Raw genomic sequence first — 274,080 nt, forward strand, 5'->3', positions numbered from 1 at the left:
TTTCTTTTATATTTGCAGCTGTTGTTATTTTCTTCATTTTTTATTTACATCTTTTGTATTTTGCTTTTCTTTTTTTTTTTATTTCTTTCGATTTCCTTCTTCTTCTTTTCAATTAAATAAATTGTTACCAAAAAAATCAAACCAAAACACACACACACACAAACAAACAAATAAGAACAAGGAATGTCTAAATCAAGTCAAACCAAAAATGATAACAAACACAGTTTTTGCGTGTTTGTGAGACAAAATAGGAGAGAGAATCCAATTTAATATCACCAGAAATGAGAACCACGTCTACATCTACGTCTACGTTCACCTCCACTTTCTTCACCCACCCGTCCCTCTTTTTTTTCTTTCTTTCTCCCTTTCTCTCTCAAAGCGTAACATATTTCCAAGTAAACTTTCAAAATTCGTAAAAAAGTAAAGTAAAGTCTATTCTGATTGGTCACGATTCTTGCTTTAAGTAATTATCCAAATAAAGAAAATAGTCTAAGAATCACAGCCAATAATATTTAACTATAATTTAATTTTGTTTTACACAAATAGTATGCTATGTATAGAGGGATACATCAAGAATAAAAGCAATTTCTAGTGTTATTTATTAGTAATCAGGAGTTTATAGATTCTCCAAATCTTCTAGTTTTCAATAAAGTAGATACAGCCAAGCATTCAATGAAGTACGCTTGTTTTAGAGATGTACGAAGTGTCAGTAGTAGACGATTATCTTTTTCTTCACTGCGAAAAAAAAAGGGGGGGTGGAAATTACAATAGGCACAGTTTACCTGATAACAATTGAAAATGTGGAGTTAATTATTCATGTTCAAGTTGAAAACACAGATCTACTGTATCCTACTGGCTTGGATACAACAAGCAAAGGAACATAACTATGTCGGTCAATCTTGGGTCCACCAATGCTCATAAGCTGGTGCTCACTTGAATTAAATCCTACAATACAGCTGCTCATCTAAATCGACTTGTTAAGCCATATATTATTTATTGGCTGTTTAATATTCTCAGCTCTTCCAACTAAAATATATATGTATATATGTATATATATCAGGCCTCTTCAGATGGCCAGTTGACAATAGAGAGGGTGTTGGTGTTAGCACCAAGTTTACCCAAACTACCAGCTCTGATAGCTTGAGAAGGAGCCATAAATTTCTTTTGAATTAAGAAGAAATAAGTTTGTTGGTCATCATCCGAATAGTTATTGTACGTTATACTTCTTTAATTTTTTTTTTATTTCTTTTTGGTGGGGTGTCCTCCCATAAACCGTGTCGTTAGGCTCCTCAACTTCAATGGGCACATTATGCTTTATTAATATATTTTTACAGATTTATTAAATCTTGACAAACAAAATAAGGGAGCTCTACAACAAAAGAAGGTGTCCCACTTTTTTTTTGTCCAGACTCATGTGAAATACATATATATATAAAAAGAAGAGTGGAAACACTCTAATGGGAAATCAGCCTAAAAAGGAAAATAAAATGATCGCCCTCATTCACTCACCTGGATTTTCCTTACCTCACACCCGACAAATCTGAGTTTAACGGTCTAAACCCTTAGCCATCAAACCCTACGTTCCACCCGCCCTTCCCCTTCCCCTTCCTTTCTCTTCCTCTCCTTTTCCCCCACCCCCTTTTTCTTTGTATACAAGTTATGTGTGTGTATAGTAATTGTTTGATTTGATTTGATTTGATCTGACATGGTGATGATAATGAGGAATAGTATTTTATTGTGCAAGTGTATTATAATGAAATATACTCTTAATATAATTATCAATAATGCATGAGTAAATTGGAATTATTAAGCAAATAAGAATAAAAATAATTGCAATTGTAATGGTAATTATTAAAGAGGTGATTTGTATGGTAAAGAAGTAAATGACACATGGCTGATTTCATCCGAATAATCAAATCAAAGATCAGACAAAGAATTGTAAATCTAATTTTATAAAATCGAGCATTAAGGAATCGGGTTGCCAAAACGTTTATGCTGAATTTGGTTTCCAGCCCGATTTCATATCAAAAACAAATAGTCTATTGTTCAAAGATTGCGGGCAGACCAGGTATGGCGGAGGTGTACGGCTAACCGTTTTGACAGAAATCCGCATTTCATATAAATACCCCCCCCCTCCATCTTCTTGTCCCTTTCTATTTTTTCTTGGAATTATTACTTCACTCCTCTTTATCAACTCTATCTACATACTACTTTTTCTTTTTATTATTCTTTTGCCCTTTGGCTTCTCTCTATTAATCAAACCTAATACAAACACAAAAAAATGGGTCTCTCTTTCCACGTTCCCAAGTTCATCAAGAACCCCTTTGTCTTCAGAGACGAAGATGACCAGGTTTCATCCCACCCCTCTTCTCCTGCCCAATCAATTTACGAGGCCGAGATGTCAGTTACCTCTCCCAAAATGAAGAAATACCTCTATGATCCCATGTGTGCAAGCAAACGTCCCGATGTCGTCGGTCACTATTATGATCCCATGGGTGGCCGTTTCTCTCACAGTCACGGCGTTGACCCTACCAACACTGGTGCCTAAAATTTTAAACGATAGAAAAAAAAAGAAACAAGCCACACATTCACGTCAACATTTATCTCTCATGTCCACGTCCTCCTTATTACCGCAAAAAAAACCCCAAAGTCATACTACCGACTACAACTTCATCATTTCATCTTACCTCTTTATACTCTTTAATGTACAGCCCCATCTATCATTTTGTTATCCCCCCAAACCTTGTGGAGCCTCTTTACTATTATTTTAATTTTTTTTTTTAATATTAAAAATATATAAGATAGAAAATCTACTGAAATCCATATTTTATACCCTATTACTTGTTATCAATAATAAAATAAAAATGTATATACATACATAAACACCATACAAACATAAATAACATATTGTGCAAATTGAACAATGATATAAAATGATTGACTGACTGATTATGTGTATAAATGAGTCATATACTCTCTCTATCTTATAAGTTTGGTATATTTTCTTGGAATTATATACTACAAAATATACACAAACATGACAATTCACTGTCTGTCTGTTTGGTAATCATTGAAAAAAAAAATATCAGATCCAATTAATGTTGATTTATCTTGATTTTATTTAATTTTATGGTAAATTATTATGTATATACAGCCTAGCTAATCAAGCTACTATGTAGATCTTAAAGATCTTTCCTTTGGAATTAGGTCGTATAATATGTATACACTCTACGCGTATAGTGTAGTATATTTCCTTTAAAAATAACAATAATAATCTTTTTATTTTCATTTTGATAAATAGCTATAGGCGTTTAAGCTAATAAAGGGCAGCCAAAACAAAAAAAAGTTTTTTTTTAAAAAAAAAAAAAAAAGATTGTCCAATAGGAAGCGAGGAAATGGAAAGAATCGGAAAGGTAAAGCATTTGTATGTGTGTAATATAGTAAAGCAGTATCAGCCAAAAAAATAATAATTATAAAGCACAATGGAATGGGAGCTGGCTCATCGTTGAGCCATTAGAAATTTTTTTTCTTTGCAAGACTGATTGACCTCCAAATCTCATTTGCCATCATGTCACAAACAACAAAATCAAACTAATGGAAAAATAAAATAAAAATAAAAGGGGAGGATTGACTTTGTATAATGAGTGTGCAAAGTGTGTGAGTGGTGGATATTTCCAAGTGCTTTGTCCCACTCTATATTTCCATATACAGCCACAACCCTCGACTCCGGGTTGGTCGGTGCACAACCTACAAAAGCCCGCCCCCCTTTTGAATGAAGTACAAATCAAGCGCGTACATGTGAAATAAAATATAAAGCAAAATACCCGTGGTTTCCTGCCCTATCTTTCACAGTCCTTGCGATTACTATCTATCTATCTATCAGTCAGTCAATATACCAGTATATATGTATGTAGACATTTACTTATTGATAGATAGATAGATGGAACCCTTTACTTTTATTTACTTGCTTATTTTACCATTGTTATAAGCTTGATAGTCATATTATATATACTATCACTATTCTTATACCAATAACTGTAGTCGTACAATATAAAATGTAATGAGAATGTAGTTGAATTACCGTCAAAGGAAAATAATTCAACTACTTAACTATTGGGGGTGGGAGTAAGAAAGAAAACCTGTAGTACCCCAAAATATATTACAAAACATAGCTGCGTAGAGTTATTTATTAGTGAAAAGCAAAAGGAAATTATATGTATATTAATAAATAATAATATTAGTAGTAGTAGTAGTAATGAGTGAGTGAGTGAGTGATAGAAAAAAAAAACATGCAAATTCAATAATATATATATATATATATGTGTGTGTGTGTGTGGATATATATAATAACCTCAATTATTGACTGGTTAAAAACAAATGTTATATGTATAAATGCGATCTATGGATTCCAGCCATTAAAATCCGCGTCCTTGTTCTTAAACTGCTCTAATGATTCGTCTTTTTGTGAATCTTCCTGTACTTCCTGTCCATTGTCAACCACCGTGCTTTGGTCCCGTATCAATGTATCGATCTTAATCTGTTTCTGAACCTGGTCTGGTCCAAGAGCCTTTTCCCAAACTCGCACATGCTCAACATAACAGTCCAAACTAGATGAGTTGTCCCAAGGATCTTGGTAATTGGTATTCTCTGACTCTGTTGATCCAAGCCAGACACCGTGCACAGCAGACCCAGCTCTCATTTCGGGAAAATTCCAGTCGTGCTTGCTGGCAATCACATAACCGTCCATATACAACACCAGCTTTGGCCCACCAGTGAGCGTTTCACGGTCAACAACAAGTGCATAGTGATGATAGGCACGGTCAAGATTGATCGAATAAGGGTTTGCAGGCACCCTTTCTTCATCGAGCACATGCCACACCCAATCCGAGTCACGGACAACCGTCGACAGTCCAAGTGAGATCGCATTTGCATTTGGCTTCCCAACATCGACTTTTTCTGTCTTTACATAGACCTTGCCATGCTCTGTCTGGATCACCAACGCAGCCCCGCCCTCCTTTGTTGTATTGGTCTTCATCCACCAACTCACAGTCATCTGATCGATCTTTGCCGCAACTGGCATAGGAAGGAAGACGTAGCTAGCATTCCCTGTAAGATGTACGCCAGACTCCTTGGATTGAATGTGGCCCGGATTACGAATGAGTCCATTGAGACTGTTTCCAGAGGTGTCAGTGGCAGGCATTGGGTTGATCCATTCTTTCTTGTCGGTAGGCAGTCCAAGTGACCAGTAACCCACTTTTGTTTTTGGAAAAAAGAAAGATGACAAGAATAAAAGATAAGAACAATATATACATATACATCTTTTTTTTTTCACCAAACGTTATCTTAAATTTTAATTACTCACCAAGCTTATCTTCTCTTTCAGAATTTTGGATGATACGGCACGCATCAGGACGAGGATCGGGTTTGCCGTCAAGTAAGAAGGGGCGTATTTTACAGTAAAGACTGGTATCAATAGACATAATCACCCGTTCGTTGATGTCTTTCATGAGGTGATGGTTTGCAGCAGACTCCCAGATGTGGGTCCCCAGATTTTGGCTGAAATCATAAGATTTCTCGAGATAAAGAGTGCGCAATCCAGGGCCATCCCACAAGGGCCAGAAATAAGATGTGTGATCAAGAACGGTGATTTCGGATTTAAAGTACGGGGCGAGTTTGCCAGGCAAGACAACCGAGTGAAAGTTCCAGTCCTTTTCTTCAAATGACGAATATGTAGCGTACCAACGCTGCAGAAAATGGGCGTTTGGCCGTGCCATAATCATGGCATTACAAAGTCCCACTGAGCCACCTATTGGATATTTAGGATTTATATTCCAAGTTATTGTGTGTGTGTATATATATATATATTGTTTTTTTTTTTACCTTGGCCTTCTTGACCCATAACAAAATCATGATCCAAGAGGTGATCGACAGATTGAAGAGATATCAAATCGAGATCGAGATAAATGCCACCGTGTTCAGCCAATATCTGAAGCCGGGCGACATCTGATTGGTGAGCATAGTGCGATACCGGGCGTCCAAACACGTTTGTGACCAGATCAATTTGGTGCAAAGTGATGAGTGGAAGGGCGCGCTCGAAGTTTTCTCCAATTGGTCTGTAGTGATAGTGAAGGAATATTTTGTCTGGCTTAATAGTGTCGTGTGCAGACTTGATGGCGAGATAGTGGATAAGGTCGAGCGTGGGGTCAGGTCCACGCAGCCCGTACACAAAATGAACGATCTTTGGGATACGTGTGCCAGCAGGTCTGAGCTGAACAGATTGGGCAAGTTCTAACTCAGTAAAGGAGGAAGAAGACGACGGCTCTGTTTCTTCACCGCGCGGACCAGTTACTATCAAGTGGCGTACGAAGAAGAGCAGCAGAATAGATAAAGTGACGCATCGGAATGACCATCGTCGACTCATTCCCATACCGCTCCCAAAGGCAGCTTTTGAGTCTTTTGAGTAATGAGTTGGTAGGCGTGATGATGCTGATGACGAACGCCTTGATGTAAATGAGGCAGCCATTTAGGTATTATATATTGAGTTTCTTAATATGAAGAATAACTCTAGCAAAAAGGAAGAAATAAAGAAGGGGAGTGGAACCAAACCAAAGAAGAAGAAGAAATCTGAAAGAGAAAGCCAGAATTTAATCCAGAAAAAAAAAAGGGGGAGGTAGAAAAAAAAAGTTGAAACGAGTCACAGAAAAGATAAACTAATGAACGGATATTTATGTATATATGATATAGAGAGACTAATGATATGTCTTTTGAAAAAGAAAAAAAAAAGTCTAACAAAGACATTACTATTCCTATTAGCCCAAGAAGTTTATCCTAAAGAAAAATCTTGTTTTCAGTAAAGAGGTTGGCTTAATATAATTGGATAGATTTCCTTTTCTTTTTTCTTTTTTGGTAGTAATAATCAAAGACATATTCACGCCTCAGATGGTCATGTAATTTCTATCAAGAGGTGAAATGGTAGTTCTATTTCGGATACCTTTGGCAATATAATAAATTCATAAAATTATAATTCATACATATATATATATATATAAATGTGCGGTCGTTTAAAATGAATGTGACATAGAAAAATAAAGTTTATTTAAGCTTGTGGCGAAGTGACGCGCTTCATTTCTTCTTTTGGATAGCAGTGAACTCGCCTTTGACTGAACCGACTTTAGGAACAAAGCGTGTTATCAAAGAAAGCAAAGTCCTTTGTCTAATGTACACGCCATTTGGTGTAAGATGTGGCGAATATAAATACAGTCTAGGTAGATAAATAGCATGACAAGACGGAGAAATAAAAGAGAGATTGAGGCAGAGGTACCAGATTGATATATATATACATATATATATTCCGTAAGAAATTTTTTTGAGAGAGAGAAAGAAAGAAAGAGAAAAATTCAATACCTGAGTTCTGAATTGAAGCTTGGCAACCTTTAATTTTTATGTAGCTTTCACCAATTACTATGAGGCTAAAAGCCTCAGGCCGGAAAATAATAATACAAAAAAACAAAAACAAAAACAAAGCCAAGATAATTGAATATCTTTTAATTTATAATAATAAGAATGATAAAGAAGAAGGAGGAATACAAGGCTTATAACTAGATTTGGTCTTTGTAAAGTAAAATCAAAATTCTTAAGCCTATAGTCCAAAGTTTAAAGATTTGCAAGAATAATGGTTTGATGGCCAACAACTTTTTGTGTTTCGTTTTGCTATGAACATACTCTACCTGAGGAAACTAATACTATAAAATTGACCCTGTTCATTCATTTTGTTTAGGTTCTAAAAAAATTTTTAATCACTTTTTATTTATTTATTTATTTTTGTTTTTATTTTTTGTTGTTAAAGAACTGGTATTTACATTGTTAAAATGACAATTAAAATATAATAGTAAAAAAAAAAGGAAAAATAAAAGAAGGAAGGGAAGATGGAGAAGCGATTCTAGCATCTACAACATCATAAAGAGCAATAGAAATTATTTGACTTTGTTTTTTGTTTTGTTTTTTTTTTTCATCGTGTGCGTGTGTATATGTGCGTGTGTGTGAGAGAGAGAGTTGGTGTCCATTAACAGAAGAAAAATTAGTAGAAAAAGGAAAAATGAAATGGAAAGAATAAAACATGAAAACTGTGTACAAATTTTGACAATGGAAATGGAAAATGCAAAGAAAGGACAATTGATAAAGAGGTTGTTTTGGATTGTACGAAATAAAGAAAGGGAAAGGGGGGAGGGAATAGGGAGAGATAGAGAGAAGAGAGAAGGCAAGTTGATGTCGATGTCGATGTTGATAATAGTAATGATGTGCCAAGAAGTAGGAATAAAATAAAATAAATAAAAGCCAGGGCACAATGCTTTACATTCACACTCATGCTTACACTCATGCTTACACTCGCACTCAAACTCACAAACCGTATAAAAAGCCTATCAGACCTGTTTTTCCTCTGTTTCCTGTTCCTCTGTCTTTGGGGACGGTTCTGTGGTTGGTGTATTGGTATTTCCCGAGTGTAAAAGTGACTTTATCAACTGATCAAACTGTGCCATGTCTGGTAAATCTGCAGCAGGCCGAGGCTGTTCTGCTGCTGCCTGCACCGGCGAGCTTTGCTGTAGCGGCGGATTGACTGCTACTTGCTGCTGCTGAGGATACTCGGGCTGCATAGTAGACGCTGCAGCTGTCATGGCAGCTGCGTACATATTGGCCATCATGGCCACTGCCTGTGGGTTTTGTAGCCACTCTAGTCCTACACTAGCAGTACTCTGATCTTCTACAGGCACACCTTCACCTTCTTCTTCAGGATCTTCCTCGGGGGTCTCGTCCAATCCCTCCAGTAGTTTACGGTAGCTCTGGGAAGTCGGAGAGATCTTTAGATGTCCGAGGATTTCTTTGACCTGAGCCACCATCTGTGCGCGTTTCTCAAGATGTGGGAGGGCAATTATTTTCTGTACAAGTCCGACACCGTGCACCTGGTCACGGAGAACTTCTTCGAGGAGACTAGAGTCATTGAAGATCGCATTGAGCAGCAATTGGCTAGCATCGGGCTCCTGGCGCTGGCTAATGACCTTGAAGACAGTCATCGAACCCAATTTGTGCGTGCATAGCTTGGTGAGGTAAGGCAACAGCCGAGGACAAAGTACACGGTAACGCCCAGGTAATTCGGATGTGTCTAGTAGCCACAGTAGCAACAAGGCTCCGTTGGTGTTGGTGGTCAACAAGACTGCATTCTGTACAATTGCGGCTGCACAGTACACTTGCTGCTTCTTGGTCACCACAGGGTTCTCGAGAATTGCACGCACTGCACGCGCACCGAAACGACCCTGTCCGATCTCCCAACACTTGTCTACAATAGCATCAAAGATGTATTGGTTTTTCTCGGGTCCCATACGCAAGGAGCACTGCACCACGTAGTTTCCAAACTGATCCAGCAGCAACAGAGGCACGTAGGGTGCTACATGCGTACACACCAGCTGCATTTGTCCCTCGGTGTGGGCGTAATCAATGATTTTTTGAGCTGCCCAGGTACCATTCTTGTGTACACCGATCGATGCCAGGTAAGGTCCAATGGCACTAAGCATTCTTTCCTTGGTGTCCTCAGTGCAATACTCAAACAGCTTTTGAATAACTGTATTACCAACGTAATCTAAACAATCAATTCATCCCCCAAGAAACAAACAAACACATATAAGTATTTCATCAATGAATCATTCAATCAATTTGATACTTCTTTTTTTTTTAAAAAAAAAAGACACACACAAAGACTTACCACTGCAAAGCTCAACAATCTCGTCCATACACTCGTCCACCATGCTTTCTACTTCTGACAATCCCTGTCCAGAATCCAATCCCTTGCGCATCTCCCTTAGTCTCAATGGCTCCAGGTGACGATCAGCACCAATTTCAGGAAGAATTGGAATTGCAGATGAGTAGGTCACTGGTGCACGTTCTTCTATAAAATCCAGGGCATTAGATTTATAAATTTAATTTAATTTAATTTAATTTTTTAATTTGCTAAGAAGATTATATTATATGTACTATAGAAAGTGTATTATGGGTTGCTTCGAGGTATATATCTAAATAAACAATTTACCTTCTTCATCAAGAGATCCTACACATCCTAACTGCTGCATAATAAAGCAGCGCTCGGCTGCAATAGCTGTATACAAGCTTGTGGGTTGAGAGGACGACAGGGGTTGCGGTTGTCCCGAGGCCCGCATCATCATGCTTGTCATCATCATTGCGGTTGCCCATTGAGTAGCTTGATAATTATCAGGTGTGCCTGCCTTACTTATAATTTGTGGGATAGTACTGTTGATATTGCTAAGATTGTTGAGGCTGTTAAGGTTATTAAGGACGTTGTTGCTTTTGCTGTTGCTGTTGCCATTGCTGTTTCCGTTGATGTTTCCGTTGCTTTTGTTGTTGCTGTTCCCATTGCTGTTTCCGCTACTACTGCTGTTACTACTGCTGATATTACCATTACTGTTGGTGTTGGTATTACTGTTAGCGGTGGTGGCACTATTATTAGTCCCAGCTGTTGTTTTTGTTGTTTTTGTTGTTGTTGATGCAGCTGTTGTTGTTGTTGTTGTTGTTGTTGTGACACCATTGTTTGAGTTGGTCGTAGTGGCACTCGAGGCATTGACAGTGCTACTGTTTACATCGGTGTTACTGGTGCTAGGAGAGTTGGAACCAGGATTTGTTGAAGGTGCGGATTCATCTCCTTGGCTGTCCTCAGAAGGAGTGGCTGGAACCTTTGCAAATCCGATACGCACAGGTCCTGTGCCTGGTCCGAGAACCTCCTTGTTCTGGAGTGACTTTCTTGCCTTGACTGCATCTTCCTGGTGTTCAAAGTTCACAAATCCACAGTTTTTGTGGGACAATACACGCACAGATTCGATGGGTCCATAGGTCTGAAACAAAGCACGCAAGAGAGCAGGGTTTATATTTGCCGGAATATTACCCACCCCTTTTTTTTATGTATAAATATATATATATATATATATATTTGTGTGTGTGTACGTATACAAAGAGTTAGTTGTAAACAATAACAAAAAAGAAGAAGTCGAAGAAATGTTTCTCAAAATACTTACAAAGAGCACGCGTGGGACCTTGGGCATTAGGACCGGCTTCGTTTGTGAGAGCCATGGCAATACTGACGTCTGCTTTTCCAAAACCTACACGTACAGGAGTCCCGGCAACTTTGTTGCCAAGTCTGGTCTCAAGATCTGCCTTTGCAGCCACGGCAGATTCCACTGTTGAGAAGTTTACAAATGCACACTCCTTATCTGACAAAATCCTTGCGCTTTCGACAGTTCCGTAACAAGAAAAGAGCTGAATCAGATCAGGTACACTCAAGCTTGGGTTCACATTTCCTAGCCATAGTGCACGCGAAGGGATCTGTGTTCCAGGCGATGACGTATCGAACCCAGACCATACAGTAAATGAATCAGAACCACTATAAAAATCCTATTAAAAAAATCACAACCATGACAATGAGTTCCACGCGCGTACGGAAAGATCGAAAGAAAGATTATCCATTTTTCTAAAAAAAAAAATAAAAAAAAAATCTACACAAATTTACAGTCTTCCCCCTTTCCTTTTTGTATACACACACACACATATACATCCCTCACTACTTCCCTTTTTCCCCTTCCCCTTATTATATATATATATATATATGTGTGTGTGTGTGTGTATCACTTGATTTATAACTATATGTTCTTGAGGGGAGAGGAGTAGAGGGGAGCATTTGTTCTTCTTTATGCTGATATGAGATGATATTTACATTAGTGTTGTCTGATTCTGGCAATCTATCCAGCTGTTCGTGAGAAGGCACACGGCGGAAAGGCCTGCGACTGTTGTTGACTGGAGCAAACGTCATGTCGCGGTTCATATCAAAAAGATTTCCGCTGCTGTATGTATTGCGCAATGTGTGTTCCGGTTGTTCTGGCTCAGCCGAGACAACCACCTGGGGAGGTTGGAAGCGAGTCGGAATGCGCTGCTGGAATGAATTGATGTCGAATGGAGAGAATGAATTCATCATTGCTCCATCGGCCATTCCCATGCTCGTGGCTCTTGGTCTTGTCTGCACTGCATTCAAGGTTTGAGGAGAAAAGGGGCTGAAGTTGAGGCCGGGTGCAATCCGATTGAGGTCGGGTCGATCGAGAGGTGCACGCGTAGCTACAGTGTAGGCTCGATTACGAGTCATTGGCGAATCGCTTGTCGTATTATTTCCTGACACTCCTACTCCTACACCTCCTACACCTCCTGCGGCTTGTGCGGCTCCTACTCCACTGCCTACACTGGCTCCGTTGGTTCCTCCTGTGGCGGTTCCGTTAAAGAATGAATTGTGAGGAACGGACAGACCGGGTGGAGTGACAAAGGTCTGCCGAGCTTCTTCTTGTGGATCGATGTCTTCATCGTTGAGACCTAGAGACGCCATAGTGCTTGCAATAGTGATATCTGCATCGGGATCGTCGTCCAGGGGTAAGGCAGTGTAGCTTGCACCATAGAATGCTTCACTAAGATCTTCGGACTGGTCTGAAGGGAGGTTGACAGACCCTGAACGATGTCTGGTTGCCTGGACAGGTGCAAGACCGCCGAACATTGGCGGATACGGAAAAGAGGCCTGAGAAGGCATTGTGTCAGCGCGTGGGCGTCTGAGCATCCGATGGCCTGTTGTAGTTGGATAAGAAAGCCCGGCGGCACTGGTGCTGGTGTCTTCTACGGTAATTCTATTTTACCAATAATAAATAATAAATAATTATATATGTTTTATTTTTATTTTATATATTTTGTATTAGTCATTTTTTCATTTATTTTTTCATATATTATTATTATTATTATTATTATTATTATATATTTCGGTTTGTTCCATTCTCTTCTTCATTCATATATTAGTTTTACCTGGTTGAAGGTGGAAGAGTTGTGGTGTTTGGTATGAAATTATGCGTCCCAGCACCGGTAGTATCCGATGCCCAGGGAAGCTCCATATTTTCTTATTAAAATAGAAGGACAGAAAGACAGGTTCCTTGACGACAAGGAGAAATGTATGATATATAATATATAAAGTATATATATATAAAGAAGTAAAAGAGAAAGAGAGAGAAAGAGAGAAAGAAGAGAAAGAGAAAGAAGAGAAAGCGAGAAAGTATGCGGGGCTAAAATACAAAAACAAGCCCACTAAATTGTGACAGCAGCAGAAAACCAAGCAGCAACTAGGACAGAAAGACACGTATATTATATATATATATATATATATATATATATTTCAAGCAGCATAATATATACATATATGTACATCTATGTATATGTATATGTATATCTATGTATTTTACCTATACAGTTTTTTTCTCTATTACTCTTATTACATTTCTGTTTTACCCACAGCCACACCTCATCTCACCTCACCTCACCTTCTTCTTCTCCTCTTCCCCTTTAAGTATTGCATGTAAATTGCCTATACTCTTATACTTATTGTGTATCAAGCGTACCTTTCTATTCAACTACATCTAGATGACGTATCCCCCCTTATTATCTATTTATGTTAAATAAATAAATATATATATATATATATATAATCGGTGAAATACAATGTATTTGTGCGGCAGGACAGCCTTATACCCAGCCCATAATTGTATTAAACCTCTTGTAAAAAAACAAAAAAACAAAAAAAAAGTCAGGTCACAAATCTCTTTAAATGGAAAAATATTACAAGCGTAACAAACCATACATTTGGTTTTCTTAATACTCAAGTTAAACAAGCCAGTCTTTAACCCCTCTTATATATATATATATCGAAATGAAAAGATAATAATAATCTCATTAATTTGAAACATGTGTTTCATTTTCATCTGTTTATAAATAATATATAGAAAATTATATATATATATAAAATACACACGCGTACGCAAATACGTACGTACAACGATTGCAATAAAATTGGAAGGACGAGCGCATTGGTAGGGCAAGGTAACCATAAATAGTATATCCCTCTATTAGCTCGATAGGTCCAAATAAATTCGTCTTTATTTTTAATCTATAGTGCGGCTGGTAAATTTTGTCCGTTCTGAAAAAAAAAATGAAAAAAAAAGAAACCAGTTACCTAAAAATAAATGTCGCTGACTAGAAGTTAATTGGCCGTTTGTTAGCAGCCAGTAAACTTAGGGACACGTCGTTTCCATTTTGCCAGACTAATAAATTGTAAGCTACCCGTCCGAGGTCCGCTGTCTTTTTTTTTTTCAATCCTTCAAGGCAAAACGGCGTGTCCTAAAATCATCATTTCAATATCTGAATACAAAACATTCTTTTCTATTGTATACTCATCTCTTGAGAACTAACATTCAATTGTACTGCCCTGTATTAGAGCAATTTTATTCTCACAGGTATGAATCCTTAGGGACCAGATAAAATTACTTGATGCCGGATAGAAGGTCACAACTTGTGGTCTGGTAAAAATCAAAACGGCGTCCTCCTTAGGATTAGGCAATGATGTAGTGGAGTCAAGCACAAGTAGGGATGCAGTTCCACGTAGAATTTTGCTAGATATTTTGACAGTGGTATAGGATAGATTTCTGCCAAACCCTCTTCCAACGAACTGGAGTCAGGTCTGGTCTATTTACCAAAGACGTCGTATGTTGCTAAAAGGCACGCATAGAATAAAAGAAAAACCCCCCAAAGGAAGTCTGCTGAAAAAGTTAACAAAGTCACTTGCAAAGGCTTTGAAAGCATAATAATAATAATAATAATAATAATAATAATAATAATAATAATAGGTACATATGAATAGAGTACCACGACAAAAATCAGAGTACTTATTAACTGAAATATAGATCGCAACAATAGAAACATCTAGATAAAAATTCTGGTTTTCTTATTGCAATGATGTCTTTGATATTCAGTGGCGAGTTTGTCATCTTGTTTGAAAAAAAAAGTTTATCTAGACTCTCGTATATGTAATATATATATATATATGTATAAGCTGGATAAGCAGCCTCCCTCGACCGGGAATGTGAAGCGGGAAGGAATTTCTTTTCTTATAAGCAAAAAGTTGTTGGTCCCTCTCTTTGTGTGGCTGTCCGGTGGAATCAGCTTCAGCAATGGGCTCAGAGAAAGGAAGATCAGACGAATAAGAAAAAAAAGGTGCAGTCCAATAATATTTTAGTCTTGGTTTTAATTGTTTTTCCAAGATTCTGGCTGAGTACCCCCTTTTATATGCTTATACACGGCAAATGTTTTGAGCTGCCAAAGTACAGCCATAGTCGGATATGTAAAGAGCTCAGGGATTTATTGGACCCCAGCTTTATACCAACGACAAATTACATCTAAAAAAAACCCCCCTCTCGTATTATAGTAGAAAAGTAGTAAAAAGAATATAATCTATCAATAGAACTTGCGCATAATAGGTTAAAGAGAAGGAATTAAAAGTACCATAATTAAAGTCAATATATTTATATATATTTAAGCTACTATTTAGTAATGAAAAATAAAAGCCTAAAAAGAGCTTTATCTAATTCAATATTTCTCTTAAAATGTCAAGGTGTTGGTCTAGAAATCTCCAAGAGGACCTTGTTTACTAAATGTTGGGTTGTACTTGCAAAATCCGTTTCATTTCATTCTAATTTTTTTTGGACTTTTGTGCTATATGTGTTTCGCTGGCTTGCACAAAGAAATGGGCTCTTACAAGACCACGTTTCTAATGGGGCTGATGATACGTTTCCACAATTGATTTGTAGTCTTGACAGGTTTATACACCGTGCGTTACATTTTATTAACTTCAAACCTGGGGTGACCATAAAATTAATATACGTTTGCCTCATTCTTTCTTTTTGCATAGACGTTAACTCACAACAGCAAAAATAAAAGGCAGTCCTTGAGTTTCGCTATACGCGTTTGTGAAATTGTTGGAAAGTAAATATGTAGATTAGTCAAAGTAACCAAAGGAAACCGACAATGCTATATTTGTTTCTTATTCGCGCAATAATAGCTCTCTCCTCATCATAGACTCAGCATCTTTGTACTTCTCCTCTCTATACAGATAAATAAGTCTAGAATTTCCAAAGCAAATAAGAATAAAAATTCACCCAAACTTTCTTTCAGTTCCATAGGTTTAAAAGTCGGTATGTTTTATTCTCCACTACACACAGACGCACGCGCACACATACAAATGAAATGAAAGAGAGAAATGGAAGTCGCCCAATAAAGAGCGTACACTTTTGAATTCAACTTGTATTTCTTGCCATTTAGCAAAGCTATGGTCAGTAGCTGTAAGTTTAGCTAAATTACTGTAGTGTCCACAAAGAAAAGAACTCTTGTTAGAAAACTATAATTCGACTTCAAATGTCCCGACTCCAGCTGCACACATAAAATGCCTATAATAATAAGGAGAACCGTTTTAGGCTCTTGAAGGACATGTACATTGCATACACAAACAAACACATATAAATGTATTTACCAAAAATTAATAATAAGGTGGTGAGATAGAAAAAAAATACGATGTTGTTTGTCATATTACTGTGTACAGATATGACTTACTCAATGGTAAGATACTCAGTGGGTTCGATTCCGAAAGTCTCCCAAAACTCATTAGAGTTTAATCTTGGTACTACACCTCCACGGGCAACAACATCTTCCAGTGTGCCTTCTCCGAGAGCATTGCGGCATACCTCATCATTCTTTGCCAGAGAACGTGCTATCGCAATCTGCTCAGGGCTTCCCCAGGCTAAGAAGAGACGGATCCAATCATAGCAACCCTTGTCTGTTACTATCCATCTCTCTCCGCTCTTGAATTGTTCATGCACTGCAAGAATGGCCCGTGCCACATCCTTTCCATGAATCAAATGCAATTGACGAGTAAGCAACTTTGCACGGATAGCAGCTTCAGTTGGGAAACGTGAAACCCATTGACGTGGCTGTCTATCAGATATATATAAGTATTAATTATAAATTATAAAAAACAAACAAACAATAGACTGAATTGTGTGTGGGTATGTAAGGTTACCTTGCAGCACCCCATAGACCAGCAAGATGCAATACAGTTCCACCACGTGACAAGACAATTTCTTCTGCGCCTGAACGATCTGTTCCTCTTGAAGGATCCATAGGGCCATGACGATCACTTGGTGTCCCATTGAATGGGCGGGTTGAAGATAATAAGATCCATTGAGGCTTTCCATGCTCAGATTCATATGCATCCATAAATTCAGTCATTTCAGAAGTGTTGATTACCGGAAATGTAATCAGTACTGTTTGTGCTGATGGAAGATTTGTTAGGCCTGTAGGGTTGGTTGCCCAATAAGATGTCGATGGCATTGTCCATTTGATTGTATTTCCACGGCCATCGCGTGTTGTGGCAGCATATTTGAGGTTGATTGCGTTCAGGAGCTCAACTAAGAATTGGCCTGTCCAACCCAAGCCTAGAATAAGCATAGGCAGTGCAGTTGTTAGAACCTGTTGCTCCATAAAGAGTATCGAATACAAGAAGAAGAAGAAAAAGAAAGGACGTAATAAGAGTCCGCCTGTTTTTTTTATTTATTTTTATATTGTTTCAAATTTCAAAATGATATGCACCTATGTTGAATATATTTACAATTAAATAAATTAATAAGCTTTGATATTATTATTCATGTAGAAAGAGGCAAATCAAACAAGAACCCTATTTATTCAATGTTTGATTTTCTGTGGCACCACTATTGATTTTAGGTGGTTTAAGTACTATGAGGGAGCTATAGGTATAAATACAGATATCTAAACACTTGAATTAAAATGGCCTATGTAAATGTAAATGGTCTACATACATAATAATGCTTGTATTGATTTGAGTATTTAATTATTCAAATGCCAAATACTTACATTAATAATCTCAATATTAAGATCGTTGTATAAGGAAGTAAAGGTAGGGTGTACTACTATTGTCATAAGAATAAGAAGTTATTCACTATCGGGAATAAAAAGTGCCAAGACAAAAATATATTCATTAGAAATTGTTTTGAGCTCATTTTTACTTTATTTATCTACAAATGTTGACACAATACATTTATGTTGACCCGCATCTTATTATTTGTGTAAGTACAGTCATTTCAGAAAGTAAAGTCGCTGATTTTGAGTTTGATGTCATGCAAAAATATAAAGTTGTGCTCATATTACAAACTTCATTTATTTTTACTTGTTGCTTAGTTAATTGCCCAATAAAATTTCTTGGCATGAATTGTTGTTATAAAAAAAAGGGACGATTTTCTGTGTCCATTTTACTTTCTTCTTCCTATTTACAATTTATTTTACAGACATTGAAGATGAGTATGCAATTTTTCTATGAAGATAGACAAGGTCATGTTTTTGATGAGAGGAGCAGTGAGGATGTTTATATGGAACAATGCAATAAGCGCTGCTATACAGTTTATTCTGATGACGATAAATCTCGATTTTTTCATTTATTTTTCAGCAAATGCTTGAATGCTTCTGCAGCTGCGAGATAATTGGATCTTCATGTCCGAGCAGCACAGAAATGGATTAAACGTTATTACGAAGACCCTGAAAGCATCTTCGAAAAGAAGAGAAAGTCAGGTCGGCGTCGTAATCTTGGAGAAGATCATAAGCAATTTCTTTTAAATTACATTGATGAGAATCCTTCTGCTGTTGTAATTGAAGTGGCAGAAAGTTTAACACAAAATTTTGCGGATCTTAATGCTTCTCATAGCACTATTTATAACTTTATGACAACTGAGTGCAATCTATCTATTAAGCAGGCGCAATTCCAGCCTGTAGAAAGAAACAACGAAGAAAAGATTCAACAAAGGTACCATTGGGTACAAAAGTGGCAGCAAACTGACTTGGATTTCACAACAAATTGCGTCTTTCTTGAGGAGTCAGCCTTTCATATCAATTTGAAACGAGGTATGGCCTGGTCAAAGAAGGGAACTCCCGCCGTAATTACAGTGCCTACAACTAAAGCAAACGCAACATCGATTTTAGGTGCAATATCTGCAACTGGTTTAATCAATGTCAGTTTGAGAGTTTCAAAACGCATTAAAAAGAGAAAGATTTGACGCTCAACTGATGGCTATAGCATAGGAACAGTGACAGGGCATTATCTGAGCTTTTTAAAGGCCACTCTTGATGAAATGGACAAGTATCCCGATATGAAGGGACATTACCTTGGCATGGATAACGCTCCTATCCACAGCTCAAGTGATATAGGTACGTATATCTTCGTATTCTCCCGAACTAAATCCAATTGAGCAGTTCTGGTCAGTCGTCAAGAGTAAAGTTAAGCGAAATAAGTTTTTGGAAAAAGAAACGCTCATGACAAGGATTAGTGAAGCATGTAACAGCTTCTATTTTAGTGCTTTCCAAGGCTTTGTTTCTCATTCTGCTAAATGCTTTGACAAGTGTCTCCACAAAGAGAGACTATAAAATATCCAATGCAAATAAAAAAAAACGCGCAACTCAACGCTCAACTCAACGCAACTCAACGCTCAACTAAACGCAACTAAACGCAACTCAACGCAACTCAACGCCCAACTCAAATGATTGGTTGAGATTGTCGACAAGAAGTTAAAATAAATTGAAACACTTTTACTCCCCCTTTTTTACTTCCACTTTGAAAATATCACATCCCAACGGGTTCTCTAATACCACAAAGACTGCTAAAAAAGAATTATTAATGAAACCCAGTCAAAAAAAAAAGAAAAACTCAACCACAGTTGATGAAAACATAAGTACCGTGACAAACATGAGAGAGATACATTTTAATAAACTTGGCTTTCCAAGACTTATTCTCTTAAGTAGATATATAGAGACGACTCTTGACTATATTATGCTTAAGTTTGAAGGTGGAGAAATAAGCTCAATTCTTAATAAAGATTTGGTGATGAAATGGCCTCCCTCATTAAAATTTTACATCTTTTCATTGGAATGTAAATCGCCGGGTAAAGCAAAAGTGAATGAAAATTCTAAATTTTCACTCGCCAACGGGTTCTCTATTAGCTATCAAGAATAACTCATATTAATTCTACGTATTTCATTGGTACTGAACTTAAATAACTGAGCACTGATTTTTACTTATAAACCAAAATTACTTTGACTTGTGAATCTTCCCTCACTTTTAATAAAGGATTAAAGGAGACTCATTTCGCTTAACCGCCTAATTTACAATTAACAATCGATTCATAAAGTCAAAATCTCACACGCTTCTTTTGACATTGTAATAAAAGAATAGGGAGCAGACGTCCGTTCTTGTATTACAAAAACAGTAGCAAACTAAAGATACCTTGTTTTTTTACGATATTCATCAACCTTACTTTATTTTATCAGATTCGTTACTCCTAGTTGTATTTCTTCAAATGGCAAGACCGCTTGCGATCCTGTGAAGTTGAAAAGATGCCATCGAAATTGGACTCAGGGACAGTTGGACGGTGTCGCGAGGGTTGAAAGGGATTGGCAGAGCGGATGCAGAGTCGATGGAAGACATCAAGGACAAGCAAACCAAGTGGAATATCCATCAGCAGTTTGCATAAATCACACAAGTTATTCGGTAGCTGGAGAGTCCCTAATTCATACATGACATAAAGGCCATTGGATGGCAACACCAAGAGATAGAAGGTAATGGATCGTCCAATGATTTGCAAACCTAGAATACCCTCCAAGTTTTGTGCGTCGAAGGCATTCTTGCAAAATATCGCCACTCGGATCAGATCGTTCGACAACAAAAAGTTGTTTGCTTCATGGCATACTGGTTTTACTTCACCGTATCCATGGCTGGTCGACCATTTCACACCTTTCAAGCTTGTTACGGTAAGATCGGGACGACGTGTCCACAAGGTTTCGTTTTTTCGTGCTTCGACTGTTATGTCGTTTGTCCATCGAATAAATACCCCTTCTTCAGGATCATCAAACAGGCCGCATAAAAACGGATCAACGAATCGGGTAATAAGTTCGGATTCGTTCACATCCTCTTCAATTGGCACACGAGGTAACTTTTTAACTAACTCAGCCAGGCCATTGGCAAATTTGCGTTCATGTGGCAAAAGATCAAGTTGCAGAAGTTTCACAATCGCTTGACTGCGGCTGATTGCTTCGATATCGAGTTCCTGTATAATGGTGATCATATTGGTTACAGTTTTGATTTGCATACGAGGCAAATTCAATCCATAAATGGATTTAATTTTGTTCATGGTCGTTCTGAGGCTGGCTTCGCAGAAATGCGGTGACAAGTTGTCTGGATATTTATTTGGTGATAGCAGTAAAATTGAATTGATCGCCATAGCATGGTGTATATGATCTTCAAGGGAGAGCTTCCATTTTTGTCGTAAAATCGAACACTGGAATTCGTACATCGCGTTTGTCACATCAAACTGCTGAACGACAAAATGATCATCATAGTCCACAGGCGGAAAAGACAAATCTTTTGGATCCAACAGCTCCATCTCCAGATAGCGATCTTCAGCTCTTGTGCTCGAGCGCCGCTTTGGAAGAGATGTAATGCAATGGACGTCATTCAGATGCTGGTGTGACGATGATTGTTCTTGATCACGGCTGCTTTCCTGTCGTTGTCGCGATGGCGACGGCTCTTGATTCTGACCGTTGTTCTGATGCTGTTGTGCTGTCGACTGTGATTTTGTAAGCTGGTGTTGGTCGGCTAATGATTGACGATGACAAATATAAAAATGGTCTTTCAATTATTTTACGTCTGCATAATGCGCGGAACAAGCTGGGCAACCGGCGTGTGCTTCAATCAAACCGTGACCGTTTCCACATTTCACAAAGGTATATTGCTGGTTGTTTTTTCTTCGGAATCCCAGAGATCTGCGAGGTGTAGATATACCGTGGATATTCAGGTGTTCTCGAAGTCTCTGAGGTGAAGAGACTGAACCTTCGCATTCGAAGCATTTGTTTACGATGGTAATGAGCTTCGATGAAGTTGCCATAACAAACTTACAACAGTTTAAAAAAAAAGGAGGAGAAAAAAAAAGTAGAAGTAAAAAAGGGGGAGCAAAAATGTTTCAATTTATTTTAACTTGCCGACAATCTCAACCAATCATTTGAGTTGGGCGTTTAGTTGAGCGTTGAGTTGCGTTGAGTTGCGTTGAGTTGCGTTGAGTTGCGTTTAGTTGCGTTTAGTTGAGCGTTGAGTTGCGTTGAGTTGAGCGTTGAGTTGCGCGTTTTTTTTTATTTGCATTGGATATTTTATAGTCTCTCTTTGTGGAGACACTTGTCAAAGCATTTAGCAGAATGAGAAACAAAGCCTTGGAAAGCACTAAAATAGAAGCTGTTACATGCTTCACTAATCCTTGTCATGAGCGTTTCTTTTTCCAAAAACTTATTTCGCTTAACTTTACTCTTGACGACTGACCAGAACTGCTCAATTGGATTTAGTTCGGGAGAATACGAAGATATACGTACCTATATCACTTGAGCTGTGGATAGGAGCGTTATCCATGCCAAGGTAATGTCCCTTCATATCGGGATACTTGTCCATTTCATCAAGAGTGGCCTTTAAAAAGCTCAGATAATGCCCTGTCACTGTTCCTATACTATAACCATCAGTTGAGCGTCAAATCTTTCTCTTTTTAATGCGTTTTGAAACTCTCAAACTGACATTGATTAAACCAGTTGCAGATATTGCACCTAAAATCGATGTTGCGTTTGCTTTAGTTGTAGGCACTGTAATTACGGCGGGAGTTCCCTTCTTTGACCAGGCCATACCTCGTTTCAAATTGATATGAAAGGCTGACTCCTCAAGAAAGACGCAATTTGTTGTGAAATCCAAGTCAGTTTGCTGCCACTTTTGTACCCAATGGTACCTTTGTTGAATCTTTTCTTCGTTGTTTCTTTCTACAGGCTGGAATTGCGCCTGCTTAATAGATAGATTGCACTCAGTTGTCATAAAGTTATAAATAGTGCTATGAGAAGCATTAAGATCCGCAAAATTTTGTGTTAAACTTTCTGCCACTTCAATTACAACAGCAGAAGGATTCTCATCAATGTAATTTAAAAGAAACTGCTTATGATCTTCTCCAAGATTACGACGCCGACCTGACTTTCTCTTCTTTTCGAAGATGCTTTCAGGGTCTTCGTAATAACGTTTAATCCATTTCTGTGCTGCTCGGACATGAAGATCCAATTGTCTCGCAGCTGCAGAAGCATTCAAGCATTTGCTAAAAAATAAATGAAAAAATCGAGATTTATCGTCATCAGAATAAACTGTATAGCAGCGCTTATTGCATTGTTCCATATAAACATCCTCACTGCTCCTCTCATCAAAAACATGACCTTGTCTATCTTCATAGAAAAATTGCATACTCATCTTCAATGTCTGTAAAATAAATTGTAAATAGGAAGAAGAAAGTAAAATGGACACAGAAAATCGTCCCTTTTTTTTATAACAACAATTCATGCCAAGAAATTTTATTGGGCAATTAACTAAGCAACAAGTAAAAATAAATGAAGTTTGTAATATGAGCACAACTTTATATTTTTGCATGACATCAAACTCAAAATCAGCGACTTTACTTTCTGAAATGACTGTATATGCTTAATAGGCGTAGTAGATATACAAGTAGTAATGCCCGTTTGTATAGTGTACTAAAATGAAATAAATACATCATTAAATATATTTCCTTTTATATGTATATGCACACATCGTTTTATCAATGAGTCAAATAGCTACAGTATGCCCGATCTGTTGTGTAATATTCAAATTACTATTTTTATGTAGATAAAATATAGGTTGAAAAAAAATACCTTGATTATTATTTTGATTATTTATTTATTTATTCTCGTGAATATATATATAGATTCTTATTGGGCATAAAATTCTACTATTATTTTTTCATAGTCAAAATTTCGCTTATTGTTTATAAACAAATGGCCTATATGTTTTTATAACATTTGTTCTATATATCTATGTACTATTCCCTTCTTCTTACGCATTTTCTTTTGGAGAATAAGAGGAGATTATTATGCAACATAAAAATAAAATAAAATAAATATATGTATATTATGCAAAAAGCAATTAAAGAAACAAAAAAGAAATCAAGATAATATTGTAATAATGGTAATATATATATAAGGACAAGACAATATACAGTGTATTTATGCCTGTGTACGTGTACGTGTACGTGTACGTGTATGTGTGTATGTATGTATGTATGTATGTATGTATGTATGTGTATGTGTATATGTGTATATGTGTGTGCGTTAGTGTGTTTTTGAGGGAAATAATGCTAGGAACATTTGTATATAATTTGTTGAGTATAAAGAGAAATTAAAGGAAGGAAAGTAAGAAAGTAAGAAGGTAATAAGGTAATAAAGATGAAAGTTATTTGCTCGATGAGCTACTCTTGTGAGCCAAGTCTGGAAAAGGAATGTTATTTGTAGAAAATGTGCTCTGTTGTTGCATAGTGGCATGGGCAGCTGAAGTCGTTTGAGATTCAGATAATTCAGAATGTGTTGAAGGATAGTGTGGACTATTAGATGAAGATTGCTGCTGCTGCTGTTGCTGTTGCTGCTGTTGCTGTTGCTGCTGTTGCTGTTGTTGACGTATAGAATTGGGCAAATATGTTGCTGCTGGAAAATGAAGTCTAGAATGAGGTGCCTGCCACAAAGAATTCTGATCTTGCTGTCCAATTGGCCAATCGCGTAAAGGAGTGTCACTGTATAATACAGATTGATCTGAAGATCCAGAGCTACCAAGTCCATTAATAAGCAATCCCTGGCTAGGTACCATCATAGTTTGATGGCTATTCGATGAAGTAAGTGTGGTCGAGATTGGCAAGCTATCATCACTAAACTGTTGCTGTTGGCTTGTAGCCAAAATGGGTTGATTCATTCGAGATATAGGTCTCCCATTGGGTGAAATCATAGACTGTTGGTGATAAGTAGCAGGATATGCATCGTTTGAAGTTGGAGGGTCGTTATTAGATCCATGATGAGCCCAGTCTTGTTGATTCATAGACATAACTACGTAGTTCCCTTGCTCGCTTGGAACATTTTGCGAACGCGGCTCAATATCACTATAGTCAGGAATAGTGTTATTTTGAGCAGGTCGGTGCACATAAAGCCCATCTGGCCAACGCATTTCTGTATTCGGAAGTATAGACTTTGAAGAGTAATCGCTTCCTAACATTGTCTCGTGTTGTTGTTGATGCTGCTGTTGCCGTTGCTGCTGTTGTCGGTGTGCTTGCATATGCACTTGAGCTTGTGCTTGAGCTTGTGCTTGTGCTTGAGCCTGTGCTTGAGCCTGTGCCTGAGCTTGTGCCTGTGCCTGAGCTTGTGCCTGAGCTTGTGCCTGTGCCTGAGCCTGAGCTTGTGCCTGTGCCTGAGCTTGTGCTTGAGCTTGTGCCTGTGCTTGAGCTTGTGCTTGAGCCTGAGCTTGAGCCTGAGCTTGTGCCTGTGCCTGTGCCTGTGCCTGTGCCTGTGCCTGTGCCTGTGCCTGTGCCTGTGCCTGTGCCTGTGCCTGTGCCTGTGCCTGTGCCTGTGCCTGTGCCTGTGCCTGTGCCTGTGCCTGAGCTTGTGCTTGTGCGTGAGCTTGTGCCTGTGCTTGTGCCTGCACCTGTGCCTGTGCTTGTGCCTGCGCCTGTGCCTGTGCTTGTGCCTGTGCCTGTGCCTGTGCTTGAGATTGAGATTGAGATTGAGATTGAGCTTGTTCTCGTTTATGCGTCTGTGTATGCGTCTGTGCACGCTCTTTTGTTTGAACGTGTACCTATATCTGTGTGTGAGTCTGTGCGTGTATGTACGTGTGCATAAATATAAACACTTACCTGTTTTTGCTTTGGATATTCTGCACTATCTAACCAAGCACCATCTGACCCCTTTCTTTCATTCAAAACAAAATCACTGCTAGAGGAAGATTCTGACTCTTTCAACCTTGGCGTATTTGGAGATTTGGCTTGAGAAAATAACTCTGGAGACATTTGGGGGGCACCAGAACCTGAAGATATCTGCTGTAAGAATTTTTGGATATTTGGAATAACCGCGTAACTTTGCATCTTGTGGAGCAGCATAAGAGAACGATCGTACATTGTCCACGAATGTTGTGCAAGTGCCATGTCAGTACTGTACAGATATTTTCCATGTATTTTGAGCGCAAATGTAAGCGTGTGCACGAGATAATCAAATTTTGTAACGCTAGCAGGTCGGTTGCACGAGTGGTAAACAAGTTGGGTAATTACTGTAGCCGTGATTTTCTTCTGAAGAATGATGTACGCAGTGTCTGGTAACTTCGCCAAAAGTTCAAACAAACATGTGTGATAAAAAAGGTGAAGTAGAGTTACGTCAGGACTAGGAACTGGTAACTGAATAATGTCGGCTGGGTCGTGGCAGTTAACTGGGGTCCATTGTATCAAAGGAGGGAGAGACTGGACCCAACTGGCAAAGAATACTTGGGTCTTTCCTATACTTTCGGTCGCTATTTCCATCACAGAACCTGAGACGGTTTTTACTTTACTGTTAGTTCCGGAATATTCTTCCATTTGTACTAACAGGGTGGCCATGTACTCTAAGCATAAAATGTTCTTCTGTTCTTCTAATGTGTCGTGTGGCATCGCTTTTGGAATTTTTACTTGTACATAATGAGATAAAAGCATGCATGGCCTTTCCCACCCTCCGCTCTGAAGCTTGTCAAAGAAATAACAAGACCAGAAGACGCGTCGACGGAGCTCAATATCTTGCAAAGTTAAGTCCCGAGCAAGATTTGTTTCATTATGTAAGCCGAGCTCTAGGCACATCCGATAAGCCATGCCGCTGTATATCCATGCTCTACAGTGTTGTGATCCGGGGCGATGGGTGGAGGGGTCAGCTTCGTAGAGACTAAGGAGACATAGAGCAATAACTGTACTGATGCGGGGTACATCGAGAAAATCGTCGATTAGTCGTTTTCCTCGTTGAAAAAATACATCGGCTTTTGGTAGATCCGGATTTGAAGAAAACCGACTGATCTTAGCATAGATAGCGTTTAATAATAATGGTGTGATGAAATTGCCTTTGCACTGGAGTTGTTCGTAAAAATATGCTTTTGGGATAAGGTAGTTTGCCGCATTTTGTTCTTTAAAGTATAGATCGATGAGTTCCATTTGGATAGGGTGAGAGGGCATTTCGAGCGAGCCGGAGTAGCGATTTGGAAGGGCAGGTTCCGAGGACCAGCGAATAAAATTAGCAAATGGCTCACGCTCTTCCGAGGTCTTGTTTGGCACGTTGTCAGAAAGGAATACTTTTTTGAGATTATCGCCAAGTGAGATCAGTCGATTGCTTGTCCTAGACTCGAGTTGTTGAGCGCGTCTTTTAGTGCGACTCTGGAGACTATCTTTAGTAAGTGAGAAGAGGACAGAAGATTCGTCGTTAAAGTCGTAAGGTTCGATGTCCTTTTTTGTTAAGATCGATTGATCTTCGGGTAATTCTTGATCAGGATCGAGTGAACCATCCTTGTAAAATGTACAGGTCTTTTGACGGGCTGAACAAAGGTAATAAGCAATTGAAGGAAAGCAAAATAATTGTAATAATAAGAACAATATATTATTAATTTAAGTCTGTTTTTCTTTAATATACATATATATATATATATATATATATATTTGATAGTATTCAAACTAACCTTTGCACTATAAGAATAAAATGGAAAGGTAAGTTTTACTGATACTTATGAATCATGCAGTTCGTTAATATTAGTACCTGCATGCACGGTCGTAAACCATCGCACTAGAATTGAATAAAAGTAGATCCAAAAAGACAATTGATTAATTTACTGCTTTTTCATGTATATATTTTTTTTGGTAAAAATAAAATAAAATAAAAATAAAAATAATTCACAATAAAGAGGGGTTTTTGGTCACATGCTTAATTTTGATGTCTGAAAATAACAAGATTCCAAATGATGCAAGACATTTTGAGATTCCAATCGTCATTCAACTCTACCTTTATTTTCTTTGCTCTACAAGAGTAACATGCGCGACCGACTTTGAGACGTTTGTGTCTGACATCGTTTGCTGATGACTCCATTGCGAAGAGAAAAAATTAAAGTCGGAAAGCTTTCTTTGACAGGCCTTTGATTTTAGTTTTTTTTTTTTTTTTTTTTTTAGTTTTTTTTTCTTCTTTGGATTGTTCTTGGCTGATAGGGTGCACAACTTGAATTGGAGATTATAATTCGATAAAGTATCAAAATTCGTTGCTTTTGACTAAGAATCCCAAAGAATATATATATATGTGTGTGTGATGTAGAATATAAGCTTGGATTATTATTCTTATTTTTACAGGTGTAAGAAAGCAAGATAACTAAGCCCAAGAAAATGAAATGAAAGAGAGAAAAAGGCAACCAGAAAAAAAAAGAAAAGAAAAGTAGAAGGACCGATCAAAAGGAAGCGAAAAATAAAGTCAATCGCCACGAGCATAGCCTTAACATGGATGTTCTACATTTCATTCGTCGACTTGGCTTGGTTGTTGTACCCAATTCTGAAAATAGATGGAGATATAGAGCGTCTATTTCGATACCCTTTTAGAACATTTTCATGGCAAAAAATATGAATAAATAAATATAAATAAATATAAATAAATATAAATTATATAAATTATATAAATTATGTATATATTTTATATTTTATATATAAAAATAAATAAATTTATATATAATTTATATATATATATACACACATATATATAAAAAACAAAGTTAATCCAAAATGCTTATGTTAATAATGATAATAAGAATCATTTTATTGAAACTTCAATAATATAATTTTTATAATTAAAATTATACATTAATTTAAGCAAGAAAATTAAAAAAAAAAAAAAGGTAATTTTAGGAAAAAGAAAGGAAAATGAGAGAAATAGGAAAAAAGAGAAAAGAGGGAAAAGAAGGAAAGAAGGAAAGAAGAAAGAAAAAGAGAAAGAAAGAGAAATATTTGTATTGTTTTCTAGAACATATTTAATAATCAGATTATAAAAATTAATCTATGAAATGGTACAATGTGCCTTGAATACAGTCAGAGCTATCAATGTCCCTACTTGCCATGGAATACACCTTTTGCCATGGAAAGCCAAGTTGTGCTTAAACACACCGATCCCTAGCCTTGACTCTGTGCACAAAGAAGCGCGAAACATAAAATAAAATACATATAAAAAAAAAAGTTATCCGGAGTTTTTTCTTTCTTTCTCTTGGTCTACATATTCCCCGATTCGCTGCTGCCAAAATAGCTGTTTTTCACAACAGATATTAAATGCTATCACACAAAACTATATTTAACCATAAAGTGTATATCGACATATGATTGTCTATTAAACCAACAAGGATGAGTAACTTATATATTAAATGGTCTCAATATGCATTTCACACATCTATTTCATTTATCTAACTGTTATTATTTACAAGTCAATTAGATAAATCCAATTAAATCGAAAATTAACCCAATTGACTATAAGTACTATTTATATAAAATAAAATAAAAAAAACCTTATCTGTTCTCCTACACACGCACATACCCACCTACATACATGTATATATCAATTCATTGGTAATTCTATCGCCCAAGTTACAGTAAAATATCCTCTTAAGCCTGGAAGTTCTATAGGTACTATCAATTGATATTAAAGTATCAATCTGTAGAAATAATTACTTATATATACATGGTGTACAATACTTTTTTCTTTTTCTTTTTTTACTTGGTTTTCAGACGTTTATAAAAAGAAATTCAGGCAATTTAAATTCTTTATTGGACAAAGTCAATTTTATTTTCAGACATTTTCCCTGTTAAACTAGAGCACAACTTGAACCTCAATCTAAGCACTTTTTTGGAATCAATATTACTCGAATGTGTGAGGTTAAATTAGCCAAACATTCAAAGTTATCCCAGAATGCGCGTAGTACTCCTATGCTGAAATAAGGGGAACCTTACGAACCGGTTGGAAGAATACTGACAGAACATGCTGATGAGACCAAATTGAATATGTTTGTCTGGGCTACAAATAAAAAATGATTGGCTCTCATTAACCTAAAATTTAGATAATTTCAATCTATAAACATCTGATAAACAAACCTGGGTGTTTATAGAGTGCGCATCTGTATCCACCACTTTCATCTATGGATATTTCATAAGAAAATAAAATGAAGAGCAAAAGGAAATATGAAAGCTTTCTACAGTTTAATTTTCATGTTAATCATTATTGGCCTAGGTATTAAGTCTCCGCAAAAGCAAAATATAAACATCTAAAGCTACTGAAACACCCTAACATAACCCTCAAACAAATATTGTAATTTTCTCTGTTTGTTTGTATAGAGCGAATTATCGGCTCAGATTTATTAAAAGTCTCTGATTGAGTAGGAAAAAAAAAGCCAAAAATTCTTTAGGTGCCAGCCAGAGTTTATCTCATCCAAAATGCTGAACCAAGTAGACTCTGCTTATGACCTTCGATCGGTACCAGACAAGCAGATCGATGCCCTTGGTACCTTAATTAAGTATAATTATACGGTACTTAGTATTGGGAAGGTGTCAAGGTAATGAATTTAATGCAATTATCTTAAATAAAAAGGTTCTTATCCATTTATTATTTAGGGGACAACTTAAAGATAATACTGTATTTAAATTTTTATATTAAAGGGTAAAAACACAGCCATTATTTCATATAAATAAATAGAGATCTTTTGTGCTTTCATTTTCCGAGTCAAGGAACAACTTCCAAAAAGGTGGGGCCAAGAATCCGAGTTTCTGTTTCTTGCTGTCATTCAGACTCATTTGTTGGTCTGTTCATTTTGCCATGGAGCTTTGGTCAATGGAACGGTCAACAGGATGTAGAGCCGACCGATTGGACGCCATACCATATAAAAAAAAAAGGGGGGGGGAGGGGGGCTGGGACAAGTATGCACAAGCACAAGCACACATACACACACACACACACAACATGTGGGCTGGTTATTTTCTAGTGTCACATACGCAATGGCATGTCACTGAGAGCTCTTTGAATTCAAGTACCTGATTTCTATTTGTATCACCTGAGTTTCATGAAATATTTACATTAAGCCTCCAATAGATACACCACATTGGCATTACAATTTTCTGTTGATAAAATAAACTTTTTATGTTTATTTTTTGAAACATAGTTTGTTGCATAGCAACAGTAACTATGTTACAGAAAATATGTACATCTCTCCCCACTTTTGATTTCTCTTTCTCTCGCTTTTTCTCTATTTATTTATCTATATATATATATATATATCTTTATCTCTTTCCTTGAGTATGTGTTTATGTGTGTGTAAATAAATAGGTAAGAACTGAGTAGATATGTAGATAGAGAGAGTATGATTTTGATTAAATACTATGTATACGACTGAGCTGACTTTGGAGTAGGCACCTTAATGGCATACCGGAGATAATAAAGATCTTAAATTCTTTGACTACTTTTCGTTGTAAGTCATCCTCGAAAGGCTTTGCCAAACATGACGTATGATTTGCCCTGAAGCACACTATAGATCTAATCATTTACAGGATCTAATATTGACTCAAAAAGATATGACTAACATGGAATCTTATTATCACTATTCGATTATCCTTTTTTGCACATTAGTGCACAAGCCAAGCAGCAAAATAAACCCAAAGTGAGATACCAAAAGACCTTACCTTATGAAGCAACTCCCCCCAAAAAAAAAGAAGAAAAAAAATGGCTATAAAATGCATCTTTCTATCTCTATAGTTTGTAAAATATGGGGCACTACGGAATTAGCACATGCATAGCAAAGTAATACAATTGATTCTTGGCCTGATTCTGCTTTGCAAAAAAAAAAGTTGAAGGAAGGAAAGATTCTTATGAGTCAATCTCCTGTCAGCCGAATGAGACCCTTTTGAGCCTATACCTTAATTTATTTTGACTGCTGTTCACACTCACCGACAGTTCTACAGATACAGATATCTACACTCCCACTCTCATTCATACTCACGCGCTTATGTGTACAAAACAGACCAGCCAAATATAGAGGGAAAGACAGAAAGAATAAGAAGAGAAATGTCGCGCACAAAGAATACAACAATAATCCATCAGAAAATCTGTGTTCAAGCCAGAAATGGACGGCTAATTCCTTCCCAGATTCTGATCTTTAAATTAAGAAGAAGAGGGAGAAAAAGGGTATAAAAGACGGAATTGCCTCAATTGCCCTGGTCTTTTCAATTAATACATCAACAAGACTTGGTCTTAAAATCCCTCTCTTATACATTTCACAATGGTTAACGCAAACAACGCCCCTGTCCAGAATGGCAAGCCTGCCACCACTACCACTACTACTACCACCAACACTGCTACTACTTCCACTACCAATGCTGACTCTAAGAGAACTCGCAGTGGTTCTGTCACTCAGGCTAAGCCCAAGGTTCTTCGTCCTTTCAACACTGCCGAGGTCAAGATCTTGTTGTTGGAAAACATCAATGAAAGTGCCGTCAAGACTTTCCAAAAGCAAGGTTACCAGGTAAAAACAAAACCAAAAAAAAAAGCAAGACCGTAGATCTTTATAAATCCCTATATTTTTTTTATTTTTTTGCTAATGCCTTGTCTTATTCAGGTCGAGACCTACAGCAAAGCTTTGGTCGGCGATGAACTCTTGGAGAAAATCCGTGATGTCCACGTAGTTGGTATCCGTTCCAAGACTAAGCTTACCAAGCAGGTTTTGGAGGCTGCTGTCAACCTTCGCGTTGTTGGATGTTTCTGTATTGGTACCAACCAGGTCGACCTCCACACTGCTGCTAACAAGGGTGTAAGTTTTTTATTTATTTATTTAATTGAATTTTGTTGTTGTAGAGTAGAGGTGGGGTTAACCGACCCTGCGAGTAGAGTAATCGAGTGTTCAGATTGAGTCTAACGTTATATGATTAGATTGCTGTATTCAACTCGCCTTTTAGTAACTCTCGCTCAGTTGCTGAGCTTGTGATTGGTGAGATTATTGCACTTGCTCGCCAGCTGGGAGACCGCAACATCGAGATGCATGATGGTGTGTGGAACAAGGTGTCTGCAAACTGTTTTGAGATCCGTGGCAAGGTTCTTGGTATTGTTGGTTACGGTCACATTGGTGCTCAGCTTTCGGTGTTGGCCGAGGCTATGGGTATGACTGTCTACTTTTACGATGTCCTCCAGATCATGCCTCTTGGCACTGCTAAGCAGACCGAATCTCTTGAGGAACTCCTGTCTATTTCCGATTTCGTTTCTCTCCATGTTCCTGAGCTTGAGGAGACCAAGAATCTTATCGGAGAGCGTGAGATTATGGGTTACATGAAGAAGGGTTCTTACCTGCTCAACAATGCTCGCGGAACTGTTATCCAGATTCCTGGTCTTGTCAAGGGTCTCCAATCCGGCCATCTCGCTGGCGCTGCCATTGATGTATTCCCCAAGGAACCTGCAAGCAACGGCAAACATTTTACCGACTACCCAGAGCTCCTCAAATGCCCCAACCTTATTATGACCCCACACATTGGTGGTTCCACCGAAGAGGCCCAGCGTATGATCGGTATTGAAGTGTCTGCTGCGCTGGTCAAGTATATCAACCAGGGCACTTCCATTGGTGCTGTCAACTTCCCCGAGATTGACCTCCGTGCCATCCGTGAAGAAGAAAAGAACACTGTCCGTGTTCTCTATATCCATCGCAACATTCCCGGTGTACTAAAAGTAAGTATCGTTTTTTTAGACGCATTCTCATGTGTTTCGACTCAATGACTTATTCGTTTTCTTTTTTGTTTCTCTTCTCTCCCTTTGTCTTTGTACAAAAAGGCCATCAATGAAATTTTTGCCGACCACAACGTCGAGAAGCAATACTCTGACTCCAAGGGAGACATTGCCTATGTAATGGCAGATATCGCAGACGTAGCCGAGGAACAGCTCCACAAGTTATACGAAGCAATTATTGCCACTCCTGCAAACATTAGCACTCGTATGCTTTACTAATCATCCAATCTACTCGTAGACCTAAAGAACTAAAAAAAAAAACAAAAAACAAAACCAAAAATTATCCTCCTATTCATCTTTTATATATTCCTCCTACCCATATCTCTTTATACTTTTCTATTTTATTTGAAGATGCACCCTTATTGGTTTTAAAGTAGTAACCTTAAAGACATCAAAATGAAACTTACAAACACAACTGGCATTCAACATTCATCTACCTTATTTTCTTTCTTTTTTTCTTTCTTTTAAAATATATAATATATATATTATATATACGCTCAACTCAACTTGTTCGCATAATACTAATACTGATAATAAAATTAATAATAAGAATAATATCTTTCACATCTTCCATCTTATTTTTATTTTTGCTGCCCTTTCTTTAAATTACCAGCCATAAAATAGAGTATAGCAAAAAAAAGAAGTTCTTTATCATATTGTATATAAGGTCTCAGTATAAATAAGCCTAAGCCCTGTTGAGATGAAATTTTCATTGTAACACGATCCTGGGAAAAAATTTGGTACAAAATAACTTATATTGTAATTATACACCAACAAAAAAAAGAAAGAAAGATGAACTAGTTTGCGGGAGTATGTGTGCGTCTTTGGCATATGACCTTCATCTCATCTACTTCATCAGTGTATAGATAGATATAGATCCGTGTATGTGTATGTGACAGAAGCCTAACTGTAAGTTTGGTGTACATTGTGGATTACAAGTGTTTCCATCAGGACTGTCGTACGATCCAAAAGAATCAATAATTCTATTTTCGCTTTCTGGGGTGTATTATATGATGTCCAATATATATTTTTTATTTACTTATTTATACTCTTGTATGAGGTATGCGATGCTGAGATTGAGTGTGCGACCATCCAGGACGTGAAGGAAGGAACCGAGAATGGGATTGATGTCTTACAGGTCCATGCAGAGGTCTTGATAATGGGCGGCTATATTGTCTTTCGGGTGGATAGTGTAAAGGTTTTCGAGTGTCTATAATGCCAGTCGACCACGGTCTTGTGATAACGTCTTCTTCATCATCTTCTCCATTGTCTTCATAATAATCACCTCTATTTGAATAGTATGGATCTGCAGCATATGATGCGTAAACGTCATAATTACTCATATATTCCTCTTCGCTATATTCTTCTTCTTCTTCTTCCTCATCATCTTCTCCAAAGTCATCTGAATAGTATTGCTCGTAATGATATTCTTGGGGAGGTTTATCCGAAAACGTAACGTGTCGTCTAGGCTCAGGAACGGGTGATGCGTCAATTGGTTTCCGAACTACTCGATAGGCTTGTGGACTATTCTGTAATGAAACCGAGCGTGTAGGCTGTGTAGACTGTGTTGACTGTGTAGGTTGTGCAGGTTGTGCAGGTTGTGCAGGCTGTGCAGGCTGTGTGGTCGCCTGTCTGGATGAAGATCTAACAGGTAAGGGGTGCGCAACAGCAGGTACGGAATTCTGTCGCTGAACAGGCGATGATTTGAACTCACTCGCAATAGAATTTTCCAAGACAGCTGGATTGACCGGTTTGCGACGTGTGTATGAAGGTGTGGGGGCGAGCGTGGGGGTTGAGACGAGACTATTCGGTTGTGGCGTAGGTGTACTGATATGACTATAGCCATTGTATGTTTGTGGAGCTAGATATGGCATCAAAGCATATGGAATCATTGGATGTGGTGGTGGTGGTGGTGGTGGTTGATGACTATGGTACACTCCATGCGGGAGATATGGAGAATAGGATATTGGGTAAGGTGTTAAGGCTGGAGAAGCATAACCTTGGTAGGTCTGAAAAGGTGCTGGGCTTCCTGTATAAGACATAAATTGCTGTTGTTGTTGTTGTTGTTGTTGTTGTTGTTGTTGCTGAATAGACGGGAGGTCTGATAAACTGGCAAATAAAGCAACAAGAGGACCATAACTGAGATCTAGGGGGTAGATTGCAGGTGAAGAAAACTCTGGTCGAACGATGCCATTAGCTTTTCGCTCATCGAGTACAATGAGATCCTTGACACGATCTTTACGCTCATCCTTGATCATTGGCTGTTTGCCTTTGACCAAAGTCCCTGTAACTGAAATAAAAAGTCTTAATATTTTATTCGTACTTTATAACAAAACAGTTCCTTTTTTTTTTGCTTTATTATTATCCTTTCCATACATACACTATATCTATTATTTATATATATATTTATTTGGTATTTACCCAGCACAACTGGGGGCCGACCGTCAGCAGTAGTTTCTCGTTTGATGACCACAAAAGGCGCTGGCTCTTCTGCTGAACATGGTATGTGTAGCAGAACAGGCACATGCTTGCCATATTCTGCTGCACTATTAAAGACGTTTTGTTGATCCAGCTTGTGTATAAGATAGAGGGAAGAAGAACAAAAGAAAAAGTGCAAAAGAATGGTCAGAAATAGCACATGAGATCTCTTCTCTTTCTTCTTTAGGCTACATTTCCTTTAATAACAAAAACAAGGTTGCCACATAGGCAGTACAGACCACACGATTATGGCTAAGCTGATATTCTATCCCTCACATCTCACTTGCCACCATACGATCAGAACGAATGATTGTAGCAAGCTAATTATCGACACGGTCGTATAATAGATAGATTACTAGAAAACTCGATTGTTTTTTTCTTCTTCTCTTCTTGGCTTATTTTTTTATTTAAGGATGATGCTCTGCTTATCATTCACCACGGGTGTCCTTTTGTGGGGCTCGACATCTAAATCTATTCGCTGAATAATTAACCTCCCCTTTTCTGGGATTCAAGTGATAACAATGATGACTTATTGGCAGGGCGTCTATCTTGTTGGCATATAAACAAATCTACACTCTGGTTATCACGCACAGTCCACAAAGCGACATGTATTTAATGAGACACGGTGCGTTGCTGGAATTCATCTTGATTCTTGTATTTATCGCATTTCTTACGTTTCTTGCGTTTCCTGTGTTCCTTGTGCTTCACAAAAGAAAGACGGTAGATAATAATTACTCAACCCAAAGACTTTTTTTTTATTTATTTATTTATTCAGAGTCCCAATTGTCGATGAGGCATAGATGATGATTCCTGGGCTAGGTAAGCCGCATCTGCTGCAATAATCATACGCGCTCGATGGGCACTCTTTCGTTGAGAATGCATTGGTAATTCCATTTTCTCTGTGGTTGTGGTTGTGGTCAGTGTTGATAACGTAGGTGTGTCCAAGATTACATCATTTCTTTCTTCGGCAAGAGATTTTTTACTTGTGCTTATTGGACGTTTATCAGCAACAGGTCCAATACAGATCCGGTGTGTCCTAAAGGCGTCAAAGTCAGGTAATAACGACACACTTTGAACTTTGGTCTGGCGTCTCTTTCTTCTTCTTTTATTCCACAAACACATTTGCACATTAATCACAGCAGACCATACACACTGATATATATATATTTGTACACAACTGCCCGAGATACAAACCTGTCATGCTTATATTTCTCTTTCTTATCGACATCAGCTTTTATATATTCGGTGATTATAGGCATAATGTTGCAGCCACTACTTCTACCACTATTACCACTATCGCAACCGCCATAGCCATTAGGGTCTCGCATAATAGTGTCTAGACTAGGCATTGTACTTCTTAAAAGCCTCTTGATGTTGAAGCCCATTCGAAACATGTTCTTTCTGTGCATATATATCTGCTCTCTGATCGCATGAGCAATTGCAGACCTGTATTTTCTCAATTAGATTTCCAAAAAAAAAATTAAAATAAGAATGTGTTGGGTTGGGTTGGGTCGGGTTGTTCAAACATTATTCGTAACACAATATTTTCTAAGAATTTGAATTTGCCTGAATTCGCCGCCCAAACTGAGTTCAGTCGTCAATTTCTCTGCAAACATCTCTGGAGAATTATAATGGCATCCAAGGTCCCACTCGAACTGATCAATCAGTTCTAAATTTCCCACAACTATTTCAAGCTGTAAACTCGTTCCCCCCCAAAAAAAAGCAACAAACGTGAGTATTACCATTACCATTATTTATAAAAGCAAATTATATGAATTCAATTAATGTTCTTACTTTGATCAAGACACGCCATTCAATATCTGTGTCAAAAGAAAACGAACGATCATTTTTAACGGCTTGCTTAGAGTCTAGGATCTCGGTGACCTTTGTGAGAGGTTCATATAAACCCCCATTCAGCTGATAATCATTCACTTGTTTGCTGATTGATCTTGAAATATCTTTCTTGAACAAATCCACGGGTAACTGCATATCTTCACACATTACTTGTGCAAAGTCGCAAGGTGTGATCAATGTTTCTATTGTAAGGATTTATACCCACCCACACAAGTAAATAATACAAGTAGAATTAGTACGATAATGAAACGAGGTGTTCGGTCAATACAGTTTGTGAAAAAGGAACAAGACAACAGAAAATAATTAAGCAAGTGAAATCTACACTTTTCTTTTACCATTCATATTCCATGTGAATGTATCTCGCAAAACATAACCATCGTGCTCGATATCTAGTCTAATTGGCACCAAGATATCTTGTTGATCTGCTTGACGCATGATATCATTAATTGAGCTTAAAGAAGTAAATACGATATAAGTATGTATATATATATATATATAAAAGAGAGTAATTGGTCAATGCTCGCTTCAATGTTTCTGACTTTTATATTACAATTGAAATGTCTTTGATCTATGGCGTATTTTTTGCTGCGGAAATATGATACGACAAGAAATACCAGTAGACCCATTTGCACAGTTTTCGTATCCTTTGTTAAACACATCAAGTGATCGACGCTTGCTTCGTAAATGATGTATTTGAAGGCTGTGCTCAATCAGTCGTTTCTTTTGGGAAGCCATTTCTACGTGGCGCTTGTGCTGCGTGTTAAAATTCTGCTGATACACACGATCGCGATGTTTGTAAGTAGCCAAAGACAGTTCCTGGGTAGGCGTCTCTAAACGAGTTGGCCATGGAATATTGTTCAAGGATGTGGTGTAGTGTAAAGCGTTGATTATACGTGCTTCTTCATGTCTTTCCACGTTTCTAGATTCGCATGCCAAGTCAGGTACAGTTGCTGTGGTATCACAAGGTATACAAGTCTTTGGAGGAAGAGCATAAACCGGATTCATTCTAAAGGGACTTTTGCCGCTAGACATGAGCAACGAATGGATATTCCTAACATTTGCCGCCCATTCTACAGAAGGGCGTTGGAATGGCTGTGTGTAGCAGACACCGCTTGGAGGAATAGGTTTAGCAGAAGGATAAGACTCTGAGGAAGAACATTGCCCGGTTTGTTCCTTTGTCTTTTTCTGATAGTTTGTATACTCCATGGTAAACTTGTCTGAGAATTCTTAATTATACTTTTTTATTTTTGTAAATTAATTAGAAGAAGAAGAAGAAGAAAGTCCTTAAAACATGGAAAGGTTACTTATTTTTTACAGAGTGATTTTACTGTGTTCATCTAAAAAGATGGATTCATTAGCTCCTTGCTATTTATAATAGACTGCGTCATCCCATGATTGGGCGTTTTTGCTTATAAGTGTCATGAGTTGGGTAGTCTAGAAATAAGACTTAAGACTCGAAAGAGAAATTATGTAAAGAGTAGGATGTCTCAATTTTAGTAATAAAACAGCTGGACATCAATAACGTCAATCTCACCCCAAGAATTTACAATTAAAGAAATCCGATAAGGCTCTACAGTTTAATATCGAAAGAAAGAAAAGGAGGGAAAAGTGCACGGTTTAGAGCAAGAAATACAGTTGTCTTTATTTATCACTCTACATACGTCTTTGTCAAATCTCTTGTAATAAGCATGTATTCTTTAGATTGTGATCTGAAAAAAAATCGACAAACTTCCACAAGTACCTTTTTCTTTTCTTACCAAGTGGGTAAACTTTGTGTCGAGCTGTATTCCTGCTTTAAGTATCTAATTATTGCTTAGTATGCTGCGATACCTTATAGTATAAATCCATTCATTGATTAGCAAAGACTAGCTCATGAACTAAAGCCATGCAATAGGTGTCTTGGGCTATATCGGGTATTCTGTCAAAAACACAAAAATAAATACAGTAATACTAGATCATTTGAAGATTATTTTTAGTAGAGTATTCAGCTTTGTGCCTGGATAAGTAAATTGTGAGAATAATTTAACAGCTAATGTGCACATCATAACCATTCAAGTAATTAGCGTATAAGTAAAATACATGTCAAGGCATGGGATGTTCATCACACACTAAATGTCGATGTTTTGTATTACGAACCATGGTATTAAGCGTACATCTTCTAACTCTAGCAATTTATTTATTTTTTGGCTCAGCTACAGCAAGCCTTTATTTGTACAATAAATAGGCTTCAACTTGAATGTATTTCAATTTTATATGTGTGTATAGTTTCTCTCTCTTTCACCCACGATCTGGCACTTTTAAGGCGAAAGCTAGCATATTGGCTATGATAACCGGGTTCTGTGCACGTACCTGTCGGATAAAATCTATCAGAATAAAGCGACATAAAAAAAACAATGTATAGCCCCTTTATATCAAATATCAAGGACTGCTCTGGTTTCTTATCCATAGTGTGTCAGTTATACTAGCTGTTATATTATATCAGCTCTAATAGGTTGAATATTAGTAATTGATTTTGTAATACTATAGCTACTTGCATCTCCCAAAGGTACAGAAAACAATAATAGAATACTGATCATTTTTCGGATATTGCTGAGCACATTAGAGTAAAGTGGGGTATTGTTACTATGTGTAATTTGACTGTGTATGGCCTAGAAGTATGATTTAGTCTTTAGGCTTAAAAAGAAAAATACTTTCTCAATATATAAGACAATCCTTCTAATGTCGAGCTATTGATTTTTTTGTATTTGCCAAATACAGCATTATACTACGACCCCCAACGTTGGAATTGTATACTGTATAGAATATCTTTGGTGAAACAATCTATTGTCTATTATCAATCTAATTTATTATTAAAATTATATATATATACGAGATGTCATATAAAGAGATACACCAAGTTATATTTTAACAAGGGGCTCCCCTACAATATTTTTTTGGCTGCTTATAAACAACTTCAACTTGGTTAAGGAGTATATACATACATATAATACTTCTTCAAAGTCTGCTGGCCCTCAGGACTACAGTTTAAGATAGTTTTGTGTTGTTTAGAATAAAGAATCATGGGCAAGATCGAAATTTTGTCATATAGGTTTTCTCAGTATGATTAAGACAGGTCTGTGTACTAATACATATATATATATATGTCTGGGTCTATTTTCTGCTTTGTTTTCTCGTGTAGTTAATTTCTCGGTAGCTTCACAAAGCTACTTTAATTATTTCCGCTTAAAAAACACCTGGTAATATACTCTGAATAGCTGAGTTCAGCATTGTACAATCTTTTCTATAAAAACAGTGTACAACTTGGTCCTATTACCAAAGGTTGTAGCTTTGGTTCTATCTTCTTCTTATTCTTGTTTTTTTTGGTGATTATTGGGACACTTTAAATATAAATATATATCCAGACCACAAAGAAGGTTGTGGTCAATAAGTAGAGATTTTTGGTTTATGGTACAAGTTTGTTGTTAGTAGCTGCTGATAGCCACAAATTAATTGGTAATACATTTCTCAAATTAAGTGAAGCAATAGATGCAGATTCTCTTCTTTTGGCAGAAGATGGTGGGGTATACATTTGTTCTCCCTTTGTTGTAGCCTAGGGAGAATATACCTTTTCTTTTTTTTTCTGGAATATATAATGCAAGCTGTAGTTAGCTTTGAGCCCAATGAGCCAAGACAAAGGTAAGGAGATCTTTTGTAAGACTCATGCATAAAGTCATTAACACACAGATATATACACGATTGTTTTGTACTGTCAGAGCTCTAAAGCTAATTAGTCTATCCATTCATCAATACAATCAGATAAAATATAAGCATCATTTTATTGATAAGGCGAAGGGGGGGGGGTTACAGAAATACTATGGTACAAATAGTACATTGTGTAATCCACAGAAAATGATTTATACAATTTTTCTCTATTTGATATTTGTCAAATAAGCTATTAGAAAAAAAATGAATCAACACCAGGGGATTTCTTTGTTTTTTGTTTTTGGAGATAGATTAATGTCAAGGCGTTGTTGCATTGCCACATAATCCCTAGCCGCATTGTACGACGTGTCTCCAATTAGGACAGTGTTACATTAAGTAACGAATCATGCAAGTCTCACTACAATAGCGGAATCTAACAAAGGAAAATCCTTTTTTTTGGATGCTCATAGCCACACGTCTTTCTAGATGTTCTTTTAAAAAAATTGATCGTTTTGATCCGGATGTTATTATTAAATAAACTACAATTGTATAGGTACAAACAGAACTACGCTGAGCAAATAAAAATATGAATGACTTGAATTCACCTAAAGGCTATGCTAATAGGATACGTTATTCTGTTCAGATATGACTACGCCTTTTTCTTTTCTTTTCTTTTCTTTGGTTTTGATTTGTTTTGCTTTGTTTTGCTTTGTTGTTGTTGTTGTTGCTTTTTTTTAAAGGCTCATCAAGAAACCAGACAAAGCAGTGATGGCAACAGCAAGACCAGCAGCTGGCTTTGTGAAAGAGCTTCCACTGTCCTTGGTAGTAGTCGAGGATTGCTGAGCAGTCGATGCGTTGGAGGAGGATTCTTTAGCAGAGTTGACGGGAGCAGAGTCAGCGGCAGAATCGGCAGCAGAGGGGGCGACTGAAGGGGCGGCAGAGGGGGCGATGCTTGAGACGATATTTTCTGAAGCAACGGGAGCAGAAGCGGATCCAACAGGAGCTACAGCAGGAGACGAGGCGGAAGAAATCATAGAGGCACCGCCGGCAGCGCTGGAAGCAGTTGAGCTTGACTCTGATGAAGAGCCTTTGGCGAGAGAACCAGTACCCCAGGGGATTTTGCTACCTAGATAAATATAATGATTAACATTAACAAGCGGTCAATAAAATGCAATAATTAATAGTAATAGTAATAGTAATAGACATTAATAAATGATATGTAAAAATAAAAAGATATAAATATAAATGTAAATATAAATATAAATATAAATATAATATTTTACCATCAGATTGGGTTGAGTTAGTAGGCTCAGCAAGGGCGCCGTCAGCACCAACAATACCGAAGCGAGTGGTCCAGGCACTTCCATCGGCTCCTGTGAAAAGAAAGACGAGAAAGACGAGAATAAGTACACATGTGTACAACCCTTGGAGATCATTTTTTTTTGTCGTTTACCGTTGGTGAACATGAAGAAATAGATGGCTGCATGGGGTGTGACGGTAGGTGCGGTCCACTTGTATGAGCTGGCCTTGGCACCGTTCAATCCCTGTGTATGATTAAAATATCAATATAATGTTTGCTGATATGTATTCCAAGAAGGTGATTTGCTTACGGTAGCTACTGTTGACAAGCGGGTCTGCTGCAGATTATCGCCGGTCATGAAATCTATAGAATAATAATAATAGTAATGACTGGGATTAAACGAACAAACTCAAATGGAAGCGATAAATTATTGTTTTATTAATGATAATTACCAATCGTGAAGTTTGACCATCCAGAGGAAAGACTGGGGGAAGTACCATCATCAGCTAATTGAGACAATTGTGAGCAGGTCGTTCTAGGGACAAGTAAAGAAGCTAAAGAATGCTTTTGTTCTGTTTTGTTTTACCCCAGAGAATCTCGTATTCTTTGCCCTCGGTCCAAACAGTTCCAGGAGATGGGTATGAAGGTGCGATAGAGGCCTGGACTGATGAGAAGGCTGCCATGATGAGAGCCGAAGTGGCAAGGAGTGTATTGGCAAAGACCATGGTGAAGGGCAGAAAAGAAAGAGAAAAAGAAAGACGAAAGGTAAAGAAGGGAAGGAGATGATCCTGAAGTTATTACATACACTTTAGTTATTTAAATAGAAAGAATGGATAGAATAAATATTTTTTTTTTAAAAAAAAAAGGCAAGTGAGTTCGAACGCGCAATGCACTATAGGAGGCATAGACTCGCGTGGTCCATGGCTGAAGCGGTGTATGATTCTTTTTTTGGGCGGGTTGTACGGCCTCACTAAAGAGTAGGTTAAGCGTGCGCCTGTGGTGAAACTGATGAGTGAGTAGGAAATCGGTGTTAAACGGCACCTTGACTGTCCTTCTACGGCTGTTAAAATCCAATATAAAAAAAAAGCACAACCTTGGAGTGTTTGTGCCACTTTGTTATATACTGCACTATTTTCAGAAACATTTTGAACATTTTTAGGCAATAAAATTCACAAAATGTAAAATTAGAATTTTTATTCAAGCTTAAATAATAATAGCATATATAATATATATATATATATATTTTAAAGAAGAAGATCTAATGAGATATATGTATAAAGTATAGCTTGAAGTAGAAGAAATGGTGCAGGTTCAAGATCAATTCTTTCTAATTAATGTTTGTATCCAAAAATCATTACCAAAACTAAAAAATCCAATCTGCTAAATTTCACGTCTTCTGATAAGTCGCTTCATACACATACATATACGTAGTCGATATTATAAATAATGCAAGCAATGCGATAAGAGTCTTATTTTATTCGAGAAAAAAAAAGGGGGGAGATACTCAAGAATTACAAATATTTAACAAGGGAAGAGAAGAAGATGGCTGAGGACAAACGAAATAAGGCTGACGTTGTAATTAAATACATCTATATATATATATATATATACATTAGAGATTAGAGATTAGTAACAAAATCAATTTTTGTCTTGTACTGGAAAATATTTTATCAATTGATTTCACTATCTAGAGATATACCACCGCCCTGTCATTTACAAGTTGATTTTCAAGTGGTCAATTGTTTAATGGCGTTTCTCATAATGCTAATCATAACCATAATATCATGACTCTCATATTCACCTCTTTTGATTTTTAAAGAAAAGAACTTTGCATCTCTTACAAAGAAATATATATATATATATAGAGAATATCTACCATTATGAACAAAATCGTTGATATTAAACTCAAGATTCCTTCGGTATTAGGCATTGTGCAGTTCAGATGCCAAGTTTTTTTCTTTCTGTGATATATAAACATAGAAATGAAACTCAATATACATAAAGATTTGTATTCTTGAGATTTCTCTATAGGTGAGGAAGAGGGGATATCTCGATTTGCAAAATTAACACACTTGGATTGAACAATAGCAACAGCAGTATTATTGTGATGGCCAATTCAGCTAGAACCATTGAAACAAAATTCAAAACCTAAAAGTGATTTCTTAAAGTCTTGGTTTGTTCACCATCAGTATATTTATATCTACATCTACTATTGATATTGATAGGTGATAAACCTAAAAGTCTCTAAGAAACAAAGCAAGAAAAAAAATTCGACAGATCTGATTCCTGGCGCCTTTTTTTTTCTTTTCTTTATTATTATTATTATTAGCTTTTGGGAGTTGAAATCAATAAAGCTTCAGGAACAGTAACATTACTAGTAATAGCCAATGTACTGATACGAACAATAATACCAGGTGAATCTAAGCAAAAGGTTACCCTTCTTCCATTGTAAGCCAGAATATATATATATATATATACATACATCGGAATCATATTCCAGTATCAATCTTAATCCGAGTCTCTTTGGGTTCGCTAACTCAGCATTGTAGATCTCCACTTTTAGATTTACATGCTATGTTTAGCTGGTTGTCTTCTTATAGACATCGTCACAATTTTGCGCATTTGACAAAACAAAACAAACAATAGTATACTAGCAGTGTTTTTTCTTCCTTTAGAAACATCTTTGTGATTAATATGACCTCAAGAATCTTGTCTTGTAGATTTACTGGCAGTACTATAATTATGAATAATAATCAACTTTGTATCAATTCCAGCCATCTGTATACAGATCAATAATAAAATAAAGAATAAGCACCTTTAATTTATTTATTTATTTATGCTGTAGCTTAAAAGGAGGGCTGGTTAAAAATAAATAAAAATGCTTCGATTTTGTGCAGTTTGCTGAGCCTTGTCCTGAAGTACTTTTGAGGATGAATAATTTATGCTTTTAATGAATAAATATCATATTTATATACGTGTGTGTGTGTTTGTGCAAATATAGACATAATCCGAGAAATTGACTCGAAAATTGCCAGAGTGGTAGGATTATGTCCACCATAATTTGTTACCATGCCAAAGTTTGCAATATTATACGTGGTAGATTTTAGTAGCTCAATATGCATTGAAATACAAATATATATATATTTAATATTATGTGCATAATATAAAAAAGAAATAGATCAAAAGAAGAAGAAGAAGGAACAAGTTTGTCACTAAGCAGGCATGGATTTCAAAAGCAAAGGCAAAAAAAAAAGAACAGAAATTGATTGGATATAAAGATTGTCAAGGGTTCAAGAAGGCTGATTATTATTATTATTATTGAATTTGTTACACTGCAAACCATGTTACACCTATTTTAAGAAACGCTGCATATGAGAATATCTTCTTTAGTATCTCACCACCAAGAAGCCGAATATTTATTTTATTAATCACCTCGATTCATCTAGAAAGCCAAAGGGTATGTGCTTTTGTTTTGCGACTTTATATTAAAAAAATAAATAAAGACAATAACTCTATTATATCAGTAGTTCTTCTTTTGAATTCTCATACAAACCAATTGGCAGGGCTTCTGTAGATTTTACATGCCCTTACTTGACTTTTCAAATACGATGTTTAGAAGATCTTCAAATTCACAAGATGTACAATAAACAATCACCCAAAAAAATTATATTAATGGCTATCCATATATACACAACCAAATCTCTTTATTTATTTGCCTATAATGCTGTTTGATTGGAAAGCAGATCAATGCCTTGGTTTGATTACATTGTCTTCCCAGTAACTGCACTTGTGGCTAGCGCATAAGATGATTTGATAAAGAGTAATTGATGTACCTGGGATAAGAGTTCAAATATATAATATAGCAGAAAGGTAAAGAAAAAGAATTGAAATATATTCTCTTGAGAGCAAATTGAAACAAATATCTGTTGATTGACAGATTTACTCTATTATTTATTTTATTTTATTTTGGTTACTCCATGTGAGGTTCCCAGATTAAACACACCTTGTGCCATCTTGTCTACTTTCTTACACATTGAAGATACGATACCTTATTATACAGGCACTATTGTTTTAGTATCATATCCGCAAAGCGCTTCCTGTATCGTCCGACATCGCCCTGCTTTATCAGTCTCCATCAAGTAGAGGGAGGTTGCCACCAACCTAAACAGGTCTAGTAAACAGTCCCAGGAGCGTCATCCAATAAAGAATGAGAAGGGGCCTTCTATATATGGTGCTTATGACGTTCTAGCGGAGATGACAGGTTCCTCGTATGTTCGAGTTAAACCCCTCCCCTCCCTTTGTAGAATAATCACAGCACTGCACAATACAGCACTGCATATAACAGCACAGCACAGCACAGCACAGCACAGCACAGCACTGTACTGTACTGTATTTTTTTTCTCTAATATGTATATATTTGAGTGTCCTTACTCCGATTATTGCTGAGGATATTGAATATTGAATATTGAATATTGGAATTGATGTGTGTATATACATACATATATCAGGCTGTTATAAATCTGAACCTTATTCAGTGCAGCCATTATGAAGAAGAATCTAATAAACTTGTTGACTTTTTGACTACTTTTTTTTATTATTATTTTAGTAGACCAAGCCTAGCACACTATTTACTCTTTTAGGATTACAAATTAAACATACCATGTTTATTGAGGGCTTATTAGAAATCGATAAAGAATAGTGTCCCTCAAAACGTCACAGCTAAATAAACAAGAGATCTGATTTAATCAGTCACGCCACACAAACTTTAATTGAATTTGGCTACTGTAGACTTCGAAATCGATGGGAGCCCGGTATATTTAAAGGGGTCCGGGTCGGAGTAGTCCGACTGTCCGACTCTATCGATAATACTATCTCTTGTTGCAACCACAACCGAAATTAACGTTTAGTTAATCGATTAATCTCGGGCAAGGTAATATGGTGGTGCAGATACAGGTTCCGACGTAGGGTCTTTGATAAGAACTGTGGGGAAAAAAAAGGATCGGGTACACCAAACTGCTGTTTGGTATATAAAGCCTGTCTTTTTTTTTTCGTTCCTTCTTGTCTTTCAAACATTATCTTGCAAATCAACAACTCACAACCACCACTACAACTACCATTAACATTATCAACATGCCTGCTCTCCGTGCTGCTTCCTACCTCATTGTCCCCGCCGTCTCTGCCTATGGCATGGCTGCATATATCCGCTCTTCAGCTCAACCTGCCCAAGCTCATTCTCATTTGATGTCTCTCAATGGATCTGCCCGTGATGCTCAGTGGCGTAAGATTAACAATGGCCTTGGTGTCGATGTCGGCCGTAGCTGTGGTGGTATCTAAAACCGATACTCAGACCTTCAATAAGAACGGTGAATAAGCAATCAACAACCATGGCCGGACCTTTTTTTTGTTTTTTGTTTTTTTTTTGTTTTTGCTCTTTCTATTCATCATCATCTTACATATTCGATCCAAGATCTTCATTCCCCTGTCTACCTCTCCCTCCCTCCCACCAACCTTCATACTTTTCTTTTCTGTATACACTTCCGATTCTATCTAGTGGTTGTATTTGCTAGTGTAGTATATACAATACTTTCCCACTTTTATTTTTATTTTTCTCTCATGAAATAAAACAAACAAACACATTATTTGAAAAAATATATTTATATAAAAGTCAGGAACAAAAGTTTATTGAATCTATTAAAGCCCAGTGTCATGGACTACAATCCAATCCAACTAATGGTAGCAATAATCCTTCAGGGCTTTTCGAGAAAAAACTATATGTCTTGTCTGTGGGATATGCAGCAGTCTTGTCCCTGAGAGAGAGAGAAAAATAATGAGCGAGTTCCCTATTATATATCCTTCGTAACACATTTGTTTGTAGATGTCGTGTGAGGGAATGTGAGCAGTCTATTGACCAATAGCACCTCAAACAATGCATACTACACAATTCTAAATTATTTCTTTTTCTTTTTCTTTTTCTTTTTGTGATTTCAAATGTCGTTAATTTTAATATTTACGGATTATTGATTGTCGAATAAAATCGCAACAATTGTTATGACTATCTTTGTTTGTAAGAAATCAACAAAGCAAAGCAAAGAAGGTTGTTTTCTGCTGGTGCTGGTGCTGGTGCTGCTTAAAGTCAATAAGAATTACCAAATATTTGGATCAAGCAAAAAAAAAATGCTCCTATCTTGTCTTCCCCCCTTTATTTTTCATGACATCTATATCAATATTGTTTAAAATAAAGAAACCACGCCATAAAAACCACCTGAAATTTAAGGTCGAGCTTTAGGTCCAAGAAAACAAGTGAACTTACCAAAGGGTTTGTATGTATTATATAATATATAAAATAAGCATTGGAACAACTTGCTCCGAAATTAAGGCCGTGAATCCTAAACTTGGCCTTAGTCATGAGTACAATGAGAACAATACTTGCCAGGCCAATATATATATATATATATATATATATATATATTGTAATGATTATTTACACCTCGGAGGAGTAAATTCATAATTTATTTTATTTGATTTCTTATTTTTTCTGCACATAATTGAAAATCTTACAATACAAAATATACAGACTTGGGCGATGATTAGTGTAAGAATATATATATATAAAGAAATTAAGTTTAAATAGTCGTTAGCGCCACACTAATTATTATAAATTCTATTTGCGTTTGTAGTATAATACTACCATTGTCATTTCTTCTTCTTCTTATTTTTTGTGGCTTAATACAACGCACATACTCACTTTTCCACTCACTAAAATATATATATATATGTATAAAATATGCTTAATTATTTACTGAATACTAAATGAAGCGTTTATATTACACTTTATTTAGTAAATGACATGCAGGTCTGTAAATACAGCGCGCTCTGACAAGAACGATCGATTTGATGATGTTCCCCAAGGCCAATGGATTCTGATATCCCTTTGATGCAATACTTTAAACAATTCAAAAAAGAGCCACTAGTGTTCGAATCCAAGTCTCCCGTGTTCTGCATTGTCAAAGAGAGGTATAATAAGAAGAAGAAGAAGAAAAAGAAAGAGAGAAACAAATGATAGAAATAATATAGGTAAGGTACTGTGATAGAGTTAATGCAGGATGAGCAGCCTAAAAGAAGAAGAAACAAAAAAAGGAGGCTTCGTTTAGCAATCAAAAGACCGTGTTTAAAGAACCATAGAAACATATTCTATTCTATTGTTTGTTTGTTTTTCAATCTTAAAAATGTTTTTCTTTTACTATTGACCTACTATAGCAAATGAACTAGAAAAATTTGAAATTGAAACAAACACATATATAGTACGTATAGGAGAGAGAGAGGAATTGTTGGGTCAAAAACTCTTTTTTTTTTTTTATCTTAAGCCCACCCTTATAACCCTAAAGGGGGTTTGGTTTTACTTTTCAAAGATCCACCCCTAGATTCACCCTTTCTTTTTTTTTATCATCGTACATATTGACAATGACTATAACACAATCGAAATTAACAACAGTACGAAAAGTAGCGAAATCTAGCATACATATTTTTTGTTTTTTTTTTTTTTTAAAAAAATAATAATAATAATAATGCTATCTGCTCACAGCGATCTTGCATATTTATATACCTACCAATTTGATCATTTTCATTCTGCTTTCAAGGTTGAGGGCGAACTGGTTCTCTATAGCAATAACAATAACAATAAAAGAAAATACATCGAACTTTGTATAGAATGCCTGGCATGCCTTTGACTGAACTTAGGTTTGTAGAGTTCAGAGTGTTCACAATTTGTATCGGAAGACAATGTTATGGCTCCCTTAATTCAGTTAATCAAGGTGGCCAGGAGGAGGGGGGGAAGGAATTATTCTTTTGTTTAAAGTTATGTATAATGACAATAGAATCTACTCCCTGTGTAAAGAAGAAGAAGAAGAATACATATTTCTGGGTCACTAAAGGAGACTTGTTTCTTTCTTGTGCACACATAAAACTTCTCACACTAGTTAACCGAATATATAGGTAACTTGAAGAAAATAATAGGAAATACAAGGTCCTACCATGCATACTGGCTTTATTTACACATGTGCCACCTATACGTTTGTGGTTTGAACATATCAACTGCATGTCTTGATAGGTAAATTAATGACAATAAAAAATTACTATTAGTAAAGCAACCTATTCAAGGGTTTGATATATTTAATGTTAAAATCATATAATCATACCCCCCCCCTCTCTCTCTCTACCAAACATGGCGTTTATCAATGCCAATAATTATATTTCTGTCTTTTCTAGTGTCATTTGAACTCATATTTTCTTATCAAAGGAGATATGGACATAGAATAGATTCAGAATGTCTAATTCAAATCGAACCTTATTGTATGTAGTAAAAAGCCAATTTTGGTTTGTTTGCGATAGATACCAGGTATATCTTTGTAGCCAATATTTTTTATATATTTATATGTTTTGACAGGGCTTCAGTATTTTGGTTAACCTTTTCATCGGGATAACGGTAAATTTGGAAAACAGACGAGTACAGATGTGGGGCATGTACCGACCCAATCGGTACAACACTGTCCGTATTTTAACTCTTAAGAAGAACCGTACTTTATACGAAGCTAAAAATACAAAATTATATATCTATCTATAGTTTATTAAAATTGAATTCAGTATACATCATGTCAAAACAAACCGGATAATATTATGGTCGGTTAGTTATCCGTCTCCAAAGCCTTTTGAATAGATCGAGCCAACATCTCACCAACCCCTTTCTTTTTTACATGAACATAATTGCACATGAAATGACAATCTATTTATTATTATAATAATAATAAAATGAAGCAATAAATGCCTTGCATCAATCTACATGCAAGAAAACAAAAACAAAATAAGTAAAAGGGGAGAGTTGGATATAGGGGGGTGATCTCTTTTTCTCTTTTTCTTTGGTTTTTGATTATCGCCTTGAAAAGAGCGTAAAATGGAATATTGCCATCATACACAACCTTGCGCTTTTTGTTTTTTTTTGTAAAGATCATATTTTTGGCAAGTAAGGCTTCGATGGACAACTACTTTTCTTTTTGTAGTTTTATTAGCTTATTAATAAACTTTAGACTGGTGTTTTGATGTCCAAGAACACATTGCTCTTTACTACTTAACTCATCCCCCAAATCCATCCCCACAGTATATCTCCCTGCTTTAAGATTCTGTGTTGCTTGGAGCCTATAAATCCCAAGTATTTTCACATCTATCATTTTTTTTTATTTTTTTTTATTTTTTTTTGGTTCTTCTTTCTCTTATTAATAAACACCATACTTTTCAAGTCAAAGATAACACCACACTCTTCCTCCCCCTTTTACGATGCTGAGAAAGAAGCTATCTGCCTTGACATTCTACAGTAGTACGGCCACTCTCTGCGAGAAATCAATTACTTATAATCGACTAGACACCGTATCTCTAAGCGACTCGACTACGATGCACAGTATCTATAATATTTATGAGACGAGTATCCAAAACATGTCAAAGTATCCAAATCATGAGCTGGAAATCATGGACCCCTTTTATTATTTCAGCCCATTAATGGCTGATATGTCTGTGATTGATGAACTCTACGCTGAGTTTGAGCATGAGGTTGATATCTACCCATTTGGTAAGTTGTTAAAAAAATAATATCAATAGTGTAAAAGCAGCCTATAGGTGTACTAATGCCAATACGTCTTGGCTCCCTTTTATATATATATAAATTCAATTAACCTGGCTTTCTCTTGATCGTTGCTACAGAAATCGACGAGAAAAGATATCGTAATCGTGAGCTAATTGTACGAGAGTTATTTGAGTCCGAGGCCCACTATTTGCTTCAACTCCAGGTTGCTCTTGAATACTTTAAGCGACCGCTACTAAACCATATCCGACGGTCCTCTACCGGGCGCCACTTCCTTTCTTCTAGATCCGATATTGCACCAGAAGACGTCGAGACACTGTTTGGAAACCTGGAGGAACTAGTCGAGATTAGCAACCACTTTGTACAGAGATTGACCGGACGGTGAGCAGAATTGTATAATTTTTTTTTATTACTGAGTTGATGATTGCATGTCAACTAAAACAAATAAGCTTTAGGTTTCATGTCTGGGGGCCTACCCAGCTAATATCAGACATTACTTACACTACAGTAAGTAGCACTTTATATATATCTTTTAGACTAAGTAGAGCTGACATCTATATATTACTATTCTTTGGAAAATAAAATAAAATAAAATAAAAAGTTGCAAGAAATGATGAGGCCTTTGATGGAGTATATCGAGAATTATTCTTCGGCGGCTGTTATCTTAGAACGCCTTGGTCGGTCTTCCCATACAAAAAGATATGTTCAGGTAAGAACGATACAAAATCAAAAAAAAAAAAAAAAGCCATGGAACACATTGAGCCTTATTTTCTCCACGTGCTTTCAACAAGACATTTGTAGAGGAAGCCGGACTCGGACTCACACACCTGTGCCGACTCATTGACCTGCCAGTCCATGTCATCACTAGATATACAACCATCCTGACCAATCTCACCCAGAATACTGATCCAAATCACCCAGACGCCAGAAATATTGATCGATGTCTGTCGCTTGCAAAATACTTTGAGCTTCGTCTCCAGAAAAGGTAACAAAAGATTAGAATAGCATAATCCATTATATTTGGTCTTTTTCGCTGTATATGTGGGTCCTGACCAGTTTCTAGGATCAAAGCTTGTCACAATATCGGCCAACTTGCCGATCTAAGTAGGTCCATTCGGAACTGTCCGTTCCTTCTCAAAGTACCCGAGCGCTCTTTTATTATGCGTGGATTCCTTACGAGTGTTGGTACAGGGGGTTATGGCGCAGGTCAGGACGAGCGTCGTACATTTATCTTACTGAGCGATATGCTCTTGTACTGCAGTGCATGCGACACAGGACTATTGTTCAAAGGAAAGATAGACTTACGATGGGCAAGGGTTTGCAAGGCACCTAACGGCAGGCCAAACAGCTTTCAGATACTCATCATCAAGGATTCCACGAGAAGGCTTTCAGGGGACATGAGTGCCTTTTTCTCGGCATGCGTTCCTTCTCAAGTCCACATCCTAAGAGCAGATTCACGAAACGATCAAGCACTCTGGGTCAGTGAGATAACTGGAGCGATATTTCAACTTCAAGGGCGTCCGTATACTTGACTGTCCACCCCCAATAACCATATTTGGATCCCATCCCATCCCATCTTGTTTTATTTTATTTTATTTTATATCATCTCTGTAATATATCGACTAGTTTGGCGGGGTTTCTCCTATACGTAATAATAATCATAGTCATAGTCATTTATATCATATAAAAATAATAAATAATAATAACCCATACTTTGGTATATGAGGCTTATTTCAAGCTGATATTTGATGATCTATAAACAGGACAAACCCCCCCAAAAAAAATGACAACTAAATAACTTCATGAATGAATGAATGAATAAAAGAATGAATAAATGACGCATTTTTATTAGAACAGGCAAGTGGAGGAAGTGAAGATTTGACTACGTGAGAAGGACATGGCCCCCTTTTTGTTAGTCCGCAGGCCAATAAGCTCATTATGACTCGAGCGAAGCAAAGTGCTGCGGGCTAGAACGTTGCATCTTTTCATTCATTTAAATAGACGCTCCTCCGCCTGTAGCAAAATGACCTTTTGCCTTTACTTTCCAAAGAAACAATAAAAACCAAGCCAGCAAGCAAGCCAAGCAAGCTGTTATACCATTCATTATGATTTGCGATACAAACTGGTGTACATACTGTGATAGTGCAGTCAGCCCTTTCTCTGTAAGCCCAGATACCAAAGCATAAAGGCACAAGAAAACTAAATGCCAACATCAATATTTAAGGATTCCCTTTACTGTTCAGAAGAATGTTTAAAGAAAGACGCTCTGGCCCATCATCCGATGCTCGGTTATGACTTTATCGACCTACGTAGCTTTCCACGAAACAACAACCAAGACGGCAGCCGAGACGCGCCATTTGAAACAAGACGTCGGTCAACATGTTCAATGTCTTCTCAGGGCATACCTGGTCTTATCAGCCATTCTGCTTGTGTCTCCGCCAATTCTTCGCTTGGTTATTCACCACCAACATATTTCAACTTGAAACCTCAGAAGAACACTCTGGATACCCATCGGCCCGTACAGAGCTTGTTCAATGTAGCTTAAACTATATAGCCTTTTAATAATATCCCTCTGTACATATATACATAACATAAATCCCTCTATCTTTTTTTCTTCTTCTTCCTCCTACTCCTCCTTACCATTTTCTCTCTCTCTCTCTTTACCTATGACATGTTAAACTATACAAACGACCATATTATACAAAGATATGTACATGTGTGTATGGTTCATTGATAAATAAGCAAATAATAAATGCGCTCATTTATTAACTATTTTTGATAATACGTCTGTGCAAGCGCCAAATCTATTACTCTTTCTGTTACACTAGAGTGTAACCGGCTTTATAGCACAATTTGGATATATATATATATATATATATATATATAGCTTGTATATGGTGTGGTTGTGGCTGGATACCTTTAATGGCCGTCTGAGATAAAAGAGGAAGCTTGTGTCCAGAAGTATAGCGTTTTAGTTGCAGGTCTGATGACATGTTCTATTCGTTCTTTGTGTCTTGGCATGCAAAAAAAAAAAAACTAAACAAGTAGATAGCTTCCCACGACATCTATCCACGTACTCGACGCGTAAAGAATAAGCGGAGCCTGGTTTGCACGACGTAATGCTCATAGAACAATTTTATATCGTAATGGATCTATTCTTTCTTTACAGCCAACCACGATGATAAAAATGAAGTCATTGTGGCACTAACCAATGCAATCCTGTGTGGCGCAAGAAAAGAACAAAGAAAAAAAAAAGTCTATATAAACCAGGCTCTCGAACATTATACTTTCTATAATCCTTTCTTCGATTAAAACTTAAAAACAACAAATATGTCTCTCTTCTCTTCCTTCAGTGCCCCTACCTCCGGTGTCCTTACCGTCACAGTCAGTAAGTAAAGCAAGGCATATTAGTTTAGTCCATATTCCCCATTCGCACATACTAACATTTCATATCAGTCGAGGCCCGCGACTTGCACAGCGAGGATACCTTTGGCACCAACGACCCCTTCATTGAGCTCTGGTTGGATGAGGAGTACAAGCAGCGTACCTCCGAGGTCCAGTCCAGCAATGAGCCCACCTGGAACGAGACCTTCACCTTCAACATCGAGGAAGGTTCTTCCCTCCACAAGATCTACTTCAAGGTCCTCGACAAGGATCTCGTCGGTGACGACACTGTTGGCAAGGCTAAGCTCGATGTCAGCGAGGCCATCTCTTCCGGCACCCCCATCGACACCTGGGTCAGCCTTCCCGCCCACCTCGGTCTTTCCAGCCACGGTGAGGTCCACTTCTTCGTCCAGTTCGAGGCTCTCTAAATATCTAGGTCTTGTAATATAATATGTATAATTCTCTATATCCTTAAAACTTGTACAAAAAATAATCGCTTATCCCTTGCGCCTCTAAAAAAAAAAAAAAAAATGATACCATAATGTACCTATTTTTTTTATTTTTTTTTGTTAAATAAAATAAAAACCCCTCCAAATACCACTTTTTCAAAATTGTGATTTTTTTTTCTCTTGAAATAAAATATAAGTTCTATTGTTGAACTGTAAAAAAAAAAGTATGTAAAATATTATTTAATATAAAGATATAAATATATATATATAAAGAAGTATATTAGGTGCTGTCATTAACTGGGACGGCTGTACCAGATGTCACACATCTATATCGTTGATCGCGCCAAGTGATTTCGTTACCGAGCATGGCGTAAAGATAGAGAGGTAGGGCAGAGATTTCACGCGAAAGCCAACCACATATGAAGCGTTTGAAGTGCATAGGTTGGGTTTGCTGGACAGGAGTGGATGATGCCAAGATAAGGGTGCGATAGAGTAGATAGTCGTTAGTGAACCAGGCGAGCCAATGCACGGCAAAGAATAAAGGCATCGACAGGTCCCACCAGACACGGAAGCCGAGTGCTCCGAGTAAACCACAAACGATAGACTCGGTAAATGGTTCAGTAAGGGTGGCGGCGGTGACGATGTATTTTCTGAGACGAACCCAGCGAGCTCTTCGACGACAATACTCAAGTGGCCTGATTTTCCCTAGAGCTTGACAGGCCGTGTCGGCGCTCATGCGATGACGGAGGCCTTGGTGCCACAATGCTTCTCCTACCAGGTTATCTTCGGCCATGTATTTCGCAAATGCACCCAGACCGCCGGCTTTGTCAAGGTCTGACCGGCGATAGAGATTTGATTTACCCATCACACACGAAGCTATGCCAACCCAGTTGATGGCCAAGTACATCTTTGCATGGTTAGTGTCCAGAAAAACCTGTTCTACCTCGGCCGCATAGCCCTGTGGCTGTACTGCGATCGGCAAGTGGTGCACAAGCCCGATCCCGGGCTCTAGTAACATGTCAACTGAGCGGCCCAGGGTGTCTTGGTTCACATATACATTGGAGTCCAAGATCCAGAGAATATCATGTGCCGCGACTTCATACGACTTGACCATATTGTTTACCTTGGGGTTGATTCCCACCTGTTTATCACCTGTACAAACGTTACCTCCTTTGGTCTCTCTCTCTCTCTCTCTCTCTCTCTTTTTTTATTATTATTATTATTTATCTATATCTATGTCTCTATCTATATCTATGTCTTGAAGCGGTATTTATTTTTCTTCTTTCAACTAACCAACAATCAGTCTACTTGGAATCTTTTTGTATTCTGTCATTAGACGTTCGACAACAGGAACAGCTGGGTCATTTGGGGACGCGACAGAAAAAATAAGTTCGAACGTAGGATAGTTTTGCTCAAAAGAAGACCTAAGATTGCTTTCCAATTCCAGATCGACACCTTTCAATGGTCTTAAGATTGACACACCAGGTGCATTCTCGAGGAATGGAGAACGTGGAGGGGGTTTCTTTGTGTACCGGGAGTATCTAGAATGGTGTTTAGTAAAATTATGCAATCTAATCTGATTGGACTTACCCAACGTAATGTCCTAGGATACTCAGACCAATCATAAAGGCATACCAGACAACACACACGCTGGCCATGACCATTAGGCCCGATCCTAGTTTCCGATCGGTAGTAGTGTCCATGGCTAGAGAAACAAGATTGGCATGTCTGGGTTCTTTATTTTATTCTGGGCCCTGCTTCATGACTTACAGGCTCAGGTTGTACGATTTTAAAAAAAAAGCAAAAAAAAAAAGGGAAAGGAGAGGGGGAGTGGGAGGGAGGAATAGCTTTGGCCGAATGAATCGGAAGAAGAATTATTTTAACAACAATGATGGGAACAAAAAAAAAATCAAAATCTATTGACCTATTTCTTTTCTTTTTTGCTTCATAAAAAAAAAAAAAGAAAAAAAAAGGGCCGTATCACAACAATGACCATGGTGTCCATGCCTTGTGTATATTATGTATCCTTTAAAAGAAAAAACGCGATTGCGCGAGATACAATCATAAGAACAAAAAGAACAATAGCGTCAAGATGACAAGGGTATTTTGTATTTTGTATTTTGTATTACTATCATATTCTTTATATTAGATTATTCAATATAAGAAAGAAGGAGATATCACAGTGTAATCACATCTTTTACTTCTCTCTAAGCCCACATACTCTGTAATACCAAAAGGCGTCTTGGTAATCGAGAGAACAAGTATCTACAGGCTGTCTGATTAACACTGTACTACAGTGGGCTTTGTCATGTACGCGAGCGAGCGCGCGGGGGAGGAAGGTCGTATATTAATATACCTCATAGTGACACGTTACTCACCCATTAGTTCAGATGGACCAAACGCTGTAGATTTGATGTGTATATTTAATGCAATTTCCTGGTTTCAAAATAACAATAACGATAACAATTAAAAAAAAAATATTACATCAAATACACATTAAATTCTTGACATTTTCAGTTTTGCTTGAATTTATTAAATTCACTGTGAATTGTATATAAATAAAATAAGATAAGATAAAATAAAATAAAAAGCTTTCCCTTTTTCTTTTTATTTTTTTTGGTGTAATGTTTCAGATTCTTTCTTTTTTTTTGGATTTTGATTTTGATGAGAAGTTTTTGCGTGAGTGAGTGAGTAGGTGAGTAGGTGATTGTGAGTGAGTGAGTGTGTAGATTTAGTGATGAATAAGCGACAAGAGTTAAAGAAGATAAATATGATAGATGATGTGTATGTTAAGGTAAGGTAAGGTAAGGTGTTAAACTAGAGTTAGTTGTGCTGGTCAAATGAATTAAGAGACTCTTCTCCGGAATAAACTTGCTCCGTCTGTTCAGGTTCGGGTAGGGTGTCTCCATAGAACATTCCAAACTGATCAGGCGAAGAAGCCGTTAGATCTGGGTGAGTAAGGTGTCGTGATGGTGTGGCATGGCTGTTGCGACTGCGATAGCGGTGTGGGCGGTGGGGTGCAAGCGCACTTGGCTTTGCACCCCGTGTTGGTGTAGAGGAGGAGCCAAGTAACGCGCGGGGGATCGGCAACAGGCGAGTCATGCGTTTGGCAACCCAAAAGGTGATGTTGAGTGGCAGGAATAAAAGGGTGGCAACCGCACGTTGGGTTGATTTTCGTTGGTCTTGTTCGATTCGATAGCAGATAAACTGGTCAAATTCTCTCACTTTTTTGTCTACAACTGTAAATTGCTCTTCAGACCATGATCTTAATGCAGTCTCTTTCTTCTCGCAGCGACGCATAGCTTTAGTTAGCTGCTCAAGTGTAGGTACTAATCCTTCGGTTGCCTTTATACAAAAGAGAACAGACAAATATATATTAGATAACAAAAAGAGAAAAAAAAAGAATGTACCTGGCCAAGATCTTTTTTGGTGGCAAATGCTTTGCGCAAACCAATAAGCTCTTCTTCCATCATTTCTAGTTTGCGCTGCAGCCGCTGTGTTTCGGTCTCTTGAATTTGCATCTCGCTTTGCAGGTAGAGTGTTCGCTCTCGCAGCAACAGCATCACATGTGCGAGAGGCTTGAGAGAAGCAGCAAATACAAATACAGTGACGTTGAAGGAGCTAACGTACTTGTCGTAATTGCTCAGAAAGTAACGGCTGTACTGAAGTGTGTAACCTGCCAGGGCAGGCGAGGCAATTACCCACACAAGACCCATTAGTTCATGTCGACGTAACTCGTAGGCTAGTTGGCGGCGACGCTCGAATTCGGTTCCCCTCTTCCGGTCATCCAAGGGATCCGCGTACGAAGTGGCATTTTGGTGGATCATCCGTCGTGATCGAGCGCTTTCGTAATAAGACCAAGGCACTACATCTGCGTCAGTCCCGACTGCTTTTCATCGGTCGGTGCAAGCAACAAGTACCTGTGATCCACTTGTAGACATAGTACAGAATGAGCAGGATCATGATAAAGTCGCTCCACACTTCCGCACTGCCGGCAATAAAGGCTCCTAGGGTAGGAATCACAGCCAACAGAATGGGCCATGAGATTGCTGTCGAGAACTCTTCCGAAGCTTGTGCCGTAGGAGCTGCTGGTTGTGATTTTGCTTGATTTGGCATGGGTGTACGAAGGAATGATCGCTGACGAGAGGCTTTACTAGGAACGCGACGCTGAGGTACATCGTCCTGATCCTCTTCGTAATAGGTCATCGAGTGAATAGCTTATTTGAAAAGGAATAAAAGAAGTAAAGAAAGGAAAAGGAAAAGAAAAAACAAAAGAAAAAAGTTGTGAGAGATAGAAACCAAAATGCGGAGGCCCAAAATATACTCGGAATAAGACAAGACTCTCATGCTAAACAAAGTAGCAAACGGTCAGCAGCCTTATTTCCTTCACCCCCCCTTCTTTTTTTTATTATTATTTTTCCTATGGTTCCGACAGCATATTGACGGAGCGTCATCGCCCTGGAAGTAATCCTAGCCCTATGTAGACGCCAGTGTACAAAAGGAGGGCATGTACGCTCTTCTGTTTTGTGCAGACTGCATCAAGTAACCCTCATGCCCCCCATACTAATACAAATTCTCTTGAACAAACCAATACGCCACGTTCTATATGCAACACTTACACCTTACTATTGATCCACCCGAAAAAAAATAAATAAAAAAAAAGCAAGAAAAGATCAGCAAGGACATAACCATGCTTTCCATATCATGTTTAATAATAATCCACTGATATTTCTTTATTTTTAGTTGTTTAAAATCAACGAATACTTCTTTAGGTTCAATTAGAATTGTCATTGAAATTTTGCTGTTTTTTTTTTAAATAAAAAAAAATAAGCATTTCAATTGGACTCTGGACAGCTATAGTCACTATGGAAGTGTATCTTGTATGTCATTCTTTTTTTTTTAAAAAAAAGATAGAGAGAATCTAAAGGAAGCTAATGGTCGTGTACGTATACAGTTGTGTTTGTGTTTGTGTGTTTAATAGTAAATAAATAAATAATAATATATATATTTTAGTTTTTGTTCAACATGGCACTGAAGTTTACGGATTGTTTAGTATGTTGATCAGGGGAGTTATATAGAGAGGGGCAGAACTGTCCTACAGGCCGCCCTTTTTTTCTCAAAGCCGAATTATATTACTGTATTTTCCTTTTTTAATGGTCTTTTTCTTATTTGTATATATATAAGCTTACAAAGACAGGTTATTTGAAATGTAGGTTCTTGCATGAAGAATAACCGAAACCTTGTTTGTTTAATTAGCCAAAGAAAATTTTATTTTATCTAGAAATTCTTGCCTTTTTTTTTTCTTTTTCTTCTTCTTTCTCAAAGGAGTCTAGTAAGACATGCTTTATGATTTATAATTCATTAGGATCATTAATAGTATTATATTAATGGTAGATTTGAAAAGATTCAAAAGAGGTCAAATGTTACTGGATTGTTCACTAACAGAGTGCATTAAACAACCAACCAATGTTTTTCTGTACCAAAAAAAAATGGTAGATTTTACTTGTCTATACAAGCAAGCCATGAGTTTAATTTCAGTTCAGTTCAATTTCTTTAATCTCAAGGATAGAGCTATATTCTCTTACCTTTTTGTTTGTAGGATCGTGAGTCACCAAACTCCAAACTGGTGGTGTACAAGCGTTCACCCAAACGAAACAAATGTTCTTGTTACACTGTAAAGGCACACTAATCACGCTACAAGTACTAAACCACAAACAATACATCAACATGTCTTATTGGATTAATGAACAAAAGAGTCTGCAATGTGTTTTGTGTTATATCTAATGAATATGCTGGAGATTTGATCTATTGATTTATTTATCTCAATTAGTCTCTAAAGATACATGTAACCATAGCAAATAGACAAACAAATAAGATAACTAATCCCCCCCTCTTTCCCTCTCTCCTTCTTCCCCCCACTACCTCCCCCTTCCTCCCCTTTGTTTTCTTTACACAAAAGTCATATATGTGTTTTAAAGCAAAAAGCAGAAACAAAAAAAAAACAAAAGAAATAAAGAAAGACCATTCTAATGATGAATATAAATGATTTTGAAACGAAAGGTACGATTTCTTTTGTGTTGGCTATCTTGTGTTGGTATCACAGGATACAAATATTTTATATGAACGTTTCAGTATCTTGTACAATCCCTTTAAGTTATGGTAACAAATTCGCAGAAACAAAGAAGATAATCATTTTAGACCCAAAATAATAAATAAATAAATAAATAGATAGATATTAAAGGCAGATTAGTGAACATCAGACATTTTCTATTTAAAATTCAAAGAAAAATGTATGTATACAAGGCGCAAGACGACCTTACTGTTCACAATGTATCTCTTTCTTCTGTAGGGTTAGTAGATTTGCATGCTGCAGAATATGTATACATACAAAATTAGATTGGGGCTGTTGCAACAAGAGAAAGATACATTTATGGAGATGGAGATAAAGTAAGGATCTATTGGATTCCTCGATTAAAGAAATAAATAAAAAGACACATTTCACAGGAAATGCACAGTATAAAATAAGTGTCCTACACTATCAAAAGAGTATAGGCCATTTGTATCCTCACAGATCTCACCAAAAATAAGAAGAAAAGAAAGAGATTCTGTGGCTATCCTTATTCTCGTGCTTTGTCCAGATAAACAAGAATAACAAGATTTTTTTTGTCTATAGAGATAATAGTATTTCGGTTTCCCATGGTGATTGATCAATAATGTCACTATACTAGTAACCATAGTAACCAAATGTACATTTCTTTAATGGTAAACCAAAATATTCAGATCATTATAAATAAGTGCATTGTTTTCTTTCTTTTTCTTTTTGGGTCTTAACGGTATCTTTAAAGAATCTAAATAGCTATCAAATTATGCATTTAATGGGTGGGCATGATGCTCTAAATGGTAATATCTTTCAGCCGCAATTTTGTTTTTAACTTGCTGGAATGCATGTCTATCGTATGTATGTCATATTCTATAACCAGCATAAGAACTAGCATCAAAATACAATATGGATTTATTAAATAACAACACCAACAAAAAAAAACAACAACAACAATAACAACAATAAAATGCGGGTTGCATCTAAAGTGTTTCGTCATGCAACGATGCATCATCCAATAAGGCTATGGCAGCACCAAGGCACCAGCCTGTTTCCACGCCGTCAATCTTCTTTGCAATGTTGATTACACGATCATCAGGGATCTCGTAGCCGTGTGCCAGCAAATTATACATGTATGTGAGATCAAGACACCATTCAGGTCTGCCTTGCATCTCTTCCCGCAGCTCCACATCCGTCACATTTTCGAAAAATGCACCTGAGCACACTTGTTTGGTAAGTCTACCCAGCTCAGGCAGCCGGAATTCCAAGGGAAACCCAAGCGGCTGTGTGCGGTCAAAGAAGTAGGAGAAAATGTAAATAGGACCGTGCTTAAATGTCTCACCCAGAGGAGGCTGATGGACACCATCAAATGAACACGGCATCTCAGGACATTCAGCCTCTTTATTAATCACACTCTTGACCGTGTTTTCGCAAGAATCATAGGATCCCTGACCAATAAAACGCACAGTGTCTCTGAAAGACCATTCCAAGTCTCTTGGAAGGCAAGGATGGTCGTGAGACTTTTCTTCTTCTTCTTCTTCTTCTTCTTTGTCTTTCTTTGGGCTTGAATTCATAACACTGTCATGGATCCGTTTTCGCATCTCCATAAGCCCATATCCCAGATAAGAGTGTTGATACAACATGTGGTCTCGCCCATTATAATTCAGGGAATATTTGTGATCCCCAGCTGTCAGAACCGGTAAGCTACCATTCGGAAGGTAGTCAGGTTCGAATACGATCTGGGTCGATCCTCCACCGAGATCAAATACAGCAGCCGTAGGTCGACGCTCTTTGCCATTATCAAGATTCCCCAGAAGAAAGTTGACCGTAATCCAGGCATACACACCCTCATCCCGACCATCCATTATTGCCACATCTTCACTACCACCTAAAATCCTAAAAGGGTATGTTGTTTCCAATCTTCGCCACACTGCCTCTAGAATCTCTTCACTCTTCGTATTACCCAATAACCGAAGACCAGCCGTCGCTTTTACCGACAATGGAGTCTTGGCCTGCAGACTTTTTGGTACTACGCTCACAGCCTGATCTAAAAGAATATCCAATGATTCGGCTGCCTTTTGGGGGGAAACGTCGGCATAAGCGGACAGTCCTGGGATTGTCTGTGCAAACAAGGTTTCGTTGTGGAGACGAATTGGATCCGACCGAATACATTGGTGGAATTGGTAGACATGAATGCGTGAACCCGCCGAGCCAGCATCAATCATTATAGCATACTTGAAGCAATCTGTATTAAAACTGCAATAAGTGATTCCGAATCAATGTTATCGTTGTCGATGTTGTTGCCATGGTCTTTTTCTTTCTCTCTTTCTCACCTGGAACTGTTCGGCCTGTTAATCTATCATATGCTGTCTGAATCTGTAAGGGTGTTACTATGTATGCAATCAAGCCAATTATGCACCCAACTACAGCAAATCCAATCCGCAACCCTGCATTCTTTTGTCCTGACTTTCCCTTGCCTCGTCTTTGAAAGAGTGTATAAGGTGATCTCAAACGTCGCATTCTTCGTTTCTTTGAGGATTGTTTGCTGGTACCCTCTTGACTTTCAATTGGTAATTTAGGCATTGCGATTTTGATTTCGAATCGAGGGCTTTACAAGAAAAAAATAAAAATAAAATAAAAGATTTTGTACGTTCTAATATATATCTTCAAGCCTGAAACGTTTCTATTGATGTTTAGAACGATCAGCTTAGTCAGTCCAGTCAGCAAAGGATTATATTTTATTTTATTTTTAAATGCCGAATTTATAGGCTTTTGTCTCGGGACATACATATCCCGCGATTGATTATAATGAAATGTGGTGTAAAATATATTTGGTATATCCTCTTTGTATCAAAATAATTATTGACTCTTTTTCTCTTTTGTTCCTACAGAACCTTTGTATTCTTTTTGCTTCTAGAAAAATGTAACATCTTAGATTACCCTTTTTTTTTATAAAGGTAAAATAAAATAAAAAAATAAAAAAGGCCAGAATTGTCCAATTGGGTTTAGCTCAGGAGAATATGATGGTAGATAAAAGTGCAGGGACATTTTCTAGTAAGATACCTTTAAAATATCTTTCTTTAGCTCTGCGCGTTAAAAAAAAAACAAAACAAAATAAAGAACAAAGCCAAAAGAACGTTATGTGTCAAGATATAAAGAAACGCGATCTCATTTCTAGGTATTTGCCTATTTAGTCCAAAGCTACCTTTAAGAAACCTGCAATGATATGGGACAATACTCGCGCTCAACTATCTAGTAGACTCTTCTTAGTATAGGAATTAAGTACATTTTTTCTTTTCTTTTTTGGTATCAATAAATACCAAAAACTCTAAAGAATAACATTCATAATATTAGCAGGAGACCCAAGAAAACCGAGTCGTTCAAAATTGGGTATCGAATTGGCTTTTAGTGTCTGCATTGATCTCATATAAATGTCTCAAAAATCTTTGTCGTATTACTCTTGATTATTTGGCCTACCTTAATCAAATCTGGAGGTGATATACAGCACCAAATATATATATATAAAATAAAGGTCTGCAAACTTTAAGTAATAAAACTAATAACGGCGGTAGGAGTGCATTTCTTTCTTCAAACAAATGCCCTTTGTACATTCTGTGCTTATATGAAATGCAGACCTGTCAACAAAAGAAGAAAAAAAAGGGCCTACAAATGTACCATTTTTTCCCTATTGAATTAATAAAGCAAATGTCAAATCAAAAGGTTTTAAGCTATTTTCCTTTTGCTGATTGAAATTCTACCAGATCAAGAGAAACGCTGCATTCAATTGATATACGTTTTGAAGGTATCCTTTTTTTTTTACTTGAGAGCGATATTTTAATTTAAAGGCACAAGATCTCTATTTTTAGAATACTCGATCCTTTTGTTCTTTTAAAGAGCGACATAAATCAAGCTTGCTGCTCTTCTTTATTAATTTAAAGCTGTATTAAGGTATTTTGTAGGATCAACCCACAATTTATAAGAATAAATAAATAAATAACTAACTAATTGACTAATTAGCAATCTTTAAGCCAAGCTTTGGCAGCAAACACCTTCCACATTGTGCTAGAAGTGACATCGTAATCACCATATACAGGCTCAACTGCCCAGTCCTTTCCAGTCAAAGTCTTGAGAATGGTCTTCATTTGGGGGACAAAGAAATCAAGGAAGACGAGATCAATAAGAGTATCATCAGAGCCAGTAGGCAAAGGGGAGGCCACGTATGTAGTACTATCATAGTAAGGGATCTGGCTGTGCTTTGTATCGTCACCTTGAATTAGAAGCAATATTAGTTTCTTTTCTTTTTTTTTTAACCCATTAAAAAAATATTAAAGCTTAGCTATAAGAAATCCTACCATCAGTGCCAAGATCATCTTTGGTAGTGTAACCTGGAGTAAGAACATCACGGCGAGTGAGATCGGCTCCAAAGTGCTCTGCAAGGTAGTTTTGGCTTTCGATATATTCGGGTTGAGGACCATGAGGCCAGACACTACGCTTAGTAACCTTTTCATGGTTCATGATAGGAAGGACTTGCTTGACAATGCTTAAAGGAACAGCAGGGATGTACATGAAGCGATCGACAAAAGGAGATACTTGGTACATGTTGTCCAGAGTAAAAGCACCTACAAATTAAAGCGAGCGATCAATTAACCCGAACTTATCAACATTTGTGAATCAACTTACCCTTGTAAACATCATAACGCTGAGAGCCACTGTTGATAATAATGTAAGGTGGGTAAGGGCGGGAAGGATCGGTAACAGCTTGGGGCAAGACCTCTATAAGAAAAAACAAAATTTATATAAGTGGCCTGGATATCAAAAGAAAAAATCTTGTCGACTGTCAAATTTACCGTTTACAACAAGGCTAAGAAGACTGCTGTTGCTGGTCATAGGGACAGCTGAGAGATAATAATCTTGGGGAGCACATCCAAGAGTAGTAGACAGAGTAAGACGGTCGCGCCAGTTGGTGATGTTCTTGGAGATATACATTCCGAGAGGTGTGTCAAATTTGAGCTTCTTGTTATTACTCTTCTTATCGGTAGACTTCTTGTCCAAGGAGTGATAGATATAGGTTTCACGGTTCTGGTCAAGGTAACGGCGATGGAAGGTAAGGTTGGAGGGCAATTGAGAGGACTGGTATCCGTGCTTTTCGATAAACTTCTTTGATTCGGAAATTCCCTAGAATTTTTAAAAAATATATATTAGAATACAACTGGGATAAAGCATCCTGTACTCACATCTACAGAGAAGAAGCCAATTGTTTCGAGATATCTGCCAGACTCAATACCAGCTGCCCAAGAATCATAAATAGCAAAATCGCGGATATGGCTAGTCAATTGATCGGTCGAGTATTTTTTTTTTAGTATATGTTTTGTAACCAAAGGGATTTTACATATAAGTCTTACGTGTGACCACCCAAAATTGTGATAGGAATATAAGGATAATGCTTGCGGATTGCAGCAGTGACTGTCTGGAATTCACCGGTGTGAAGACTAATGTGACCAATCAAAACAATCACATCGGCCTTGTGCGTCAAAAGTGCCTTCTCAAACCAAGGATCACTGATTTCATCGGCCACATTGCGGACAACAGATGCATTTCCGTTTCCGTTGAAATTGAACAAGAAGCCAAATGATAGCACACGTGTACCATGGGCACCCTTGAAATACGCGTATTTGTCTCTATAGTTTTTATTATTGTTGTTATTGTTATTAAAAGGAATTAGCCAAGAAATACCACTAGCAGTCAAAAATATGCTTACCCAAGTTGAACGGTCTTGTTGTTGCTAGCATCCTTGATATACACGTTAGCAGCCAAGTAACGACCTTTCCAATGAGGCACAAAATTCTTATGGACATCCAACGTGACTTCATTGACTGAAGAAAGAAAGGAAAGATTAATTTGAATTAGTTGATAGATTTTTAAGGCTCTAGCACAGTTTATGCTCACCATAAAGTTCATGGTTACCTATTTGTTACAAAGATCCAGTTTAGATTGTGTAAATATTTTTTTTAAATATATATATATATATATCAATAGTTCTTACCAACGGAGAGCACGTCGTAAGGAATGTTCTTCAACATTGGTTGGGTGACAAGTCCGTCAAGGGGGGTCACATCACTCAAGCCATTTCCTAGTTAATTGATTTTTTTTTTAATTAGAATTCGTTTTGTTTTATGGTATAGCTCGATTGGTGAGTAATTTTGATAAATTACCATCGTGAAGATCTCCAGTATCCACGATAAATAGGTCTTTCTTCAGTTTTTGTGCCTTTTCCTTCATTCTGACCTATTAATTATTTAATACATATATACATATATAGCGGTCAGAGACTAGATCGTTTGAAAGTAATAATATCATTATTACTTACCGCAAATGAGTAGAAATCACCCAAGTCACCGTTGTAAGACTCCTCTGACAAATGACCCTGTTTATAATTGTGAGTACTTTTGCAAACTATTTATTCTGCAGTTTTTGCCTAGTGCAATAAAAATTCTAACCTCGAGCCAGCCTATAAAGTAAAAAACATAATTTAGTTTTTGCTCATTTGTCTGTTTGTTTTTTTTAGCTGTTTCTCCTTCTCCTTTTCTTCTTCTCATTCTTCTCTGTGACCCAATACTTTACCATGAGTATCTGTGGTGTGAATGAAATTGACATCTCCCCAATGAAGTGGGTTAAGATCCAATATCGGAGTCTTTGGTACACCAGGCTGTTCGCGCTTCACCAAGTGCCCACCAGTGTGGCCAAGAACAGTGCCAGCCAAAGCCGACAGTAGTAAGAACCGATTAATCAACATAGCTGTAAAATAATCAGATAATGAATAAAGATAGAGTTGTAGAAAAATACCAAACCTTTTATATAAAGCGTAAATCCAAGCCATTGTTGGTTAGATAGTGTGACCACGAATTTACCCAACTTTGTCGATTCTTGCCATTTCGAGAGATGTCAATCTTTGCAGCACAACAATGGTTACAAGAAAAAAGAAAAGAAAAAAGGATAGCGGATCATTTCTTTTTTTTTCTCTTTACTATCTTGAAACACAAAAAACCCATTTACAGATTACCTATAAATGTCTTTATCCAATTATATTCACCAAGTGTCTAGTTAAAGAATAACAGACATCCAACAACACATAGCTAAAGAATCTTCTTATTATTATCATTACACATTAAATAAGCAGTATGTTGGAGGGGGGTAGTCATCTTGACCTTTACTTTTGATAATATGTAGCCCAAAATTTTCGCAGTAACTGAGATTCTAAATACAACAATTTTAACTAAAAAAATGCACTGCAGAAATATGTCATGGATATTTCTCGGGGTGTTTCAGGATTATTTGGGGGTATTATATATAGCAGCACTGCAAGCTCCCCTCAACTGTCGAGGAGAACAACAAGAGCTATAATACAAATATGTATATGCTACATAGCAACTTTGATTAATTCACATATTGTATTAACCAATATAATGACTATGTAGCTTTATCGTCATTACTATTCATTAGTCACTATCCTCATCCTATCAATATTATGTATTGCTCCTTTATTAAAAATATAATAAATTTATATATATCTAAAATTATAGCTTAAAATGGTTTAAAGGATGTATAAATCAATAGATCTGATTGGAACTCTAGGTTTGTAAAGAGTACAAAGATACACAAGAATATAAAAGTGGTGTAGATCGGTATAAACAAAAGATAATGCTCTGAAACAGATTACATGATTCGCAGAGAGCATTTTATTACTCAAGGGTATCTTGGTTATAGTACTCTTTTAAGGTAATATTTGTAGGTACGTGAAACTTTATTGGATTATATACACTTGTAGAGATCTTGGAAAACAAACTCTTGAGGGCACTTTTTGTGCTACAACAATTTAGGGTTCGATAACAAAATCATGTCTTCCTTTTTTGACATTTTACCATACTCCATATTACTATACTGCATTAATGCTCAGTCTATTGATGCAATTCATAATTAAAGACCTCTGAATAACAGAGTCTAAGCTTATAAAGAGGACCAATGTACATTTTCTAAGACTCCTAGAGAAAAAGGTAATTCTGTAATGAGAATAAGTATAATTCTTTTTTTTATCTGTCAAGTCGTGAGGATGAAGGATATACGATATATAAACGTATGCTTCTTATTAAAATTGTAAGATTCATGCTTAATCTTCGTTACTCTAGTTTGCTGATATCACATTATGGTGATGTAATTAAAGAAGTATATCTACCACATGTATTTATTGTCTATGTGGCCATACAGTCAGGAATAAATATAATTGGTAGCTTCACCGATCAATTGTACTTCCCTATTTTGTTTAAATTACGAAAATCAATCAAAATTTCGATAATCTACTGGTAAGCTATTTTATGGGTTAATATAAGCAAATTTAGACATATTTTTAAATGGTTACACCCCGTTATTGTGGTGACAGATAATGTTACGCGCTGAGAAATAAAATACCTATATATGTCTTAACAATTATACATATATTAGAAAATAATTCAAATATATACATCTATACTGTGATAGACCAGCTTTTAGCACTTTCTTTTGTAGGTAAAATGTAGCTTATTCTCCTAACACAACATCAAGTTGAACCACAATAGTCTTATATACAAAGACAAACATGAACATAAATCTTTAGGTATTTTATTTTATTTTTCAATTGTAATTTTACCCTCTTTTTAATCGAGTAATACAAAACATCATTTTTTTTTATTTCAGAATACCACAGAGACATTATGAAGTCTGCAATTCAACGAATAGCATTAACGCTTTTGTCCACTTGGCTATAACTTCTCTGCTTACTGTCGAAAATCCAATATAAACTTGATGTCGGCTATTTTATTGTCGATTATTGGATAGTTTTTTTTCCACGTTTCATGAAATGGTCTTGGCAAACCATTTATATATTTATATATGTGTGTGGGTGGATACTCACAGGATAATTAAATATACAAATATAGGTCAAGTTTTCAGTGAAAAAGGCTACACAAAAGATTGTTGATTACTTATCACAATTTAAATATATTCCTCCTTATCTGCTAGATTATTCTCAAAACCAGATAAGCTGTAGAGAGGGTCTCCAGAAAAAGAAGAAGAAGATAGGTTAGTCATTATATTACGGTTTGTACCTTATACTAATTCATTTTATTAACCAAGCCAGCTTAACAGAGAGAGCTTGGAAAGAGTGGTTTGTACTGAGCTTATTCAAATAGATTTTACTTCAAATTATATCTTAATGTGCCATAAGATTTTGTTTTATAATACATTATATATACAACACTATAGCTATATAAACAATAAACAAAAATCCAGATGAGCATACACAAGATGAGAAAAAGGACCTTATAACTATAGTATAAATAAAAATACTAGCGTATATAATAAGTACGGGGCTTTTACTAAATTTTCTACTATATATATACAAAATCATACTTCTTTATGTATACACCTACTTAATTTCTCATTTATGCGCCTACTCTATCCAATAAAAGTCCCTAGATATAGTTTTTAACTATATACTTACATAGTGCCATAAATGTGAGAGGGCAGTAGCTGGATAAAGCTATAGAATGCTTGGAATTTAAATATGAAAGTGTCTAAGCTTATATGTATATTATTTTTCAATCAAATCTCATTCGTAAGGTAGCTATAAAAACAACCATCTTGTTTAGAGAAAATGCTCACTTAACATATTCACCATGGTTCTAGTAGATGTTATTATACACAATATTTATACTCTAGGGTATATTACCTCGTAATATCATAATGTGTTACGTTTGGTGTTTTAGAGAGACGGTATAGGCGAGGGCTTTGAGGATTTGCCTAAACTTTTTTTTTAAAAAAAATATGGTTGGAAATATAAATGATAGTGGTTAGACGTACCAAATTCATCGATCGAAAAATATATTGTTGTTAATAAAATCCAACATACGATGTATGGGTAATGTACAGGAGCATATATGATAGGCAGTAAAAAAGAAAGAAAGAAAGAAAGAAACAGAGAATCTCTTTTGGAACCTCCCTCCAAATCTATTTCTTTTTCATAATGCAATTGCTCCTCAACAATAGGATTTGGTGTGCTTAATAAAGTACAATGCTGGGAAATATTATTGATATATTATTGATTTGGTGTACTACCTATTCCAGCATATTATAACCGTTAGCTACTGTCTCCGGGCATAAATTGATAGTAATAAGTTTTGACAATTATTCCCGTAGATATTTGTCATTCTGGATATGTAGATACTAGCCGACATTTCTATTAACAATTAAATATAAAATATATATTACTTCTTCTAACGTTGTATCAATTTAATAAAACAGTCATAAAGCGAGCATTGATTAAAGTATTCCAACAATTATATTCTTACAATCAGCTGTCTCCATTAGAACGCTTGATAACCATATATAATACTCTGGAAGTAAACTATTCTGATACTTAGTTGGTGGAGGACGATTAGGAATATTGCTTCAGCTTTATATAAAGTCTACGATTTATATCTCAGAAATCGTAGGTTTTTTTCGTAAGTCAAATTATGCCAAGTAATGCCAAGAACTTCAATTTTTGATACAATTTAGTGAATAATTACTTGGTGCAATATGAATGTTTGCTCGAAACGTTTTATACACTATGGTAAGAAAAAGGGCATTCTTAATGGGAGATTATTATTTTTTGCTAGTTTTGTAAGGGTTTAAGGGTTATTTTAAGGTCGAATTTTATATCCTATATATCGGTCAAAGGCGAATCCGCAAGAGAGTGGAGATGCATTGCTTTCGATGAAAATAAAGGGTCAAAACAGGGGTATTTTTGAAAAGCGTCCCCTAGAATCACCTCTGAAATCACCATCAAAATCCCCCTTTTTTTTACCATAGTGTAGAAATTGAATGTTTGAAGCAAGTAATTGGGTTTATACATAAAACATTACTCTCATTAATCCAGTTATTTTAACCCAGTGTCTCTTGCAATATCACCGGTTAATATACAATCAAGCCAGGAGTTAACTAGAAATATTAAATATAAGTATCTCTAGAGCTTAGTCTTGGAAGGATCAAACAAGCAACAGCTTTAATAAAAATAGTCATCCTTCAAAATATCTGCATATTTTGCTGACTTTGTATGATCTAGCTTAATACTTGATACCAAGTTCCAGAGTTCTTGTGGATTTAACTGGCTTTTGGCTTAACATTCTTACTTCCTTTCTTTTCCCTTTTCTTATTTTTCTTTCTTGCGCATTAATCCAGCCATTTCTTTTTAGAATAAGCTAAACGTAAGCATTAGAAGCTGTTTTGAATGGTACTCAAGCTGTATTACTTTATCTCTACGAGATCTAGATATAAAGTATGGGTATTGTCGAACTCTTCCGCTACTGTAGTCACTTTTGTCATAACCTCTATAAGTTACAGCTTATATATAATTAAAAATATGAAGATAATATCTAATGACAGCAAACATACCAAAATTTCATATATTCTCTGTTTAAAGTTGTATGAATAATTACAGCACAAGAAGGCATAAAAGTCTTTTGTTAATTTCATGGATTTATATTTTCACAATATACCATATGAACCTTGGGAAAGAAAACATTGCATCATAGTTGTCTAAGCTTAAATGAATATGTGACCGGATACACAGGGTGAAAACCGTATGAGAATCACCCAAATAGAAGGTGCGTATTTGAACCTTCATCGTCTTACTATTGATTTTATTTTATTAAAGAGGTCGATAGTTTAGTATACGATATAGATTCATATTGTTTTTTTATGTGTGAAAAAATATCAACATTTCGCGAATAATTGACGAAAGTATATTATATGTACCCGAAACGATCTATGTTGTTTGTATATGCTATAGATCTATTCATACACACCAACAAACAAACAAACAAACAAACAAACAAACAAACAAAAGCACACACACAAAGGTTTCTTCTTTTTTTTTGGGTTTTATTTTCTTGAATATAATCTTAATTGGAAAGCGATAACCCAGAAACAACCTTTTCTAACAAGGGGTTACCACCCAAACGCTCGATCTCTTCCTGCATTTCAATTTCTTTCGCTGCCAAGAAGCTTTTAACATGCTCAAAACTTCCTGTGCGTCTAATAATTTCAAGTGCATATTTCTTGACTTCAATTGAGGTTGGTTTCTGACTAATTATGTTGAGTAGCTGTCGGTTTGATCTATCAGCTCTGATAGAATGTATTATCGGAAAAGAGAATTTTCCTTCCGTAAGATCTTCACAGAATCCTTTGTTTTGAGAATACTAAAATGAAACACATACACACACACACATACAAAATTATATTAATTACTCGATTTAATTTTGGGTTTGCTTACCTCTTGAGATTGAAGGTTCATATAGTCGTCTCGTACTTGAAAGTGAATTCCAATCATATTTACAAGCGGTGTATAATCACTATATACTGTGTAAGTAATGTTTTCTCTGTAGCATTTAGAAACCTACACTGTACTTTCGCTGGCTGCTTGCATTAAACGAACGGCCAAGCGTAATAGCCCACTGGTTTCTGTGCATAATATTTAGTTTATACTTGACTTGTATATAAACAATTACGTACTGTTATTGACCATGTCAATATACTCTTGTTCTGTGGGGCACGTTAAAGAGTCACGCCAAAATAATTCGATTCCTTGGCCTTTGTGAAGATTGATGAGCTCTTCTGTGTATACGGTCACCATTGTGGAATCATTAAGTTTCAGAATGTCTTGTAGGGCTAGAAAGTAAACGTAGTTTGCGCAGTTGATAGATTGGGGTATTCCATAAATATTATGGGCTACTGGAACAGAACGACGCAGCACTGAATCGTCTTGGACATCATCAATCCTAAAATGAAATGAATTAGATTGACTCAATGTGAAATGCTAAACCTACATTAGACTGGCAGTGTGAAGCATTTCAACAACCTTTGTGATTGCCTTTAAAGTATCTTCAGACACATTGAGCCAAAGGTTAAAGGCTGATATTAACTTTGTTCGAACACTTTTTCCAGGCTGAGACAAAAGATAATAATAGGGCTCAAGAAGAATCTGTACAGATAGATAAACAAATCAATATATATATTGAAAGGAACAATGACCTTACTTCATCAAATGATGGTTTTTTGATCTCGTTCGAGGCTGTCATGATAAATTGTAAAGAAGAGAAAGAAAGAGTAGGTGCTTAATTATCTTAACGATTTATATGAAAACGGAGTCAAAAGTGCCATTCATAAACGATGAATCGATCAAAGTATGATCGATTGGTGAAACCTAAAGGAATACTGATTTGGTACACAGTAAAAATAAATTTTGTCTTTCAAACGTGTATGTATCCTGTAACATGCTTTTGTTGTTTTTCGTTGTTGTTGTTGTGTGTGAATTATTTTCCGTCGAGTCTATTTAATATAGTACGCTCAAGGGCTAGACTTAATTGCTATTTTAAGTTCTAGTTTCTCACTACCAAACACTAATTACTGGTTAATATAGTTTGTACAGAAAACCTGAATAAACCAGATCTTTATAAGGTTGGTTGATTAGGTTCATTTTTTTACCAGAGTTTATATGTTGAATTTTCACTATTTATCATAAATACTTTATATATATGTGTATATATATACTAGATGAGAGGATCGGCTATTTTCAATAAATAAATAAAATTAGCAAGCTATTAGTCATACTAAGATGGCTTACCTAATGTTGGCCAACGCGGTAAGTATCGCCTATCTACCAAGGGCCAGACTTGATTTGAGTCATACAGTTCAATAAATTGCTGATCCATAGATCGGGACTTTGGATGAGAAAACCTCCTGTATTCATCAAAGATTGATGTATGACTCCAGTTCTGGACTTTACGTAGACAGCCTATTAAGCACCCAGTTCGATGCTAGACAGGAAGATTAATGCTAGAGTAATGAAAGATGGAATTAAGTACTACCTTTCCCTTGTTACAATGGACCAGCATTGGATGATTTCGCTTGTCTGTTTTGTGTGAGTAAATTTTATAATTATTTTATTAAAATAAAATAAAGAATAGAATATATATATACCTAATATTGCTGCTAATGCAGCACTGATCTTATCGTCTGGGACTACAATAGCAGATTGTCAGAGCAGGTACTAGCGATATCTTTTTGAATAGCTTACTTTGAACAAAGGGTTCCTGCCAAATAAACAATATATATATATGATATTTATTGATATGATAATACCAAACGCCTTCTAATTATTACTGCTAGCAATTCTGTTAAAATTACCTTGTTACCAGCTATACCAAACTGAAGAAACTTTATGCCCTCCTCTTCTAAAAATTTCATATTTTGTTCTGGGTAGTCTTCAAGAATCAAGGTTCTATTAATAGTGTAAGCTATACCAAATATTGACTCTTTTTTTTTTTTTAAAAAAAAAGGAGAAATATGTATAACTTACAAGACACTCTTGAGTTGTAGCTTTTTGAGAAAACAAAAGTGCTTCTTCTTGGGAAAGGAACTTCGATAGACATGCTGGCACACCATATTAAAATTCTCGGGTGGAATCAAGGCTTCTTGATATAGTTCTTGATCATCCTGAACGATGAACTCATTCATTACACCCCAATTTGGATTGGATGTTAATATTGGTTGTGGTCGAGGGAATGATGTGGTAACTGCAAGGGATACTGTGGTATTCTTTTCCATCGTTTGCTTTTCTGTCATTGCCATGTTGAAATGTCCAAATAAATTTAATCAATGGTGTTCACCAGCATACGGAATAAACTCATCCCAAGCAGAATGGTTTTTCAATCCAAATATATGTCAACTCAGAACGCAGTCAACTGTCCAAAAATGCAAGAAACATTAGCTACTTCTAACCTGCCCTCAGAAATTGCAAGATTAAAGAATAAAATAAAAAAGCATATAGAATACTGAGTAGAGAGGATTATATTGTAATCGCTATGGGAAATCTGAAGGTATATTTCATTATACACCTAGTGTTGAAATTATCTCTAATATAACGTCAAATTGACTTTGGGAGGTATGATTTGTTTTTCATCCCATCCGTCTGAGCTCTGCAAACTTTTAAAATCAAATTACGTTTTTGGAATAAAGTGAAAATGATAGGAGAATAATTTTTATATAAAGTATAAAACTACCTATATATGTAATTCTTGATTTGATTCTATTCCTGGATGAGTTTTCTCCGTATGCTGACGAACACCATTTGTCTTAGACCAAGTAGTCTGTAACAAAAGCGCGGTTCTGCTTTGTAGTTTTGACAGGGTTTTTGACCATGCTCATCATTGCTTTTTTTTCCCTTCTTTGTCTTCTTTATCTTCTTCTTTACTATAAGTATCGTCATTATCATCACCCTTATTATACCCCTGCAATTTGCGAGTATTGTCAAAGAGTTATTTTCTTGAACTTGCTCAACTTATAAAAGTTTTATTGTTGCAGTACAAGGCTGCATTGACATGTGTACGATTGATCTTGGGCTTTGTACTTCTGTCTACTGATTTCAAATCTTTACAAGCATTAATATCAAAGTGACCAGTAAGACCTTTTTTAACTCCAAATTTGTTGAGAAGGAAAATGTGAGAGAGAGAAGTAGGTTAAAAAAGACTTGGCCCAGTTGAAGTTAATGCTTGGAAAAGGGTAGAAAGTAGCTTTTTTTAATACTTACGGGGTTTTCAAGCAGCTTATGTTATTATTTCTTTCAGCCTTGTTTATCGACTGATTTTTGAATCTCTTGAGCACTTTGGTTTTATTAATGTTTTCGACAAGAACTGTATTTACCCTCGTAACTCCAGTGGCTCTCCTTCTCCTGATATTCCTTCACTTCTCTTTTTAGTACAGTTGGATAATACCAGCTTGGATGAGGTCTGCATTGGGTTTCTTAGACGCTATCTTGTGAATGTTCCGGAGGATATTCAAAATGTTCTCGTGCAGGTGACACTCGAAGTTCTTTTTAGCCTTATTTCAGTAAGTTACTGGTTAGGTCTTGCATACGAACTATAAAATAATAATAAGCCTTCTTTAAATCCTAGCTCAACGTCCGAGTATAGGATTTTAAATAGTTTTGGATATCCTTGCACAGACAGACAAACAACTCTACATACATATTTCTTCCAAAAAGATTAGCCATTTTAATGTATCCTATGGGAAATGAGTGGTATTCTCCCTTTTTTCTTCTTCAAATAGATTATTAAATGTATCCCAGTGAAGCTTAAGTCGACTGGCTTTTCTCACAGAAACTTTCCTGATAGGCCTATTACAAGAGATAACAACAGAATTATTTCATAGCGTGCTTTCTGTTAATTACTTTCGGGTATGAAGCGTACATTGAACCCATAGACAGAAAAAAGATGTCAGATGATAGAGCTATAGAGAAGAAGATAAAGATAGATAAAGATAAAGACTAAGATTATTATAAATAAAGTAAATAGGAGTGTCAGAGAATCAATCTTCACTTGATAGATCGGTTGACAATATTAAGTTCTACATCTATCAGTGTATGGCTTGTGGTTTGCTCATTAATTACTATGGTTTTAAAGATGTGCTCTGTGCGCCATTTTCGTCGTGATCTAAAATAATTAAAAAAGAGTGACCATTTTGAGAGGGCCACGTTTTTATGTGATATTAACAAGCTCACACAAAAGGTAAGTGTTTGTTATGGTCACTCTATAAACTTCAATACAAAGCCGTCCAATAAATACAGAAAAACCAGGCGTAGAAAACCAATCAATCAGTAGTTTGTATTGAAGCTGACCAATGAATGTGTATATATATTTATACAAAAGCGTAATTATAATAGAAGTTTAGTAAAAAAAAAATCTTTTCGAAACGCAGAAAAGAGAAAGTACGTTTTTTTGTTTGTAAGAAGCATTTTATTAGGCTTTGGGGGTCTGGTGACACTCAAAAGAAGATAATCAAAAGAGTGATCACAGCATTTGTTTGGAGGGTTTTCTAGCTTTTTCAATGTTTTAGAGAAAGTACGTAAAATTAAAGGAATAAGAAAAGAAAGTCGCCCCCCTCCTCTCCCCCCCAAAAAAAAAACATATAAATATATTATTTTCTGAAATTAACATCGCAAATTTCGGAAATTTATAATACAAAAAAAAAATACAAAATACGATATCTTGGCACGACGTTACTTTTAGGGAATAGTGATTTATAAATGTGTTTTACTGTATTTCTTACAATTCTCTTAATTTCTCTTTTTCTCTCTCTTTCTTTTCTTTTTTCTCTCTCCCTCTCCCTCTCTAATTCATTCACCACATTTCTTTATATTTAATTATTTTCAATAGAATCGTTTGTAATGGGCAGCAGATACCAAAAAGTAAAGAACAGTAAAAAAAAACAAAAAAAAGAATAAGAAATTGTCCGGCTACTTTGAATTAGAATCCTTGGAATCAGCAATTAAACCTATTTCTCTTTCTTTTTTACTTTTATTTTCTTACACTTTTTAACATTAATTATTTCTACCTCGTTAGTTGTCTACACTTGATGATCCACTTGAGGTTCAGCAGGCTTTAAACAGCCATACATCTTCCAGGCAATCCTTATCAGTATCTCGCCCACAAGAAGAAGTCGCATTAACTGCACAGTCTCAACAACGAAACGATCTCGAGGAATCTTTTGATGAACATTTTGATGACAATGACCACAGCGAATCTCAACGCTTAATTCAACCCAGCTACACACCCCAAACCACATCTGCTCAAGTTAGTTCTTCGACCCCACAACCAAGACAACCAAGATCGTCTATCAACAATCGTCCAGCAGTGTTGCCAGTGAGCAATGATGGAGTATTCTCTAATATGGCTGCTAAACCTGAATCTGAAAGAACCAAAGTGGATGAGACACCGCCTGTAAGTCGTATATTAAATTGTATTTGAATTGATTCTCATAATTATATATATATATATATATAAGGCTTACGATGAAGCTGCGGCAGACTCAACTCCACCTTATTGGCAAACAACCATTATTGCTCCGGCAGGCATGGGTGACTATGTAATGGTTGAAGGCATGCCCGTAGGAAACATATTAAGTTTTGTCTGGAATTTGCTTGGTACGTGGGCAAATCAAAAGAAGCCTCTTGTTGCACCTAATTTATACTATATAATATTTTTTGCTATTATTATTTTCAAATCTTGAAACAAAAACATTGTGTAATCTGATTTGATTTGATTTGATTTTCATTTGATGTAGTCTCTGCAAGCTTCCAATTTGTTGGTTTTATGTTAACTTATCTTTTACACACTTCACACGCTGCAAAGGTTAGTAAAAACAATAATGATAGTTTCAATGCGTATACATTTATCAGAACGTATTCAAAAAGCTCGATTTTTTTCTCTTCTTTAATAATTATATACTTATTTTATTATGATTTATTTTGGGGGGTTTTAGCAAGGTTCTCGGGCAGGTCTCGGCATATCATTGGTCCAAACAGGCTTTTATATCCGGAGTCGTGAGTATTAATATATATATATATCTTTGTAGATTGTTGGTGTGTAGATTGTATTAACAATCTCATCCGTTGCTTAGGTGGTTCATTGAACGAAAATCTAAATTATGGAGACAATTATGGAGAGACTCACACTGAGGAAAATGAAGATGATGAAAATGCAAATATCATTGCATATTTCTTGATGATGTTGGGTTGGTTTATCATCGTTCGCTCCGTGGCTGAATACGTCAGGGCACGGAAGATGGAAAGAATCATCGGGGCTGAGCCCAATGCTGAAGCCATGGTTTAAAAAAAATTATATATATATATATATTGTATATACAATAATTCAATACCTCTTTTAACTCTCAATTCTTCTCTTATCTCCTTTTCTCCCCTTTTCTCCCCTTTTCTCCTTTCTCAGTCCATCTCTCCACACCATCAAATTCTTTACTATTAAATTACCGTGTAATGTCTATGTGATATTTTATTTTATTTTATTTTATTTTTAAATCGATCCAGCACGCTCAGCATAAAGAGCTTCTGCCCATGCCTTAACAACAGGGTGCATAAACTTGCCTTGGGTAGAATCGAAGAAGGACTGAAGATTCTTGCCATCAGCTACAGACGACAGAGGCGCATGATGAGTACATTGTGTACGAACATCGTATCAACTTACATTTCTCGTACTCAAGAGCCTGCACTATCATCTCAAACTTGTCAAGGTCCTTAACCAACAAAGCCTCGGGTGTAATTGCCTCTTCATACTCATTCCACAATCCAGTTATCTCTTGTGCCATATCTGTGTCACCGAGAAGAGTCTGGAATCCATCCATAGCACTCTTCACATTATTAAAAACAAAAAACCCCCCCGATTCAGTTAATAAATAATCCTTTTATTATTCTTATTGTGTTTGATGCATTACCTTTTCCATATTGAACTTGTCCTGCTTACTAACACCAGCATGAGGTGTAATGTCTCCCTAATAATGTCGGCAAAGAACAATAGTAAGAAAAATATCTATTTAGCTGGTTGTGATTGGGATTATTGTAATATGCTACTCAACACTAAAAAAAAAAGGGGAAGACTTACGACGATAGCCTCGGCAAGGTCGTGAACAATCGCCATTTTGATGCACCTGTTGACAGCTTGTGTAAGCATATTTATCAATCCAAATAAATCATATTACTTGTCTCTGTCAAGAGAAGGATCGTTTATCAGCATTGCCATGACACCCATTCGATGCATGTGATCACCAATCGACTCTGGTCCTTTGACACCATAATCAAGCCAGCCAGTTCGTTTTGTTCTCTAATAGATCATGTCAATTACCTCCTTTTTGATCAAAGATCAAATCTTACCTTGAGCTGCTCAATTGTGTGTAAGAAACGGATTACACTGACAGGATTTGATTGAGCCATTAGGGATTAGTGTTGAGCAAATCAAATAAAAAATGCAACAGAAAAAAAAACAAGACAATGGATCTTCTAGTGTATGTGTGTGTGTGTGCGTTTTGTGACCACATATTCACACTCATATAATTCTCCTTCTCTTTCCATCTTCTTTGACAACTCCGTCAACATTTCTGGTTTAGTTTGTAAATACTCTTTCTTTTGTTTTGTTTGTTTGTTTTTGTCTATAGTGTATCTACAAAGTGTTTATTACAAAAAGTTTAATCCGATTCCTAGCTGAAGACCTCTTCTAATTTGGTCTCCTCTTGCAGCTGTCAGAGGAATACAGTAGTTTAATTCGATACGGGCAATGCTGTGGCGGAAGATGAGACCAAAGCCAGTGGATAGACTGGGAGATTCTGTGAGGGCACGCGCAGCATCTTGTGGATTTGTTCCTAAGTTTATAGCCAGCATTATTGTTATTACTATATTGGGGTGATTTTTTATAAGCATGTCTTTACCTGTCTTTAATGGTACAGATGTACCTGCATTAACAAACAATTGGGCTCTCAAAGGCTTTTCTTCGAGTTTTGGCAGAGGTGCAACCAAACTAACGCCTGCAGACCAATAGGCATCACCACCCAAAGCATCACCTATTTTGTTTTGTTTTTTTTACACACGTATATGTTCATCAATTTGTCTGGTCTTTTCAATTGAACACATCCCATATTATACACAAAACTTACGGTAATCTCGAGGGCCTATTCCTCCTGTTTTGAATCCTCGGACAGACAGGGGTCCTCCAATGTGGAATCTGTCCGACACAGTGGCAGCCTTTGGATCGTCATTTAGGTTGGCCAGCCAGCCGGCTCTCAGTCCTAAGCTCATTACAACACCAGGATGCACTCCCACAATCTCATCCTCCTTGTTTCTCAACAGACTTCCACCGCCAAACTGTTGGTGCACCTGTGTCTCCACCTCAGCCTTGGCAAAGTTTGCATTGCCGATTCCCATCACACCGGCCAATTCTTGAGAGAAACGAATGTAGTGTCCACGAGTAGGCAAAAGCATGTCATCGCGTCGTTCACGGATAAATGTGTGGTTGATCGAAGATTTGAGAGACTGGCCGACTTGGTTACGGATACTAGCACAATAATAAAAGTCCCAAAATTTAATATTTTTTAGTAGCTAAAAGTACCATATATCTATTCCTATATCTTTATATGTACCTGAGAGAAGCAGTATCGGAAACCTTGTCGATAGATCTCCAAATACAGTTGTAACTAAGTTCGTGGAAACCAAAGCGAGAAAGTGTCTATAGAGCATGAATATATATATTAACATTACACATATACATACTGTCCACAGTGCATCTTTGTTTTTGTATATTTACCTTGTAACGCAGACCAACACCTCGGGAAAGTTCTTCATAAGAGCTCATCAAGACATTGTTTTGGAGAACATGGTGTGCATTAATATCCAATCTAGAGTCAGGAGATGCATTGACAGGTTTGGCAAGCGAAAACTGGATAAAAAAATTTACACATACATATACATATACATATACATATATACAGGTGTATATGAGTTTTTCTTGTTTCTCTGGTTTATATCAAAAAAATACGAATCGTACGCACCTGGAAAGAAGAACTGTTTCTTGTGCCAAAGGAAGCCACTGTCTCTAGTACTTCTGCGCCGCCAAACACATTGCGTACAGTTACGGATCCATTCTAATTTATCATCATTGTTGTTATTTTTGAGTTTTATAGGCAAGAAGACAGACTACTGACACTAATATTGTATGGATTAATTGTAGATTTATTTTCTTACCATATTTCCTTCGTTGTTGCCAATCTCTGTTCCGGTCTTGATAAAAAATCTACTCTTTTCCTTTACTTGATAAACCACATTAATTGATCCAGGTGCTGCCAAGGGGTCGCTGTCCGAGGCCCGATCAAGCAAAACCTTGACTTGTTCAAACACGTCGAGGCGCATCAATTGTTCTGCCACAAGCTGAGACTGGTTCACAACATCAGCTACTGTCTTTGAATCCATGATTTTTGCAGTTGCTGTTTCGAGAAACGAAGGACGTGTGCGAATGGCGCCAAGGACACTGACAGCATTTACGTGCGCATTTGACCCAGCGGTGTCATTCAACTAGGATTCATTTTGTGTGAGTATATATGCGTATTTATGCATATTATTATTATTTTGGAATTAATAAATGCAACTTATGTATTTTATTTTCATTTATATTTCTTTTTGGTTTTTTTTTTTAATGTTAGATTAAATTAGATTAGATTATTTAATGAGCTTATATAAATGTGTGCATTTATGTATATATATATATATATATACTTGTAAATTGGTATTGCTTGAATATTTACCACTTGAAATAAACGACGACCAGCTTCCTCCTGTTGTTGTTGCAAGAATGTATCAGTCTCTGACGGGGAATTCTAAACAGAAAACAATTAAAAAAAAAGCAAAAATAGTTCAAAGAGGCGATTCAGTTTATGGGAATAATAATCGCACAAGCAAACACACACACACACACACATTTGACTCCATAATTGACGATAATGATAAATGATTTATATATGGATATAGATATCAAAGGAGGGAATCAATAGAGAATGAACACTTTCTATTGTTTTTCGATATTCTTCTTCTTGATTTGGAAGGACTGATTAGAGAAGAGGTGAAATTAGAGTAAAAATAAAAATAAGTGTTTTTTTTTCCTCTTTTTTCTTTTTTTGGTAAAACACTGTTTCCCACTTTACTCACCCATACACCTACACTCGTTAATTCACTCATTCACTTAACCTACTCACTAATTCAACTCAACGTCACACCCTGGCGGATCTCTAATGACTGTGAATCTTTTCTTTTCACAGTATTAAAAAGAATGAGGGTTAGTGGAACACGTGATTAAGCGAGCCAATCTTATCTTACATATTATTGAAAAGAAAGGGAGATATCTCTGCGCATGACTTATATTTGACCCTTCTATATTTTTAAAACAATTTTATTAATTACTCTTCCACAGACAACTCACGATTTAATTGTGTTTCCATTTGCGATGAACAATAGAGACGGACAAAGTAACAAGGAACTTCTTTAAACTGGCCTGATATTTAAAAGATAGGACACAATGCCTTTTTGAAAGGTATGAAGAAGGTAGTTTACTGACTAAAGTGTTTCTTCATTTGAGAAGAATCTAATCGCATTGTCTAACAACATGGAAATCTAAAGATTCTCTAATTTCTCCACTTTATTTCTTTAATCACATAAACTAAGAAAAATGTATAATAAGAATTGAAAGTTAAATTACTATCTAAATTTAAAAAAATCAATGAAAATTTAATTTCTCTACTAAATAAACCTTTGACTATGTCAAAAACATCAGATAATTCAAAGAATTTAGCAGCTTTGAAAACCTTGAAAACAAGAAACTTTAAAGACTTTAAAGACTTGGAAGATTCTAGATTTTTTAAGGGTTATTAGAGGTTCTAATGACTTTATGGGCTCTAGGTGCTTTAAAGACTTCAATGGTAACAGAAACATTCTTGTCATCATCATATACATATTATTATGTATATACTATATACAATGGTAATTGTGGGCCCAATTGAAATAAACAGTAGAGAAGTATGTAAAGTTAGGGATAAAATATCATATCATATATCATTTGAATATACACAAGAGAACTTTTGGCTATCAAGACAGCTACAGAAATTTGAAAGGCTTTCTTAAATTTAGACAAACTGCTAGTGCAAATAGGTAGTGAATATTTAAAGTCGATAGCAGTATAAAGACCATATAATAAACTTTAGGAAGAAGTATTATCATGAATGTTAGAAGATGAGTATATTCAAAGTATGAAATAAAGAAAAGGAAACTAAGCAACACAGTGCAATGGTTGCTATTTTACTTGAACCAAGGTTTTCAATTTTTGTATGACTTGTGTTTGTTTTTGTTTTAGTATCAAATGTTTAAATAACCTTAGACGAACGGTTTTTTCTTTGTAAGAATAGTATGGCTATGGCTCCTTAAACTGTCCCAATGGGGTCAACCGGTCTACCTCGTTTAGATACAAAAATAAAAAATAAAAATGCTGCCTGAATATTCTCATCTTGCTTACACCGTAATTTAATATAATTTAATTGATATTTTTAAAGAAAAAGACAGAATATCCTCTTTCTTTCTTTCTTTCTTTCTTTTTCGTCAAGTGTGAAAGAAATAGGGCAATGATATAAAGAGACAGTCCTTGTAAATACAATACATATATTTGTATGTTTTTCACTGTGGTCTTTTAATTGAACGAGCAAAGTTGCATAAATCTTCATAAAGACACTGCGATTGGAGGTTCTCAAGTGATATGTATATATGAGTATTAATATAAGAAGTGTAGAAACCAATTGGCTTGAGTTGAATTGAGAGAAGAATGTCGAGATCCGGTAATCTAGTGTAAAGTGTATACGACGGTTATACTGTCAAATGTTTCTCATTCGATCTGCGCTTTGGTCCCTTTACCCTTTTTCTATTGTTATTATATATACATTGTCTAGCTATCTATTTATTTGGGAGGGTGTAATAAATTAAAGCGAGAAAAGATCAACCTTGAATATTATTTCAATTCAGTAACCTAAAAGATTTTATTCAACTACACTATACACTGAACATTCTTCAACACACAGCAAGAAGTATATTTATACGGACAGTAAAACTGATAGAGACCATTATATAGTCTGGTCCTTTTATATTTATATATATATATGTTAAAATAAATAAATAAAGAGAGAGAGAGAGATAACTTGCAAGAAAATAAGAGAGAAAATAAAAAAAAGACAGTTTCCTTTTTGGGAATCGTTGTCACGTTTCACAGCAAAAAAAAACTTAGTTGCCCATAGTTCCCTATGATTTTTTATTAATAAAAAAAAAAGCACAGAAACAAAAAGCAAATTTGAGTGTTTTTTTTATAGTAATTTATTTATATTATGCCATTCACCAGCGTACGAGGGAATTGTCGAGGGAATTGGATCGAGGGAATTGAGCCACGTCATATACGATTCCGATTGTTATTCAGCATATGTTTTTTAATTATTTACTAAAATACCCTGCCCATTTTTATTTTTTTGTTAATGATTTGTTTCATTTTGGTTATATAAAATGTGCTTTTTCAAAGTATGGTCGTTTAGTATATTCCTTTTTGTAACTAGAGTCCTTATTTTAGAAATTTTGTCAATTCCCTCGACAATTACATGGTGTTTTTGACCATGTAATTGTCGAGGGAATTGACAAATATATCCATTCGGAATCGAATAAATTACTATGAAAAGTAATTTTTCTTTCAATTCCCTCGATCCAATTCCCTCGACAATTCCCTCGTACGCTGGTGAATGGCATTAATTTATTTATTTTGTTGTTTCCAAAAAAAAAAATTGAAAAAAAAAATTGAAAGAGAAAAAAAAAAAATCTAAATCTAAATCCTCTATTAGCAATTTGTTAATTTTTTTTTTTTTGCTTCTTCTTCTTTTTTCTTTAAACGATCGATGGTCGCCTCTTCAACCACAAAACAACAACAACCCAAGGGAAGCGGCGGATCTGCACTCAAGAGACTCAAAAACTCTCTAAAGGCAGCCGGTGTAGTCGGTCAACAGTCGAAAGCTAGTCGATCCAAAAAAGACCGCAAGCGAGGAATCCCCTCTGAAGTCGGCAAGAATGAAGTCAATCAAAAGCTCGGTCTGATCAGAGGCGAGTTTAATCCCTTTGAGATCAAGGTCAATCGCACAAAGTTTGACATTGTCGGACGTACTGTCAAGGGTACTGTTGGTAAACCCACATTGAGCAAGCAGATTGGTGAAGACAATGTAAGCTGTAATTCGATCAATAAAAATCGTAATAAAAACAACAACAACAGCAGCAGCAGAAGCAAAACAAAACAAATATTAATACTAATTAATAAACCGTTTTTTTTTAAAAATTGACATTTGTCTTATAAATAATTAATTATTTTAGCGTAAGAAAACCTTATTGTCTGAGCTGCGTGGAAAGCATCGTGTGGGTGGTATTGTGGATAAACGTTTTGGTGAAACAAACCCTCACTTGACACCCGAAGAGAAGATGTTGGAGAGATTCACAAAAGAAAAGCAGGTGAGAAATATGGATATATATATACACGACTTTCAGTACATATAAATGTATAATGAGAGATAGAGAGATAGAAAGACATATATATATATATATATATTATTCTGGTAGTTTCAAGATGTGTACCTTGTTTTAATACACCCAAAAAGAAAATTAAGGATAATAAGGATAGCAATGTGTCAATTCTCTATCGTCATTAGTATAATTATTAGTCAACTAATCGAGAATGCATTCTTCTCCTTTTAGAGAAATGCTCGTTCAGGTGGATCCATGTTCAATTTGGATGATGATGAAGAGGCTGACTTGACCCATTATGGCCAGTCTCTCGGCGACATGGATGACTTTGACGACGCTGGTCTGGAACTCAGCGACGACGAAGAAAGTGGACAGCTCAACCGTAACATTGTCAACAAAATGCACTTTGGTGGTTTTGAAGGTGACAAGGAGAATGGTGAGGATGGTGAACGCCACAAGTCCAAGAATGAAGTCATGAAAGAGATTATTGCAAAGAGCAAACTCTACAAGGTAAATAGATCATTAAATACATATATAAAAAAATTATGATTTGTTACTTACAAATAAATATATATATATATATATATATATTGTGATTTATTTTTTTATTTTTGTAGCATGAGCGTCAGAACGCCAAACAGGAAGATGAAGCTATGCGTCAAGATCTTGATTCCGAGCTTGATGACATTAGAGGCCTTTTGAGCACTAAGCCTAGCGCAAGAAAGCCCCTCCCTTCCCAGAATATGCTGTTTGCAAAGGTAAAAACAAAAATAAAAATAAAATAAAACAGAATGTATATATTAATAATAATAATTATTATTAGAACGAGCATGAAGAAGGACAAAAGGCAGATGCTGGGGATGATGAAAAAGAAGAGCGCGAATACGACGACTACGATAAAGCACTCCGTGACTTGGCAAACGATAAGCGCGCCATGGCCACTGATCGTACAAAGACAGAGGGAGAAATTGCCCTGGAAGAGAAGCAGAAACTCGAAAAGGCCGAACGTGCCAGAAAGAGACGTATGGAAGGACTTGAGTCTGATGAAGAGGAAGAAGGATTCAAGGGCAAGCGTAAGAAGAGAAAGTCTGCTGCTCCTCAGGGTGACGATCTTGGAGATGATTATCTTGCCGAATTGGAAGATGAAGTGAACCGTCTCGGTCGTGGTTTGACACTTGAGGATATCCAAAACGGTGTTGTTCCTTCTTCTGACGAGGAAGATGATGATGAGGAAGACGAAGACGAAGATGAAGAAGGCGAAGGCGAAGGCGAAGATGAAGATGAAGATGAATATGAGGAAGAGAGTGACATTGAGGATTTGGAGAGTGGTGATGAAGCACCTGTTTTTGCCGATGAAGATGATGAGGATGATGTAAACACAATTGGTGCAAGTGGAAGTCTTGTGAAAAAGACTGCCAAAAAGCCTACCAAAAATGTTGAAAAGCGTGAGGTCCCATTCACCTTCACCTGCCCCACCACACATGCCGAATTCTTGAAGATCATGGAGGGACTTGAGGTTGAAGATGCGGTCTTGGTTACCAAACGTATCCGAGTTCTGCACCACATCAAGCTGAATTCAGCAAACAAGGCCAAGATTGCGGCCTTTTTTGGTGTTTTGGTAGAACACCTTGGATATATTGCGTCTACCGTGAGCCCTCTGCCTACCGAGACTCTTGATGCACTCTGCATCCATGTTTTTGAGATGGGCCAGCAGGTTCCTGAGGCCGCTGCCACAGTATTCCATGCTAAGCTGCAGCAGATGCACACCACAATGGCACAAAAGATGACCCATGGACAGGCATCTTCGTGGCCCGATGTTGAAGAGCTCACCCTCCTGCGTTCGCTTGGCCAAGTATTTTCGACTTCTGATCTGACACATCCTATTGCTTCCCCAGCCATGCTCTTTATGTCCCAGGCACTTGAGCAGTGCCGTGTTCAGAGTGAGGTTGACCTTGGACGTGGATTGTTCTTGACATTATTGCTCTCCGAGGTAAATATATATATATATATATATGTCAAAAAAAATGGGGGCAAATAGGAAATGATTATTTACCATGTTTTGTTATTGCTACTATTAGTACCAATCCGTATCAAAGCGTCTGTTACCCGAGGCTTTGAACTTCTTGCATCGTTCTCTTGTGATGCTTGCACCCAAGGACATGTTCCTCAAGGATGGCGTCCCTGGCACATTCCCTCTGTCCGACAATGCCAAGCTTAATATTCAGGACAGCACTGGTGGAGAGATTGAGAGTATTGGATCGCTTGATCTTGGCCGACTTGGTGATGAGAATGTGGAGAATGAAGAGGGCAGCAACGAGATGCGCCTCACACTGTTGCGGTCTACAGTTTTGATGATTGAGCGATTATTGCAGTTGTATGCTTCCACATCTGCTCTTGTTGAGCTTTTCCAACAGACACTTGATATTGTTCGGATTTTAGAGACAGTATCATGGCACAGCGAGATTGAGGTAAGATAATTATGGACTTTAATTAATTGAACGTTTGATTAATTTGAATTTTTAGAGTGTGTTGGGTGAACTGTCGAATAGATTAGAACGCCAGATCAAGTTCTGCAAGGACAAGCGAGTCAAGACACCCCTCCGAATGCAGATGCATCGTCCCATACCCATTGCTCAGCACCTTCCCAAGTTTGAAAAGGGCTACTCTATGGATCGCCACTATGATCCTGATCATGAGCGTGCACAGGCCAACAAGCTTGCAGCCCAGCACAAGAAGGAGAAGAAGGGAGCCCTGCGTGAGTTGCGCAAGGATAACATGTTCTTGGCCAGAGAAAAGGCCAAGGTCAGAAAGCAAAAGGACGAAGATTACAACAAGATGATCAAGGGAGTCATGACTGTACTAGAAGGCGAACAAGGCGAACAGAATCGTCTGGATCGCGAAAACAAGAAATAAATATAATTATCTATAAATCTATGTAAACTTTTTTTTTGTATTTATTGGTACTGCCGACGCACACAGTGCGCGGCCTTTTAAAATAAAATTGGAGAAAGATAGTTACAGAAGGGGAAAGAAAGAGATAAATATGCTAGCTAAGGGAAGGTGAGGTCATGGGATTTATGTATGGCAGTCACTGCCTTAGCTGCAACTACATTGGGGAGGAAGGGGGAGTTGTCAAAGACAAATGCCCAGTGCGCACGCCAGATGGTGTGAACCATGATGGAGGCAATCGCAATCTGGAGAGAGGAGGATACGGAGGGAGAAAGCCGAGTACGAGTGAGAAGCCAGGCAACGTCAGAAATGGACCAGGACGGACACATTTGCCGCAGTACCAATGTCCACACGGGAAACTTGCGGGGGCAGGAGAAGACGAAATGTTGGAGCGAGTCCACCGCAGAGAGATCTATGTAATCTATGTATCTATTTATTTACAAATGACAATGACAATGACAATGAAAATCGCAACTTTCACACCACACCACACCACATCACATCACATCACATCGCACATGGCTCTTTCCACTAACACTCCGGAACCACCAGGGGTCAAAAACCCCTCCACCACTGGCTCATCTCCACCATTGGCAACCTCATTCACACCAATCTCACCTACTCTGACACCACTATACTCACAAGTAGCTACACAGAATGCACCTCCACTCACCGAAAAGCAACCACATGTTATCTTTAGCTCTACAAATAACACAACCCCACGTACCTGGCGTGTAGGGTCCTCTAAGTTCTCTGTATTCTTTACCGCCCCACCAAAAACGTCACCCAACTTCGACCCTTTCTGGAGAGCCCTTCTCGCAGCTTACCCTCGCGAAGTTAACATGGGAATCACTCTTGGATCTCGCTATTCCCCTGATACATGCGAGCTCCACCTGGCTACCAGTGCTGACTGTGAGAGAGCGTGCTCTCATCCTTTGGTAGTCGGCGTTTCATCTTTTCCCGCTCAACCGGCTGTTCCCATTGGCACAATTGTTCGCCGTGTTTTCCTGACCAAGCTTCCTCGTGTCCCCTATCCGGAACTTGCTACACAGCTCACGAAATGTATGTCTCCTTTTGGTAAAGTGCGTGAGATTGCCGTTCACGAAACGTATGGGTTTTTTGACGGCTCTGGATATGTTGTCCTTGCCAACACCCCCACTGACGAGGTGCCATCCGATTCCCTGACGTACCAAATAGCATACGACGCTACGCAAAAGATACTCGGTAAGTGGCCTTCGATGGGCTCCCACTGCACTTATTGCAAGGAAATGGGACACGAAGTCACCCAGTGCACTAAGCGCCCAGCCGAAACCCGAACGTGCTTTGGATGCAACAAGATCGGCCACCTGCAAGCCAATTGCCCGCACTCCTCCGATCCATCCAAGACTTCTAAGACCTCAAACAAGCGATCCCGTCACCCCCACCGCAACGTTAAGCTCGATCGACCTATCCGCGAGCCTAAGCCTCTGATTCCGACTGCACTCTCGCTCACCTACGGAGGATCCGAGGCTTCCAAGCACAATCCGCACAAACCTGCTTTGCTTGAGTCTGCAAAACTAACCCTACCGGCAACCCTCCCTGCCATCACGACAATATCTGCGACAACCACGTCCTCCGGCCCTCGTCCCCGAAGTCGTTCTGTTGACACTCCTGTGAAGGGCTGGGACGATGAGATAGACGACGACATGATCACTGACTTCACGGATAGAGTCGAGGCTCGGACTCTCCGTCTTCAGAATGCCTCTCGCCTCTCTCATCTCCGGTTTTCTCGGACAGTACGTCCAATAGGCCGCAACACATCCCTCTCACCTCCTCGCTTCACTCCCCCACATAGCAAGAAAGCCCTCGACGCAGAGGCCAAGATTAACCAATGATAAAAATAGGCACAATGAACTGTAGGGGTCTACCCAAAGTTGGACACCCTGAATCACGCTCCTTTTTTATACGCCACCTACGCTCTCAGGGAATTGATATACTAGCCCTGCAAGAAACCCATGCCTCCTCTTCTATGCTTCAAGACACTTTTGACCAACAATTTCGGTCATCTTCATCTTTATGGTCGCCACACTGTGGTGTTGTATGCCTCTCCCCCCATATTATTCTCACAGACCCTTTATTTAGTCCTTGCGGCAGGTGCATCATTACAACTGTCACTCATACTGACAATAAATTTTCCCCATTCAAGATGGGTGTCATCTATGCTCCCGCCTCTCGAACTCCCCGCTATGATTTTCTTTCTTCCTTACTGTCGACACCTGACCTCATTCCATCCAATCCTTCCAACTTCATTTTATTAGGTGATTTTAACCATGCCATTCACTCTAACTACGCTCTCGGACGTCGTGCCCCACTAGCGTGGCTCCAGTTTCTGGACAACCATATGATTGACTGTGTCACTCCTCCTGGCCAGAACCCACAACCCACCTTTCATCGCGCCTTGTCTTCCACTACAATCGACTATATTCTTGCCTCTCCTGATCTTCACCCTCGCACTACTGACTCCCAGGTGAGATATATTCACCAAAACTGGTCCGATCATTGCCTGTTGACCGTCCGCTTGGCTCTCCCTTCCACCCAATCCTCTGGTAAGGGACTTTGGCGTGCTAACCCCCGACTTGCCAGGTTGACATCTTTCTGCACCGACCTCAACACTCTTCTATCCACCCTCATCCCTGCCCTTCCCGCAAACCTCTCTCCTCAAGCACGATGGGACTCGATAAAGAGCGAAGTCATACGCTTTATCAAGTGTTTCTCTCGCCACCTCCGACCCTCTCTCACCGACCTGGAAGCAAGCCTGCAACAACGGAGAGACAGACTAATACACCGTTTTCGACACCAGCCTGCACAGAATTTTCAGCTGCCTATTGTTGAGCGGCTTCTGCAGCAAGTCCAACTTGAACGAGTGGAGATCATGTCCCTTAGGGCTGGGAAACACTGGCGGGAACAAGGTGAGACCTCTGCTGGATATCTCAAGCGCACCATCGCCACTCGTCAGTCACGCAAGTCAATTGCCAGCCTTTGCCACCCTGCAACAAACGAAATATGTTCCACCCCCGAAAAGATGACCGAAGCAGCTGCCGCCTTTTATGAAGGCTTGTATACCCCGGACCCTATCGACCAATCTGCTCTGGACGACCTGCTCTCTCACCTGCCTTCTGACCTTGGTCTGTCAGAAAGTCGGCAGACTGCCCTCACTCGTCCTCTGTCATTGTCTACTATTCGCTCTGGTGCGTCGCGCACTCCAACCTCTAGCAGTCCCGGTCCCGATGGCTTACCCTACGAGATCCTTCGCTTGATACTAGACCACCCAGTCTGTGGTGATCTGGTTTCGGAAGTCTACAACGACGCCCTATCAAAAGGCATTTTTCCGGAATCCTGGCAATCCACCTGCGTTTGCCTGCTCCCAAAAAAGGGCGATCTCACCTCTTTGAAGAACTGGCGCCCAATTGCCTTGATCAACACCGATGCCAAGGTATTTACCCGATTGCTGAATGCTCGCATGATTACCACGGTCACTTCACTTGTCTCTCCTTACCAGACAGGGTTCGTTCAGGGTCGCTTCATCGCCGATAATGGAATGCTGACCAGGCTGGTCATGGCACAAGCCGCCAAGGAGGGATCAGCTGGTGTTGGACTTCTCCTCGATCAGGAGAAAGCATATGATAGAGTACATCCGGAATATTTTCGCCAAGTACTGACACACTTTCGATTTCCCTCCTCTCTTGTCACCTCGATCTCTAACCTCTTCTTTTCTACTAAATTGCAAATAAATGTGAATGGCTTCCTCTCGCGCCCTTTGCCTCAATCTCGGGGACTACGCCAAGGGGACCCTCTCTCCCCTATACTGTTCAATCTAGTTTTTGAGCCTCTACTACGACGAGTGATCCATGACCAGTCCTTCTCGGGCTTTCAACCATCTGTTCCTGCTGGTCTTTCTCCTCTGTCACCGATCAAACTCCTTGCGTACGCTGATGATTTACTTGTTTTTCTTTCTGACACAGGGCAGTTGTCTCGCCTCCACACCCACCTCAACACCTATGCTGCGGCTTCCAACGCCCGCGTAAATCTTCACAAGACGCAGGCATTTTCACTTTCGGGCTCACCCCTGCCAGACTGGTCCTCACATCTACGGACCCACAATATTACGGATTGGCATGACCGGACCTCCTCCTCTTCTCTTCGCTATCTGGGATATCCAATTTTCTCCTCCATTGCCCAACGAGACTCATTTGGCCAGGCCCTTCTTTCTAAGATTGAGAATAGCTGTATTCTACACGGCTCACGCACCCTGTCCTTCCGCGGCCGTGCCACTGTCATGAACTCTCTCATTCTCGCCCAACTTTGGCATGTCTTGCGCGTAGTATCCTTCCCCGTCTCTTTTCTCGAAAAAATACGCACTCTGATGCGCCGTTTCTTCCGCTTCCGTTCGTTCCCCCCCATTGCTTTGGACACCCTCTGCCTTCCTCGCTTTCAAGGTGGTCTTGGCATCCTCGACCCGATTACACAGCAATGCGCTCTTCAGCTTCGTTGGCTCAAGCCAATAATCCAGAACCCATTGGGTCCCCGTGGTTTGGTCCCCAAATGGATGGCTTCTCTCCTTCGCACTGAGAATACGGATTGTGATCCCCTTCTACTTTGGATCTTCCCAGACTCTAGACCTCGCACCCATCGCTCACTGGATTCGCCTCTTCATCTTGTCCTGAAGGCCATGGACCACCTCCCGCACAAGTTTGACGACGTCCTCACGAATCTATCCACGTGCCTTATGTTGCCCTTGTCCTCCATGGTTAATAGCCCTCCCTCTCATCCGCCCTACCGACAATCTTGGCGAGACCTGAAGGTTAACCACCTATACCAGATTGATCATAATTTGGACGTCCTGATGCCCATTGCCCCTGCTAGACCTCTTCCTCGATTTATCACTCTTAATCGTATCCTGCAAAGACTTCTCGACCGTTCACTTGTGGCTCACCCTATCCTTTTCAGAGCTTGTATTCCTACATTCATCCTAGAATCGCGACATTTGGATATGCCTCCTCGAGATGGGTCCCCCTTTGACTTTGATCCCTTCATCTCTGCTCTGGTCCTCGGCAAACCTTGGTCACGCTTGTCCACGCGCTCTTACCGGCTGACCTGTTCTCATCATCATGCTAATGCTCAACCACTTAGCCCCCATCTTAGCCCTCGCCAACTGCACTCTTTCTGGTCTTTCGCACTTCCTCACCGGGCCCGTAATGTTTGGTTTCGCGGCTTACACAACAAACTATCGTGCCGAGCTCTTCTGCACCACATTATGCCCTTCACTGTTTCTTCACCTCTCTGCAATATCTGCCAGATGTCAATCGAGACGCAAGAGCATTTTCTTCTTTCTTGTCCTTTGAAATCTGCGGTGTGGTTAGGCATTTGGTTAGAATTTTTCGGCACCGTCCCACCACCTTCTGCACTTTCCTCGGCATTCACATCCTTTCTCTTCCCTCCCACGCTGAACCCCAGTATTCCAGCCGCCTCGGTTTTCGGACTGACCATCCTTGCTATCTGGGACCACCATTGGGCACTCCACTTTAACTCTGCTCCCTTTTTACCTTCCTTGGTTCTTGCCACTGCTAGGAAATCAATCTCCCGCATCTGCTCAGAGCTCGAGCTTGACTCCGCTGACTCTTCCCTCGCATAACACCACATTAACCTTTTAACAAAAAAAAAAAAAAAAGTTTAAATCACACAAAAACAAGTCAAAAACCAAAAAGCCAAAAACATCAAATAACCCCCATAAACCCTCAAAACAAATGTTGTAATTTTCTCTTTTGCCCTACTCATTCAGAGAACTTTAATAAATCTGAGCCTGTCACAGCTCCATACAAACAAATCACATCACATCGCAACATAACACAACACAACTATACATCACAACTATACATCAAAACTATACACCAAAACACGACACGTGACGTCATATCGCAACTACACAACACAACATATCACAACATTTGCAACTACACTCATCTGTCTGTGATATATATCAAATGTTTGTAGTGCTAAAAATAAAATAAAATAAAAAAAATATTATTATTACTATAATAATAATAGTATATTAATTATTATATATTGTACTATTTGTACTATTTGTTCTTTTGTTCTATTATCTTTTTTTTTCTCTTTCTTTCTTGCTCTCTTATTGTTCTTTTGGTGTTCTTTTGGTATTCTTTAGAAACTTATACGACGTTATAGATCCGTTACACAATGGGGGTACTCAGCCAGATTGATCGATCAAATTCTTGTGTGAATTTTGGCCAATGGTATCAATTTGTAGTTGAGGACACCAAAAGACAAAAGTACAAAATTCGTACAAAATTCATAGATTTTTATAGCATTTATAGAATAATCTTTGCACATTCTGATTTCTTCTTTGAACCTGTAGGCATCTAGACTCTCGAAGAAATCAAGTGCTCTTTCCTTTGACTCAAGATCTGGCAATACATTGTCAACCTTGTGTATGTATTTATTGGCTTTAAGTGTTTGTTTAAGCTCCTTCGCGGCAGTCATCTGCTCCAACTTTATATTAACTTCCTTTTTGATTACTTCTAAAATATCTTAAATAAGTTCGTCTGCACTTGCTGATAAAGACTCTACCAGTGTTTTTTTTCACGATAAATTCCCTGATTTTATGCGATTTCTTCAAGGCATCAATTGCTTGTTGCTTTGTACTATATTTTGGCATGTAAGATGGAGAGAAAGAAGTATTATATAACTGTTGGCAATAAATTCTATGATTTATTAAGGAGAAAGATAAAAACAGTATCGTATTGCATATAAAAAGTAAGGATTAGGTTAATCAGAGAGCCGTACGTTTTTCGATCAAAATTTGATCGAAATTTGATCTTTCAAAAAGACGATCAAATTTTTATCGTCGCTATTACAACTGTAGTCCAATAATATGGCGTTCTGAATTCAAAATTTGATCGATCAATCTGGCTGAGTACCCCCAATATATATTTATATTAATCAATAGAAGAATTGTAAAGAATTGTATTTAATACATCTATTTTATTGTATTGTATTGTATAATATTATATAATATAAGAAGAAGAAGAAGAAGAAGAAGAAGAAGAAATATCAATTAGTATGATGTGTATCGAATAAATTGATTTGGGTTCGATAGTACACAGTGTGGAATGGGCATAATGCGTGTAATCCGTATGTGTGCTGTGTGTCTGTTGCGTGTTTTGTGTACGGTGTAATACACAAGGTTATATTTTCTATTCCTATCAACATGTTCTTTATAGCTTCTAGATTATATATTTATTTATTTATTTATTTATTATGTATGACTTCACCGTCTAATTATTTATTTAGTTATTTAGGGCCTTCTCAAGCACTCGCCAAAGACCTAAAAGTTGGCGTTGAAATCCAAATAAGTATTAGCGAAGATTTCCTAATTTAGCCAATTTTGTTGGCGAAGGTTACTAATTTAAGAAACTCTCGCCAGTCCGTATATGGAAATCACCGCCAACATTTAGGACCTTGGCGGGTGCTTGAGAAGCCCCTTAGTTAGTTATTTATTGGTACTGCTAACTATATGACTTTTAGGCTATCAAGATAATGATAATAATAATGATAATGATAAAAGATTATATATGTGGTGTATATATCTTTACTTGGTAGCGCCGTTCTAATTAGTAGTGAGCGCGGGTAAAGTGGAGATAGAGGGGAAGAGGGGGAGATTTGTAAAATGACCAGAATTGATTGATCAATTCTAATTTTTTATTTTTATTCTTATTTTTATTTTCACTTTTGAATTTGAAAGAAAGAAAGAAAAAAAAAGAAGTAATGTTCTAGACATAATGGTTTCTGTTTCTATTTCTTTAATGACAAGAAACAGATCAAAATAAAGAGATAGATATAATACTGATAAGGAGGTATCTTGATTGAAACCAGACCAATTGAAGTATAAAATCAACAATTCAATTAGCGGCAATAGTCCCTTATATATATATATATTTAGAATATAAAGAATGGTAATGATAAGAGCGAAGAGACAAAGGATAGTTAGTATTGTATATATATATATAAGTAAAGTAAAGTAAAGGGTAATGTAGTGACGATAGGAAGTTAAAGAAGACCAAGTTAAAGAAGTAAAAGAAAAAAGAAGGTTTAACCCAGTAAATAATAACCCACAGTGGAATTGTCAAGCAAGTCTATTTTGAGTGTCAGTTTTTCAGGGTAAGGGGTCACAGACAACATACACAAAACAAATAAAGGTACAAGACGTCATTGAACTCTGTTTTTTTCTCTATAATTGCTATTATAATAATAAGAATAATTACGATTACAATAGTAAGAAGGAGTTCTATTTACTTGGTTTTGATATATAGTATACCTATCAATCACACGGTTCAAGCCAGTGCGTTCACAAAGTTTATCAGCGTTCAAATCAACAAAATTGCCCACCCCTCAGAGTAATCTGCACCAGTTACATTATAACTCTATATATTTGCGACAGATTTAATGTAAATTACAAAACGCCTCAATGGTCTGTAGCGGTTAGATTTCAGTTAAAAGCACCAACTGAGGCTGTCAAAGAAATCAGTTGGTCAACAAGTAACCTAGAGTCTGCAAGATAAGCCCACCTGTCACATGTTCTGAGCCGCATTGGAACCAATTTGACGGACGATCCGTATCAGCCAGTGATTATCCTTTACCCCTCCTATGATCTACAGAACAAGGAAAGCTGGGGGTGTAGCGGTATGTCATACATGAGATTGATGTCAAGGTTTCTTCAGATTACTACAATAAAAGCGACAATCCCTTGCTATCAATTCTAAACTTTTCTCCACAGAAGAAGCTCAAGATAATATGAGTCCAATATCCCTAATGGAAAGATCTGGTTGAATTTATGTATAAAGGCTCTTTTCTTTTCAAAAATGTGCTTTATTAATATTATGCTTACTATTTATCAAGAAAGAGTGTAGAATAAGCGTAAAGCGTGTCTATCTTCATTCAGTGTAAAGAAAGGAAGTTCAGGGCTGGCAACCAAAAAAGACATGGGTTATATAAATGATTGTGTCTTTATAGATATATCTGGTTTTAATGTAAACACATGAATCGCCCCGTAGGTTGGGCCAAACAAAAGGAAAGTAAAGTTAAAGGATCCGCTACGCCTGTGCAAAATTAAGGGAGGGGAAATATTGTCACAAATCATCGGTTTAACTTTGTGGCTGTAGCCTTGGATGTAATTGACAGGTATCAGTATATTGCTACAGATAATACCTACCCTATTCATACTCATCATGATATTCAGAGATACATGGGAGCAAAGAGGGTGATATGGTATGGTATGGTATGGTTGAATTTGTCTTATTTTATTTTATTCAAGTTCTCCTGGGCTTGGTCTCCATTGAGCAGCTCAGTTAGTATGCAAGAGTAAACTGGGAAAATAATGATAATGTTGAGGCCGTGCTGAAAGAATTCTGTGTGAGAACTTTCTTTCAACTGTATACACAACTCTGAGAATATTTTTTGTGTGTGTGTATTCATTTGTCTAGTGTGTAGCAATTGTGGTGTGAGCGAGTGTTTAGCCAATCAAAATATTTTATTTTTAATAATAATAATAATAAATAAATAAATAAATATGTTACATATATTGAAAGGGATAAAATAATGATAGCAGTAGCGATGATTGCATTCTACCCTACTATATTGTATTGTATTTAGGCTGTAATGCCACAAGTAAGCCTATAATATAAGCCGAAGGAAGAAAATGAAAATCGATAGGGAGCGGGGAGGGAGAGGAGTAAGGGTAAAAGGTAAAGGGTAAGAATAAGGGTAAGTAAGGGTTGGGGAATGGAGTGGAGTGGAGTGGAGTGGAGTTTTTAATATGTATATCTTAGCGTTTCAATTGTATATATATATATATTATAATTATTTTTGAATTGAATTGAATTGAATTGAATTGAATTGCAAATTCATGAAATGCAAATGTTGGGACAAATAAATAAAAAATACAGAATCTTGTAATACATTTGCGTTAATAAATGTACAAAATGTATAAAATATATAAAATATACAAAATATACAGAATATACTTTTGTGTTCTTTGTGTTCTTTGTGATATGTGTGTTATATGATCGGTTCGCAGCCGAATCGAAATTATCCACACAAGAAAACGATGGCGATGGCGATGGCGATGCGGATTGCGGATGGTGGATACGGGTGTGAATTTGCGGTAATAAATTCTGGGTAAAAAACATATTTCGTTGATCTTCATTATTTATATATCTTCTGTATTATAAAAGTAAAAAAGGAAGTGAAAAACACTGAATTTGTTATTTAAAGAAAAATCGAAAAACTATTATAATAATAAAAAATAATAATAAAAATATTTTTTGGTTCTTTCTTTTGTACTCAAATTGAATGCCCAAAATGGAATAATAATAAAATAAGAAAGAATGGGAAATAGGAAATGTATTATATTACAAAGTACCTAAAATAAATAAAATGGTTAGCTAGTTGGCTGAATAGAATTGATTCTTGGTTTTAATTTTGATTTTGATTTTGATTTTGATTCTGATTTTCTATGACTCTATTTTGTATTTTCTCTCTTTCTTTCTTTCTATGAATATCTATAGAAAAATAGAAATATCAAAAGAAACATTTGGAATAAAATTGTTACTGTTATGTGTTTTCTTTTGCTTTATTTTACGCAACTTTGTTCCTATTGATTAAACAAAATCACAACTATCATTTTTTTTGTAGACTACTTTTAACAATATATATAGCATTATATTAGAGATTAGCCAAGAAAGCTACATAGAGAGAGAAAGAAGAACTAGTATATTGAAAATGTCGATAGAATATCAATAGAATAATTATAAATATATTTTATTATAAATATAAATATATAAACCAAACCAAATTAAGTCTAAAACTAAACAGCAAAACACTGTAAAGTTCTTTCATATTATTCATTCATATACAGTATGTAGATATAGCAAAGGACTCTTTTTGAGCTTTGATGTTGCTATTATATCTGAGCCTACTCATACTTGAATACTCACATTCAAAAGTACAAGTACAATTGTTGGTGTATAGGCTTAAAGGTAGTTTACACAAAAAAAAAGACATTTCAGTAGGAGCTATTAATCAACCAATATATATATATATTTGACAAGAGTACACAACCCGCAATCGAGATTAGCAAGTGTTACTACCTTCAATATTTTACATCCAATCGAACCCTCACGATTTTCTTGACAGTTTTTATAATTGTAATCTAAACAATTGAATATAAATAAAAAAAAAGGATCATCATCATCGCCAAAAAAAAGTCAAAAAACACAAGAACAACAACTCTATATTACATTACATTCTATATATCATTTTTTTTAGTCTTACTAAGTTATAATGACTCTTGTATGTGTATATATTTTTAACTAGTATAAAAATACAATACAATACAATACAATACAAAGCAAAGCAGTTGAAGAATAATAGAAACAATAGTTAGTACTATTAGAATTATTATTATTATTATTATTAATCATTTCAAGCATTTAATATTCTCAATCATGATAATATTGTTTTATTTTGTTTATATATATATATATAAAAGTTGCGTCAAGTATTTTTCGTAAAAATGAAATAAATTCTATAAAAAAAAGGAACGAGCGCAATTCTTGAATAATGCGACGATTAATTATGGTATGAAAACACTGAAAGTAGATATAATGTGATGTATTATATTTTTAAGCTTACATGTATATATAATTATTAGTATTATTATTATGTTGGAGTGTGTAACTGATCCTAACTAATTTTGTATTTCAATGCCCATTTCCTGGTTTATCTGATTCTTATTATGGAAGGTTCAACCCAGTTTACGGGTTCAAGTCGCAAAACATGGTTTTCTACCTTTCCTTAAATTGCAAAAAATACCACATTATTATTACTATTATTATTATAATAATAATGGGAATAATGGGAATAAGAATAACGAGATGGTACTTGTGTCTGTCTATCTGTCTATCTATCTATCTACCTAGCTTTCCATTTTTCCATTTATATAAGAAGCCAAGAGTGCAAAAGTATTTTTATATACTTTATTATAATAAATATATAATAAATATATAATATAATATAATATAATATAATATAATATAATATATATAAAATGGACTCTATTCATTATTACCATGTTGTATATAAAGATCCAGAAGTCTATTGATTAGAGTCTAGTTTGTATCTTAAAGGTCTTTTTTTTCTCTCTCTTTCTTTCTTTTTTTACTATTGAAGCAATAGAATAGCATATAATTAATTGATTCTTTCACTGTAAAATACACTTTTTATTGGTTCTTGAAAATGCCTCAAAAGTATGTGGATTGTATGAGGTTTATTTAATGGATAATATACGAGTCAAGTTGTTTAAAGAAAAAGGTATATCTTGAATGAATGAATCAAATATGATTTCTGCACCCTAATTTGCATGATTTATTTTGTTCTGTTCTGTTCTGTTTAGCTCATTTCTTGTTAAATAAAAATCGTGATAAAATAATATAGGTCTTTTTCTATTCTACCGTATGTATCCTATACCTAAAATGATAGTAAAAATTATAGCAAACTAACTCTAGTAATTACTTCTTTCTCTATTTTTGTATTGATGTCTATATTCTTGTTTCTTTTTTGATGTTAGATTCCTGGGTTAAAAATTATATTGCCTTTGTATTCATTTTATTTATATATAAGATTTTGAAACTTGACTTCTTTTGGTGTAGATTGAACCACCACCATTCTCACCCGTCCACTCAAAAACAATTATATATACACATCTTATTTTGATGATATCATAAATTAAATATAAAACAGACAAATCCATCAAGGTAGCGCTTGTGGCTCCGATATTTCACATGACATCATTGATAAAATATATATGTATATAAAAAAAATCGAGCCAGAGTATAGTAACCCTGCATTAATACAAGAAACCAAAACACAAAAAAAAAGAAAAAAAAAAAAAGAAAAGAATACAAGAAAAAAGGTTAAATGATCGCCGCTAAATTTTCATATTTTTTTTTTGAAAACAAAAATACGAGGGAAAAAATTCCTTTATAAAGAACCCATTTAAAATCTTTCATCTTTAAATATTTATTATTTCCTTTTCTCTTTATACCAAGAAAGCAAACTTCTTCTTCTTCTTCTCTTATACTTCTTCTACTTTCTATATATAAAAAAACCTTATCAACAACGATAATCTCAAGTTCACTAACAAGAAGCAATGCAAGCAATTCTTAACGAAGGTAAATATTAACAGTGATATCAATACCAAATATCAGTTATTAATATCATCTTCATGTAGAACACAATCATGCTTTGTCCACTCCCACTCGCTTCTTACTCGAATGTGGCGAATGGAACTTTACTCCAGGAATTTCAGGAATGACAACCGAATTGAATCCTTTTGATTATCATTTCCAAGGCCAGGCCATCCAAAAGCCCCCGCCTCACTCTCAGGCTCACTCTCAGGCTCAGGCTCAGTCCCAGTCCCAGGCTCAGTCTCAGTCTCGCCGCTCTCAAAAATCAGATGAAATCTCTCCCTCTTCAGCTTCAGTATCATCCTGGCCCACAAGCCCAATATTGGACAACTCTTCTCAGGCCAGCAGCCCCACTCCTTCGTTTTCGAGATCGCACAGACTTTCATCTCCACGTATCTTGTCTCTCAGCCCACCACAGACCAATCACCAATTGCCTAATCAGTCTGAAGAACAGCAACAGTCGTCTTCATTCAATCAGGAATCGTCCTCAGACACCACCCAATTGGTATTCAAGCAAGAAAACGGTCTCCCAAAGAAGAGCACCCGTTCTCGTACCTCCAAGCGTGCCACAAAGATTAGCTATAAACAGGAAGATTCGGATGATGACAGCAACAGCAGTGACACAAGCTCGACCAGATACATGCAGACCATTGTCTCGAGTGGCCGCAAGAGACGGATCGTATTCGAAGGCGACGATGCCGAAGAACAGCGCAAGAAGTTCTTGGAACGCAACCGGGTAGCTGCCTTCAAGTGCCGTCAGAAGAAGAAGAAGTGGATGCAAAACCTCGAGACACACGCCGAACAGGTGTCCAATCAGAACAAAGATTTGCACACAATGGTCGCCCAATTGAGAGAAGAAAGCATATTCCTTCGAAACCAGCTCCTTGCACACGGAAACTGCGACTGTCCTGCTGTCCAGTCATATCTTCGCCAGTCCTCAGCCCAGCTGGAATCGAACAACCGTCTTCACTATGGCCCAATCCCATCCCTTACCGCATCCAACACCAACACCAACATTAACAACATCAACATTGGACTCACAATCACACCTAGCTCTTCGACTTCTACTCCAACAAACCAAAACACAACTCCCATGGCATCCTCAGCATCTTCATCAGTATCAGCATCAGCATCAGCATCAGCATCTTCTCCGGCTACAATAAGCATGGGTGCTTCCCACTCTCCGATCAAAGGAACCGAATCCCACAACGTGTACTCTGGATCGCCAGTCTCTCTGACCCAGCAAAATGTTTCGGTTTCTTCTGGTTTTGACGGCCGCTATTATGCACCCCACATGTCTGTGCTTCCTCCAATGACTGCTTCTATTGGGGACTGTCACCCGCACCAATCCCATCATGCACATGCACATGCACATGGACACCCTCATGCACGGACTGGCTTGACACCTTATCTGAACACTGTAAATAACAGACCTCAGATAACCGATTACTTTTCACAGAAGCACACTGTGGAGTAAAAGAAAGCCTCCCAAAAGTCCAATTCGTTTCTTTCTTTCTTTCCTTCTTTCCTTCCTTTTTTCTTTTTTGTATTTTTTTGATTTATTTTGATTTTAATTTTCTTTTTTTTTTAAAGAAGAAATGCTAACTTTGCTTCAATTATATAAATATAAATATGTATATTCTTCCTCTTCTATACTTCTTTACTTTACTTCTTTACTTTTATTCATAAAATCTCTTTTCCCCCATTAACAATTCCTTTACTTCTTTACTTCTATATATTATATGCTTTATCCCTAAAAAAAAATCCCCCCGAAATCATCGAGTCCCTCATTTCTTTCATTCTCTTATCATTATTATTGTTATTATACAATCGTTTATCTTGCTTTCCTCTTCTTCTTCTTTCATTCTTTCATTCTTTCATTCTTTCATTCTTTCATTCTTTAACGTTTATTATATTTTGCTGTGAATATTTTATTTTTCTCATAAAAAACTTGTTGATAATGACAATAATAATAATAATAATAATAATAATTATACATACACTTTTTTTTTATGTATCAAAATTCAGACGTGTTTTTTTTTTCTTTTATGACTCTTACTGGTTAAAATTACCCTTTCTTTTTTGATTAACAATAATTGATATATACTGTATGATGTACATAAACAAAAATCACAGTCACACACAAATATTATTTATTTTTTTCATTTACATATAAATAAATCAATAAATCAATAAAATATATGGTACGTTTATTTTGTACGTATATATATATATATATATATATATTTCTCTTGTGTGTGTTGTGTGTGTAAGTCTGAATGAATGAATGACAAAGAAGGGATAAAAGGAATGCGGAACACACATGTGATAGTGAAACGGAACACTGACCAAGTCGGTGATCAATGAATTAATAATAAATCATATAAAATTTTATCCATCTTATTTTTATTTTTTTATTTTTTTTTAGGCTTTCCGACAAACCGAAATTGGCTCTTGAAAATTTTAGGTGTGATTGACGCACATATATACTATATTAATATTAATGGCATGTCCGGTATCCATGTCAATATTTATGTTTTTATGTTTTTTACCTCTAAAATTCCCCTTTAATACTATTATGTTAGTCTTTTATACATAAATATTTTATAATACTCAATCAATTAATTAATTAATCTAACCTAAAATAATCTATATACATAATTTATATAATATAGTAAGATTAGTTTTAAAGAGACATGAGCATGAACATTAGACATTGACATGAAAATAGGTATATAAAAAGGTACATATTTAGTAATACAGAAAGTCTCGGCCAATCTGATTTGAAAGAAAGAAAAAAAACAGATAGATAGATAATCTAGTTCGTCATTGCAAAGGGTACATACTACACAATACACAACATATAGTACTACACGAAATATGGCGTGAGAGCAAAGGAAAACTCTCCTTTCTATTTAATAGCTGCTATTGAGATTAAGAATATTCAATAAAAAGAATAGAAGAGAGAAAAGCAAAAGATTCATATTTAATTATCGGTAAATCATTATTACTATTATCCTAATATTTTATACGTACATATCATAGCATAGAATATATCAACTCATTAACAACACACATACGCAATGGATATCGATGTATATTACATGTTCTTTTTATACACGCGTGTGTCAAGTGCGTGTTTTTGTGATGCTGTGTAATTTGCTCTAGTGTTCTTTATTCTAATCCAATTTACTCTAATTCATTGTACGCCAATCTTCACCTTCTTTTCTTCTTCTTATTTTAGTATAGTGTAGTAGCCAAATTTTGTGCAAAATGACCTCTTCCACTCTCTTTTCTACTCTTCTACTCTTTTTACTTTACCAACCATAAGACATATAATTCTTTCTTCTTCCTTTTGCTGCCTTATTAAAGTAACGCTGCTGGTCACAAGTAAATATACTACTAAAATAACAAACCACCTTTTACTACCAAAACTTTAAAATCTTTACTTTTTTTTTTATATATATCTTTCTTATGTTCCTATCGTTTGAGTAGTAACGAAAGAAATCCAGTGCTGATTGGCCAGAAGGAAAGGCGCCAAATCCAGAGGCTTTTTACACAATTTAGGAACCAAACTCTTCTTCCCCCCCTCTTTTTTTTTAATATATATATATATATCATTTATATCAGTATATACAGCAATAAATAGCATGGTGTGCACCAGTACTAGTGCCAGATTCAGTACTAGTTCCGGTACTAGTGAATAAATAATAATACAATAGTAAGCATGAAGAACAAAAATCATTAGTATTATTAGTATTATTAGTACTATTAGTACTATTAGTATTGGGTATCTTGATAGCATAAATATGAATGCAATTGATTTTATTTTACTAAAAAAAGAAAATATAGTGTGGGGAAAGCGTCTTTTCGTTCTTTACCAATTTTATTTTCGATAGATAAAATATCTTACTATAGAAAAAAAATATAGTATATATATAATATATGTTTCAAAAGTATCTTTATTGTTTCAATAATATCTTATTATTTATGCACATTTTGAACTATAGTTTACAAGAAAGGAACAAATAAAATAATATAAAATAATATAAATCAGCTATAAAATAATCGGTTATTTTCAAGTGAATTATGGTGTAATGTGATGTACCTATATATATATACATATAATATCCCTATCATACTATGGTTTGTTTTGCCCCTACATTACTCCATCTATACTAACCGCATACACTTACACTGATAGTAGTACTTATACTCTCATCAGTAACAGACATAGTTACAGTTACAGTTACAGTTACAATGTCATGGTAACTAATGGCTAGACTATATTATTAATTTTGGTTTTTGGTTTTTTGGTTTAGCTTGACTTTGACTACTTCTATCGACCACTATTACAGACCTAACAAATAAATAAAAAAGGATTATTAGATGTGATCGCTTACTGCACTTTAGGACTATAATGACTACACCCTACCCCATATCCTCCACTATTCTAATATTTCTTCCTTTATCTCAACCAAAGAAACCAATGTAATTGGTTCGAATTGTTTATTTTACCATATCAGTATATCATACTCGTCACTCTCTTTATTTCTTTATCTTTTGTGCGCGCATATATAGATATATAAGCGATTGACTAATGACAACAGAAATCCAAAAAGAAAAGAAACAGCAAGGGTCGGAATCGTGTCCGTGTGTTTCCAAGATCACCTGATGCACGGTCCTTGTTACACTAGTGTGAAGTTTCTTTCTTTCTTTCTTTCTTTTCGGCGTTACATTCCGTCACCGATCGTGTGTCCTGGTTAGTAAAATAAGAGAAGAAGAAGAAGAGAGAGAGAGAGAGAGAGAGAGAAACCTGATGTTTTTTTTGGATTTTTTTTAAGGTTTACATATGGGAAATAAAACAGAAGGAAAAGAGACAAGAAAAGACAAGAGGAAATGCTTATGTGGCAGTAATTTGTCAGTCCTCGCAAAAAGAGAGATCAAATGCAGTAGAATCGTATTACAGCGTCTTATATAAAGTGAATATATATATATATATATATATATATATATAAAAGTAACATTCTGTCTTATATTTGCAATATTTGTCCCAATATCCAAACAAAGACTACCTGCTTTTGAGTGGTTTTTATTTTATTTTATTTTAGCCAGGAAATTCGATTTTGCTATACCGAAAAACAAACGGCAGAAAAACCAGAAAAAAAATACAGACTTTTACAAGATTTGGGAAACTAAAAAACTGAAGCGAGACAGAAAAAAAAAGAAGAAGAAGAGTATGTAATTCAGCAGAAGAATGAAAAGTTTTCTGGGATCAGTGATATTGGTAAAGTAGAATCTTGTTTCCGGACAGAACCACGCGATATCTTGAAAAAGAAATATAGAGTAACCATCTCTCAAGACAGTATCAGTACCTAGCATACGTGACATGAACAGCATCGCAGATCTGTTTTCGCATATTAAAGAAATTTATCTGCTTGAAGAATTTGCGCCAGAAGATCCATTAAAGAAAAGATTCATTGACAAAGACAAGCGGAAAGGCTATTCTCAATTCCTTTAAAGAGATTCCATAAGGCCTTGATGAAATACTTGCAGAAAGTACGTTAAATTCATAGGTGAAATTAAAAAAAAATGTTGTAAAAAAAATGTCTGTCTGTCTGGAAAAAGAAACAATGACTTTAAAAAAAAAGATAAAAGAAAAGGTATATGTCAGAGAAGGCTATATTGAGAAAAGAGAAAACAGAATTAGCTACAAAGAGAACTTCAGGAGGTAACCTTGTTAATATGGACCGCTACAATAAAACACTTCGCCCAAATAGAATCAACGTGTTCTATATGGGCTCTGTATTTGAGTTTCTTTGATACTCTGTTCTGTCTCACGTTGACCAATCGATTCTTTACCAGGCCAAAGATAATTACAGGTTTGACAAAGTCCTGATAAGAACCTTTGGGTGGTACCGTTTAAATACTGGAAATGACCGTGATCTCACTTCCTACACTGCGAGAGAGCGCATGTGGAGTAACACGGTAGGTAGCAAAAGCCAAAAAAAAAAGTATAGGTAGACTGTAACAAGGCTTTAGAGACTCTAGTTTCAAACTTATAAAGCAAGGCGAGATCGTTTTGTAAAATTCAAGACATGTGCGTTTACAGGTTCTGCTCAAGGTGTTCAACAAAGTATTCAGGTTATTTGAGGAGCAAAATGCCATTATTCTACTACAGCTACTCGCTTTCGGGAGTTTTGGTTAAGCCAAGAGATTATTCAGAGTCCGTAAGAATGTGTAGACAAAAGATTTTCAAAGGCTTATTATTAAAGACATGGTAGAAGCATCAGAAGAAACCTCATCAGTCCTGAAAAATTGCTATCATCTATTTTCGTTTCGAATATAAATAATATAATCCAGAACAGCGACAATGAAAAGGAATCCTTTCCATATGTTTTTAACTTTACAAACACAATGTACGTACTCCACAGAAAGATAAAGCATACCCCCTTCAATAGGTATCCATTTCTACGCAATCTCAAATATGTCTTTCAAAGGGACAATCTGAACTGACAAACTTTAAAAATACTGACAACAGACAAAAGAAATAACATCTTTACTTATAAAATACATTGAATATAGTGATTTTCTATAAGAAACAGTAATTTAATATAAGAAATAAAAGTAATCAAATTTCAAACAGCATAATAGAAGTAAAAAAAATTAAACCATTGTTCTAATCATAAAGATTTGTACCCTTCAGAATTTGTTACAAGCCTCTTGATAAAATTGTCTTCTTTAGCAATTAATGTTCCTCTCATTTCTTATTGGCACTAATGCTTTCTTCAAGAAAATAAATGTTATATGAAATAAGTGCAGTCTTCAGAATGTACATCCAAACTATCTTTCTTGAAAACATGATAAAAAAAATTTTTTTTAATTCTATAGCTCATACTTTCACGGCTCTTTCGCAGTTATCTCACTTTTGTTGAGAAATATATTGCGAAGAGTTGGTCAATATGTAGTGACATTATATGCTCTTACCCATACTCTCTCATTGCGATGGTACAGACCATGGTAACAATAATATGCTAACGCCCTTCTCCTGCCGAAACTTAGTTATTACACCAGTCTTGGAAATGTCCACACCCTTCCTTCCCTCTCAGTCAATCTCTACTATCTCTCTTCTCGTTTTCTCTGTACTCTAGAATGCGTCATCTCTTTGGGAAGACATGGCTATGGGATGTGCTTTCATGAGCTCTCGCAATTTCTCACTTGAGAAAATACAGGATTCTCAAGAATATCCTATAAAAAATAAAATTCAAAACAAACCCAGCGGTTGCCTCTTTTTCTGCAAAGCAAAAGAGGCCCGCCAACTCTCTTGATCACAAAACTCCCTACAAGCAAAAAATATATAGCTTGTAATTTTAAAAATGCTCATGATGCAAGTAGACTTGAAAAATGAAAAAAAAGGATATGTATTCATTAGCTAATATATATATATATATATGTGTGTGTGACATTAAATAGATACCATTGAAAATATAAAACACAGAAGCTACCATATGTAAATATTAAAGACTTTTTTTTATGGAGTTTGATTTCAAGTCCAAAGAAGACGCTGAGAAAAAAGTTTATTTCAGCCATTTAGTACGCCTATGAAATTACGGATACTCAAAAGATAAAAGGATATATCAGTAACAAATAATTGGCAGACGATTTTGAAGTAATTATTATATTTACAAATATCATATTATAAATACAAAGATTTTAGCGATAATATTTGGATATTAAACAGCATAATTCTTGATGGTTGCTAGTTAAGTACCCAACATCAGATCAACAAAAACTCAATACTGAAAATAAAAGCAGATATCGGTGAAAAACAGAAAAAGGTTTTTTAATGATAAAATTGATTGATATTTAAGATTAGACTAAATAAAATATATATATATCTTGGTAGAGGCAAAAGGATTCTCTAAAAGTTATATAATTCATATTTACTACAAAAGTAAGTAATACAAAATTGAAGAATGTCTATTTCATAAATAAGTAAATTCTACATTTAGATCGAGCATATAAACAAAAAATTGCAGATCTTTAGATTACCAAAAGAATTGTAACAATAATGACTTGTTTTTTATAGATTGCTGACACATATATAAATATTACTATTGACTTTATGTAAAGTAACTTACATACTGATAGTATTTTATTTATTTTTATATTGAAGAAGTATCAAACAAAAAAGTCATTAAGTTGAGAATTTAAAGACGTAAATTTATCTTATGAGAAAGTGTAATGAAATTTGTGCAAGCGTATAGTGGCAAAACCAAGTCTAGTAACTTTTTAGTTGACTATTTCATTGGATTTATTCACAAGAGAAAAAGGCTTGATATCTCTCACATTAAACTAGGCAAGGCTATCACTACTGTAAAAGATAAATATAGCTAATACAAAATCATAGAGGTGTTAGAGGCAAAATTATAAAAATAGAAATAAATAGGGAAAAGATCTATCTCACTGATATGACTTGCAATAGAGTAATACTATAAAAATTATATGATTTTACTTTGAGAGTCTTTGGTTGGATTTAAGAAACAAATTAATAATATTTCAACTTTTCAGAGCTTTTAACTTTTACTGCCAATAATTCTATTAAGCTAATTTCATTTCATATAATACAGTCTATGTCTTTGATCATTTACTTTGCCCCGTGTCATTGACCTCTGAATTTGTATAGAGCAAACTGGTAATTCAAGATTAACTCCTCAAGTCTCAAGGAGCAGTATAACTTTTGTTGACTACTTAATCTTCCTCAGTTTGTCTCTACAATGGCATCTTTACAAACGATACGTCAGCATTGCCTTGTATACATGTGGAACTGCAGTTGAATGAGTTTCTGATCTTCTAAGAATACGCTGGTATCTGTCCTCTGTTTCTTTTCGCACAGATGGTTGATCAGTGCATTTATTCTTATAGTTGCACTCGGTGTTTTATTTATTCTTGTTGGAATAAATCCAACACAAGTCTCTGTCATTGTAGTAGAAATATGTTTTACTTCTTCCACAAGCAATAAAAAAATAACTTTTTGTTTTGTCAATAATTAAAATATACTTTTATTTTAGCAGGTTAAACTAGATAGAAATAAAATAGAGAGCAAGTCATATAAATTAGATATATAAAGTAGCTATAGAGATTCACTATCATCTTAAAAAATAACTTTAAGATAATATTCATTTACAATGAAAGAGAAAAATAAATGCAAAGTAAAAATTTGAGCAAAATAAAATATAAAAAAATCAATTTAAATCTCGCACTTTTGGTAAATTAGTAGAAAAGATAGTTGGTTTGCCACATTGATTAGTGGTGTTAGCAAAATATAACAATCTTGACAATGAGATAAAAAAAGTTTTATGATTTCAAATAAAAAATAAATAAATCAAATTATTATACTCTCTATATGATATATATGTAAAAAAAAAAACGTTTCTATTATGTTATTTCGCTCTTAAATACAACTTTATCTTTTTCACTTTTTTTTAATATTTTTACCAAACTCTAGAACCAATTTGATTGGTTAATTAAAATAAATTAGTAGCATATCTATTATTATTAGTGGCAGCCACATCAATTTCATTCATAGTATATATTTAATATCATACTGATAATATCTATGAAATTATATAGAAATATCTACTTTAAATTAAATATTTGCTATTGTTGTAAATGAGTATTGACTACTGCTGTAATTGAGAATAAGTCTGAAGGAAATAATATAAGGCCTCAGCTATTCCAGTCAAAGGTGTCTATTGATTACTTTATTATTTAACACACAGATTTAGCATGCATAATAGTGATTATATTTCATATGATGATATCACCAGAATATGGAATACATCAGTGGATTATTATAAGCATAATTATAACTCATAAACACATTTACTTTCGATGTTAATACTTCATTGGGACTACACACATTTATATAATTAATCATACATTAATTATCCCAAGATCACGTTGCTCTGATTAAGGCTCAGATAGGATCGATTACCTGACCCCAGTCATATAATTTTCCTGATCCAAAATAATATAAAGAGCAGTAGTAGTTCAGTGTAGGAACCTGGTCAAACTTTGATACCAAATCTTTTCTCAATAAACAAAACCTACACAAGTTCTCACAAATCTTCGTTCCTCATCTCAAATCTTTAATTCTTCTTCTTAAAAACTTCTTCAACTTCAACCACCACAACATCTATAAATGTGTAGTATATAATATAAAAAGTGCTCAATGAAACATGACGCGTGTTGAGTTATGGTGTGTGGTGCAACTGGTCAGAAATATAATATATATTATATGTATAGTTATATTCTTGTGATTTCGCTCAGGACAATCCAACAAGAAGGAATTTAGACAATGAATGGGACTTGAAATAGATGTAAACAGATATATGGACAACAGACAGATAGACAAACGGACAAACGGACAAACGGACAAACGGACAAACGGACAAACAGACAACGGACAAACGGACAACGGACAAGCAGACAAACGGGCAAATGGACAAACGAACAAGCAGACAAGCAGACAAACGGTGAGACAGTACTTGTAGATCCTAACAGTGTGCAACTTAGTATTTCCCGCAGGACAATAGCTCAAGCTCAGTGACGATGTTCAAAAGAAATATAGAGGAAAACTGAATGAATTTTATTGGGATAAAAACGTCTCTCTTATATACTAATTGACAACTGCGTCCAAGGTGACAATCTAGATACATCTTATGCTAAATTATGATTATTTAGAAGAGTGTACAGGTCTTCGGGCATAATCACAAAAGGAAATAATCAAAAATAATAAAAAAAATAAAAATAATCAAACTACTAAAAAATATGAACTCTCGGGAAGCATACTAAAGAAGTAATATCAAGAAGTGTAAAGGAACAAGTGCAATGCAAAGGGAAGCAAGCTAAAAAGGAAATAAAAACCAAGGAAAAAATAGAAAAAAAGAGAAAAGTATTTAAAGTCCAGCGGGAATTTAAATGTCGATAGCAAGAAAAAAGGAAAAAGAGGGAGAGAGAAAATAAATCCAAGAAATCGGATTTTGTCGTGTCCGGAGATGGAGTCACGACTTTGCACTGTCCATAACTTAATAGTCTGTCCATAAGCTGACGTCACATCAAACAAATATACATTTTTAATTAATGTTGAAAAATTTTATAGCACTTGTGTCAAACATCAAGAAGCCCGCTTAGCTCAGTTGGTTAGAGCGTGGTGCTAATAACGCCAAGGCCACAGGTTCGACCCCTGTAGTGGGCATTTGATTTCTCGTCTAGAAGAGATTGGTTCTATTTTATAATTTGTTTTACTTGTCGTTCCCGATCTGGGTGTGTCTTTCTATTATTTTAACTTGTATAAGTTTTTATAATAGATCACCACCAACTAGGACGTTGTGAATAAATAGGAACAGATAGGAATATAGAGACTTGAATGCTTTTTTATTGATATAAATCTTGAAATATTTATACAGATTTCGTAAAAGTGAAACTATCTAATCTAATTATTTTACCCAAGACATTGGTTTTATATTTATGTAAAGCGACATAATATGTCTTGGTTAACAAAAAGAGGAACAAATCGGTATAACATTGAGGACATATTTTAAAAGATAATCACCGAGTGAATATTTGATTAAACAACTGTTAGCTACAATATCAACTCTGAGACATTATCTTGACAAAATAGTAAAGCTTAAAGGTGGTTAACCACAGTGTACTGAATCCTTTAATCTTTTTAACGCATTATACATTAACTGCTGGGGAAAATTCGTAATATGTGTTTGGAGAATTGTAAAAGACAAGTCAATCTATAGCAATAAAATAAAAGTTTTTTTATTATTTCTTTGCTTTTATATATATTCCTTGGTCCGTAGTAGATTTGTAGTTTTGGCTTTTTTATAGTAAAATGAATACTAACGCAGATTAGAAATGTCACGTATTGAAGATGTTATTTTAATGATCGAGCCTCAACCAGGTTATTTCTTTTTATTTCTTTATAAATTTTGTAATATCGAAAGCAAAAGTGTCTTTATAATGCTTTCAAGTCCTTATAATATTTATACAATTTACTCATGTTCAGTTTTGCAAAAAGTATAAATGTACTAGGCGAATACAGAATATCGCTTTTTCATATATTCTGTCCAGAAATAAATAAGCTATCTGCCTTGTGTGAATTTATATAAAAAGAATATAAAGCTAGAATACACACACACATACACACACGGATGTATCGTATTTTATAAAGGAATAAAGGTATTTGGCAATAGATACAACTTATCAATGTGGCTTATAACGTATATACATTCAAGTAGAAATAAATAATAATAAAGTTTGAAACAATTTTGGGCACCTACAAAGTCGATTTGTGCTATTTAAACAGCTGGCGAGAATTTCATCTCTATAGATTTAGAACTGTCACCATTACTTTGACCATTATTAATATGCGATGTCACAGAAAGACCAGGAATACTACCAGATCCCGAGGATGACGCTGAAGAATAGTCTGGAAATGTGCCCTGGCGCTTGATTTTCTCCATAAACCCAATAACACGAGCAAGATCCAGATCAGGAGGGTCACTCTCGATTGCTTGTGTCAAAGGCTTTACGAGCTCGTCAATCTTATCAATAGATAGATTACAGCAAGCCGCAATCAGCCGTTTACAATGCATTTCTTTATCAGCGGCCTGTGTCCGCAAGCTCTGGATATCTGACTCTAGATCTTTGTCATTCCGTTTGTAAGCTTCAATTCTCGCTTGTAACATCTGAACCTGCAGTTGAAGCTGATTTGGGTCTTCGGTATCAGTAACAGGAACATCAAATAAAGCATCGATGTCTTCGTTTTCATCAAACGAATCAATCATATCTGGATGAGGCATATCCCCCCGGTTTTGAAGTATTTCCTCTAGTTCTGCCCACCCAGTCTGAAGTGCCCCTTCAAGATCACGAATCGTTTGATACGTTTCTGAAAGTTGCTGGGATTGGGCTTGTCGTTCTTCCAAAGTCTTTCGTGTCTCATCCAATTGCTTTGTTACCCTTTCAAATTCTTCTTGCGTCTGCTGAAGTTCTTGGTCTCTTTCAGTCAGCTGACCACTGTACTCTTCATCTAATGCGTCGACAATTCTCTGAACGGCTATCGATATTTTTTTGGGAACATTTACAAATTAGAGATTATATATAAAGACTGAAATCCAAGTATTTGGTAAGCCTTACTGGACACAATTTCACGTCCTCTTTGGCTAGGACCATAAGAACGTTTAGCATACATTGACGTTGCTGTAAAAGATTTATCTGTTTTTGAGGACGAAGATTCGGTTATATTTGTTCGGTCCTAATTAAAATTAAAATTATCATTAGGATTGTTTTTTTTTTAAAAAAGTATATTAACACAGATATACAATACTACTTTTCCCCTTATTTTTTTAACAGAAAGCATTTGCACTTACATCCTTTGATTGATAGTCTTCGAGTACTAGGCCAATCTTATTTTCGGTCTTACTATTGGCACCTGCTTGTATCAGCAACTCGATCATCTCCGAGCAATCAAGTCTTGCGGCGATTGTAAGTGCAGTATCTCCCATATTATCTTGTACATCAATCGCTGGCTTAATAAGACCTTGAGTAGTAAGTACACGAATAATATTTCGAGTATAAAATAAAGCTGCATTCATTCGGGTATGAACTCCTGCCGTAAGTGCTGAATGGTGAAGTACTGTCCGATTCTTTTGATCTGTTATCCGTACAGAGTCTTCTAATATAGCAAGGATAGAAGGAAAAGATTCGTTGTCGTAACTATTGGTTACCATGACAGCACGCATAAGTGGGGTTTCTCCCGCATAGTTCTGACGGCAGATATCAGCGCCCTTTGATACTAATAGTTCAACAGTTTTTATACGTGCTAATGCTGCTGCCCAGTGTAATGCCGTGTGACCTTGATCGTCAATCACAAGATCGATATTGAAAATAGATGAGGCGTTACCGTCTTTTAAAAGTTCAGGAATGTGGTCAGAGTTATCCGAAAGAAATATGGCCATGAGAATGCGGCGATGACGTTCACTTGTAGATTCTTCTGGTGATTTTGTAATATTCGGAACAGAAGTGGCTGCAATCTTTGCCTTTTTACGTCCTCTTGTTTCTTCATGAACAACAGGTGTAGAATGCTGTTGCTTTTGAGTTTGTGCATGACTGTGTCGTGTGGACGATAAGTTGGATGACCGATTACCAGTTGATGGTTTTCCAGGGGATCCATTTGTTGCATTTGATGTTGAAGGTTGTGTAGTAGATTGTCGTGGCTCAACATACTGTTTCCGTCTCTGAGCAGCTATAGCCTGCTCTTTTGTGGGAAGTTGTTCTTCCTCATTCTCATTCGTTAGGGTAGAAATATCGAAATCGAAAAGAGGTGCAAGTAGTGTCATGACATTATATCGTTCTGCTAGCTCTCTGCCTTTCGCACAAGGAATCCTACATTTTTTTTGAAAGTTAAAAAGGAATGAGTTGTGGAGTATAAAACAAACTAGAAAACATACCAAGTTCCCTGGTACTTTCCATAGCCACCTTGGACTTTCTCATGCTCTCCAGAGAGGACCTCTCTTTCAAGAATCTTTGTGCGTTTGCCTTTCTCAATGCCTGCAACCTTTAGAATCTGAGTGGCATTCATATAAGAGTCTGCTCTTCTACGCATAACTGCAACACCCTGCACGACCATCTCGAACACGGGTACACCTGAGTAGACGGCAGAGTATATTCTGCTAAATGACATTGATTCAATAAAGAAACGTATGTAAATTAAAGTAGCAGTAGTGCTGTTTCAAGCGTAATCTGTTACACACGATATAAAGCACAAAAATGAAGGGAAAGAAAAAACGCGTCGGGCAAACTTGGCTGTGGCCGCGTTACTTCTCACTGACTCCTGTGGCTGGTTTTAACAGGCCGCATAAGAATTCTCAAGTCACCGATCAGCCCCTATAGCATTGGCCTAGTCCAGTCGGGGACACTTCCATCAAACTGCTCTCGATTAACTGCTTGTCCCGATAATTGGAGGGCACCTACAAGTGATCCACCCACCCAAGCCCGACTGTTTCTCGGGAACACTTGTCCTGATTTGGAAGAAATATCAAAGAAGTTTATCGACGGCAGGAGGCCACAGATCTTGGAATATTTAGCCAATTTTATCTTGCCCACTAAGTTATTGTGCAGTCGTGTTTGGAATCCTGCCATCATACTGCTTCCACCAATTAAGAGTATAGAAGATATAAGCTCACGTCTTAGGTCTCTTGGGACCTATGTTTATATTCATGGTTACTAAAGGCTCAATTGTAATTCGCGTGGCTTCATTTGTTGATATACCTTTAGTACAGCGTCTAGTACACATTCTCCAATACTACAAAGCTCTTCATCGATGGGGCTGAAGAGAATCTCAGCTGCATGTTCTCTCACCCACCCAGGGATTACTAAGATACCATCTTTTCCCTTCAGACGATAATAGACATCGTTTGCATGACTATTTTTGTTATCACTATCACCGATATCTTCAGTCATCCCATCTGCTCCTGTAGGAGAAACAAAGAGGCATTGGAGCTGTATGTCTTGAATTAACTCTGATGTTAAGCTGCTATCTAGCACTTGACGGTGAGGATAAACTGAAATGGAGGAATGAGAGCTGGCATCAATTATACTGGCATGGTTTTTGAGAAGCTCTTTCAATCTTGATGCAACGGCTCTTCCGGCCAAAGGAGTTGTCTTCAATGCATTGGATAAAGGTATCGCAAAACTAATCTAATAATATAAATTTGAGTAAAATAACTAATATGCTTTTTATATTTATGTTTGTATTTACTGGTAATACGATTGTTTCCAAATGTCCACAATCAATAACAAGGCCAGTCATTTTTCCTGTAGTCAATAGGGCCAGAAGATGATTTGGAAGAAATGAAATGGTCGGGATGTGGAAACGATGAAAGAGAATGCTTGCAATAATCTCTTTAACCTTGATGGGTATCATGGGTGATTCACAAATAATAACCTTGTGCTGACTTGGATCAGCCAATAGGTATCTGTACACACATACATATTTACATATGTATGTATATGCATACGCACATATATACAATTAGGGTTTGTGAAAACAACATTGATATGCTATACCTGAAATAAACATCCTGAAGAGCGCCACCCAGCATAAATTCAACTCTTTCCATGGCATTATTTTCTCTCATTAAATCTTGATTATACAGTTCCACAAGCTAATAATATGTTTATAAATTATAGCACTGTATATCAAGCTTCTATAAACAATAACCTGCTGATCACTTGGAGTTTGTCTATCTTGGTGTAGAAACTCTCGAAAAGATATAATGTGTCTGGGTCGGGGTTCTCCTCCAAATCCTACTTTTATGTACAGCGAGCCGATATCCAATACAATCCGATCTTCGGTTCCAAAGGTTGGTGGTCTCTGTAGTAAATGGGATAGACTTGCGGTTGTGGCCGATCTTAAGGATGCCGTTCCTAATCGTGAGAGTGATGAGTATGGGAATGTTGAGGTCATTATCTGAAGAATAACATTGACTAGAGAAAACTGTGGTCTGAGTTGATATCACTTTCTTTTTGCCTCATCTTTTACTCAAGTAACACATGATCAAGTGACGCACATTTTGGTTAAAGCTCGAGAACTCTTCTCTAATATATATGTCTTCTTTATTGTTTAATTTTATGGATCATTATGAACCAGGAAAATAAAAATAAATAAATAAATAAATAAATAAATAAATAACTAATGCTTAAGTTCAAATGTACTTTATTTTATTTGTTTAATCCTTATTGATCGTCGATAGTAGTATTGCGTACTACAAGAACAGGACAAGGGCATTCATGTAGACAGTGTTCGGACACAGAGCCCAGAAATACGGTCTGTAAGGTAGTGAGTCCACGCGATCCCACAATCAGAAGATCTATTTTTTCTCTTGCAGTATACTGAGGAATTAGCTCTTTAGGATCACCAAACATGACGTGTTGCTCAATTGTTACGCCTAGTTTTGTTATGCGTTCCTCCAATTTTTGCAGTGATGGATCATGATGCGCATCCAAATATTCTGAATCCTTTCCATCCTCAGATTTATGACGATATTTTGCTTCACGTTGTGGTTTGACCGTAAGACACACGATATGATCTGATTCAGGTCTTATGATGTTCTCGATCGCCCATTTGAATAGTCTATTAGCATCATCAGTACCGTCGTAGGCAATCGCAACTCGTCTTTTATCTACAATTGACATTGATTGCATGCTATTTTTAACGATAGTAAAAATAAGAGTGAGAGTAATAGAAGAATGATAGAAATAATTTAATATAAGCTTTTACTTATATATTTTTGTCAAAGTTATAATAATCTAAAATATATCAATATTTGACGCGGGATTTTATGTCTCACCGATCTCAAAGAACGAGATAAATAAAATAAAAGGCCTATCATCATATTAGGTCAATACAGTCATCAGCTTAACTATTGTTATTTTTTCTTATATATCAAGAGAATATGGCTTGAAATCTATATATCATATGGCTTCCAAAATACTAAATAAAATAACGACATTAATAATAATAAAAAATCCCGAGGAATCATAAAAGGCCAAAAAAAACAAGCCAATTAAAGAGAAAGAAGTGTGCCGAACATTAGTAATATAAACCATATCTTTCCACTATGAAGCTATAAAATGAAACATAATCTCCAAACATCTTGAACAAAAATAGAGTAAAAATTTAAAATTTATTCACTTCTTAATAGAAGGTAAGAAAAAAAAAGGAAAAACAAAAGAATAATCTTGAAAATTCAGAAAGTACCATCTCGACATGTATCAATTCGCGATGTCCCTATCTTTCGTCATTCATCGGTTGACTTTATCATCATATTTTTTTCAAGTTTATTTTTTTGCGGTTTATGTGCGTTTAGATCACGCAGTCTTTGGTATAGACATTGTCCGCACTCTGTGTTAGAGCCAGTATTCTAGGCTAAAATTTACTATTAAATAAAAAAATAAGACTGCTTTACTTTGAAATTAAAAATAGAAGGTATTTTAAACTAAAATGTCTAATTATGGATATTTCTCTAATCTGATACTTTAAAAAATACAAGTTCGTTCAAATTATTGGATATTATAGTGTTTATACTTGAAATTGAGACGATGTTAGTTTTTTTTTGGACGAATGAAAATTAATTTTTAGACAATTCTCTTACCTTTTTTGGACAAAAAAAAAAAGAAGAGACATGAAAGAATAAAATTTGGGATAGAAGGGGATTTAGTTGAGACAAGGTAAAAATGACTAGAATGTTCTTTACCTGTAAGCATCTTTAAGTTGTCTTAAACTAATATTAAATGGGTAGGTCTGTTGTTGGCATTTCGGAAATATCCTAGGTTTTTGGTATTACAGGAGTTGAAAACCTACACAATCAATATTGAATATAAAGAATAAAACTTCAAAGAAAAAGTGCATAAGTACTTTTGACGTGTTAAGTTCATTGATGTCCAGAAGGTACAATTCTCCGATCTCCTGCTTTACAAGAAGATGCTTGGAAATTCTCTCGAATACTCCATGTCGTAAACTGCGAAATCTAACACTTACCTTGTTTGTAAGCATATCTCCAAAGAAAATTAAAGGCAGTTTAGAAACGTCTCCAGTTCTAAAAACACATTGATGAGAGTTTCTGTGATATTTTAAATTATTATAAGTAAAATAGGATACAAGCAATACATAATTGTTTTTTTTTGTATAATCACCAAAAAAGAAGCCAAGCTTAGTTGACTGCGATTTTATAATCAATTAATCACTCTGCTAGTACATTTTAGTAAACTTTCATTCTTTTGTGTGCTACGAATATTAGGGATAGTAAGATCAGAGTAACGGAGGTTTGAGTTGAAATAATGGTAGACTATAGTCTTTTAATGTGATCAAACTTCTTGTACTGAATGGAACAAGGGGCCTGTGCTAGGTAAATGATTGCCAAAACTTAGAGAAAGAGATTATTACTAACTCAATCATTGAAATAAAATGTCTCAATAGTAGTTTTTATGATACACACAGAAGGAATAGAAGAGGGAAGAATGGATATAAAAGGAGCTGACATATATGCAAGTCTTGTAAGGGCATTTTCTTCTGACAATCACCTAAGCCTCATGTCATTTTGTTTTAATATTAGTAAAAATAAATTAATTAGAGTCAATTAGAAATAAAATGACAGTTAGAATTTTTGGTAATTTATTGAAAGACAAGAAAAAAGAGAAACAAATATATTTAATATTGATTTAAAGTAAAACGTAGAAGTTGACGATACACTGTGTATTTGGTGTATTTCTTAGGGTACACAGCAACTGCTTTCTCAATTGACAGAGTAAAATTTATTTATTTTCTGGATTAGCAAATTCATAATGTGATATTTTATAAAAAAAAATTAAATCCATTATTAGTAGATATGCTTTATCCATATAGGCGAAAATTTATTTACAAATGTGTGAAAAACTTATTCGTAATTTGTGAATAATTAGTGAAAATACAGTATATTTATTTGCAAATGTCTCAATAATCATTCTTTGTCACTAGAAGAGTCGTTGGTATTCACATCTTCCAGACGTGTACTATAGTCAGGCATCTTTCCCTTTTTTTGCTTGTTTGAAGAAGAAGTCTCCAAAGGCTCGTCAGAGAGTGTAGATGCTGAAGATGTAGGAGTGGTAGATGTGTTTGGCGATAGAGAGCTGGATTGTCCAGTGGGTTGGGATGTTGATGTGAATGCATTAGAAGTTTCGCTTTGTGATGCAGATCGCATATCATTAGTAGGAACGACACTAAGCGCTTCTGCAAGAATTTGCATACTATGAAATATTTGACTTTGAACACCTTCTAGCAAACGTAATCTTTGAACCATAGATTCACGCGTGGTCTCCGCCAACGTCTGTAGCTGTTCTTCATTCAGAGACTCAGGAAGTGTTACAGAAGTAACCTGGCCAGGTGCATTTGAATGCAAGATCCCAGAGTTTTGTCCCAAGAGAGGTATTAAGGGAATCATTCCTGGAATTTGGGATTGAAGAGGGGTGTGTATTGTATGCTGTGTATGAAGCGTGCCTCCCTCATGAGATGAATCCATTCTGGTAGAAAAATGAGGAACTTGATTCATTGTGTGCGAACTATGAAATCCATTGAAATGATTGTGTTGATTGTTCTCAGAGTGCTGCCGTGTTTGATCTTGTGGGTGGAATAATGGGTGGTCATTTGTATGGTTGTTATTTTGGCCAGCTTCAACAGGAGGTTCCTGAGCTTGTGCTGGCGGCGCTTGTGCTTGCTCTGGAGGCGTCGGCTGAGATGCTAACAAAAAACAAAGAAGCAACATTATTCAATATTAACATGTATATTGATAATACAATTACTTTTAAATCCATACCATTCGAAAGTACCGATCGACGGCTGTTATTCATAAGGGTAGTAAGAAATTAGTATTGGTTTCTTATCAATGTTAATGTAATACTGGTAACTAACCAGGTTGGGCAGCTTTGTTGTCTTTCCAGCCAGCTTCGCAGGCAGTAAAAGTGAAATATATGACCACATGGTAGCTTTTTTGGTTGATCTAAATTTTGATCAATATCTCCCGGAGCATCCGCATGTCCATTGTTATCCACTACTATAGCATGCATCTCTTCTCTACAAATAATACATGTACTGTCACTTGTACGAAGTAAATCTTCTGCACTAGCGTCTGGATAAAGTTCGTTCATGTTACGGGTCGCTCTCCGGTAGCGGTACAAATCACGGCATTTCTGGATGAAAGATCTAAAGGTGACATATACATCACGGACAATATGTAAAGGAAGCTGGTAGAAGAAACAAAGGAAAATGAAAAACACGATGTAGGTAATAAGCTTGAAGAAATCTAAGGTGTTTGTATAAGTATTTGTAGTTTAATTAGCTTATTTGTTGCGCTTACCTGTGACAAGATCCAAGTAAAACACATACATGGATTTCCCTTCCCATGGTTCTTGTGAGCGCATATCAACGACATTAAGTATGTATTTTCCAATAATTGAAGTCATGATACAAATCAATATGGTATACTAATAAATTATATAGTTAGCTATTTAACCTTTTTTTTATTATGAAATGAATGTGGATGGACAAATATAACTTATAAGCTTACCTCAAATCCAAACATTATCATCATATTGGGACCTTTAGTGATGGTAACATTAATAGCGTGGCATGCCAGTAGAATATCGATGAGTAAAAGAAGTGCCATAAGGTTCACCATACGGACATGAAATGTCATACGATGAGACGGAGATTGTTCCATCTAGAAGAGTATCAATACACAACCTAAAAATATCCTTTATTTATTCTGTACTCACAAATTCAACTCTGTCTTGACAAAGCCAATGAAATATCTTTAGGAAGAGTAAGGTCGCAAACACAAGTACAAACTGAAGATCGAATTCCTCGCGAAATATGGTCATTGCGAGACAGGTTTCTGTTACAGCATACCACGAACGTTCATACAGATGCTGTTTCTAAAAAAGTTAGATCGACTTACTCGCGAGCTTTAATATCCGTACCTCTACTTCAATCGCTCGAAGTTGGCCAAAGAAAATGGATTGCAAAGTCTTGCCCATAATAATAGAGAAGAGTAATCCCAGGTTCAAAAGTACCTGTTTCACATACGTTGAGTTTAGTCGCCTATAGCTAATCAAAGCTTACCATCACACATGAGCTAGATTTTGAAAGGTAGACGCATGCTGCATAGAAGTTCGAGTTTTGATGTAATGCTGACAGAACAACGCCTAGCGCGAGCATAAAAGACGCTCCACCATAAACAGCGAGTCTCATTATTCGTCTTTAGGGAATGTAATGGTAAGCAGGACTACTAAAAAAGGAGCAGGAGAACCTAGGCGTTTTTATTTTTCGCTCAACAAAGAAATTTCTGATAGACTTTGTTGGCTGGTTAAGCAAAGTACGAGAACTACTCCTGCAATAAGCGTTGAGACTCACGTGGCTAGGCTGAGAGTTTGCACACGATTGCATCGTTCATTCGTCAGGTTGAGGTGCATTTAGCTATAATGCTATTTGCACCAATATGGGAGTTAAACAGAAAAAAGTAATTTAATAGGTTTTGGAAATATTTCTTAGACAAACATGATTTAATTTGATTTATGATAGGCAAGAACACATGAATAATGAGAACCTTTAATAAAAGAGGACAACTTCAATGAAAATGATAAAACGTTAAGAAATAAATCAAGTTTAAATAGAATATGATTCGAAAAGACTGCATCATTATTGTTATATGAATGTCTTATTTGAGAATTTAATAAAAATGATAAGCCTGAGTTTGTTTAATGGAAAACAGCTTTATGTTCAAGTCAATATTCAAGATTGTACATTAAGTAGCAACTTAATGTATATAGAAATATATATGCTGATTCGAATTTCTTTAAGCTAACACCAGTTGTCTCACAAAATGCTCTTTCCACTTCATTTTATGTACAATCAATTCTAAATCTTGTAACTATTTATATAAACGACTAAGAAATCGTAATTTTATAAAGCGCAGGTTCTTAATAAAAAAGGTGTACAACGATTTAATGCCAACAAACAATGTCTGACTTTGACGATTTCGACGATGACCTTGACCTCACACCCGAATTCCTAGAAGAGCTTGACAGAGTAGAAGCAGCAAATAATGAGCCACCTTTAAATGCAGCTCAAGATTCAGATTCGTTTAGTGAATTCGATGATTTTGATCCAGAAGCTTTAATAAGATTAGCAGACACTGCTGAAATAAGCAATTCTTCAGACACATTTCAGCAAAGCAATACTTTAGATGTCCATAATCACTCTGTAAAAAACATTCCACAAAGTCAATTAACTTCATTCTTTGGCTCGCCTATAATCACACACAGACGATCATCCGCAGCAGTAATCTCCCCAATCCGGCAAACAAGATCTCCAGCACAACAAAGCACCAATAGAAGCAGTCTAGTATATGGCGAAATATCACATTTGGAAGAAGATCAGGAACCTCCCCAGCCTCCATCGCCAGAAGCACAAACATTTCATCCATTTGATCGAGATGCACTTCCCACTTGGGTTTATCCTACAAATTATCCAATTAGATCCTACCAATACAGCATCATAAAAAAAGCCATATTCACAAACACTCTCGTAGCACTTCCTACTGGTCTGGGAAAAACATTTATTGCTGCAGTGGTTATGTATAATTATTACCGTTGGTTTCCAAGCGCAAAAATTATATTTATGGCACCAACACGGCCTTTGGTAACACAACAAATTGAGGCATGCTTTAATGTTTGTGGACTTCCACAAAAAGACACTGTTGACATGACAGGAGGAATGAATCCCCCAAAACGTAAAGAAATGTGGAGAACAAAGCGAGTATTTTTCCTGACGCCACAGGTGCTACAAAACGACCTTAAATCTCGAATATGCCCTGCCGACCAAATAGTTTGTATTGTGGTTGATGAAGCCCACAAAGCTACTGGAAATTACGCTTACACCGAGACTGTTAAGTTGATTTTAAAGACACATGATCAGTTCCGAGTACTCGCCTTGACTGCCACTCCTGGAACGAACATTGAAAAAGTTCAGGTTGTACTAGACAATCTCCGGATAGCTAATGTGGAGATACGAACAGAGGACTCAATGGATATCCGAGAGTATTCTTTTGGAAAAAGCATTCGTACAATCATCGTAAGACTAGACGAGGGAGAAGGAATTGTACAAAACGCTATTAGAACTTTCAGAAATGAGGTGTTCACTCCTTTATTACGGCGCCTTACCAAATTTCAAGCAATATATGACGAAGCACCTGAAAGAAATACACCATTCCAGTTAATGATGGCTCGAAAGGAGTTTTCAATGAATGCCAAGAATTTCTCACCTGCTGTCAAGTCCATGGTACAAACAGACTTCTCAATCGGGGATGGTTTAAGTCGTGCTTATGACATGCTTTGTCAACATGGAGTCGGGCCTTTTTTAACTAGTATCGACCAGACACTACAAGATATTCAGACGGTCATTGATTCTGGAAAGCATGTACCAAAAGAAAAAGCAAAGTTATTGAGTGACTTTAAACTCAAAAACCTTTTGAGAAATCTAAGAAACAACTACGACCGACCCGATTTTGTTGGTCATCCAAAGATCAATAGTCTTATTCATTCTATAAAACACCATTTTGAGAACAACCAAACCAGTAGTATAGGACATACAAACACGAAAGTAATAGTGTTTTCATCCTATCGTAGTTCCGTAGAAGAAATCGTGAAGGTGTTATCAAAGCACCAACCACTTATCAGATGCTGTAGTTTTATTGGCCAAGCAAGTGGAAAAAATGGCACAAAAGGTTTAAATCAAAAAGAACAACAAGAGGTAATTATCTTTATGAAAACGAAACGACCAAATTACCGTCCCTAATATGTTTATATAAAGGTCGTTTCTAAATTCAAACAAGGAGAAATCAATGTAATCGTTGCAACCTCAATCGGAGAAGAAGGCTTGGACATCGGAGAAGTCGACCTGATAGTGTGCTATGACTCGCAAAGTTCTCCAATTCGAATGGTACAAAAGACTAATATATAATTACCAAAAGGCATTCTAATACCTGTTTAAACTATAGCTTCAGCGTATTGGTCGAACAGGGCGAAAACGCCAAGGGCAATGCATACTTCTTATGACTGAGCAGGAAGAAAGAAAATATCAAAAAGCAAAGGACTCTTACAATAGTGTACAAAGAGCAATCGCACAAAAGAATTTGCTGACTTATTTCAAAAAGAATCCTTACATTCTCCCTGAAAACTACAAGCCTGTTTGTTGCAAGAAGAAGCTAAATATCGGTAGCTATATCAAGACGATATCAAAAAAAGGAAAAAATGGAGGTCTCCAAAATTCAACGTCCAATCCGGATGGAACCCTACGGCCAGAAATCTTATCTGATTTCATAAAAAAGTTTCAGACAGGCGTGTATAACTTCGAATCTCTGGACAGTATCAGGACGAGATACTGGCCATTAGCTAATCCATTAGAAGGGTCTTCAAAGTACACAATTTCTGACGTTTACCCAAATCCACACAAATTCGTCGGCCACTCATATCGTACAAATCAGTTCATTAATATAATCAACAACATACATTATCGCAAACGTCACCCAGGAGAATCAGAGCGAGTAAACATCGACAAAGAAATGGTTCCTCAAGGTGTATTATACCAAAAAAGTTTATTTAAAGAAAACAAACTCTTCTTACCATCACGCCAACCTATCATAAGAAATGATTTGTCCATAGGACCAAAAGTTTATTCGACAGCAGGCGATATAAAACCAGCAGCTACGAATGATAAGGATGATAACGAGAAGTTTCTACAGTCTTTGGGTCCTTTCGCCACACGGGGTATTCTTAATGCTTCCGACGATGAGATAGACCAACCATGGGATATGTTTTTAGAAGACTCATTTGAAGGTCTTGTCACAAAAAACAAAGGGAAACAAAGAGAACTCCCGAGAATTCAAACATCCAAAAAAATACCAGTAGATAATTCAGAAAAGGACTTTCATGTAAACTCTTACAATGTTACCTTCACCAGTGCTGATTACAAGGAATACGAACAAAAACAAGAGGCGTACTGCCATTCCGACATGATCTTGGATTACGAACCAATATTACCCGATACTCAGGAGATGCCCATCACGCATTCACCAGAAATACATCAATTCAAGCATGTGACAGAGCCTGAACACCAAAATAAACCAAGGGAACCCGATACTGTAAAACGATTGAACATAATTGACACCAAATTGACCAAATCAAACTCTGATAATTACACGAAACCATCCCCAAAGTCTAATGAGCTAAATTCTCTGGTAAACCCAGAAAAAGCCAAAAGCGAATCTTTTGATTTTAACGATTGGCTACCAAAAATTCGCAAACAAAATACCAACACAGATCCAAAAAAGAGCTTAACTACTTCAAACGAATTCGCCTGGAATATAAGTTTTCCAATACTAAGTACACAGGGAATAGAAATTTCGGAAAAAAGAAGGGTGCATTATAAGATCCTTGTTGCCAATGCACTTCAAATCAATAGCATTACCCAAATCAATACCTATCATGGAAAAGACAATTTATTTCCACAAGAGATAGATAGCCCGATAGAAAAAATTGATGAAAGTTTACTTGGCCAGGATCTTCTAGATCAGTTATTCAATTCACCCATACGTTTATCACCAAGTAAATCACCAATATCAGCATTATATGTACAGACAAATTGCAGTCAATTGGGAAACAAAGACAACGACGAGCTCGATGATTTTGAGTTTTCGATCGACGAATCAGATTTGAAATATTTTGTAGATCACCCAAACGATATTGACCATGTAATTGAATCAAATGTGGAGACCAGAAACAACAACGAATATATCGAAAAGCCTATTTTAATCAGAAGCCAAAGTATATTAACAGAAGAGTTAGAAGAAGCTTGCCAGGACTTTGAAGAAGGGCACCACGAGAAGAAAAAACCTGTATTTACGAGAGGAAATTTAGCAGATGATTACGTGGACTATAATGCCCTTGATGAAGATGTTCATATAATCAATGAGACCGAAACAACACCAGAACCCGAAATCTACTCTGATATCCTGCCTCCATCACCCCCTTTGGGTTTATATCCTACAAGTGTCTCGCCATCGGTGCACCCAGAAAATTATTTTCCGCCCGAAGCTTCCACCCCTTTATTCAAAACACCTATTAGAATGGAATATAGCGAGGCTTCCGAAGAGTCCCCCCTTCGATTAAAAATAAGATCACGCGGTTTAAAGCGACCATATAGTCTAGATAGTCCAAACCAACCAAGCGGCACTATAAAGCGACGTGGACCGGTTACAATAATTTTGGACGAGAACGAAGAGGAGACAACACGCTCTGATCTTCCAGAACCCCGGAAACTTAAACGACTCAAACGAGCATCAGACAACACTAAAGTTATCCAAAGCAATATCAAGAAATCAAAGAAAAATGGATCAGAGAATGGACGCAAAAAAGAAACTATTGTGCTCGAAGAAGATAACCCATTTTTGGATGTTGAAGCAGAACGTAGTAGCGATGAGTTCAGTACTGATGACGGTGAAAATGAAGAAGCTAATGAAGACGAGTCCATGTTAAATTCTTTTATTAATGATGGTAGTTCAGCTATTTCCTACCAGTCTTCACAAGGGCGAGGAGGATCTGTAAATTATGGCCAGGATCCTATGGCAATGTATCGAGCTAGTCTATTCAGTCCTGAAACTTTAAAATTAAGAAAAGAGATGGGATTTCGTTGAATTGAACTTACTACTGTATTGTATATATAAAGAAAGAAAGAAAGAAAGAGAGCCGGGATGCACAAATGTATATGTATTTAGACAAATTTTATATTAATAAACCATAATTAGGTTTCTGGTTTTTCATTTTTGGATTTTTCCAACAAAATTTCTAGGGCCTTTATCATTGACTAGATGTTTTAATGTGGGTCTGAAAATAACAATATTATTATGAGAGCTATATTAAAAAGAATACGATCGATACATTTTCATTTTTTGATAAGTCTAACTATTGTTTTTAAATGTCTTTATTACGGATCTTTGTAAGAATTTCCTCCAAAATAAAATAATTTAGATAGCTATATACTAATATCGGGAGTAAGCTGTTACACCCATACAAAAACAGCTGTATAATTGTATTGCTCGAAAACTGTTGGTTAAAGAATACATAATAATATTCTTAATTATACTCTCCTTTACATGTCTTTTATTATGATCAAAACATAAATATGCTTCTTTTGGTATCAATTCGAGTACTATAGTGTGCTTTTGAGAGGAAAATATTTTCTTTCATCAACCTTTTTACTGTTACCAATTAAAAGCTCTCCCAAGCATAGATATTAAATTCTATAAAAAGACCGGGACTCAAACACCTTTATTGAGCTATGCAATCCTAAGATAAGCACACAAAGTTTCGCATTCAAAAAAGAGAAAATCAAAACTTTTTTTTTTGAGGTCACAGGTTAAATTCGAAAATGCCCTCTTACAAACGTTACACTTTTTTTCTTTTCTTTTACACAGCCGCAAAGTAGAGAGCAGATTCAACCATTTAGCTTATTATTGTTTGTTTCTCTTTTCATTCTTTGTACTTGGGATACCATATGATCTTTAGATCTACAACACTATACATTTAATAAAACATAATCTGTAACCTGTGCGCTTGTAAGCAAATAATTCGCCAAAGGATTTACTTTTTAGACTCTGTACTACTTGACAAAAACAAACAAACACTTGAGTTCATACATGAGTAATATTTTAGTAATATGCTAAGTGTCTTGTTAACTTTATGTACATTTGGTATCCAAAAGCTTTATTCAGAAACATATGTATGTACGATTTTATGCCCATAAATTATATATCTGACAAAATATAATAATTTTAAGAAAAAGAGCCTACCTGTTATTATGCAAGTCCTATCGTAGACTAATATGGTCTGTTATTGTATTTTCAGATATGCATGTAAAAGAGCTTTCAATATGGTAGCTTCATTATCTGATTAAGTGCAAAAGAAGAAGAAAAAAACATTCTGTAATTAGCTTATGTCCAACAGTATAGAGCACGTATATACATTTACACCTGACTGTAAATAAAAATGCATATTATTATTATATAGGTATTAAATTATAAATAAATTCATATAAACATCAAACGGAAAGCGGGAACCAGTCTGAATAGTGTGAAAAAGTACCAGTTTGCATCGTTTCAAAAATCTATTTGACTTTAGGTTAAGATTTTTGCCTGAATGGAAGAATTATATGTCCGACAGAAGCCTCTTTAGCTGATTAAAGTCTGGGTAGAAAAAATATAAAGTTCATTGGTTGAGACTGGGCTATGCTCATTTTCAAACGCTGATAAAGAGGTTGTTGGGGTGGCCATTTTTTTTACCACAATGCCTGATTCTGGAATAATTCCAACCGAATCTGAGCCGAAGTCTAACCGTGCCTCACCACAGACACCTTTAAGTGACGCCTCCTCCGTGAATGTCCCTCAGATCACTTTGACAACAGCACAGGCAGAAGACGTTATTGAGTTTATTCACCATTCTCCTAATCAACAACAGCCTTCATCGCATCTATCAACACCATTACCACTTACTAGAGATCTGCTTCGTCGAAAAAACAAAATAGATAAGCTACTACATCACAATCCACACAATCTATCGACGCCGAATACATATGTTGTGGATGAGCGTGTCACTGCAGGCCTTGGTATTGCCACTCCACATGATAACTTGGTTTTGGGCGGAACTGGCTTGAGGTCACGCCGTAATTCTAACCGAATCACTAGCTCTACCGATGACGAGAAGCTTTGGTATAAAAGCCAACCGTCTTCGCCTCGAGTGAGTGATTACTCTCACTTTCAGTGGACTTCTACATTAGATCGATTTAAAGACAGCCCAAACGCAAACTCTTCTTGTAAAGATAACAAATTATCAGGCACATCTTCTGTGACATCAATGAGTGATAATGCTTCTATGAAAGCATACAACGCAGAAGCTCATCGTTATATGGAATATTCATACGACCAGTCCAGAAAACTCCGCCATATTAACCATCATCATTACCACCACCACCACCATAACCACCCTGTCCGGAAAAGACGAAGTCAAATGCAGCAGTATCTGGATCTGATATACGAGGCCGCTGCCAGAGTAATTAACTCGCGTTCACCCGAAAATAAAAAAAAGAAATATACCATAGAGCCCTGGAAAGAAACATATTTATCCCCACCATCATCCCCACCACAGCATCAACCACCATCAACAACGGCACCTGCGCCAGTAACAGTAACAGCAACAGCAGCAGCAAGAGAAGCTTTTGACGAAAAAAATACAAGCGATATTCAACGACCCCTTGATTTAAATGATCCAATCGACAACTTACCAAAAGAGTCAAAAGAAAATCAACTTCAAGGTTATTCACTTAACCTATTCTCCCCTACAAACACTATACGATTGTGGTTGTGGAAGCTAGTGAAATCAAAGTGAGTACCTAATTTCCATTGAGTATTATTGATCCCAAGTGTCTTGTACGTATGCTTTTTTTAATAGGAATATTGAGGTGCTTCTATTACTTCTTCTATTACTTCATTGGTTCTTGATGGCATGTGTCCCAATAAAAAATAACGATGAGAAATCAATATTTGGAAAGCAATGGACTCATTATCCTATTCTTTGCATTCAATCAATATACAGGTAAAATAATATATATACATATACATGTATAATTTTGCTTGTGCCGGCTAATAATTCTTCGGCTAATAGCCTGGAAGCAATCGCTAAAATAATCGTGTATGGTTTCTGGATACCACCTACCCGAGAAAAGAGCCGACTATCTATGATATTTACGCCTATATCGAATTGTATCCGTCGTCTGCGTGGACTTAGTCGAAACTTGCATGATAATGACCAAAAAGAAGAGGAAGACAAAATTGAGCTCGAACATAAAGCATACCTCAATAAGTTTGGAAACATTCTCGATCTGACATCAATTGTATGCTATTGGATCGATTTTGGATTTATGCTTCATGGATATCGCTATTTTACCTTATTCAAGACCTTGGGTGCCACACGACCTCTGCGTCTCTTGCTAATATTCCCTGGTACTGCAGTAAGTGGCATTATCGACGGAATTTACATTGCATCATGAATTTAAACGCTATATATTTAGATGATTGTAAGATCTCTTGAAGAAAGCCTCGGTCTTTTGCTGGTTGTCCTGGGGTTCTTGTTCTTTTTTCTACTCCTGTGGGCCTTAATTGGTCTTATATCATTCCAAGGCGTGTTCTCAAGAAGGTGTTATGTGCTTGACTCTGCGGGTGTATGTAAGTAAAAATAATAATAATACCAGACTTAACTATATTTAATTCTTAATATATGTTTATTGTAAATATGTTCCATATGATGGTTTATAGCCACATATGTAGAGCCCCCTGCTTACTGTTCAGGATTCTACAATGGCACTGAACTAATTGGACCATACAACGTTATCCGAGAAACGTATGGCTTCCCAGGACCACAAGGGAATATTTGCAAAAGTGGCCAAATTTGTATTGAAGATCCTATAAACAATCCAAATTTTGGATTTGTAAATTACGATACCATATTTTATTCTTTCCTGAGCATTTACACAGTCCAAACCCTTGAAGGATGGACCCCGATGATGTATCAGAATCAAGATGGCGACTCTAATGCAGTCGCGGTATATTACTGCATATGTGTCTATGTTCTAAGCTTCTTAGTCACATTTTTGGTGTTCGGTAAGTCGTATTCTTACACTGTAGTTTATTTTGGCTAAACTAAAATCTATCGTTTCTGATTTTAGCTGTAATCACATCAACCTTTACCCAAATCCGTGCCAATAATTATGGGAGTGGATTCAAAGCAAAAAAAAAGTCATATCCATTACTCAGACTAGCAGACTCACACGAGAACTCTACACATGAAGATATTCCATGGATGTTTGAAGATGCCCACAAAGATTCTGGTATCGGAGTGACCCGTATATGGTTTAAACGAAATGTGGTCAATATGGTAAAGAGCCCAAAGTTCTTTTACTTTGGAGGATTATTGGTATTTTTAGACCTTGTATTCATGTGCATGCGATCATTTTATGCGACCGAAAAAACGCTAGAGATTATTGGTATGTTTATAATTGTTATAAGAAAACATCAATAATAACCTATTGCATGATCTGTAGATAATGCTGAGACTACATTTACTTTCATATTTGTCATCGAAATTGTCCTTCGATTCGTTGGAGCACCAAACTGGATACAATTCTGGTCTTCGGGGAGAAATCGATTTGACTTGTTCTTGGTGATCAGTACATGTGTCATACAGCTTCCAATGATCCAGGACTCAGAGGCATACAAATACTTGACAATATTTCAAGTACTGCGCCTCTATCGTCTGCTTATTTGCTTTCCACGCGTCCGAAGAATCATTGTAGGCACCTAAAAAATTCATGGAGTATAGCTGACATATTTTAAAATATCTTAGTATGCCTCTCTTGGTAATGGCGAAAGTATTACCAACATTGTTATTTTCTTGGTACTGGCCACATCTCTTTGTAGCCCAATTTTTATGCAAATGTTAGGAGGAGACTTTGTAGACTTTATGGACGCAGACTCTACGGAACTACGCTTTGATGCTTTTTGGCAAAGTTTTATGACTCTGATAATGGTAAGCTTGAAAAACATAACTATTTAAATCTAACATTAACTTACTTTCTATTGTTTGTTGTCTAGTTGTACACAAGTGAGACCTGGACGGTATGTATTTACTTACAACGACCTACTAGTATTATTAAGCTCACCGTGTCTTTTATTTATCTTTAAAAAGCAACTTTTATATAACGCCATGGAAAGTCAGAATGGACTTGGATCTATTTATGCGGCTATATTTACATGTATTTATTTTGCCTTTGCAAGATGTAAGCTATTTTTTTATATAGAAAAATCAGATACACATGGGTAGCTATATCTTATGATGTTTTTAATCAGTCATTCTGGCTGGTTTATATATTGCTGTTATTTTGGAGAACTTTGAACTAGAGGAGGAGTATATAAAACAATACCAAATCAAACGCTTTATTCGACAGCATACCCACAAAGATATACACAAGGCAGAAACTATTTTGAACAAGTAGGTGTAAAACAACACGAGAAAAGCAATTGACCTTTTTTTTTCTTATCAACCAATTAGACTTTTCGGATCCCTCTATAAAAGAAGCGAAAATAGAAGTGTTCAGATACCAAGGATGCCTACTAGTCTTACAGTACCCGTATCAAAATCTTCTTTGGCAGAACTACTTGTTGATCATGATGACCCAGATCTTAAGGAAGGTGAAGCAGCTGTCTTGGCCGAAGAAGCCAAAACCGCGGAAAAAGATGAGCACGCGAAAAAAAAATCGGGCCACGGGTAAAACTTAGGCTTCTACTTCAACTAGAGCAATTACTGATCGATATATTATCCATAGACACGTATACACTAGCACTGCCTTTGCTGACATTACAATAGAAGATGCAACAGATGATTACGAATTAATTGTAGCCGAAGAAAACCGACGTGCACTACAAAGCAATATACACGAGAGAAAATCCCTCTTTATTTTCTCTCAGCGAAGCAAAACTAGATATTTTTGCAAAAGACTAGTCGGTAACAACAATGACGGAAAGTCTGAGCGTAAGAATCTATTCAACTGGTTCATCATGGCGTGTGTCGCTTTGAGCATCATGATGGTTATTCTCGACGAACCTTCAACAAGAAAATTACGCGAAGACTCAATGGCTCAGTCAGCATTTTATATAATCGACTACATCTTATCATTGATATTTGTGATCGAGATTATTATTCGTGTTATTGCAGACGGCTTATTCTTAGCACCTAGATCCTATTTGCGCAATGCGTGGAATACTCTCGACTTTACAGTTGTTATATTTAACATAATAACTATTTTTCTTGGATCGGAACGGTCTCCACGTGCTTTGAGTACTGTACGTAGTCTACGTATTCTTCGTGTGATCCGTTACTTTAAAGGTGTTCGAGATATATTTGTGGACTTGTTCCACGCATTTCCTTTAATGTTAGATGCTCTGGTGCTTACATTTTTGGTATTGGTACCTTACTCGGTTTACGGAATCAACATATTCGGCGGTAGATTTTGGCTGTGTAATGACGACGGCATGGAAAATATAGCAGAATGTCTAGGAGAGTTTGCCAACAATATCAGTGGAGATGATGTTGTCGATGCCAATATTCTTATTCCACGAGTGTGGCAGAACCCAGAAACAAATAGCTATTCTTTTGACAATTTTCCACAGGCGTTCAACCATCTACTAGGATTAACTTCTACCGAAGGCTGGGTAACGTAGATCTATATGTAAAAAGTGAAATATATTTATTATATTGCTGCTTTTTTTTATTACTATGTTTGCTTATACGAGGCTTATTATTTGTTTAGGTTGATTCATTGTTTAGCGCAATGAGTACACCGTCTGAGGAAGGCCAGCAGCCTTCGTTTAGTTGGGACTCTCCTATGATATATCATTCAATTTACTATATCACATTTATGATCATATCTCATGGCACAGTCCAGCTGTTTGTTGGTGTATGTATTTAGTGAAGATGATCTCTTACACTGATTTCCACATTGCTCATTTGTGCTTAATAGGTTATTATCGAAAAATTTAAACAACGGTCAGGAATAACAACACTTACACTTAAGCAGCGACAATACCTCGACCTAAGGCGCCAAATGGCTGAAATAAAACCTACCATCAAAGCGTACAGGCCTGATTCAGTCATCCGAGGATGGTGCTATGACATTGTTGCCAACAAGCGTGGAATTTTCAATAGAATCACAATGGGTGTTGTTATAACCAACATAGGTGAGTCTTTTCTACTGCTTGTAACTACTTTCTTACCTTTTGACAGCAATTATATGTACTGAATACCAGAATGCCCCCACCTGGCTCGAACAGCTTCAAGGTATATTGGTTTTTGACACCTTGATGATCATATGTATATATTTATATTTATATAATTTTTATCCTTATAAAAAGAATACGCTTATACTGCATGTATTATTATATATGCTCTCGAGGTTCTTGTTAAATTTCTAGGAATGGGACGAAAAAAGGTAGTGGATTTTTTAGGAATCGAAAAAAAAATTAAAGAAGATCTAACACTTATTTATTAGTGGGCAGCCACAAAATGGAATTGGTATGATGGATTTATTGCTATTAGTGCAGTATTACTTTTGATTTTGCGTTTTGCGGTTCCAGATGTAAGTATTGTAAATATATAGATAAAGCAATTTTTTGTTAATTGCTGAATTGGTATATTTAGCTATGGACATTGCGTGTAGAACGTTATTTTCTGGTATTCGCAGCATTTCGCTTAGGTGAAGGTATAGATGTCCTTCAAAAACTATATCACACAGTTGCGTAAGTTTATCTTATTTTTCTTTACTTTCTTTAAAAGAAAAAAAAATTGTATTATCTATGTATGTTTCGCTACTAAATCCACAGATTTAATATAGCAATTCAATGCCGAGTATAATCCATGTTTCTGTTGTATTCTTAATTGTCATGTGCTTGTTCGCAATGTTATTTATGGAGCTGTTTGGCTTAACACGCTATGGACCAAATGGAGATGAGCATGGCAATTTTAGGACATACGGAAATGCCCTTCTATTACTAGTTCGTATGACAACTGGCGAAGGATGGGTAGGTACGCAAGGCTTGATTATATTATGGTGCTTATAATATATCCACTTTGTAGAATTATGTAATGATGGATTATACAGTCCAGTACCCAAATTGTGTAAACTTTGCTGACTATCTCGAGACGGATTGTGGGTCTCCTGGCTGGAGCTTCTTTTTATTCAACTTCTTTTATATTGTCTGTACTCATATCTTCCTAAACTTGTTTACTGCTGTGAGTTCGTTATTTAAAGCTTTGGTTAATTATTACAAACAGACCATTTCTTAATTTCTCTTGTAATAATTCATAGGTTATCATCAGTAACTTTGAGCATACTTATGAGACTCGGTCCCGGTTTACGGGAATTAGCAAGAATGATCTTCGAACGTAAGTATGTATTTAATTCATTTGAATCTGGCTCATCCATAATATTAGGTTTAAACATGCGTGGGCTGAAATCGATCCTACTGGAACAGGTTATATTCAGAAAAAAGACGTTACAAAGCTATTACATGTAAGTGATAATATTTAATATACTTTGCATTTAGCATATAATTCTCACCTGTATTTATCTTACTAACAATAATCGTATTATGTGTTAACAGCATATTCGTGGTCATTTACAGCTTGGGATCTATGATGATGCTTACAGCATCAAAAACTTGAAAAAGCTTAGCAATATTCAAGTAAATGAAGATGAACAACACGTACTCGATGACAAAATAGACAAGCCCGGGACCCCATCATACATCCCTGGTCGAGTTACACATGGATACAATTACAACGAGGTCAACAACTGCCTATCAAAAATCAATCCACAAGAATTGCAAGCGCGAAGAAAACAATACAATCTTTATTATAGAGTAATACAAAAAACACACACACAGAAATCATAAATATATATATAGAGACTAATTATCTGTATAGGAAATAATAGAAGCCGAAAGATCCAAGGGCATTTCGTTTGCAGATGTATTGACTATAATTACATACCGTTTTATTGATGTTGAAGAATCACTGACGTAAGAGATTAATTTATGTTTTGCGCGCTTATACTCTTGCCTTTAACGTGTGTGTATGTGTATATAGACTGGAGCCTTTAATAGCACGTCTAGAAAAGCTAGAACGGCTAGAGAAAGCCTATGCAGTTGAGAAAGCAAGTGGTGTGTTTATGACTCTGATTCAAAGGAAGCGATATCTTCATCAGATCTGGCTAAAGAGAAACGAAGAGGAGATAAAGAAGTTGGGTGTGGCAAGTGCGGGTAGCCTTCACCTGGATACCAGCGTGGCTAGTTTGAGTACACCTGGGACGAGGGATGTACGCCAACACTCCCCGGTTCCTAGAATTATCGTGGAGAATGTGCATTTGTCAAGTCCGGTAAATCATCAGTCTACACCTATTTCTCCAATGTCAAACTTTTCGATGGATACACAGCAAGGATCACCGTTCGCGGGACTGGATTCCCCAGGAACCATAAGCGGAGCACCATCGCCAAGTCCATATGATGAAGAAAGTTCATTTTTTGGTACACCTTCACCTGGACTCTCTCCTCACCCCAATCTCAGTCCATACGCACGTCATGGTTGGTTAATGATGGATGGTAATAATTCTATGTCTGAGGAACAGGCCGGGCGTTTAATGGAATCTTTTTATAATAATACTTGGTCTGGTAAGTCAGGTCTTTCTGTTATTATTATTATTTTAAGAAAAAGACACACGACGCGCATAGTTAATCCTTTTCTGCTAGATATGCTTGATGCGGCCGAAGAATAAGATCCAATAAGTATAATGTATTTCTTTATAAGAAAAAAAATACACAAAAGTCTAGAGCAGATATAATATTCTTATTTAATTAATAAAACGGCGTGTTTTTACAAAACATTGATAAAGTATATATATATTTCAGCAATTGAACTGGAAAAGCTGTTGTTTGGAAGTTGATGATCGCATTGGCTCAAAGACATTATTTAAAGTACAAGTTTATTGATTAAGGTCGATTATTGCAACCCGTAGTCAAGAGATTAGTGTGCCATTTGACAGACGCTAATCGCAGTACTCCCAAAAGAAAGAAACAAAGGAATAAAGTCTATTTAATCAGTGCTTAAATAAGATCGCTCCTTTGATATGAAGGAGAATTTACAGCTGTTCAACCTTATTCTAGAATTGGTTATATTAGAAAGTTTGCTATCTAATCCGTTAAACCATCGGCGTAGGCGTGGGCTAAGCGAATTCCCAAATTTGTGAGAAAATTGTAACTTCGATGCTTCATTTCCCTTTAAAGCTACCCGTTGAAGATTTAACGGCTATCTAAGCCTCTAAAGCTGAACCTTATCCTCTGGATTCTTGAAGACATATCTACATGATATTTTTCAAATGATATAGCATAAACTATATAAGGAGGCTCTTGGCTAACGTGTATCACAATGGCAATCATAAATATAAGTTAGCTCTTTGCAAAACTCATTATATGGGACATGATATCAATTATTAACATAACACATTAAAGATTTTAGTGTAAATAAGAACATCTGTCTTTCGCATTCTTGCTAAATTTCTTCTATTTCGTATACTCCACTTTTATATACAAGCTAGTATGATCTTCATCACTCTCAAAAACACTCTCATAATTAGTAAAAGGAAGTTAATCTTCAAAAGTTCCACTTCCCCATATGAAAGAGACAAGTAATCAACTGCGAGAAGGTTGCATGGTATAACATTAAAGCCAAAGAAAGAATATAAAAAGTAAACTACCGGAAATAAGCTTGCTCTAATACAAGAGTATCCGGACCTCTACACGAATGCTTGGACAGATTATCTGTCCTAAAGGATTGGGATACAATTATCAAAAGGGTAAACTCGTGTGTTAAGCTGTGTCTGTTATTTGGCTATATAATTTAATATGTTTTCCATACCTATACAAACTCTTACTTATGTCGAAGCTTACGTATATGTTTTCTTAAGCGTATTATTGAAGTGGTAAACATATTAGGTTGTTCTTTGGATGTGCTTGTTTTAATAAAATAAGCTCAAATACAAGTAAATATAGCGTAAATTTTCTTTTATAACAGTAAAACCTTGGAAACAAAACAGAATATATATAGAAAATATTAACATAGATATTGTATTGGCCAATTATTTGTAAAAATGTATGTTAACAAGGTCATTATATTTGTTTTCTCTCTCATCACAACCATCGTATCCCTATTCTAAGTCGATGCATAATTTAAGCACAGATAATAGAAGACTGCTACTTTTTGTATAAATCATTTAAAGTCAGATAGAAAGCTCTCTAATAAAATGCTTATTACAAACAAAAAAAATTCAAACCACGAAACTTTAGCAGAAAACATGAGTACGAAAATTGCATTTTATTTTCCGAACACGACTGCCTATTTTTATGTCACAAATTTCAAATTTAAAAAAAAAGTATAAAAGAACTCCAATTTCACAACCTGAACAACTCATACTTACCTGGGTCGTGTGTCTGGTGATCAAGAAGACTGGACGCACAGCGGGGCTGACTGTCATTGCACAGCGATGGTTGGCACTGCTGCGAACGCCCTTCGGGGTGTCTCGAGACCACAATTTTTGCTTAAGGGAGTAATAGCTTGCTATTGACTCCCTGCCCAATTATCAAATAAACGAAAATAAAAAAATTTCATCAAATTAGGATATAATGATTATTTATGTTTATTAATTATTTATTTTTCTAACTTTTTATTATTTTTGTGACTTGCTTGTATTTCTTATATATTGTTTAATATTTTCACTATATTAAAACAGAATATCTATTTCGCTCATTTATACTTTGATTTTTATTTAAAGTCAGAAATATCCATATACTTGGCAAGCTTAATAACCCAAAAACTTGACATTTTGTATTTTCTCACGACCACGTGAAAATTGTTATAACTTGAATCTGTCTAATGTAACCCATGCCTTCTTTAACCGTTCCAATATGTTGGCTATCAAGAACCAGGCTTTAAGATCATCGTTTAAGGGCACGGTAAATACAATAGTATAAATAAGTCTAAGAAAACTAAAAGCAACTTTAGTCGTATCGTGCCCTGAGTACCTCTCCCGTTTCAAAGGTATAATGTACAAAGTGTTCTTTCCTTTCTAAAAAAAATAAAGAGAAAAAAACAACAACAACAAATAAACAATCCTAACATTTTGGGATAATTTACATAATAGACCGCCAATCCCATTAAATGTGTGGGCGTAATTGGATCTGGCCAGATGGGTTTGGGTATTGCCTATGTTACAGCCAATGTTACCAAGCTGCCAGTTGTTTTGATGGATATCAATAAAGAACAGACCGAGAAAGGACTTAAATTTATTGGTAAGAGTAAATTAAGTATGCAAATCGAAAATTTCGCTTTTTGTATCTCACAATATATATATATACACATACATATATATTTAAGACCGATTATTATTAAAGGATGTGGCAAAGCAAAAAATCACTCAGGAGCATGCAGAAGAGACACGCGCTCGATTTTCTACCACAAACACACTGGAATCTTTGTCAGATGCCGACTTTTTGATTGAGGCAGCATCTGAGAATCTCAACATCAAATCTGCAATCTTTAGAAATCTCGATACAATTTGTAAACCAGAGGCTATCCTGGCTACAAACACAAGTAGTATTAGCATCACGAAAATCGCTGCCGCTACAAAGCGCCCTGAGAAGGTTATTGGTATGCATTTCATGAACCCTGTACCAGTCATGAAGCTAGTAGAAATCATTCCCGGACTAGCAACGTGCCCTGAGGTATTGGAGACAACACGTACCTTGGCTACTTCTATGGGAAAGACATGCACTGTGGTCAAAGATATTCCTGGCTTTGTGGCCAACCGCCTTTTGATGCCTTATATTAACGAAGCAGTGATGTTATTGGAATGCGAATTTGCAAGCGCAGAGGATATTGATATTACTATGAAACTGGGTACCAACATGCCTATGGGTCCATTGACACTCGCCGACTTTATTGGTCTTGATACGTGTCTAGCTATTATGAAAGTGCTTCATGAAAACACTGGAGACTCTAAATACCGGCCCGCAGTATTGCTCCAGAAATATGTTGATGCTGGCTGGATGGGCAAGAAGTCTGGGCGTGGAATCTACAATTACAAATAAATAAAGAATATATATCTAAATGACTCTATATATGTATGTGTGTGAGTACCTCTATTTTCATATTCCATGACTGTCTGTGTGCTCTAGTCTATCTTGTCTGTCGTTCATTCTGTCTGTTTTGGCAACCCCCTCCTTACCCCCCTTATTTGGCCTTTTTCTTTCTTGTATTGGATTGTTTTTTTTTGCTTATTCGTTACGACGAACTAAGCTCAATGAAGGAAGTTGGTGGCTCTCTTCGTCATGCTATAGGCAATACGTATGCTCCATCAAGGCAAGCGATTTCTTTTCATATTAACATGTATTTATTGAACTGACATGTCAATGGCATTGTAGGGATCTGAGTGTGGTACTTGAGGAATGTGAATCAACTCAAAATCAATACCTCGAATCAACATTCATTAGCTCAGCAAGTTATTCTACTCCACTTCGACGCGCCCGTGCTGATACCATGCCTTCTATTCTACCTGAGCAAAGTCATACAACACATGTTTATAATACCAACAATAGTGGAAGGCATCGGTCTGGGTCACTTCATTTGCCAACCCTATTTGACCCTCCTGTTTTTGGCCAATCATGGATACAGCCACTCAAGCACGATATCCTTGGAACTGACAGCGAATCATCTATTGCATGTACATTACGCTCTATTGGGCTCGAGGACAACGAGGGAGAGAGTACACAACAGCAGCAGCAACAACAGCCGCAACAACAGAGGCCAGCGGAACATCGAAGTCGGTCTTATTCTGTTAATGCAGCTGGTTACCAAGAAAATCGAGTAACCGTGCCAACCACAACCTTTATTGACCGCCTTGTTGGAAATCAACCACGTCAGAGGGCAGCATCTATGGGACCGATGGACTATAGTCCAGTATGGCAATGGACACCCCTTCCAGACAATCCCAAAGACGCTGCTCTTTCACTCGGGGATTCGGAGCTTTTGGCCAACATGTTTCAAGACACAACAGATCAGCAGGAAGTGTATGCAGGAGAGGTAAGGGATATATTCATACGCACACAAACATATACGAGCTATCTATATAAGAGAAAGAGAACAACAATGGCAGCATGTTTTATTATTTTCTTTGTGTACTCCAACCCACCCCTTACCTTTTGTTTACTACATGATAGCAATCTCTCCAAGACCCACCGACGCCACAGATACCATCAAGGTCTTTGTGGATTGGAAACATCGATAGGTCTATTACAACAGAATATCTAACCCACACATTTATTGCGTATGGACCTATCGAAAGTGTGAGACTATTGATGGAAAAAGAATGTGCGTTCGTAAATTTCTTTGAGACCGAGGATGCTATTCATGCCAAAGATGAAGTCTTGGGGCGATTAAATGGAAAAATTGGTCAATGTACAGTCAGAATAGGCTATGGTAGAGCAGATGCTGTATCGTCTGAAGCCAATGTATCACGGCCTACTCGTGCCTTGTGTAGGTTTAATTTCTATTCATAAGTTTTCCTTGAGATATACTAACCTCTCTATATGTGCATAGGGCTAGGAAATCTACCACCAGACACAACATCCGGAAGTCTTGAGCAGCTGTTTTCAACTTTCGGATTTGTTGAATCAGTACGCGTGCTATCATATAAAAATTGTGCTTTTATTAATTTCGAGAAAATTGACAATGCAGTGGCAGCCAAAGAAGCGCTATTAAGCAACGACATATTATTACAGCGTTTACTAGGCACACGCATTGGGTTTGCCAAAGTACCACCTGCAAAGCCTCAACAAACGGTGGATAGTCTTGCGATCCCATCAAAATCGTCCAAAAAATCAAATGAAACTACCAACACCACATCAACCGCCACAAAAAACTCGGCACCCAATACCACTAGCAACGTTACTAAATCGACAACTGCTTGGATTATGGGAATTGAGCGTATGTTAAAGGAGTGCGACGCAGAGAGTATTCCAACGACCATAAAAGGTATACTATATTCTAAAACACTCCTTTGAACATACAGTAATTAACATGAGTCCATATGCCAATAAATAGGTTTAAAAGGATCAACGAGCTATTTTGAATCCATTCCACCTGTCCCAGGATTTAGCCAAACTCGAAAACACGATGCAGGGAGGTTAAGAGAAGTTCGAAGACGTCTCGATAGCATTGTCAAGTCAGAAGAAGCTGACGGAATAGCTCAAAATTACATGGATGATATGGCAGAGCTCAGTAGTGGTGTGTATTACAAAATATATACCCATATCACCTCTCCTTTCAGTATGAATCAAAGCTGACTTGTGAAATAGACTATATTGGTAATACAGTCGTTCAACGGTTATTCGAGAAGTGCAGTGAGAAAACCAAAACGATCATGTTGGAGAAAGTGGCACCGCATTTGGCAGCCATCAGCGTCCATAAAAATGGCACTTGGGCTGCTCAGAAAATTATCGAAACCGTGCGCTCCCCAACCCATGTAAGAGTTTAGCAAACAGATTTATATTTACTCTGAAATTAATTATCCTTTTATCCCTATAGATACAGTTGGTCTGTCAGCATCTTAAGCCATATATTCCTCCACTTCTTCTAGATCCATTTGGAAATTATGCAGTTCAGTGCTGTATACGACTTGGCCCAGAGCATAATCAATTTGTTTTCTTTGCAATGGCTCAAAAGATTGTTATGATTGCTCAAGGTAGATTTGGAGCCAGAGCTACCCGGGGAATCCTTGAGAGCTCATTCGTTACTCTGCCGCAGCAGGTGAAGTACAATATTAGGAGCACCATATGTATACCAAGTATTAATTTGTTTTATAACAGCAACTCATCGCAGCTGCCCTTCTTTATCATGTCGCTCCTTTGTCAGTGCACTCTAATGGTGCACTCTTACTTTCTTGGCTTATGGACTCATCGCTCATGGAGCAGCGCACAGAGTTAATGGCTAATCTATTTGCTCCACACTTGTCCCTTATATGTACACACAAACTAGGCTCCCAAATGATCCTCAAAATCATTAATCAAACAACGTGTCTAACCGCTCAACAGATCATTGTAAATCGTCTTCTTGAGCCCACCGTCCTTGATACCATCTTAACTGATTCAATTCGAGGAGTTTCGTTTGTTCAAAAGGCCTGTAAAAGCTCTCATTTGGCACCAGACGAGCAAAAAAAGCTCATCGATCGGGTCACTATTATCCTAGCTGAACACCAAGGACCTACTTACACAAAACTATTGCAAGAAATTTCCCTCGGATAAGAAGTCCTCTTTCTATGATATTCTTTTCTTTCTTTCTTTCGCTTCCGTATAAGTTGGAATGCACGTTATTAATAGAAAAAAGAAGATTAATAATAACGATATTAACAAAGAAGATGATCCTATTTCTCTCCTCCATTTGTGTTTACTCGTCAATGGCTTCTGAAGGTGCCACAGACGGCGAGGGAACTTCGGATGTGTCCTTTTGTACCAGAGTGCTATCCTTGATATCATCTTGAGTGCGTGCTTGTTGACGTCCTTCAAATTCTTCTTGCGCTACTTTTGCTAGATTACTCTGTTTTTCTAAAATAGCTATATCTTTCTCGGTAAGGGTTGCTGGTAGGTAGCACAGCGAAGGACTCGTTTTCGTCATCAAGAAGTGTGCCTGGTTTTTATGTTGCCGCAACACTACGCTTTCCTATTAAAGAAGTATAAGCGTTTTTAATATTCTATCTACATTCTCTGACAGCATACTATTCCCACGCGTTTACTATTTTCTTTAGAAATTCCAATTTTTACTTACTCTCTTCTCTTCCAATGCACGTTGGGCTTGCCTCTTCCGCGCTTCTATTGCCTGCTGTTTTTGTTCTCGCTCTGCTTGTATTTCTTCTCCAATTTCTTTTTTCTCATTCGCTAGTTTTTCTTGTAACTTGCTTTCAATCGCCAATCGTTTCTTTTCCTATGTGCACCAATTGATCTAATCAATCTAACAATCTACGCAAATAATATCACAAAAAAACAAATAAATAAAAAAGAAAGTATATGCTTACCGCATCACTTTTATTCTCGCTATCATCTTTAAACTTGTTAAGTGTTCCGAGAAGAACTCCAAATAATCGCTGATTGCGTTGATTTCCGTCTGTATTAAGTTGAAGGCGTGGTCGTTTTGGCTAAAAGTCCATTTAGTCATTACTTTACGATTCTGTGTATTCAATGAACCTTTTCTTCAAAATATACCTCTGCTGGAATTTCAGCTCCTTGGCTGTCTTGAGGCAGTCTTTTACGAGAAATACCACCTGTTGCCTGAGGTGGGACGACAATACTCGATTTGACCATGACTAAAGAAAAAGTATGAGAAAAAATGATAGGAAGAAGGATTTGAAGCTGCTGAATTTCATTTGTCTTCTTCTCCACCTACCGTCACATGTGACGCTTTCCCTTTCGCTTCATTTAAATTGTATTGTATTTTACACAGCCTTTCAGCAAAAAATAAAACATTTAATTTAATTTGATATGCAAGTAAGAATAGCGCCTGCAAGTATTTATCTCTTACTTGATAAAGCACGTCGGTCAACCCATTATTGAGAATTATAAACCTCAACGTCGTCGAAGTTTTTGATGACGAACCCAAATAAGTTATATTATTATTTACAATATTAATAACAGGTAGCAAATCGAGGGTAAACTGAACCAGATTTGCCATATAGGTTAACATAGCTCAGCTAGACAACATAATCGCAAAAAAATTATAATAATAAAGTAATTGAAACGAGAACAATCGAGTTAAACTAAGAAAACTCTTACTTAGAGATATCTATTACAGGTATTACAAATACTACCAAAACTGTCAAGAGCACAAATTCAATAAAAAGGAAACTATATGAGTTTACACTAATAAAAAGAGCTGGTATTTATAAGATGAATATTGTATTCAAATAATTACACTATATTTTCAACCCGTAACTGCTTCTCGGGGATACACTATAGTGTCTTTAAACTAGTGTATAATAATTATACTGAAAACAATACGTACTATTATATTATCGAGTTTTTTAATTAACAAGAAATGAACATCAATTTTTATATTTCACACAAATCACAAAGTTGATACCTAAAATCTTCACACCTCTGAAAAATTGGATATTGGTACTTCATTACTTATGATCCAGCGTTCACAAGATATACTCAATAGTGTCCAAGTATTAACTTTAATCAAATTACTGTTCTTGGCTTTTAATTTCCTACCAAACTCTCTAAACCCCTTTTTTTCTCAGCCATATTATTGGAGTATTGGCTCCCAGTATTCTTACTATCATATATTTGTGAAATAGAGAGAGGTAGTATATGCCAAGTTATCCATGTATTTCTAATGATCTCTCTCTCTTTTTTTAAGCTATAGATAATTTTTTTTCCAAGATTGTTACCTTGCAGTGAAAAACACTATACAAGGCGCACAATTGAGTGCTTATGTTATGTAAAAAATGAGAAATCACAAAGGTTCTTTATTTTCATATTTGGTGAACTGGTTCACAGAATGCTGGACAATGTTGCGGTAGTCTTCATCACTTAAACTACGCCATCCATCCTTGATCCTGGTGAGAATGGTCTCATTGTCTTTCAAGCTTTTCCTTCTCACTCTGTCCTTCGCCACTTTCCAGAACATCTCGATAGGGTTCAGTTCCGGAGAGTATACCGGAAGGTAAACCGAATTGTATCCTCTAGAGGAGATATAACGACTGATATCTGCACTCTGGTGGATGGGTGCATTATCCACCACTAGGAAGTTGCCTTTCATATTGGCATACTTGTCAATCTCACCAAGGACAGCTTTCACGAACATAAAGAAATGCCCGGTCACTGTACCATTTGAACCGGACTCACCAGAAGAGGACTGCTTGCAGAACTTAGGATTCCTCAAGCTGACGTAAATAAGGCCTTTGGCCGATATAGCCCCAAGAATGGTAAGAGGGTGGGACCTGGTGGTTGGGGTGGTGGTGACTCCCTTCTTTCCCTTCTCGGACCATCCTCTTCCGTGCCGCATGTTGATATCGAAGGCAGACTCGTCCAAGAAAACACAGTTGGTCATGTAGTTGGCACTTGTTTTCTTCATCTGCAGAATCCAGTTATATCTTGCCTCAATATTCTCCTCACTGTTCTTCGCTACAGGCTGCTTATAGACCTTTTTGAATGTGAGGTTGCATTCGTTGGCCATAAACCTCCTGACAGTCTCTTTCGACACGTTGATCTCGCCAAACACCGAGACGAGATGGTCCATCACGTCTTTAACGTAGACAGATGCATCTTCGGCAACGAATTCTTTAATGCACTTCTTGTGCTCGTCGGTCAGTCCTTTTTCCCGCCCTTCTTGCCACGGTTGAACAAGTTTTCCGGGTCTTCATCGTACTTCTTCACCCAACGTTGTGCCACTCTGGCGCTTATGTTCAATTGCTTTGCTGCAGCCTTAGCACTAAGCAATTTCTCATCCTTCAGCTTGAAAAACTTGATGATGTCCTCATCAGTGTAAGTATTACGCTGACGAGTAGTCTTGCTTTTTTTCATTGGGGGATGATTGGACTTCCTGTTTGGTCCTCTGCCTGGTCACTCTAATATGGATATATATTTAAATACGCTTTTAATTATCACTTTTTTTTTAAAAAAATAAATAAATAAATACCTCTGAGGCTTTTGAAATTCTATCTCTATTTCTTGATTCAAGAAATTGGGAATGTGTTGCTATGGTCTCAAGGCCATGACTATCCTCATCAACTATATGACCCAAAGCTTGAGAACCGCCTTTATTAACGCTCTTTCCTTGACCGTCTTTATACACGAATTTAACGGAGGAAAATTTTGGTATAGTAAAAACTTAGATAATTGAGAAAGGAGGTACGTATTGTTTTTTTAAGTAAAAGTAAAGTTTTATACGGGCAGGTTCTTTTTGTGAAATCCATTCATAAGAGTTAAAGAGTTAATAGTTAGTCACAAGGTATTGTATTAAGTCACATGATATACACTGAAACTAAGGTTTTTGGTTTTATAGCTTCTTGTTTCCCCTAACATTTTGAAAAAGTCTTTTTATTTCTTAGATGTCCTATATACGAAGGGAACTTGATGTACTTGTTACATGATTTTCTACAAGAAAAATAAATTAAGATCTTAAAAGTGAGCCTTACACAAATGTTTTACTGTGTTTATAGGCCTAGTCTTGCTGATTTAATGTACATAATGACCCTAAACTTAAAATTTTCATCTTTCTTGTAAATTCCCTAACTGGTTTCTTTTATGCAAATACCTTAGTGTTAAATCTGACGTGAAATTCTCATAAGTCTAAGCACTCTCTAAGCAGCTCTATTTATTTAATTTTAAGAAAAAGCAAATTCCCTCTTTTTAAAGCTTTCGTCTGAGGATGAAATAGTCTTTCGCGTTGGTTTTTAGCTTTGAGGTACAGCTATTTGTGTCGACAAACTCAGTCAAATACCTTTACTCAACTCAATTTAACAAAATTCAATTAGAAACAGAAATAAATATAAAAATAAGCAAGTGCAGTATAGATGCGATCTACCAAAATCTTTATAATCTGTGTCATATTTCGACTTGTGAATGCCATATTTACTCGTACTTACGACAATCCCGATGAATACTGGCAATCACAAGAAGTAGCTCATCAAATGGTGTTTGGATATCCTTTTTCAAATTGTATATATAAATCATCTATACATTAATCAAATGCAAAATCATACTTCCTTGACGACTTCACACATATGGCTATGTGACCTGGGAGTGGCACGAAAGGATTCGTAGCTATACTCATCCCCTTGTATTCGCCACACTTTATAAATGTATTCAACTACTTGGCCTAGAAGAGACTGATGCCTTGGTATGTATACAATAAGTATAGATCCATTAATATTAAGAAATACAAACTTGAATGTCTTTAAATAACTAAAAAAAATAGATCGTTTCTCCTCGCCTACTACAAGGGTTTTTCTCAGCAGTTGCTGACTATGGAACATATACACTTGCTATTCGCATATTTGGTATCACAATCGAGCCTTATATCGTAAAGTATTATGAGTATTCTCGAGCATTGCTTGCCAAAAAAAAACTTATATTCTTTTTTTTTGGTAGTTATTTATGACATTATGCTCATGGTACAACTTCTTTATGGCCGGAAGAACTCTTTCAAATTGCATGGAGATGGTTCTTACTATTCTGGCTCTCAATTATTGGCCACTACAAAATTGCCCAGATCAAAACTGGAGAAAACACCTGAGATTTAGTCTTGGCCTCGCTTCTTTGGCATGCTTGATGCGACCCACAAATGGAATCGTGTGGCTTTTTCTTGGTCTCCATTTACTAGCTAATAGACCTCGTTACAGATGGGAAATCGCGTTTGAAGCGGCCACGATTGTGTAAATATTATATACATCTTCTACGTTAGCCTTACTTATATACGTGTAATTTTTAGATCAATTGCTGTGATCATAAACACATTGTTGGACACACATATATACACTGGATCATGGTATAATGTCTTCCACGAACCCGTAATTGCTCCATTGACTTTCTTTCGTTTAAACGTATTGGCTTCAGTATCTCTGTTTTATGGTGTTCATCCATGGCATTGGTACATATCCCAAGGATTACCAGTGATGACAACCACACTTTTACCACTTGTGGTGTACGGGGTTTGGCGTATACAAAAGTCATTCAATAACAACACCAGCATCAGGGCGCTTCCATTTTTAAAGCTTGTACTCTGGGTAGTTAGTGTCTATAGCTTGCTATCTCACAAGGAATTTCGTTTCTTGTTTCCCATATTTCCACTTCTACTGATATTTGCAGCATTCGGCTTGGAACAGGTGCCATCCAAAAAATGGCGTAGATGGATAGTAATAGGCTTAGTAGGTACACAATTGCCACTGTCTATTTATTTATCGTTATGGCATCAAAGAGGCGTCATGGATACCATGTTGTGGTTACGTCAAGAAGCTCGGAATTCACCTATATCGATACATGTATTGATGCCTTGCCACTCCACACCCTATCAATCTATTTTACACTCCAAATCTACCCCCATAAAATTCTTAACATGCGAGCCGCCACTTGTAGGTCAGTCGACAGCAGGTTATATGGATGAGGCCGATGTATTTTATGCCGACCCAGTGGCGTTTGTAAGCACTTTTGACACGTGGCCAACCCATATCGTGATGTTTGAATCCGTTCAAGCTCAACTCAAAAACACTCTACATCAATATGAGATATGCAAACGTTTCTTCAATAGTCATTGGCACGACGACTGGAGACGGCAAGGAGATATACTAGTTCTGTGCAGAAATAAAGAGACAAGACAAATTCATGAGTGAATGCAGGATACAGAAAACATAGAGAATAGACTTAACTTTCCCCAACCACACCTCTTTCTTCCCCCCCAACCCTTTTAGTCTCGGACGCTTCTCGCATGTAAAATGCTATAACAAAGGAGGCGTGCTTGTAAGATGGCCTGCATTGTTCTATAAATCTTTTTGGTAGCCAGTAAAAACAGAAGGAGAGAAGCGCACTGTTACTCTAATGAAAAAGAAAAGTAAAAGGAAGAAAAAGAAAATATAAGAGAAAGAAAGAAGTAAAGGAAGAAGTAAAGAAAGAAAGAAAGGTTGAGGAGAATGTGTAGTATGGCATGAATGTATATAGGTTTTCAGTCGTCCGGGTCGATGATCCATATACAGCCAGACTTGCTTGCTGGTGTCATGTCTTCAAATTCCTTTGCCGTGACCCACCGCCTCCATGCCTCAAGATATCCCTGTTCGAGATTTCTTGTCCATCTTTGAGTGTCAAACAACCGACTTTCTTCACGGGTCTCAAATAGACGTTTACGGAGATGCATCAATGCACCATGACCCCGCCGCTGCATTTCGCCTGTAGAATTAGGAGTATATGTGTAAGATAGTCCCTGGGCTAACTCAACTGCCCTGTCTTCATATTGCTGTTCATTAGAAACCACCATTTCGTCACCAAATCCTGTAGCAAGAGCAATACTAGCTCCCACACGCGAGCACATCTTGTGTACATGTTTAGGGAAAGTAACGATAGGAGTGCCTGACCATAAGATATCTGCAGCTGTGGTATGAGCATTGCATTCGGGTGTATCGAGAAATATGTCAGCCACGCGACCACGATGAATGTGAATATGTTTAGGGGCGACATCTGTAAAAAGCACTCGACGAGCAACTTGCGCTCCAGCCCACTCCGTAGCCCGCTGCCGCAGATGTTGCTCACCCGCAGGAGGAAAGCGCAACAGCCAGAGTACTGAGTTAGGTACACGTTCGAGAATACGCAGCCACATACGGAATGTCGATGGCTCAAGCTTGTACAACTGGTTAAAATTAGCAAATATAACCATATCATCTGGTATTGTAGGGAACACCTCACGACGCATTGACCATCGCTTGTCTTCTTCGATAGCCCACTGCTGCTCAGGTGTAGTTCCATTGGTCGTAGAGTTCTCGCGGAATCCTTGTTTATGATCGTTGACAAAATAAGAAGCAGGCATGTAAATAAATTTTTCAGTATACACAAATTCGTCCGTGTCTTCTTCTGGGTCTACATCGCCTTCAAAGTCACCGTTTGTGTGGTCCAGTAAGGGGCGGGAGCGCCATAATTCACCACTAACCATCTCGGGTGGACAAACTATAGGATCAGCAATGATCCAATCACACCAGCCGCCTCCTAACGTGCCGGCAAACCCCATAAAAGAGCACTGGACAGGACTGGGGCGGGCAGCAAATATCTCATTACGGGCACCCTTGGTATATCCGTTAAGATTGATTAAGACATGGATACCATCTGCTACAATGCGCTCGACTACTTGTTGGTTGGACCATGTTGATACATTCAAAAACTGTTCAGCCTCACGTTCAATTTTCTGGCGATAAGGAGAATTATCACTGGGCGTAGTCGCGTAACATATAATTTCATAATGGGTCTTGTCGTGGAATCCAAATACAGATTGCATCAGGTGAGCCAGTGGGTGGTTATTAAAGTCGGACGACACATAGCCTATTTTGAGGCGTGGGGATGGAGGAGGTGGAGGAGGATATACATGCTCTGGTAACCAAGGTGCTGACAAAATATTGTGAGATATCCGCAAGGCATTACGATGTGAGATAAGCCGCACTTGACGGGCACTCAGTGGGTAGGTGAACGTATGAAACGGTAGGACAGTAGGGACAGGTGGAGCAGGCAGAGATGATGGGATATGTGGCCGAGCGTACTTTTGTATGAGGTTTTGGTTAATAAGCGTAGGGCCAGGATGTGGACCATTGTTGACCAAGGTCATGCCATAATTTTCAATATACCAACTACGTTGCATGCGTCGAATAGAGCGTTCTATTAGTCTAATAAGCCATCCGCCCTCATTCTTCTTCTTATTCTTCTTATTAGCAGTATCAAAGAATGTTAGTCTAGCTCTCCATTGATCGGCAAGTCGCTGAGGAAGAACATCCGTATCATGAGGTACAGAATTCACCAGACACTCCACTATTTCTTCTCCTACGGTTTTTTCATGACGGCCCTGTTGCTTGAGGATGCCCGAGCCCCATGAAGCACCTTCATCCAATTGTCGTTCAACAATATCTACTACTCGGCCAATCCATCCACTACGAGCGTTCTTATCTTGGGTACTGGGAAAGAAGTTTCCAAATGCGTCTACAACTCCTTCATCTCCAGCACCCCCGCGTCCACGCCAGTCGCACACACCACCGAGTGAGTTCACAAGCCCGCAAATCGCATCCACAAAATTTGGATTAACTTCAACTGCGCGTCTATACCATTGTACTGAGTCTTGCACACGCCCCATATCTTTGATTGCATTTCCAAGATTAGCAAGTGCAACATCGAAACGAGGATTAAATTCCACAGCCTTTTCATACATCGACACAGCCTCTGTAAGATGACCCATGTCTTTGAGGAGAGATCCGAGATTTGTATACAAATGCGGATGCCGCGGGTCAAGCTGAAGTCCGTACATGTAGTACTGCATGGCCAACATTGTTCCAGTAATTGGTGTCGATTGAGACTGCTGTTGAGCAGGGGTCATAAGAGTTACAGATTGTGCTGTAGCTACACTCGAGATGTTACTGAGGATTATACCCAAGTTATTGGCAGTGGAAGGGCTAGGGTGAAGGGCAAGACTAAGATAATAAAGTGGTAAAAGGAGTCCTAAGGTGGGAGCAACGGATGTATCGGATGCAGCTGCGGCCAAAGCAGGTGTTGACGGGCTCATAATATCTTGAAATAGCTTAGCAAGGGTAAGAAGAAGAGTAGATGTTGTCTGATTGGCCTGTTGGACCGTAGAGCTTGTAACTGAGCTTGTAGCAGGGGTTATGATACCAGCTGTGGCGGAACTGTCAGTGTGAGTGTTCACTCCAAGGCTAGCAAGCCCTGGAAGAAGTCCATGTGTAGTACCAAATGCTATTTGTAGTAAGCGAGATGTCTGCTCTGGCTGCAGAAGTACCAGAGGTAATGTTGATGGACTAAGTAATTTTCCGTATCGCTTGGCATCGAGTACTTGAGTGGAACCGCAGGCCAAGGCAAGATGATTTGTTAAATTTAATAAATTCATGCCAAAAACCAGCTCTAATCCACGTTCATAATCCTTTCGGGCACCTGGTACATCTCCAAGTGCATATTTGAGATTCCCTTTGGCGTAAAACAGGTTCTGTAGTCGCGGCAATTGGTGTATTGGCAAATGGCGTGGGCGTGACAGCACTTCGCTGTAGGATGGGAAAAAATACTGCTCCACAAATTCGCATACAGCCAATGCCTCTTGGTAGCGCGGGCATGCCTTCTCTTCTTTGCTGTCGGAATGTAAAGGCGGTATGGTCGAACAAAGGACACCTACCAAATTTTCAACAGCATCCCAGTAGGCCGGCCTTAACTTGACTGCTTGGTACCACCATCTTTCAGCTTCTCCTGTACGGCCCATGCTGCGGAGTGTTGTACCAATGTTACTCATTGCCTCCACATAGTTCATATCATATTTCAGAATTAAATGATTATATTGTAACGAAGATTGATAGTCCTTGAATGTATAATACACACAAGCTAATAGCAATAAAGTTGGTAAATGGGTAGGAAATGCTTGATGAAGAGAATGTAACAAAGTTAAAAGAGATGGATCCTGGGGAGTGCTGTTATAAAGAGTATGAGCATACTGAAGCATATTCTCGCGGCACTCCTCGGTCATTTCTGGAGAAGAGAATAGGCCAACTCCTCCCCCACTGGTTGTATTTCCAATACCCGTTGGTGTATAAGGAGTTGAAGATTGGGCTCTACTTCCAGTATTAGCTATGAAAGGAAGAGTATTTGATGCTCTTCTTGGTACGTAAAGATCATGATGACGATGGTAGCTATGATGATTAAGATCAAATGGTTGCATTTTAAGTTGCTGTTGTTGATGATGTTGATGATGTTGATGATGCTGGTGATGATGTTGCTGTTGCTGCTGCTGCTGCTGCTGCTGCTGCTGCTGCTGTTGTTGTTGTTGTTGTTGTTGTTGTTGAAGTTGTTGAAGTTGTACTTGCTGAAGTTGTACTTGCTGAAGTTGTGTCTGTTGAATTTGTACTTGTTGTGCTTGTTGCGCATGCTGTTGCTGTACCGCTTGTAACTGTACTTGTTGTTGTTGTTGTTGTATATATTGTTTGTGGAACTCAGGGTCAACTCGACTAGAAAGATACTGCCGTCGTTTGGGATCATAATATTGATTTACCCATCCAGAAGAGCCTTCAAAATAATAGCTAGCCAATGTTGGCGATTGAGGGGGAACCATAATTGAAGGAGAATAAATTTGAGATACAGCTCTCTGTTGCTGCTGCTGCTGCTGTTGCTGTTTTTGCTGCTGCTGTTGTTGCTGTTGCTGTTGTTGCTGTTGTTGTTGTTGTTGTTGTTGTTGTTGTTGTTGTTGTTGTTGTAAATGATGTACTTGCTGAGGTTGATTATGGTGTTGATCTTGAGGCTGAGATTGCCAGTAAGGGTAAGGCGTGTTTAGATTATGTGCGAGGAATTCATGTTGAAAGTAAGCAAATGCTGCTGGGTCATCTTGTACAATATGATGTAGAGCCTAATAACTTGTTTATCAACAAAAGGCGAAAAAATAATTTCATTCTTTATTAATTTCATTTTACTCACAGCAAGCGTTTCTGGATTGGCATTGTGATTCATTCGTGCACCTCCCATGACTGGAGGTTGAAGGTGTTTATCAGCAGAGAGATTGCCAGACGCACGGTGCTGATGATAAAGCATGCGTTGGATTTTTCCCTCAAGTAGGAAATCAAGAGAAGGAATGAAAATGAAAATGAAAAATAAAAAATAAAGGAGACCGGCTTTTTCTGTCCTTATGCTAAACTGGATTTTGTGTGTGTCCAAGTGTGGAACAATGATACGTCATGCCTAACCCCGCCCAGTACAAGAAGATTGAGTTTTTGATATATGATGAAAAAGACTCGGTGTCCTACCAACACTATTTTTCTCCTTTAAGTTGTGTCTTTAGATATAATTTTGCAAATATCAGAGCGGCAGCTCTGACTACAAGTACGGTAAAGCACTGGAACCTGGCCTCTTGTTTGAGCTCCCATTCCTATTTCTACTTCCACTCCCACTTCCACTTGTACTTGTGCGTGTACTTCTTCTTCTTCTTGCGTGTGGGCGTGTGTTTGAATGCGGTGCGGAAGACTTTCCCGTCGTAGCACCAGGAGCCCTTGATGAAATAAAGGTTCTTGGCAATTTGAACATCTCGCAGTGAGGGAATCTGTTTGACTCAGTTGATTGGCTAATCGAGACGGTAACAACCACGGTTCGGTGTCCAGCTTTAGCCGGCCCGCAATCTGTGCACAGACGGCTCGCAACGAGAGAACTTTGGAGAGACGATCCGGATTGAGAGGACCAAATGGGTTCTGATCTGCCCAAAGTTGAGAGAGGGACATGGCCTTGACTTCCACAGGAAGATACATAAGATAATTCCCTGTCAGGTCTAATATCCTTAGTCGGACAAGGCTTCCTAACTGAGCAGGTATTGCACTCAATTGGTTGCTGTGTACATACAACTCTTCTAAGTTCACTAATAGGCCTATCTCTACAGGGAGCCTTTTAAGACGATTACATCCCAAGTTCAATTCTCTTAGTCCAATAAGTCGCCAAAGTTCATCCGGAAGCTCAGATAAACGATTGTTTTGTAAAGTCAAAGATGTCAATGTAGCTAGATATGGTACAGCTGGAGCAGCGATTGTCTATAATAAGCGAGTTAAATAAAATCATGTTTTGTACAAATGTTTGTTTAGAGCTTATCGTTTTACCATTCGTTCGAGATGGCGGTGACTTAACACACCATTGCTTGTCAGTGTCTGTGTGTTTGTTGGTTTTCGGCGTCGCTTCTCCTTGGGTGATTCGGGCGTTTCTTCATAGAACGTTGCCATGCATCCTTGCAGATGCCACAGTACAACTGTATTCACAATAGCACTCATCAAAGAGAACTTGGTCAAGGTGGCTTGGCCAATTCGCTCCTCTTAAAACCCCATTCCTGCAACCCAAGCACACAACCTTGTTCCGCCCTTTTTCCTTCTCCTTTACTTCTCACCCAATTACTATGGAACACAATTATATCACGCGCAGAAACTATTCGCGCGCAAGTTACTCTGACGACGAAGACCAGCTCAACAGAATGTCAGACCTAGAAGATAAAGAATTTGTATCTCGACGTCGCTCATCCTCTGCTTCTTTAACAGCCTCACCTTCATCCTCCTACAAAATGAGCATTGACTCGGACGACGCCAAATCCACTTCATCTCTCCCAAAATACCCAACATCTTTATATTCTCGTCAAAACACAGCACATTCTGCACAATCCTTTCTTTCGTCTGCAACTGAACTTGCTTCACGAAGACCACCGCTCAGTCGGTCTGTATCTGACCAGGGACTGCCTTGGTTTGACTATGCCGGATCCTCTTCCCGTAATGATCATCCAATGGCAGATCCATCTCCAAGCTGCTCAGCTCGCTCCCGTAAACAATCCTCTTCACACACAAAAGCATCTCTTTCTATTGATACAACCGAAGGACGAAGAGACCCCGAAAGACGAAGTGTACAACGTAGAAGTTCACTTATGGTATGATGGTTGATTTCTGCTCAATTTGATTAAGCTTCTTAATATTGTTATTATACATTATCTATTATTCAGCCACGATCAAAAGCACTTGCACGAGTATTAAACCAAGCAGAGGTAAAGATAGAGAAAAACAAATCATTAGACGAGGATACGTTTTATTACGGATATTGACTGATTAGCCGAATAGGAGGATACCCATTTGAGTGATTTAGAAATGCGCCGAGAACAAGAGACAACAAATCATATGAAAGAAAAAGACAAATCCCCAGCCGAAGGACAATGTATCAAAGATACTGAATGTATTGCAGTAAGTGTATTGTTTTATTGTATACCTCATGTTGCTTAATGTACACAATATAGCCTTCTCTTCCACCTGCATCTTGGGTGCGTGTCCGAGACGTAGACCAATCTCCAACAATGGCACCTTATCAATGTTCAAAACTCAATCCTGAAGTTGAGATGGCTGTAAGCTTCGCTATTTCTTATTTTTAGACTATAAAAGTTTGTATATACATTTTTTTTAATATTCTTTTTGTTGTTGTCGTGGCAGCACTTTCAGTTGGAGAATTTACCATCTACACCTGTTCAACAAGGATTCCGGAGTATTAAGCGAAAAGGTAAATATAAATATCTTTAAAAAATCTATACGAAGCCATTTGATTTTGAAACTATTTTTGACTTATATTGGTTTTTATTTTTATTATTATTATTCTTGATCAAACCTTGTAATCAGCCTCAGAAGACCGTTTGTATGAACCTTATTCGACTGCAAGTATGAAGCGGAGAGCAGTCTCTCCCTCCGTTTCTGTATCTCCCTCTCCTATCCTGACCGGTATATCTAGTCCTCCCGCAGCTTATATCCAATATGGTTCTAGTCCTACACACAGCGGAGGGAATGCTGCTGCAAGAGCACAGCAAAAACTAGTTCAACTGTCTACAAACACATTTAACTTACAAGATGCAAGTGGTGGGCTTAGTAGAATGTCATTGAGCGAATAGCTTCTTGTATTATCTTTAGACATTTCTCATAACAAATATCAAAAACAAGTCGTTTTTTTGTTTATTATTTTTATTATATATTTGTAATTATCCAATTATTCTATTTTATATATTATATCTATTCCTGCAATATATCATTTTTTTTTCATATATGTCTATATAGCTGTGTGCGTGTGCGTGTGCGTGTGCGTGTGCAGGCTTGTGTTTGTATTTATGTTTGTGTTTGTGTTTGTACACATGTATGTACATGTATTGATGGTCAAGAATGTCTTCCACAATATTTAAACATGAAAAAAAAAACTCTTGTCAATCAAGACTAACAGCGCAGAAAGCTTGGATTTGGTATTTTTGTTCAAGCTACAGACTTGTGTAGAATATCATATATCCTACATGTATATATTTGAAGATATACTCAAGTACTTTTTCTTTATCTCTTTAACCATATTCTAACCCCTTTCTATTTCTAATTAACAACAAAGTCCTTATTTATTAAGTAAATAAGGTACAAGACTAAAACAGGGGGAGACAGAGAGAGAAAAAGAAGAAAAGCAGGTGATACAGTTTTTTAAAGCTAAAATAAAACAAGACCAGCCGTAAATATGATACTTGGCACAAGAAATTATATATAAAAAAAGTGTAAGCATAATGTGTTGGCTAGAATATCCCTTTTTTTTTTTTAAATAAAATAATAATAAAAATCAAATATTTAGAAGTTTGAATTTGAGTAGAAAGAATGCATTTTGACAAGATGTTGTACTTTACCTATAAGTGTCAAAGAGAAATGGGGTCATCAGAATATTTCTGCAAAGTTTTTATCATCGATTTCACTGGCCCTGATTTATTTACTCATTCTTTGGGCTACTATAAAGGAGGGAAGGATAATATGACTGGTCAGGCTTTCATACTTTTGTCTTGAAACTAATTTCTTTCAACTTACTGTAAACATACGCCTTAAAAGCAACAGTAGCTGGGCTTTTCCCATAATATATATCTTTTCATTTAATCTTACTTTTTGCTGAAAGTACAAATCATCCGAACCGTAGTTTATTAGTTGTTCACTAGACCCTAAAGCTTTCATTTTCATTACGATTTTTTAGAGTGCTTATCTTTGCCGGAAGGTGAAAGCCATAGAAAAACTACTACATTTTCCTCTTCTTCTTCTTCTTTAGCTGTAGTGTATTATTGTGGTAATAAAGTGACTTTATTTAGGGGACTGGCAATATTTGGCAATAGTATCAACACAACTTTTATGGTAGAGTCTCCAAAAAGAAACGAGTCATTTTTCTTTAGTAGCTGTTACACGTAATTACGTACGAGTATCCATCCTAGTGCTTACATGCTATGGTTAATATATATTCAAAGGGTCTTTTTCCCATTTTCAACAATAACAGTTAATATAGAGTAGACCAGTTTATGGCCAATGATAGATACGCAGTCATTGTTGTCCAAGAGTTTCAAGAAAGTAAAGTTTATATATAAAGACTTGTCGTACATTACTTTTGTGGTATAAGTTGCTAGCAAGGTAATTGGGTTGATTAGTCTTCAGTCTCTAGAGGTAGTTTTTTGTTTGCTTTTGTTTTTGAGGAAAATTTAATAAGGATTTCATCTATTCTTTATCAGCATTATGTGATTACTGCTTTTACTTTTTCTCTGAGTATAGCTTAGCCGTTGATCTTGTATGAGTAGCCAAACCGCAGGAAGAGGATTTTTTTTTCTGCACCCTTTTAGATATACGAGGGAAAGTAGTAGAAATGTATGCAGCAGAAAGTGTTTTAATAGTTACATTTTAAAATCATTTACTTTTGATGCATTTTAAGATGCACTCTCTTGTTTATTAAAATTTTAGACTAGAAAAAAAATACAGCTTTAATAGGTTCCGTTGATAGTGAAATCAAAATGTACGCTTCGATCACAATAAAAAGTCGATAAGTTTATGAAGCTTCTTCCCGTTTCCTTGTTTCTAGTCTGTCGGTTGATTCCAAAATTAGGGCACATATCCATCTTATCCTTGTAAAAAGCTATTATAGTCTCCTTATATATAGTATCTACTTCAAGTATTACATGAAAAAAGAAAATAAACCATTCACCTGGCTCACCAACCAGTCCCACTGCCGCGGCCATGATGAGAGGATAAAGAAGTCTGCTCATTGTTCTCTTTTCTTGTTTTGTTTCCACTCCTTCTTTAGATAGTTTTATCAACTATACTTCTGTTTCTTCTTCTCTTTCTTTCGCTTATTTCCTTTGTCACACTGCTCATTGGGTCACCTAAATTCCCAAGTACGCAAGACCTCTAATAACCCTCAATAAAATATTTTTACCCGAGTACGCATATTTTTTTTTTAATTTTAAAAATTGTATTTCTACGGCAAAAGTACTTCCCCATATAAAAACGTAGATCAAGGTGCTCAAGGTTACTTATATTTAGTGTGGACAGACTAAAAGTTCAAAAAAAGGGCCAAAAAAAATGTAAAACAAGTTTATTCTGAACTTAATCAGACTAATTTATGACTGTCCACACTTTTTTTTTTAAAAAAAAATTCAAAGTTAGTTCAAAATACATATTAGATAAAATTGTGCTTATAATTCCGTCTATGTAATCAAGTGAAAACCTTTTATTGCTAGTTTTTCTAGACCTCGCATAATATGGCACATGGTCTCCATAAAAAAATGCTTTTCTTCTCAATCCTAGTGACCATGAAAGAAGACTAGCTAATCAGAGTAATTTGAAAAAGGCAAAATATTTTGCAAATATCATCCAATAATACGGCTTACATTTTTGCCTTTTCATTTTTTGAACTTTTAGTCTGTCCATACCAAATGTAAGACCCCCCAAACGTGTATACTTTACCTTTCGCCTTTAGCCAACCCAAGGATTTCTGGCAAGAAGAAAGACGGTTAAAAGCTCAATAAACGTGCCTTCTTTCGTATAAATTCTTGGTGCGTCACTGTCAAGAATCGTTGTGCAAGTAAGCCGAGAGATGTCCTTTCAGCCCTCGCAATTGGACTGATAGGCCTAAACTTTGTTATGCTTGGTGCCGCGCCATTTCCTCTTTACAACGTCAGCCAGATAACTGCTGAACATTATACAACAATAACATTTGCCTTTTGTACACGAAGAAACGATTTGGCAGTCAGGTTGTAGCCGTGGAGGTAAATTTAAAGTGTAGTACCAATGGCAGTATGAATCTTTCATTTATTAATTATTATTACCACGCCTTTTTTAAATAAAAACAAAAGTGACTGGCCATTTTTTGTGGGGAAGTAAAGGCACTCTGACGCTATAGTCTACATGTTAATGATCTTTTGATCAAATGGCTCATTACCGAAACATCAAGACAGGTTCTCCACCTTCTGGATGGACTCCCGAGGTTAAATATATTGAAAATGTAGTTTGGTCTTCAACAGTGCCAAAAGAAGTGCGAGATTTATACGAACCCAAGAGAGGAGCGCAAGAAACACGGACAATCAACTTCTTGAAAGAACATGTCAACTTGACCGGTACTTATCCAGCAAACAAAGAACAGCGAAGAAACATCAAAATCAAAAAATTGACCGACAAGTCTCATCCGTGTTGTGGTGCATATGGCTTATTTGCCGCTCAGAATCTTCAACCACGCCAACTTGTATTAGATTATCTGGGTATTATTGAGTACAAAACCTATGACTTGGCCTCAGATTATGTATTGCGACTCGGAGCAGATGTTTCTATTGATGCAGCATATTATGGAAATGAAGCTAGGTTTTGTAACGATTTTAGAGGAGTTAGTGCCGGGCCAAATGTTTGTTTCCAGAACTACATGGACTCTCAGACAAAGCATATCCGCATCGGTATATTTGTATTAGGAAACCGCAAGATCAAGAAAGGTGAAGAACTTGTAAGTCAATTGAATATAAAGTAGATACAACATCTCTATTTCATTCTTATATAGATATGCATCTAATATTCTATTAGCTGGTCACATATGGAAAAGCATTCTGGTCTAACCGAGGGATAGATATGAGCCACCAAAATCATTCAAATCAACAATGAATTTATCTACAAACCTCATAAAACACATTTCTTTCTTCTTCTAACAAAAAAATAAACAATCATAAAAACAATCATAAAAATAATAAAAGTATAAAGAAGTATTGAATATTCTTGTATCACGTGAGACAAAAGAATACCTTCAACAAATCTGTCCTTTCTTGTCATCTAGTATTCATGGATTTCAACAGTTTATTTGACAATCACAACATCTTAAGCATTTGTGATTTTCTTCTTGACTACTGCAAAAATTGTCTCGTAGAACAAGCCGATCTTACACATCACCAAGCGACACCATTCTACAATTTTTTCCCTACTTTATTGAGTCGCATCTTTGGATCACCTACTACAAGGTACATTCATACCTTATGGCATGCTCAATAGTACCTTGTCCAAGATTCTCACGGACTTTCATTTCAGAGGATGGATGCACTCTGGAATAACACCCCCACAAACTAAAGCTATCCTATCTTTACTCAACGTGGATGGTTACTTCTTTCAGGCCATGCTAAGAATGAGTGAATACCCAGAATATGAGTTTTACTTAATCAATTTAAACTTACCGGTAAGTTTTATAAAACAATAAACAATAAGCAATCGATTGCCCACTATTTAACTTATTACTTAGGCTGATGTTCAAAATATCTTAAAAGAAGGCTGTATACAATATCTTCCGCGTGTTTATAGCCAGTGCGCGATTTCGAGAGGTCCATCTGACATTGGAGTATTGGACGTGCGCAAAGCTGCTACCGAACGCTCGTATATTACACCAATGAAACAAGAGTCAAACAGCCAAATACGTTTCAGCATGATACAATTCTACTTTCACTATGTATTGAGTGTCCCTACTTGGCCAATTACACCATCGTACACACAATCCAATACATCGGCTTTTATTGGACCCACAGTCATTCCTAATCCATCGCAAACTAGAGACAATAGTATCCTGAACATTATCATCCATAAATATATCCAAATATTTATTACATGCTCATCATCTCCATCTAAAAGACGGTATCCTTTAATTGACATGTTCTTTCTGGATTGCTGTGTTGAATTATGGCTTCGAAATTCATGGATAAATCCCGGAGGAAGACTTGCACCAGAACTCATGGAAATTATAAAAATGCTTATTAAACATATTGTGAAGCAAGATCTTCGATTCTGTACCTATAACTTTGGAAGAGAAGATGACTCTTCGGGATTTACCTATCGTATGGTTTACGATACCGTTCGCCCTGAGATAACTTTTCTTATTTCCCGACTCATTAGTACTTGGAGAATAGACCCTGATTTTAACGAGGTAACTATATAATATCTAAATATACGCACACATACTAGTCCGGTGTATATAAGTCAATAATACACACACACAACCAGCCTTGTGGACATACTGCTATATACTCACAAGCGAATTTAATCCTATCAAGGTCATCAATTTATGGCTGCTATGGGTAAAGCCTTGGAAATATAAACAACTGCAAACAAATACACCTGTTTCCAATCATCTGAAAGTCAGTCCAGTAGATGATGGATGGGCAGCGTTTATTGTAGAGAATGGGGCATGTTACATTTCGATAGTTGAATCCATCCTCAAAATAACAGCCACGTTTCGGTACATAGAAACACCTATCATTTATCCGACACCCGTCAATAATACCTCCACCGCCACCCATCTAAAAAGTGCTCCAACTACCGCAAACACTTCCCACTCAATCTTTGGTAATACTTTTTCCAGCGCTATTACCAAGGCTTCGTGGCTGCTAGGCACTCCAAGCCCAAGACCTCGAAACAACCCTGAATATCGTTGGCAGCTGGATATATTTCAATCCGTATTAAGCTTATTTAGTGAAACTGGGCTGGTACCTTTTTTACGATCGGTAGAAAAAGCTGTGAACATGGTCCAGCTCGAGATCATTGAACGATCAGCAACCAATGGGCCAGAGTTGAAGGAAGCTATAAGTGTAGTAGCAAGAAAATGCGTGCACGATTCAGAGAACTCTTACGTTCAAACCCATAAAGCCATTTTTCAATTGTGTGGTGTAATAAGATCGATGGATTCCGCTTCATATAAACCTAAAAATATCTATGCTTTATCCACCGTACGTAATCCATCCTTGACTCAATCTAGCAAATCTCTTAATGATGCTATTACAACTCAAAATTCAGCAGCAAATACTACACCAGGCAAGAATAATGACTACCTACACAAGCTTGTCTCGACAGCAAACACTTTTCAACAAATATTCATGGTATTTATTTATTCTTTGGACAAAGACGGGAGCTTTCTTGCACTTATTGACTAGCACTTTTGATTTACAACTTTTGTTTTCATTAGCTTCCTGAGTCTGAAAACATGATCCGTACTTCTGCTTTGAAGCAAAACTCAAAAGAAAATATCATGTCGCCAAACATCACTACAGCTAAAAAAAGGGTTATAGCACCGCTTTCAAAGGCGAAGGTATATTATGAGAACGGTCCACTATGCCCGGAAGATCTAGAGAAAGTTAAAAAAGGTCTGGCACTATGCACACCAAGTTTGACCAGACAAAAAGGAATTTTGTGTAAGGAAATGGCACGGTCCTATGAAAGTATGTGGGTTTTAAGTTGGATTATGCCCTTGGAACAAAAAATAAATACTATGGTAAGAGTTAATGCAAGTCTTTATATTTGACCAGAAGCTTATACAAAATAACTAGTATCAAAAATGGGGACTATCGGGCAAATATCATCTTCCTAAGCGTTTATCCCTGAGGTTCTTTGCGGCATATGTTAATCTTGCCTGGATGTTTGGTCTTCCAGTTGTACTTTATGTCTTTTATTACTATATATATATGTACATATTCATTTAAAGTAGAATTGCGTTTGCATTTTGAATAACAATAACAATAACAATAGTGACAAGTATGTAATATAAGCATTTTTAGTTTGGCAAAGGCCATTCTATTTCCTGATCGTTTTTATACGTTTCAAAATTATCCTTAAAATATGTCCAGCTAGACACACTCTTTATCATAGGATCATAAGCAGCTGGTGAATGAGAATATGCGTTCATTTTCTTCTCGATTTCTTCAACTAAAAGTGGTCCCAAATCTTTATACGTTGAGCCATGCGGCAATTTGCTACCTGTACAGTGGTAAATAAGATATCCTTCTGATGTACCCATCTTCATAAAAGGTGGGAATAAAGATATCCGAGTCCAATTGACTTGTACATCATCAATAGTTGTTTCATTTAGCTCCTTTGTAGGACATGTGAATGTAAAGAATTCACCAGCTAAGTCCCCAAAATAATGTATATATAATTGTAAGCATATAGTTGTATAATGCAATGATTAAAGATGTAGGGGTATTTACCTTGGTACATATTTCGGCTGTCATATGGATTGAATTTCTTATCTTTCGTGGATAATGGATTAGGATAAAACAATGGGATCTAGTAAGAAGTATACACAAAGACACAGACACGCTCGCGGGTGTATGGACAAGTCAATTTTTTAAGGCATTATATTGCACATATTTATTTTTCTCTGTGCTCACCTCAGTAGTAAATGTAGTAGAGGTTCCCAAAAAATTATGTTTTGGCTCGAGTTTTATGGCCCAGGGAAGAGCCATCTGAACCGGATTATTGGCAATATGAACAACTGCAGTTTTACACAATATACCCACTGAGCTTTATACTATATATATATCACTTTTACTGGTAAGATGGTTACCTGGGAGGCACTCATTTGTCCACGGATTAACCCAATGTGTCAACTTCTTGCGAGTGATTGGGTCAAGATAATAGGTCAACTCTCGACCCGTTACTTCGAGGACATCTTTTGGACTTTGCTCTTTACTATGAATTGCTTTTGATACGTTCATACCCACACATTCGAATATTTTTTTTGGGGGCTGGTTCGGTAGAAAGGCGCTAAAATAAAAAAAATAAAAAATAAGAAACAAAGGCTTACATTATGGCAATAATGTAATAATATGCCTACAAGACTGAACCACTCCATTCAAAAAAGGTTTCGCTATTTGGGTCAGCAGAATATCGCAAACGCTGAAGAAACTCGCCTCCGAAACTATTGTCTGGTTTTATCGAGTTGTTCAGTGGATTGTTTTTAACCAGTTGAATTTATGTTTTTTAAATAAAATTTAGAGAGTATGATATCGTCAATTACCAGAATCCATAACTTAGATATAGATGTAGACAACAGAGAGTAAGAAGAAGGAAAGGAATAAGAAGAAAAAGCTCGTAATATGCAACTAAGATTCTATCGTTTTATTATCTATAATCAAATTATATACACTTACAATTATTACGGGGTTGGATAGGAGCTGCTTTAGTTGTATTTGCAATACAGGTATGGTGCTATCGGATTCAACTATCTATGTATAAGGGTCTTTTTTTTTTATTAAAAAAAAAGGTAGCAACTTTTGCAGAAATTGATTTATTCGAAAACACTTCCTCAGAATCATAAAGAAGACTATACTTAATAATTCTATTGAAGCGATTTTTGATAACTGCTATAGATAAAAAAAAGTTCTTAACCTTCAAAATTTAGGTGTTCTGGTAAATTTATCGCGGAGTTTAAGTTTTTCTTTCAAGAAATTGAAATATTTTGATGGGTCCCATAGACTGTGCTTGAAAAAGTGTAACCTAAAAATAAAAGTCATGTAATCATAAAACTAGCCAGGCTTCAGGTTCACAGCCTTTTTCTTATAATTGGCGAAGATTGATTTTTTTATATGGAAAGAAAATCAGAAGAAATTGAAACAAATCCAAAAACATAAATAATTATGCTGATTACACTATACTTGCTTCCTTTGTCAGCTTTTACTATTAGATATTAATATCTTCTAATGTATCATATTATATCTCATGCTTGTTTTCAAATGCTGTTTCTGGATACAAACAGCTTGTTTTCATCTACATGGGCCATATGTATACATCACAAAATATAAACCCTGTAACTAATATTAAATCGAGAAACAGCCTTTTTTTATAAAATGTTCGCAACTGTATACACCAAACCTATATATATACTTATTAAAAAAAACGTTTTGGAAATATATGATATAGATTAGGGTAAACAATATGTGAGCGTAGTCTTGTTCAGTTTCTCGTTCTCACTGATTGATAGATATTAGGGTTTTTAAGATAATCAGAACTTGATACAATATGTCTGTCAATCTTTTTGAAAAATTAAATAAAGATGCAGGGACATGTTTGATAAACCACATGTAATTTCAGAGAATGACACATTTATTATCACCGTGAAATGAAATTGTAGGATTTATAACTAGTCTCATAAAGAATAGGATAACGTTAATCTCAAATGCTTTTCTGCAGGTCATAGCCAATTTATCAAATCAAATTAGCAAGTTGTAATAATAATGTCAAAAATTAGTGAATCTGCTGTTTTTCGAAAAGCCAACTAAAAAACAGAGAGAGAGAAGAAAGTTGTAATTTTTATTGAATACATTGATTCTACAATCAGTCATTAATCTAGCTCGGCTTGTATTAAGAGGAAAGCCTTATGGATATATAAAATAGATTCAACACACATAAAATAGATTAATCTGTTTCCAATAATTGGGACCTAGTGAAAAGTATTCGAGGTTAACGTTCAGTACAATAAGAAAAAGATTTTTCTCCAGAATCTCTCATTCGACCTTTTCCTTTAAATTCCCTCTTTTTCCCGTAGTTTTGGTACATAATTATATGTCAAGATGTTTAATATATAGAGAAAGAAATGCTTGTTTATAAATTCTATATTTTTAAGCTAAAAATCTAACATCTTGACAGGAAATGCTGAAATACTTGGTTTACTACAATAGATACTTATTTATTCTTTGATAAAAAGACCTATTTTTTTTATCAAGGTTGTCGATTTAAAGATGTATCAATTATATAAATATATATATGAGTGAGTGTGTGTGTAAATATTGTCGAAGAAAAGAAATCTAACGCACAGTTGGATTATTTTTGTCGAAGTCTTTCAATTTCCTTTCGTAATGCATCATTTTCTTTTGTGAGTTTTTCCTTTTCCTTGTTTGAGATTAACAAGAGGTGTTGCAAATGTTCCTGTGATAAATAAGCAGCGTAGTTTAGTATCTTCACAAGAAATTCTAAACGGATTATAGTTACTTACAACGGTAGAAGAAATTTCGTGAGATAGAGAGCTAGATTTGTTGTTTTGAAATTCAGAAAGCTCAAGTGGATCATTATTTGCAGATTTTCTTGTGTCTGATGATGCCCTGCTACGAGAAACAAGAATACTAGTTGGCGTAGAAGGAGGATAAGAAGTAGGAAGGGAAGGGAGAGCGGGATGTGAAGGTGTGGAATTGAGAGTTTGTATGGCATCATGTAAAAGAACCCTTTGAGTTTCGGTGTACCGCAGAAGCTCTTCCATACGCGCTTTCATCAGATCGGCCTTTGCAGCATCAAGGAGGGTAGATTGTCCTCTGAGTAGAGAATTACAGGGTGATGTTGAGGGTGATCCTATTAAAGATGACTGAGAAGAATCGCCACATACTAATGAAAAATGATAAAAAAGAAGCACAAATGAAATATATTAAAAGATAAGTAGGGGTTTTGTTTCGAGATTCGTTCTAGTTTTTATTCCTTTATTTACCTTCTCGGTCTATTCTTGATGTTTCGATTGGAGTCAAGGGAGCTGATTGACCACCCGTAAGTTCAAATCTCCCTTTCTTGCGACATTCTGGCGGGATGGGTTGTGGGACAGAAGTTTCAATTTGGGGATGGGGCAAAGAGGCTGAGTCTTTGCCTTGCTCTTTTTCTACAGAAAATCGACTAACTTTTCCATTGAGGGACTCGCGTGAGAGCGAGAGTACAGAAGAATGTGAACTCTCACGAGAGATCGGGAAGGTTTCGAATCTGACTTGGGGGGTTGATTTCTCCTGAGGTGGAGGTGAGGTCGACTTGTGCGGAGCGTCGTTACTATCCTCGCTCATGGATCGGGGCGTCTGGTTCACACTAAATCGGCCCTTACGCACCTCCCCTTCTTGTGGAGTTTGGTGTGCCATGATGCCCAAACCCACGCTGGGGCTTTCGATAGTAGTTGGCGAGCCAACATCAGAACCTGTTCCCGGATAGGCTGCGTCAGATCCGCTTGGTGTAGAAGACAAAATGGGGGTTGTTATTAATGAAGGTGTTGGTCCAACTGCTGTTGGTACTGATGCTGCTGAAGATGACGAGTCTTCGCGGCCATCATCTACTACAAAACGCGATTTTTTGGGTGTTTGCGAAGATATTGTAGTCTGGGGTGAGTAGGGTGGGCTCTCGACTACTGGCCCATGAGACGCTCGGGGAACTGGGTCTCGAATGACAACGTCGCCAAAAGTGATGTGTTTCCGCGCTGGGGGCGGTGCATCGACAGACAGCTGAGATTTGTCGCTCTGGGCTCCCTCAGAATCTGACTGAGTGTCAAAATCCCATTGTTCTGTGGTTTGAAAAGATATCTGCTTTAGAGGCATCTTTTTGTGTGGACGTTGCTCCAATGGTGAAACGTGTGCTAGTACTGCTTTGATGAGATGATCCTTCTTCTTGGCTTGTTTAAAGAAAGGATGTTGCAAAAGTTTTTCTGCAGAAGGTCTATATATACATACATAGATATATTTATTTATTTATTAAAGGAGTTCAATCTTACAAATGTATATAAAGTGAAGAATTTTGTTACAATAATAGTACCTTTTAGTGGGGTCTTTTTGAAGACAACTGTCTATCATTTCTTTGAAACCCTTTGAGTATTTGTGCCGTGTTGTGTCACGATTAAGAGTAGGTGGGTCTTTATTAATAGTCATCATAAGAACCTATGATCAAACATCATGAGTGTTACATAGCTTCTTGTGGGCAAGGTAAGTTTTGCTTCTATTTCTTTTTTTTTATTTACCTTGAGAGGCGGGTACTTTGCAAATGGGGCGTGTCCTGTAGCAAGTTCAATGCAAGTGATTCCAAAGCTCCAAATATCAGCTTTGTAGTCATACCCACTCGTAGACTGTTCCATGACCTCAGGTGCCATCCAGCAAGGCTATTAACATTTGAGATGCAAGATACAAATATAATTTGAGTTTTAGTTTCAAAATAATAATTAAAAATGAAGAAACTTACAGTGCCCACAAATGTCTTTCTTTTGTCTCCATTCTCGGACAGGGAACTGGATACCCCAAAATCTGCCAACATAACAGTGCCCTGCTCATCCATTAAAAGATTTCCACACTTGACATCTCTGTGAATGTGTCCATTCTTGTGAATATAGGCTAGTCCCTCAAGGGCCTGCTTGAGGATGGTCGCAATTGTGGTCTCCTCAAATCCGTCAGGGAAAGATGTCTTCATGATGTCCAGACATGATCCTAGGTAAACACATAAATACAAAAAGTTATAGATAGATATATAATTATATAAATCCCAGTTTTAAATATTAATCACAATGTTAATGCTAATGATAAGGATAGTAGCCATTATACATCCAACAGATACATGTAAAAGTGTACAGATATATAGTTATTTATTTATTTATTTACCTGCCGATAGATAGGGTGTAACAATGTATAGTTTTGACCCACTTACAAATGAGCCATAAACACGCAATACATTTGGGTGTTTTGATAGCGCCATCAGTGCTGTTTCTCTCTATTGTGATGTGTCGGTTGAAATAAAAATTAAGATGTCATGCCAATACTCAAAAGATGTCCCCTGTGCACTTGCCCGCAATTCATCGATTTGATTACGCTCAAACATATCCAAGTCCAATATCTTGATGGCTACTCTCTTGTTGAGTGGTTTATAGACGGCTTCATACACCACAGCCGAAGAGCCATATCCTATATGATAATAGAATGTTCAAAAGATTATTAAGTGATGCCCGTTTTATAACGAACTCCTTTATGCTATCCCATTCTATTTTTTTTTTGTTATTTACCAATGGGATGCTTCATATCAAAATCTTCTATTCTGTTGGCCCAGTTGGTTTCGGATACTTGTGCTAGGGTGGGGGTTGAACTTGTCGCTTGAGATATTTCACTAGAGGGGTCATGATGGTAAAATGTAGAGCGTTGTTGTCCATCTGAAATGCTCATTGAGCGACGGATGGTTGGCGATGCTCTTCCGCCGTTGGAAAGAGGAGCATTGTGGTGGGAGACAACTCGCATGAGACTGCTGGATCTCGCACGGTGGGATGGAGACGCAGGCTGGTCAAAGGTGGGTGTCGACAGTTTCGCAAAAGTCTGAGGAGTGTTTAGCGGCTTTTGAGTCATCAATAGCGTAGGAAATATAGCTTATCCACTGTTGCGCTCTTTCGAAAATGTTCATTCGATGTCTAAAAGGTGAAGCAAAGCAAAGTAAAAACCCAGAAAAAAATTTCAGAGGTCAACCAAAAAAAAAAAGAAAAAAAAAATGCAAAAAAAAGGCGAAAAATAAAATGAAAAATAAAATGAAAAATAAAATAAAGCATTGGATGTGTAAATAATAAAGGCAGTAAAAGAGCCAAAAATAGAGAGCGAAACAGAGAAACAGTGAATTACTTCATACTCAATTCATTTCAACACATACACAATAGAATAAAATACAATACATACATATCTAAGTATATATTAAAAGCATTTCTTTGTTGAACGTTCGAATGGCTAACTGAATAACTGAATAACTGATTGCTTGTAAAAATAAAATAAAATCATACTATGTACGCATATTTCTGTACGTGTTTATAAATGTGTGTGTGTGCGTTTGTCTATCAGCTAAATTTTTCACTTTTAATAGCTACAATAAATACACAGACCTATTACACTACAAAATACATTACACTATTTCTATTAGATTACCTTACATTTTACACATGACATTTATAACATTTTCCTTTTCTTTTTCATTGGTTTAATTCACAAAACAATTTATATACATAAATTATTATTATTTTATTATTGGTGTTCTTATTAATTACAATACCTAATATTCTAAAAGATTAAAATATATACGACATAGAAAAAAGAAAACAAATTTATAATATTTTTATATACTAACATTAGACATACGAGATAAGCTAAAGACGCACACACACACAGACACACAGACACACACACACACCGGACCATTATTATATAATCGAAGCGCATAGTATCTTAAAACAATAAAATAAAATAAAATAAAATATATTGAGTTTAATAGTCCGACAGAAATTTATATAAAAAAAAACATTTGAGTGGCTTGGAGGTGTAAAGAACAAAGATCACATAAAAGGGATTGAATTTGTAGATCCAGTATTTCTCTTTCCTTTTCATTAATTATTCAAAATGGTGAGTAAACTCAAACCGAATCCACTCAAATCCAATCCATCCATCTAATAATCAATCATATTCTTTTAGGGTCGCGGTCCTAAGAAGCACATGAAGCGTTTGAACGCCCCCAAGCACTGGATGCTTGACAAGCTTTTGGGTAAGCACATAACTTCATAACAAAAATTGTATATGTATATAGATGTATGTATAGATGTGTATTGTACAAACAAACACATCTTTAAAAAAAAGGAGCGAATATATTATATGATGAATTTAAACAAAAGCAAAAGTCAAGCTCAACAATCCGATCTTTAATGACGATTCCTTTGTACCTGATTTTATTCACCTTTAATACAATATGCATCTATACATATATTTACATATATACATATACACAGCCAAATCACTTGTACTCGATCAATTGTCTAATTATTGTTTTTACAATTTGTTCCTAACCAGGCTCCTACGCCCCTAAGCCTAGCTCCGGTCCCCACAAGACTCGCGAGTGTTTGCCTCTCATTGTCTTCATCCGTAACAGACTCAAGTACGCCTTGAACGGTCGTGAAGTCCAGTCCATCTTGATGCAGCGCCTCGTTAAGGTCGACGGTAAGGTCCGTACCGACTCTACATTCCCTGCTGGTTTCATGGGTAAGTGATAATAAAATTGCTTTTGCAATTGTGGGTTTGGGTATTTTGGAATATATATATGAGCGTGTGATTGATGGCGAGAGCTTTGGCGAATCCCGGATTTTTCTTTTTCCTTTTCCTATTGGTGGATTCTGACAGATGTCATTTCCATTGAGAAGACTGGTGAGAACTTCCGTCTCGTCTATGACGTTAAAGGTCGCTTCGCCATCCACCGCATCACCGAGGAGGAAGCCAAGTACAAGCTCTGCAAGATCAAGAAGGTTCTTGTTGGTGCCAAGGGTATCCCCTACGTCGTAACCCACGATGGACGCACCATCCGTTACCCCGATCCCTCCATCAAGGCCAACGATACCGTCCGCTTCAACATCGAGGAGAACAAGATCGCTGACTTTGTCAAGTTCGAAACCGGTAACGTCGTCTTGGTTACTGGTGGTCGTAACATTGGTCGTGCTGGTGTTATCGTTCACCGTGAGCGTCACGTTGGTGGTTTTGAGATTGTCCACATCAAGGATTCCCTTGACCGTGTCTTCGCTACCCGTATCTCCAACGTTTTCGTTATCGGTCAGGGCTCCAAGCCCTGGATCTCTCTCCCCAAGGGTAAGGGTATCAAGCTTACCATCACTGAGGAGCGTGATCGTCGCAGAGCTGCCGCCGCTGCCGCCAACTAAACAATTTTTTTTTCTAACCCATTCAATATATTATGTGTAAAATAAACGTGATCTTTGAATGGATTCATTACTGTACATATAATTTTCATCCATCTATTCTTTCATACTTTAACTATATATCAAAAGATATATATGTTTATATACTTAATAATTTATATCAAAATTTAAACCAAAAACTATTACAACTGATATGTGGGTGTGCTTTAATTTTTTTTATGCTTTGCTACCTACACAAATTACTACTCCTATTATAACCAATACTATACCAAGCCAGGCATCTTTAAAGAAATATATAAATATTGAACAAAAAATATGAAACATTAAAGAAACGTTAATCTCTTCTTCCCTGCCTTTAAAAGGATGTTCTTTTCAGAGCTAATCGTCATACTTGCCTTTTCCACCAATGTCTTCGCCCAATGCAAGTCCAGTTAAAAGTGAAAACAAAAAAGTCATTGAATTCGTTACAGGTACAGCCAATGAGATGTCTATTAGAAATGAAGTAAAGCATTAATAAATGAATAATAATTAAAAGGAATGTCATGTACCTGATTTTCCCAGTGTGTAGTAATAAACCATAGAACCACTTAAGTTAAGAGCCAATGGCAAGACATACTTTGTATTTATTTATTAGAATATAATGTTCATCTGTGATCAATTTCTTTTGTCTTTCTTTGATAAACTTACTTGCCATCGGGTGAGAAGAAAAGCCCATTCTGCTCTCAACTTTTTCAATCCACCTTCTGGATGCTGTGCTGAAATCTTTTCCAAGCCAGTACTACCTGCCTTGATGAGAGGATTTGTAGATCCCCAACAGATGGCCACTTTTGTATTGTGAATAATAATACAATCAAATCGCATGAATATGTATACATATATATGTGTATGTATTTTACGTGACCAAGGAAATACATATTTGTGGCATACCAAGAATAAATCCACCAAGTTGTTCTAATCCACATAGAAATGAGTTGTTGATGACGCAGAATGGTGAAGCTTACTCAATGCGTCTGAAATCATGAAGAAATTAAGAATGAGACAGAAAGAGAGATAGGAAGAGAAAATAAAAATAAAATAAAAAGAGAGCTAATGGTCTGTGTGACGTATAAAAAGGTATATTTAATTGAGTAAAGGAATTGTTATTGCTTCTTTTCTTCCACTTTCTTATTTCTCAGATTTGAAGAATAACCAAAATAAATAAATAAATGGATCAGGGTGTTTCAAACGATACAGAACCATTGTTGCCTACACCAGCAAGTCAGACAGTGGTCAAGCAACGTGCCTGGTATTGGCTATGGCTAGTGATTTTGTGGAGAATCTTGATATTTTCTATTACTGGGTCCTCTAGTGTAGTCGTCACTAGGTTCCTTGTGAGACGTGGATTGGGATTAGAGCGTAAGTAGGATAGGGAAAATAGAATTTTGTAAAGGTAACAAAGATTGTGGCTCTGTTTATAGCTCCCTATTGGTTTTACTATGCCGTATTCTTTATACTCGAGTTACTGGTATATACAGTGATGATTGTTCTAATTGGTTCCTGCCTTGGCCAGTGGCGCTTCTTTTGCACAGTTGCTTTTCGAATGTGGTATTATGTCTTGCCTCCTTCTCTACGTCACAGAATACATTCTAAACTACACCCATCTACTTGAACATTATAATACCTACTGATTGACAAACACTTGTACTCAATCAGAAAAATAATAACAACAAAACACACCCCACTCTGTAAATAACTAAATGATTAAACAAATATAATAAATCTTGCAATATAACATTTATATATATGTGTGCTGCTCGCCAGCGTATGCGGTACAATGTGTCATATTTATAAAGCATTTTTTATCAATTATCTGGTTGAATTAACTTGATGTATAGCCGCATATATTGACGAACAGAACTAGCCTAGGGATATCGAATAAATAAAGACGAAGATAGGGGAAAGACGAAAAAGTATTTGCAGAAAAAAGTGGTCTCATTGAAGCTTATTTACGTGGGCATAACACATTTTGCCCCATGGGAATCGACCTGGAGAGTGATTGAAAGGGATCTATATATATATATATGCATGCATTTAATATCCTGAATCTTCAAGAGCCTTGGAAGTGGATGCCTCCCATTCGCAATCGCATAACAGTACTAGTGAGGATAGCGGAAATCGTGGAAATTACGATAAAAATAAGGGCTATAACGACAATAGCAAGAATAACAGTGGAAACAACAAGTTCAGCATTGACAAGGGCAGCAATGAGAATGATGTCAACAGTGATGATAAAGCAAGTTACTATGTAAATGTTAGACATAAGAGAGACCACTGCGGTGAAGTTATGGCTTTTTTCAAGGATAGTTTATTGCTCATGTTAAAATCGCTCATGAGTCTTGAAGATCCCCATAATGATAATTGCTATATTCAAGAATTTGTTACAATGAAATGGCAATTTGAATTGATGAAGACTATTTTCCTGCCACTTGAATCCTGCTGCACGATAAGCCAATTTAAGTATTGGAACAGTCGAGCTGGAATAAGGGGTACTACAAAAAAAACATACAATCAATGGCGTCAAGGTTTCTGGGTGCGATTTATTGTTTGTTAAATTACAATATTGAGGTAGGGCAATAATGTCATTATCAAACTAAAACACGTGTATTTCTGTAGCACTCCTGGCAGGCAACTGTAATTCGATTTCAGCATGTTGGTCCCATTTACAACAAACACGAAAAACCCCGGTGTTATGATAATTGGATATGCAAGGAAATCTCCCACCAACGAAACAAAGCATCAAGAGTCCGTCTCCTACAAATTATGATCGATAAACTATATCTTAATGGCAAATGCGAGGAGGTGTTTATTAGTTCTTGCTATTTGGCGTTTGAGCAACAATCATTTGGGGTATCGCATGGCTGAGAAGCTGCTTGTTACCAGCCAGGCATCATGCCACCAGCTTACCATGCGGTTCCTAGATGCTATGAGCTTTTCTCATCTGAAGAACACTAGCAGGTAGCAATAGGCGGATGAGAAGTATAGAGAGCTTATGGTATGGTTTGTAGTTCCTTAAAAAACAAGATAACCTCATTTGAAAGAGTGTATTGAAACAATTAATGACAAGATGATAGTTGTTCAAACCCCATCAGACTTTGACTGTAGCTGCGTTGGTAGGCATGGTCAACCATTAATTTCGTTGATAGCTGTATGTGATAACAGAATGAGGTTAACCAATACTAGAACTTGAATGCCAGGCATAAGGTTATCTTACAGTATATTTATTTAAAAGATAGCTTACTGTAATATATTATAATTAGGAAGCCAGCATGATGCACATGTGTTTAAATCAAGTAATTTCTACGCAGATATCATTCATGTACAGAAATTAAATTTCCTGTCGAGTCATCCTACCTAGTTTGAGGTACCTCTATGCTACTGTTTTAATATTGTATAGTGTTAGTAAATTGATGATTTTGCTATCATTAGTATTATTATTTCTTACATTAAACTTGGTTTATCCCCTCATAAAGAAGGTCTTGATTCCTTTTCAGACTTCTGCTCGAATCACAGAAAGCTAGACAAATTAAAACACCATTCATTTACCTAGCAGATTCATCATAGACATACAATTAGCTAGCTCGTAGCCATATGATGGTTTATTTACAAGCATTTGGACGTTCTTGCAGAGGAATTAATGATGAAAGTAGTCATGGTGTGCTATATCTTGCACAATCTATACATCGGCTTTGGTGACTTGAAAATCTACTTGCAAAGGCTAGTAAGACATAATAGTGATGCTTTCAAAACAGAGCAAACCCCATTAGATTGGTATAACCGTGCCAACGATGTTGATAATGGTCCTTTGGCTGTTGAAGATGTACCTCGTGTTCCTGAAAGATCTCATTCGCACCTTCTCCCAAAATCCTCATCCTGGCATGGCCAACGTCACGACAAATGCTTAAAAGCAAGACTTTCTAGGGATGGAAGAGTTAGACGAGATGAAGTTAGCCTATCTCTCCCAATACCACCCACAAATAAATAAGTGTTTTGGTTTTTATAAAGTAACTTGAATTTTATTGCATAATAATATTAAAATGAAATAAAAAAGAGAGAAGATACGTAAGCATTTTCTTAAAGCAAATATAATTCTCCTCATAAGATGTATGCAACGAAAAAGGTTCCTTAATATTACATCTTGTTGACAGATCAAGGTATTGTCTTTTGACATTTCTGTCAACCTCAGCCATTCTCTATCGACTGGCCATTTCCAGAATATAGACCCCAGTGCGGGAGAATCTATTGTGATCAACAGTTGATTTGATATTCAATCGGTAAAGGTAGCGCTGTTCAGATGTATCAGCTATAGACCAAACATAGTTTGTTTTGAGTTTGCTAACTCCTAAAGCAATTCTATCGAAATTTGCTTCGATAAATTTCTTATGTCTGATATAATTGTTACCAAATATCTACTGCAAATACAAATCAATTTTCCTGCTGCTTTTTGGCGTTGGTACTGGTTTTAATGCTAGTATACAGTCAAAGCTCGATATAGTGATATGGATGGTGGACAGAAATTTTATCACTATCACTATATCGAGCGTGTTTTTTTCTTACTCCGCACATTATTTAGTGATATTTCTAATGCCGCTGTGAGTGACTACTGTTTTCTAATAGGATTTATAGTATTTTGTCTAAGAAACTGGGCTTGCTTTAAAATGCTAAATAAAATATATACTACATTTATTTTTTTATAGTACAAAAATAAACTCAGAGCTCGATATAGTGATACTGGTGGATTCAAATTTTATCACTATCACTATATCGAAAAATAGTGATAATAAGCAGGCACGGGCCCAAATTTTCCAAAAAATTATCACTATATCGAGCTTTGACTGTAAAAGCTGGTGTTGAGGCAATAGCGGCTGATCTTTGAGTATATCTAGGTAAAGCTAGCGATAAACTAACACCAAGATGGGATGTAGTTGTGAACATCCTTTCTGAAAATGAATTGTGCGTAGCAGAAAGTGTCTCTACATATGTGGCATCATATGTATTTCCATCTTTTTGGCGAATGTAAATAGTGGTATCGAAATTACACCGTTTCTAACCAAAGACGATTCACCAACAATCTCCTTGCCAGAAAGAAAAGTTGCTGGATGCAACAGTCTTCATGCCTTCATAAAATTCAAACTGTCTCTCAGGTAGGTGCCCACCAGACCCAGTTATTCCACATAACTGACTACTTCTCTGAAGTCTCACGTCCAATTCTGGAATTTTCCTTTCACATATCCCACACCTCTCTAATTTTGAGCAAATCTTTCGCCATCAAGACTTTCTGCAAACTTAACAGCTTCATGTTCGACAACGAAGTGTCTGTGAAAAGCTTCCCACAAAACTCTCTTTCCGTGGAAATCACTTTTTCTGTGCTCATTATAATTTTTTTTTCTAGTATGCATCTCAAAATCACTCCAGTCAATGTATTATCCCATTCACCTCGACGACCCAAGACTTGAAGATATACCCATTCTTGCTTTATTAGCCCAGAACATTACTGTTATTATATCCCTCTTCGCGAAGAGCTTGTTGCTCGTGTGGAAGAGGTTTTAAACTATTGCTAATTAAGTGAAAACGATTTTTTCTTAAATTCCATAGCTCATCTTATTGACTTGTGTAGTTGTAGTGGTAAAAGGAAAGGAAGTGGAAGTAAAAAAGAAAAAGAAATAATCCATTAAAACAATTATTGTCATGAAAAGCAGCTGTGTAACTATGACTGTTTAGTATGCTGTATATGGGACGTTATTTCCCATTCTACTTAAAATCTTGTACATTTCAAAGATGTATTTTTACCTACGAAATACATTCGCTTTTTATCATTTTGGAAATTGCATGTTACATAATTACCATATAAATCAATTCCCTGCGTGTAACGCAAAAACATTAAGCCAGTGGAACTCCAAGACATTATTCTAGATACAAGAAGAGCGTCTTTACTCTATAAGTCAATCGAAGTATTATAAGCAGCATTATTATGAGCGGTATTTTGAAACCAAATAATTTTGCTCTATAAAACAGTAGAAGCTTGCCGAACATGCAAAGATGCGTTAAAGAACATTTCTTGCAATTCTACAAAAATGTTTTTGCTGTTAAGAAATTTACCTATTGGCTCTAATAAGATTGATTCCGTGCCTCAGGAGGCGGTCCTGTCAAAATAGAAAAAAACCTGACATATGTATATATGCGCAAATACCATATAAATTGAATGTGAGGATGTTAAAATATGCTATCAGATTGTATTACTACAAAATTTATAGAAAGCTATTAGCGAATACAAGATAACCCAACATTGCCATTCAAAATCTCTGGAACCGAGACTTTAATGCCTATACATAAATACAGTCAGCTATATAATTAAAAGCCGTTAGTTATTTGCAAGTACTTTATATATATATATATTACTATCTTGATTGATGTAAAGCCAGCAAGTTAATGCTCGATTTTCAAAAGAATTTTTTTAAAGATATCTCGAAAGGGGAAGTGGTTGTTGATTTGGTAATTGAGTTTTTGTGTGAATCAATTGAGTAGATTTAATTGGGTGCTTACTCAGTATAAAAAAATACTATTGGGAAAATAAGTCAATTAATCCATTAATTAATTAAGTTATTTATTTACTTATTTTTGGACTGAACGAATATTTTATGACAATACAATACTTAGTACTTTTATCTTTATTAATCATTCAACTCCTCCTCCTCCTCCTCTTCTTCTTCTTCACTTTCTAGGAAGCTACTAACAGCTTACATGATATAAAATCTTGATTATCCTCTTAAAAGTTCATTTTGTTTTGTATTATACAGAATATGTATGAGTGGGTGTGGGTTCGTGTTTTCTTGTACTTGTACTTGCTTCTGTGTATATGTGTGGGTGGGGCGTAATTCGTATGTTTATAAAATGAGATGCTTATGTGCGTTTATTGATTTATTTATTTTTTGGAATTAAATTATTATATTTATTTTTTAATTATGATACAAAATCACCCAATGCTAATTAACCATTACAATTCTAGTTTGAGTCATGGCGCCTGTTGAATCTTCTCGGATCTTCTTCTAATGGTTGATCTGATGATCCACTACTGGTGGACATTGCGTCCTGCATGTCAGTAGTTTGTCCATCATCATGAGCTCTGAGAATATGATAAACCAGACCTTCGCGTGTGGCATAGTGTCTTGGGTGAATGCAGTGTTGGAACATACAACGGTATGGCTCTTCTCCATGATGATCTTCGGTGAGGTGCTTAATTACGTTTGTTTTTCGATTGAATGTCTGGTGACAGGCAGGGCACTGAAGTGGAGGATATGCTGCATTAAGGGCGTCTTCTGAATTTTGGGAGAGAATTATTTTTTTGGATCCTCTGGGTGCTCTTGTAGAGAAAACAAGATGAGGTTTGAATGGCGGTGGTGGAGACAAGGATGCAACAGTGTAGGTAGGTGTGTGTGTAGGCGTAGGCTTAGGTGTGGATTTAGGAGTAGGAGTAGGAGTTGGTGTAGGAGTTGGTGTAGATTTAGGTGTGGATTTAGGTGTTGGTGTTGGTGCAGATGCAGATGCTGAAGTTAAAGATGTTGATTTGGTTGATGATGGAGGAATTGGTAAGGTGAAGTTGAGACAAACAGAGTGCGCATGAGAAAGATGAAAACGAAGAGCACCTCGGGAACCAAAGCGCATGTCGCAATGTGGGTGGAGACATAGGAAACGAGGGGTTGAAGGGTGGTGTATGCGGAAATGAATAGAGGAGTCACGACGACTAGGAGATACAAAGTCGCAGGCAGTACACAGGAGAGGAGGGTAGGTTGCGTCGATGAGTGACAGGAGAGAGCCGTACCGGTTCTCTACTATGGCCGATCCGGAAGAAGACGGCCGATGTGGGACCGGTTTAAGTGAAAGGTGGTCTTTTACAGCAGACGCCTTTCGACGTCCTCGCTTTGCTTTTGTTTTATTTTCTTCGTTTGGTGGTCGAACAGCCTTTGTCATGACGCTAATGAGCAACAACAGCAGCAGCAACAAAAAAAACTTTGGCTAAAAAAATCAAATCAAATCAAATTAAATTAAATCAAATCGAATCAAATCAAAATAACATAAAATAAAATGATAATAAAAAAAATAAGTAATAAAAAAATAAATAATAAATAATAAATAATAAATAATTCAATAATTAAATAAATAATAATAATAATTTGTGGACGTAAGCAAAAAAAAAAAAAAAAAAAAAAAAAAAACAGCATCAGGAACAAAATGTGACTTTTTTTTAGAAAAAAAAAGAGAATGTGAAAAAAAATACACCTTTAAGAAGAGATACACTTCCCCTAACAAAGAAATATCATCTTGTATACATGTTAAAGAAGTCAATGACTGAGTTGAATTATTGGTCTGTGTGCGGACCAATTACATTTGCCGTATAGCACCCAAAACTAGCAGGCCAATTGTTGGTTTTATTTTACTTTATTTTTTTTTGAATATAAATAGAGCTTTGGTTTGTTCCAGAAGTTAAGGGTTCTACCCTCTTATCTCCTCCAATTCAAATCTCATACCTTTCTCTTCCGCTTCCTCTTTCTTCTGTTCCCCTTCCATTTCCTTTTCTGTCCATTTAAATAGCAAGCAAAAGAAAGAAATGTTCTCGAGAACCAGGCCAAAAATAGCATTAAATCCACGTCCGTGCCGCCGAATGGCTTCTGTATTGATACAATTGCCACCAATGCCTCTATCATGTCAGCCAAGTCTTGACTTGTCCCCCCACATCGTCACACCTGCAGCATCTCCGCTCACCACCCCTTCTAACAACTACTTTCACTCCTCCAACATTCCACAAAAGTCCAAGGCACGCCTAGCCCTTATTGAACTCCAGCAGGTCCTTAAATCATCCAAAGATATTCTTGCTGTACTCCAGAAGGCCTATGTAAACCATGAAAAGGACACCGAGGACGTTTTGTTGCTACTCAAAGAACTTCAGAAGAAACAGAAAGCCCTAGAGTCAAATTTGTTAATAGTAAAGCCCAATAAGACAGAATAGAATATAATAGATTTCAATTCAATTCAATTCAATTCAATTTAATAAATGAATTTTTATACAAGATTCCTATTTTGTGTATAAAAGAATCCTATTTTCATCCAGATGATCCCAAACTTGCTGAGCCTCAATCATGACACAATCCTAGACACAAAGGAAACCAACCGAAAAGGAGGAGGCTTTTTTTTTCTTTTTCAACATCAACGCTAGGGCGGAGTGCAAGCGTGCTTTGAATACCTCGAGCCAAGTCTCCCAATCGTTCTCCCGCGTCACAAGAGGGGACTCTCATCCTTTTGGACACCACATCGCCCTTAAATTCTCAGCCCTTGTCTTGGCGTCCTATATCCTTTCTTCTTCTTCTTCTTCTCACTCTTTTCTCCTCTAACCTCTCTAACTTTTACATCTATCTAACATGGAAGACGAAGTTGCTGCCGTAAGTTTTATCATCTTTAGGGTCATCTCGCAACTCATCACTGTCTCAATGACGCGTGATGACGAAAAACCCGTCATCTGTTCACCGTTTCTCATCATCTTGTTTTTATAGCTCGTTATCGATAACGGTTCCGGTATGTGCAAGGCCGGTTTCGCTGGTGATGATGCTCCTCGTGCTGTAAGTGCCTAAAAAGTCATATTATTAGACAGTGTGAACCCTTACATATCTCTCTACTTAGGTCTTCCCCTCAATTGTTGGTCGTCCCCGTCACCAGGGTGTCATGGTTGGCATGGGTCAAAAGGACTCTTATGTCGGTGATGAAGCTCAGTCTAAGCGTGGTATCCTTACCCTCCGTTACCCTATTGAGCACGGTATTGTGACCAACTGGGACGACATGGAGAAGATCTGGCATCACACTTTCTACAACGAGTTGCGTGTGGCTCCCGAAGAGCACCCCGTTCTCTTGACCGAGGCTCCCCTCAACCCTAAGTCTAACCGTGAGAAGATGACTCAGATTATGTTCGAGACTTTCAACGCCCCTGCCTTCTACGTCGCTATCCAGGCTGTCCTTTCCCTTTACGCCTCCGGTCGTACCACTGGTATCGTCCTCGATTCCGGTGATGGTGTCTCCCACACTGTTCCTATCTACGAAGGTTACGCCCTCCCCCACGCCATCCTCCGTTTGGATATGGCTGGTCGTGACTTGACTGACTACCTCATGCGTATCCTTGCTGAGCGTGGTCACTCTTTCACCACCTCTGCCGAGCGTGAAATTGTCCGTGATATCAAGGAGAAGTTGTGCTATGTCGCTCTCGACTTTGAGCAGGAGCTCCAGACTGCTGCCCAGTCCTCTGCCCTCGAGAAGTCCTATGAGCTTCCCGATGGTCAGGTCATCACTGTTGGCAACGAGCGGTAATTTTTATTTTTTTATTTTATTTTTATTCACTCTAAAAAAATCGACGCGTCACTCACTCCACCCCCCCTTACCCTTTACCCTATCTTTTAGCTTCCGTGCTCCCGAAGCTCTCTTCCAGCCTTCTATGCTGGGTCTCGAGTCTGTCGGTATCCAGGATACCACTTATAACTCCATCATGAAGTGTGATGTTGATATCCGTAAGGATTTGTACTCTAACATCGTCATGGTATGTGTATACACTTGTTTCATGTCATTGTGTCAATATACTCACTTGTAATTATAGTCCGGTGGAACCACCATGTACCCCGGTATTGCCGACCGTATGCAGAAGGAGATCACTGCTCTTGCTCCCAGCTCCATGAAGATCAAGATTGTTGCTCCCCCAGAGAGAAAGTACTCTGTCTGGATCGGTGGTTCCATTCTTGCCTCCCTCTCTACCTTCCAGCAGATGTGGATCTCCAAGCAGGAGTACGACGAGAGTGGTCCTTCCATTGTCCACAGAAAGTGCTTCTAAGTGTACAGTGTTTTTTATATATCACAGCATTTATCTCTCTAAAATATATATATTTTTCATAAATCAATCAATTTTGTTTGTCTTTGAGATCTTCAATTGGCCATCTTGGCAAAGTTGTGATAGTGTAGTCATCTAAAAGACCTGCTCGGAGTCTTTCCACCCCAGTCCATGCAATCATGGCACCGTTATCAGTACATAGCTGAGGGGGTGGGCATATTAATGGAAGTCCATACATTCCAGCTACTGCTTCGAGTCTACACAAAGAAGTAGTATTATACGAAATTAGATTTCATTCATTCTTCCATTCTTTCATTCTTTCATTATTAATATTTAAGCTTCGCGGCACACGCGTTTGTGTGTGTGTGTATTTTATTTTATTTTATTTTGTTTTGTTTCCGAGTATGACACCACCACGTTTGTTCTCTTACCTCGTGCGAAACAACGCGTTACTGGCAACTCCGCCACTTACTACCAAGCACGTCAAAGGCTTGTGGCGTTGATTAACCTCGAGGTCAAGGGCAAGGTGCAGCTTTTGTTCCAGGTGACGGATACAGGTAAGTTGAAATGCGGCCGCTACATCACACATATCCTTCTCCGTATTTACTTCCTCAGCCTCCACTAAACGCATGACCGATGACTTGAGGCCTGAGAAACTGAAACCGATTACGGATTTGTTACGCTGTAACATTGGCATCGGAAGGCGTCCAAGGAAACGCTCTGGATCTCCTTTTAGTGCTGCTGCCTCGAGGGCTGCTCCAGGCCCACCTCTTCGACCGGGCAACCATTTCAATCCCAATAAACGGGCTGTTTTGTCAATCGCTTCTCCGACTGCATTGTCCTGTGTTGTTCCAAGTGTGTCATAATCTCCCAGTGAGTTTGCACTAAGCAACAGGGTGTGGCCACCAGAAATTAGCAAGGTCATAAAAGGAAATTCAGGCCAAGGGTCACCCGTAACCAATGGTGTAGTCAGTCGTGCTGTCAGAGCATGAGCTTCCTACATTATTATTATTATTATTATTATTATTATCACTATTACTATTGATATCGTATATTGTTTGATTCATTCTAAAGACATTTTTATAAACATAGTCAAAAATTCAAAAGTACATCTTTCCTCTACAGTATAATAAAAACTAACTAGATCCCAAAATAAAAACCAGAAATACAAAAAAAAAATACTCTATTTTTGTTCTATTTAGGTTCATTTTTGAGTTTACCATGTGGTGTACTCCAATCAAAGGCTTCTTGTGCACCGCAGCCAAAGTCTTGGCTGCATTCAGCCCCACTGGCAAGCACGGTGGCAAGCCAGGTCCACGCGTGACAGCAATTGCATCGAGATCTTGGACTGTCAAACCAGCCTGATCTAGAGCATCGCATATAACCCCAGGCATGTTGCGCGAATGCGCTAAACTTGCCAAAGTAGGCACAATTCCACCCATAGGCTGATGGAGATCTTGTTGACCACGCACAACTTCGGACAGAATCTTTCTATCCGAGGTCACAATTGCAGCTGAAGTGTCATCACAAGAAGTCTCGATTCCCATCACAATCAAGGGGCGAGGTGTGCTGTAATTTCTAAGAGCTGGTTGACATGAAGAGCGTAATTGTCCCCGAGAGAGGAATGGACGTACTGAGTGGTAAAAGTTTTTGGTCATTATACTCAATCCTTGGTAGTTCTATCCCTTTTTGTTTTTAAGTAATTCTGAAACTCTCTAAAGCGAAGTATATATATATATGCGTGTGTCTGTCTGTCTGTCTGTGACCGGAAATTGTTAATCACTATACCCAGGGTCTTTCATACTATATTTTCATTAGTAACAACCATAGAGAAAAAAATTTCAAGAAATATTAGGAATTCTCCATCTCTATTTTATATCTTGTTGAAAAAAGAAAGAAAGAATAATAATAAGAAGAAACAAGAGAGATTGTGGGTGCAACTAGGATTTCTGTATCATCCTTTCATTTTAAAGAGTGGCTAAGAATACTGGAGAATAAATACTTTGACTTGATGGTTCTTAAAGAATAGAGCGGTTCTGTTAAAACATACACACATATATACACAGTTAGTGGGATTACAATAAACCTAATGTTAATGATAAGAACAAAGATATTTGCAGATAAATTAAAGACATTCACTCTTTTTTATTTATTTACATATTATTTATCCTGCGCAAGGTACTGGGGGTGGACAGACGAAAAATTCAAGAAAAGTTCGAAATGTAATTTGTATTATTGGATGAGAGTTTTTTTTTTAAAAAAAGAGTCTAAATGACTGACTGGCTAAACTTCTTCCATTGCCACTTAGATTAAGAAGAAGAGTATGCTTTTGATAAAAAAGTTGTGGTATATCATGCAAGGCCTAGAAAAAATCTGCACTAAAAGATTTGCACAAAATGGAAGAAATAGTACTATGAACAATCGATTTTCTCTAATCTTTGTTTAAACCTTTTGGTCTGTCCGTACCATATATATATATATGTGTGTGTGTAAAGGGTTAGAATTAGCTCAGTTAATCAAAGCAACTTTTCTTTGTCTCTTACCCAGCTTACACAATCACCCGATCTACATTTAAAGAAATCAAACTGTCTGGTCTATATGATGGTACATTTACTCTTTTCTATTTCTGTTGGCTTTAATAGGATATAATCAAAATAACCAATGATATCCGAGAATTTAAATGATTTCCTAATTTTTCAGAACGGTGTCCCCGGTCTGTTTTTCTTTATGCATCAAATCCGATTTAACTTTGATAAAGACCAGTAAAAAAATAGGTGGTCTTTTACTAGGCCGTACATATCGAAGAATGAACTTTTTGATTATCCAAAATACTACTCCGAATATGTAGTGCAATGTAATTTTCAATCTGGAAATGTTTGATAACTCTCTATATTCATTAACATTAAATGTTTCAATTATGTTCTTCAAAATATGCTTTGTATTGGCTAAATGAAAACATATTTATTACTAATTATTATACCCTATAGAAAAAAAAAGGCGATTTTAGTGAATTGTTGCAAGTTTTCTAGGGTTTAAAGTGATTTTTTTATAGTTGAATTTCAATTACCAAATTTTCTCTCTTTTATATATATCCCACTTTCTACGCCACCAAGTGTTTGCAGTCAATGCAAAACATCTTTTTCTAGCTTCTTCAACCCAGTACAAGAATTAAAGCCAATAAAATTATTCAAAGCTAATAGCTTACAATCAGTATCTTGGGTGAATCCTAGGCGGTAGCCAGGACAATTTTTTTTATCTTCTTTGAATTCTAGTCAGTCTTTGTCTCAAACGACGACCCTCCTGAAGATCTTCTAATACGTCCAATCTGAATAACGCGGGTGAACTTTTCAGGTATAATGCTATTATATCTCAGTCGGTTAAGTATATGCCAGAAGTTCAAGACTGCAGTAAGCTCCCGATTCCACAAACGATTCCTATCCTCTGACCCATCCGTCTTCTTTAAACAGTTTAGATTTGTATATCTAAAAGTACTTGTCAGAATAAATGATGATAAAAATGGAGTGGTTGTAGAATTTGCCTTAGGAGACCATGGCGTGTCACAATTGGTATTTGGGCGCGGTGATATGGGCTCAGGTTGAGGACTTACTTGACGGTCTGAAGGGACGGCTGGAAGCATCTCAGACAGTGTCTAGAGGCACCATACGCATCGATCAAAAAGACATCAAATCCGTGTTTGTAAATTAGCTTCCTCATTCCTACGCCCTAGATTGGCTCGTGGTATCTATTGTGAGGGGCAGACCAGCTTCCCATAACCAAGACACAATCTTGGCCAAACTTAGCACGAATATATTTGGCTAGACGTTCGTTGGCTTTACGTTTGTTGATGTATGAGGAGAGACGAAGCTTGCGGAACAAAGGTTTCTGGGTGGTACGACTTACGGTGTTAGTATAAAAAGAAGAGAGGATAGAGGAGTTGGCTGCTTTGACTGAAGTATGAAAGGCAAAGTCTGTGATGTTATTGGATCGTTCCGACGTTTGGGAAATTTCATGTTCTGCAGCAATAACATTGGGGGCTTGAGCTTTGAGATCCTGAAGAATACGACGAAACTTGGTTTTCTTGAGTCTGATGTTCTGTTGGTTGGAGGTGTACCGGTAACATCTCGGTGTTTCCACCGTAGACTCCTCGTGCATGCAGTATAAAAGGTCTCTTCTTCCAGGATCGATAAGAACACAACACCCGCGGATTCTTTCCTGCTATTCTGGGGACAAGTCATGAATGTAAGGAATGTTTTCAGGGTTGATTGTGGTAACCTTTCTGGAAAGTGGTCCTTGGGTGGTGTCTTGGTTCTGCTTGATAATAGAAATACCAACACCATCGGTCTGGATTGTTCCTCTGAACTTCATCACGCCGTTCTGCTAGTCACGGAAAGCCTTTTCGTCCAAGTCCACCACTATTCCCCACAGCTCTAGCTTATCCGCTCCTTCTGACCAAGTTCTTCTCAAAAGTTGCTGGCATAGTATCCTGGTGTCAATTTGCATGTAGCCTGGTGACCAGGATCGGCGAAGAGGAAAGCAGTTGAAGGATCCACGTCCAAGGTGTTCTAAGAGTTGGGCCATACGGAAGAAGGCGAGGAAGTGGTTGTGTGGAGAGGCTTTTGAGTCATAGTATATAGAGTTCTTTTGGAACTTGTATCTTTCAGGATATGCGGTCAAGATGAGAGAGATTTCCATGAAGGCTTTTCTGTGTCCCTCTTCGATGAAGACATCTTCAAGTTGGCGAGGTGACACTCCTTCTTTGAACATCCTGGCGGGTTTGAAGATATGCTCTGTTAGCATTCTTTTGATTCGTTCCTCGGTTGATCTTTGGCTACGCAGGTATTGGGTAAGTATATATGATGTAGGCCTGTTAATGGATTACTTACAAGAGTAAATGATAAAGGTGTGTATAGTTTAAGATTCTTGCCTGTCAATCGTGTTGCCTTTTATAAACTTTTATGATTGATTGATTGATATATATAAAAGACCAATAGTATTTAATAGTAATGTTACTCCAAGACGTGTACTCCAAGAGTGTAGTATTTTAAGAGGTTAATAGACTTGACAAAATAAATATAAAACCAGTAACCAACCAATCCTGAATCCGGATTACATCCTATTTTATAACGACACAGTCTACAACGATCTCGAGAAATCCTATAAACAGTTCAAGTCTATTATGGTATAAATGAAATTCATTCTTTTAATTTATCAAGCCTTGGCAGCCATAAAAATGTTGTCACAGCAATCTTACGGGGACGACGTTTCTTGGCAGGGTACGACATTTCTATCTAGTCGGACTAATTAATTGTGACCACCTGTCCGGGGTCCGGTATATTTCTATAATATTTCAGAGCAAAACGGCGTGTCCTGAAAACAAATACAATACATTCATTGTACGTATTAGCATATTACCTTGTTCCCGCACTTTGTGTATTGATCAATCGCTTGCCAGACACCTAGGTCTTCTTCTTTTAGGAGGTACGGTCTGTTTTTGGGCAATTTAATAATAATAAAAAGGTATGTAAATGGGTGATCGTTTTACTGTTCAATTGAGGGAAAAGGGCAAGAGATGATCCATAAATGGATATGTCTATGCAGACTAAGAATTGGTTTTTAAATCATTGGACACACTCGGACATTGATAAGAAAAAGGAGATTTCAGAATGTTACACGACGTGTTTATATAAAAATCAATTGGAAGACGAATAATGAATTTTTAAGATGCACAATAAGCGAATAAATTAAAAAAAGGAAAAGGAGGAAGTATTAAGAAGTATTAAGTGAAACAAAGCAAAACAATAAAGAGATAACGTTAGGAGAGTAGTAAGGTTTGAATAAAAGGTGAATTTTTTCGGCTGGACATGTATATAAGAAAAGAAGAGAGACATTTGGATATGAACAGTAGCATTCATCTCTTAATCTTCTTTTCTTTCGTTCCTTACAGATTTGGCTAGAATATTTACTTTTTCTGGATATTATTCATAGCTAGGGCCAAGGAATTCATGCAATGAAGTGCGCGTTGAAGATGATCGAAATCCGGTTGAGTATATATCGAATGCTTTTTGAGATCTAAAGATTACAATAATAAATAAATAAATAAATAAATAAAAACAAAAAACAAAAAACAAAAAACAAAACCCGCCGATTGGATTATAGCCCCAGAAATTCTTCCTTGCTTTCTTTACCTTTGAGTAAGAGACAATAGCGTGTAATTCGCTGAATTGGAGCAATCATGTAATCTGACAATCCCATCCGGTTGGTCTCTTTGTTGCGTAATGAATCCTTTAAAAATAAGGTTATTTAGTAAGAAGAGACGTATATTTAATAAAAACAAGTTCCCTTATTAGGATTTCCTTGGAAAATAAAATAAAATAGTATAGTAAACAAGTGTGAACTTACATGGGCTAGTTGCCGATAAAGTGTATTCCGATCTGCTTTATAGAGACACTTTTGTAGTTTTGGGAAATTTACAGCGTAGAATATATAGACTTCAAAATCGTTTTCCAGACTTGAGAATACGCTCCCAACCCGTTCCATTTCGCTTTCCATCGTGTCACGAAGACTGTGTACAAGACTGGTCGAAAGCATGATCAATTGAGGAACAAAGGCAAATATAGGTTGAATATCTCGCAAGTTTACGAGTGGCCTTGTGTCATTAGCAGCATTTATCAGGGGATCCATGAATGCCTACTGAATTGAGATTAGCCGACAATAACCACAAAGATTTCAATTAAACAAATAATGTGGTTCTTTACATGCTTAATAATCTTAAGGTGCTCAAGATAAGTTATTTCAGTTGTTAGCAATTCGGCTGTAATAAATCGTATCAATTGAGCTGACCGACTTGAATGTGGCGTGTGCTGTTGGGGTTTGAGATATGATAGTAGCAAGAAAATTAGTAATGATAGATATATATATATATATAATTTAATAATAATAATAATAATAACTAACCTTGTCTGTAAGGGGAGTCAAGAGGTATGATTCAAACGTACGTCGCCATATAATTAATCCTTCGCGTTCTTTAAAGGTCAGAGATCTCTGCTTTCCGCTCCGAGATCTATCGAGATATATATCGACAAGAGATAAATGGGGGAGACGAGAAGAAATAGAAGGGCGGGGTGATATTGGGGACGAAGAGCGGGTAGAAGAAGTATCGAGATCGGGGATACTGCAATCGCTGTCAGAAATTGTAGGAAGGGTGTACGAAGAGTGGCTGGCGGAACGATGAGTATTTGAGCGCGTTATTGTTGCAGAATTGAGGAACTGGTTTGATTCGAATAGGGATATAGAACGACGGATAGGATTTGAAGGTTTCAACAATTGAGAGGTGTAGGACGTTGTTGGTGTTGTTGGTGTTGTTGGCGTTGTTGGCCAAGGCTCAAACGTAATGGGTTCTCGGTCTGTGAAGAGACTATCGACGGTGAGAGAAGCCCAGGTTTTGGTTTCAGTAGTCTCAAACAAAGGAACAGACGACTGAGGCATATAAGATTTAGACGTTCTCAATAGAGATATTAAATGTAATATAGGATATTAATGGAATTGAGTGGCAAGAAGAAAAGAATAAGAAAGAGAAGAAAATTAAGAATAATAATAATATATAGAATAAAAGAATAAGAGAAGAATATTAAGTTTCTTTTTCTTTTTAAAGGAAAAAAAAAACAAATACAGAGAGATTATGTGTGTGTGTGCAAGTAAGTTTGTATGTGTGTAAATGTGTGCGAGTACTAAAAATGAAAAAAAAAATTGCAATTTTAAAAATCCGTGAATAGGTGACTAAAGGGATCGCCCTTGGGAAGGTCTTCAGGTTGTTCAGCGGGATACTTTTCAAAATTACTCGTGTCACATTCGTTTGCATGAGAGGGTATAAGTGGGGCCTAAATAACACAGGTTTAAATATGAGAAGAATTGCTCATGACTGATATTACAGATTATTAAGGATAATACTTACTCGAACAGTCTTGTTGAGTAGACCGTGCCAATCTGTGTGACGTAGCCATTTGTGCCGCTTGACATCTTCAGCCCCGCCTGCCAAGTTACCTAGACGACGATTGCGATCTCCTATGAGCAGTCGCTTGATTAGGTCCTTGGCTGCACTGTCCATATAACTCGGGTATTGTGCTTTGCCACTAAGAATACGTTCATAAATTCCGAAATGATTATCGTCATAGAACGGCGGGTGACCAGCCAACATTTCAAAAATCAGAATCCCTAAAGACCACCAATCCACTGCACGACTATGGCCCTTGCTTTGGATAATCTCTGGTGCAAGATACTCTGGTGTTCCACACAATGTCCATGTTCTACCTTGGACTTTTTTGGCAAATCCAAAGTCTGTGATCTTAATATGTCCCTGGCTATCCAATAAAAGATTCTCTGGTTTCAAATCTCGATACACAATTCCTTTCGAGTGCAGATATTCTATTGCCAATACAATCTCGGCCGTGTAAAATTTTGTCATATCGTTGGTAAATCGACCCGCACGTCTCAAATGTCTAAATAGCTCCCCGCCAATTACATATTCCTGAACCATGTAAAGATGCACATCGTCCTGGAAGGTCGAATAACTATTAAAAAAAAACACACACACACAACATTTATAATCGTCAAGACTTCATGTCACTCATCTAGAAATACAACAAAAATACTTGCAGCTGTACAACAAATGGAAAGTTGACTTCGGAAAGAACCTGGCGCTCAGAGTTGATATGTTCAACTTGTTTCAAACGTACAATCTCGGCCTTTTTCAATACTTTTATTGCATAAAAACGTCGGCCGCCTTTTTCTTTGGCCAGATATACCCTACCAAAAGTACCAGTGCCTATTATACATATACACATATTACATATTTTATAAGATAATAGGTCATGTAGGATTTGAGATCTTCTACTTGCCTAATGTTTCCAGTAAATCATAATCGTCCACACCGACTGAAGATTCAGATTGGAACACAGGCGGTTGATTGTGCCAATGCTGTTTTAATTCTAGCTGATGTTGACTCAAAGGCCCTTGATCGGGATTATGTGTATCGCCGTCTTCCTTTTTAACCCACAAGCCGTGTACTGTTGCTGTTGAGCTAAAACCAAGCGAAGGCGATGATTGAGGTCGAGATGACTTTGGTCCTTCTATGCGCTGCTGTTCTGGTGTACGTCGGAGAAGGCTGGAGACAATAGAAGAAATGAGATGGAATGGCATTTTTCTTAAGCAGTCCAGATATTGACTGACTCAAGTAGAGTGTAGTAAGCAAATAAAAAAAAATAGAAAAGAAAGAAAAGAAAGAAAAGAAAGAGAAAAGGGAGAAGGAGTATTGTTTTAGGTAAGATAATAAAATTATATATTATAAAAACCCTAGTTGAAAAGCGTAAAAGAAAAGCCAAAGCGAAAGAGACCATGGTCCCTTGCCCCAACCCCAGCCTTATTTCTCTTTCTTATTTTGCCCCTTTCCACTTTTCCATCATCTCTATGTTTTTACTAGCACATTTATATTTATTCACCACAATTTTTTTATAAGGCTTCTGCTTTCACAGCCTTTTCCATAGATAGACAATAACTATAAAGGCTATAGTCGCCACATGATGTGGAGCTAAGCCTGGATCACCCCACGTTAAGCTTACAAGTGTAGATCTTCACGTGGGTATAAATGAAGTATTAAAAACAATTAGAGCAAGAGCGAGAGCGAGAGAGAGAGGGACAGATATATATATATATATAAGCTATTGAATACATTCCAAAGGTCGGTATATATATATATTTACATTACTAAAATGATACACAATTTAATAGCAAAAGAGAGAGAGAGAGACATATTAAAGTTGACATTGTTTTAAAGTAACAGTTAAAGAACTGGATTGATTTACTTGTGATTTTGTGCCTGGCACTGTTCTCCGCATAAAATACAATATGTTTTGATACAATAAATGAAAATCATGGGGTTTCCTTGAGTTTATCTCTTCGTAATTCTTGTTCAGACCATGGCAAAAGATCCCAAGCTGCATTTTCATTATTATCATCATCTTCTGTATCCTGATTCTGCGCCGTCGTGCTGTTATTCTTTAGGCGAGACTGAATACACGCAAATAAGTTGTCCTTTTCAGATAAGGAAGACGAATTAGCCAAGTCTTTTTCACACGACTCAACTACCACGAAAGACTTTTGACGTTGGCGAACATTCCATTGGAGGCACTTTTGAAGAGACATAAACCAGTCATTACTAGTGTTTATATTGCAGATAGTAGGAAGTGCATACTGAGATGCTGTTATCTTAACATGATCTCCCTCTAAAAGTGAGTAAGTTTTTCAACAGTGTATGAATGGGGTCATAGTGAGTTACTTTACTTTTCAGTTCAACCCGGTTACGGCCATCAAAGCTGCAGTATGCTGTTTCTCTAGAACTTAATGGGACCACAATACGAATAGACATAGAATCAGGGAGCATCATGGGTCTAAAGCTAAGTGTGTGAGGACAAATAGGTGTCACCAGAATACAACGGACATCTGGGTGAGTCAATGACCCATTAGCTGAAAGCTACAGACACATAAATCAATCAATATATCATTATCATAATACCCAACTCAAGCCAGATCTTTCACTGTATATATGCTTATATACATATATGTAGATGTAAATGGTTAAATAGAATATTACCGAGTAAGCAGTCGACCCAGTTGGGGTAGCGATACACAAACCATCTGCTTGAACAGTTGTTAAATGTCGCTCATCACCAAATAATTCCAAAGCCGACATATATGCACTAGGTCCTCTGTCGACAACAATTTCATTTAGAACCTCAAAGGTTTCGCTAGGCCAGGTTGTATAGCAGCGAACATGGTCTTCAATAAATTCCTCTCTATCTGGAGGAATATTCTCTAATCGACTGTACAACTGCTGCCTCATCCATGCAGTTTCCAAAAGGGACCATTTATCTACAAGAGAGGGTGAATTGTGAGGCGACATGTTTTTTGTCCACAGTTCGCCTGTGATTGAATTCTGCCTAACACGTCTTTGTGGGGAAGGCGAGGTGCTTTCTTGGAATCTATACACAGTGCAGCTCAATCTCATCCGTACAGTCTTGTCGATACGGTTCGACCCAAACAGTGCATCTAGCTCCTCTCTAAACGATTTATAATAAAAGGGTGTCAAGAAACTCAATGACCCCAAATGAAACGGCATGATCGGGGGCACCTTGGATTGAAACAACCAAGATGTAAATAGCACTGTGCCATCTCCGCCAAGCTGTGGGAGGATAACATATCTTTTAGCCAAAAGTATTTCGTTGCCTCAATCACTATGGCTTCCCAAAGGGAATAACTTGCCGTGATAATGAGATCAAATAGCCCTGGATTATTTTGACACAACTTTGGTGTCCAAAACTTAATCCTGTTTGCCAACTCTGAATTATTCTCCTTGAATGACTTATAGTCGAATATCTTGGATTGTTCGAGATGAGCGTCTACATAGCTGCAAAAAAAAGAGTGTTAGCAGGGAACTTGATTGTGAATACACCATGCTTTTTCTTTTCTTCTTATTCTTGTATTACACAATAAAAGGATACTTCTTGTCAAAGCGTGGAGTCGTAACAAGCCATTCGGTTATCTGACGTGTGTAGCATACTAGTTTGTTTTCACGTGCTTTGGTGATAATAAGGATCGTTTCCTTGGTTTTATCCCATAAGAAAGGTATTTCCGGAGCCGTTGATAAGGATGTATTTGGGGTTTTATCAACATGAGTCTTTGGTTTAGCTTTTGACATTATGTATTATAGTGGTTGTGCTAAAAAAGAAAAAAAAAACGGTCAAGAAATATTTAGGGATCTTTTGACAGCAAGCCCAAATAGAAATTTGTAGAAAAAGTCAAGTAGTATAAACTGGGAAAACTTATTGAGGCGGGGAGGGGTTTTTTTTTTGGTTTTGAGAATGTGAGGGGAAAAGAAGTTTGGCATATACTGAGAATGATAGCTGCCAGAATATACACATATTACAGATTCAGAATGTGAAATTGTAATTTATCTTAGAAGATAGGAATGTAAAATTAGGTGTGGGTAAGGATTTCATATAATAAACAAAAAAGTATATTCTCAATAAATGTAATTTCAACTCTTGAGTACTTCTTTAGACCAATAAACTCAAATATATATCTGTCGGTTGATTTCCAATTATCAAGGCAATATTTAGGCCTTGTTGGCTTTACATATAAGAAGATAAAAAAATAAGCTTAAGAATCAAACAGGAATATTTCGAAAGAAGAGTAAGTCCATTTAACGAATTTATCTAAATAAAGGCATTGTATTTTCCAACCGAAATCTGTTGTAGATAATGTACACAACTTTGTATCCAATTTCAAACCTATTGTCTTTGTAGGGAATAAACCCGATTCTTTTCAGAAATTTTCTTTTGTATAATACCTAAATTGAAACACACTCGGGTACCACCATAAAGAAAGACTGTTCAAGGAACAAAGACAATGATGTGCGGACCTTTAACAGTTCGAGGCAAGGGCCAAGAAAGGTGGCGTGACATCATATTGTTTTTTTCCATAGCACTCTTCCTGAAAAATTACAGTAAGGTTTATCATATTTATATACACACACACGTTCATATAATACACACACATATATATATATAAGTGTGTGTGAGGGCATACACACACACACACATAGATATATATGTATATATGTATATACACACACACAGATATACTGATATACTGATATAAAGACATATACATTCAAATAGACGCATATCATTACGCATAACTAAGTATCTTGGCCAGAAGGAAAGCAATATACCTAACCGTCCCTAGCTCTTTCCAACTTATTTGCCATACAAATTTCAGACGTTTAAAAAGCTGTACGACCTTTTATTATTAATATTATATTATAAAAAAAAACAACTTTTTTTTTTTTTTTTTTTTTACCTTTTTGTTGGGAATCGCACGATCTGACAGCTTTATTCCATGCGACCTACCCTTGCCCTCCCTACCAGAGGAGGCAAGACCTCATGCGCTTTCAGTCAACAACAACAAAAGCATTGGCTTTCTTACTTCCAAACCGTATTTGCACCTCAAAACACCTCTAAAAGACAACTCGGCTCACGAAAAACGCGCTATAATCAACATCACAACCTTTCACTCCCCTGGCTAATTTCTGAAAAATATGTCACATGTCCCAAAGGCACATCACCAACCCATCACCAACCTTGCCACAGGTTCAGCACAAACACTTCTCCTGCCTTGACAGCTTTTCCTCTACCTCATCCTAAAGACAATTGTACGGAGGACCACTTTAACAACGAAATCGATTCTAATTTACCAAAAACCATTGAAAAACATCATCCTCGGCACATCAACTCCTCAAAAGACATTGACGAATTTCTCTCCTACTTGAATGTGCATGCACCAACTCTGGGACCGGAGAAAGTTTTCAGATCTCTTAGGACAGCATTATATAATGCAATAGATTACAACTATGACAAAGCATGGTGTATTTACGAAACTATATTGGAAAAAGGTGTCGGGCACTTGATGAGAATCAACAACTACAACCATTTACTCAACATCCTAAAATTCTCGTCTGACGAACACGCACCTGCACGCATGTTCTTGGTACTGAATCACATGCAAAACTCACCACACAACCATCCAATCGTAATAGGACCTTATAGCTATGGACAGATTTTGTTCGCGCTCGAAAGACGAGGAGATGTTGTGTCTATTAGCAAGGTTATGGACACCATGGAACAGCGTGGCATTGTTATTCCTCAAAATTTCTATACACTCCTTGCTTTTGCTGCTCGACGCAAGCAAACTGATGAAAATATTCGAGTAGCCGCAAATATTATGACGCATGCCATGAAGAAGAACGTGATGCTGGAGCAGGATGCATGTGCGATTATAATCAGCTTGATGTCTCGCCTGCCAACCATCACCGAGACTGTTGATTTCTTGCAAGGAATGGATCTCATCACTGCCGACACCAATAATACCCCTACATCAGTTACTGCAAACAATTGCGATGCCGATGTCCCCAGACCGCTTTACAGCATCCACATTTACACCTCTTTAATTGCAGGATTGGCTAGGAAAAGTGATGCGACTAATGCAATGCGACTATTTCGAGAGATGCGGAAGCAAGGTTTGAAACCGACAATAGTGACATACTCTGCTCTTATTGAAGCACATGCAAAGGCGGGCGACTTTGATACAGCCACAAGAATATTGAGGAAGCGCGTGTCACGAAAAGGCAGTGCCTCCAAGTATAGTGTGGCATTTACATCTATAATAACTAATGCGATACGGCACGGAAAACTGGATCTTGCAGAAGAGCTCGCTACGTCATTTCTTGAACAATCCAATGTTAAGAGTGAACACATGGAAGCCCGATTTCGTACTGCTCTGCTGTGGTGCCGAACAAAGAGATGCGTTAAGGATGGTCAGGCATTCTTTGATAGTTTGTGGAAAGAACACCCTGGATTTTGCAATGAGTTCATGATCAACCATCTTATAAATGCTTACGGAAACGACGAAAACAAAACAAAGGTTTATGATACATATTCACTTCTCCAGCAATTAAATACAGAAGAAGCATCTATGTTCTCATACCACCACCTCACAAATGCACTTTTTAAATGTTCCGATGTACCGGGTGCAATGGTTAGCTTTGGAATGTTGCGCAAACAGGGTATACCGGATGACATTTCGCTAGCTATGGTAATCCGTGGATTAGTGACGAACAACGAAGGAGAGGTGGCCTGGCGTTTGTTCAAGATTCAACGTGAACGAGGAATTGAGCCGAATTTGCACGCATACACAAGTATTATCAAAGCATTTGCTAATAAGAAAGCTCACATCACTCGTCCCGGCTCCCTGTTAACACCTGATATCCTCGAAGCAGCCGATATCCCTACTAAAGTCTCAACTGAGTTTAATAACGCAAACATCCCCGGTTCCGTTCAATCATACAATATTTTCAAACAACTGACTGGATTTCAGAAACCGAATGTATACATCTATACCACCCTCATTGCCTGCTTTTCAAAAACCAACATCAAACAGGCGGTAGAAATTTATAGACATATGCGATCTAATAACGTTGAGCCTACCGTTGAGACATACACAGCCCTTTTGCAGGGTTGTGCTATTTTTCGAGATGCCACCATGTCACTCATTATATTTAAGGATATGCGAGAACAAAAGATTGTTCCCAACAAGCATACCTGGCGATATCTTCTCAAGTCTATGATCAGATCACACATTGATAAATCCAAGGTTGATAAGATTGCCGCAATAGCCAAATCCGAATTATCAGGACTCACAACCCCTCTCCCTCCTCTCAAAACACCTCCCCCTCCCCCTAAAACCCCTTCCAAATCAAAAAAGAAAAAATATAATCCTAAAAAATCGACGAGGCCGTGGTTAAAAAAAAATAAAACCAAAAAGTAATGTTAATAAAAGTAATATAATCTTGTCAAATTCCACCTTACACTATATTCGCATATGTTTTATTATATTTTATTTAAAGTCTTTCAATCGACAGAAAATTGGATGCTTGTATTAAAAGAAGCAATTTAAGCATAAAGCTTCTTTTTTTCTTTTGATAAATGAATAAATCATACATATATTTCATAAGTATACACGAACAGTATATGACAAACACCTTTGTAAACCCAATGCCATAATTTCAAGCAACAGTGGTTATTTTATTTGACAAAGAAAGAATATATGATATTAAAATAAGTTAATATATATACATATGTATACTGGTTGTATCCTTTTTACTCTACAACTTATCACTATTTGATGTCGACCTCTTGTCTTCTCATATTAACTATATATATATATATATATATAAATGTTACTACTTACTGTACGCTGGATTATGGCGAATTGATGCATTCTTTTTATGTCAGAAAGGAGCCTTTCTTTTCAACGCCTTATTGAATCCAAGTCCAAGTAGATACATGTAATCCACCTTGCCTTTCAAATACAAAGGTCCCTCCAGATTTATCCAGTTGTACTTAGCTCTAATCAAATTCTGTTGTTCAGACGGCTTGTTCCACAAAGGAAGAATGTATGTATGTGATGGATAATAATCTTCGTTGGCTTGTTTTAGGTTTACTTTCAATATCATGCCTTGTTCAATTGAAGGTTTTGAATAAGCAATAACTGTGATGTCCACATTACTTCCTATCCCTCCAAACGGTGTATAGTTGCTCGCTGGCAGGCGAGTATTAAGAATAACCATATTTCCAAAGTACTCTGGCTGCTCTCCCCATACGTGATGTTTTTGTCGTCTGCTGCTAATGGCGTTCTGGTATATATCGTTGTATGATGAAAGAAGACTTTCTGTCGTGCTTTTAGTTAACTTGATAATGATGCCTGATGGTACATCTGTGAGAGACACTTTCATTCTCTCTAGACCCTTTTCTCGGCATATCTTGTTGTATGAATCCAGTATACTTTGAACAACATTATGTTCCCATTCTGGATTGTATTTTGGCCTGATGCCTTTTATATAAACCACGTTGCCATTCTTAATGATTCTCTCGTCTTTTAATTGTTTCACAAATGCTGAAAATTTCTTGACGTGTCCAATTCTGTCATCAAACATTGTAATCGAGCATAAGCTAGGCACACGGCTGAAAATATTGCGTAAGAAAGCCAGCTTGAACGACATAGTAGAAGTAAATATTGACGGCTGACAATTAAAGACGAGTTCGCCACGCAATGGATCCACAATGGCGCCTGTATCTGGCCTTATTGGATCTGGCCTCAGCCCAACCAAATCAAATTGAAGGCCTTTACTTTCTAACATGGGTAATACCACCTTATTAAAAGGATGGAACCGACGGCCAGTTAATACAACAGTCATAGTTAATGGATCGGATATTGCTTTGCGGGCATTTGAAACTATATTTTCATTCCAAAAGCCTTCCCAGGCTGTGCGTTTGAGTTCTTCTTCATCCCCAACTTTCAGGCTACGTATATCTCTCCACCATCCAGGCCCAAGCAAATTTTCGCTAGTCAAGTTAGTGATGAAAAGTTGATTCCAGATTGAAGGGCTGAGTCCTGGCGAGAGAAAGAGTGTCGAGTCAAAGTCAAAAACGACAAGTTTTGTAGGCGACTGTCGCTTGGTATTTGACAATAACTCTTGCGCAAAAGGTGATTGGTCGAATTGGGTCCGAAGAATGTCCTGTGTTGTATATGTAAGTATTATAATACCCATTGATGCACCTTGGTTAATAATTTTTTATCCACATGCCTGTTCTGGCGAAGACATTCTATACTTTTATGCGCTTGAATCGGATTAGTAAGAGGGTGAAAGATTGAAAGATGTCGTATGTTTTGGTGCTTACTTGCGATAGTCTATTGACTGTGAATCAAATTAGTGTAGATGGCTTGTGAGTGTGACGTAAAAGAAAATAAAATAGGGGGAAGAAGGGGCTGACACAAAGAGCCATACTCATTTACACCAAAGGTGCTCACGGAGTAGGACTACGTAGTGAAAAATCGCTATTGATAGCAGATTAATCTTCCATTTTTAGAAGTATACATTATTATAATTTGATTTAGGGAAGGACTATACCCATCATTAATTTCTTTTGAATTGTTTATTGTACGTGGAAACCGCGTAAATGAGAGAATTAATCAAAGTCAATTTAATTGTCTTATTTCTACAAGTATCTTACAATGTGAGGATACTTAAATATGCCCCCCATTTTTGTATGTTTCATTTCATCGAAGACACAAATTGGAAGACATAAGATACAACACCTTTGTTTCTTTCGTCTCCAAGAATAAAATCAGGAATTCTATTAAGATCCTTGGTGAAGTGATTCCAACTAATCAACGATATCTTGACCATGTTAAAGGAAAGATACTTGCGAAGTGAGAGCATTTATATTCTTTTTAAAACTTACGTGCTGCAGTCACCATAATTCATTGATTCAGCTTCCTTATATTGTTTTCCACTAATACATCTCTTGCCTAGATTTTTTACAGTTTTCCATTAGTTTGGTTATAACTATATTAAGACCCATACATATATAACGAGAATATACTAACATTTAAAAGTATCATGAGTTTCGCATTCACTTTCTGTATTGAGCTGGAACAGTTGGCGCATATCTGCAACTGAGAAGTGTCTTTCTGATTCGGTAGCCTCATCTACTACACAGTTGGATAATGATTGTTTGTGCGATTGTCTTTGAAAAATCTTTTCTTCTATAGTGCCAGCTCCAATTAAACGATAAATAAAGCCTTTTGAAAATTGATTAGTTAAACTACTATAATAGATAATTATAGGGACCAAAAAATTCCCATCACAGCCTCCGAAGCTTTTACTTACAATCTTTCTTTTGACCATCACGCCAAACTCGAGCAAGTGCCTGCTGATCTGCTGCTGGGTTCCAGTCAGGATCAAACAATACTAGTCGATTAGCACCAATCAGGTTTAGCCCACAACCACCAGCCTTGCTACTTAAAAGAAAGATAAATTCTTCGCCCTCTGGATCATTGAATTGATCCACGAGTTTCTGGCGCTTCTTTGCATTTAAGGTACCATCAAGCCGTAGAACACCGTAGCTAGAGTTTTAAAATTATTATTATTATTATTAGTCTTAAAGACAGAATAGATCACACATACCGTTTTTGTTGGCAATACGATTCAAACAAATCAAGAGTTTGGGTGTAATTGCTGATCAGAACAATCTTGTCTTTTGTTTCGTTTTTAATCTTTGATAGCATACTACAGAACATTTGGTAGCCGATGAGTGAGCAGCACACTTATTTCTTGTTTAAGCCGGAAAAATTGTCAGTATAGTTTACCGTTCAAGTACCATGAATTTCCCAGAAAGTGAAGCATCGATATTTGAATTGTGATTGCTTTTAGAGATGTACCCACTAGGTAATATTTTTTCTGAACCTTCTATTTCTCTCGGGAGATCAAGAAGACCGGGGTGATTACACAGTTTTTTAAGCATTGTGATATACTGTGATAAAATAAAGAAAGATATAGTTAATAAAGTATGGATCATTAATTTAAGGGTTCTGCGTTACCTTTAAAGGCTGAGCTCCTGTTCCTTGCAGCAGCTTTTTGGTCTCAGGGGAGTCTAAAAATGTCTTGTATAAACTCTTTTGAACAGGAGCAAGTTGACAAAAGACAACATGCTCATACTTCACAGGGACTGTAATAAAACAAATGTTAAAGCTTTGCCCATATTTGCTTTATGAAAATAAAGGTAGAAATAGCATTAGTACATACGATATTTAGTCAAAAGGTCATTGGTTCGGCGAATAGTGAATTTAGACACTATTGACCAAAATTCAGCGACCTTTTTGTCACTTTTTTCTCGTTCTGCATCTGATGCATCCGCATCTCTGCCTTTAGCAATAGGATTTTCGTAATTTCTGCGGAACTCTGTTGGTGTTCCAAGTAGTCCAGGATTAACAAAGTTAAATAGCGAATAGTACTCGTTCAAATCATTCTATACGATGGATTTTAGTATTTATTTTAGTTGTAGTTTGTTAACTAATTTTACTTGAATTGGTGTTCCTGAAAGAATAACCCTACGCTTGACCTGCAAGCGATTGAGCTCCTGGAAAAGTAATGAATCTAGATTTGCGGACAAAAACAAGAAGAAGAAAATTACATATATATAAATATGTGTGTATGTGTGTGTACGCAATATAAATATAAGTAAAAAGCAAAATGAAAATAAAGATAAACAATATACCTCCATTCTTTAACCGATGTCCTTCATCACATAGTAATAGCCCAATGGGGCATTTCGACAAGCATTTGCCGTAAGCACGAAGACTCTCGTAGGATATAATAAGTACTAGATGGTTCCATGTAGTTTTAGTATATATGCATTTTTTTATCCGTGTACTAGTTATAGACTAACTATGTACCTTACCTGGATTTGCTAGCTGCCCTTGTTTTGCTGCCCATTGTTTTAATTCGGCTGTTTTTTCTTTGCTATCTGTGTTATTAAGTACGAGTGGTCTAATAGCCATTTCTCCAAGCCATTTTACTGGCATAGAATAAAATCGTAAAAAAAACAGGCATTGTGATAAGTCAACATATTGAGGTGAAGTTTCTCTCTCTCTCCCTCTCTCTCTATCCATCTCTTTGTATCGATAAATACCGAATTCGTTTGCCCAGTTGAGCACAAGGCTTGAAGGACAAGTAATTATAATTTTCTGGACGGTAGGTTTGCCTAATACTTCCGATTGTCGTAAAAGTGTCCAAATGAGCGCAATACATTGTAACTAAAGAAAGAAAAAGGATGGTAATGCCAGATGTAAGAATTTAATATTAATTAGAGTAAACAGATATATATATATATAGAGATATTCTTACTGTTTTCCCTAGACCCATTTCATCGGCCATTATGCACCTGGAAATCAAAAGAAAAAATTGAGTATATAGTGCATAGAAGCACCGATGTTAAGTAGAGGATGGAACTTACCCAAAGGCATCTTTATTTACTTTTCCAGTTGTACAACGGTAAAGGAATTTCAGACCTTCGACTTGATGAGGCCGTAGAATCTTTACTAGGTTGGGGTCAACTACAACATGAGTTTTCTTTGCCTTGGATTGTGCTAATCCAACCATCTCTGCTATGGATTTGTTCGGACGGCCTCCCCATATCGGTGTTGGCTCTTTATCCTCATTCTCAATAAGCTCTTCCGGTACTACATCTTTTTCAGGATCCCATAATATAAGCGCTCCATCTGCATTAAAGTCATACATCGGTCGAGCTTCTGCCCGACGTCGGGGCATACCAAGCGTTCTTTGGAGACCAAAGCCAGACATGCTTGGTGTGCTTTGTTCTTTATTTTTAAACGGTACGACAAAGGGCCGTCGTAAGGCAGACACAGGATTGTATCCATGAGTAATTCGTGACATGCGTGGTAGGCCTTTTCCGGGGATACAGTGGAGTCTAGTGTGTTTTATTTGATTGTCTTGTTCTTCATTCTGGTCTTCATTTTCATACTCATCATTACTTTCGACCGTACGTCTTTTGGTATTTGTAGAGTGTTTAGGCTGTTTACGTTTTGGAAGAGTTTCATCGTCAAAGTCTGACTCACTGCTACTTTTGATATTGCATTGCTTTCGTTTTTGAGCGATTGAAGCGAATGGCGTGTCTTCATCTTCCGAATTGTAGATGTCTATAGCCTTTACTGACTTAACTAACGCTTTTTTAGATTGCAATCTACGAGGAGCTATTACTAGATCATCGTCAGAGTTGTCTTGTTGGGAGTGATCAATTTTGGAGTAACTCATTGCTAAAGTCTTTTTTTCTGCAGCAACAGCCGCTGCCCTCTTTGATTTGGCTCTCTTTTCTTGATTTTGTTTGTTGCTTGATATTGTGTCAGCAATAATTTTAGAGTTTCCTCTGTTGTAATTGATTTTATAATCATTCTCGCGAGAATTTACGTTCATAGCAGGCATTGACAATTGATTAAAGGTTGAAAGCTAATTAGAAGCGCAGCATAACGCACTATTGCAGATCAGGGAGTTATATGGTAATTTATAACCAGTCACAATTGAATATTAAAGCTCACCAATCATTCATGTACTGAAATCTCATACTGGAAAAAAATCGGGGTTTTTATTCCTGAAAGTTTTTCTGAAATGCGAATCTTGAGTGTCACATCAGGCATCAGGCATAAGATATGTCTACCTTAGACTACTATATAGACTATATGATACTCTATTTATCAAATCTATTCATTTTTCTATTATTTTTCTAATTTCAACATCTTTTAAAACTACTCGTCACTACGGGAAAAAAAGAGGTGCCCCTGGGGGTTCTCTGGAGGCCGCCCAGGGGGAGCTTTTCATTCGACTCCTTTCCCACTTCCTGCCTGTTATGGATTATTACATAACTCTGCTATCTAACATATGTGAGATTTTATTCATTTACCAATACACTTTTTTGTATCTTATAGGTGTTCACGGAATTAGTTATTGATATAAAATTTCTTATTGATTACTTTACTAAACACCATATTTAGGATAGTGCTAATTATCAAGTATAGGTGCTATTTACGTAATTTTGAGTCAGTGTTGTAATCATTACTACACTCAAGAGATATGATCTTGTTTGAACATATAGCATATTTAAATCAATTGTTTTTCCCATTTCTTGTTAAAGAAGTACAAACTATACTGCTCGGAACAGTATACTTTATTTAAAATAATGTATTGCATGCTTCTCTAAAAAATATTAATTTTAATATATATAAAAAAGCTTAGAAAATGGGATAATATAGTAAAAACAAGATGATTCATACACGCAGTGTTGATAGGAATTATGGAAATCACCATATATAGGTATTAATTATTTTTTCCCCCTGCTCTCTACAGGTGCTCTCGGAATTGTTTTTCGATAAAGAATTCTTTATCGAAAAACAATAATGTTCCTTTTTTAGAAGATTAATATATGCCAAATATAGATGTCGTGTAATAAATAATACGTTGGTGTTATAGTCAGTACTATACTCCAAAGATATAAACTTATTTGAAAGCATATTAAAGGAATGCTTTTCTTGTGGCATTATCACTATGAAGAAGCATGTAATATTCGATTTTAAGCAAAGCACTTGGTGCAAGATAGCATACCATGTACTATTTTGAGTTGAAATTACCGGTTTGTATAGCAAAAAAGACCCTAAAAATAATATATAACAGTAAGATAAAAGTGATTCTCCAATAATGCTCTGATATAGTAAAAATATACATCTATATTTGGATATTAAAATTTTTTTATCCCTTGAGATGGTGGGCGTGGTGGTTGGTGGCCACCACACTGCGGAGAAAGTGAGAAGTGGCAAGAGGAGACTGAAGTAGATGTAGAGTAGGTAGACGAAGTTGGCAGAGGAGGCCATTATCAGAGGAAGTTTAGTAAAGAACAATAAAGTAACCTTTTTACCTCGTTAAAAACACTTTCCCATTTTTATTCATTTTGACAACTGATTTCATCCCCATACGCCTAGTCATAAATATTATTTGACACCCCTAATTAAATACTGGGTGCAGTTCTATTGTCTTGAGAACGTTTCCTCTTAACTGTAGTTTATTGACCCTCATTACCACGCCTCCAATTGGGAATACAACCCTTGCTAGCTAGTAACCCGGCTATAAACACTATTCAACTAGAGCGTTCTTCCTCATAGTAGACTTGTAATTAGTTACACCTGCTCCCTCAAGTACCCTACGTGTCACCATGCTAGAGAGCAGGTATAAAAATTATGGTCTTTAAAATTATTGTTCCTTTTTTAAAAAAAATATACTTCTAAAATAGGAACATTATTGTTTTTCTATAAAAAAATTCTTTATCAAAAAACAATTCCGAAAGCACCTTACCAGGAGAAAAATTCATAGACTTTAAAGCGAAACAGTCTTTTTTGAATTTTGGAAATCACTACACACCCACTGAGATTTCTTCTAAATATGGAAATTTCTTGTCAAAACCAAATTTTCTATTGGCTTAGAGTATGAATTGAGATTAAACATGAAAAGCTTCACATTTAGGGGGGGCAAAATGATGAGACATATGCCAGAAAAGGATGAAATAATATTTTCGTGTATCATAAATAAAATTCAGATGATATAAATGTATAAAATGGGGGGAGAATGACAGAGAGTTGGAAAACAGAAGATTTAATTGGACAAAATTTATTGGAAAACATAATTTTTCTCTAAGTCATTTTCATCATTTGTGTTTTTTTGCCATGTCATTGAACATCCTCAACTGCATGCCATAATATACAGCATTAAGAAATATTTTTTATTATTTTTTGAGTAATAGAAGTAAATAACAATGGTTTAACTAATGCCAACATTACTATAGTAGATTTTAATGAGAACTATATTATATATATTTGCATTGTCACAGTAATTGTCAGCAATAATGACAAAAGTTTACATTAATTTTGTTGCTATTATATTATTTTTGATGTACCATTAATATTATTATATTCTTCTATAATCATTTAGACTTTCTTTAATAGTAATACTGCTAAGAATAAAACAAAAAAGTACTCATATACACTGATTCTTGACATAGTGCCATCACTTATAAGATCCCGAGACTGCTAAAAAACAAAGGGACATAATAGACTTTAGGCTAATTTTCTAGTTGCTTACTTGTCTCTTTTTTCATTATTTTTATATCATCGTTTAAAAATAAACCGCAAGTGTAATCTAGCCAGATAATATTATATTGTGGAAGTTTATTAAAGTGCACTGCAAAAACACCTTAAAATAATTGAATTCCACTTACCTGGAATTATCGATAATAGTAGCCAAAAAATTACAACCCAGGTCATTTCCTGTGTTTAGCAGCGAGAATATATTTAAAGACATATCATTGGCCTAATATATATCAGAGTCCCTGAGAGAATTTTTTCAAAATAATAAAGACAATTATAATAAGCAACGGCTGTTACACACTTCCTTTATTATTAAAAAAAATTAAGTGAAAAAATGTTTTCCATTGCCAATCCCGATGAAGTTCGTTGCAAATGCACAAGATGCAATCGCAATCCTCTTGGATACACCATGACAGATAAAAGAACTGCCAAGCGTCATGCCCAGAATGATAATGACAGGAATATGGATAAAACCATTAATGGTAAATTAAGTTATCAATTTTTCATTTATTTATATGATGTATTCTAATCCATTAGAACAAATAGTTTTGACAGCCGAAGTAAACACTGGTGAAGCTGATATGGACGTAGATCAAATTGAAGAACATATTGAATGTAATAGTATTTTATTTTTTATACACCACCAGAGATTTTTGTTATCATTTTGGGTGAAAATTGGCACCTAAGCAATATGATTGGCTTAGAGGCCAAAATATTGTAATTTGTTTTCGTACTCAATTTTTTTCATCCGAATAAAGGATAAAATTAAGTTCAGTACTACTTGTGGGCTTTTAAAGTAAGAAAAAAAACTGTTAGGGAAGTCAGAAAGTGTTCAAGTGAGACAAAGGATTTATTAAGGAAAGTTGGGGGTTCGTTTGAGTAACCAAAAAATGACTTCACAGAAATTACGCAAAAAAATTGATGTTGAGAAGAAGAAAACAGAAGGTTCAAATAATAATTATAATAATAATAAAGAAGTAGCATCATTTTATTCATCAAAAAGAATATTATTGAAAATGAACCAGTAGGAACCGAACTTGCTCAAATTTACAATGTAAAATGGGTTGCGGAAAATGTGTAAATCTAACTTACAAACGAGATTCATGTTAGCAACATCAGAATGCTCACCTGTCATTACAGCCTTGGCATAGTTATTGTTTCTGTCATTATCCGTACGAGGAACAATGCTAAGAAACTTAACAACAGAGCCTGAGACAAGTCCTATACGAGGGCGAGAGATTGGATCATCTTTAAAAACAAACGCGCCAAAACTGTTGTTTTGGACGGCGTCATCTTCAATATCTCCAGTGTTGTTGTTGTCCTTTAGCTCTCTCGAGCCGCCAAAGAAGGTGTAATAGAACAAAGATTCATTGTTGTCCTTAATGAACCTCTCTATTCCAGTTCCAGACTTCTCTTGGTTGCCAGAGCTATTAATCCACGACCCGCCGTCAATTACATGTTGCAATGCTACCTGCTTTGCAAACTTTAGGCAAACATCCCTGGAAGTGTTTTGGCGATTTGTATGAAACAGATGTTCGCGAATGTGCTTATTGAACTGTTCGCCCTTTTCTGTTTCATAATTGAGGGCTGGGCCAAAACGAATTATATCTTCCTTGAGATGTGTCAAGTAATGAACTTTCGGCTTGGTGCAATATGCCTTGTGGAGCTCGTTCTTGGTTCCTTTATTGTAGTCAAATAATGCTCTGATCAAGCGCTTCACTGCATTATCTACTCTGATAATATAGTTATCAAAGTCTGATGTCACCTGACGAACGAATACCAGAGAACACAATCGGCCAAGTTCAACAAAGCATGGTATTACAAGGTCTAGCTCATGATTTCCAGAGAATTCTGTAATTAGAATTACAGGAAGTATTTGAAGCAGAACCTTGAAATCTCTACTGAGGAATGAACTACTATGTCTCAAGTTTCGGGTGAACTTTCTTGATAGACCAGTTGATCGCGTGTAATCTGTCAAGAATTCTGAAAGTCTTGCTATTGTGGCTGTGTCATTCTTAAGCACGACCTTAACCAAGTCAATTACCATATACTTTGCAACACCAAGAAGTATCGTGTGGAGGATTTCCACTGGTGTATCCTTTTCTGGATCAAACGACTGCAATTCTAATAAGCAGCCAGTTGAACGATCTCTAAAGCTTATCTCATTTGCAGGCGTGTTCATTCCAATTTTCGGAGCATTTGGGATCTCAGTGTCTCTGCCAGGTGACGAGTTTGCAAGAACATAGTGCTCTCGAGTTCGTCTCTCATGGCACTCACAGAAGTAGGACAAGTCCTTCACAAAGTCTTTTGCACGTCTAAGTTCGATGTAGCATCTTCTGCAAGGAAATGTGGTGGCCGGCCCAAGCAATCCGCAAAGTTCCGAATGACATGGCGTGTCAGCCTCAATCCAAAGGATGGGAGCAACAACCAGAACATACTCATTGTCTTCAGCGGAGAACATTTTTACACCTTTCTCGAGTTTCTTAAAGTCATCAATGATTGCTGGCAGAAGAGACATACCATTTGTACCATCTTTCTTAGGGATTGTAGAAAGAAACTAGATGTTTGCTATCGAATTTCGATCCTTAAAAGGCAAGGCAGCGCATCTCATTAACCAGCTTTCAAATGGATTGTACTGCTTTGAACGATTGCCGGAAGTGTCGTCTGTAAAAAGGATGATTGAAACAATCCTAACTTTGTAAAACACTGCATCGCGATCTACATTACCGGGCAAAACAGAAAGAGGCATAGACTTCTTCATTGGATGAACTCCAAAAAGAAGAAAGTCATGAGCAGGACTCAATCTGGTAAGGCTACTTGAGATACTGTAGTAGTGATCTCTTTCAACAGGAGTGGTGTCAACGTGAGAGATCTGCTCTACTCTAAGATCGGTAACAGCAACCTCAACGCCATAGCATACAATCGAAATCGCTCTGACCAGATACCCTCTCGCAAAAATGTTTTTATTTGCCATGTGGAACAATTCAACCAAAAAGCGGATGCTGCAATCGTTTGTCTTCAAGTAAACGATGTTTCCAAACCAGACATCTATACCATTTACAGTGTGCATAGGCTGCTGAAAGAGATGGTGGGTTCTCCACTTTTCACCTTGTTCCAAACAGATCGATTGGTTTGGGGTACGATCGGGCATGGACAAGATCAACTTGGATTTCTTTGGGTTTGCCATAAGAAATCTCAAGTGATCAGACAGAAGGTTAATGTGGGCGAATGCGTTCCCGTTTGATCCAGGTACTGATATTCTTTGTGAAGGAAAGACAGGCATCTTGGACTTCTTTCTTGCCTGATAATTTAAAAGAGCATCCAAACGAGGTAACTTAAATGTTCTTCTTATGGGAGTTTCTTGCTGGATCTTAATGATCAAGTTCATTGCAAGCAGTATCTTCTTCAACATTCGCTGGGAGATCATGTCGTTATCCCCATCGATAAAAGCAAAAAGGATCATGGTTTGAAGATCGCGAAAAGGATAACAGCTTGTAGGGTCATTTACAGCGCCAATTGTCTCAAAGACTTCTTCCGGGATCTCAGAGTCATCATCGGTCATTGATACCTCATCAGAAGCAGCAGCAGAAGAAAACATGTCAGAGAACGCGTTGAAAACTGGATTACTGTTCATTTCAATATCAAAGAAATTATCGACAATATCGTTTTCCTCGTCTACAATGTTGTCTTCTTCATCCCCGATACTGGAGGAGTCATCTTCGTCACTCGAGTAATCAAATGCATTAGCATCCAGAATAGTGTTCTCGACTATCAATTTGGCCTGCTCGGGTTCGTCGAGTACAGTATTGGTTGCCATTTAATTACTTATATGGTGAACCTTCAAATGCCTTTTCAATAACCAAGGCTTTTCGAACTCTTTTTCGCATTCAGAGCAGGTAAAAACACCTGAATTGATGCTAAAGTTAAGTTCGCCTTGCCTTTTAGGGGGGCAAGTCTTAACAATTTTATATGTTTTGTGGTATTTCAGGTACGAAACAATAGAAAAATAAAATATTTGATAATAGAGATGTATAGAAATACTTTGAGACTGTATATAAGTTGTCTTTATTCATAAATAAAAAGTGTCCCTTCTTATAAGAAAACACAATCTGCTCTTGTCATTACGTCTTAGTTTCTTAAGGCTTTCTTCCTTTACTATATTTGGTTATTAGAGTGTATTTACTGCTTAACTAGTGTCGGTGTTACAATTATGACATCAAGTCATAAATCGTACTTCTTTAGCTCTTAGCTATTCTTTTCTCTTTTATACTAGAGCTTTAGGACTTCCTACTAAATTAGCTCCATATCGATCTGACACAGTTTACCCGGCAGTATGATATAATTATCTTAACAATCTTTAAGATATTATCTACAGTACTAACTGTAATAATTATTGGGCTGATTACTTAATCGTTTATATATATTTTATACTGACAAGATGATAGCTACTACGCTATCCCAATATGAATATGTTCTTATATGTGATAAATCCAACATCCGAGTGTCTGGATCACCACATGTTTCTTGTCTTGTATTCTTTTGCATAATAGTAAATTGATTGTAAAAACAAAGGGGGGAAAATGACTTTGCGAAAATAATTGAATTTATAAAATGTGGAAAGATCGATATTTAATGTCAGCGGACCAATTAGAATTTTTTTTACTTCTTTTCTTTTAAGAAAATATCGCGTGTTTTTGTCTTCTTTTTCATTTTACTTTTCCACAAAATATTTATTATTTGCATGAGCTTTCATTTGTAAGATATTCCAGTATGCTTATAATATTTATAGAAGCAGAATTTTGCTTAAAGACCGTAAGCTCAAAGGTATTTATGCTATCAAAGTTTTTTATGTCATTGTGTTTATTAATCATACAATTCTAGTTTATAAATTAGTTTTTCATCATCTCGGTAAATCAATAAAGAGGTAATAACTACATGTTCCTCTTACAAAGCAACAGAAGACTAACTATTTACTTCTCACTTGCAGAGATTTGGCTGCCTTTTATTGCAAATGCCTTAATAGAGTCAAAGGTAAAATTCTGTTAAATATATATAACTAAGTTTAATTACTAATTATTAGTTCTTCTGCTTTAGCTTTTCTCGAAATTCAAATCTTTATGCTCTTTGGGTTTATTGGAATATCTGGCACCGGGTCTCTTGGATTAGCTAGACATAGTAGTTTGCAGCAAACCGATCGCGTAATTTACAGGCATAAGTACAAACAGTTATACTACTAGTGTTTCTAGTGGTATGGATATACTGGTGTGCTACTGCCTGTGGATTTTATGGTCCAGTCTAGCTTTTTTTAGCCTAATTTTTTTCGAAAATAAAAAATAAATTTTTTACAACCCAAAATTATTTGAAACAAATTAAAAATTTGAACCATTTTTGAAATTGTGCAGTACATTTTTTAATCGAAATCTATTGGCCGAGAGTAGTCCCCCCATCCCCCCACTTTTCAGTCCCCCAAAAAAATGAATTTCCTGTTATGGGCAAAATTCGCCCCGTATACAAGAATCCTTTTAAGGAACAAGATTACACAAAAAAATCTGCTGTGGTGTACCCAATGCGCACTCTATTTAAACTCGGTACCAATAGATGATAATTACTCCGATGGTGCACCCTCACCAGAGCAGTATGTCAATACCCACTTACCTCTTTTGGTGGAAGAATCTCTTTTTGAAACAGAGGAGTATACCTCAGAGTATGAGTCTGAATATGAGTCGTCGGATGAATTTGAGCAAGAAGAACAGAACAGAGAGCAAGAACAGGGTAAATATTAAAAATAAACTATGATTGAAGAAAAAAGGTTTGAATTAAAGAAACAAAAAATTAATATTATTTTATGATAACTTACAGAGTCTACAGAAAACCCTCCAGAGAATATTTGGCATCGAGTAATTGCGGTTTTCACTGTGATATTTATTTCTAGCTTCATTGTGGATGAAGGCGCAGTAATTTTGATTACATTCATAAATACAATCCTCGAACATTATGGAGAGGATTTCCGACTTCCCACAAGCATTCCGGGTTTGAGGAAAATGACAGGATACAATGACTTGACAAACAGCGTATCAAAATATGTAGCATGCAGTAATTGTCACACATTATACGATTACAGCAACAACACACATACATCCTGCAATTTCAAAAGAGTTGGTAGTAAGACGCATTGTAAGAATGATCTCTACAAGTCTAGTATGAAGAACGCCATGATTCCAAAGTGCACATTTGTTTATAACTCGTTGACAACTACCTTGAAAAAAATGTTTACACGTCCTTCTTTTGAGAGTATGATCAACAGATGGAATCGTGAACCAAAAGTCGACGGTACTTTATTCGATGTATATGATGGAAAGATGTGGAACGAATTAGTGGATGAGGATGGTGTCCAGTTTGTTTCGAAGGAACGATCATTACTATTGACACTGAACATTGATTGGTTTCAACCATTTGATGGAGTAACATATTCTTGTGGTGCGATATACCTGACAATTAACAATCTGCCGAGAGAAGAGCAGAACAAGGCAGAAAATGTCATTCTTGTTGGATTGATGCCTGGACCTAAAGAAGCAAGCACCGACGAGATCAATAACTATTTGCGTCCTCTTGTTGATGAACTTATGCTATTGTATAAAGGTATCACAATTGATACATATAACTGCTCAGGTGCTCTGGTGCGTGCTGCTCTGTTGATGGTTGCATGCGACATCCCTGCTGCAAGAAAGACGTGTGGGTTTACATCTCACAACAGCACATGTGCATGCTACAAATGCAATCGTCAGTTTGCTCGTGTTGATGGGACCACTGCTGTAAACTATTTTGGGCTTAAGTTTTCGGAATGGGTAGGCCGCACAAAAGAAGAAAATCGCAGACATGCAAACCTGTTGAAGAATGCAAAGACATTGACAGAGAGAAAGCGATTGGAGATTGAGAATGGTGTTCGTTGGTCTGAGCTTCATCGACTTGTGTACTTTGAGCTAGTGCGTGCAACCATTATCGATCCCATGCACAACCTTTTTCTCGGGACTGCAAAACGAATGATGGATATTTGGATTGCAAACAATTTGCTTGATGACAAAGATTTTGTAGAGATGCAGGAAGAGGCTAATAGAATGGTACTCCCTGTAGGGTATACGACTCTGAAGATAAAGATTGGAAAGAAATTTCCGTTTATGAAGGCAGATGAGTGGAAATCATGGTGCCTGATATACTCTCCTGTTCTGCTTAAGACACGCCTGCGAGATGATCTGCTTGGCAATTGGATCCATTTTGTCGATGCATGCAGAGAATTGACGAAGCCAAGTATCACCAAAAATGGGATCAAAAAAGCTCACGAAAGTTTGGAGGAGTTCTGTGTTGGTTGTGAAGACTTTTATAAACCAGATGTATTCACGCAAAACATGCATCTCCATCTCCATCTAAAAGAAACAATTGAAGACTTTGGGCCAATTTACGGATTTTGGCTATTTAGCTTTGAGCGCTATAATGGTGTATTGAAAGGGTTTGAGACAAACCAGAAGAGTGGGTTCGAGAATACCTACATGAAAAGATTTCTTGAGAGTTCTTACAATGGTGACTTTTGTCAAGCGCATCTCAGAAATGTTACCAGCCCTTTACTCCTCTCTCTCTTTCTCAAGCTGTCTGGTCATAAAATCTATAATCCTGCACTTTCGCCACATCCTTTGATACCATCATTCTTTCACTTGCCAACGTTCCTACAATCCGCTGAAAAGCCTTCAAAGCAAACATTTGGCAACAAACCTCTACCTCTTTCCGCTCTACCATTGTGTTTGAAGCCACCAACAACAATGAGAAAATCCGAGTATGATTGTCTGCTCGATTTCTATAAAATTGAGTATGACGATGATTCTCTTTGCAGTGCCAAGACAACAATCAGGAATTGTTGGTTTGTGAATGACCGAATCCAGAAGATTTCGTCCATCAATCTTCTTGGACAAGTTTACACAGGTGGAGAAGGCTTGGTCGTGAGAGGATCGCATATATAAGCGAAATTTATTGAAAAAAGTGGAGACTCTGAGGAAAGATATGCTGGTCGTATTAAGTACTTGTTCTTGCACGATTTTACACCAAACCTCACGCACACCAACCTTTCCCCTTGTCACAACCCCCAACACGTATTTGTCTTCGTTGAGTGGTACAAAATTCCTCGCCATCAACCTAGAATCAAGCAGGGCATCGAGTTGTATGAGCCAGAATTTCTGAAGTATGACTACGACAACATTCTGCCTGTCCACCGCATCTTGTCGCCAATTGCAATTGGAAGTCATGTGTCTGGTAGCGGTGCAGCAAAAGTCATTGTTATTCCTCTGCCAAGAAAGCTGTACGCTTAATAAAATACTCTATCTTTTTTTTAAAATAATAATAATAATATAAAACATAGTTCATAGACATAAAAAGAGATGTGATAAAGAGTGCAACTAAAAAGACAGAAATTTTATTATACGCGTTTTGACCACGTAGGCATTTTTGTGACCAAGCCACGAGGAATTGTCTCGTGTACTAACACATGACTCCGCGACTTCAACTGCGTTGCTCTTTTTCCCAAGTCATCTCTGGTGAGCTCATCAAAAAAGTCAAACACGGTATTCAACTATAAATGTATATATACATCAGGAATCAAACAACAGAAAAACCATTTTATATAAAACATTACCTCATCACTACGCCAATCAGGACGAGATGCAACAACAGAAGTATCGGTTTCTGTCTCATCACCAGACATTGCATCTCTGTAAAAAACGCCATTATAATCCCGATTAAACTTTTCAGTGATGGCATCCTTATGCTTTGTGTACATTCTTTTTCTCCTTTTATTAAGCTACGATATATATAATATTTTAAGTATACTTGTCAAAATTGAATTATTATAAATAGAAATGCTTACAGCAGTCTTTCTATTTCCTCTTCTGTTTGAGGTAGTGTTTGTCTGTCTGTCTTCTTCAGTAAGCTTACTAGCAGCCAAGTGATTGTAATAGCTGTTTACAATTATACCACATAGCTCTTTTGGTGGTACCATGGCTGCTACAGGTTGACGACGAATGTAAAGCATCAAATCACTTGCAAGATTCTTGTTAAACTTGTCAGACAAACCAACATTGACATCCCAAGTTGGTTTATCATCATTCTCTCTGATCAACTCCAAATCATCTGTCTTAAGATTAATATCTCTTAACCGCCCCTGAATAATACTCTATTAAAGGTATATTGATGTTAGATTTAAAGGGAGATTGTTTTTATAATTTTAGTATTTGAGCTTACTGAGATCTTTGGGTGACTTGAGCTGCTTATGATGTCCTGAGGATCCATATCAGGATCCAGAACGGCTTGCATGCCAGTCGATTGAGCACCCACCTGGCATTGTACTGTTCAAATAGTCAGTCTATTGGAAAACAATATAGTTTGTGTTTAATTACCTTTCAATTCACTAACATCGGAACTAACGGCTGTCATTTTGTCATTGAGTGTAGTGAGAAGACTGACTACATCATTAAACTCTGACACTGGAATTGACATATTTTCTGGTCTAGGAGCAATCATTGGATTTGACGATTCTATACACCCAGTGTTGACTGCGTTGATCAATGGCCTAGATGTTGATCCATTGGTACGTGCGTTCTGGTTGATGTTAGTTCTTGGAGCCATTATCTGTATTTTTATATAATAAAATAATAAGTTTCTGGTATATATTGCTTGATATTTCTATTTTAATAAATTTTTAAGAGAGTACTTTACACGTAAAGAATTGTAGAGTAATTGAGTGATTAAACAATTATGTTAATGATTAAGCGAGCAAGTTGAGCAAGTGTATGAGTGTGTAAATACTTCTTTATTTAAATGATCGAGGAGATCAAAATATATTATTTTAAAAAAAATTGAGCTAGAAAACAACTTCTTTAGGTATATAGTAAGTAACAATTGTTTTATGAAACATATAAAGCTATAATTAGTAGACAATTTTTTTTTCAAAGTAAGAGAAACAGTCTAATAACTTTTTCAGGGTCTACGGTTTTTTCAAACACTGTTTTTTATTTTCCCACCTTTTTCTGTTTTTCTCTACTCTTTAATAATATTAATAAAAATAACACTCTTTTAATCCTACTATGTTTCACTTTAGGCACCCTTAATATATACATATGATGCAGGTGTCTTTCATTATACAAGAGGTACTTTACTATTAAATATATCATTATTTTACTAACTATAAATTACTTTAAATAGCCATTACATATATTTCTCTGATATAACCGGTGCAGACAAAAAAAAACACAAAAACATATTGGTGGCATGTACATATATATCTATATCAACATCTTCTTCCCAGTATTAAAAACAATATCTAACATCTACTTTAAATATAGCTCACCCTTGATTTACATATGGTCAGTAAAAACAAATCATTTAAAGAATATAAGGGTACGTGTTATTCATTTTATTATTGTGTTGTTTTTATTTTGTTTTGTTTTTTTATATCAGCATTCTCACTCTCCTTTTTTATAGTTGAAATGGTTCTTCACATTCTTATATGACCAGTACTCAAGAACAAGACATGTTCCTTTAGTAAATATGTATGTATATGTTTTATATTCCTTTCTTTGTAATATATACTTGAATGATGCATCGGCTCATAGCTTTTGATAATATAAATCTGTGTTTTATTCCATTATTAACAAATTATTCTAACAGTATGTAAGTATCTTTCTACTCTCTTTAATCAAATAGCTTCAGTAAGCATATATACTCACTATCCGAGTTTATTAATTCAAAAAATTCTGAAACAAAATTTATAAGAAGTACAATATAATAGATTAGTGTATTAAATAGTAATACTATATAGAATCCTTATTATTGCCAAAAAAAAGGCTTTTTTTATCCAATATAAAAACAAATAAAAAAATCATTTTTCAAAACGGAACAATATCCAATTGAGAGACTCGTGCTTAGCATTTGCACCTGTGAGAATTTTTTCTTCGATTCATTTAGCCAATAAACACTAAAGAAGTGCCCTGTTATTATGCCTGTTATTACAAAAACAAGGCCTACATCAAATTACAGGTGTAATCAGCAGTAGATAATACATTGTTCTGCATTTGGAATAGTCTATATAATTGATCCCCGAGAACAGTTGATACACAGACATTATACCTAAACTCCCGGTTTTTATTTTTGGAATAAGATAATATTCAATTATTTTTGACACTTTATTCAATAACTTGTCAACTATGATTTCCTTAATATTTACGAGTAATTCATTTTTATGTGACAAAATATCCCGATAATCAAAACCTATTATTATAATAATTCCCAATGGTTTTTGCAGTGGTGAGTACTATTTCTATTACACATCTCTTTGAATTCTTACTAAATCATAATCTTGCTAGACTTCAAAGGCGATGCAAAGATGAGATTACAGAACCAAATCTTATCAGCAGAGCAATGATATTTGTCCAGATACATAATCGACTTTTTTGCAATAGAAACATTAGGTATGAACTAAATATATATATTAAAACAGTACACTGTCTATGCCCCATATTCTAATTATTTCTTTACTTCTCTTAAGTAAGCTTTTAATGATAGCTAGTAGATATACACTCAGTATAAAAGGTATTTTCTGCTTAAATAAACATTCTGTAAATTGTTATATTAATATGCTTTCTTATTTATTAGCTTTCTCATACCTGTAAAAGCTGCTTTCATTAAGAAATGACTTGTAGCTTATAAAATACTTAGTAGAATTATTTCTTTTTTTGAAACAAAATAAAATATATTCTTTTTGAGCCCAAAAAATAATTTACAATGTTTGCACACCCCCCCCCCCCAATTCTACTATTTGAAGAAGACCCCCCTTGAAACTTGTCTGAGTTTCCTAAAAAGGAAACCCTTATCAACACTTTTTTTTTTCTTTTTCATTGTTAAGATTAAAAAAACTTCAGTGAGTGTATAGTGGTCTTCTCCAGCATATGTGCCAAATTATTTAAGAATGGAAAAAAAGTGAATAATTGCAAATTTAGCTATTAAATTACTTTATGTAGTAGGTTTTATGACAAAATTTTCACTTTGTTCTAAAAACGTAATTTGGCTCTAAACATTTGCCAGCCTTAAAAGGGCTTGCTAAATAAATTTTAAATGTCCCAAAGAAGATTTGACGTTATTTTAGAGACCATTTTAACACCATATTTGGCTTACTAAAAAAACCCCACAATTTTTTGCTCTTAGATTTAAACATGTGCACTTGAAAATGTCTCCTTGAACCAAATATCTATATGTTTTCTTATATTTTTTCTCTGAGCAATACTTGTATTCTGTAAAGCTGATAATAAACTCTGATATAAAGCACTTATCTTTATTTGTTTAAGTATCTAAATATAATGCATTTAATGAACATATCATATTCAGGTCTTTGTGTATGTATAATTAAGTATATAAGCAAATTCCAAAATCATATCTTTGAAAGTAAAATTCTTTGCCTGTAGTTATATAAGTAGTAACATCTTTTTGTATTCTTGTCTTTACAATCTTATCTTCTATTTAAAAACTTCTCAACGTAACAAACATGAACCCTGCTGGATATGAGACACACGTCTTTCACATTGATGTAACAAGCAATGTAAATCTTAGGGGACAGGGTGTTACACAAGCTTATAGTGAGTAATCTGGCAGATAATTAGAGGCGTGACTACTTTTAACTTGTCCAGCAGACATCCATCATTTCTGTGTGTAACACCCTGTCCCCCAAAAACCAGTCACCCCCCTGTCCCCATCCAGTATAATCACTTGTCTTTATTCACTAAGAAAAATCATGCAAAAGTGGAAGAACATTTGTCCGTAACTTTTTATTTTCATTTTTATTTATTTTTAAAAAATTCATAACTCGTTCAAAAAAATAGATAGAAATATGAGAGTAAGATGGTTGGTTTTGTTGATTTTTTCTGCATAAAGTGAGTATTTGTCTGTTTTGTAATATTTTTTGAATCACGTTTAATGAGTGAATTACAAAAGTTCTGTACATTTCATTTGTGAAAGATTGAACAAAAAAACAACAATTTGAAAACATTAGTAAAAATCACTTGCAAGTGCTTTATATCAATAGAAAATAGTAAAAAAAACATTTCAGTAAAAGTTTTAGACCATATTATTATGTAGAAAAGATATTTATTAGCAAAAACAATCTATCTTGAATGGTTAAAAACATGAAAAAAGTGTATATTTTGCTTGTTTATTCAACCAAAACATAATAAATTAACTTCAAATTTTGGATATAGAGATGTACATATTTTTTCAGCAATACGGCAAAATATCCAAGCTTTAGCATTCGAATTAAAACAGAAATCTATCAAAAGCTATGCGTCGTTTCTGTTTTACATCTTTTATGATAAAATCCACGTCTGTGATTGGATGAAAATCTTAATCAGATTGCTTATAAATGCACAGACTTTGTACTCCAAAAAATAAAAGCCAATTATATAGTCTTCCAATTAGTTGGATGCCAATAATATTCGTATCTGGGTTTTACATGTAATATTAAAATTAAAAACAGACTGGATGCAATTGTGTTTGTTAAAAAATTAAAGAAAAAAATAGGAGTAAAGTATATTAAAAGATAGATAGATAAGTTATATGTGGTGATCCAGACACTCAGATGTTGGATTTATCACATATAAGAACATATTCATATTGGAATAGCGTAGTAGCTATCATCTTGTCAGTATAAAATATATATAAACGATTAAGTAATCAGCCCAATAATTATTACAGTTAGTACTGTAGATAATATCTTAAAGATTGTTAAGATAATTATATCATACTGCCGGGTAAACTGTGTCAGATCGATATGGAGCTAATTTAGTAGGAAGTCCTAAAGCTCTAGTATAAAAGAGAAAAGAATAGCTAAGAGCTAAAGAAATATGATTTATGACTTGATGTCATAATTGTAACACCGACACTAGTTAAGCAGTAAATACACTCTAATAACCAAATATAGTAAAGGAAGAAAGCCTTAAGAAACTAAGACGTAATGACAAGAGCAGATTGTGTTTTCTTATAAAAAGGGACACTTTTTATTTATGAATAAAAAAAACTGATATACAGTCTCAAAGTATTTCTATACATCTCTATTATCAAATATTTTATTTTTCTATTGTTTTGTACCTGAAATACCACATTATATATGTGTGAGGTCAATAATATCGGAAGAATTTATGGGAGAATTTGTAGGAGAGTTAGTGGCAGTAGTAGTAATTGTAATAGTTGTAGTAGTGGAGGATAAAAGATAAGACTTGTTCTTTGGGAACTGACCCCAATGATTCCAACTTGTGAAAAGCAGTCAATGATACTCCCTTTACAGATAGCATCAAAATACAGTGCATTTACCTCAGGCCAGGACCGATGTACATGAGGCTTCACTTTAATTGTTGTCCAGTGACACCCATGTACATGGTGCAAGAACATTGGCAATGGCTTTCTTTTGAGAGGCTTCCAATCATGGAGGGGAAGGAAAGTTACAGGCAAGACACTCCGATCGTCCGAGTACATACAAACAGGCTCGTTATAGGTGTCAGCTATTATCTGAGCACAGTCTGATGCAGAGAACCACATAGAGGAAGGGCAAGATGGGATATTTTCCCCAAGAGCAGGGTCAATCTCAGAGCCAAAGGCAATGACCTCTGTCACTTCGGCAACATCCATGCCAAAGTTGTGCTCGTAAAGTTTACTGTGGGTTGCCATCGTAGCCAACATCTTCTTCTTCACCAAAGGAAACTGATCCTCTCCACCCTCTTTCAGGTGTGCAAATACACAGAAACCGCACCAACCATCGGACTTGGGGTTAAACGTCAACGAAATGGCGGCTTGGTCGATTTGAGCAGGCAGAGCAAAGTCATGCACATTTTTGTTTTGTTTTTTTGGACTAGGCAAATCGTACCAGTAGTCGTCTTAGAGATGTTTAGGTGTTTTAATTCCAGAGGAATATTTTTCAGCTAAGAAGAAACAAAAAACAATGTAACATTTAGCATTTAATTTTAGTAAAATATCTTATCGGTTACCTTCTTCGAGAGGCTCTTGCTTTTTAGCGAAATTAGTTGTTTTAGCTATAGAGAAAACATGCAATGTGTGAGTAAACCATACAAAATATTTTGTGATTCATTTATAAGTTATCAAAAATTATCTTCTTCGAGAGGCTCTTGTTTTTCAGCGAATTGGGTTTCTTTTTTTATTTCTTTTATGACTAGAAATAGTAAGCATTAGATATTACATTGGAATTTCACAAAAAAAACAATTATAAATTACTTTTTTTGAGAGGCTCTTCCTCTAAGAACTCCTTCATCACTTCTTTAAGTCCTTCTTTCAAAATACTTCTGATATCATTCTAAAGAAATAAAGAATAAATATGTATTAGATTATGAAATCATGTTTGTGTATGTTGCATGCTTACTTTGTTCTATTGCACAAGGAGATGTCTGTGCTTGTGATAGACAAAGTCCTTTGGGAGAGCAGTTTTCCTTTTGACGTGCTTAGGTCTTCCAGGAGCTTTGACCTCACTTGCCAAAGGAAATACAACATTTGGATGGTCAATTATTTCACCAGCATTGTCAACAAGTTCATCAACTATTGCCATAAGATTCTGGACTTGTTGATTCCCTTCACACTGATGAAACAATTGTTCAAGCTTTGTTATACATTTCACCCACAGGGCAGGCTTATCAACATCAATTTTCTGTAGAGAAACGTCACATTCCAGTTGCTTCAAACGTTCACCCAAAGAAGAAGACAGAATCCATCTTTCAGGAATGTCTGATAATAGCAACATACGATCTCTTGGCAGATCATGGCGACAATGAAGACCAAATACCACTTTTACTCTGCAATTGCAAAGCTCACCAGGTACAACCTCTTCTAGAAGCTCAGCACGGATGGTGATCAAACCAATTCTGGAGACGTGGTGAATCAATTCACAGAGGCGAGGTTCATGGTATATTCTGGCATCTGTGATAGTTGCCTCATTCAACTCAAGGTCCTGATAGTCGCCCTTGAACTGGAGAAGATAGGAGCAAATTTGCTCAAATGAAGAGTTCAATGACTGAAGAGCCGAGATTTTTCTTTTCAGAGCATTATGGCCACTCTCGACACGTTGTGTTGTCACACAGTCAAAATGTTTCAATTGACTAGTGAGGTAGCCAGCCCACTTTTCCTTGCACAGCATCCACTCATCTTCAAAGCACTTTTCTAGAGTTATTTTTTCTACAACCTTTGTAGAATCATCATCATTGTCTTCTAGCTGCTCTTTACTTTGGAAATCTTTCCGAGATGACAGCGATTTGAAAAGCTCAAGATTTTCATCAAAGACATTGCGTTTATCTCCAAAGATCATTTTGTTGACTAAATGTGTGCACAACTCTTTTTCTTTTCCTGGCTTCATTGTTTTTTTTTTGCCATTTTGGCAATGTTGTTGATCATATGCCAACCACATAGAAGCTTCTTGGCCAAGGGAAACTCGGAATCAAGCGCATTCATCAATATTTTACATTTGTCTGTAACAAATATAGGGGCTTTATCAACCCCCTCCAAAACAATTGCTTTCAGAGACTTCACAAACCAAACATAGCTCTTCTCTGTCTCATCGGCTACCCATGCAAAGGCCACAGAAAAGCTCTTCAACCTTTCTCCACCTAGGTTACTGACACCCTCTATGCAAACCAATGGCATCTTCGCACAGTTTGTCTTGTATGTAGCATCTACAATAAAGACATCGGGGAAACGTTGAGCTCTCTTGATCATTATATCGTTCGTAAAAAATATATGAGTTAGTCTATTTCTCTCATTAAACTCGTAGAGAACGGAGAATCCCTTTGCTTCCATTGTTCTGATGAGCTCAGTAGCGCCATGGGCAGACTCCTCATCACCACGAGTAGCACTGTACTTGAGATTGTTGATATCGCTGATCCTCAGCTTTCTCATTCCTGTCACCTTGTCACTTGTTGCCTTCTGAACATCACGGGACTTGGCATGATTCTCCAACATTGTCTTTGCAATAGTGGCATCTTCAGCAGTCAAAAGAGACATTCTTCCTTGGTGAGAAGAAGCCAAATTCTCAGGGGTGATAGGGTGGTTGTGGCAATGTTCGTTTTCCCCATAGGCGGGCAAAGGAAGATATATTTTGCTCTTCTTCTTATAAGAAAATCTTAAGAGATAGGGGCATCCAGTAAGAGAAGAGTTGGGCATCTTCTTTCTTTTCTCATCACTTATATTGCGCTTGTCACGATAAACACCAGCCTTTGAACAAGCAATGTGCAGAATAGGGAATTTTCCGCCCTTAATCTTAATAGTGAAGTTATTAGAAAGGGCATAATTGTTTACGGCTTGAAGAACACTTTGCTTGTCAGGATAACCATTCTTGGGGAATGAGAGAGTTGTTTTAAGCGAGTACATCTTCTCAATAGAGGTATTGAAGTTGGTGTTCATATTTAATAAAAGAGCACTGTAGTTATATAAGTATTTTTATTGATTCATGTACGCAATGTATGCAATGTACATAACGTAAAAAAGGCATCATATCTTGTTATTTGGAAATATTATTTTTTATTCTTACAACTAAATGTTAATGACTTTAAGAAAGGGGGTGTTTTTATTTTTCCCAGGAAATTGGAATGATCTAAAGATGGGAACAGGGGTGTGCTCATAAAGAATGGGGATGGGGGGTTCTTCAAGACACTTTATAGCTGGGCCTCGGACTCACAGTCACCTTAAATTGTGTGGTGCCATTACCCCCCGTCCCCTAAGATCGCTGAACAAGCAATACAACCAAGAACGTTGAGCAACAGGATGAAGATGGAGTGATTACGCAGACTACACAGACTACAAGAGCAACAACCACAGGTGTAGAACAACTAGGTTCTTGGACCAATAATGTAGTGATAGTTCTTCTTCAATTGATGATAGAAAGAAATTTTCACTCAAAATATCAGACATCTGATAACACTAGAAAGAACAGATTGTGGCCAACCCTTCACAATTTATTTTGCAGAAGTCCTGTGATATTGCAGCATGCAAGAGCTTTTCCGTGCTCAAAATTTGCAGAGATATTCAGAACTGTCAAATACATAAGAGACGAATTCCAAAAGATAAAGAGAAATTTCCGAAGAGTAGTTGCAGATACAACAAGAACAGGTTCTGGTGACCCTCCTTCTCAAGAAAGATATCCACTTTATGATGACATGAAGAATATAACCTTGTGTGATCCAAGCTTTTGGCTGCCTGCCCTTCACAAGTTAGATGCTATTGTCAATGGTGCTTTAGGAAATCTGATGGAATATAATATCAATGAGAATGGAACATCATACACAGTTACTGCCATTGAGACAGCCGAAATGATACCAATAGAAGCAATAGAATACTGCAAAAGGAGGATGGATTTGGTTAAATTTTATTTTTTGAATTTTGACAAAATTTGAAAAAATATTTCAAACAACATCGTTTTTCAATATATTTTTTTCTTGATATGTGAATTCGCAATTTTTTCTGATTATATTAAATAAACACAGATACAAATACAAGTATTTATTAATTAGACAGTAAATTGCACAATTGTCTTAAAAAATATATGTTTCGATTGACTTGGCAGAAAAATAAAAAATAAAAATAAAATATTAAATGTTAAATGTAGTAGTTAATTATTTTTCTGGAAGAAAAAACTTGTTGTTCCAGATGCAACTAATTTAGACTCAATAATATTTTTATTGCATTGCAAAAAATACCGATTTTTATTAGAATATAATAATGTATGATATATGACTTATTTTTAATAAGAAAGTATATCAAAAAAAATTGAAAAAAAGAGCAAGAATTGATGTCATAAAAAATACAAGAAAAAGAAAATCCAAAAAAGGCCACTTGCCAAAATGAGCGAGAATTGATGTTATGTTAAAAAAACGCGAAAGAGAAAAACTACACCATTATATCAGTGATTATTAAATTGAAGCCCCATTAATAATCAGGCACATTTTTTTAAGAAAAGATTGCTGTATCAAAATCCATTTGTAATTCTTACTAATAGGGACGGTAAGCTCAATGTAGTCAATGACATAGTGAACAAGATATATCAACTCATTATTAATGACAAAAATAAGAGACATATAAAAGATGAAAATAAAATATAGTATACACCTTTTTATTATTTTATTATTATTAATATTATTCTTACTGTTATGAATTCTACAACTAAAACCTACACTGTTATGTGTACATATTCATCATGTACCAAAAATGCAATTGGTGGAATTTTGCAAAATGCACAAACCTTTAAGCGTCATAATGATGCTGATAAGTTATTAGACATTGGCCCAAAAAATCGAGGTAAATGACATTTGAGTAGTACGCGCATTACTGAATAAATTGTAATCTAATATTTTTTTTTGTTAATTATCAGTTAATACAGAAGTTGTCAAAGAAGAGACAGATGTTGAGATGGTAGATATATCTGAAACATCGATTGATTATGAGTATAAAATTTCTTTTTAATAAATCATAATTTAGATAGCTAATAGTCTGGTTTTACTATAGATGAAGACAATTATTCTATTGTATCAGCTGAAACTACCATACAGAGTATACCTTTTTTGAGAGAAGACGAGATTTTTCAATTCGCAGAGTCTGATGTTGAGACAACATCATTGGCTTCTGACAATGACGATCCTGATTCAAGCGATGAGTCTGAAAATGAGAGCAAAGTTGAGGTTGCCAGTATTGAAGATTTTGAAGACATGGTTGCTTCCGGTATGCATACATTTAAACAAGAAATATATATAAATTGTGTTATAAATAATTAACAGAAATACTTGCCTTTGTAGTTGCTTCTTTGAAAATTCATGAAATGTCTCAAACAAGCCAATTCATAGCTATATTTGGCATTATCTTTCATGCGTTTTACTTGGTTCAAGCAGGTGGAACTGCTATGTTGAAATTCTTCCGCCATCTTCTTGTTGCCTTTGATAAAGATACCAATCTCCCACTCACCATTAATGCATTAAAGACTATGACTGGCTTCAATTTCATGACAAAAAGCATTGTCAAATACACTGTCTGCAACAAGTGCTTTGCAATTTATCTACCAGGCAATTGCCAACCAAATTGCACATTCGAAAAATACACAACCAAACCACCAACATACTGCGGAAATCCTCTTTTCTCTGACACCGAAGCTGATCGCGCCGTCCCTCTCATGGTTTTCCCATACAACTCGCTCAAGAATGCATTGGCACAGCATTTCGCCAAACCTGGGTTTGAGCATCAAATCGTTCAATGGAGATCAAGGGAAACCATAAACAGTACCTTGTTGGACGTCTATGATGGTGCAATGTGGTCTGAGCTCCTTGATGGAGATGACAAGCCTTTTGTGAATCATGACAATTCTTTGATGTTGACATTGAATGTGGATTGGTTTCAACTGTTCGAGGGTTGTACACATGCAAGTGGGGCCTTGTACCTCTCAATAAACAACCTGCCTAGAGAAGAAAGAATGAAGCCAGAAAACATTATCCTTGTCAGTATCATGCCTGATCCAAAGGAACCAAAGATCGACCAGATGAACAACTTCTTAGAACCTCTGGTAGACGAGCTGGTAGAGTTATACAGCGGCATAACTATGAAAACTCCAGAGTTCCCCAATGGTACTAGTATCTGCGCTGCTCTTATGTGTGTTGCTTGCAACATACCTGCTGCAAGAAAGACTGCTGGATTTACAGGATTTGCAAGTACAAACGCCTGTCACATATGCAAGCATCATTTCACTGTTGTTGCTCGAACAAGTAAGATCAATTATTCTGGATTCAATCATGAGAACTGGGTCTCCTGAACAAAAGAGGAAAATGCAACCGAAGCTGAGATGTGGTTCTGTGCAGAATCTGATGCAGAGAGAGCTGTTTTGGAGAAGCAGCATGGCACCCGTTTTTCCGAGTTGCATCACCTACACTACTTTGATCCCGTCTGAAGCACAATTTGTTTCTTGGGACAGCAAAGCATATGATCAGTGTTTGGAAAGACCTGAGGTATCTCTCTGTTGTGGGGAGAAAATAAAGCAAAATATAATATAGACGAAAGAATTCGTGAGAACTTGTGTAGGTTGTTTATTTCAAAAGAAAAGTAAAGAATGATAAAATTCCATTATCTTTCTACATGGAACTATCTACTGATATTTATATGTTTTTCTAATTTGTAATTCAGTGTGTGCTTAAGTAATCTTTATCACGATGAGTCATCTTCCAGGAGTATTGTTCTTCTGAAAAGATCCAGAAAGACCAATTAATATGATACTTCTCCAGTCAGATCAGTCCAAGAGTTTTGGTAAAGAAGAGCATTTATGCTATTGGTAATATTTTAGTATTCCGACCCAGATACTTGGGTAATGTTTCATAATATTAAATAGTTGTAGTTGTAGTCTCTCAATTAAGTATTTGTATAATAAAAGAAATATGTAGATGAAATATAATGATGCCATATATATAATGTATATGTATTTGTATATCCCATGTTATGGTGATAATAATAAATAATCAATTATGTGTATGATGATCTGTGTATTAGATAATATCATAAAGGGAGATCCGTTTGACTGGAATAGCTGAGGATATTATTTTATCCTTCAGTCTTACTCTCAGATTCAGCAGTAATCAATACTCATTCACAACACTCCCAACTGCTGTTCTTGTCCATATGCAACGTCTTGTCGATGGTATTCTTGTTCCTTCTAGGTATGCCATTTTATCAACAAAGATCGAATCTGGTTTCCCATATATGAAGGCAGATGAGTGGTAATTGTGGTGTCTGATTTATTCGTTGGTAGTACTAAATGATGCTTTGTCTGAAGACGACTACAAAAACTGGACTCTCTTTGTAAAAGCATGCCGAAAGTTGACCAGTCCTTCAGTCACATATTCAGAAATTTACAGCGCACACCAGCTTCTTGGAGAATTTGGAAAAGAGTGTGAGACGCTTTATGGAGAGAGCAGCATCATGCCAAATATGCACTTGCATATGCACTTGCATGAGTCGATGCTTAACTTTGGTCCGGTATACACATTCTGGCTGTATAGCTTTGAGAGATACAACGGCAAGTTGAAGAACATCAAGACGAACTGTTGCAATGGTCTTGAGGTCACCTTCATGAGAGTCTTCCTGGAGAAAGCATTCATTGGTAGCTTTCTTTGAGCGTATTCTACCAATCTTTCATTACCACTGATAGAGTTCCTTGAGGGGGTTGCCCAAGTAAAATCAAATTCCAACAGCTCTTCTCCCTTGAATTTGGATGCTGGCCACCCTCCTACATTGCCATTTAGCTTAGCAATGTTCCAGCAAACTGCTACCAATCCATGGTACAATGTCACCAGAAGTGAGGTCTTGCCCCCAACCACATTGCCAATCAAGTTGCAGCCTTTGACTATGATGAAGAATGATCACTATCAGTGGTTATTTGAATTCTATGTCAAGGCTTACGGGAGTACAAGTGTTTCCTTCTGTGTGGTAGGAAGAATCTCAATTGGTGAGGATGTATTTGTGAACAATTGGATTCAAAAGGTGAAGAAGATTTTGTTGCTGGGGCAAGAGTACTGCAGTGGTGAAAAGGAGAAGCGCAGGTCTTTTGTGAGAGTATTGTTTCTTGAGAGAACAAATGACGATGTATCTGAATTCCCTGGTCAAATAGAGTATTTATTTACTCATACCATCAAGATCGGTGGAGTCAAAAGAGTGTCAACATTTGCATTCATTAAATGGTTTCCCATCTACCATTCAAGTAGTCATCAGCCATTAGCTGATCAAGGTCTGCAGTTGTGGGATAAGAGATTTATGGAAGAGGATGCTTCATGCATTGTTCTAGTGCATTGTCTGCATTTGTGCTTTGCGTTGACTATGCATAAAATGCAGAGTGGGACGCAAAAGCACCTGGTTATTCCACTGCCTAGAAAAGTAGTCACATAAAAAACAAAAAAAACAACTATTTAGGTTACCAGTATAAATAATTATAATACGAGTTTTTTTGACTGTAAAAAGGTTTAGCTTTATTTATCTCTGTATTCTTATTTAGTTTTAACATTACTTCTTTATTAAGTATTTAAAAGAGCAATAGTAAATTATATTACCAGTTTTTTTTAACTATTAACGAATAGTAAAAACCATTATTTATTTCTCTTGCTTTTATCAATAATATAAAAGACAAAATACTTGTATATTTAATACCCGACATTTACCATTTTCTTAGCCTTTATTACATATTCTTGCTAATATTGGTATTATAATTTCCAATAAAAAAAACAAGAATAAAACAATCAGGGTTATATAATAAAATAATTGCTTTGTATATATATTTTTTTTATTAATTGGCTTTAAAATAAAATAAAATAAAATAATAATTTATTATTTTGATTTTTGATTTTGTTTTTTTCTTTTTCCTTTTATTTATATTTTAATTGCTTCTCATCTTGACAATACTGCCTGATTATATTTTACCACTTCACTCCACGTCATTCAACACAATCAATAAAAATCATTAAAGTACTATATGCGCTTTGTAAACAAAATAATGATTTATTGTTGGCATGTGTGAATCCAAGCAGCAACATGTGCCTTTTTCTCATTGGATAACTCGGTGTTTCTCAAAATAATTGGATAGACAGAATTGCCAATGACGTCTGGTCCCTTGTTAGCAAGTCTCTGTTTCTTCAAAACAGTAAAGTATTCATCCATCTGCATTATAATATAAATACTTTTGAGTTAGAAGTATTAAAAAAATAACCTTTATCATGAGAGCCTTACCAAGGGATGTCTATTTCTAGGAGTATATCTAGTTTTATTCTTCTCCTCATCTGACTCAATATCAGACAACATGTCATAGTCCAGAAGGTCAACAACAGTCTCACCAAACTTAGACTCAAGGTTTGTCTTGTTGGCCAAGTGAATTTCTTTGTAGCCTGCAAGAATCTGAAAAAAAAGTTAAAATAGTTTATACAAAACCTGTTGACTATACTTACTTTTGTCTTTCTGGACCAGCATCGAGAAATCCGATTTTGTTAAGCTATCTTTTCCAGCAAAGCTTTTGCCCTTTGAAGCATATACGAAATATGTCTTCGGGTTTTCTCTTCCACAACTGCAGACGAAACAGACTTTACTTCAGCTTGCTGACGTGTGTAGCTCTGCACTACATCAGCAATGGGATGGTTGGATGTCGAGAAGATGCCTTCATTGACTGTCAATGGCATTGTTGCCAGAACTGCTTGTGTTTGAGAACGGATCAATCTCTGCAAAATATAATGTAAGTAACTTTGCAATATTCTATTACTAGTATATATCCTACCAAAACCGTTGGAAGGTGGTACTTTATATATTCTTCTGTAGTAAGAGCCTGACTGATGGGACTATGGTTCGAATTGTTATTCTGGCCATTGGTTGCTCCCATGTTGTGGTAGACCTTCTCCAGAAGTGAATGAGATTCATTCAGTCAGATGCTCATGGTAGACAAAGTGAACAGGACAGTACCATCTAACTCTGCGCTAACTGTCAAGCTGGAAAGAATTTCCCGTTGTCTTGTGCTTGCTGCTGTCCCAGCAGTTTGTTGAACAGACTTTTTTGTAGTTGTCTTTTCCATTTTTTTGGTTTGCTGCGTATTAGAAGACATGAATTGAGATATTTAAGACTAATGAAAGAAATGGAAACAATGTGAATACTTTAATAATTAGAGTCGGGTTTCTTTAAAATAATAAAATAAATCAAAACATACGTAAAGGTGGAAAGTAAGGCACCAAAAGATTATTTTTCTGATGATGCTCTTTATAGCATTTTGATCTCTATATTATACTTTTCTTTATAAGCTGACTTGAAAAGGCATTTGTAATAGCTTACATCCATTACAAAGATGGGAGAGATTATGGTTTAGTACGTAATGTCTTGTCTCAATCAGAATAAGTTGAATAACTTTCAATTTGCTCAATTGATTCTATCAGTTTCTCAGAGTCAATGGTCATAAAATTATAATTTTGAATTTCTTCTGTTTTTTTTTAATTTTTTCTTTCTTCTTCTTTACTTCTTTCTTAATGTCTAACATGGTAAGCATCAACTCACATCAAAGTTTCAAGACCTAATCATCTTGTTGTTTTTATGCTAGCATGATACTCTATGTTTTAAAACACCAAGTCCTTCTTAACTGCCTCAAAAATAACAATAAGAAGGTAATAAAAATATACTTGAATATTTATTCATGATTTATGTATTAATTATTCTGTTTAGATTTTTCTGGCCTGTTAACAAAGACATATACCTTGGGAGAGTTTGCAAAATAGTATGTTATATAAATATTAACATTCATCTTCAAGATACAACTTGTATTTATTATTTTTCTTATATATACAATACACTCTATAGTCACTGATCTTTATCTCGGTCCTCTTTTTTTGATTATATACCAACTCTTATTCTCTACAGACAGACAAGTAAGTAAATAGTCATTCTATTTCTCTGTACGTAATTCTAATGAAAAAAAATTATTTTATAGATAATATCTCCATTTCCCGCATGCCGCCTCTTTTACTGTATCAAATAATTGGTAAGCAAAAAATAGTCTGATACTCTTAATTTCATTCTAATAAAAGATTATATTTTATAGACAATATCTTTGTATTTTCTGTTTGTCAACTCTTCTGTTTTCTGAACTGCCTGGTAAGCAAACCATAGTCTTATTTACTTTGAATTGTATTAACAAAAGTTATTATTTTTATATACGATATTACTATAATTGAGACATTTAACTAAAACGTTGATATATTTATCTTTATGTTAAAGACATTTATCTGTTCTCGTGTTTAACTTTATTGTAAGTATATTCATATTTTTTAAATAATCTGTTGCTCTCAAATAAATATACCTAGAACATTCTTTCTACTCCACCCTATAATTATTTTTTATAAAAGTCAACAAACAGGCCAAGAAGGCATGCCACAGCAAGCAATCGAATACAGTAGGGGTTGATTGCACCAGGGGTGAACCAATGGATATTCAAAAGGAATAACATAATATCCACTAAAATATATGACGACATGGAGTGTGATGTTTCTACCCAATTGCAACAGAAGACGATTAGTGATGTAGACAAATAGAAATAGCTAGAAACAATAAGAAAATTTCTTCAAACCAATAAAAAACTTTAAAATGACCCATAAACCTCTAAATCTTGACTAAATCTTGACCAAATCTTGACCAAATCTCTTCTTTAACAACCCATATATAGTAATAAAAAGATGTTGAATATTATGTGTTGTATTTAAAAAAAACGCAAAGCCAATATAAAATGAAAACTCTGCGGTCTGATAAAAGTGCATCTATATTTTTACAACCAAAATATATCACATAAAAGTATATCACACTTTTTCTTTTTGCATTCCTAAAATTCAATATACTAATTGTATTCATTTAGCTCACGAATTTTAAAAAATTGGCATCATAAATTCCGATCGAATTCATGCTGAATTTTATTCATTCAGACAGTATTTGATCAAGATTTAGTATACTGAATTGACCCTTCTTTTGCAGTACATATAAGTTAATGATCACTAATCTAGTATATATATAAGTTAATGATCACGAATCTGACATATATATAAGTTGATGAGCGCCAATTTGATATATATATAAGTCAATAACAGCCAATCTGATATATATATAAGCCAATGACAGTCAATCTGGTGTATATATAAGTCAATGACTGCCGATCTGATATATATATATAAATTATTAACTGCTGATCTAGTATATGTATAATCTGATCACAGTCAATCTCATATATATATAAGTCAGTTATGACTGATCTGATATATATATAAGCTGATAACAGGTTATTGATATTATATATAAAGAGATAATACTAAATTGGATATATATATAAATGGATAACAGCTAATCAGATATATATAAGTGGATAACAGTCAATCTCATATATATATAAGTTGATCACTGCTGATCTAGTATATATATAAACTATTAACAGCTAATCTCATATATATATAAATCAATGATAATGGATCTAATATATATAGACTAATAATAGTGAATCTGATATATATGTAGATGAATAACAGTCAATCTGTACTATATATAAATTTATCATATCCAATTTATTACTTATATAAGTTAATAAAATATAATATGTAATCAATATTAGCTAATAATATTCAATTTATCATTAATATTAGCATATAACATCTTATCAATCTTTAATATTAGTCAATAGCATTGAATCTATCACATTATATATATTCACACTTGTCAATATTCAAGTCATATCCAATCATATCCAATCATCTCATTAAATACAAGTTACATACTCTAATTATATTTAATCTTTAATATTATATATATTCACAACTCTTTTATAATCTTTCTATATATATATAATATATAAATATATTAAAAATATAATAAATATTAATTAATTGACTTGTTCATATATTTTTTTATTGATATATATAATAATATTTTGATTTTTATAAGAAAATTAGTAAAAAAAAAATATTAAAATTAATTTTTATAAATTCTATACTTGCTTTTTACATTTTTTGATACTTTTATATTATACTACTAAATTTTCTTTATATAGCAAAAAAAATTAAAAAATTATTACTTAGTAAGAATTTGAACTTTCATTAGAAGAGATATATTTAATTATTGTAGGAATGGCTTTTTGATAGTTTAAAATTAAATGTTTTTCCATGCCAAGCTTTTACATAGTTGCTATTTATGTAACATATCTTCCCACACTAAAAATGCCAAGACTTCTCACGCTAGGTGCATTCAGACTAACCAAAAAAGGAAATTTTTTGCGAAAAAAGCTATTCTTTGTCATTTTTTCTCATGAATTCAATTGTATTGTTTACGTAGATCATTTATGCGAGATTATGCATGATTATGCATGTTATATAACAAGTATAGCCAAAAGTTGCCAATTTTTTTTAGTAATGCAATTGTATTGTTTACGTAGATCATTTATGTGAGATTATGCATGATTATGCATGTTATATAACAAGTATAGCCAAAAGTTGCCAATTTTTTTTAGCAATGCAATCGTATTGTTTACGTATATCATTTATGCGAGATTATGCATGATTATGCATATTATATAACAAGTATAGCTAAAAGTTACCAATTTTTTTCAGCAATGCAATCGTATTGTTTACATTACACGAATATGCATAATGATGTATGTTACACAAACTTTAGTTTTATATTTTTATATATGTATGTTTAAGTTCTTTTATATGTGCCTATATATAATTATGCAAGATTATGTAAGATTATGCAAGATTATGCAAGATTATGTAAGATTATGCAAGATTATGCGAGATTACGCAAGATTATGCAACATTATGCAACATTATGCAACATTATGTAAGCTGATAACAACTAATTGACACTATATATAAACTAATTATAGCTGATCTTATATATATATAAGCTATTGACAGTTGATCTAGTATAAATATAAGCTGTTGACCATCAATCTAGCATATATATAAGCGGTTGAATGCCGATCTGGCATATATATAAGCTGTTGACTACCAATATGGCATATATATAAGCTGTTGACTGGCAATCTAGCATATATATAAGCTGTTGACAGCTGATCTAGTATATATATAAGCTGATAACCACCAATCTGATATATATATAAGTGGATTACAACTGATCTGATATATATATAAATGGATGACAGTCAGTCTGCTATATATATAAGTGGATGAAAACTGATCTGCTATATTTATAAGTAGATGACAGCTGATCTGCTATATATATAAGTGGATGACAGCTGGTCTGCTATATATATAAGTGGATAATAGCCAGTCTGCTATATATATAAGTGGATGATAGCCAGTCTGATATATATATAAGTAGATGACAGCTGATCTAGTATATATATAAGCTGATAACCACCAATCAGATATATATATAAGTAGATGATAGCTGGTCTGCTATATATATAAGTAGATGATAGCTGATCTGATATATATATAAGTAGATGACAGTCAATCTGATATATATATAAGTGGATGACAGCTGGTCTGCTATATATATAAGTGGATAATAGCCGGTCTGCTATATATATAAGTGGATGATAGCCAGTCTGATATATATATAAGTGGATGACATCTGGTCTGCTATATATATAAGTGGATGACAGCCGGTCTGATATATATATAAGTAGATGACAGCTGATCTAGTATATATATAAGCTGATAACCACCAATCAGGTATATATATAAGTAGATGATAGCTGGTCTGCTATATATATAAGTGGATGATAGCTGATCTGATATATATATAAGTGGATGACAGTCAATCTGATATATATATAAGTGGATGACAGCTGATCTGTTATATTTATAAGTGGATGACAGCTAATCTGCTATATATATAAGTGGATGATAGCTAGTCTGCTATATATATAAGTGGATAACAGCCGATCTGATATATATATAAGTTAATAATTGCTGATATGATATATATATAAGCCAATGATCACCAATCTGGTATATATATAAGTTGATGAGCGCCAATCTGATATATATATATAAGTCAATGACAGCCAATCTGATATATATATAAGTCAATGATTGCCAATCTGATATATATATAAGCCAATAATTGCCGATCTGATATATATATAAGTCAATGATCACCAATCTGGTATATATATAAGTCAATAATTATAGATCTGGTATATATATAAGTTGATGAGCACCAATTTGATATATATATAAGTCAATGACAGCCAATCTGATATATATATAAGCCAATGACAGTCAATCTGGTGTATATATAAGTCAATGACTGCCGATCTGATATATATATATAAATTATTAACTGCTGATCTAGTATATGTATAATCTGATCACAGTCAATCTCATATATATATAAGTCAGTTATGACTGATCTGATATATATATAAGCTGATAACAGGTTATTGATATTATATATAAAGAGATAATACTAAATTGGATATATATATAAATGGATAACAGCTAATCAGATATATATAAGTGGATAACAGTCAATCTCATATATATATAAGTTGATCACTGCTGATCTAGTATATATATAAACTATTAACAGCTAATCTCATATATATATAAATCAATGATAATGGATCTAATATATATAGACTAATAATAGTGAATCTGATATATATGTAGATGAATAACAGTCAATCTGTACTATATATAAATTTATCATATCCAATTTATTACTTATATAAGTTAATAAAATATAATATGTAATCAATATTAGCTAATAATATTCAATTTATCATTAATATTAGCATATAACATCTTATCAATCTTTAATATTAGTCAATAGCATTGAATCTATCACATTATATATATTCACACTTGTCAATATTCAAGTCATATCCAATCATATCCAATCATCTCATTAAATACAAGTTACATACTCTAATTATATTTAATCTTTAATATTATATATATTCACAACTCTTTTATAATCTTTCTATATATATATAATAAATAAATAAAACATTGTTTTTAATTTATTAGTATGTTTTGTTCGCGTAGCATAATGGTTAAGATGTTGCGTTTTGATTCTAGGAACCCGCGTTCGACGCCACCTTATTGCCGTTTTTTATTCCAAATTTTTTTTGTGTGGTTTTTTTTTTCTGTAAGAAAAGAACAATATAATACTACTGTTTTGAGATTTGTTCTTTTAATAATTTGTTCATTAAATTAAAGAAGTGTAAAGGAAAAGTCTGTTTACATATTAAGGGAAGGTTTGAAATCTTCTGCTATAATAAGACTATTAGAAAAGTTAAAATCTCATGAAATTTAATATAAGTAGAGATATCATAGTTCTAGAGTATTTTTTTTATTAAAGTATAGCAAACAATAAATTAATATAAAATAAATTATTTAGTTAAAGTACAAAATTAATATTTAATATTTAATTTTTAATTTTTTATTTTTCAATTTTTCAATTTTTTTTTATATTTTTTTTTATATTTTTTTATTATTTCTTTTTTATTTTGTATTTATTATTTTTTTTTTTATTATTTTTATTATTTTGTTTTTTACTTTTATTATTTATTTATTTATATTTTATTTTAATGCTTTTATTATATTTATAATAAATTAGCATTTCAAAAAATTATGAATAAACATATGAATAATTTTTAGATAAATTCTATTTTTTTTAATATATATATATATATAGATGATATTCGGCTAGGGCGGAAATATTTGATTTATTTTAATTTTTACCCACCTGCGCACTATACCAAATCCCGGCGGCCATCTAATCGTAGCATTATTCAATCTCCGAAAAAATTCTAAAGACCGACAATGCGCCTCTAATGCCACTTTTCAGTTACTCTTCGTCATTAGCTATCGATAGAGCCAAGAAGCATACAAATACAATCAGTAGAAGTCGAGAAAAGTAGAATTATATGAATTTTATTTTTTGAATAAATATTTATTTCTCAAAAAAAAATAAGAAAAATAATTATATTATAAATGCCGACTGAAACCGATATTTTTTATTTATTTATTTATTTTTTGGTATCTTGCATGCCCTTTAACCGAGGCGACAGATTGTTCAAATAATCTCAATTACAAGAGGTATATATATATATTTGATATTCTTTATATTTTTTGTGGAGAGGTTGAAAAGTTGTAAAAAAATATTTTCAATGCAATCATTGGTGCAATGATTCCAGTTGAGGAATGAGGAGGGGGGGTTTTTTTTTCAAGCAGAATAAACAAAAATAATACTCTTATTTATTTATTTATTTATTTTATTTTTCTTCTGTGTGCATCTCTTTCAATAACCATACATATTCACATTAACTTGCCATGAAAGTTACAATTGAAATTACTACAATCATACACATGCGCACATGTATGCACACATGTATTTTACCGAGAACATCTAAAAATATATTATATTTGTTAAAAGCGCAAGCTTTCACCAAGACCACGAGCAAGTTTTGATATGTATCAACTAGAAAACAATTACTCGCATTCTCTTTATACGATAAAGCCGCATTATTATGTTTTTTTTTGCATTATATAATTTCTATGCTAGCTGTTGTATATGCCGGAAAAATAGAGATAATCGATATATATACATATATATATATATATATTTGAAATGGTAAATAATAATAAGAGTTGGCTTGTGCAATAATGGTCACCGGTTTTCATTAGTCGGTTTACACCTTGATCGAAAAATATACTTTTATTGTAAAGGTTTACTACTCATAAGAAAAAAATGGTAAGAATAGCACCTGTAATTATTGCTATTATAGAAAACATGTACAAATGAAAAGCTTCCATCCCGTGTTAAGTCGAGTAAGGATAAAGGTGCACTACAAACCAGAACCGAAAGTCAACTTATCGGTGGGGCAGGTTTCTGTTTACAAATAAATGTCTTTTATATATTGTATACGCTTCTTGGGATAATTCACGGTTATTACAATGGTTAAAAAAATATTACACAATATCCTTAACTAATATGAATTTTTATTGTGAAGAGAATTTATTTGGAGTGAGAATAGTATCTGTGATGGCACAATAAGTCAAACCTGTTTTGTAAAGAGCTTAAGGATAAGTAGTTTCACCACAGAAAGTCAACCGGTTTTTTTTAAAAAAGGAAGAGAACCAGAAAATCATAAAATCACAAGGTAAAGTACAGGACATTTCTACCCCAGGGAAAATATGTATGAACAGGCAGTACGTATCGCAAGAGAGGTAGACGATTGGCTTATCCCCTGTATGACATGACTCAATAAATAAATAAATAAATAATATTTAAATTTTGAGCCACAACAATTAAACGATGCTTTTCCCCAATTTGATTCTTTGTCTAGTTAGAATTTTGAACGATTGCAAAAGAGTAATAAAAATAAATAAGTTATACAGCCATGGTAATGTATTTTAAGAGGCTACAACTATTTACTTCATGGAGGCCAAAGTGAGGATCGATAACTCCCAAATATTTTCTCTCATTCGCGTTCATTGTCAACTAAAATACCTTGGCCTCATCCCGCACATCAAAGGTATCAACCATTTTCTATTCTCATTATTTTTATTCTATACTGCAGCTGTACCCTTCATCATGCGTTTCTTCACTCTGCACAAGGGTCGATGTATTTTGTTTGATGTTAAAAAATTATCTGTTTCTATAGGTGTTTCTATGTGTTCTCTAATCCTTTTTTAGGAATCAGAGATCTATTGCACTGAATTTAAAAAGAAAGAAAGAAAGAATGACAAAGAAATTGGGCTGTCTAAAATTGCACCCAACTCAAATTAATTCTTGGTACAGTTGGCGTTTGTGTGCGTGGATAAACAATATAAAAGAAAGAAATAACCAATTGCCTTTCAATATTAGCGAAATCGTTGTTATTGTGGTGGTATATGAGTTTTGGTTAGGCGCAACTGTACTAATATTATTTTGTTTTTTTTCGGCAGTTGCTTTGTGTTGGCAGTTTAATTATTTTCATGAAAAATGATAAAATGGTAAGATATATAAAAACTTATAAATCCAGTGTTATTTCATTATGTACTGGATCCGATTGTTTTGCGTGAGTGCGGGTGTATGCGCAGAATGGTATCCTTTGATGTACCATATTCATTTATTTACGACCAAAACCGATAATTTCTTATGTATACCCATCCGCCAACTAGTCGAAAAGTTTAGTAGCAGTACTCCTAATGATTTGCACCAGTGCTTATTTCCATGTCATGTAAGACACATTAGTATAAAAATACGCCTTTCTTTTTCTTTTTCTTTTTCTTCAGCAGCCACTTGAATGTAAAGTATATCGACCAACTCGGGTGCATTGAAAACTGTAAAATAAATATGAAACTTTTCTTGTTAATTGCCTTGTAAATATTTTCGCAATTACATTTACTGTTCTCTACAAGAGCCTATCTGAAAACAAATATAATATTTCTTGCTTTAATTAGAACTGTGGAGGCTCAATTAGCATGAAAAACAATATTCGACTGTATAAGTATAATTTCTTGAAGACGTCGAGTATATCTGACTCTAGGTATCACATACAAGTACTCTGTTTTTTTTCTTTAAAATTAAATACAATAGAAGCTGTTAATAAAATAAGTTAATATAAAGAGTACATAATGATAGAGAAAAACAAATAAGTATTTCTATACTGTCAAATATATACACAGTTCTGTCGAGTACTATCGTGGTTACTATTTGGTTTTTTGAATTCAAGACATTAGAGTTACAAAGTACTTGTGACGTCCATTATACTATCTTGGGTTGGTAATATAAAACGAAACTCACTGGTATCGAGAGCTATATCATTACGAGAGAGTAAAATGCGTACTTAGGGATGTACTTTGGCGTACTTTCCCTGCCTACTTTAAACTCGTGTTTTAATAATGATTATAGTGTATTTCCGTACTTTGGTAATTAATATTATATATATATACCAACGCCTTTTTTGTTAAATATCGAAATTGAAAGGGTTGCTCTAACAAAAAGATTAGATGATTGACTGTCGAGACTTGACCGAAACTTACAAACAATTAGTGTGCTAGATGTACAATTAATAATGGTATTTATAATATTATAATCAATCTTACTCACGGGTATTTTAATCAAGATTATTACACCCAAAAGTATTTTACTCAAAAATATTAAAGGAACCCAACAAGTGTTGTACTTTTATATTGAACATTATTTGAATATTAGTTAAAGCATTGCTGCCACGAATTGTCAAGCATCGATAGCTAGTAAAACCCTTATTGTCATTATATTAAAAGAGATGTATAGAGTCCAATGTGTAATTCTTACTAATAGAGACCGTAAGCTTAGTAGAGTTAATTACATTGATAATAGACTGATATATCTCAATAACCAAGACCAAAAAAAATCGTATAAAACATATTTTATTTTTATTTTTATTATTTTAGATAAAAGTACTTCTTTTAAATTTCCTGAAACCGCCACACATAGTATACTTTTTTTTGAGAGAAGACAAACCTTTTCAATTCGAAAAAGAGTATGATACTGAGACACCACTATCGTCATTTGACAATAACTATCCGGATTAAAGTGAGGGGTCCAACGATGAGAATGAAGCTGACATTGTCGGTGTCATAGTATTTAAAGATACGATGGATTCAGGTATGCACCTATTGAACAAAGAAATATACATAAATCATATTACAGATAATAATGATACTTATCATAACACTTGCCTTTCTGTAGGCCTATATTTGAAAATGCATGGCATGTCTCAAGCAATTCAACTTATGGTTCTATTCGGTGTTGTCTTTTGAGTGTTTTATTTGGTTCAAGCAGGGAGGATCTACAACACTGAAATTATTTCAATACTTTCTTGTTACCTATGAGAAGGATACTGATCCACATGTCACCGTTGATGTATCGAAAATCATGTCTGGATTCGATCTTATGGCAAAAACCGTCTTCAAGTACACCATCTGCATCAAACGTGATGTCATATACTTACCAGGGTATCATCAATCCAACTGTTCCTCCGAGAAGCACATTCCACCCCATCTATCTATGACAGTTATTCTCTGTATGCCGGTCCAGCAATTGGGAAGCCAGTCCCTCTCATGGTATTTCCTTACAGCTTACTGAGAAAATATCTCGTCACAACATTTCCACAAAGTCAAGTCAGATGAGTAAATCGTGCACTAGGGATCAAGCAAAACAATAGAAAGTACAATGACGGACGTATACGATGATACAATTTAGACTGATATTCTCGGTGAAGCCGACGGGACCTTTGTAAATCATGCCCATTCTCTCATGTTGACATTGAATGTATATTGGTTTAAGCTGTTTGAAGGACGGACTTATACAGGCGGTGCTTTGTACTTACTTATCAGCAATTTCCCCAAGGAAGACCAAATGAGACCAGAAAATATTATTCGCGTTGATGTCATGCCTGGTCCAAAGGAAGTAGAGGACGACTAGATGGACGTATTTCTGGAAACATTTGTTGATGGGATGGTAGACTGTTATGGTGGTATAGTTGTGAAGACTACCAAGTTCCCTAATGGTACTACTGTCTATACTGCTATCATGTATGTCGCTTCCGAGATACCTGCTGCTAGAAATACTGCCGGATTCCCAGAACATGGCATGTAAACACATATGGCTGCCATAAATTCAAACGATATTTCTCCGTGATTACTGCATCAAGTAAGATTAATTACTTTGGGTGTGACAATGAAAACTGGGAATCACGGACAGAAGAGATGATTTCCATATATGACAATATGTGGTTTTGCACAGAATCAGATGTAGAAAGAGAAAATTTGGAGAAGCAGAACGGCATGCAGTTTTCAGAGTCGCATCGCTTACATGATTGTTGATATCACGCACAGTATATTTTTTTGTAACAGCAAACCGTATGGTCAGCGTTTGAAATATCTTTGTTTTTTTCCCGCTGCTATTATTGCTCGTATGCAATGCTTTGCTGATGATATTCCTGTTCCTTCTGAACATGCCGTCTTGTTCGAAAAAATCGCATCTGGGTTCCCATATATGAAAGCTGGCGAGCGGCGATCGTGGTGTCTGGTGTATTTGCTGTTGTTGTTGAAGGAGTCTTTGCCCAAAAAGGATTTCAATAACTAGACCAACCTTGTGAAGACATGCCGAAAGTTGAGAGGCCTATCGAACACATACTTACATATAGACTACGCACGCCAACCCCTTGGTGAATTTGGGAAATAATGTCAGAGTCTTTACGAAAAAGCAGTATCACACCAAATATACACTTGTGTGAATCGACGCTTGACTTTGGTCCGGTCTATACATTTTGGATTTATATCCTTGAGAGGTACAATGATAAGTTAAAAAAAATGAATACACACTACCCCGATGGTCTTGAGATGACATTAATGAGCGTTCTCCTGGATATGGCGTCCACCGACACTTCTCTCCGTGTGTATTCCACTAATCCTTCGCTCCATATGATAAAATCTCCCTTAGGCGTTGCGCAAGTGCTATCTGAGTCTCATCTATTGTGCCTTTAGTGTATTGATAATGGACATCCTCCTGCTTTGCCATTCAGCCTCCCGATGTTCCAGCAAGTCGTCAACAACCCATTATATAATGTAATCGGAAGTAAGACGTTGCCACCAACTACCATGCCAATGAAGTTATAACTTTTAAATACTATGAAGTATGATCACTATCAATGACTATTCAAATTCTATGCCAAAGCTTACCAGAAGACAAATATTTTCTCTGCGCTGTGGGGAGTATCCTACATGGTGAGGATGTGCCTGTAAACATTTGCATTGAGAATGTGGAGTTCTTTAGTGGAGAGAAGAAAATGTGTAGCTCCATTGTGTGGGTTATGTTTTTTGGTAGGACAGCTGACAACATCTCTAAATTCCCTGGTCAGAATGAGTATATATTTACTCGCCATCAAGATTGGCGGAATCAAAAGTGTCAACGTTTGGTTTTTTAAAATGATTTACGACATGCCATTCTGTCAGAAATAAGCTGTTAGCTGAGTAAGGTCTGAAGTTGTGGGTGAGTGGGTTTATTAAGGAGAGTGTTGAATGCATCGTCCCAGTGCATCGTCTGCATTAATGTTTCGCGTTGACTACGCACAACATGCAGGGTGGGATCCAAAAGCGCCCGGTTATCCCACTACCTAGAAAAGTAGCCACTTAAAAAAACAACAATTTATATTATCAATATAAATAATTATAGTAAGTTTTTTTTGACTGTAAAAAGGTTTACCTTTATTTATCTCTCTCTTTTTCTTGGGGTTAACATTACTTCTTTATCAAATATTTAAAGATATTATAGTGAATTCTATGATCAACTTTTATTTAATTATTAACGAATAGTAAAAAGCATTATTTATGTTTCTTGTTTGTATTGATAATAGGAAAGACAAAATACCTGTATGTTTAATACACGACACTCACCATTTTATCAGTTCATCACAATATATAGTTAAATATTCGTTTCTGTAATAGATAGCGGTAAAGCTATATGAAACGCCTTTATTTGGGTGCTTCTATACAATCACTAAGAAAAAGATTTAAATAAATAGTCGAAATGCTTACGCATATGCTCTGGATAGAATTATTACTGTCATAAACCCCAGCAATGATTTGGCAGAGCATAAGTTTAATGACCTTTCGAATATCTAAGACACCTAAGTTAAAGATGCTAAAAGAAAGACTTGTTGTGTCATGATCGATATACTATTTTTTCTTTACTTGAATACTTCACATATCATTTAATTTGTAATGTGGTTTGGGAACATATTTTGCTTTTGTTCTTTCTAAAAACCTTAACCTTTGTCTAAATATGATATATACAGTCTTCTCAATTTCTGTATTATTTATTCGCTAGGACGGACATAATTTGCTGGGAAAATTCCAACCTTTTGGTTTAGTACACCTAAAAAGAAAGAAATAAAAGGTAAATAGACAAACAGTTATATTAGGGTCTAATATGTTGATGTTGTATATTATATTACCTTCCCACCAGCCGTTTTCTTCTTTCTTTGTGACCTCAATTCTGTCCCCTTGTCTCAAGTTCAATTCATCATCGCCAACTCCTGTAAAGTCGTAAAGAGCCACTACAACATCAATCACATAAGTTTGATTGGTCTGATCTTCGATCGGGTCAACATCAAATGAAGGTTGATTAGATGTATGGCCTGGTATCGTGTCCAATGTCTGCTGCTCAAATGCTTCAAGATCGATATAATTTGCAGGAACAAGTCCAGTCTGTCCATTCTTTGCGACCTTTTAAAGCATAGTTAGCTTTTTTGCCACACTTTAGATACATAAATATGTATGTGTGCGCGCATGAAGTATACATACTTTAATCCATCCAGTGTCATCTATATTAAAAATTAGACTTATTATATAATCCTACGACACGTAAAACTGATACTTCTTGACGTAATTTTTAAATACCTTTAGATCCAACGATACTAAGAGAGTCGCCTTCAACTATACTCAGTTCATCAGGCGACTGTGAATGATAAGAATACAGAGCACGCACTGTAGGCAGACTAGCAGGATCATTAACTTGTAGTATAGGGTTTGTATTTGATGAGATATTGGCTGGAGTGATACCCATTGAGCTACCAAAGGACAGATTCCGGGTTTTCTCTTTCGATTGCTGTTTTCCTTGAGAGAGAAACGGCTGACTTTTTGCAAAAGACTGTTGGCGGTCTATTTTTCCACGCACAAGCGAGCAGTTTGGGGTAATTTTCATTTCGCATTTTGCATGACAGTTAAAGCCACATGCTATAAAATAAACCAAAGAAAAATGGAAAATTAAAATTGATATTAGCCACTATTTAAGAAAAGAGAAAAATAAGGACTATTGTTACAAGCCCAGGTACCTCTGCATGTAAATCCTTGTTTGGAAAGTCCCCATATAGTATTGCTACAAAGATCACACGTTGTAGGAATTGTGAATGAACAGGGCTTAAAATCATGTCCGGTGGTTTTTAACCCTTCGTCTAAATTTTATTATTAGTATTGGTGTGATAAATTTATTCAATGTACAGATACAAATTATAATCCTGACCTCCAATGTTCTGTACTATAACCTCTATTTCGCTTTTCACCTTAACCATTTGAGTAGTTTGGAGAGTGATATTTCGAAGAGATTCCATCAAGAGCTATCAACAATATACTCAACTTACTATTTGTGAGGTTAATTACGTATCTCTATGTAGCTTACCTCCATAGCCTTATCATATTCCAAAGATCCTTTACTCTGGATAGCGTCTACTCTATATTTAAGCTCGTCTGCCTCGGATGAATATCGCGAAAGCTCATTAGTTATTGTGTCGAGCTGCTTCTTATCCTTAATAAGTCTGTTGTTAAGGAATATTATGTCGGATTCATTTGTAGTAAGATTGGAATCCTAATCAAGCAGAGTCGTCAGATATATATATATATATATATATATCTTTATTTCTACCTATACGCAAAACAATACAACAGCCGAAACTTACCCTGTCTACAATAGCCTCGGCAGCATTGACACCACCGTTCCAAGGAATGTAGGAAAATCTCACGTTTGCTGCAGTTTCCCCAGGATCTCCTGTCCCGATAGCACTTCTTATAAATGCACTGGAATCAACTGCGGGATCTATCTTTTTTGCCGATGACAGGGTAATATTATGGTGATCTAAGGATGTAGACAATGCTTGCACTTCGCAATCAATGTATCTTATGAATATATCTTGCAATGCCAAAATTCGAGAATCGTTCAATTTCTCCAGATACTGTAGAAAAGTGAAATAATAAATATCAATCAGTATATTAATTGAATTTTTTTTTTCACAAATGCTTTCCAGTTAAATTAAACTTACATCGGCCAGCTTTGGCATATCCTCTTCAAAATACTTTGCTCTTTCTGCGTTTGCTACTCCAAGAGCAAGGATATAAAGGTTCTATAAAATTATTGTATTAAACGTCAAACTAAATGTAGAGAATATTACCAAGAATAAAAACACAATACCTTGCGATTTCCACATTCTGACATGGCAATATCAAGCTGTTTTTGGTACTTTGAGAAAAATAAAATAAACGACTATATTAAAGATCAAGGGTTTCTTTTTTCTACCTTTTGCAATCTTAAATGCGCCCAACATACCTTATCTTGGTCTCCAGTACCTTTGTCTATCTTAGCCTTAATAATCTCTATTTCAGCACAAGAATCATCATAGGCTTGCTTCGCCTTATCTTTTTCAGTGTATGATTTTTCTCTATCGGATTTAAGTCTCTGATAAAAGGCAATATGCTAGCAATAGTATAATACAATAAAATTTAGACTCCGTAACCTTCTTTGTGCAAAAAGAATAGGAAAACTCTTGGCAATAGACCCCAAAAGCCTCGAACTTGCCTTCTTTCGGGCATCTTCTTTACGAGAAATAATAGCTTTTATAGACTCGATTACTTTATTGTTGATATCATCAACAAGTTGAAAGCGAGCCTTTGAAACTTGTTCTGTTTGTGCTATAAGAGTATTCCAGGTTGCAAGACAAGTGCTGTTTAAAGTTTAAATATATATAAAGGAATGAAGGAAGAAAGGGGCAGGGATGAATAGTGTCATCCTGAGTAAAGCACTTGACTGAATATCTACCTTGGTGAATCATTCCAGTCATTATCGTTTGTCGCCAAATCGTTACTACGTGATCTTGAGTTTTGCTTATACTTTTTAGCTAAGCTCTCCAGTTTCTGTGCATATTCTCGCTCAATGTGACTCCTGTCTCTGGCAAAGTTGCGCATTTGGTTTAAAGATTGAATGCCATCTCCTACATGTTCAATTATTGCAGGAGCATGATTCTATTATGATTCTAATGTTATTATTTATGGCTTATGTATCTTAAGCATAAAAAGAAACATGCCTTCAAGTCAGTTCCAAACGACATTTATTTAAATATTTCACAGAAATAAAGTATATCAAATTGCATGATCTCCTACCTTACAAATAGACCCTATTTACACATCCAATTTGATTGTGACGCGTGACTATACGAGCACAGCATTTACTCCTATGTGTTTTTAGTCTTTTACTAGCATATCTATGTGAGCTCTGCAATCTTTTCCCCTCCCCCTTTATGAATCCCTTTTTGTAAGATACGCATATATAGACGTATATGTAAGTACAAGTACAAGTATAAGAACCAGAGACCATCACTTTTATTTTAATTTGTTTTTTATATTATATTAAAGCATTGTCGAGAAACATTTTCTATGATATACCAAGGAAACAATATCAACCTGTCTTACTTCTAACGAGGAGCCCTGTCTGCATAAGTTGAAAAAATGTAGGGTAAGTTACATTAAAATCAAAATTCACTTTCAGACAACGTTAAATGTGTGTAGGAAGAGAAATAGAGAGAGAGAGAGAGAGAGAGAGAGAGAGAGAGAGCTTAAGCGCGTTGTCACATTTCTTTTGGAGTGCCTTTATTTCCTACAAAAAATGGGCAGCCGCTTTTATCTTATATAAAGAAATAGTAATAATAATAATAATAATAATTAATAAATTAAATATTTATACAGGCATTGGTACTATACAATGATACTTACCTCTAGAGCTACAAAATAGCCGCCAAATCGTCTATTCGTATACATAAGTCAAATGTTATTGTTGTATAATGCTCAGCAGTTATCTGACTGACGCTGTGAAAAGGAGGGGGCGCGGTACTAGACATAACCGAGCTTAAGCCTACCAATTCAATGGCAAGAGCTGAAAGTGCATCTCTCGGCTTACTTACACATCGATTTTTGACAGTTACACACCGAGGATTGATACAAAAAAAGGTACCTTTGTTGACTGTAACTTCCTTCCTTCTTGCCAGGAATCCTCAAGCTGGCTAAAAGCGAAAAGCAGAATATACACGTTTGGGAGGTCTTGCACTCATTTGTGAAGCAGACATTGGCTGCCTCCCCGTGTACTTTCTGCTTCTACTTACTACCATACTTTCTAAAGCCGTTAATTCGAGAACCGGTACCGGTCTCCCGATAACCAATGAAGAATATCAAGGGCTTTTTAGAATACGACTTATCTGTTGAGCCAAAAAAAATGCGCGCTAATAAAAATCGAATACAATACTAATGTTGGTAACAAATTATTACTCTCTGAATGCTTCAATTTCAATCTCTCTCTCGCCGACAGAGGTGATGCCGATAACGATGTTGGATTTCTACATGTCTTTTTTGGTTGATGATTTTTGGAGAATTATAGAAATTCCGCAGCCTTCGTCGTTGTTTGCATTTATCATGAACGTTTTTGATGGTCATGTCAATAGAAGTGATTGGGGTCGACTCCATTTCTCTTATTGAATCTTCTATTAACTGGACCTTTTCCCCTTCATCTGTATACTTCTTTCGACTTTCTAAATATTCTCACTGCTGAAAATACCCACAGCCAACATCAACATCACTAGCTTTTGTATTCGTAACCGATGGAAAATGCAAGAATGATTCTTGTTCTTTAGATACGTTTAAGCTGACACTGTCTTCATTAGAACCCTTGCTTAACGCGGTGTAATAGTTGAAAAGCTTTAGATGAAATTTCATTTTTTGTAACAAAATCGGTATCGATGCTGTCATATTAACCAGGCCATTGTTAGTATCCGCATAGTTAAAGTCATCAGGATTCACAACAGTTCAGTCCTCCACCTTAGCCCCACCTTTGCCGCATTTTTCAATTGGGGTTCTGCTATCTTGAGGGACATCTTTAACATTATGGAGCTTTGATTTGAAACAAATTGCCATATGTTGGAAATAGATCTGCTGTCTTATTTTCGGCGAGTTCGTTTCTGATCTTATTAACCGTCAAATAAGATTTATATCTCGATTCTTTATATTTTTCAATCGTCTGGTATAACTGATCCTTGTCATCTGTTGCCCCCCCCCCCATTTGATTTACATTCCTTGATTTTATTTTGGTAGTTGCTGTCTTTTAACAACTCTAGCTCTCTTTTACGGACAGATTCAAGTGTCTTGACTTCTTCTGTTAAGCTTTGAAGCTCAGGAAAAAGAACATCCTTTGTTTTTCGTCCTTCTTGTATAATGCCTGGGTTTCTTAAAATCCGTGCTTCATATAACTGTTTTGTCCCCTCTTTTACGGTGCCACGGGTTTTTATTTTCGATCCCAATAATCGTACTGTTTTTATTCCTGGTAGACATGTCATCCGATGTGCAAAAGATAGACCATACGATTCACATGCTTTCTGAATCTCTTCCATATCAAATACTGCGTTAAATGTGGCATCTTTGTTTTGGCGCGCTTTGTATTGAGACCCTATCAGCTCATCCCTATTATACCCTTTCTTTTCTTGCTTGTTGGTATTTGATGGTGGTTCTTCATGTTTTTCTTGATCTAGATTCTAGGTCAATAACTGATATAATGCAACTGAATCCAGGTGTAGGGCACTCGATGACGAAAATGATGTTGAAGGACATGATTCGGGAGTAAACTTTGTATGACGTGCATATTTAAGAACGTTGTTTGCGAAGATACAGAAATAGAGCTGATACGCAATTACGTGATAATGTTTTTTCGGAGGTAAGAACTTCTTCAAAGTATTGCAGATTAACGAGCATACTGACTGTTTAACTGTGGATGCCTCAGGAGACTGATGTTTGATGTCTTCTAAATATACGGGCGTATAATTGATGAAAGCCAAGAGTTTGGTTATGGGCTTGAGTTTATTCAACCCCCTTTCCGTAACATCATCATCCAAAGTCCCCTCCTCTTCCAAAAAAACTTGCTGTTCTTTCGCACTGTTCAAATCCTGAACAACGAGCTTGTGTTCCGCAGAAGCTTTCTTTCTATCATCCAACATTTGGCTTATCTTCTATAGTAAAATGAAGCATTAGTTGGAGATTTCAAGCCAGTAAAGAACTTTTCCACTTTATATTTTAAAAATATGCCTTAAATTTGCTAGACGCTGCTTCGCACTATTTATCTTAGTGGACCACTTCTCTCCTTCTGATCCGTCGAGGTTTTCCTATCTTTGTATCAATTTTTTCAGCTTTTTATCCTCTGCACGACAAACATAACGCGCATGGGTGTTCATATCCTTCTTTCCAGGTGATTTCCTTGTTTCTGTGGTCGAGATACGCTTTGACGCTCTATTGCGGGCAATATGGTGGCGAAGTATCACTAGTATCACTTTGTCCAAAAGCTTGTTAACTATCTTTTTTTCCGTCCCACATATTCTCAAAGTTGACCAGGTACGTTTCAAGAGCCATCGACATTGCCGACGATGATGCTTTCTCAAGACATAAGCTCTGTTTATCAAGGCCGGATTCTTTGAAAGAACAAAACAGACTATTCTGCACAGGGTGGGAGTTTAAATTTTCTTCTTTAGCACCACGGGCACCAAAAAAATAACTATGCACAACTTGCAGATGTTGGCTTGTGAAGAGACACTTGAAGTCCGTATCAAATCGTTTAGAGGCAATTAAATCCTTGTCCAATGGCTGGATGATCTGTTTTGGCCCATTAGTTGTAACAAAAGACAGCAATTCGGCGAGGTTGAATCCAGGAACTTTCTTAATATTGATATCATTGTTGTCAAAGAAGAATTCGCTAGTCCTCAGCTCACTTATCATCATATTCACGAGTGCCGAAAAGCAAAGGGTATAATCTGTCGAGGTAACCATCAAATCTTGTAATCTAGTACACACGAATGTCTTTACAATAGGGGGGAGATCCGATCTGAAGAGGCTGTTTATCTGGACCGTGCACGTTCTCATTTTTTCATACGGCTGTTTATTTGTTGGAGTGGAAGAAGAGTATACTTTAGCTGTGTCTTTTACGACCGAACCTACGACAGCCTCAGCTATTTTGTCGAAGTTTTGAGATACGAACTTCTTCCATTCTTCAACATTTTTTAGCCCAGGGCGGTGCTCCATATGCGAGCGCATTAGTTTTCTGTCACACTTGGCAAGTTGTGCTGCGTTCATTATTATTGCTGCCGGTAGAGTCTTTACATTTAGGAGCTTGTTTTTCAGTTCATTTGTTTTATCTTGAGTTTTAGTTTGCTTGACAAGTTATTCTACGCGGTCTCTCATGGAAGTAAAGAAGCATTCCTCCAAGTCTTTCACCGGCCCTTCTACACGATTTCTTTTGTTGAAACTTTCTTCTGAAAAGCTTTCGGATAAGGTTCGTTTGGTATTACTTTGTAGAAAGGATGGTGGCAATGTGTTCGCTCCTTGGTAAAAAGTTTCTTACGGCGTTTTTTTCGACGCATTCGATTATTCTTTCTCAAACTTGCGAATATGACGTTTGTTTGTACTATGTATTTCAATTATTATATATTTATTCACAATGTGGATTCGTTCTATATTTACACAGCTAATCTTACCAGCTCAATGTATATGTGGGCTGCTAAAATACTTTAGGGTAAAAAAAGAAAACAAATAGGTAAACATCCAAGACGTAGTGCTCACGGGGTTGACGTAATCAAAAGTTGCAATCAATTGATAAATTGCTTCTCAAGCCGAGTACTGGATGAGTATTAGATGAATATGAGCCCTATAAATGCCATTTGGCTTTTTGAAGAAGTTGTCTATTAAGGGAGTACGTGTAATAAAGGTGTCGAGTTGTGATAATTTCAAGTTAAAAAAGGGTAAAAAAAATCAAATTTTTATATGACTCTGATTGGTAGCATTCTTCAATTGCCATTGGGATTGAGAAAAAGGGCATTTTTTATAGAAACAATGTTTCATAGAGTGCGAGATCTAGAATAACTCGCAAAAATAGGGTTTTACTTAAAGACAGGGAAGGCATTATAAGCACAATTTTATCTAAATGTACTTCCACTAATTTTTAACTATTTTAAAGGTGTGGTCAGTCATAAATTAGTCTGATTGCCCAAGTTCAAGATGAGCTCGTTTTGCCCCTTTTTTGCACTTTTAGTCTGTCCACACCAAATATTAGTGACCCTGAGTACCGTGACTTACCTTTTTATATGGGGAAGTGTTTCAATTTTTCTTTTAATTTTCTTCTGTCACGTGCTTTATTAAAATGAACTTCACTTTCTATACACTTTTTCCGGAAATTATTGGTTGCAAAAATAAAAATAAATTTGACGCACCAATAAAAATTGATTTGGTTCAAAAGTAAAAACTGATTTGGTGCAAAGATGGAATGCACTAAATGCATCAAAAAAGATGAATTAAGCAGAGAAATATGAATAACAATAGAAATACAGTTTGTGCCGGACCTGCCGAATTCTTTCAGGTTCGGGAAAAATGTGCCTGCCTGTATTTTGTAGTAGATAAACTTATAGTTTCTTTTGGACGACGGTAAATGAATTTTGTTACCAAAATAACACGAAATAGTTTTTTGCACTTTATAATGTCTAACTCTCAGAGATTACCTAAAACAAATGATCAGTTGAAAATGCAGGACAAAAGGCACAATTCAATGAGTATGCTCGAAAACCTAGAAAGCTCTGCTACATCTATGAGATCAATTACAAATTCAGTAAATGTCATACCTTTTAATTTCTTTCTTAAATCAATAAAAACTAATCAAGCATCACAAATATTACATATATATATATGCGTGTGTTTAATTTTACATGAAAATGGTAGCTATCAATCTCAACAAATCTCTTAAAATCGTCCTTAAAAGGCTTTGACAGAATACTAAAAAATACCGAATTCAAAAGAGTAAAGAAAGGAAAAAGAAAAAGAAAGAAACTATTAGTTTTGTAAGTTGCTCACATAATTGAACTTATTTTCTCAGACACATGAGCTTATCACCGAGGCAGATATTCAAATGTCGCAAAGTTCCATTGCAAGTGACATGCTTCCACAACTGAAAGCACTCGTGGATCATATAGAAATACGCTTGGATAAGACCGTTACCAATAAAAAGAATTTACAGCGACAAGTAATGACTTAATATATAATTAGTGATGCTGTTATATATATATCAAGGTTGTTTAATTCAATTATGTCTATATCTATCTATCTACTAAAGGTTAACCTCCAAGATGACAAGATCAAGAGTATATCTGAGGAACGATCAAAATACAACAAATCACAGTTAACCCAAAATGGTGTGCAGAAAAGCAAAGTTGAAAAGAAGCGTAGAATGTTAGAGGTTACAAAAGAATCGAAACAACTACAAGCCAAGAAGGCTAAATTGATGACTTCGATGGAGCAAATGGATATTGACGCTTTGGAAAAGGTAAGTTTGAAAATTAGCTTAAGTAACTCTTATTATTTTGATGCATTAGCTTATGTGTGTGTGTGTATGACAGCAACGTGCGTTACAAAATATTGAACAAGACATAAAAGACACAAAGAGGTTATCTGAGACCGTAAAGGTAGGGCTGTAGTAAGATTATATATATATTAATGGCACTCAAGAATGGGCCTTGTCTCTTTATATTTGTCTCTTCCAGAATGCTGATAATGCAACAAGCTTAAAGAATTTGGGCATGGAACAACAAAGATTACAAAATGAATTACAAAAGTTGAAAGAAAAGGCAAAGCAAAGCAAACTCAGGCTGATAAAAGAACGCCAGAAGAGTAATGAAGCTCAATCGCACGATATTGTGGCAAGTCAAACTAAAATGAATAATATGGAACGATATGATGATGAAAAATGGATTGTTCAAGAAGGTCAGGATCCTTTATTTTATCTTAGTATATCATATTATATTTAACAAGTATTAAACTGCGTATGCCTTGGCTGTAGATCAGTGTCTGGAACACTACCAAAGAAGTCTTGAAAATATTTTAAATTTATTAAACAAGGTATCAGATCCATCTTTCAAAGGTAAATCCACGCTTTATTATTTACAATATTTGATTTGTTTTGTTTTGTGTTGTGTGTAAATATCATGATTACTCTGATTACTCTTATTCAAATTCTTTACCTCTCTTTAAGCATCTGCTACAATTATAGACACATTCAAGCACCAAAAGACAGTGTATCTACAGTCAGTTGAAAAAGACCAGGATATGGTATGTATACACATATCGGGAGTCGGTTTTTCCTCCAATACACTATATTGATTTGATTTGATTTGATTTGATTTGATTATATTCAGATTAACTCGGTTATAATCCCAAATTGTGAGACTCATGAAAAGCACATGCTTGAGAAGTTTATTATAAAATGCAAGCTCCTGATGCCTGAAAGTGCAATGGCAGTTACCGTTGTGCGCGTATTGGAAACTATGCTTAAGAGAAAACATGAGCAAGACAGGGATCCAAGAATGCTGTCAGAAATTTTATTAGAGGTAAATAAAGTTCATTTTTATTTATATAGCATTTATTAATTAACGTCTCTTCTTTTCGGGTAAATTGATTAGCGTTTCCCTCCTCGAGATGAGCGGCGCCATTCATTTAAAAGAGTTGTGTCAATATTAAAGAATGCAGGTATTATTGAACTATTACCAGACCAAAATAGTTCAAGTCAAATCGAAGATGCATTCTATCACTGCAGCTTATCGCGCCACTTGTGAGACTATGATTTACTTGTCCATACACATAGACGCAAATCAACTTGGTTACAATTGAATGTTGTTGGAACACCATGAAACTAGAAAAGGATTCTTACTATAGTACCTTTTTAATAGATAAGTCCTAGAAAACTGTAAACCCTTGTAAAATAGCAAAATACACATGTATATACCACACACATACGCATATATATATATATATATATATATATATACAAACACCTTGAAAACGAAAAAGTTCTTTGACATATTAAATAACTTTGTAAAACGCATTGAGTTTATCAGTGGAAAGCTAATTTTTAAAGTGTAGGGTTCTTTCCACTTTACTTTCAGCTTAGATCTTACTCGATTTAAACTTTTGCTTAAGGGTTTTTTTATTTGTTTTTTTTATACTTGAATAGATAACTATATGTAATAATTGAGACTTTAATACTGGCTTAAGAATACTTTGCAGTTCGATACTATAATAATAAATGTTTAAGTGATACAATAATTTAATATTATACTTCATTCATTATGTACCCCCTCCCCCTTTTTTTCTTATCGCACAAAAAAAATACAAAAATATGTTCCCCTATGCTTTTTATAATCATGGGTGTAGATGCTCGAGATGCAGCCATGGTTCTTTAGTTTATGAAATGACAATAAGAAGAACTGCCCAGCGACATGCCAAGAATAATAGAGTTATCAGCATTACCAAAAGATGTAAGAGTAAATGAAGTGTCTGGAGAAAAAAAAAGCAATAGTATTAATATAAAACAAAGATTAAATAGGTTTACCATCCCGGTCATATATTGTCAACTCTGATGCAAGTGCATCAGACTAAAGAATATACTAAATGTAATTTTCTTTTTACTTTTTATTTTATTTTTGAATGCAATATGCACGTAAATTAAACTTTGTTACCGTAGCTGACAATACCCTCACTAGTGTACCTGTACCAACTTATAATCCAAAGATATTCTTACTTATTTCGGGAAAAAAGACCCTGTTTTTGGATTAAGAGGAAATTGTCAAGACGATTCCACAAACATTGGAGCATAAGATGAAAGAGATGACATTGAGCGGAAGTAAGCTCAGGAAAAAGAAGTAAAAAACAAAACGTAGGTACTCTAAATCTGAAAGATACCAATATTAAATTATAACAACTTATAGATACATCGACAATATTTCTTAAAAACCCCATGGGACCGGTTGATACCATACCATCTTGTGATGTTCAATTCTAGATATGTTGTGGATAAAGACGCTATTATCTTGATCCCTTTCTTCAATATTGTCTCTGAGCACTACGAAGAACATTTCAGACATCCTATCAGTATTCCTGCTCTTAAAAACATGGCAGGATTTAGTGATTTGGCAAGCGGTCAGATATGTGGCATGCGGAGACTGTCATAGTATATACAAGAATACGATCGAAGTAACTGTTTCTTGCGAGTTTAAGAAATTTGAAAACAACAACAAATTCGGAGATTCCTTGTACAATGTCACAAAAACAACAGACTGACACCAAAACGCGTATATGTATACAATTCCCTAAAGAAATCCTTGAAAAAAATTATGCGCCCAAATTTCGAAGCAATGATCAACCAGTGGAATCGTGTACCCAAGGTAGAAAATACAATGTTTGATGTATACGACGGCAAGATGTGGAAGGAGTTTGTGGATAGTGAAGGTGCGCAATTTGTTGCTAAGGAACGGCCATTGCCTTTGACCCTTAACATCGACTGGTTCCAACCCTTCGATGGGGTAACTTATTCTTGTGAATCAATTTACCTGACGATCAACAACCTCCCAAGAGAAGAACGATACAAGGTTGAGAATGTGGCTCTCATGGGTTTGATGCCTGGACCGAAAGAAGCTAGCACAAACGAGATAAATAACTATCTGCGTCCTCTTGTTGACGAGCTTGTGGATTTGTACGAAGGTATCAGCATTGATACACATAGCTGTCCTGGCGCGCTGGTCCGTGCTTCTCTCCTGGTGGTCGTATGCGACATTCCGGCTGCAAGAAAAACGTGCGGATTTACCTCCCACAATAGTACCAATGCCTGCCATAGGTGTAATCGCCACTTTTACCGTTTTGAAGGCACTAGTATTGTTGACTACTCTGGATTTAAGTTTTCAGAATGAGTAGGCCGAACAAAGGCAGAGAACCTGGAGCACGCCAACATGTGGAAAAATGCTAAGAGTGCAGCCGCACAAAAAATATTGGAGCTTGCGAATGGCGTTCGTTGGTCAGAGTTGCATCGACTTTCCTACTTTGAACCAGTACGATCAACTATAATTGATCCAATGCACAACCATTTCTTGGGAACTGCAAAAAGAATGGTTGATAAACGGATCCTTAGTAAGATTCTCACTGACGCCGACCTTGTAGAGATGCAGAATGAAGCAAACAAGTTGACACTTCCAAGAGTATACACGACAATAACAAGCAAAATTGGGAAAGGATTTCCGTTCATGAAGGCGGATGGATGGAAATCATGGTGTTTAGTTTATCCTCCTGCGGCGTTAAAGAAGCACTTGCCTGATGAATTATATGTCAATTGGATACATTTTGTTGATGCCTGCCAATTACTTACAAAGCCATCTATCACCAAGAACGAGATTGAAAATGCCCACCAAAGTCTCAAAAAGTTCTGTATCGGATGTGAAGATCTATATGATTCTGATGTTCTTTCACCAAATATGCATCTGCACTTGCATTTAAAAGAAACTATTGAGGACTTTGGACCTGTATACGGATTCTGGCTTTTCAGCTTCGAACAATACAATGGCCTCATCAAAGGTTTTAACACCAACAGAAAAAATGGATTCAAAAAAACATATATGGATAAATTCATTGAGAATGCTTCCAAAAGTGACTTTCACAGAACCAACCTCCACACTATCGCCAACCTACATCACCTTACAATCTTCAACAAACTTTCTGACAGTATAACTGGTATCAAAAATACATCAGTCCTCAGTCCGCTCTCGATATTTCGCTTAACTTCTTTCGTCGAATCTGGTTTCAATCCAAACAAGCAAACACTTGGAAATGAATCACTCCCACAAAGCGCATATCCACTCAATCTCAAAGAGCCACTCACTATGAAAATTGGTGAATATGAGTGCCTCTTGAAGTATTACAGGATTTAGTACAAAGGTGCCCCACTTTGTAGCGCCAAAAGAGTCATCAAAAATCCAAACTTTGTAAATGACAGAATCCGGAAGATTCAATCTATAAATCTTTTCGGACAGAAATATGCTGGAAGTGAAGGTTCGGTGACAAGAGGCACACATATAATGGCAAGATTTGCTACAAAAGATGGGAATCCTAGGGGAACATACGCTGGCCGTATTAATTACCTTTTTTTTCCACGATTTATCTTCACATCCCACAGCCACCGATTTTCTCAGCCACTTGAACCCACAAGATGTATTTGCTTTTGTTGAATGGTATAAACCCCTTTATCATCGACCCAGAATTTAATAAAGTATTGCGTTGTGCGATGCAACTTTTATAAAGTACAGCTCTATGACTTTTTTTGTTATAGATTGTGAGAATTAGCTTTTAATACATTGCTTTCAGCACCATTTTCTTAATCTTGTCATTTGGTTATTTAAATAATTCCATAAACTTAGTAAAAGTGGCTATTTACTTTCAAAGTATCTTAAAGTAATTACTCCTCCCATGTCCATTAATACACCAGTTGGGTCCGTCTGTGAAATTCAGAAACCTTGTGTATCAATAATAAGGCTTTTAGCTTAGCCAATATAGTATATATATATATAATTACTAATTATCAGTTTTTTCTCACTGTTTCTTCATTAGTAACTCTGTCAATTTGTTGCTCTTTCAAGCAAAAAAAATGTGACTACTACTTCGATAAAGTAGTAAAATATCTGATTGTGTATGTGAGCACATGGCTCTGTATGTATGTACGTTAAGCCTAATAGCCAAGTTGTATGCTGCAGGTTTTTGTATTCAAATATTTGTATGTTCCAATACAAAAAAAAAACACAAAATACCATAAGTCGTACCATCATATAGATAGATTTGAATTACTTTTATCTATCAAAAAAAATAGTACACATCTACTCTAATATCTATAAAGGTTATCTCTATTCAGATTTCAAGCCTTTAAACCTTATGTTAAGCCCCTAGAAATAAAATATAGCCTTTTCTGTTGTTTTTTGAAGTTTAATGCTTTTTTTCTTATAAGATTATCAAAGAGATTCTTGTTACATATCTTCTGTAACCACTTGCTTTTGTGAAATGATTATACAAAGATTATATTTCATTCCATGTATTCTGTTGCTAGCCTTTATACCTAAAAGTTATGCCTCACCGATCCAACAAGACGAAAACACGTTCACTAGCAAGCTTCCAGTGGTTTCGATTCTGCGAACTGTCCTACTCGGATACATGACACACATTTTAACCATTCGTCCTAGAACAGGTGTCACTGATTTTCCTACTGTTTTGCGACGTATTTCTGCCCTTATATACCCTTCTAGTGGAATCGGTACAGCTGTAGAGTCTATTTACAAGGCATTGCGGGCGGATAAAATACTTGGAATAGCCCAATTCGAGCCTTTTTTAAAGCAATACAAAGAAGAAGAAGAAGAATCTAAAGATAAAAAGACAAAAGATAAAGGCAGTGATTCTCTTGATTCTCTTGATTCGACGAATACAACAGCATTGTCGTCGTCACTTGTGACTAGTGAATCCATGCCAGAACACAAGAAAGATATAGAATATGACGCCAAGACACTTGGACCATCCGATATTTATTCAAATGCTTCACAGTTAAGAGATCGACTAATCAAAGATGCAAAGGCAGCAGGTATTGAGATTAAAGACCACGACAACGCACCATATCTAGCCGCATTTTTGCATGTACTTGGTCCCGACAAAGCAAAAAAGACTAAAAGTTGTATCCTAAATCGGTCAGTAACTGTTGGGTTCAACAAAGCCAAAACAACTGTACGCATGGTATCCAGCTGTGTGGCTGAAGAGATATCCGTGGCTGGCCCAGGTGCTGTTTGTGAGAATCAAGCAGAGATATTGCCAAAGGTCTTCCGATACATGACAGACAGTATGATAGCTCAACTGGAGCCAGCCCATAATATGGACGACACTTCTTTCATTGCAATATTTGTTACTGTGGGACAGTTATTTTTTACGACAATAGAGTGTATGGATATAGATGGAGACAGATGGGCCAAGGTTATCATTATTATATTTACTACAATGTCTATTCTTCAGACATTTTCGCTTCTTGTGCTACACAAACAAACGATGACCTTTAGTATCAAGGACGAGGATGATGAAAAAATATTACTCAAGTACGACAGCCTTGTATTGACCGAAAAGGAGCTAAAAGACTTTGGTGATAAGAATGAAGATCTGGAAGATAATGAAGAAGTGGTCATATATTCTACACTTACAGGAACAATAGCCTTCTTGTTAATTGGCGTGTGGGCAGACTATACTATTCACAGCACAACAGAATGGCTTGTAATATCCTGGATTATTAGCCCTATGCTTTTTATTTTTGGTATTATTATTGGCGTTGTACTCGATTTTACCAATAAGGTGGTGGCTACTATATTGTTTACTTGTATTATTATTGGATCCATTGGCTGCCTCACAGCTGCTACAATTATTGGATATTTGCCAAAATAAAATAAAGTACATATATTGCTCAAAGATAAAGGCACGCTTATAAGTTATACTAGATAATACTTTATTTATTTTTCAATATCACAGTTCTCGCCCATCATATTTTCTTCTTCTTCCTATAGTGATATAGACACTATGTAATACAATGCATTTTCAAAAATTAAAAAAAAAATTCCAAAAAAAAATTAGTTGACTGCTTTTTTTTTAGAAAACAGTCCAAGGTTCCCAGCAGGGCTAAAAAATAAAATAAAAAAAATTAAGTGACTACTGTTTATTACCTAAAGATGCACTCCGCTAAAAGGTGTATAAAAGAAAGAATTTTTTGCTACTCTTGCAAAAAATTGTTTATTCTTCACTTTGTACCTTTACTGATGGTTCGTTGAAATCTTCTTGATTCACTTGTTCTTTACAAGTGTAAGGAAGTCTTCCTCGTTCTTTATCCCTCTCTCCCTTTTTCTCTTTACACGCGAATGAATGTCTTGCTGGTTATATTCCGAAAAAAACCAATATGTTTTTTCCCCTTCAGGGTTCTACATATCTTTGTGCTTAGCTGTGATCAACGCAGACAAAAGTTCTTTAAAGGTAATTATCGATTTTTTTATACAATTATTTGATCGCACTACATAAGTATGCGTGTGAGAATACAAGTGATGATAAAGCTTTAGCATGGCATAGTTCAACTGACAGGGGACTTACTACCCTCTGAGTGTTGACTTCAAAATTCTTTCGCTCCTATCTGATACTTTCTCTTGAAAATATTGCGATCATTTAAATATTCAATATATCATATTGTCTTGATGTATTTATTTATATACAACGAAACTTATCACAATTTTCTTTTGTATAGATCTTTTACTTTTTAAAAAAGTGAAATTTCACTAGTAGGTGAGATAGTTAGAATGTCGTTAATCGTTAACAGCGATAAAGCAACACATGTTTAGCCTACTAGTTTTATACCCATGTCAATATTTGTTTTTATAATAAAAATGGTTTTCAAAAAATCAAAACAATATAATTTTTGCTTTAAGCTCTCTTTTTTTTTCATAAGTGTTTTGAGACTTGTATTCATAAAGGAAATGACTTTAACAATGTAGCTTAAGTTTTTTTTCCTCTCTTTGTATATCAACTCAATGAAAGATTATTGACACTTCGCTCCATAAACGGCGATCGTGTAATTATTTGTACTGCAAGCCACTCATTAGTCATTGGTTGTTAAAAGCACAAGTACACTATAAGTTGCGCAAATTTTACTAAAATTTTTACTTGAAGGAAACAAAGTTTACATGTGTAGGGGTACCATGTTGGATCATTTGAAATAATATGATTACAAAAATAAATAAATAAATTAAATTTGGTGTTAATAATATATTAGAGAGAAATAGAATACAATACACAAATGAAAAGCTCTATAATAAAAAGAAACACAACAAATGAATCGAGTTAAACAAAGCACGGAAGCTGTGAAAATGGACATAATGGTGTGGTCTCATTAAGCTCAAGAGCATAAAAAAGGCAACATTTTGCTTGCTCAATTTTCTCTTGTTTCTGATATATTGTGCCTAGCATATACCTAGTAAATAAAAAAAAATTATATACAATCATTGTTAAAGGAGTTTATTAACTAAATCGAATAATAAAGATAGTCTTAGAGCGACTCATTTGCTTACCATGCTTCGGCAGAGTCCCAACCGGTTCCAGATGTAGTTTTAAGCAAGAGAAATTCTGCAAGTTCAGGCTCTTGTTTGTCAAGGTATACATTGGCCAATGCAACCTGTGTTTCGACATGTTCTGGATCAAGATTGAGCGCCTTTTTAAAAGAATCGATTCCAATATCATCCCATCCTCTCAGAGGATTGTGTCTGTCTATCTTGATACAGAGGACACCTAATTGATACCAGATCATTGGGCTCGAGATATTCATATCTTCTACTTCAGAAATAACTCGCATCGCATCATCAATAAATCCCGCGCGCATGTAAGTACTTGCGACCATCAGCCATAGTTTCATCAAAAGCATGTTCCATCGTTCTCGTCGATGAGAAACAAATGTTGTCGAACCATCTGATGCTGACCTGGAGCGAGTATCAAGCGCTACGGTGTTGCTAACCTGGCGGTAAGCACTGTGCATATTACTAACGCTGTTTTTGCTTCCGAATAAATAAGAAGATGTAACAACAGAGGCAAATGAAACAGTGGTCAGATCACGAACAGTCGTGCCAGACCGCCTGGATTCCTTATGGTTTGCTAGTTTGATAAAAGCCCAAAAAATTAATATATAGATAAAAATTTAAGCCATATTTATTTAAAGAATTAACTTACCTGCAGATTCTCTTTTTGCTTCTTTTGCCACCGAAACAGAGGAGTTTGCTGGTAATAGTGTTATTTGACTATTGCTGATGCGTTTCATGATATTGATGTCCATAAAGCTACGCTGCTTTGGTTTAAGCTTGGGGTTTGGTAATCCATCAGATGAGCCTCGACCGACAGATAGTTCAGAGAGCTGGTCTACGGTTTCGTTAATTTCTTGTGTCATTTTGGTCGTAAATGCTTTCAGGGTCTCTGTCTCACTTAGTAGAGGAGACATAGGGACCGGAATGTCAGTCGGAAGTGGTGGCTCGGACATATCCCTTGGGTAGTCTAATGATGCCTTTCGACTCTGTGTTCGCTTGCGTGTTACAGATTGGGTTCGTGCGCTAGTAGATCTAGGGATAGGCGTGATCAGTCCAAGTTGATCCTCAGTCCCGATTCTTGATTGGCGGAGAGATGTGGGTGATGTTGGTGATTTAGGCAACGTGGGAGATGTGGGGCGGCTCGATGTTTTAGAGATCGCTGTAATTAGACCAAGTTGCTCGTCTGTGCCGAGTCTTGGATGCCTAGGAGAGGTTGGCGAGGAAGGACAGCTTGTGGTCTTTGGAGAGTCAGTTTTTACCTTCTTGAGACTATTTTTCTTGGATGGGATGGGCAGAGTTGGTGTAGGAACAGCATTGTTACTTAAATCTAAACTTTGTGACAGCTTTGAATAAATGGTGAATAGCTCTGGATAGAGCTTAAGTACAGATCTTGGTCCTTCCAGGGTCTCCAAAAATAATATCTGTGACATGCGTGTGGTGAGATAGGATTCAGCAGTTTCGAAGTAATAACGACTGCATTTGTCTTCCCCAGACCACGACAATACTATATTCTTGATGTCAAGGGTAGGAATATCAATATCACATTCTCTTAGACCAGCTTCAATAGTTTCGAGGGATTCAAAGACAGATTTATTTTGCTTGCAAGAGCATAGCAGAGCCAGTAGATGCCACGAAGGAAGATGCTCAGGATTCAATTCGATGGACTTGGATATTGAGATAGATGCCCCCTTGATGTCTCTAGTTTGTGCTTGTGCCAACGACAGCTCATAGTATGCCCGCCAAGAAGATGGGGCTGCTTTCACAGAAGCTTTAAGTAACGCAATAGATTCAGTAAAGTTTGCAGAACGCGTGTTTTCATCACAGCCTAAAACAAACACAGTGTTTTTTTTTTGGTGATGAGTAATTATTGTATAAATTAATATGATATTTATATTTTGTGTGTGTGTTCCGTAATACTATGCAAAATAGACAAACACAAACTTACTTTGGATAGCCAAAAGGCACAGAGATACACCGCGAACTAGGTAACATTGGGCTAGTATATTATTGTCGTTACTCCTGACAAGTGAAACCCTTTGGTACAATGTGAGGGCAAGCTCAGAGACGGTTGCTGCCAAAATTCCACTCTTATACTCTCTTCCATAAAGCTGTGCGCCAGCTAATAAAACTGAAAGGACATTCATTTCGTTTTCTTTACTAGCATGGGAGTCTGAATTCCATCCTACATCGCCTTCTACGGCAGAAAGAGCGTCCAGTCTGGTTTGGATTAGAGCAGCTTTGTCGGCAGGACTGATTTTAATGGCTGTTGTCTGGTCAGACTCTGATGAATCATAATCTGTCTTGTCGATATCAGGGAGGCCAATTAATTCAGCATAAGATCGTAACGAATAAAGCGCTTCTTCGAATTCGCCTAGTCTTATGAGAACAAAAAACTTGTGTCGCATTACCCCAGGATTGTTAAATGTCATCTCTTTAACATCACAGAGAAACTTTTTTTAGTCAAGTTAACATCACCATAGTTGTTAGGTTAGTACAATAGATTCAAACAGTACATTTGCTTTCATATCATTGGTGAGAACATCCTTTACCTGGTTAACCCGCTGAACGTCACTGTTACTTCCCCACCCAATAATCCGATGACCTTCCATGATGATATCAACAAGTTCTGATACTCTGTAACTGAGCATTCTTGGATTAAGATACAGCTGAAGAGATGTCAAAAGGTTTCTGAAAAGTTTTGTAAGTCTACAAAACTCTTGGAAAGCCAATTGATTATTCTTCTCTTTTGAGTGCTCGCTCTCAATAGACGAGTCTATTGAAGCACTAAAATAATAAGCATAATTATAAAGTATGAGAATTACATGTGAGATAAAGCTTGCTGTAATTTTCTGCAGACTAATATTACATACGTATCATTGGCTACAGAATTCTCGGTAGGTGCGGGAATATAATTGTCCTCTTGGCATATCTGGGTAAGGTATCGTGCCGTGTGCCTGAAAATAATCCACCGTTTGTGAATACGCCAATGAACAGGCCAATGAGTAGAAACCATTTGGACATAGCCACGCATGGCTGATAGAATCTCTTCAATAGGGGCACTAGAAATCAAAACCAAATAAAAAGACATTATTCAACATCCACAATCAGATCACAGCCCACTCATTTAGTTTGTGACTATTTTCACTACTTACTCTACACGAAGCCTCAAAAGAATGGTACGATAGAGACATTCTTCTACCCAAAATGATAGAGACTCGTTTTTCTCTGTCAGGTGTTTGCTGGCTACGTCCCAGGCACTGTTGTAGCACGCCAAAGCGGCCTCAACATCACCTTCCATTTCAAAGCAGAAACCTTTTGTGTGTGTTTTTCCCGTTGCACAATATAAATGTAGCTTTCATGAGTACAACCTTCACCAGAATTTAACTTTAATCAAATTAAATGTTCGATTTTTCCCTTACCTTTGATTACTCTTGCTTGTACCAAAAGGACTAATCCATAACCAGCATTGACATCATCTAATGGAAGGGCAAGTTTCTTTAATGCCTCTAGTGCCTTTGTGTACCTTCCAGATTCACAGTATATTCTGGCGACAATGATTTTTGAGAACTAAGAAATAAATATAGAAAATAAAAAGGTATTTAGACAAGACTTTCTTTAGGTCCGTGAGTTTCTTTCTTTGGGTTCTTGCAACGTAACACTATGTCCAAAAACTGAGTAATTTCTCACTCAATGGATCGCAAGAAGAATTATAATCCTAAAAATTACCCTAGTAGTAGTAATAACAATAAAGAGAGAGAGAGAGAGAGAGAGAGAGAGAGAAATAACGTGTTACTACTAAGTATTTTATGTACCTGAGCTTGCCAATCGTCTGGAGATTCCAAGTTGCGAGTTTTGGCGTGTCTTTGAACTACTGTTTCCAGTCGCTTCAAGCAGCTTTGAACCTGGCTGATAGTAAGTCTAGGCTGAATAGTGATGAGATGAGGGCTATCATTCACATAATCAATATCGGCTCGATTCGATTCGAATGAAAATATTTGGCCGGTAGGTTCTTTGGAGCTGGCGGATCGTTTAAATTTTGAGGTCGGTAAGCTTGTGCTGCTGGTCAAACCAGATTCATGTAGTGTATGTGTGCTTTGATTTTGAGGTGTGTTTCCTTGAATACTTTCGGTTGTTTCTTTTGGTTGGATTAAATATTCATTGCGTACTTGACGGAGTATAGCTATAAAGTCGGATTCTACACACACAGTGGTTTCAAGAACTTTGTTGTTTTTAATTATTTAAAAGATTATTATTATTATTATTATTATTAATAATAAAAATACCGTTAGAAAAAAACAAGTGTATTGTTGAGTTTATTAAATTCTTTAATAATTGATACTTTTTTTCTTTTATTTCTGGATTGGGTTCAAGTTTACCTGATTCGTTGGGTCGACACTTTTTGTAACGTTTTGCTAGTTCAGGTATTGCCTGCCAGTCGCCTTTACAACGAGCAGTGTCAAGCTCAACGGCTATTAGACGTGCCTTTGAGCTATCCATAATGGTGTTAAGAAATAATTATGATGAAAGGGAAAAGGAAGGTGTTGTGGGAAGTATAAAGTGAAGTTAATGCTAATTGTGAAAAGATATTTGGTTCGGAGCCTCGTGTTTTGCGCAAGGTGAATAAGAGAAACTTGGCTAAAACAGGTCACTTCTTTATTTAATAAAAAATAATAAAAAAGA

The 274,080-nt window shown here is 36.3% G+C and overlaps 86 protein-coding genes and 1 non-coding gene across 87 annotated transcripts in view; 41 read left to right on the plus strand and 46 right to left on the minus strand.

Moving 5' to 3' along the window:
- PHYBLDRAFT_188162 (hypothetical protein) overlaps positions 1–143 on the plus strand; it is a 2,768-nt gene extending 2,625 nt beyond the window's left edge. The window contains exon 6 of the mRNA XM_018439459.1: positions 1–143. This exon is cut by the window's left edge and continues 539 nt beyond it. The gene's annotated coding sequence lies outside the window, so the exon portion shown is untranslated.
- A 5,406-nt stretch (positions 144–5,549) lies between these two features.
- PHYBLDRAFT_90867 (glycosyltransferase family 32 protein) lies at positions 5,550–6,319 on the minus strand (the record flags this gene model as incomplete). The annotated part of the gene is made up of 2 exons (XM_018443761.1): positions 5,550–5,806; positions 5,881–6,319. Coding segments are annotated over 2 exons (696 nt in total), but the record flags the coding sequence as incomplete, so codon positions are not given.
- Positions 6,320–7,787: 1,468 nt separating this feature from the next.
- Positions 7,788–13,070, minus strand: PHYBLDRAFT_188164 (hypothetical protein). Its single transcript, XM_018439460.1, has 7 exons — positions 12,892–13,070; positions 11,771–12,719; positions 11,076–11,451; positions 10,589–10,951; positions 10,079–10,267; positions 9,755–9,937; positions 7,788–9,631 (listed from the first exon to the last, which is right to left on the minus strand). Exons 1-7 carry the CDS (start codon positions 12,975–12,977, stop codon positions 8,421–8,423), a joined length of 3,357 nt encoding a protein of 1,118 aa, XP_018287893.1. The 5' UTR covers positions 12,978–13,070; the 3' UTR covers positions 7,788–8,420.
- A 1,250-nt stretch (positions 13,071–14,320) lies between these two features.
- On the minus strand, positions 14,321–15,243 carry PHYBLDRAFT_70491 (hypothetical protein; the record flags this gene model as incomplete). Its single annotated transcript, XM_018442290.1, has 3 exons — positions 14,321–14,525; positions 14,607–14,703; positions 15,189–15,243. 3 exons carry the CDS (start codon positions 15,241–15,243, stop codon positions 14,321–14,323), a joined length of 357 nt encoding a protein of 118 aa, XP_018287894.1.
- A 1,156-nt stretch (positions 15,244–16,399) lies between these two features.
- Positions 16,400–17,445, minus strand: PHYBLDRAFT_182651 (hypothetical protein; the record flags this gene model as incomplete). The annotated part of the gene is made up of 2 exons (XM_018438653.1): positions 16,400–16,899; positions 16,985–17,445. 2 exons carry the CDS (start codon positions 17,443–17,445, stop codon positions 16,515–16,517), a joined length of 846 nt encoding a protein of 281 aa, XP_018287895.1. The 3' UTR covers positions 16,400–16,514.
- Positions 17,446–18,468: 1,023 nt separating this feature from the next.
- PHYBLDRAFT_149037 (hypothetical protein) lies at positions 18,469–19,465 on the plus strand (the record flags this gene model as incomplete). The annotated part of the gene is made up of 4 exons (XM_018432206.1): positions 18,469–18,546; positions 18,606–18,983; positions 19,089–19,179; positions 19,326–19,465. The coding sequence occupies 4 exons, from the start codon at positions 18,469–18,471 to the stop codon at positions 19,463–19,465; spliced, it is 687 nt and encodes a 228-aa protein (XP_018287896.1).
- A 389-nt stretch (positions 19,466–19,854) lies between these two features.
- On the minus strand, positions 19,855–21,908 carry PHYBLDRAFT_79823 (C2H2-type zinc finger transcription factor; the record flags this gene model as incomplete). The annotated part of the gene is made up of 3 exons (XM_018443510.1): positions 19,855–20,125; positions 20,283–21,605; positions 21,669–21,908. The coding sequence occupies 2 exons, from the start codon at positions 21,906–21,908 to the stop codon at positions 20,307–20,309; spliced, it is 1,539 nt and encodes a 512-aa protein (XP_018287897.1). The 3' UTR covers positions 19,855–20,125; positions 20,283–20,306.
- A 2,143-nt stretch (positions 21,909–24,051) lies between these two features.
- On the minus strand, positions 24,052–24,716 carry PHYBLDRAFT_159699 (hypothetical protein). Its single transcript, XM_018434041.1, has one exon. It carries the CDS (start codon positions 24,710–24,712, stop codon positions 24,302–24,304), a length of 411 nt encoding a protein of 136 aa, XP_018287898.1. The 5' UTR covers positions 24,713–24,716; the 3' UTR covers positions 24,052–24,301.
- A 5,628-nt stretch (positions 24,717–30,344) lies between these two features.
- PHYBLDRAFT_149041 (hypothetical protein) lies at positions 30,345–30,761 on the plus strand (the record flags this gene model as incomplete). Its single annotated transcript, XM_018432207.1, has 2 exons — positions 30,345–30,411; positions 30,604–30,761. 2 exons carry the CDS (start codon positions 30,345–30,347, stop codon positions 30,759–30,761), a joined length of 225 nt encoding a protein of 74 aa, XP_018287899.1.
- Positions 30,762–32,124: 1,363 nt separating this feature from the next.
- Positions 32,125–34,243, plus strand: PHYBLDRAFT_126744 (hypothetical protein). The gene is made up of 4 exons (XM_018429124.1): positions 32,125–32,422; positions 32,516–32,707; positions 32,827–33,612; positions 33,715–34,243. Exons 1-4 carry the CDS (start codon positions 32,180–32,182, stop codon positions 33,886–33,888), a joined length of 1,395 nt encoding a protein of 464 aa, XP_018287900.1. The 5' UTR covers positions 32,125–32,179; the 3' UTR covers positions 33,889–34,243.
- A 469-nt stretch (positions 34,244–34,712) lies between these two features.
- On the minus strand, positions 34,713–36,204 carry PHYBLDRAFT_171882 (hypothetical protein; the record flags this gene model as incomplete). Its single annotated transcript, XM_018436684.1, has 3 exons — positions 34,713–35,959; position 36,050; positions 36,091–36,204. 3 exons carry the CDS (start codon positions 36,202–36,204, stop codon positions 34,713–34,715), a joined length of 1,362 nt encoding a protein of 453 aa, XP_018287901.1.
- Positions 36,205–36,918: 714 nt separating this feature from the next.
- Positions 36,919–37,496, minus strand: PHYBLDRAFT_70483 (hypothetical protein; the record flags this gene model as incomplete). Its single annotated transcript, XM_018442289.1, has 2 exons — positions 36,919–37,249; positions 37,342–37,496. 2 exons carry the CDS (start codon positions 37,494–37,496, stop codon positions 36,919–36,921), a joined length of 486 nt encoding a protein of 161 aa, XP_018287902.1.
- A 171-nt stretch (positions 37,497–37,667) lies between these two features.
- On the minus strand, positions 37,668–39,207 carry PHYBLDRAFT_70482 (hypothetical protein; the record flags this gene model as incomplete). The annotated part of the gene is made up of 4 exons (XM_018442288.1): positions 37,668–37,841; positions 37,942–38,183; positions 38,337–38,452; positions 38,552–39,207. 4 exons carry the CDS (start codon positions 39,205–39,207, stop codon positions 37,668–37,670), a joined length of 1,188 nt encoding a protein of 395 aa, XP_018287903.1.
- Positions 39,208–48,060: 8,853 nt separating this feature from the next.
- On the plus strand, positions 48,061–49,113 carry PHYBLDRAFT_182656 (hypothetical protein; the record flags this gene model as incomplete). The annotated part of the gene is made up of 2 exons (XM_018438654.1): positions 48,061–48,308; positions 49,052–49,113. Exons 1-2 carry the CDS (start codon positions 48,113–48,115, stop codon positions 49,111–49,113), a joined length of 258 nt encoding a protein of 85 aa, XP_018287904.1. The 5' UTR covers positions 48,061–48,112.
- Positions 49,114–54,715: 5,602 nt separating this feature from the next.
- Positions 54,716–55,155, plus strand: PHYBLDRAFT_171887 (hypothetical protein; the record flags this gene model as incomplete). The annotated part of the gene is made up of 2 exons (XM_018436685.1): positions 54,716–54,772; positions 54,835–55,155. 2 exons carry the CDS (start codon positions 54,716–54,718, stop codon positions 55,153–55,155), a joined length of 378 nt encoding a protein of 125 aa, XP_018287905.1.
- A 762-nt stretch (positions 55,156–55,917) lies between these two features.
- PHYBLDRAFT_79818 (hypothetical protein) lies at positions 55,918–56,667 on the plus strand. The gene is made up of 2 exons (XM_018443509.1): positions 55,918–55,998; positions 56,067–56,667. Exons 1-2 carry the CDS (start codon positions 55,941–55,943, stop codon positions 56,420–56,422), a joined length of 414 nt encoding a protein of 137 aa, XP_018287906.1. The 5' UTR covers positions 55,918–55,940; the 3' UTR covers positions 56,423–56,667.
- On the minus strand, positions 56,651–58,101 carry PHYBLDRAFT_41524 (glycosyltransferase family 21 protein; the record flags this gene model as incomplete). The annotated part of the gene is made up of 3 exons (XM_018440163.1): positions 56,651–57,595; positions 57,737–57,984; positions 58,034–58,101. The coding sequence occupies 3 exons, from the start codon at positions 58,099–58,101 to the stop codon at positions 56,724–56,726; spliced, it is 1,188 nt and encodes a 395-aa protein (XP_018287907.1). The 3' UTR covers positions 56,651–56,723.
- A 1,165-nt stretch (positions 58,102–59,266) lies between these two features.
- On the minus strand, positions 59,267–60,649 carry PHYBLDRAFT_149052 (hypothetical protein; the record flags this gene model as incomplete). The annotated part of the gene is made up of 3 exons (XM_018432208.1): positions 59,267–59,788; positions 59,854–60,308; positions 60,364–60,649. 3 exons carry the CDS (start codon positions 60,647–60,649, stop codon positions 59,267–59,269), a joined length of 1,263 nt encoding a protein of 420 aa, XP_018287908.1.
- Positions 60,650–63,433: 2,784 nt separating this feature from the next.
- PHYBLDRAFT_178002 (hypothetical protein) lies at positions 63,434–65,225 on the minus strand. The gene is made up of 2 exons (XM_018437937.1): positions 64,874–65,225; positions 63,434–64,785 (listed from the first exon to the last, which is right to left on the minus strand). Exons 1-2 carry the CDS (start codon positions 65,121–65,123, stop codon positions 63,524–63,526), a joined length of 1,512 nt encoding a protein of 503 aa, XP_018287909.1. The 5' UTR covers positions 65,124–65,225; the 3' UTR covers positions 63,434–63,523.
- Positions 65,226–66,553: 1,328 nt separating this feature from the next.
- PHYBLDRAFT_149054 (hypothetical protein) lies at positions 66,554–69,333 on the minus strand (the record flags this gene model as incomplete). The annotated part of the gene is made up of 13 exons (XM_018432209.1): positions 66,554–66,807; positions 66,893–67,159; positions 67,221–67,313; positions 67,388–67,715; positions 67,775–67,865; positions 67,943–68,218; positions 68,299–68,413; positions 68,487–68,504; positions 68,584–68,670; positions 68,753–68,825; positions 68,908–68,964; positions 69,038–69,048; positions 69,162–69,333. 13 exons carry the CDS (start codon positions 69,331–69,333, stop codon positions 66,554–66,556), a joined length of 1,842 nt encoding a protein of 613 aa, XP_018287910.1.
- A 924-nt stretch (positions 69,334–70,257) lies between these two features.
- PHYBLDRAFT_70471 (hypothetical protein) lies at positions 70,258–70,901 on the plus strand (the record flags this gene model as incomplete). Its single annotated transcript, XM_018442287.1, has 2 exons — positions 70,258–70,316; positions 70,640–70,901. The coding sequence occupies 2 exons, from the start codon at positions 70,258–70,260 to the stop codon at positions 70,899–70,901; spliced, it is 321 nt and encodes a 106-aa protein (XP_018287911.1).
- A 3,550-nt stretch (positions 70,902–74,451) lies between these two features.
- Positions 74,452–75,688, minus strand: carC (geranylgeranyl pyrophosphate synthetase; the record flags this gene model as incomplete). The annotated part of the gene is made up of 6 exons (XM_018440018.1): positions 74,452–74,809; positions 74,884–74,962; positions 75,011–75,071; positions 75,123–75,388; positions 75,437–75,591; positions 75,647–75,688. 6 exons carry the CDS (start codon positions 75,686–75,688, stop codon positions 74,513–74,515), a joined length of 900 nt encoding a protein of 299 aa, XP_018287912.1. The 3' UTR covers positions 74,452–74,512.
- A 531-nt stretch (positions 75,689–76,219) lies between these two features.
- On the minus strand, positions 76,220–77,126 carry PHYBLDRAFT_24938 (hypothetical protein; the record flags this gene model as incomplete). Its single annotated transcript, XM_018439856.1, has 6 exons — positions 76,220–76,426; positions 76,478–76,521; positions 76,590–76,631; positions 76,687–76,702; positions 76,797–76,890; positions 76,969–77,126. 6 exons carry the CDS (start codon positions 77,124–77,126, stop codon positions 76,220–76,222), a joined length of 561 nt encoding a protein of 186 aa, XP_018287913.1.
- A 1,030-nt stretch (positions 77,127–78,156) lies between these two features.
- PHYBLDRAFT_171896 (hypothetical protein) lies at positions 78,157–79,108 on the plus strand (the record flags this gene model as incomplete). The annotated part of the gene is made up of 3 exons (XM_018436686.1): positions 78,157–78,170; positions 78,236–78,497; positions 78,962–79,108. 3 exons carry the CDS (start codon positions 78,157–78,159, stop codon positions 79,106–79,108), a joined length of 423 nt encoding a protein of 140 aa, XP_018287914.1.
- Positions 79,109–79,782: 674 nt separating this feature from the next.
- PHYBLDRAFT_159708 (hypothetical protein) lies at positions 79,783–81,871 on the plus strand. Its single transcript, XM_018434042.1, has 6 exons — positions 79,783–79,854; positions 80,009–80,386; positions 80,451–80,589; positions 80,730–80,797; positions 80,928–80,988; positions 81,066–81,871. Exons 1-6 carry the CDS (start codon positions 79,834–79,836, stop codon positions 81,275–81,277), a joined length of 879 nt encoding a protein of 292 aa, XP_018287915.1. The 5' UTR covers positions 79,783–79,833; the 3' UTR covers positions 81,278–81,871.
- Positions 81,872–82,560: 689 nt separating this feature from the next.
- Positions 82,561–85,100, minus strand: PHYBLDRAFT_33712 (hypothetical protein). The gene is made up of 10 exons (XM_018440017.1): positions 84,919–85,100; positions 84,747–84,818; positions 84,190–84,516; positions 83,997–84,089; positions 83,753–83,884; positions 83,589–83,674; positions 83,326–83,503; positions 83,106–83,283; positions 82,881–83,012; positions 82,561–82,814 (listed from the first exon to the last, which is right to left on the minus strand). Exons 1-10 carry the CDS (start codon positions 84,928–84,930, stop codon positions 82,630–82,632), a joined length of 1,395 nt encoding a protein of 464 aa, XP_018287916.1. The 5' UTR covers positions 84,931–85,100; the 3' UTR covers positions 82,561–82,629.
- A 2,814-nt stretch (positions 85,101–87,914) lies between these two features.
- On the plus strand, positions 87,915–89,076 carry PHYBLDRAFT_115842 (hypothetical protein; the record flags this gene model as incomplete). The annotated part of the gene is made up of 3 exons (XM_018428482.1): positions 87,915–88,232; positions 88,381–88,515; positions 88,759–89,076. The coding sequence occupies 3 exons, from the start codon at positions 87,915–87,917 to the stop codon at positions 89,074–89,076; spliced, it is 771 nt and encodes a 256-aa protein (XP_018287917.1).
- A 1,802-nt stretch (positions 89,077–90,878) lies between these two features.
- On the plus strand, positions 90,879–91,440 carry PHYBLDRAFT_116015 (hypothetical protein; the record flags this gene model as incomplete). The annotated part of the gene is made up of 2 exons (XM_018428492.1): positions 90,879–90,995; positions 91,051–91,440. 2 exons carry the CDS (start codon positions 90,879–90,881, stop codon positions 91,438–91,440), a joined length of 507 nt encoding a protein of 168 aa, XP_018287918.1.
- Positions 91,441–91,595: 155 nt separating this feature from the next.
- Positions 91,596–93,350, plus strand: PHYBLDRAFT_149060 (CCHC-type zinc finger transcription factor; the record flags this gene model as incomplete). The annotated part of the gene is made up of 1 exon (XM_018432210.1): positions 91,596–93,350. One exon carries the CDS (start codon positions 91,596–91,598, stop codon positions 93,348–93,350), a length of 1,755 nt encoding a protein of 584 aa, XP_018287919.1.
- Positions 93,351–96,456: 3,106 nt separating this feature from the next.
- Positions 96,457–97,163, plus strand: PHYBLDRAFT_159709 (hypothetical protein). The gene has a single exon (XM_018434043.1). The coding sequence runs from the start codon at positions 96,506–96,508 to the stop codon at positions 97,145–97,147; it is 642 nt and encodes a 213-aa protein (XP_018287920.1). The 5' UTR covers positions 96,457–96,505; the 3' UTR covers positions 97,148–97,163.
- Positions 97,164–104,589: 7,426 nt separating this feature from the next.
- PHYBLDRAFT_182665 (basic-leucine zipper transcription factor) lies at positions 104,590–106,770 on the plus strand. The gene is made up of 2 exons (XM_018438655.1): positions 104,590–104,762; positions 104,822–106,770. Exons 1-2 carry the CDS (start codon positions 104,741–104,743, stop codon positions 106,252–106,254), a joined length of 1,455 nt encoding a protein of 484 aa, XP_018287921.1. The 5' UTR covers positions 104,590–104,740; the 3' UTR covers positions 106,255–106,770.
- Positions 106,771–110,712: 3,942 nt separating this feature from the next.
- PHYBLDRAFT_70460 (hypothetical protein) lies at positions 110,713–111,999 on the plus strand (the record flags this gene model as incomplete). Its single annotated transcript, XM_018442286.1, has 5 exons — positions 110,713–110,765; positions 110,902–111,007; positions 111,141–111,196; positions 111,669–111,797; positions 111,840–111,999. 5 exons carry the CDS (start codon positions 110,713–110,715, stop codon positions 111,997–111,999), a joined length of 504 nt encoding a protein of 167 aa, XP_018287922.1.
- A 3,964-nt stretch (positions 112,000–115,963) lies between these two features.
- PHYBLDRAFT_t197 lies at positions 115,964–116,037 on the plus strand. Its single transcript has one exon. It is a non-coding gene; the product is annotated as a tRNA-Ile (tRNA).
- A 680-nt stretch (positions 116,038–116,717) lies between these two features.
- PHYBLDRAFT_182666 (apses-type HTH transcription regulator) lies at positions 116,718–119,532 on the minus strand (the record flags this gene model as incomplete). The annotated part of the gene is made up of 4 exons (XM_018438656.1): positions 116,718–117,906; positions 117,987–118,104; positions 118,220–119,234; positions 119,300–119,532. The coding sequence occupies 4 exons, from the start codon at positions 119,530–119,532 to the stop codon at positions 117,149–117,151; spliced, it is 2,124 nt and encodes a 707-aa protein (XP_018287923.1). The 3' UTR covers positions 116,718–117,148.
- A 203-nt stretch (positions 119,533–119,735) lies between these two features.
- PHYBLDRAFT_70458 (hypothetical protein) lies at positions 119,736–121,317 on the minus strand (the record flags this gene model as incomplete). The annotated part of the gene is made up of 5 exons (XM_018442285.1): positions 119,736–120,053; positions 120,120–120,548; positions 120,610–120,826; positions 120,918–121,015; positions 121,072–121,317. The coding sequence occupies 5 exons, from the start codon at positions 121,315–121,317 to the stop codon at positions 119,736–119,738; spliced, it is 1,308 nt and encodes a 435-aa protein (XP_018287924.1).
- Positions 121,318–121,551: 234 nt separating this feature from the next.
- Positions 121,552–122,081, minus strand: PHYBLDRAFT_56292 (hypothetical protein). Its single transcript, XM_018440209.1, has one exon. The coding sequence runs from the start codon at positions 122,043–122,045 to the stop codon at positions 121,587–121,589; it is 459 nt and encodes a 152-aa protein (XP_018287925.1). The 5' UTR covers positions 122,046–122,081; the 3' UTR covers positions 121,552–121,586.
- Positions 122,082–124,308: 2,227 nt separating this feature from the next.
- On the minus strand, positions 124,309–124,981 carry PHYBLDRAFT_159712 (hypothetical protein). The gene has a single exon (XM_018434044.1). It carries the CDS (start codon positions 124,826–124,828, stop codon positions 124,349–124,351), a length of 480 nt encoding a protein of 159 aa, XP_018287926.1. The 5' UTR covers positions 124,829–124,981; the 3' UTR covers positions 124,309–124,348.
- Positions 124,982–125,249: 268 nt separating this feature from the next.
- PHYBLDRAFT_135526 (hypothetical protein) lies at positions 125,250–126,736 on the minus strand (the record flags this gene model as incomplete). Its single annotated transcript, XM_018429727.1, has 6 exons — positions 126,505–126,736; positions 126,363–126,455; positions 126,159–126,311; positions 125,951–126,103; positions 125,741–125,867; positions 125,250–125,686 (listed from the first exon to the last, which is right to left on the minus strand). Exons 1-6 carry the CDS (start codon positions 126,631–126,633, stop codon positions 125,250–125,252), a joined length of 1,092 nt encoding a protein of 363 aa, XP_018287927.1. The 5' UTR covers positions 126,634–126,736.
- A 665-nt stretch (positions 126,737–127,401) lies between these two features.
- PHYBLDRAFT_115863 (hypothetical protein) lies at positions 127,402–129,655 on the plus strand (the record flags this gene model as incomplete). Its single annotated transcript, XM_018428484.1, has 3 exons — positions 127,402–129,192; positions 129,253–129,381; positions 129,440–129,655. Coding segments are annotated over 3 exons (2,136 nt in total), but the record flags the coding sequence as incomplete, so codon positions are not given.
- A 4,126-nt stretch (positions 129,656–133,781) lies between these two features.
- Positions 133,782–141,991, plus strand: PHYBLDRAFT_182669 (hypothetical protein; the record flags this gene model as incomplete). The annotated part of the gene is made up of 27 exons (XM_018438657.1): positions 133,782–134,875; positions 134,943–135,086; positions 135,156–135,501; positions 135,562–135,715; positions 135,806–136,150; positions 136,216–136,533; positions 136,591–136,838; positions 136,893–137,075; positions 137,141–137,164; positions 137,235–137,325; positions 137,396–137,537; positions 137,598–137,813; positions 137,872–138,757; positions 138,856–139,002; positions 139,066–139,282; positions 139,329–139,382; positions 139,457–139,533; positions 139,594–139,680; positions 139,743–139,840; positions 139,936–140,126; positions 140,203–140,333; positions 140,410–140,486; positions 140,535–140,613; positions 140,705–140,962; positions 141,027–141,121; positions 141,189–141,769; positions 141,848–141,991. The coding sequence occupies 27 exons, from the start codon at positions 133,782–133,784 to the stop codon at positions 141,871–141,873; spliced, it is 6,309 nt and encodes a 2,102-aa protein (XP_018287929.1). The 3' UTR covers positions 141,874–141,991.
- Positions 141,992–142,396: 405 nt separating this feature from the next.
- Positions 142,397–143,628, minus strand: PHYBLDRAFT_70453 (hypothetical protein; the record flags this gene model as incomplete). The annotated part of the gene is made up of 3 exons (XM_018442284.1): positions 142,397–142,508; positions 142,852–142,985; positions 143,572–143,628. The coding sequence occupies 3 exons, from the start codon at positions 143,626–143,628 to the stop codon at positions 142,397–142,399; spliced, it is 303 nt and encodes a 100-aa protein (XP_018287930.1).
- A 430-nt stretch (positions 143,629–144,058) lies between these two features.
- On the plus strand, positions 144,059–145,257 carry PHYBLDRAFT_182670 (hypothetical protein; the record flags this gene model as incomplete). The annotated part of the gene is made up of 4 exons (XM_018438658.1): positions 144,059–144,106; positions 144,156–144,191; positions 144,295–144,442; positions 144,528–145,257. The coding sequence occupies 4 exons, from the start codon at positions 144,059–144,061 to the stop codon at positions 145,238–145,240; spliced, it is 945 nt and encodes a 314-aa protein (XP_018287931.1). The 3' UTR covers positions 145,241–145,257.
- Positions 145,258–145,452: 195 nt separating this feature from the next.
- PHYBLDRAFT_188184 (hypothetical protein) lies at positions 145,453–148,527 on the plus strand (the record flags this gene model as incomplete). The annotated part of the gene is made up of 8 exons (XM_018439461.1): positions 145,453–145,496; positions 145,574–146,231; positions 146,369–146,684; positions 146,748–147,182; positions 147,252–147,434; positions 147,506–147,672; positions 147,735–147,956; positions 148,016–148,527. The coding sequence occupies 8 exons, from the start codon at positions 145,453–145,455 to the stop codon at positions 148,448–148,450; spliced, it is 2,460 nt and encodes an 819-aa protein (XP_018287932.1). The 3' UTR covers positions 148,451–148,527.
- A 65-nt stretch (positions 148,528–148,592) lies between these two features.
- On the minus strand, positions 148,593–149,503 carry PHYBLDRAFT_70450 (hypothetical protein; the record flags this gene model as incomplete). Its single annotated transcript, XM_018442283.1, has 4 exons — positions 148,593–148,865; positions 148,971–149,126; positions 149,218–149,337; positions 149,387–149,503. 4 exons carry the CDS (start codon positions 149,501–149,503, stop codon positions 148,593–148,595), a joined length of 666 nt encoding a protein of 221 aa, XP_018287933.1.
- Positions 149,504–152,718: 3,215 nt separating this feature from the next.
- Positions 152,719–154,533, plus strand: PHYBLDRAFT_149075 (hypothetical protein; the record flags this gene model as incomplete). The annotated part of the gene is made up of 5 exons (XM_018432211.1): positions 152,719–152,823; positions 152,949–153,044; positions 153,123–153,227; positions 153,296–153,579; positions 153,636–154,533. The coding sequence occupies 5 exons, from the start codon at positions 152,719–152,721 to the stop codon at positions 154,531–154,533; spliced, it is 1,488 nt and encodes a 495-aa protein (XP_018287934.1).
- Positions 154,534–154,925: 392 nt separating this feature from the next.
- PHYBLDRAFT_96261 (glycosyltransferase family 41 protein) lies at positions 154,926–158,282 on the minus strand (the record flags this gene model as incomplete). Its single annotated transcript, XM_018443961.1, has 2 exons — positions 154,926–157,505; positions 157,590–158,282. Coding segments are annotated over 2 exons (3,273 nt in total), but the record flags the coding sequence as incomplete, so codon positions are not given.
- Positions 158,283–160,056: 1,774 nt separating this feature from the next.
- Positions 160,057–160,413, minus strand: PHYBLDRAFT_92954 (hypothetical protein; the record flags this gene model as incomplete). The annotated part of the gene is made up of 1 exon (XM_018443811.1): positions 160,057–160,413. A coding segment is annotated over one exon (357 nt), but the record flags the coding sequence as incomplete, so codon positions are not given.
- A 467-nt stretch (positions 160,414–160,880) lies between these two features.
- PHYBLDRAFT_171919 (hypothetical protein) lies at positions 160,881–162,323 on the plus strand (the record flags this gene model as incomplete). The annotated part of the gene is made up of 6 exons (XM_018436687.1): positions 160,881–161,324; positions 161,397–161,438; positions 161,512–161,631; positions 161,685–161,789; positions 161,875–161,941; positions 162,058–162,323. The coding sequence occupies 6 exons, from the start codon at positions 160,881–160,883 to the stop codon at positions 162,321–162,323; spliced, it is 1,044 nt and encodes a 347-aa protein (XP_018287937.1).
- Positions 162,324–165,634: 3,311 nt separating this feature from the next.
- PHYBLDRAFT_171920 (hypothetical protein) lies at positions 165,635–166,353 on the plus strand (the record flags this gene model as incomplete). Its single annotated transcript, XM_018436688.1, has 2 exons — positions 165,635–166,198; positions 166,276–166,353. 2 exons carry the CDS (start codon positions 165,635–165,637, stop codon positions 166,351–166,353), a joined length of 642 nt encoding a protein of 213 aa, XP_018287938.1.
- A 174-nt stretch (positions 166,354–166,527) lies between these two features.
- On the plus strand, positions 166,528–169,202 carry PHYBLDRAFT_171921 (hypothetical protein; the record flags this gene model as incomplete). The annotated part of the gene is made up of 6 exons (XM_018436689.1): positions 166,528–166,703; positions 166,735–166,915; positions 166,979–167,653; positions 167,781–168,602; positions 168,689–168,994; positions 169,050–169,202. 6 exons carry the CDS (start codon positions 166,528–166,530, stop codon positions 169,200–169,202), a joined length of 2,313 nt encoding a protein of 770 aa, XP_018287939.1.
- Positions 169,203–169,273: 71 nt separating this feature from the next.
- Positions 169,274–170,528, minus strand: PHYBLDRAFT_149080 (hypothetical protein; the record flags this gene model as incomplete). Its single annotated transcript, XM_018432212.1, has 6 exons — positions 169,274–169,626; positions 169,707–169,785; positions 169,890–169,993; positions 170,066–170,265; positions 170,336–170,426; positions 170,519–170,528. 6 exons carry the CDS (start codon positions 170,526–170,528, stop codon positions 169,274–169,276), a joined length of 837 nt encoding a protein of 278 aa, XP_018287940.1.
- Positions 170,529–172,163: 1,635 nt separating this feature from the next.
- PHYBLDRAFT_188186 (hypothetical protein) lies at positions 172,164–175,616 on the minus strand (the record flags this gene model as incomplete). Its single annotated transcript, XM_018439462.1, has 9 exons — positions 172,164–172,425; positions 172,493–172,875; positions 172,976–173,955; positions 174,052–174,173; positions 174,254–174,391; positions 174,472–174,713; positions 174,885–174,991; positions 175,043–175,184; positions 175,283–175,616. The coding sequence occupies 9 exons, from the start codon at positions 175,614–175,616 to the stop codon at positions 172,321–172,323; spliced, it is 2,553 nt and encodes an 850-aa protein (XP_018287941.1). The 3' UTR covers positions 172,164–172,320.
- A 1,021-nt stretch (positions 175,617–176,637) lies between these two features.
- PHYBLDRAFT_178005 (hypothetical protein) lies at positions 176,638–178,120 on the plus strand. Its single transcript, XM_018437938.1, has 4 exons — positions 176,638–176,651; positions 176,721–176,790; positions 177,093–177,281; positions 177,420–178,120. The coding sequence occupies exons 1-4, from the start codon at positions 176,649–176,651 to the stop codon at positions 177,947–177,949; spliced, it is 792 nt and encodes a 263-aa protein (XP_018287942.1). The 5' UTR covers positions 176,638–176,648; the 3' UTR covers positions 177,950–178,120.
- A 48-nt stretch (positions 178,121–178,168) lies between these two features.
- PHYBLDRAFT_94869 (hypothetical protein) lies at positions 178,169–178,789 on the minus strand (the record flags this gene model as incomplete). The annotated part of the gene is made up of 4 exons (XM_018443869.1): positions 178,169–178,227; positions 178,351–178,434; positions 178,495–178,561; positions 178,634–178,789. Coding segments are annotated over 4 exons (366 nt in total), but the record flags the coding sequence as incomplete, so codon positions are not given.
- A 437-nt stretch (positions 178,790–179,226) lies between these two features.
- On the plus strand, positions 179,227–179,546 carry PHYBLDRAFT_94914 (hypothetical protein; the record flags this gene model as incomplete). Its single annotated transcript, XM_018443872.1, has 2 exons — positions 179,227–179,341; positions 179,404–179,546. Coding segments are annotated over 2 exons (258 nt in total), but the record flags the coding sequence as incomplete, so codon positions are not given.
- Positions 179,547–179,763: 217 nt separating this feature from the next.
- On the plus strand, positions 179,764–181,967 carry PHYBLDRAFT_188189 (hypothetical protein; the record flags this gene model as incomplete). Its single annotated transcript, XM_018439463.1, has 5 exons — positions 179,764–179,977; positions 180,040–180,515; positions 180,599–180,832; positions 181,243–181,275; positions 181,593–181,967. Exons 1-5 carry the CDS (start codon positions 179,959–179,961, stop codon positions 181,965–181,967), a joined length of 1,137 nt encoding a protein of 378 aa, XP_018287945.1. The 5' UTR covers positions 179,764–179,958.
- Positions 181,968–182,722: 755 nt separating this feature from the next.
- On the minus strand, positions 182,723–183,887 carry PHYBLDRAFT_171928 (hypothetical protein; the record flags this gene model as incomplete). The annotated part of the gene is made up of 2 exons (XM_018436690.1): positions 182,723–182,985; positions 183,773–183,887. 2 exons carry the CDS (start codon positions 183,885–183,887, stop codon positions 182,723–182,725), a joined length of 378 nt encoding a protein of 125 aa, XP_018287946.1.
- A 975-nt stretch (positions 183,888–184,862) lies between these two features.
- On the minus strand, positions 184,863–185,950 carry PHYBLDRAFT_182676 (C2H2-type zinc finger transcription factor; the record flags this gene model as incomplete). The annotated part of the gene is made up of 1 exon (XM_018438659.1): positions 184,863–185,950. The coding sequence occupies one exon, from the start codon at positions 185,948–185,950 to the stop codon at positions 184,985–184,987; it is 966 nt and encodes a 321-aa protein (XP_018287947.1). The 3' UTR covers positions 184,863–184,984.
- Positions 185,951–186,587: 637 nt separating this feature from the next.
- On the plus strand, positions 186,588–186,986 carry PHYBLDRAFT_149086 (hypothetical protein; the record flags this gene model as incomplete). Its single annotated transcript, XM_018432213.1, has 1 exon — positions 186,588–186,986. One exon carries the CDS (start codon positions 186,588–186,590, stop codon positions 186,984–186,986), a length of 399 nt encoding a protein of 132 aa, XP_018287948.1.
- A 291-nt stretch (positions 186,987–187,277) lies between these two features.
- Positions 187,278–189,412, plus strand: PHYBLDRAFT_135540 (hypothetical protein). Its single transcript, XM_018429729.1, has 5 exons — positions 187,278–187,416; positions 187,528–187,593; positions 187,655–188,328; positions 188,423–188,558; positions 188,616–189,412. The coding sequence occupies exons 1-5, from the start codon at positions 187,396–187,398 to the stop codon at positions 188,844–188,846; spliced, it is 1,128 nt and encodes a 375-aa protein (XP_018287949.1). The 5' UTR covers positions 187,278–187,395; the 3' UTR covers positions 188,847–189,412.
- A 2,699-nt stretch (positions 189,413–192,111) lies between these two features.
- On the minus strand, positions 192,112–192,995 carry PHYBLDRAFT_149089 (hypothetical protein; the record flags this gene model as incomplete). The annotated part of the gene is made up of 2 exons (XM_018432214.1): positions 192,112–192,492; positions 192,618–192,995. The coding sequence occupies 2 exons, from the start codon at positions 192,993–192,995 to the stop codon at positions 192,112–192,114; spliced, it is 759 nt and encodes a 252-aa protein (XP_018287950.1).
- Positions 192,996–193,424: 429 nt separating this feature from the next.
- Positions 193,425–196,328, minus strand: PHYBLDRAFT_79794 (hypothetical protein; the record flags this gene model as incomplete). The annotated part of the gene is made up of 9 exons (XM_018443508.1): positions 193,425–193,671; positions 193,727–194,014; positions 194,095–194,180; positions 194,256–194,328; positions 194,807–194,912; positions 195,029–195,125; positions 195,243–195,530; positions 195,599–195,703; positions 195,798–196,328. 7 exons carry the CDS (start codon positions 196,326–196,328, stop codon positions 194,145–194,147), a joined length of 1,236 nt encoding a protein of 411 aa, XP_018287951.1. The 3' UTR covers positions 193,425–193,671; positions 193,727–194,014; positions 194,095–194,144.
- A 22-nt stretch (positions 196,329–196,350) lies between these two features.
- Positions 196,351–197,683, minus strand: PHYBLDRAFT_178008 (protein kinase A catalytic subunit; the record flags this gene model as incomplete). Its single annotated transcript, XM_018437939.1, has 3 exons — positions 196,351–196,720; positions 196,795–197,410; positions 197,496–197,683. The coding sequence occupies 3 exons, from the start codon at positions 197,681–197,683 to the stop codon at positions 196,598–196,600; spliced, it is 927 nt and encodes a 308-aa protein (XP_018287952.1). The 3' UTR covers positions 196,351–196,597.
- Positions 197,684–198,767: 1,084 nt separating this feature from the next.
- On the minus strand, positions 198,768–200,592 carry PHYBLDRAFT_116020 (hypothetical protein; the record flags this gene model as incomplete). Its single annotated transcript, XM_018428493.1, has 6 exons — positions 198,768–199,120; positions 199,179–199,368; positions 199,489–199,642; positions 199,724–200,076; positions 200,130–200,301; positions 200,381–200,592. The coding sequence occupies 6 exons, from the start codon at positions 200,590–200,592 to the stop codon at positions 198,768–198,770; spliced, it is 1,434 nt and encodes a 477-aa protein (XP_018287953.1).
- A 1,202-nt stretch (positions 200,593–201,794) lies between these two features.
- On the plus strand, positions 201,795–204,393 carry PHYBLDRAFT_70427 (hypothetical protein; the record flags this gene model as incomplete). The annotated part of the gene is made up of 2 exons (XM_018442282.1): positions 201,795–204,104; positions 204,358–204,393. 2 exons carry the CDS (start codon positions 201,795–201,797, stop codon positions 204,391–204,393), a joined length of 2,346 nt encoding a protein of 781 aa, XP_018287954.1.
- Positions 204,394–204,628: 235 nt separating this feature from the next.
- Positions 204,629–206,061, minus strand: PHYBLDRAFT_70426 (hypothetical protein; the record flags this gene model as incomplete). The annotated part of the gene is made up of 3 exons (XM_018442281.1): positions 204,629–204,663; positions 204,702–204,732; positions 204,808–206,061. 3 exons carry the CDS (start codon positions 206,059–206,061, stop codon positions 204,629–204,631), a joined length of 1,320 nt encoding a protein of 439 aa, XP_018287955.1.
- Positions 206,062–206,565: 504 nt separating this feature from the next.
- On the minus strand, positions 206,566–213,438 carry PHYBLDRAFT_156077 (hypothetical protein; the record flags this gene model as incomplete). Its single annotated transcript, XM_018433461.1, has 15 exons — positions 206,566–206,677; positions 206,756–206,822; positions 206,901–207,095; positions 207,184–207,419; positions 207,481–207,582; positions 207,663–207,826; positions 207,894–208,021; positions 208,099–208,321; positions 208,376–208,449; positions 208,571–208,736; positions 208,785–208,870; positions 208,985–209,108; positions 209,200–209,236; positions 209,309–209,600; positions 213,414–213,438. 15 exons carry the CDS (start codon positions 213,436–213,438, stop codon positions 206,566–206,568), a joined length of 2,031 nt encoding a protein of 676 aa, XP_018287956.1.
- A 549-nt stretch (positions 213,439–213,987) lies between these two features.
- PHYBLDRAFT_149097 (hypothetical protein) lies at positions 213,988–215,517 on the minus strand (the record flags this gene model as incomplete). Its single annotated transcript, XM_018432215.1, has 1 exon — positions 213,988–215,517. One exon carries the CDS (start codon positions 215,515–215,517, stop codon positions 213,988–213,990), a length of 1,530 nt encoding a protein of 509 aa, XP_018287957.1.
- A 39-nt stretch (positions 215,518–215,556) lies between these two features.
- Positions 215,557–216,816, minus strand: PHYBLDRAFT_70423 (hypothetical protein; the record flags this gene model as incomplete). Its single annotated transcript, XM_018442280.1, has 1 exon — positions 215,557–216,816. One exon carries the CDS (start codon positions 216,814–216,816, stop codon positions 215,557–215,559), a length of 1,260 nt encoding a protein of 419 aa, XP_018287958.1.
- Positions 216,817–218,473: 1,657 nt separating this feature from the next.
- On the plus strand, positions 218,474–221,353 carry PHYBLDRAFT_171942 (hypothetical protein; the record flags this gene model as incomplete). The annotated part of the gene is made up of 4 exons (XM_018436691.1): positions 218,474–218,771; positions 218,859–219,290; positions 219,984–220,908; positions 221,029–221,353. 4 exons carry the CDS (start codon positions 218,474–218,476, stop codon positions 221,351–221,353), a joined length of 1,980 nt encoding a protein of 659 aa, XP_018287959.1.
- A 107-nt stretch (positions 221,354–221,460) lies between these two features.
- On the minus strand, positions 221,461–222,665 carry PHYBLDRAFT_171943 (hypothetical protein; the record flags this gene model as incomplete). Its single annotated transcript, XM_018436692.1, has 5 exons — positions 221,461–221,613; positions 221,677–221,841; positions 221,908–222,213; positions 222,282–222,385; positions 222,437–222,665. 5 exons carry the CDS (start codon positions 222,663–222,665, stop codon positions 221,461–221,463), a joined length of 957 nt encoding a protein of 318 aa, XP_018287960.1.
- Positions 222,666–227,242: 4,577 nt separating this feature from the next.
- PHYBLDRAFT_149101 (hypothetical protein) lies at positions 227,243–229,389 on the minus strand (the record flags this gene model as incomplete). The annotated part of the gene is made up of 5 exons (XM_018432216.1): positions 227,243–227,332; positions 227,394–227,953; positions 228,065–228,109; positions 228,309–228,387; positions 228,469–229,389. 5 exons carry the CDS (start codon positions 229,387–229,389, stop codon positions 227,243–227,245), a joined length of 1,695 nt encoding a protein of 564 aa, XP_018287961.1.
- Positions 229,390–230,535: 1,146 nt separating this feature from the next.
- PHYBLDRAFT_149103 (hypothetical protein) lies at positions 230,536–231,469 on the plus strand (the record flags this gene model as incomplete). Its single annotated transcript, XM_018432217.1, has 2 exons — positions 230,536–230,555; positions 230,812–231,469. The coding sequence occupies 2 exons, from the start codon at positions 230,536–230,538 to the stop codon at positions 231,467–231,469; spliced, it is 678 nt and encodes a 225-aa protein (XP_018287962.1).
- Positions 231,470–232,222: 753 nt separating this feature from the next.
- Positions 232,223–235,988, plus strand: PHYBLDRAFT_171946 (hypothetical protein; the record flags this gene model as incomplete). Its single annotated transcript, XM_018436693.1, has 8 exons — positions 232,223–232,370; positions 232,444–232,484; positions 232,562–232,790; positions 232,847–233,310; positions 234,237–234,247; positions 234,611–234,744; positions 234,856–235,206; positions 235,255–235,988. The coding sequence occupies 8 exons, from the start codon at positions 232,223–232,225 to the stop codon at positions 235,986–235,988; spliced, it is 2,112 nt and encodes a 703-aa protein (XP_018287963.1).
- Positions 235,989–236,594: 606 nt separating this feature from the next.
- PHYBLDRAFT_149106 (hypothetical protein) lies at positions 236,595–237,681 on the minus strand (the record flags this gene model as incomplete). The annotated part of the gene is made up of 6 exons (XM_018432218.1): positions 236,595–236,753; positions 236,823–236,977; positions 237,038–237,107; positions 237,176–237,304; positions 237,361–237,477; positions 237,538–237,681. The coding sequence occupies 6 exons, from the start codon at positions 237,679–237,681 to the stop codon at positions 236,595–236,597; spliced, it is 774 nt and encodes a 257-aa protein (XP_018287964.1).
- A 264-nt stretch (positions 237,682–237,945) lies between these two features.
- Positions 237,946–239,067, plus strand: PHYBLDRAFT_171948 (hypothetical protein; the record flags this gene model as incomplete). Its single annotated transcript, XM_018436694.1, has 4 exons — positions 237,946–238,015; positions 238,425–238,492; positions 238,652–238,718; positions 238,970–239,067. The coding sequence occupies 4 exons, from the start codon at positions 237,946–237,948 to the stop codon at positions 239,065–239,067; spliced, it is 303 nt and encodes a 100-aa protein (XP_018287965.1).
- Positions 239,068–246,615: 7,548 nt separating this feature from the next.
- PHYBLDRAFT_73608 (hypothetical protein) lies at positions 246,616–248,140 on the plus strand (the record flags this gene model as incomplete). Its single annotated transcript, XM_018442887.1, has 5 exons — positions 246,616–246,801; positions 247,025–247,094; positions 247,250–247,312; positions 247,476–247,492; positions 248,000–248,140. The coding sequence occupies 5 exons, from the start codon at positions 246,616–246,618 to the stop codon at positions 248,138–248,140; spliced, it is 477 nt and encodes a 158-aa protein (XP_018287966.1).
- Positions 248,141–248,315: 175 nt separating this feature from the next.
- On the plus strand, positions 248,316–249,433 carry PHYBLDRAFT_73609 (hypothetical protein; the record flags this gene model as incomplete). The annotated part of the gene is made up of 4 exons (XM_018442888.1): positions 248,316–248,471; positions 248,811–249,006; positions 249,073–249,202; positions 249,262–249,433. 4 exons carry the CDS (start codon positions 248,316–248,318, stop codon positions 249,431–249,433), a joined length of 654 nt encoding a protein of 217 aa, XP_018287967.1.
- A 360-nt stretch (positions 249,434–249,793) lies between these two features.
- Positions 249,794–250,570, plus strand: PHYBLDRAFT_73610 (hypothetical protein; the record flags this gene model as incomplete). The annotated part of the gene is made up of 3 exons (XM_018442889.1): positions 249,794–250,063; positions 250,097–250,187; positions 250,437–250,570. The coding sequence occupies 3 exons, from the start codon at positions 249,794–249,796 to the stop codon at positions 250,568–250,570; spliced, it is 495 nt and encodes a 164-aa protein (XP_018287968.1).
- An 857-nt stretch (positions 250,571–251,427) lies between these two features.
- Positions 251,428–254,344, minus strand: PHYBLDRAFT_171952 (hypothetical protein; the record flags this gene model as incomplete). The annotated part of the gene is made up of 13 exons (XM_018436695.1): positions 251,428–251,486; positions 251,566–251,836; positions 251,915–251,934; positions 252,011–252,346; positions 252,433–252,564; positions 252,633–252,726; positions 252,789–252,974; positions 253,066–253,338; positions 253,426–253,506; positions 253,575–253,622; positions 253,710–253,836; positions 253,897–254,103; positions 254,199–254,344. 13 exons carry the CDS (start codon positions 254,342–254,344, stop codon positions 251,428–251,430), a joined length of 1,980 nt encoding a protein of 659 aa, XP_018287969.1.
- A 688-nt stretch (positions 254,345–255,032) lies between these two features.
- On the minus strand, positions 255,033–256,308 carry PHYBLDRAFT_171953 (hypothetical protein; the record flags this gene model as incomplete). The annotated part of the gene is made up of 6 exons (XM_018436696.1): positions 255,033–255,059; positions 255,149–255,179; positions 255,333–255,435; positions 255,535–255,627; positions 255,988–256,123; positions 256,255–256,308. The coding sequence occupies 6 exons, from the start codon at positions 256,306–256,308 to the stop codon at positions 255,033–255,035; spliced, it is 444 nt and encodes a 147-aa protein (XP_018287970.1).
- Positions 256,309–256,461: 153 nt separating this feature from the next.
- PHYBLDRAFT_73613 (hypothetical protein) lies at positions 256,462–257,412 on the minus strand (the record flags this gene model as incomplete). The annotated part of the gene is made up of 2 exons (XM_018442890.1): positions 256,462–256,953; positions 257,113–257,412. The coding sequence occupies 2 exons, from the start codon at positions 257,410–257,412 to the stop codon at positions 256,462–256,464; spliced, it is 792 nt and encodes a 263-aa protein (XP_018287971.1).
- Positions 257,413–257,758: 346 nt separating this feature from the next.
- PHYBLDRAFT_73614 (hypothetical protein) lies at positions 257,759–259,364 on the minus strand (the record flags this gene model as incomplete). The annotated part of the gene is made up of 3 exons (XM_018442891.1): positions 257,759–258,574; positions 258,754–258,869; positions 259,346–259,364. The coding sequence occupies 3 exons, from the start codon at positions 259,362–259,364 to the stop codon at positions 257,759–257,761; spliced, it is 951 nt and encodes a 316-aa protein (XP_018287972.1).
- A 570-nt stretch (positions 259,365–259,934) lies between these two features.
- On the plus strand, positions 259,935–262,882 carry PHYBLDRAFT_171956 (hypothetical protein; the record flags this gene model as incomplete). The annotated part of the gene is made up of 13 exons (XM_018436697.1): positions 259,935–260,063; positions 260,174–260,251; positions 260,328–260,474; positions 260,565–260,774; positions 260,848–260,924; positions 261,012–261,211; positions 261,288–261,368; positions 261,480–261,556; positions 261,643–261,834; positions 261,864–261,893; positions 261,967–262,055; positions 262,658–262,761; positions 262,830–262,882. The coding sequence occupies 13 exons, from the start codon at positions 259,935–259,937 to the stop codon at positions 262,880–262,882; spliced, it is 1,467 nt and encodes a 488-aa protein (XP_018287973.1).
- Positions 262,883–263,271: 389 nt separating this feature from the next.
- Positions 263,272–265,497, plus strand: PHYBLDRAFT_171957 (hypothetical protein; the record flags this gene model as incomplete). The annotated part of the gene is made up of 3 exons (XM_018436698.1): positions 263,272–263,422; positions 264,299–265,199; positions 265,224–265,497. The coding sequence occupies 3 exons, from the start codon at positions 263,272–263,274 to the stop codon at positions 265,495–265,497; spliced, it is 1,326 nt and encodes a 441-aa protein (XP_018287974.1).
- Positions 265,498–266,320: 823 nt separating this feature from the next.
- Positions 266,321–267,733, plus strand: PHYBLDRAFT_171958 (hypothetical protein; the record flags this gene model as incomplete). The annotated part of the gene is made up of 1 exon (XM_018436699.1): positions 266,321–267,733. The coding sequence occupies one exon, from the start codon at positions 266,321–266,323 to the stop codon at positions 267,731–267,733; it is 1,413 nt and encodes a 470-aa protein (XP_018287975.1).
- Positions 267,734–269,170: 1,437 nt separating this feature from the next.
- Positions 269,171–273,897, minus strand: PHYBLDRAFT_171959 (hypothetical protein; the record flags this gene model as incomplete). Its single annotated transcript, XM_018436700.1, has 10 exons — positions 269,171–269,300; positions 269,398–269,974; positions 270,050–271,225; positions 271,346–271,850; positions 271,950–272,184; positions 272,223–272,459; positions 272,553–272,712; positions 272,820–272,967; positions 273,213–273,619; positions 273,777–273,897. The coding sequence occupies 10 exons, from the start codon at positions 273,895–273,897 to the stop codon at positions 269,171–269,173; spliced, it is 3,696 nt and encodes a 1,231-aa protein (XP_018287976.1).
- Between the last annotated feature and the right edge of the window lie 183 nt (positions 273,898–274,080).

Source organism: Phycomyces blakesleeanus (assembly GCF_001638985.1).
Source record: "Phycomyces blakesleeanus NRRL 1555(-) unplaced genomic scaffold PHYBLscaffold_20, whole genome shotgun sequence".
NCBI classification, from domain to species: Eukaryota; Fungi; Mucoromycota; class Mucoromycetes; order Mucorales; family Phycomycetaceae; genus Phycomyces; species Phycomyces blakesleeanus.

Excerpts from the sequence above, each read along its gene's own strand:
- PHYBLDRAFT_188164 (XM_018439460.1), bottom strand. The coding sequence starts at position 12,977 with ATGGAGCTTCCCTGGGCATCGGATACTACCGGTGCTGGGACGCATAAT. Across the intron at positions 10,952-11,075 it reads AGGTCCCACGCGTGCTCTTT|GGGTGGGTAATATTCCGGCA; the intron begins GTAAGTATTTTG and ends CATAAAAAAAAG. Across the intron at positions 9,632-9,754 it reads GATTGTTGAGCTTTGCAGTG|ATTACGTTGGTAATACAGTT; the intron begins GTAAGTCTTTGT and ends TTGATTGTTTAG.
- PHYBLDRAFT_159699 (XM_018434041.1), bottom strand. The coding sequence starts at position 24,712 with ATGATGGTACCTAGCCAGGGATTGCTTATTAATGGACTTGGTAGCTCT.
- PHYBLDRAFT_126744 (XM_018429124.1), top strand. The coding sequence starts at position 32,180 with ATGGTTAACGCAAACAACGCCCCTGTCCAGAATGGCAAGCCTGCCACC. Across the intron at positions 32,423-32,515 it reads TCCAAAAGCAAGGTTACCAG|GTCGAGACCTACAGCAAAGC; the intron begins GTAAAAACAAAA and ends TGTCTTATTCAG. Across the intron at positions 32,708-32,826 it reads ACACTGCTGCTAACAAGGGT|ATTGCTGTATTCAACTCGCC; the intron begins GTAAGTTTTTTA and ends TTATATGATTAG.
- PHYBLDRAFT_79818 (XM_018443509.1), top strand. The coding sequence starts at position 55,941 with ATGTCTCTCTTCTCTTCCTTCAGTGCCCCTACCTCCGGTGTCCTTACC. Across the intron at positions 55,999-56,066 it reads TGTCCTTACCGTCACAGTCA|TCGAGGCCCGCGACTTGCAC; the intron begins GTAAGTAAAGCA and ends ATTTCATATCAG.
- PHYBLDRAFT_178002 (XM_018437937.1), bottom strand. The coding sequence starts at position 65,123 with ATGCCTAAATTACCAATTGAAAGTCAAGAGGGTACCAGCAAACAATCC. Across the intron at positions 64,786-64,873 it reads AACAGGCCGAACAGTTCCAG|ATTGCTTCAAGTATGCTATA; the intron begins GTGAGAAAGAGA and ends GTTTTAATACAG.
- PHYBLDRAFT_159708 (XM_018434042.1), top strand. The coding sequence starts at position 79,834 with ATGGGCAGCAGATACCAAAAA. Across the intron at positions 79,855-80,008 it reads TGGGCAGCAGATACCAAAAA|TTGTCTACACTTGATGATCC; the intron begins GTAAAGAACAGT and ends CTACCTCGTTAG. Across the intron at positions 80,989-81,065 it reads AGGCTTTTATATCCGGAGTC|GTGGTTCATTGAACGAAAAT; the intron begins GTGAGTATTAAT and ends TCCGTTGCTTAG.
- PHYBLDRAFT_33712 (XM_018440017.1), bottom strand. Across the intron at positions 83,284-83,325 it reads AGGCTGAGGTGGAGACACAG|GAGGATGAGATTGTGGGAGT; the intron begins GTGCACCAACAG and ends TTGAGAAACAAG. Across the intron at positions 82,815-82,880 it reads ATCTGTACCATTAAAGACAG|GAACAAATCCACAAGATGCT; the intron begins GTAAAGACATGC and ends CTATAAACTTAG.
- PHYBLDRAFT_159709 (XM_018434043.1), top strand. The coding sequence starts at position 96,506 with ATGCCTCCTCGAGATGGGTCCCCCTTTGACTTTGATCCCTTCATCTCT.
- PHYBLDRAFT_182665 (XM_018438655.1), top strand. The coding sequence starts at position 104,741 with ATGCAAGCAATTCTTAACGAAG. Across the intron at positions 104,763-104,821 it reads GCAAGCAATTCTTAACGAAG|AACACAATCATGCTTTGTCC; the intron begins GTAAATATTAAC and ends ATCTTCATGTAG.
- PHYBLDRAFT_56292 (XM_018440209.1), bottom strand. The coding sequence starts at position 122,045 with ATGTCAATTGTAGATAAAAGACGAGTTGCGATTGCCTACGACGGTACT.
- PHYBLDRAFT_159712 (XM_018434044.1), bottom strand. The coding sequence starts at position 124,828 with ATGATTCCCTTAATACCTCTCTTGGGACAAAACTCTGGGATCTTGCAT.
- PHYBLDRAFT_178005 (XM_018437938.1), top strand. Across the intron at positions 176,791-177,092 it reads GATGCTTGACAAGCTTTTGG|GCTCCTACGCCCCTAAGCCT; the intron begins GTAAGCACATAA and ends GTTCCTAACCAG. Across the intron at positions 177,282-177,419 it reads ATTCCCTGCTGGTTTCATGG|ATGTCATTTCCATTGAGAAG; the intron begins GTAAGTGATAAT and ends GGATTCTGACAG.
- PHYBLDRAFT_135540 (XM_018429729.1), top strand. The coding sequence starts at position 187,396 with ATGGAAGACGAAGTTGCTGCC. Across the intron at positions 187,417-187,527 it reads TGGAAGACGAAGTTGCTGCC|CTCGTTATCGATAACGGTTC; the intron begins GTAAGTTTTATC and ends TTGTTTTTATAG. Across the intron at positions 188,329-188,422 it reads ATCACTGTTGGCAACGAGCG|CTTCCGTGCTCCCGAAGCTC; the intron begins GTAATTTTTATT and ends CCTATCTTTTAG.